Below are 227,392 nucleotides of genomic sequence, written 5' to 3'. Positions count from 1 at the left end.
GGAGAGCTGAGAGCGGGCAGCATGGAACCGGATAAGCGACCAGACAACATGCTCGATGTCGCGGTAGCCATCGCCACAATCACAAAGATTGTTTGCTGCGAGCCCAATGCGATAAAGATGCGCGTTTAGGTTGTAGTGATTGGACATAAGCCGAGATATCACGCGAATGAAATTACGACCTACATTCAATACCTTGAACCATGCACTCGTCGAGACCTTAGGGATAATCGTGTGTAACCAACGACCGAACTCATCTTCACTCCACATGCGCTGCCAACTTACGAGCGTGTGCTGACGAGGAATGTGGAAAAATTCATTATAAGCAATTTGCCTTTTCTCCATTGAGCTGAGACTGTCTGAAAAAATAAAATAATGGTCGATGGGCAATGTTTCAATGATGCCTAGTGCGTAGTATATCGCACCCAGTTCAGCGACATACACGGTGAGAGAGATGTACATTGGGATATGAGTTGTAAATTCCGCACAAATTTCAACTTGTTTGAGATGAGTACAATCTGTCCACGAAATCTGTCCAAGTCTTTCGTTTAGAGAGCCAAAGACCCGGGGGGACTGTATACGTGCAGAAGACCAGGGAAAGTCACGGGCCCGGAAACTGTTCACCCAGATGCTGACGAAGCCTCATTGTCTCATCATAGATGATGCGACTTACGCCAAGGCGGACTTCCAGGCAGCTTCCGGGGTTACTTTTCTTCACCGTCCAGCACAAGTTTGATGTTCCGGAGGAAATAAGAAAGCAGAAACTTTCAAAGCTGGTCAAGAAATACATGATATGGCAAGCGATCTTCTCACGTGGCAAACGGAGTGTGCCGTTCGTAATTACCGGGTATGTAAATGAGCAGATCTACCTCAAGGAGTGTCTAAAGAAGCGTCTGCTTCCTCTGTTGAAGCAACACGAGGGCCCTACGATCTTCTGGCCAAATCTAGCTTCGTACCACTATTCAAGGAATGTCCTAGAGTGGTACGAAGGCAACGAGGTCACTTTCGTACCCAAGGACATGAACCATGAGTTATCGTAGACTTAATGTTGCCTAGGAAAGTATAATAGAATAATAGAAATAAATTGTCCATCTCAATAAATAAGTTCAAGTGGTCAGAATCAATCCAGAATAAAATAGTTCAAAATTAGTTTGCATCGCAGTGAACTTTTTAGGAAAACCATGAATAAGCCATATCAGTCGTAAGCATCCCATGAAATTGCAATAAATAATTAAGATATTTGACCGCGCAACTCACAATTGTGACTTCACAGTGAAAAAAAACATGCGCAATCCCGAAGAGTTCTCATTGCGGCACTTTTCGTGAGTACCTTTCATCCACATTTGAGTATCGAAACTGACCCTGAGAATTCAGTGACTAGAATGGGCACCTGTCTTCAGATGTTTAATCCGGTTCATACGGGATAACCTAACACAGGAAAGTATGCTCACAAAAACACGATAACAGTGAATCGTTGTTGTAGAGCACGATCGCTATCACATCCCCACACCACCGGGGTGAACGTTATTGAAATCGCCAGCCGCTGATTGGCGCTCTGATTGAAACTAATGAATCCTTTGGATTACTGTCTACATAAATCGCCGGCTCGTGTCAGCTTCAGTGGAGTGATTTGCATTTACTTACAACAATTGACGGGTGCACGATTCTGATGCTGCATAGGTACTTATCATTTGCGACAATTGTTTATTTCGATATGATGGGAACGCATAGTAAATCATGAATTATTATGGCGATGCCTTAACGGTTTGGACACTTCTAGACTGTCTGCAGTCAAACTTTTTCTCGACAAACAATAAAAAATATTGAACTATTCATTCAAAAACATGAATTCGGTGAAAAATTCGAACACTTTTGGGCACTTCTCAGTCATGTATTCGTACCGTGATCACTTCATAGAGAGAAGAAGTAAAAATGAATGAAAAATAGTGAAACTATAGCAAAACAAATTCCTCAGTTTCCTATTCAAAACCGGAAACGCATGCGCGCATGAATTGAGATCCCATCTCGAGCACCTTCGAGTGTGGGAGCAGTCGGTGCAGTCGACGAGAATGTCCACTCTGTTCACAGACAGTTGAGTGAGATTTCCCGACGCGTTCGGAAGTAAGTGCTCGCTTGGTTGGATTCGATCGAAAATAATCCACGAGGATAACCACTAGTGAAGGGTTGAGCGGGAAAGAATGAACGAGATAAAAATATATAATTGTGATGAAAGAATGTAAACCGAGTGATGCGTGGAAGTTTCTGACGTTAATCCACAGGGAGCAATTCGGAGAAGATTTGAGCTCCAGCGATCGAATGCAGAAAAATACGATCAAGTGACAGATCTTCGAAAAACAGAAATTACGTAAATGCGCGGAATGTGTGCTTCATGAACCAACAAGAAGGCTTGACTTGGTCGGACGAAACTGAAAAAATCTGCTTACTTCCTTAATTATCAACCTGCCGCAGTGTGTGAAAAAAATCTTACAGAAAGATACATCAGAAAAATAGCAGCAATACTGCTGCTCCGACTCTCGGCGGATGTGATAAAATTAAAGGAAAAAATAAACCTACCTCCATCTTTCACGAGTGAACGAAATTCTGAATCGGTGACATCGGTCCGCCGCTTGGCCCCAAGAAAACTGCTCTGCATTAAGTTACGTCGGGTGTTCGGTGGCAATTTTCCCTCCGGAAGATGGTGCTGTTGGGTGTTTGAGGAAACACGCGAAAACCGGCTCACTGCCGTCAAACCACATTGAAGCGAAACTAGTTGAATATGTGTTCGAAATAAGAATTATTTGCGAGCGCGTTTGTGCTTTGTAGCCACACTTGAATGGATTTGAATATCACTTGTTATAACGACATAACAAGCGGGAGTTTTCGTTGATGTGTTTTTGTTTTCAAACAAGTAAAACCTTCTGCAGAATGTGATGCACATAAACGGAACGCGTGAAATGGTAGTGGAAATAGCAACATTTCAAATAAATGATTTTATTAATACCAAAAGCTTGAAAATACAAATATTATGACGCAAGACATGACTGCCAAACAAAATAAAATAATTCCGTCCACCCACTCCAAAACACTTACATATTAGTTCATTGATGCACAAAATACTGACCGATTGCCAAACCTTGTCGATTTTTTTTTTGTGTGAAGCATGCAATGCTGAATTTGGACGATCTCAGCAATTTACAAAATAAATGTGCGTACTCATTTGACCATCGATGGAAATCCTTGATTTATTTTTGGCAAAATTATGCATAACACTCCAAAATGTTTCCGTACTTCATGAGCCAAATAATGCCTCTCCTGGAGGTATGTCATTTTAAAAAATCTCCTGTGTCATGGTTCCAACAGTTACGAAAGCGTCACTTCCCAGTTCGCAGTTACAGATTGCATGCTGAATAGGAGACATCTTCGGGATGTTCGACCTTTTTGTTATTTTCTAGTCTAAACATTTGTCCCGAGCTTGCAGTAGAGGCGAATGAACTGTGAAGTGTCAAGCCTCTCAAAAACAAAGAATCAAATCGAATTGCAATACGCTTTACATCCATAACGACGCAATTGAATCGCCAAGAAATTCTTGTAAAGTTTCCTTAAGCGTGTTCAGATATTGCTTCGTGTTACGGTCCGACACGAAGCAACATCTTGTGTCTTGTGATTTCTCGAACCAGCTCTCTTCTTTGCTTCTGGGACATATGATGAAGAAATCCTGACATTTGCACCGCATCTCTCGTGGACAACTCCGGGTTCCGTTTTAAAAAAGTCACCACATTAGAATGAATGTTAAGAATAGGATGCTTTTCTAATACTATCGACTTCCTTATAATGGTCAGGCGGTAATTCAATGAAATTTTGAATTTTCACTTATAAAACAACACATAGTTGTATTTTTCGTGTGTCCATTTTTTTCGTATTCAACATTTGCATCTCACAAAAATAGCAGAGCAGTTCTGACATGTGTGCAAAATACTGGGTACAAAAATAATTTTAAAAAAGTTTATAGAAGTGAGTTGAATTCAATTCTATTCCAAAACAAAGAACACGAGATTGATTAGCGAGAGAGTGAAACACGGGATAGAAGATTGATTGGGTTCACCGGTGGCCTATCTACTACCGTGTTGTAGTGATTTCCAATTACAAACATTCACCCTTATTCCGGAACACGATTGGTTTTGAAATTAGCACGATGTTGCATTCTGTAACCCGAACAGGATCGACATGTAAAATCCATCCGAGATTCAAACATTCTATAATCAATTCGAGATATAAACCCAATCGACATATGTAAAAGTGGCTCCATTGCCTTGAGGCGACACAAAATTGTTTGTGATAGGGATGTTATATTATTGATAAAGTTTTGGCGAAAACCAAAGTAAAGTTATAAAAGAAATAGTTAGGTGAGGGCGAGAAATACTCGTTCAAAGTATTTGAATAACACCAAGTAATAATTTTTATTCATATTTCATTGATATATTTTCTTTTAAACTGCATTCGGGCACGTTAATGTCATAGGAAGTAAATAGCTTCACGAATACGGATGATTTTTTTTGACGTTTGTTTGGGTCATGGGAATTCTGCAACTTTTGCTTATGTCGAATGGGTTTGAATCTCGGACGGATTTAAGAATGCGGAAGTCGATCTCGTTCGGGTTGCAGAATGAAAAGTCGATCTCGATCCGATTGCGAAATTTCCGAACCCGTTCGGGTTCCGGAATAGTAATTAACTTGAAATCGAATATTAAAACAAAAACGAAGATTTTATTGGTGGGACAAAAAAGGTTCTCTCAATTAAGTGCGATACACATACAACGTCATCTTCACCGTCCCGTCAACTGTTCACCCTTATTCTGGTTCACGATCGGGTTTGAAATTAGTACAATGTTGCATTCTGTAACCCGAACGAGATCGACTTGTGCATTCTAAAATTCATCCAAGATTCATACCCAATCGACATATGCAAAAGTGGCAACATTGTCTTGACGCGAAACAAACGTCAAAACAGGTCAAAATAATTCGTTCGTATTCGTGAAGCGATTTACTTACTATCATATAAAGATGCCCGAATGCTGTTTTAAATTGTTGAAATATAAATGAAAAGTATCGCTTAGTACATGCAGTTCCGATCAGATTCTGTTTTAATGGTATTCATCTTGAAAGTAAAAAATGAACATTTGTATTTCTTGACAACTTTTTGTTGGCGTTTAGTGCGTGTATTTTTACTTAAAAATTATTTCTGTTCGCTCAGTACTTTTGTGGTTTGACTATGCGCTGCTGTGCAATACATTTCTGTATTTCTTCGATACATTCGTCACTGTTTGCACTCCTCTTGGTTCCAGAGTACGCAAGTCCAGCCAATGCTAGGAAAATTATAAGAAATAGTTAAGTTAGGGTGAGAAATACGTGTTCAAAGTATTCAAATGTATTCAAAGTTTTCAATTTAATTGAACAGAATAAACCGAATTTATCCATCTCATGACCAGTATAAGCTGAGCTACTCCCATATGGGATTCTGAAGTTTAATTCTCTTATCCTGCCCATTCTCGTGTACTTTGATATACTTTTTCCTTATTTGATATATTTTTTTCCTTATTTGAAATATTCTTTCATTCAAAGTATGTCTTTTTTGAATTTTTCTCACGGGGATTCGACAGTAAGTCGGGTCTCCTACATGGGACTCCCCCAGGGCTCATGTTTAAGCCCCCTTTTGTACAACTTCTATGTAAGCGACATCGACAATTGCCTTACACAAAATTGCAGCCTGAGACAAGCAGATGATGGAGTGGTGTCTGTCGTAGGATCAAACGAATCCGACCTGCAAGGACCCTTACAAGATACTTTGAACAATTTTTCAACCTGGGCCATTGGGCTAGGGATCGAATTCTCCACGGAGAAAACAGAGATGGTGGTTTTTTCTAGGAAGCATAGACCAGCAAAACCAAAGCTTCAACTTTTGGGTAAACCGATCATTCATGCTATGTCATTCAAATATCTTGGGGTCTGGTTCGACTCCAAATGTACTTGGGGGGCCCATATTAGGTATCTGAGTAAAAAATGTCAACAAAGAATAAACTTTCTCCGTACAATTACCGGCACCTGGTGGGGAGCCCATCCCGAAGATCTTATAATGTTGTATCGAGCAACTATTCTCTCAGTGATGGAGTATGGCAGTTTCTGTTTTCAATCAGCTGCCAAAACACACCTCATTAAACTCGAGCGAATTCAGTATCTTTGTCTCCGTATTGCGTTGGGATGTATGCCCTCAACGCATACCATGAGTCTCGAGGTTTTGGCAGGCGTACTCCCACTAAAAGATCGCTTCAATTTATTATCTCTTCGGTTCCTCATCCGGTGTAAGGTTATGAACCAATTGGTGATCGGAAATTTTGAGCAGCTGATCGAGCTAAATTTTCATTCTGGATTCATGAGCTCATATCATGAATTCGTCTCCATGCAGGTTGATCCTTCTTCGTATATTCCCAACCGTGTTTGTTTTCCTGACTACATCAATTCCTCTGTACATTTTGATCTGTTCATGAAGGAGAAAATCCATGGAATTCCAGATTATCATCGATCGGGGATCGTTCCTACGATTTTCGAAGCAAAGTATGGGCGTGTCAATTGTGATAATATGTACTTTACTGATGAGTCCTCTATGAATGAGTCCACAGGATTTGGAGTGTTCAATAAATTTTTTAGCACCTCACACAGTCTTCAGTATCCTTGCTCAGTGTATATTGCTGAATTGGCAGCAATAAACTGGGCGCTGGACAGCGTTGCCTCACGACCTGTTGAACACTATTACATTGTAACGGATAGTCTGAGCTCTGTCGAAGCTATCCGTTCAGTGAGGCCGGAAAAGCACTCGCCGTACTTCCTTGAGAGAATACGAGAAATTTTGAGTGCTTTATCCAGACGCTGTTATGTCATTACCTTTGTCTGGGTCCCTTCACATTGCTCAATTCCGGGTAATGAGAGGGCTGACTCATTAGCAAAGGTAGGTGCAATTGAAGGCGAAATTTATCAGCGTCAAATCGCCTTCAATGAATTTTATTCTTTAGTTCGTAAAAATACCATCGTTAACTGGCAACGCAAATGGAACAAAGATGAATTTGGCCGGTGGCTCCACACAATTATCCCTAAGGTTAGCCTCAATCCGTGGTTCAAAAGTCTGGACTTGAGTCGGGACTTTATTCGCACCTTCTCCCGACTCATGTCCAATCACTGTTCGTTAGACGCGTTGCTTTTTCGTTTTAATCTTGCCGACAGCAATCTCTGCGGTTGTGGCCATGGTTACCACGACATCGAACACGTTGTTTGGTCGTGCGAGTTGTATCTTGTCGCCAGATCGAATTTAGAAAACTCCCTTCGGGCTGGAGGAAAGCAGTCCAATGTGCCGGTGAGAGATGTGTTGGCTCGGTTAGACCTTGATTACATGTCCCAAATATATGTTTTCCTTAAAGCTATCGATCTTCGAGTGTGATTGTTCATATATCCTTTTCCCCTCCTTTTCGTCCTTCGCGAGCTATCGGTTCCCTTCCTACTAACATTAGAATAAGTTAAATTGTAAATACATATTAAATGTAAGGATAGTTTTTAGAATTGAGTGTGAAGTGTCAGTGTGAATGAGAATGTGGATGTGAATGTGAGTGCGAGTGTAAACACACATCCCATTCTTTTCCTAATGAAAATGTGTCACCCTTCTAAACTCGAGTCGACCGCGAGTAATCGGTTTCCTATCTCATTAACCATAGAATTAAGGAAACAACATGTTGATATATGCTAGTTGAAATATAGTTAAGAGTTTGGCTCCATTAAACTTATGTAACTGAGCCTGTAAAAATAATCGGATTAATAAAAAAAAAAGGAATGTCTTCAAAACAATATCGTTGAAAATATCTATTACGTAAAAACAAAAGATCAATGGCCTTATTCGATGTAACTTTCGTCCTGATTCGGGTCTTGTCCACTAATTGCAAATGTTTGAATAACAAAAACCAGCTCTGCAATGTTGGAAAAACATTACAATTATTATTTTACATTCAAAATATCAACAAATCAATATTATACATAATGAATCATAATGATCGTTTTGGGCCAGTGGCCTCCATTGCCATTTTATGGGGTTGCAACTCTCTGTTAGTCTAATCCTTCAAGTAGAAACAAAAAAAATCTATTCATTTAGGACAATCGAAATTAGACCTTTCGCCATGTTTTAATCGGTTTACGGGAGCTACATTTGAGGTCCTCAATTAAATCACATAGCGCATTTATCGAATCCATATAAAAAAAATTACGTCCTCTGAATACGTCAGGATTTCGTTCTAAAAATGCCACCAAGCGGGTAAATTGCAGTTTGTTTATCTTTTCTTTCTTAAAAAGCAAAACAAGATTCAAAATGTTAGCAAAAAAGCTAAACAAATCCGAAATTAAACTTACTCCATTCCGCGTGACTAGCTTTCACAATCTAAAACACAAGTGACAAATATACTTGGGGGTCTTCGTAGCCACTTGGTTACGCGTTCGCTTACCAAGCGATCGATCGTGAGTTCAAATTCAGGGCCCTCAATTGACCATCTTTGTGTTGTTATAGAATAACTACGTCCACGCAACCATCATCAGCGATGGAAATCGATCCACGGTCGAAATAAGATCGATTCATCCATACAACTGCTCTCTGCAAGATACATCGGGCTGCTGTTCTATAAATAACTCAACAATGATCAATATCAACTGTCTCCGCTGTCCGGTCTGCTGAACAATGGATGAACAGAAAGAATTCTCTTACGCCTAAATGGCTACTACTAACTACTGTGTAATTTACAATTTATAGAAACATAAACATATGTACATGTACACGATTAAAACCCGGGTCTGTTACAGCTAAAAAATGCTGATGAGCCTAATAAATAAATAAATGAGATAAAAAAAAATATATATACTTGTTTTTCCCCGTGACGTGACAGTATCGTGATATTCATAATAACACCGAGTTCATCAAAGTTGTCACGACAGACGAACTCTTCCGCATTCTACACACACGGTGGCAGCCGTAATAACGTTGCATACAATTCACTTGTTTTCACCATGAAGTGACGTTCGTGATCAGGCCCTTCATGAGATTTGCTTTCCAACCATTTTCCAAAAGCTTATTCAGAATCAAAAACACGTCACTACGCACGAAAAGTTGACCAAACAGCTACGAAAATTATGTTTGTGTCATATGTAAACAACCAGCTGTCAATATCGAGGGGTGCATCGATGCACAAAACACGGTAAAACAAATTTACGCAAGTGGATTTGTTCATGTCATACCCTGAAAGTACTCAACTTCTGCTTGACCGATTTCATCACATTTGCAATACGTGCGGTCCTGGGTCGTCCCTCTACCCGGTTTCCGTGAACATGGCCCAACATTGAGAGAATGTTTCACGCGGTAAACAGTAGTCAGATGGCATCCTACAATCGCCGTAATTTACTTTGGAGTTTTCTTCGCGATGCATAAACCAAATTTTCGCCATTTCATGGGACATACTGAATAACGTAATAGCGCATCAAAAATGTTGAAACTTGAAGGAAAGTGATCGTTTCAAAGCCGGAAAAGTGACAATTTCGTAATCCACAAATACGAGTGTATTGGTATTTCGAAAATATTCTGACACATCAGACAATTAGTTCGCGGGAAGAATTTCCAATTGTGTCAATATTGACAGATCCATTTGGTCCGCGGAAAACACGAATACGAATCAGAATTTCATGACCATCTCACGTTTAGTTCACAGTGATTTGATAGAACAAAAAAAACATATGACACCTAACTAAAATCTGAATCCAACAATGAACAAAAATTTGTTTACCGGCGCATACCTCGTAGAACGACCTCAAAAACGGGTTAATAACTTACTCCCCAGAAAAAGGCATTCTTTACTAGGTTCAAGGTGTTGGATTCTAGCCGGTAGAGATTGTATCTCACAATGAGTTTTTAGTTCCAAAGTACCATCCTAACAAATCAGATCACCTCACGTCGGTATAGTCATGATTCGTAAATCATGATCCATAACAATATGTGAATGTAGTTTCTCTGTTTCAGATCTTCATTCTTGTAGACAGTGACGTAAAATGGTGTCTGGTTAGAAGCAGTTGAAACAACATCGACTAAAGCAATGTGTTGCGAGAACACCAATTTGCGTTGTATGGTAGTTGGAAAGTTATTTTCAGTACTGTTCAAATATTTATGCATTTACTCCGTCAGAAGATATAACCTTACCGTGATTCAACAGGTTGTTATTACTCGTTTTGAATCGTTCCAAGTGGTATTCGAAAAAATAAAAATCCATTGTAGTAGTAATCGCTTCTACTTCATGGAATCCGGTGGGTTTATTGAACTAATTTCAATGATCCGACATTCAAAATCATCATAACAATTTCCTCTCGCTGTTAAAACATCAAGTGCTTGCTAATGCACAAATATCATATTGAAAATCACAATAACTGATTCTTTTCCCGCCAGGCGTCTACACTGAACGTTTTAATACCCTGTATAAATGACGATGATTGCTAAATTGTCGGGGTATTGATAAATTTAGAACCCGAACCAGTGGCACACAAAATTTATTAAGCTACTGACAGTCGACTGATGTGGTGGGAGGTGCTGAGGCCGTGGCTTGACAAACTAATGAGCGCTGCGCTCTGTTCACGTACGGAAACGCTGTATTGGCCTCAAATGCTTATTGCCTTTATTATTTGGAACGAAGAAGTTGTCTGACTACACCACATACGAGAGAGTATCGAATGAGAAGATGAACATTATCATTCGCTTACGAATGATACGCGTGGGAAATAATAAGCGCCAGAAATAGACCCCTATATCACTGACTTAAATTGCGATAGAAAGCGACACTAGAAAACAATGAAATCAAAGCCAAGCTGAAGATGCCAGAAATAATTCTACCGTTCAGATGTCAAGTGCAAAAATATTATACCACATCTATGTATTCCCTCATTCTTCTCGATCGTAACACGCACTGTTCTTTGGGAAAAACGTAACGAAATGTGAGGAAAAACATGACACTCAATGTTCATCCGAGACAATCGGAAAGAAGGTGCTGATACGGGGGCAGACGAGCTGCCCCAGTGTAACCAGTCTATTTATAATGAGTTTTTCAGATGTTTACGTCTAACACGCCTTCCGCTGAATAGTTACTGCAGGTGGGTTGGTTGACGAATCTGTTGTGTCCTGTTTCTTTCGTGAAAAAAGTACACCATAACACGTTGAATCGATTAAGTAATACGACGAATCTTCGGGTTCATGCGGAGATGATAACCAAAAAAAAATGAATCCTCAAATCTCAACAGCATTCCGCGGAGCGGTGGAATCAAATCTGGAAAATTGGCACCGGACTCTCGATTACCTCACGCCTTCCGTTGAATGATCCGCGATCGCTCACGACTGATTGACGGTCGCAGTTGGCAAATTATATATTTTTCTTTGGACAGGAGTTCAACGGAGCGTACGATTGGCCCGGCGATCACGAACGTGAGGGCGGCATCCAACGCGGCTTGAAACTGCCAGGCTCCGGAAAATGGAGGGCAAAACACTTTTCGAGGACAAACACCGTCTCTCGCTGAAATGTGTTCTATTTCTTTTCTATGGAGGTGAGTCGGTTTGCACACTTGCAAATCCATTTCGTATGTCGATGCATTCTAAAATAAACACCATCGACCAGCATCTGAGCAGTACTTCAATCCGAGTCTTTCCTCTAAATTTTCTCTTCCAGGCTTGGGATGCATTTATCCATTCCTCCAGTCGAACATGGCTCACAAGGGGTTCGACTATAACGAGATCTACTCGATATCGGTGATCATTCCTATCGCGGCCCTGTTTGGTCCGCTGGTGTTTGCGCTGCTGGTGGACAAATGGGCAACCTCGAATGCTTTCGCGTATGGAAAACGCATTCGCATTCTGACCGCCGTCAGTTTGATTGCATCGATCGTTCTCTATGTTGTGCTGATGTTTGGTGTGAGTCGAACCCCACCGCCGGAAATTTGCACCCCACAAGCGAGCTTCATGTGCAACAAAAAGGGAGCATACATCCTGCAGGAAAAGTGCACCGAGGACGGCGTGTGTCACAATTGGGATTACAATAAGGTAAATATCCGGAAAACATTGTATTAACCCTTGTGAATACATCACTATAAATACAAAACTTGCCTATTCCTAATTGTGCCAATTAGGAAAAATAACATTTCGAGTGAAACAGAAATATTTATTTCATTGTTAGAACAATTTTTTGTCAATTAAACATAGGCATTAAGAAAGTAGTTCGTGTAGAGTAGTGCGGGGCAAAGGTGCGCTGTCAAAAAAGTCCTGCGGTATTTTTTTTAATTTTCATTTGTTCATAAAATTAGTTACAATCATCTGTTTTAAGTCAAATATGCGCCGTTTTGTTCGATGACTTGCTCCCAACGAGATGCCAACTTCCTTATTGGCAAAAAACTCGGATACCCAATTTTCACAGGCCTCTTTTGACTTCTGACTACCTAGCTCGTTCGCCATGGACAAAAACAGGTGGTAGTCACTTGGTGCAAGGTCCGGACTATACGTCGGATGCAAAAGAACCTCCCATCCGAGCTCCCGAAGCTTCTGGCGCGTCACCAAAGAAGTGTGTGGCCTGGCGTTGTCCTGATGGAAGACAATGCGGCCTCTGTTTATCAAAGATGGCCTCTTCTTCATGAGTGCTACCTTCAAGCGGTCCAGTTGTTGGCAGTACAGGTCCGGATTGAGCGTTTGGCCATAGGGAAGCAGCTCATAATAGATTATTCCTTGACAATCCCACCAAACACACAGCAGATCCTTCCTGGCCGTTAATGAGGGCTTGGCCACCGTCTGAGCCGCTTCAGCGGGCTTCGACCACGACCGTTTGCGCTTCACGTTGTCATAAGTGACCCACTTTTCATCGCCAGTCACCATCCGCTTCAGAAACGGGTCGATTTTGTTGCGATTCACATGCGTCGATACGGTCAAAGGTGTTTTTTTGCGTCAACGTGTGTGGCACCCATACATCGAGCTTCTTTGTGAATCCAAGCTTCTTCAAATGGTTAATAACGGTTTGATGACTTATCCCCAGCTCTTGGCCGATGCTACGGCTGCTACTATGCCGGTCTTTCTCGGCTAATTCAGCGATTTTGTCGCAATTTTCGACGACAGGCCTTCCGGAGCGTGGCGCATCTTCGACGACCTCTACACCAGAACGAAAACGTTGAAACCATCGTTGTGCGGTGGAAATGGAAACTTTATCGGGTCCATAAACTGTACAAATTTTATTGGCAGCTTGAGATGCATTTTTGCCTTTGTCATAGTAGTACTGTAAAATATGTCGGATTCTCGCTTTATTTTGCTCCATATTTGCGACACTATATCTCACGAACGACTTAACCAAACAAAACACTGTCAAGGACTATATTATAGCGCGACTATATTAATACCTTTCCAACAAGCTATAGTATGACTCGATACAATGAATACAACTAGAACTACGCGCTTACAACGACACCTCGCGGAAATACCGCAGGACTTTTTTGACAGCCTAATATATTACCTACGAAACGTAGTACAAGAATTTCTCGACTTTTGTTTGTAGTTAGACAAAAAACTATTTTAATACAAAATGACAAATGCGTACCTCTGCCCCATAGTGGGGGCAAAGGTGCGCACCCTACGGGGCAAAAGTGCGCACTTATTAAATTGTACTTCTGAGGTAACTTGTAGCAGAAATAAATGCTTTATCATTACCAGCGGAAGAAGCATCATTACCAGAGTGTGTAGGCACTATCCGGTGGGGAGGAGGGGGATGCTATATGATGTTTCATGGGTGGAGATGACTGGGTGTTATGGTCGAACTTATCACGTGGAAATTTTTGGGAGGGAGGAGACTGACAATATAAGATATCTGAAAATATCCAACATTTGAAACAGAATTCGTTTTTATTAACAAACTAGCTGACCCGGCGAACTTCGTCCCACCCACAATTGATATGTCATATCATTGCGAACACTCTAGTTCCCACAGAAATTATTTTTATGTACATAATCTATACTCGCGGTATATGATGTTTTTTGACATATAAACCTGATGCAGATACAAAGATACAAGATACAAACATTTAAGAAAGAACTAAACAATAGCTTCTGGCAGTAGAGTGGAAGTATTAGGGGAACCGCGGGTAATACGGGCAGTGGGGGTAATATGGACAGGTGGTTGATTTGTATAGTTACAATTTGAATTTCAGATTTCTGTTAATGAGAACACCTTCTACATCTTATTCTATAATATTTAAGCTACCCTATGGCAATGAATACTAATCAAAGTGGAGAAGGGAAACAAAAACCGAAAATCATATATGATTCCGCGTGTAGATGTAATTTAAGCTGCTTCGATATTAAGAATTTTAAGTAGTTTAATAACAAAATTCAATTCTCTGATGGTTATATTTCGGTTTGTGAGATAACAGAGAAGCGATCTTATGTATGTACGGAAAAGTAAATTTATTATTGAGTGGAAAATTTTAATTATTGAAATAATTGTACTGGTGGGGTAAAACGGACAGTTGCCAGTGGGAGCGAGATGGACTGTGAAAAGTCTGTTTAATCTATTCCTAAGGAATGCCCTGCGTCTATAAATGGAAATCAAATCGCCAAATGTGGACTGCTGACTGACTGTAACCAAAAGCAAAATAGTTGAGGGTGTTGCGTGTAAACATAAATCGCATGCAACGAGGCAAACAAGTGACATAAATGAAATTAATCTAGACAATCTGTTCAGTTCATTTTCTTATTGGAATAATAAAATCAGTCATTCGGTGTTAGTCATTCGTGTGAAACGGTCGTTTATCTTACAACAGGTTATGGGCCTGCACGAAATTTTCTTTTTTAAAAAGGCGAAAAATTAGGAAAAATGGACGGAAGCCGATTCAATTTACAAAAATTAAACAATGCGAACTACGCGAGCTGGCGTTTTAAGGTGGAACTCCTAATGGTTCGAGAAGATTTGTGGCGTTACGTTGAACCAGGTCAAAAACCAGAAGCGGAACACGCTGCAGTCTGGAACGCAGGAGACGCCAAGGCCAGGGCAACTATTCATACACACAAGTTTCCGATGAATCTTCTGTCAGTCCCGTCGTTAGCACAGAAACACACAACTGTTATTTTTGACATTAGCGGTTGCAGAGTGATGTGTGGTAAACAAACAGCTGCCATAGCAACGCTCAAACAAGGTCTGTACTACTTGAAGCAACCGAAAGAAGTCATCTTGTTGACGGATAGAAACCATAAAAAGGGCTGCAAACACGAGTGGCACAAGAAGTTAGGCCATCGTGATTTTAACGCGATATCCAGAATGGAGAGACAACCTAGTCAGCCGAATCAGCGAGTGCGGAGTGAACGAAACCTGCGAATGTTGCTGTAAGGGTAAAAGCTCACGTACGCTCTTTCTCAGGGAACACACGGATGTGTGTAGACCAGTAGAAGTACCTTCGGTGAGTGGGTTCAGATATTTCATGACCGTTATTGATGACAGTTCGAGATATTGCACACTGTACTTTCTGAGAGAGAAATCGGAGGTAGCGGAATAGTTAGAAGAATACGTCGAGGCGGTCAAAACAATTTGGCCGTAAACCAAAAATTGTGCGATCCGATCAAGGGAGAGAATACAGCAGCGAAAAATAAAGTTCGTTTTACCGTCGAGAAGGGATCAAGGCACAATACACGGCTGCGTATAGTCCACAGCAAAATGGAGTTGCGGAGCGCCGAAGCCGTTATCTGCTCGAAATGGGTAGATGCCTTCTGTTTGATTCCGGATTGGCCCAATGCTGTTGGGCGGAAGCATTGAATACGGCTGTATATTTGCAAAATATATCACCATCAAGATCCGTTACAGTCACGCCCTTCGAACTATGGCACGATCGAAAACCAGACGTTAGTCATCTTCAAGTTTTTAGTAACAGCGCCTGGGTACACATCCCGAAACAACAGAGGAAGAAGCTTTGCTGCGGGCAGCAAAGAGATTATTTTTTGTCGGATATTCCCTAGATCACAAAGCGTACCGATTTCTAGATAAAGCAACACGGAAAATCTACATCAGTCGGGACGCAACGTTTGTTGATGGCGAACGAGGAAAACCCATCGAAAATATTCAGGAGGAGAACAAAGTTGAATTCTTTACGAGATCGAAGTCGACCGCAGTCGATACATCCGATGAAAAAGACGATGATGGTGAAATAGTAGAAGATGACGACGGTTATGATGGTTATGATATTGCTGCTGAGAGCGATTCCGAAAACGACGGAAGCGGTGATAAAACTGCATATTTGTATGCCGAGTTGGACGAGGAAATATACATGCGACCACCACCTGGATTCAAAGCAGAAGCTAATAAAGTTTGTCGGTTGAAACGCAGCATTCATTTACGGGGCAAGAAATTGACATTCATCCCCTCTCTCCGAGGAAACTTTTGGAAAACTCTGAAGGAAATGGAAAAATTCGGAAAATCGAATTACACCGTGACAAGCGTTATTAGTCCATTTGATGTTGGCGCTAAAGAAATCGATCTTTGTTCGAAAGCGGAAATAGAAATTCAGGTAGAAAACGCAAACCAAAACTTCCAAAGAAATGGATTCATTACAGCAACCCAACGAAGATAAAGCTATGAAGAGTGCCCGATCATCGATTTGTCTCGTCGATTTGATGAATAATCATGCTGCGGAGGTTATGCTGTGTATTTGTGCAGAACAGGTCGATGTTATTTATTATGAGCAACAGAAATCGATGGAAATCATCACTGGGGAACTCTATCAGATCCAACTGTTGCGATTAAGTTGAGCACCGCTCAAAAACGGCCACAATATGAGCAAAAATACGAAAAAGTGAGTCTACATCATGACAACCCAAGCGCTCACATTGATATACCCGTTAATACGTTCGTTACTCCATCACCCAAATAAAGGTGACACTTTCCTCGTTCAAATTGAATAGGATTTTTTAAAAATTGAAGGAATAGGCACCTAAGTATAAAATATAGGATATATAGAATAATCATGAAATCAAAACCATGAAATATAATGTTTATACTATGCTTTTTATCAATTTATATTATTATTATCATTTTATTGTCGTCAATCAAAATTGTAGACCAATACATTCTTAATACTACTTAAAACTATTTACTTAAAACTAAAAAAAAACAAAAGAGAGCTGACTGGATAATTTATCCGTTTAATTCAAAAGACGATTTTAACAAGTTAAATAATCAACAAATTATTATTTATTCATTTATTTATTTATTTCGTCAAACCAGAGTAGACTAAATATGCTGACCAAATATTATAGTGAAATTTAACTATATCTTATTCTATTCAAATAGTCTTTGAGCATTGACCTTGACATGGTTACATCAATTATTTCACTGTGTTCGTTACAGAGGCTCATCATACGATTAATAGGACTATATTTGGCATAATTCGTTCTTCGGTAATCTATGTAGAAAATGTTAGGGTTTCTCAGGTGCCTAATCGGTGCGTAAAAATTTAGGTTTCCTAGTATTTCTTCTGAGTCCGCTCGTTGTGATATGATGTCAATAATAAATAGAATCATGGCAGAGTTCCGACGTTCTTTTAAGCTTTTCATATTGATTAGCATGTAACGTGCCTCATATGGAGTGAGATGGTATGAAGACCAGCTTAGTTTACAAATTGAAAACTGAATTTTTCCAAAAATAATGAAAATTGTTTTTTTTTTGGGGGGGGTCTTCGTAGCCACTTGGTTACGCGTTCGCTTACTAAGCGATCGATCGTGAGTTCAAACTCAGGGACCTCAATTGACTTGACCATCTTTATGTTGTTATAGAATAACTACGTCCACCCAACCATCATCATCAGCTATGGAGATCGATCCACGGTGGAACAAAGATCGATTTATCCATACAACTGCTCTGCTCTGCAAGAAACATCGGGCTGCTGTTCTATAAATAACCCAACAATGATCAATATCAACTGCCTTCGCTGTCCGGGCTGCTGAACAATGGAAGAACAGATAGAATACCCTTACGCCTAAATGGCTACTACATTGCAATTTACCATAATGTAATGGAACAGAAAACCTAACGCCTAAATGGCTACTACTACTACTGTGTAATTTTCAATTTTTAGAAACATAAACATATGTACATGTACACGATAAAAAAAACCCGGCTCTGTTACAGATAAAATGCTAATGAGCCTGATAAATAAAAAAATGGGATAAAAAAAATTGTTTTTGTACAGATTCAATTCTTTCTTCGTGTGAAGTTATGTAGGGGGACCATAAAATACTACAGTATTCGAGAATTGTTCTGACGTATGTAATATACAATGTTTTTATTGTGTACGGATTGTGGAAATGGTAACTGAAGCGTTTGATGAAGCTCAACATATTATTTGCTCTATGGATGATTGTATTATAATGATCAACGAAGGTTAGTTTTGAATCTAAGACCACGCCTAAGTCTCTTACTCGTTGACATCTACTGATGGGTTGATTTCCCAGCTTAACAGCTTAATTGTTCAATGGTGTTCTTCTTCTCGTAAAAGTCATCAAAGTGCATTTCCTAACATTGAGCTGTAATAAACTCTTAGTGCACCAATTATAAACTATGTTAACTTCATTTTGGAATGTTTGAGAGTCTTCTTCATTCTTTATTTCCATATACAGCTTCATATCATCTGCGTAGATAAGTGCCTTAACACTATTAAGAAAAACGCAAACGTCATTAACAAATAAAATGAACAAAAGTGGCCCCAAATAAGAACCTTGAGGAACTCCGGATGTAAAAATATTGGTTTTGAAATTTTCCCATTAAACCTTACTATTTGCGTGCGGTCAGTCAAATATGATTCTAGCTATTTCAATAGCTTGACTTCTATCCCTATTTTTTTAAGTTTAAGAAGCAGTAATGGTATATCAACACGATCGAAAGCCTTACTAAAGTCAGTGTATAGAGCTTCAACTTTATTACCATTATCCATTGCATTCAAAGTGAATGTGACAAATTCCAGCAAATTTGTTGTTGTTGATCCAGATGCCAGATTTTTTATGAAAAACCGGTGGAATTCCATCAGGACCTGACCCTTCGAGACATCAAGCTTATTTAATGCGTCAAAAATTTCAATGTAAGTTAGTTTTCTGACTCCAACATCACATGGAAATTCTGGAAGAAATGCAAAGATGTCACGATCTCGGTCCTCCTCAGCTGTTTCATCATAAACCTCTTGAAAAAATGCAAAGAGGTAGCAATTTTTTTCTGGATCATTCCCCACTGTATCGTCAAGGTGCATGCGTGATGGAAAACTCTGTATTTAAGTTGTAATCTTCAAAAGCGATTTTAACAGATGAGTTGAGCTGTTCGCAAATATTCAGATATTATTCGAGATTAGCGTCAGATTTGTATTTCTTATAAATTTTATGCGCCTTCTGTTTTTTATTTGTTAGATTCTTTATGTTTTGATTAAACCAAATCGGATACTTTGTGTTTATATTTCCCCTTTTTCTTCTAGTTGGTATCTCCTCCTCTATAATTTCATTGATCTACGAGTAAAAAGTCGTCAGTGCTACTTCAATGTTTTCCACACTTTTAAATATATCCTGCCAATTGAAATAGTTAAGCTTACACCTAATTGATTGGTAATTTGCTTTAGTGTAATCAGAGACTTCCTCGAATTCATAATCGAATGGTTTTTGGGCGTTATCTATAAATATAGAATATTCGATAGCTGTGTGGAAGGCTGCATTTTTCCAAAGTGGAGTTAATGATTTAGTCAAACAAAAATCTTCGGTCATATTTGTCAACAAGAAATCCAAGAAGCATTTCTGTCGATTATGAACATAGTTTATTTGATTCAACCCAAGACCGGATATTTTTCCAAAAATAAATTGCAGAGTCTTATTATTGTACTAAACACGGGTCGAGAGCTCCTTCAGTGCATCGGCCTTGATGCTGCGCTTGATCGAAGGATTAATCAACAGATCACGAACATTCGGATCTGAGCGCATATGACTCGGCAAACCCTTCAAATCCTTCTCGACAGCATCCAACACCTTGTTCTTGGAGGCAGCTGAATACAGAGCACAAGCGTAACGTCCTTCCAGACTGAAAACCTGAATCGGAGGCTTGACCAGCTGAGCTAGCTGAGTTGTCCCGACGGTGCCATTTTCTGTGCTAATTCTGGAGGATTTTTCTTTTGACTTCGGTTGCTCGGCTCGATATTTCGGATGTTTGTACTACTGCTTCTTACGAAACCCATATAAGTAAAAGTTGTCTACAAACAAAGTTCGACCTTCATTTAATAATTTATCCGCAAGTTAGACCCCACAAGAAACTCATTCGGGTCACGTTTGAAGACCTAATTGAAAACACTCAAATGGGGAGTCAAACCTCACTCGCCATATTTCCCAGATAATGCGCCGTCCGATTATTACTTGTTCCTTTCGATGACAAATGCAATTCCGCTTATATGAAGTAATAAAAAAGTGGCTGGATTCGTGAATTGCTTAAAAACACGAAGACGTTTATCGTAACGGTATTCAAACTCTGCCAGAAAGATAGAAAAAATGGAAATATTTTGAATGATTTATTTGGAATCATTTTTTCGATAGATTGTTCGTTATCCTTGTTTCTGGTATCTGTCATCTGTCAGGACACTAGTTTCAGAGACAAGGTATGATATGATCCACATCTTCAGATTACTAATCCAATCAAAATATAGGAAAAAATAGAACAAAAGAGTTTGATTTGAACACTTTTCTAATGTGTTTTGTTCGTTTCCAGAACGGACTGTTGAACCTGAAGGACTGCAGCTACAGCTGCCAGCGTGAGGTCCAGTTCGAGAGCAACTGCTACGAACGCCAGGATCATGCGGTACGCATGGCTGCTCTCCAAAACTCTGACGAGGATTCCGAAGATGCTGGAAGTGTAGGGGAGGAGAGTGAAAGTGTCCGCGCAGATGACGGCAGTGGAAGCAATGAAGCAGTGGACGTAGCGAAAAGCAATGATCTCGACGGAGACGGTATTCCCAACGATCAGGATCCTGACGACGACAATGATGGCATTCCGGACTCACAGGACGACGACGATGACAACGATGGTATACCGGATGCGCAGGATATGGACGATGATAACGATGGCATTCCAGACAGCGCGGATGTTGACTCAAAGATGACGGCTAACGATCTGGATGGTGACGGTATGTATGGTTTGCTCTCGCAGCGAATTTATCACTGTGAAATACTCAATTGGGAATGAGACTTGAATTGGAATTGGAAACGACACGTTGTAGAGTTCGGTTAGCAATCGGTTGAGCATTTTTCTAGGAATTCCGAATGACCAAGATGATGACGACGATAATGATGGCATTCCGGATGCGCAAGACGAGGATGACGACAATGACGGTGTACCAGACGCACAAGATGAAGATGACGACAATGATGGTATTCCCGATGCTGAGGATACCGACGCAAAGTCCAAGGGCAATGACTTAGATGGCGATGGTACGTAAAGCTAAGATAACCCTCTGCGAAGCTAGTTGTTTTCCATCATCTGTACATTAGAACTCTGTCATTTGTGAACTTTCTGCTCTCTACGCCCATGAACTACATCACTACAGCCACTATAGAATTCAACGCCATGCGATGAGTCCACCATCCACCCTAAACGAGCTGCGACTGATCATTTGTCACTATCCTCATAAAACAGCCAGCGAGTACTATCTCTCTAAACCTCAACGATGTCGAGAAAACACTAAACTTTGGCGGTATTCAAAATTATACAACTTTTAGACCTTTTTTTCCTCACCTCGAATCTGACAATGTTTGTTTCAACTGTATTGTATCTTAAAGAAGCTTCGTTTCGAAAATTCACAGGAATTCCAAATGATCAAGACGATGATGATGATAATGATGGCATACCTGACACTGAGGATCCTGATGATGATAATGATGGTGTACCGGATGCGCAGGATACCGATGACGACAACGATGGCATTCCGGACAGCAGGGACAAGGATTCTATCTCCAAGCACAACGATCTGGATGGTGATGGTATGCTTAGCTTGCTTCAATACATTTCCGATCATTCCATACGCACGCTGTTGCAACCTTTCGCGTGAAAAACGAAAAAAAAAATATTCACAAGCAAAATTAGTTGAATTAACTCTCAATTGGCTCACCCGAATTGGCGAATAATCCATTGTGCACAATCCTATTCTGCATGTAGGTATTCCTAATGAAGAGGATGACGATGATGACAATGACGGAATTCCAGATGCGGAGGATGATGACGATGATAACGATGGAATTCCGGATGCAGAGGACATTGACGATGACAATGATGGCATTCCAGATGACCAGGAGGACAAGCCTCGCTCCGACGATCTGGATGGAGATGGTTGGACAGGATTAGTTTAACTGTTGCATCATCCATACTTATTGGGCCCAATTTTCTGTTCTTATAAAGGTATTCCCAATGACCAAGATGATGATGATGATAACGACGGAATACCCGACTCGGAGGACACAGATGATGACAACGATGGCATTGCGGATGCCGAAGATGTAGACGATGACAATGACGGTATTCCGGACATATTGGATGCGGGCTCGCGCAATGCCAATGATTTGGATGGGGATGGCATTCCCAACGATCAGGATGACGACGACGATAATGATGGCATCCTCGATGATGACGACACGGACGATGATAATGATGGTATTCCGGATAGCATCGATGATGACGATGATAACGATGGCATCTCGGACGCAGCGGAGAATGTGGTGGCGGACTACGCGGCGCCACAGATTTGTCACGACTCAGATGAAGACGATGAAGATGAGGACGAGAAGTGCTATTCCTACAGCGGAGAGGTTATTGAGGTAAAGGCTTCGTTCGATGAGCATAACGAGCGAGATGAAGTCGAGGAATGCATGTATCCGCTAGGTAGGATATGAATTGTTGAAGTAGATTCTTTTTAACTGATAGTTATTATTTTCCAGATGGTTTCAAGTGTCAAATTGACAAAGCCTGGATCAAGGCTCAGGAATCTGGTTGCAAGCCGGTTATCGAATGTGCCATTGTCGAACAGTATGATGACAACACGAGTTTACTCTATGGAACAAGCTGTGACGGCGTGAGTACTCCATAAACATTACAATCTACAGAGGGTTGATATCTTCTAACCTCTACTTACAGGATGAGGACAACGATGGCGATGATGATCGTGGAGATTCTACCTTCTATTTCTATTTGTCGATCCGTTCCCTGTTGGACTTCTTCCTACTGGCTGCCCTGACCCTATTCAATACCATAGTGATCATAACAACCAGGGATCCGGCGTCGGGAGTCGGTGATTTCGGTCATCAGCTAGTTTGGGGAGCTATCGGCTGGATTGTCTTCTTCAACGATGACTCCGAGCAGCCGTACTTGTTGTTCATAATATTGAACACCATCGCCGCTGTTGTTCTTCTCAGCCCGCTGAAGATGGATCTCTCGCCACCCGAGGAGTGGTGGAAGTTTAAGACGAATCCTCAGAAATTCTTCTCGGTTCCAGCCTTCGTGAAGTACGCCAAAAAGTGTTGGCTGCCGTTCCTCATAACTTTCGCGCTTGGGTCTCTCTGGAGCATAATTGACTCAGTCGACGAGTCACACATGACGGATGTACCGAAGGTGGAGAAGGTCGATCATTTCGAGAAAGAAGGAGCAATGCGACCGGTGTGGAGAACGATTATGCTCGCTGGTGATTTGCTCGCTATTCCGGTGCTCATATTTTCGAAGCGAATCATCGAGGTTTTCGGTACCTGCAAGATTCTGGTAGCCGCCGCGTTGTCTCTGGTAGCGCGTTACGTGCTATTGGCTATCTTCGACTGGGAACTGTGGGACGTGATCGAGGACTGGCTGCTGCCCGCCACCCTTGGTCTGACCTGGGTAACCATCGTTCTGCTCTTCCGTGATATATTACCACGCAAAGCGACCGCGATTGCACAAGCTCTTCCAGTGATCGCGCACTTTGGCTTTGGACGGTTCTTCGGTGCTCTCATCGGCATCGAGAATGACTACGACCACCTGGAGAATGATTACGAAATCATTGCTGGAGTGCTGTTTGGAATCACCATCGCCGGCATCATACTGTACCGTTACAAAGAGATCGTTTTGTCCCACGTCGGTCAGTACATTCCGAGCCTGAAACCGTGCGAGAATGTAAAGGTCGCTGAAAATGGAAAAGGAGAAACTGATGTATAGATCTGGAAGGTAATTCAACGCATCTGTCAGATGGAAGCGTAATGAGTCACGCTGCGCTTCCCGGAGTAATTAACAGGAATCTAGATTTCAGAGATGGAATATCAATTCACTGGGGAGACAGAAGCAAAACGGTTGTGTTTGAGTTTTATTTTTAATTTTAGTTAAAACTATTAATTTTGATCAGTTCAAATCTGATTGCCATATAATAAAGACTTGTTGGTTGCCGTTGAATAGATACAGATTCATTTTGTGAATATTTTCATTTTTGATATTTGTTCTCTAAGAAGTTGTGTGTATACCTATTTGAAAGAAATCCCTGCTCATACGGACTAATATTATCTTTCGATCCTCTTCCGACGATTTCATCCTGCGCTACCACAAGACACTGCCATTACTCCATTTACTTCTCCTCAACGCTGAATGAATTGATGAATTCGCTTTATCCCCTGCAGGCAGTCTTCTTCTTCTTCTTTTTGGCTTTAAGAGGGTTTAAACTTTTCAGTTCATTCGCCTCTAGTGCAGGCAGTCTGCATCCATAAACCCGTTTAGATACAGCACTGTGTCCGGCGTCCATTTGAGGTAACGTTGCCTCGTTCCACTCCGCCTCGGATGGCTCCTCGACTCTTCTGCCCAGAATAGATGTTGCGGAAGACATCATTAACGATGATAACGATGACATAGAGCAAAGCCCCAATCAGACTTTGATATTCTTTCGGCGAAACCAACTTTCTACCAATCTCCTTCTTTTGTTTCAGGAAGCCAGGAAACATCGGATATTTGAACGATTTCGCATCATACATGCTGAACCGCTCTAGAACACGCTACAAATAGGACTGCTGATCATTGTAGTAGTGCCCGTTATTCATACGAACACTACTGAAAAGCACAATATTCCTTTTAGGAGGATTAATTCGATTTTTTCATCGTTTAACAGACATTCGTGATGAGTTCAAACCATAGTTGAATAAAATTATTCCTCTCACGAGCGATAAAATTCTACGCTTCGTATATATGCATCAGAAATCAAGGAAGGAAGGTCTTGTATTATAGAGACTTTAAACTTTTGCAGTTCATTCGTCTCTAGCCTTGAGAAAGGCCCTTTGAAAACTCTACTCTACTCTATTACTCTACTCCAGCGCTACCACCTCCGCCCTCTTGCCTTGAGAAAGGCACTCGATCCCTCGCCGTCCAGCCCGTCCAGCAACGATGTTGTCCAGTCGGTGTCCACATTAAGAAATGGCTGAAAAAAGGTCAGAAATCAAGTTTTCGTTTCACTTTATATGGACATAAAAATAAGATTGCATACGCGGGTAAAGAGATTTGTGTTAGGGGGAAGTAGAAGTGTGGATTGAAGTCAGGTTGAATGAAAAGCAGATATGTATTCATTAGTCACGTCAGTTAGAATAATCATTGACTAGAATCAGTCATCCTCGCTCTTACACGCTTGTCAATTCAATGCATTTTGACGGCGAATGCCGAAGTATAGGAGAAGTGTGTAATACGCACCCCCTAAGCGAGAATGGATTTGTCTTGACCGTGCTTTTCAAATTTAAGGTAACAACTACGTCAGTACATAGATTAGTCAACCCTCAGTCATCTGAAATCGTTCTGTATTTTAGATACTGAATAACAAAAGTGCTACGAGTTTTATTTTGCAATGCGCCCAAATTCTAAATTTCCAATCATACGGTGTTAAATGGTCCAGCAGAAGTATAATATGCCCATGAGTTGTTTCTCTCAGAGACTATAAAGCTCAGAGAAACAGCTTATATGAATGAGAGATTCCATAAATCTATTCCCTTCATGCCCACCAGCGAAGAGAAGAAACCGTTCCTCCGGTGAGCGTGTTCTCCCAGTATTCGTGCATTAATTATCCAGTCCGCGCTCTTGTTTTCCTGCATTGTCTGAGCACATAATATAGATGCTGGATGTGAAGACATGTTTTCGTTTTGAAACATTTAATTTTGTTAAAACATACTGAGATTATTTCAAAGTATGTGAAAACAATTGTTTGTGAGATTTATCGAACATGATTTAAAAATATCGTGATGGTTTGCTCATTTTTGTTCATTATGATTACATTTGAATACATTTATTCGTGCCATGCAGAGATATTTGAAAAAATCATCTGGCATCCCCCACATACAAGCTATTTCTCTCGTGAGAATACTTAAGGCTAAAAGTGAGCAAATTGCCCCGATCGAGGGTATGCCATACTGCCCGATGGTAAGCTGATGCGGAAAATATCAAATTGAGAAGAAAATGAAGCCTTTCTTACCATTTTCTTCATCTGAGATATTCACTGGGCACTCGCCTCAATAAATATGATCCACAGTTATCGCCTCTGAATCGGTTTCAAGCAACAAAAACCTTATAGAAATGATGTAGAAAATTAAATCGAAAATTGCTTTCAAAGAAAATTATTTTTTGAAGCATGTTACAAATGTAAAACTTGCATGGTAGGATTCTATCATTGACTAGCACGATTGCCTATATCCATTGCATTTCTATTCTTGCTGGTTTACGAGAAAATCAGGCGGGTCAAATTGCCCGGCAGGCGCGTTTTAGATACATCTCCTCTATAGTGCTAGTCGAAGCGAAGCGACCAACACTGATAGAAATAATTAGTAAATACAACGAATTTCTTGGTACATGTTACAAATTCTATAGTCATTTTCTACCCTTCTAATCATTAGTACATGCTACAAAAGAAAAATGGTAGGCACAAATGTCAAACGAACTTCGATTTGTTGGCCCAACATATGTACAATATCAGTGAAAATGTTGCTTCTTATTTGTGAGAGATAATCAACAGGGATAATGACAATATTTTTGAGGATTATTTTTCAATTTAAAAGTTGTATTTGATTTCATCTAATTCTACATACTTAGAATCAGTCTTCCGAAAAACACTTACACATGTCCACGCGATGTGAAAGTTCCATGTTTTTGTTTGAATTCGAACATGATTTTCGCTAGTGTTGAATGTCTATCCCAAACACGAACAATGATACACAAACATAGACATGTGAAAACAAACACGATGTTTATAATTCAAGAACATCATGTACAAACATACCACCCGAAGTCGCAGTATTCATTGCTTTCGTTTCGTTTCTTTTCATACACGGAAAGAAATTATTCATCCCAAAACATTTCTTCGTAGAATACTTTTTCACAGAAACGAACTTGAAATTTAGTTCGCATTACAAAAGTTGCACGAACTAAGAGGCTATGAGTTCATGCACATTTTGCAAGTCTGATTAAATAATCCTTGGTTTCGTGCAAAGAAAACATTCTCTTAATAGAAAGAAGCTTTTTATGAGAATTTTTTTTGCGTGCATGTTGGCAATTAAAGTCTGGGGAACCGACTGCACAGCGGGCGACGTCGTACAAAAACAGGAAGTGGGTTATATCTATGGTATAACCGCAAGGGTGACGTAGCACTATCGTTGATTTAGAGATCATTTGTTTGAAGTTGAATCTAAATCCATTCTGAATGAATGAATAAATGAATATTTGGGAGACTTCGAAAACGAGAGCGTTACGTTGGAGGCACAAGGTTTTATGCATCCAATATAGGATACGAAAAAGCTTGTTCTGAAGAATAATCTTCAGAAGCTAACCTGCTAACTGTACTTGATTGACAAATCACAAACCCAAATGTATTATATGGATATTTTGTGGATAGAAAACATTCAATTAAACTCTTTCACATGAATATATTTTGAAAATTCCCAGAGGAACTGGCAGATTATTTTCAGTAACGATTAGTTATTTCCACATTTTCCTCGATACTGGAAGCCCACCAGTGGTTAATACCAACTCGATAACCACCTGTTAATAGCACTTGATTGAAACATATTTGGTCACAGTGTTACATGGATAGAAAACATTCAATTAAACTCTTTCACATGAATATATTTTGAAAATTCCCAAAGGAACTGGCAGATTATTTTCAGTAACGATTAGATATTTCCACATTTTCCTCGATACTGGAAGCCCACCAGTGGTTAATGCCAACTTGATAACCACCTGTTAATAGCACTTGATTGAAACATATTTGGTCACAGTGTTACATGGATAGAAAACATTCAATTAAACTCTTTCACATGAATATATTTTGAAAATTCCCAAAGGAACTGGCAGATTATTTTCCAGCAATGATGAGATCTTTCCGGAACTTTCTCGATGCTGAATGGCATCCTAACGGAAAGAGTTCTGCGCGTGTATGTGTCGATCCTTCGCCGTCCACCTCCTCCAGCACGTTAGGCAACGATGTTGTCTTGTCGATGTCCTCACGAAAAATGAATGTGTCTCACCACCAGAATATCGCTTAAGTATGCTTTTTGTGTGTGATTGAATCGAGAGAAGGTGTGGTTTATGATGGCAATTTGGAAGGCAAACTAGAGGGGAATGAACTCTCTGAGCTCGGAACTTTCGGCGACTGAGCAATAATCGATTGCGGGCGCATACAATATTGGATACGGAAATATCCTACTGATGGGGAAGAATAATCTTTTGAAGCTATCCTGTTAATTGCGATTGATTGAAAAACCACAAAACCAGATGTATTTGATCACAGTGTTACATGGAAAGAAAACATTCAAATAAACTCTTTAACATGAATATATTTTGAAAATTCCCAGAGGAACTGGCAGATTATTTTCAGCAACGATTAGATATTTCCACATTTTCCTCGATACTGGGAGCCCACCAGTGGTTAATGCCAACTCGATAACCACCTGTTAATAGCACTTGATTGAAACATATTTGGTCACAGTGTAACATGGATAGAAAACATTCAATTAAACTCTTTCACATGAATATATTTTGAAAATTCCCAGAGGAACTGGCAGATTATTTTCAGTAACGATTAGATATTTCCACATTTTCCTCGATACTGGAAGCCCACCAGTGGTTAATGCCAACTCGATAACCACCTGTTAATAGCACTTGATTGAAACATATTTGGTCACAGTGTTACATGGATAGAAAACATTCAATTAAACTCTTTCACATGAATATATTTTGAAAATTCCCAAAGGAACTGGCAGATTATTTTCCAGCAATGATTAGATCTTTCCGGAACTTTCTCGATGCTGAATGGCATCCTAACGGAAAGAGTTCTGCGCGTGTATGTATCGATCCTTCACCGTCCACCTCCTCCAGCACGTTAGGCAACGATGTTGTCTTGTCGATGTCCTCACGAAAAATGAATGTGTCTCACCACCAGAATATCGCTTAAGTATGCTTTTTGTGTGTGATTGAATCGAGAGAAGGTGTGGTTTATGATGGCAATTTGGAAGGCAAACTAGAGGGGAATGAACTCTCTGAGCTCGGAACTTTCGGCGACTGAGCAATAATCGATTGCGGGCGCATACAATATTGGATACGGAAATATCCTACTGATGGGGAAGAATAATCTTTTGAAGCTATCCTGTTAATTGCGATTGATTGAAAAACCACAAAACCAGATGTATTTGATCACAGTGTTACATGGAAAGAAAACATTCAAATAAACTCTTTAACATGAATATATTTTGAAAATTCCCAGAGGAACTGACAGATTATTTTCAGCAACGATTAGATATTTCCACATTTTCCTCGATACTGGAAGCCCACCAGTGGTTAATGCCAACTCGATAACCACCTGTTAATAGCACTTGATTGAAACATATTTGGTCACAGTGTAACATGGATAGAAAACATTCAATTAAACTCTTTCACATGAATATATTTTGAAAATTCCCAAAGGAACTGGCAGATTATTTTCAGTAACGATTAGATATTTCCACATTTTCCTCGATACTGGAAGCCCACCAGTGGTTAATGCCAACTCGATAACCACCTGTTAATAGCACTTGATTGAAACATATTTGGTCACAGTGTAACATGGATAGAAAACATTCAATTAAACTCTTTCACATGATTATATTTTGAAAATTCCCAGAGGAACTGGCAAATTATTTTCCGGATCTTTCTCGATGCTGAATGGCATCCAAACGGAAAGAATTCCGCGCGTGTATGTATGTGTGTGTGTGTGTGTGTGTGTGTGTGTGTGTGTGTGTGTGTGTGTGTAGCGGCTGCTTCGAGATCTTCCCGGGGAAGAGTTTGTGGCATCACTCTCCTCCTGATGGATTCCCTTCTGGCCTAAGGTGCACAAACAGGCTCTTGGTGACACCGTTCATTCGCGCTTTCATGATAAACGAAGAGCTTCACCACAACAGCGACAACATGCTCCAATCGCTGTTCAATTAGAACTGAGTGGATTTCCGAGCGGCGCTCGCTTATATACCGATTGGTGATTTCAATAGCCTGTATTGAAAGCAATTTTAAGACTATTGAAACAAGTTTTTGGATCAGAAAGTAACAAGTATAGAACGCGTAGACATTTTATCTATCGAATGAAGTGTTTATCATACCATTTCGTTCAGTTGTTTAGGAGCTATTAACGCTCAAAATCTCGGTCTCCGGCGTAACGCTTTCGTTTTCGAAACTTTGATTTTACACCCCGGTATAGAAATGAAAGACGTAGTCCTACGTCAATACTGGCCAAATAAATAAATACCCAAAAAATAGTTTTAGATGCAACCTTCGGCGGCACACAGCAGAACCAGCAAAGAAATTTCAGCGGCTCAAACACAACATTAATTTCTCGATGTTATCACAGACTGAATGAAGGAAAAAACTAAAAGCACACTAACACTGCAATACATATGCTATGTGTGCATGCGATTGCATCATCCTTTCTTCTCCTCTTTTTCGCTCGTTTTATAGCTCGGGTCGCGTTCGTCGCGAACAAGCAGTATTGGCCATTTGAATTCAAAGATCCAGCCAAAATTGTGGCTCCCGTGGTCGAGTGGTTAGCGTCATGCCTAACATGTCACTGCTGAATAATTCTGGTACTTTATATTCGATTAAAATTATAGAAATATTGTAATCAAAATTTGTTGTGGGTATCTAAACATCTCCGCCACGCTCTATTCAATTTTAGTACTTGTTCAAATAGCTAATAATAGCGAATGTTACATGAATTCAATATATAAATTGATGCGTGCACTAAATTATGATTTCAGTTGTGAAATACTCTTATATCAATCGACGTTTATTTTGTTCAGAACAGATAAAGAGGTTTATTTTATTTGCCCAATATTTTAGACGAAGCACCCATTGTCATGATAGGAAAGCATTTTTTCCATGTCAACATACCAACACACCACGCGTTGAGTGGTGGTGGTGTGTTGTCCGATTCGCTTTAACTACTCTACGCACTGCCGGTGCTTGGGGTGAAATTGCAAGAGAAACTGTACACCATGTTCGAACATCATGTGAAACATTGGGATTAAACATCGTATGTCCAAACATACTACGAATACAAACATGTCACATTTTCAAACATAGGTACGAAAAAATCATGTTTGTATTCGAACACAAAACTGCGAACAGCAGCGTGGACTTGTTTATCCCGGACGCAGTGTTTTTTGTGAAACATGGAAGACTGCTTAGAATACATTATAATTATAACATATAACTTATTCTATATACAATACAATTCTACAATAATTATCGTCAATAATAATAACATAATACATAATAACGTCAATAAATCTCGTTGCAATTATATTATAAGCAGTGTACAAGGGGAGAGTTATAAACGCAGCCTCAACCACATCAATTTCATGCGCTTTTCCATAGTCACGAGTACTTCAACAAGTTTCCGTTTCTCTTCCTACTACATCGCTCTGGTTTCGTCCGTATTTTGTGCTCCCATGTCCCTACCCTTAGAAAAATCCTCGGTCGAAAACTACTAAATACATTTGGTAATGCAAAATTAGTAGAATGTACAAATTTTTTGTACATATTGTCAACAAACCCGCATCCCTACCAGAGATTAGTATATTTTACTCGATAACATTAGTAAGCTTGGATATTGTCATATCTGAAAATTGGTGAGAAAAGAGCGCATTAACCATTTTCATTGTTCCCATAAGGCAATACGGAGGTATAATAAGGATATAATTCTGATACGTGCATTTTCGGCGAGAAAATGTAGCCGATATTGGGCTTCCGAATCATGGTTCTGCTTGACATATGTGTTTATTAGTACGGTCGAAAATGACTATAGATTGGTAGTATTTACAAAAAAATTCGTTATATTTACTAATTATTTCTCTCAGTGTATGAAGAAGAAGAATACACATATTTTAATGATGTAAAATATGCAATAAAATGTATGTTTATGTTGTACCCGAGATTTCTTTTGGATAGTACAGTTGTCCTGATAGTATACTGTGCGGTTCAAATTCAGCCGCTCGCTCCATCCATTTAGTCTGAAGTTGGAGAAGAGAAATACCAAATGATCAGTGACGAATATCAGGCCATTATTATTAAAACATCCGTTTGTTTCTCCCCGGAAAGTCTCGACCAAGGAGATGTTTACATGCAATAAAACATAATAAGAATAAAAGGCTTACCACCGAATCGTTCCGTTTCCCAAAGAGAAATGGCGATTGTAAAGTGCGCACATCACAAATGTTAGGTATGACAAAAAAACAAGATTACTAATGGTATGGAGTAAAATATACGAATCTCTGGTAGGGACGTTCAATGAATCTGACATCACTTTTACTGAATTTTGGTAATATTTACAAAAAAATTGTATATTTTACCAATGTTTTGGCTACTAAAGATTTGGTAACTGCATTTACTAAACTATTTCTCCAGTGTAGAGGAGAGTCGATATTCGTTTTTCATCTTCAAAGATTTCGGCCTCTGGCCGCTACTGCTGATTCATTCGATTTGTTGTTCTCTACCGATGTTTTATGCTCCCCTATGCGTACCTTTATTTTCCTGCGAGTTTTCCCGATGTATAAAGCGGGGCAAATCAAATCGCCAAATGTGGACTGGTTAGAAGCTGACTGCAAAAGCAAAATAGTAGAGGGTATGTCCGTCTATACTGCTGAAAAGCACGATATCACTTCTAGGTGGATTAATTCGATTTTTCCATCATTTAGCGGACATTCGGGATGAGTTCAGACCTTGGTTGAATAAAATTATTCCTCTCGCGATCGATAAACCTCTACGCTTCATATATTACAAACCTGTCCATATATAAACATATATTACGTATATTACAAATCTGTCCATATTACCCCCCACATATATTACAAACCTGTCCATATTACCCGCATCGAAAAAAATGTTGTACTTTTCGGTCTGTTTTAATTTCAGTAAAAAACATTGAAATACATTTTTTTGTAAAATATTAGGCCAATTAGGTAGAAAAAATATTGTTGAATTGCAAGAAACTGCATCAAAGTTTTGGGAAACATGGTTTTCCAAAGATATAATTGAAGTTATTTTTAACATGTTCGTTTAACCCCCACCTCCCCTACATGCAGGAATTGGTAGGAACTGTTATTTTTCATGAGATAAACAATTAGAAAACTGTGAAATGTCAAGCGTTATCTAACCGCCCTAACTGCCACGTTTTGATAGGCCCGATTTGCGGTTTTCCCAAAACGGACTTCAAAATCTATGTACCTGTGGGAATCCGCTAGAGATGGGCAAAACGGTTCACTTTAATGACCAACAGTTCACTTAACTGAACTAGATCTTTAGTTCTGTTCTGTTCACTCATAAAATGCTGTTTTTAGCAAATCATTATTCGTTCGAATTTTATGAAGAATACCTTAACACGATAGAAAATCAAACTTTGATTTTGAAAATTTGATTTAGTTTGAGCCGTGATTCATTCTTTTAAGCACAAACTAACTTTGCGCCACTTTTCTTACGATATTTTGCAATAACTGCTATAGCAAAACTGTACTAAAACGCGAATGTCTATCTCAAAATTATCCAGCAAAATTACCGGGGTTCTGCCAAAACGAACCAAGCGCCATTTTATCCCAAATTGAGTTACTTACACCAATGGATGCAAAAAATAATAATCTATCGACTGTAAACTGAACATCTCATTCGGACAATTGATATTGGCTCCAAAAGAACAATTCTGTGTAGCAGACTGTAAAAAAAACGAAATTGCATCCAATCAAAGGGAACCATAAACCCACAATATGGCATCGAACGATAGTGATCGCAGATCCGAGTCTTTAACAGATTTTTCTGTTTCGGACAGCTCCAGAATCAGATGTCTTCGGGATCTGGTAAGTACGACAGCCTAAGGGCTGCCATGAAATATAGAAGCTCTGATCTGCAGATTTTTTAAAATTATGTTCAACCACAACGAACCAAGTGTAATTCATTCCTCAATCAATTTATTTTCATTTATTAAGATATTATTTCGTCAAAAACAGCTGTAACCGTTGGTTACAATATTGTTAGTTTTTTTTAATAAATTGTTGTTGTTTTAAAAGTATTGTCACCTTTTTGTAATTTTTTTTTAGTAGGGAATATATTTTGTTAAGTAGGGAAGTAATTGCAATGTGTATGTAATTGGTTTGTAAAACCGGGCGAAAATGGTGGCGTGTCGATATGGCAGGACACAGCTAGGATTGCGAGAGAGAGTCAGCGACACGAGGCACAAAATGGACGCTGTACCACGAAAAATTGCGATGAGAAGGCTCGAGGAAGGATCCGCCATGGAAAACGGGGTTTTTTTTGGGATTCAGGCGTGGTGTGTGACGGACGTTTGTCCAAGAGTTCGGTCGAAGAGTTTGGACATAGTTTCCTCGACGAACTCCCGGTTGACCGGCACACCATTCGGCCTAGTGGACCACCACTACGCCTAATCGAAAAGGACCAGCGAGCACCCTCTGGTCAGGTTGACCATAAACGTTAAGGAGGGCCCCCTCTCGGCAGTGCCACTCCGGTATCGTCCTGGGCCTGTCGATTGCCGTCAAGGAGGGAAGACGCCGAGCAACGGTCAACTGTCCACGTGTCAACCTGCCGTGGATACTAGCGCAGCAGTACAATCAACCACAGTCGTGTCCGCCATCCGCCTCTCTCTCTCTCCACCGTAGAACAACCAAGGCAAGCCAGAATCGTCAGCAAATAAAACATAAGTTGTTTATAAAGAAGGTGAGAGTATTGTCTTTTTATTTGATCGCGAAGCCCCTCCAATTACCCAGTAGTAAGCCGACCCTGAGACCCAGTTCGAGGGGTCTCTTGCTACGGAGCTTTTTCCGGGAAGACACAGTAGATAGTCACAATTGGCGCCCAGCTATAACACACGAAAGGTAATTGGAGGATCGAGTAGCATAAAAAAATCTAACGATTTTGGTTTCAGGCGGTGGGAGAGTACACAATTGGATTCCTTCCATTTGTGTAAAATCCTAGCATTGTTTTCGCCAATCAGTGTCGTGTAATTTCTTTCAACGAGTGAAGAGACAATTATTGAATTGATATCGGTTCGAAAAAGTGCAATAAAAAACAGACCATTGTCAAAAAGCACTTCACAAAGCAGTTCAATTCTGTTCAAAAAACGATTGATCGACACAGAAACAATAGGGAGGAATTATTCGACAATTGATTGCTGAAAAGTTGTGATAAAAGCCATTGAAACACGGTAACAGCCAAACTCCATTTTATTTTCTAACAATAATTGTTCGTAAAACTAGTGAATATTTTTAACTGTATATATATATATTTCTATTTGGTATAATTGTGATCTTTTAAGATATTTTGTGCTAGTAAATTGGTGTGTTGTAATCGTGAATGATAAATTGAAATTTTGATATAAATATAATAAATAGTGTATTGTTCTTTCTTTAATTCTAAATTATTTTTTTGTTGATCGAGTGTTGATTGTGGGTAAAAATGAATTCAGAATATGTACTGCAATACCGTTCGATGAATGTAGATCACCTACTAGTCGATGAAATTGAATATGAACTAGAAGTGCGTCAGGTTCCATTCACAGAATCGGAATCTCGTGATGTGAAGAAACGGAAACTACGAACAATTCTGAAAGAACAGAGGGAATCAAATAATTTTGAATTGACTTCGTGCGAATCTCAGGAAGAATGTGAAAAAGAAAATCAATTACTGATCGAAAAAATTGCTAAAATACAACATCAATTAGAAAGTAGTAAAACAAAACGAGTAGATTTGCCACCAATCAAAACCAGATTGATTCATTTGTATTTCCGAGTTAATCGGTTGAAGAAGAACTTTGATACAGAAGGGTTAGAAGCAATAGCTCTAAAACTTTTGAATGATTATTTTTCACTTTTGTCCGCGGACGTTGAAGCTAGAAAGCGTACGGAAGAAACAATATTGGATCAAATGAATAATTTGAGTGTACGAGAGCAGTTGCTAGAACAAGGAAATGATACAGAAGAGCAGGAAAACTCTGGTGGTAGTGAAGAAGACGAACCGGATCCATCAGTGAGTTCACAAAAGAACAAAAGAAGAAGTGCTCTACAGAAGAAAACTGATCACGACTTCATTGAATCGCAGGAAATTTTCAAAAAATTAGTAAAGCATATTGATCGTTACATAGAATCTAAATTGGTGCAAGAAAACCCTTTGAAACTTAGCGGTTTATCGCCTAGAAGGCCGAAGAAAACAAATGGAAAGATACAAAAAGAAGAAAAATGTTATTGTAGCAAAAAGGGGAAACCAGGGAAAATTTCGAAGAAAAAGATACACGGTTCCGACGGAGAAAGCAGTGATGACAGAAGTAACTCTGAGGATGATAGCGATATTTCAGAAGCTCCGAAGAGGAGACCTCGTTCAGTAGCAGATTGGAAGATGAAATATGATGGAAAGGATGAAGGGAAAAAGTTGAATAAGTTCATTGTGGAAGTAGAATTCATGGCAGAAGCAGAGAACATGAGCAAAAAAGCTCTTTTCAAAGAGGCAATTCATTTGTTCTCCGGTGACGCTAGAACATGGTATATAGAAGGAAAAACGAATAGGAATTTTAGAAGCTGGAATGAACTGGTCATAGATCTCAAACAAGAGTTTCAACCTCCAGATATGGACTTCCACTATGAACAACAAGCTGCTCAACGGAGACAGAGAAGATCTGAGACGTTCATAGATTATTATCATGCTGTAATGGAAATATTTGATTACATGGCCATACCTCCCACTGAGCAAAGAAAATTTGATATAATCTTCAGAAATCTCAGATCAGATTACAAAAATGCTTTGGTCATCAAAGGCATAAGAACATTGCATTCATTGAAGCAATGGGGTAAAAAGTTGGACTCAGCAAATATGTGGATGTATCGAAATAGAGATTTAGAAACAGGAAACAAACAAGTTCATGAATTGTCTACTTCTCCATTTCAAAAAAACAAACCACTAGAAAAAGCCTGGAAACCGAAGGAATTTACGAAAAATACCTGGAATTCAGCAAAACAACCAGTGCAATCGTACGCCATAAAAAGGCCCAACGAAGAAAGAACCCAACAAGGATCGAGTCAGGGGGACTTGCAGAAACGCGTGGAGAATTATAGAATTCCAGACAAATTAACATGTTTTAACTGCAGAGGAAAATACCATCATTTCAAAAACTGCCTAAGAGAAAAGGAAGTCTTCTGCACCGTGTGTGGATTCCATGATTTTAACAGAGAAAAGTGTCCTTTTTGTACAAAAAACCAGCGAAGTTCGATGTAGGAGGTCGTCGAAACAAGCAAGGAAAACCTCCCACTATTTTCATTCCATTTAACTATAATGTTGGCGAATTGAAAATTCATGTAGATGGTGATAATCGTCCGTTTGCTAGAGTAGCAGTGATGGGAGTGGAATTAATTGGTTTATTGGACAGTGGCGCACAGGTGTCAGTCCTAGGAACGGGGAGTACCCACTTAGTGGAAAAATTACGTTTGAAAGTGTTCACGTCGAGGACGAAACTATCAACAGCAAGCGGAGATCAAATGGAAGTAATGGGGTATGTAAACTTGCCCATCACTTTCGAGGGAAAAACTCGGATCGTGACCACATTGATAGCTCCGTCTATGAAACGGCAGCTTATATTAGGGATAAACTTTTGGAAAATTTTCAACATCGCACCTACAATTCAAGAACCCTGCGATTTAAATGCAATTCAAGCCGAAGTCTGTAGACAAAAACAGGAAAATTGCAGCCTAACAGCTGGAGAGCAGGAACAACTGGAAAATGTGAAAACACAATTCAAAATCTTCACGGAAGGAGGAAAACTAGATGTTACCCCTATAATTACGCATACGATAGAATTGGAAGAGAAATATGAGAAAGCAGATCCTGTTAGATTGAATCCGTATCCCTGGTCTCCAGAAGTTCAAAAATATGTCAACGAGGAGTTGGCTAAGTGGATAAAATCGGGTGTCGTCGAACGATCAACCAGTGATTGGGCTTTACTAATAGTTCCGGTAATAAAGAAAAACAACGAAGATGGAGAGGATAGGATTAAAGTTAGAATGTGTTTGGACGCAAGAAAATTAAACGAGAGAACTCGACGGGATGCTTATCCGTTGCCACACCAGGACCGAATACTTGGAAGGTTGGAATCAGCGAAATATCTATCAACTATAGACCTGTCCAAAGCGTTCTGGCAAATACCATTAGCCCAGCAATCTCGTAAATATACTGCATTCCGAATTTTCGGAAAGGGCTTATTTCAGTTCACTCGTCTACCATTTGGTTTGGTGAACAGTCCAGCGACACTTTCGAGACTAATGGATCAAGTTTTAGGACATGGCGAACTAGAACCAAATGTATTTGTTTACTTAGATGACATTGTCGTCGCGAGTAACACGTTTGAAGACCATATACTGAAACTGAAGGAAGTAGCGAAGAGGTTAAATGCCGCAAATTTATCCATTAATTTGGAAAAGTCAAAGTTCTGCGTTCCAGAGCTTCCATACTTGGGGTTTATTCTTTCCCAGCATGGAGTTAGGCCGAATCCAGAAAAGGTAGAAGCCATCGTAAATTTTGAAAGACCATCCTCGGTGAAATCATTGAGAAGATTCCTAGGGATGGTCAACTACTACCGTCGATTTATAAATGGGTTTAGTGAATTGACGGCCCCATTGACGGATCTACTTAAAGGAAAACCAAAGATCATCAGGTGGAATGCCGAAGCCGAAGAAACTTTTAACGCGCTGAAGGAAAAACTAATAACTGCTCCCATATTGGCTAATCCAAATTTTGAGCTTCCATTCAAGATTCAAACGGATGCTAGCGATACAGCAATCGCTGGCATACTGACGCAAGAAAATGAGGGAAAGGAAAATGTAATAGCTTATTTTTCCCGGAAGCTTACCACACCCCAACGAGCCTGGAAAGCGGCGGAAAAGGAAGGAATAGCTGCTTTAGAAGCAATTGAAAAATTTCGTCCATATGTCGAGGGAAAAAGGTTCATTTTGGTTACAGATTCATCTGCTTTATCGTTCATAATGAACACAAAATGGAAACCTTCTTCAAAATTAAGCCGATGGAGCATATTATTGCAACAATTCGATATGCAAGTGCAGCACAGAAAGGGAAAAGAAAATGTGGTTGCCGACGCATTGTCCAGGGCAGTTGAAGAGATGGAAGCTGTTCAGGAAAATGAATGGTATTCAAGGCAATTTCATAAAGTCCAGCAAAATCCTGAACATTTTGCGGATTTCAAAATTGAAAACAATAAGCTCTATAAATTTGTTTCCACTCCCACCGAAGGATTGGACTACCGGTTTGAATGGAAACTTTGTGTTCCAGAATGTCTCCGAAAACCGATTTTGGAACAGGAGCATGATAGTTCTTTACATCCTGGGTACGAAAAAACGATCCATAAGATTAAAGTTAGGTACTTTTGGCCAAGGATGGCTGCAGATATCAGAAGTCATGTTCAAGGTTGTTTGATTTGCAAACAGTGCAAGCATAACACACAAACATTGGTACCGGAAATGGGTCAGCAGAGACTTACCGATAAGCCGTTCCAAATTTTAGCTCTGGATTTTATTCAGAGTTTGCCTAGAAGCAAAACCGGTAACAGTCATTTATTGGTTTTGATGGATGTGTTCTCGAAATGGACCATGCTGGTGCCAGCGAGAAAAATAGAGGCTAAATGGGTCTGTAAGGTCGTAGAAGATCAATGGATAAGACGGTATGGAGCTCCGGAGATAATAATAAGCGATAACGCCACTACCTTCACAGGGAAGGAGTTCCAATTATTTTTAAAGCGAAGAGGCATTCGTCACTGGCCCAATTCCCGACATCACAGTCAGGCTAATCCAGTGGAACGAGTAAATCGAACCGTGAATGCTTGCCTTAGGACCTACATGCAATCGGATCAACGGATGTGGGATACCAGGATTGCGGAAGTTGAGGAGGCCCTCAACACCACTACACATTCTTCTACAGGTTTTACCCCATATCGAATACTCTATGGACATGAGAAACCGGTAATGGGTGAGGATCATCGCCTAGAAAGGGAAGGTGAACTTTCCCACGACACTAGGGAGCAATTGAGGAAACAAATAAATAAAAATATTTTTGAGAAAGTGAAAGCAAATTTACAGAAAAGTGGAGAAAAATGTAGGAAAAGGTATAACTTGCGGTATAAAAATTTTGCTCCAACTTACCAGGTTGGTCAAAAAGTGTTGAAAAGGAACTTTCGGCAATCCTCTGCAGGTGACCACTACAATTCCAAGTATGGTCCACTTTTCGTTCCTTGCACCATTATTTCCCGAAGAGGTAGTAGTTCCTATGAGCTCGCCGACGAGAAGGGAGAGAACGTGGGAATTTTCGCTGCGAGTGATATTCGGCCGTTGTAGGATTTAAAGATGCCTAAAAGTAAACATGATATGAAAAGTAAGGAATATTTTTACAATTGTACAAACCTTTCGTTTGAAAAGATGATTTATAGTCGGACGGCATGCACCGTACTAGAGTCATCAATGTTCAAAGGAAGTGTGAGGTACTAAATTAGCCTACTTCGCCTGAAGCTCCGATGGATTTTGTGGCTAGATCTGGATCTATTACAGCAAAGTATGCGAGCTTTTGGCTGGTGAAAAGAAATAATAATTAATGACATCCTCGACATACTGAGTATCTATTGATAATGAACTCATTTTTCATGACAGAATAAAAAAAAGCACTTAGAAAATGATTAATCTAACCTTAACCTTGTCTTTGAACAAAAAGACTCTTTTCCCTACATTTTCAATCGCGAGTATACTTGCCGATGCAGAAATTATGAAGGATCACTCGAATTAAGCTCGTTTCTGGAGCCACTCCTTATCTGATCAGGGAGCTCACTGATGGAATGGATCTAGAAATACACTATTTCGAACAAGAGAATTCACAAACCCCCTTCACACCAACTTTATTAGCACAAATTTCATATTTTTTTCACTGTAAATTACGCAAAAAAAATCACATTTGGAGAACAATTCCCGGTGATACTCACGCGGTCATGGCTGTAGGGGAAATAGATGGTCTACAAAGGTCTACAAACAATAGAGACAAGGTCACGATACAAGGTTATTAAAGGAAACACTAGAAGTAGCAGAAACTCACCACTGGTGAAAATTGTATGAACAGCATCAGGGCTGAAATCAACCGTGCGATTATGGCAAATTTTGAAAAAAATAATTTAGCTTTTAGTTGTTGATGATTTTAACTTGTTGTGTATGTGTTGTAAACTGTATATGAAAATTATTTAACTGCTACGTGTACGTTGTAAATTAAATTTGTTGTATGTTGTATATCAGTGATTGTCTTGAAATTTAATGATTGTTTTTTTTATCGATTACTGTAGGAATAATAAATGATTAAGCTAGCTAAATCATTTATTCTCCGGGGTGGAGTATAATGTAACCGTTGGTTACAATATTGTTAGTTTTTTTTAATAAATTGTTGTTGTTTTAAAAGTATTGTCACCTTTTTGTAATTTTTTTTTAGTAGGGAATATATTTTGTTAAGTAGGGAAGTAATTGCAATGTGTATGTAATTGGTTTGTAAAACCGGGCGAAAATGGTGGCGTGTCGATATGGCAGGACACAGCTAGGATTGCGAGAGAGAGTCACCGACACGAGGCACAAAATGGACGCTGTACCACGAAAAATTGCGATGAGAAGGCTCGAGGAAGGATCCGCCATGGAAAACGGGGTTTTTTTTTGGGATTCAGGCGTGGTGTGTGACGGACGTTCGTCCAAGAGTTCGGTCGAAGAGTTTGGACATAGTTTCCTCGACGAACTCCCGGTTGACCGGCACACCATTCGGCCTAGTGGACCACCACTACGCCTAATCGAAAAGGACCAGCGAGCACCCTCTGGTCAGGTTGACCATAAACGTTAAGGAGGGCCCCCTCTCGGCAGTGCCACTCCGGTATCGTCCTGGGCCTGTCGATTGCCGTCAAGGAGGGAAGACGCCGAGCAACGGTCAACTGTCCACGTGTCAACCTGCCGTGGATACTAGCGCAGCAGTACAATCAACCACAGTCGTGTCCGCCATCCGCCTCTCTCTCTCTCCACCGTAGAACAACCAAGGCAAGCCAGAATCGTCAGCAAATAAAACATAAGTTGTTTATAAAGAAGGTGAGAGTATTGTCTTTTTATTTGATCGCGAAGCCCCTCCAATTACCCAGTAGTAAGCCGACCCTGAGACCCAGTTCGAGGGGTCTCTTGCTACGGAGCTTTTTCCGGGAAGACACAGTAGATAGTCACACAGCAAAAGTGAGTCAATATGTATACCATTAATTAGTCAAGAGCCGTTACAAAATACTAATGTGTTATGTAATGATATTATGTTTATAACTAGAATGCACATGGTTAGCTCTGGCTGCAAAGAGAATAAAGTTTTGCGTGTCTAGCAACGACATAATTTAATTTTTTATCTTATTTCTAAAGGTCTGAATCAAAAATTGACGACAATGTGTGCTTACAGCATGAAGGGAATATTATGTTTGACATCCTGTTTGTGACACGTGAGCGGTAGAATGATAGATTTGATCCGACATAGTCAATTAATGGGAGCCCAAACTTCAAATTGAAATATCTCAAAATAACGTTTTTGGCGCTTGGTTCGTTTTGACAGAACCCCGACCATATAATATCAAAAATATTTTATATCAGCAACGCCAATATTGATTTACTGTTTAACAAGACTGTTTGAATCGTTTCGTTTTCAACTGTATATTCCTGCTGAGGTAGATTTGCATATCATCCTACAGAAATATTTACATATCACCTTACTGAAATATCTATCCTCAATATGAAATTAATTTTTTTTTTGATAAATAATCAAACAATCCAAGTTAAAAACCATCCTGATTCGGAAATGTTATTATGAAAACGACAATACCGACGTCTTATTTTTGCTGTTTCATGGGGTTATCGTTTGTTCTCATCCGTTAATTTGAGGACTAATTACCTTGCAGCATTATTCAACTACCACGCATCTATCACTCGTTCGTAAACAGTTCGTTCTGAACTGGTTGTGAACTGTGTAAACAGTTCATATGAACTGTTGCTCTGTAAAAGAGAACGACCGTTCGTTCACTCTTTTTTTCATATGAACTGTTGCTCCGTAAAAAAGAACGACCGTTCGTTCGCTTGCAAAGTTGTGGGTATTTTTGTTCCCTCCGAAATGTGTTTCCCTAACACGGATTTCAAAACCAAGGTGCCTGGGGGAATCTGCTTTGCAAATACATGCAAGTCGGGGGCGTTTTAACGTATGACTACGTCTTTCGTGTACCGGGGTGTAAATTCAAAGTTTGAGGAACGAGAGCGTGACGCTTAGAGTGCAGGGTTTTGAACGCTAATAACTCTGGCGGCTGAACGAAGTGGTATGAAAATCCCCTTATTCAAAAGATAAAATGTCCAAGATTTATACGATTGTTACTGTTCCAATAACTGACAAACTGCTTCGATACATACTATCGAAATCACTATAAATATATCAATTACTTAAAATAACATTTCAATTTCTTTTCTGTTTTCACATGGAATATTTATGAACAATCTCGTTGCCATTACAAAGCCACTCAAAATCATCGGTTCTTTTCAGGACAACCAACAAGTTCGTATGGTGATAGAAATTTGCAAAAGTTAGAGTGGTTGTGGGACCCGATAGCCCACGATCAATTTTGAATATCTCTCACCGTTGTGGTACTCCTCGGTGAATTTTTTAGGTTTTCCATGAATTACATCCATCGTAGGGGGTGTCAATATATTGAGAAAATTAGGATGTTCACGACACGTTACGCTACGATAAAAATTATAGGTCCGTATTCTTTGTGCAGACCGGAATGGTTCCCTAACACGTACATCTAAACTGAGGAGCCTGGGAAAATCGTCATTTCAGATACTAGAGCCGAATGTAAAGGTTCATTTCGTCGTCCGCCCATCTTTTTATAAACGATGTTGTGTTTTTTTATTCACTAGCATATATAACTCCTCGCGCTGCATTGCTATCAATGAATATGATGCAATGTTTTTTCCATATTCTAGGCCAGTTTTCAGATGGTGAATTTATTTCCACTTTTGGTGGAGCGATCGCCTCGAAGGCAAGACGATGAACTTGATCGGATGTTGGGTTCTGTAGAATTTGATTAGGCAGTGTAAGGGCCCTATTCCAAAAAAACGAGACGAGCAGACGAGCGCTCGTCTCGTTTGTTTTCATATTCCAGAAGCCGAGCTCGACCAAAAACAGACGAGTAGCTCGTCTGGCTCGACGACCGTTTGGCCGCGCTCGTCGATGAATCAGTCGAATCGTCTAGTTTGTTTGGTGTGTTTGTTCACCTTGTTGATTGAAAGCATCGGTATTCTTCTGCTCCGCCTTTATCTCCAAAAAATGTTTCACGGCTAAACTAGTATTGCATAAGCAATGTATGTTGTCAACTGCAACCATCAAATTCAATTCAGTAATTGCGAGATTTTACAGATTTTCAAATAGACCTCTCCCAAACAACACAACCAAATGTAAACATTGAACTCATATCCAGGGATGCTAGATGACTGTTTTGAATATATGAACACGGCACGAAAAGGGTCTTCACATATTGAACGAAAATGAGTAATTCAAAACAACTACTTTATTGGAAATACGTTTATATAGATTTGAAACTTTTCTTGATAAATCGTTGATCAGGTGAACAAACATTGCCCCCAATAAATCATAATAACAAAACGTCTGATGATAAAACCATATGCTCGAGGAAAAATATCAATGCCAATGAAACAATGAAAGATATATGAAACTTATTTCTTTTAGTTATGTTTTTTTTTAAATATTTTGGCACTGAGAAAAGAGTATCGATTGATCAATTTTAAAACTGTTTGTTGTTTTTCTCAAAACAAAAACATGTCTTCTCATCTGACATCACTGATCATACCGAGAAAAACTGACTGAAGTCTCTCCAGTCTAACAAATAAAACATTTCAATGAAACTCGTGTACTGGAATGGGATATTTTGCTCGTCTCGACAGTGACTGAAGCCGAGACGCATATCGCTACTGAATGCGGTCGGCTGTGGACGTGAATTTTATCAAATTATTGGTTGCATTATTTCTTGAATAAAGTGAGCCAAACGTGTAAAAACATTCCAAAGTGGACCGTTTGAAAACGATAAACATTGTGTTTGGAAGGAAGTGGTGATTTTTATTGAGAAAAAAAAATAAACGAAAATTTTTGAGTGAAAAAAAAATGGCGGACGGCGGAGGAGGCAATAAGCCTCCAGACAGAGGGAAAACACGTGATCAAGACAAAATGGACGACAATGATGGCGAAAAAGAATCTTTTTCCTACATGCTTGGCGATACGGCACCATATCGTGTGTACGTTGAAAAAGTGAATAAAAATGAAAAAATTAATAAGTTTCCGCTTGGATCGATTTTACAAAAGGATCGGAATTATGATAGAAGCATAACCGAAATGAAATATCTCGGAAAAAACAAAATTATTGTTTTCTTCAACGGTATGACAAAAGCTAACCTTTTAGTCAATGACAAAATTTTGATGGAAAAAGGATATAAAGCCTACATCCCGCAGCACTTAGTCACTATTTCCGGTGTCGTAACCGGTGTACCAACGGAAATAACGAATGATGAAATATTCGAAGCAATCGAAAGCGCGAAACCGGTAATTCGGATTTATCGATTATCTCGATATGTAGAGGGTAATAAAATTCCAACGAACAGAGTCAGCATTACTTTCCGCACAAGTACTTTACCAGAGAAAATGAAACTTTTCTGTACATCGTGCAAAGTATATCCTTTTATTCGTAAAATTCAATTCTGCACGACATGTCATCGCTACAACCACAATGCTCAAAACTGCAAAGGAAAGGAAGGATGTAAAAACTGTGCAAAGATTCACGAGCCAAATGAAACTAATATCAACATATGCACTAATGGTATTAAATGCTTCTACTGCAGAACATCTCAACATCCAACCGAAGATCCAAATTGCCCAGAACGACAACGTCAAGCAAGCATTAAAAAAATGATGGCGATAAAAAATCTAACCTACATAGAGGCAAAAGAGTTGACTGCGTCGACATTGGTTAGCAACTCTTATGATTTATTAGCGAACATTAACGAGTTTCCATCATTGGAAGTGTAAACCGGAAACATAGAGAAACAACGGAAAGCAGACAGCCAACATCGGAACATTTTAGTAAAATTCGAACGGGAAACACAGTCGATATGGAACAAGGCAGAAGAAAACGATTGGAAACAAACGATATGAAAAGAGCAGAAGCAGCAACCAGCGCTCATAGATCAAATAATGGAGTAGCACTACAGAATCAATCTAAAACGACCGAAAGAGAGAAAATCGACAGCGCAATAGCAGAAGCAGCCAGGAAAGCAGCCGAAAACGCAAATAATGCTGCTAAGGCCGAAATTATGAGCTTTTACTCAGCACTCTTTCAAATACCGGAAATAACGGAAATGGCACATGAAAAAATTCGACAATGTTCCAAGCAATATTTATCTTTCAATAATTTTCTTACGTAATAACGATAAAAATAGCCCAATACTAATATCAAGTTTCTCAGTTACAGCAAAATGGATATGCTCAGATTTGTACAGTGCAATATACAAAGTATTACAAAAAATAAAGACGAACTGCAAAGGATTCTTTACGGCGAAAACTATGCCGCGGCTTTTTTATCTGAAACATGAACACAAGTAGAACAAGAGTCAGGTAAAAAATACAATATTTCCCGATATCACAAATTTCTAAAATCACGATCCGATAATTACGGCGGATCTGCTATCTACTCGAGACAAGATTTAGCATATACAGAGATTGCTATACCGCAATTATCAAATTTTACACAAGTGGTCGCTGTGGAGTTGTTTTGTTTGAGAACAGTTTTAGTTTCAATATATATAGCTCCACGAATAACTGGGAATGATCTGGAGTCTGATTTGAATTTAATATTTGATGCCTTAAGAACATATAATAAAATAATAATTGCAGGCGATTTCAATGCCCATCATTCGATTTGGAGAAACGATTTTGACGATAAAAAGGGTGAAACAGTAATGAAACACATAAACAATAATAACATTTTAATCCTCAACGATTAATCCAAAACATATATACCTTTACAAATAAATAAACGGTCCACAGCTATTGATTTAACATTGTGCTCACCAAATATCTTCGCAACAATAGAATGGAAAACATTAGACCATAGCATAGGTAGCCATCACTTATTGATCGATATAATTCTCAATAATTCATAATGCACATTAAGGCCACAATACGTTTATATGCAATATAAATTCAGCAGATTTCAACTCCATAGAAGAATTCCAGTCAATTGTATCTAACACTTATAAAAACAATAGAATAAAAAATAAATTTGTTCCAAAATACTGGTGGTCTGATGAAATAGAACAAGCTTGGCAAGAAAAGAAATTATCTAGGCAACAATACAACAAATACTCTACAATACAAAATCTCATTAATTTTAAAAAGAAACAGGCAGTATAAAAAAAGTAAAAAACCAAGCAAAAAAACAAAATTTTAATAGCTTCATGCAGGAAATTAATCCTCAGATGAGTTCTTCAGAATTATGGCAAAAAATCAATAGAATAACTGGGAAAAACAAGCGTAAACCATCCAATAACATTTTAAACGAAGATATAGTCATGGCCGAATAATTTCTCGACAAGCATTTTGGTCCGATTGATTCCACCTGTTTAACGGATATGGAATTCAGAATTCAATATAACTTATTGAACATTCAAAAATTTAATGAAATTGTCCATAGAAAAAAGAAAAAATCATCTCCGGGAGAAGATAAAATATCCTATGAAATGCTCAGAAATCTAAAGGAACATACAAAAATCGCTCTAGTAGGATATTTGAATGACATCTGGAAAGAATGTTACCTACCTATGTCACTGAGAACAATTTTGGTTGTTGCGATCCCGAAACCAGGAAAAGAGCAAAGCAATATAGATGGGAAACGACCGATTTCATTGGTACCTACTCTAACTAAGGTAATGAATTCCGCTGTTTTAGAAAAAGTGCTTGGTTTTGCCAACAATAGAAATATCATCCCACGGACATCCTTTGGTTTTCGTAAGAATACATCGACAGTGACATGTGTTAACTATTTACTAAACACCATAAAATCGAACAAAAGAGAAAATTATATCACCGCAGCAATATTTTTAGACCTATCCAATGCTTTTAACACAGTTAACACAAGTATGTTAATAGAACAAATGCAAAACTATATGTTTCCTCCAGAAATAACTTCATGGATAGCGCAATTTTTAAAAAACAGGAAAAGAACATTCAACAGCAGCAATAAAATAGGTCGATTTATAGGCAATGGGCTACCCCAAGGAGATGTTCTATGTCCTACATTATTTAATATATACACATTCCATTTACATATAACTGAAGATAATGATGCAGTAATAATCCAATACGCAGACGATTTCTGTATCATAACCCGATCAAAGAACATCTATAACCTTAACAATAAACCACAAACAGTATTAAACCAATTTATTGATGAAATGTCACAACTAAATTTTTCTATAAACCCGGATAAAACAAAACTCATGCTTTTCCAACATTCAAATAATTTTCTCAACATCAGTATAAATAATAAATCAATAGAGTCAGTAAAGTCACATATATATTTAGGTATTACTATGGACAAATTTCTTAGTTTCGGAACTCACATTAGAACAGTTAAAGAAAAAATTACAGATAGACTGAATGTGATTAAAGTCCTAACCAGTATTAAGAAAGGAGCCCATCCACAGATGATGACATCTATTTATAAAACATTGTTTCGAAGCGTAATAGAATACGGATCATCTATTTACAACAGTACTAGCACGAACGATCAAAAAACAACTTGAAACAATCAATAACAGCTGTTTACGAAGAATTACCGGTTGTACAAAAACCACTACTATCAATACTTTAATGGCAATAGCTGCTCAGCATCCTTTAGAAATCAGACACGAATACATAGCTGCAAAAGAAATATCAAAAACAATTTATTACAATAGTATACTAGCAGAACAATTGAAATCTTTATCACAACATATAGATACGGATAAATTAACTTACACAGAGAAAGTTTTCCTAAAACATAAAAATATTTTTGATATTATCTCACCTCTAGTACACAGAAACAACAATAGTCAAATAATTGAAATAAAATCCACTCTACAACACATGAACCATTCGAAGAAAAATATGAATCCCACACAATTGAGACAAATTGCTCTATTCCATATGAACCATATATACAAAGACAGACCCAGAATATTTACAGACACATCCAAATCAAACAATAGCTGTGGCATCGGAATATATAACGAATACTGTAGAACTAGATATTCATTTCAACTTACCTCAGAAACCAGTATTGCAACTGCAGAACTAATCGCAATAGATCATGCCTTGAATATAATCAGACAGAACCAGATTATTATGCCGGTTATGTATACAGATTCAAAGACTGCTTGTGAAATCCTAAAATAAGCACAATACTCAAAATTATTACCCGAAATGATAAATGATTTACTGCGTAAAGCAGTAGAGTGGAACGTAACAATCCAATGGATTCCGAGTCATGTAAACATATTAGGGAATGAAATAGCTGACCATCTCGCAAAAGCAGGATTAACTGAAAATACACTGTCTTCTGTCTTCAATAAAATACTTCTAAAAGACACATTTTGGAAATTCAAGCAAATCATGATCAACAATGGTAATTTGTGGTATCGGGAATATGCAGAAGAGAAAGGAAAAACCTTTTTCCAGTTTCAAAATTCGTTAGGTTTTGAAGCCTGGTTCTATAATAAACCTCTAACGAATCAACAGATAAGGCTACTGAACAGATTACTAGCAGGACACGATTTCTCTAAATACTGGAAAGCAAAAATGAAAATCGTTGATGATAATTTATGCGAGATTTGCGATGAGCCAGAAACGAGCAATCACATTATATTGCATTGTCCAAAGTTTGGGCATATCCGCTCCAAATACAATTACGATTTTAGATTCAATACACTCACTGAACTTTTTCAAACGAAGAATGTAAGTTTTTTTATAGAAGTCACCGAATTTTTAAAAGAAATCAAAGTAGATTTATGAACGTCTAATTAATGGTAATACACAATCGTCCGTTATTTTTGGAACTGAAAGATGTGTGATGAGTTAGCTCTGATCAAAACATTTCACGTGCCATAAGAAATATTTCAATCGAAGAAACGCAACAGGGCAATATCAGGGGTTAGACATCAATTGAATATAGGCTACCCAAAATCAAAATCAATATGGCGTCATTTGTTTATCATCATATCATTTACGAGGATTGAAATCGAAAAATGCGCTGCTTTATTCTAACTGCATGAGCGATTTTCATATTTCGGTTTCACATGGAGGTGTTCACATTTAACATGGAGTTTAAAGTTAGCCACTATTCGACTATATAACCGGACCGAGTTGTAAACAACAGTAATTGATTGAACCAAAATGTCAGTAAACCGCAGCAATATTGGGTACACTGGCAATATGAGGGATTTGACGTTTTAGTCGTACCCCTGGGCAATATAGTCGAAGCAACTTAGCCCTTTTATTTCATGAACTGCTGAATGTCAGTGGTTCGCACAGAAAAGAAGAAGAAGAAGCCGTGACGAGACGAGACGAATTGCTCGTCTCGTTTTCTGGAATAGGGCCCTATGAAAAAGGTACGACTTGTAGAACGGCATGGATTCTATCTTCTTGAGATGACGAGTGATCAAAAGAGCTCTGCACTTCAATGCCGGCAATTGCAGTTTGAGCCCTCCATTGTTTCGATTTCGCGCAAGTTGCTGCATGGGAATGCGCTCCGGTGTCCTGTTCCATAAAAACGAGCCCATTTTCGACGTGATTTTTGCTGTGTGCACTCCGTATGGTGGTAGAATTGACGAGAGATACCAGATTTTGGATGTGATGAATGTGTTGAAAAGTGTTACCTTTCGATGTAGTGTTAGTGCTCTCATTGAATGTAGCAACATTCGATGAACGAAATTGTTTACCACGGAATTCCAATTGATTGTTATCATATGACGAGTCGAGTTTGCATAAGTGATGCCCAAAATTTTCATTGTGTCGATCGTTTGCAATCACGGAATGGTCATTGAATACCACATTACCAACATCAAAGGCTTTTGTTTTCTCCCAATTCAGTCTTGCACCGGAGACCTCTTCGAATTGTAGAAATAGTTCTTTTACTCGTTCTACTTTTCTCACGGATGTTGCGATGAGACTGATATCATCGGCATACGCAACAACGAGATCATCCTCGCACACACGTTCCAGTTGTTTTACCAACGGATGTAAATAAAGCACGAATCCATGCACTTAGATAAGGGATCTCCTTGCCGAACCGATCGCTGGATGGGAAACGCTTCGGATAGATGACCGTTGATCAGTAAGCGTGATGATGTCACCGAACCGATTTGATAGAGTAAATTGACTAGCCTCGGGATGAAGCCGAGTGAGCACATGTTGCGGTGGAGAAATTATCGATCCACTCGATCAAAGGCGTGGTCGAGGTCAAATGAGATGAGTTTACCTTGTTGTTTATGTATCTTCATTCGATCTATACGACCCTTCAAAGCAAGCGCAGCTTGGAAGATATTTCGTTCAGCATTCACACACTCACACTAAGCACTTCGTTAGCACTCATCACTCTTTCTATTCGACCTTTCAGAATACGTGACATAATTATGTAGTCGTAGTTGAGCAGCGAAATGGGTCTATACGAGCAAATTGTCTCATCAGCATGTTTCTTTTTGACCAACATAATTACTCCGTCAACGAATTCGGAAGGGAAACGACCAGCGATTGCCTCATTTAGTATCAAGTTGATCTCCTTATGTATCACATCTATGGTACGAAGAAAGAAATCCTTTGGCAATCCATCAGGGCCTGGGGATTTCCTAGACGCGCTTGTTTTGATTGCCACGATTATTTTTTCATTTCGTTCATTACGCTTTCGTTCACCTCGTCATGTTCTGGAATAACCCGTTCGCATTCAAACGTGTCGTTTTGTATGGTCTCGCTTTCTGCATACAGCCGCAATTTTTTTTTTTCTGTATTATAGTGACTTTCAACTCATTTGGCTGGTTCGTCACTTCTACTTCCATTTTTGGAAGAATGTCGGGAGTGAGAATTGAACTCGTGACCTTTAGCGTGAGAGGCATGGATGTTACCACTACGCCAGATCGCCTCCACGAGCCGCAAAATATCGGAATAGATTATTTCGCATGTCTCCGGAATTTTGGATGATCTCATTTCTCTCGTCACGAAGTTCGGTGATCGTGGGTTTTTGACGTAGAACTACGTCTTTCATTGAGGGTGCCAAATCAGAAAACAGGTCACGTTTTTATGAAATAATGTAAACGTAATAACTATTTTTGCCGTGAACGGATTCTGGCGATTTACATACCAAACGAATCGGAAATTCCCTAAGATTTATTTGATATGCTATACATTCCAATCCCATAGTCTGTATATGATTTAAATTGATGAAAATTGACGCCATATGAGCCTTGATAAAAAAATATATTTTGGAAAAAAAATCATAAAGGCTTCGTTGGTGCCTTTGACATTGCATTATTGCATTGAACTGACGCTATGGTGAAGCAGGTGTTAAGGTTGTGCACAAAAAAAAAGTATTTGGGGAATACCAAGTTTTAAATAAGTTATAATAAACCATTAATCTATTTGGGTTCGCGTGCAGATAGAGTTTATTTCGCTTATTTAGTGACCAAGAAACTAAATGTCGTTCCGGAATTTCGTATGTGATTTGGTTTCGCTTGCCAGTAGCAAAACTTTCTCCACTAAGGATGACAGCTGCGCTTATCTCGAGCATGTATTGTTCTTTCAGGGCGACCAAACTGGTAGACTGGTAAAATAATATCCGCAATTATAAACAAGCGACTTGAATTAAACCACAGCGTAGTTCTACGTCAACAATGCGGTCGTATTTTGAACACAACCTTCCATTCGCGTTGACGGCGGAATAGTTTCGACATCTGGATACGACATTTGTTTGTATGAGGCCAACTATTCTCTATCAGATTAGTCTTCCCTAAGGCAGTTTTAAATTGCTAAAATTTGTATGAATTTTTTTTTACGTTATTTACCTACTAGAAGTACGTTGTTCTGACCCTAATTTGAACTATTTTCTATGAATTTTCAGATATTCTCACCAAAACTTACCATTATAATATAAATCTTTATCTTTAGACACAATTTTTGTATGATATTTTCTCACTACTTGCAAGCAAAAGTGATTTTAAATTATATAGAGTACTAATTTATTTTGGGAAAAATAGTTTTCATTCATAACTTTATTTTAAAGGTGTGTTCATTTCTTCTGCCAACCCATATTGTCATGCCTACTCCCCCATTTCGTAATACGAAGCTCAATGCCGTCAACGCGGATAATTTTCTTTCCTCCTTCTTTCACCTAACTGAAATGTGGATATTGACTCTTCGGAAATACGGGTCTCGTTTATACGTTGAAATATTTGAGTAATCGATCACAACAGCATTCCAACCCCACGTTGAAGAGTGGACAGGAGAGTCCATCGCCTTATCGAAGTCCCTTGGGAGTCTCGAACGATTCCGGCTGATCGTCTGAGATCCGCACACTGCAGCGCATGCCTTCCATCATTACTTCAATTAGTCTTGTCAGCTTTTGGAGAAAGCCGTTGTCGGCGATCGATACACGCCGACCTTACGACGCGAGTTGGGTTGCCGGTCAGTATTCGACGTTCTGCTGAACAGACCGTCCAAGACTTAACCAGAAGTTAGACAATGGAAATCCCGCGTAACGAGAACTCCAATGATAACTTCCTTGCAAGGGAGGGGTTTGGTTAGAACCGTCCTGCAGTACAGGCCAATTCTAATTCCAAGTTTGTTGTAAGTTTCTATGTTCCACTTGCAGCACAAGTGAAACAGAGTCCATGCTATACTTTTTATACAGTATGTTCTCTTCCAGTCGCTGGTTAGGTTAAACCGCGACGAAATCTAATTGCTGATCCTAGCACAACTGACCTATATCCATACTCGCGAACGCGTGCGCGTAATGAATCAGCTCTTTGTAATCTGATCCTCCGCTCGGTCAGTGGCACGGCAGCGCGCTCATATTGTCGCTTTACAGCTGGTGGAACGAAAATTGAACGAACGCTAACAGCTGATTTCAGCTAGCGGCGACAGCCGTATTCGTCCATGATTCTCCACAGCTGTCGTCGGTCGATTGTATCATATACGGCCTTAGAATCGACGAAGATCTAGTGCGTCGGGACTTGATTATTGCGGCACTATTGGAGGATCTGCTACAGGGTAAAAATTTGGTCCCTCATTGAGCAACCGAGCATGAATCCGGAAATATAACTTCCCACATATCTGTTTACTATTGGCAATAGACGTCGAAAGAGGATCTGGTATATAATTTTGTAGACACCATTCAGGATCGTGATTGTACGGTAGTTCTCACAATTTAGCATTTTTTGTGGATGGATCAGATTGGCCCTTCTTTCCACTGTAACTGTTCCAGATCCCAGATCCTGACTATCTACCACTACATACACCGTGCAAGTGTTTCAGGACCTCCATTGAAAAACTCCGCTGCGAGTCCATCCTTATCAGCTGCTTGTGATTATTTAGTTGGTTAATGGCCTCTATAACTAAACTAACCGTAAGGTTTGGTACGCGTCGTTGTTAACTGCACTGGTGTATTACTCTTCAACGACGCCTTGGTATCTTGTATGCGCGCTGTTCAAGTGTTCATCATAGTGGTGCCTCCACCTTCCGATCACCTCGCGTTCGTTATCCATATTTAAAACGAATCGTTCAAACTTTACGAAAGCCTTGCAGTTTGTGCTGAAAAACAGATTTCTTTTCTCCCAAACTAAAAAGTTTTATTATTAGAAATAGTTTCAGGAGCAGAAACAAGTTTTGTGTAGAGTTTTACAACAATTCGTCGCTCTATTATAACACTCATCATTTTTTTCCGGTGAAACACAAACAAAACGGATACTGGCCACATGAATTTGTTTAAAGGTTTGAGAGGTACGGCATTCGAAGAAAAAGGCTTCGCGGTACTATAGCGCACTTCTTCTGCAGTACCGTTTATCTCGTTATTCAATAGTCTCGTATTGGAACATTTCGGTGATTGTTCCATGGTATAATACTTTCCGCAACGTTTCGATTCGTCCAGGATAAGATATCCAATCCGTTAATACCCACAAAAAAAGATTGATCATCTGCCAGGTCTTCTCGGCCGAAGTGGCCGACATCTTCGAGGCAACTACATATCCATCTTCCAAGCCTTTGTTGGTCGTCTCCGATTCGTCAAGCGCCATTGATGCCATCGGTGCGACCAGGTCCAAACATCCATGGGTACAGGCCATCAGGAAGTACATACTGCCCGACACTGTGCTCATGTGTGTCCCCGGACACAACGGCATCGCAGGGAATGAAGCGGCCGACCGGTTTGCCGGAATCGGTTACACCATACCGTTCTTCACGAACTCTTTCCGCACCTTTTGGACCGAAAGGTGGTTCGCAGAGAGGGGGCAGTTCCTCAGAAAAGTCAAGGACACGATTGCCAGGTTTGACGATGTTAAAGGACTGAGAGAACAACGAATCCTGTCCAGACTGAGGACCGGTCACTGCTCGGTCTCACACGGATGCAATAGAGGACCCTTCCATCTACTCTGCGACCTCTGCCAAATCCACAACTCCGTCGAGCACTTTTTGTGTGGTTGCCCGAAAGGGACGATCCAGCAAGAGTAGCAGCGCTTGTCTGCTACCTAAAAGATGCCGAACTATTTTTTAAGATCTAGCGTCTGAACAATGGATCAGACAAGAAGATCCTTGTTCCTTCCCCTCCACGATGAAGGGGAATAAGAACACTTCGGCATCTTCAACGGCACGGCTTCCTCTCCACTGGCCAGGAGCCATGGGTCGAGGACATCCTTGCCATCTGGTCCAAGAAGCAAACAGCAAGTTCCTCGTTAATTTATGTTTCGCAAAAGGATTTATGTGTTTAATTTTTACGTCCGATATTTATGTGATAATTTTATGTGCAATCTGTTCCCAACAAAACCTTGCGGCAATGCCGTCGATAAAGAGGCGAACCAGTCCAGGAGGCTGAAAACCTCTCAAATAAAAGATTTAAAAAAAATTATAATTATTGATTGATAAAATATAATACTAAGAAGCAGCATTAAGTCCGCAAAGCAAAACATGAAATTGTGAAATTGTGTAAGTTCAATAAACCAACATATTGGATTTCGGAACAACTAGAGACCAAATTCAATCCCGCCAGTGTTATTCAAGTCATAATAGATTATTTATTCCATGTACTTCTTACGTTTATTTAACACGAACACGAAGTGCAAGCATAATGCTTACACAGTTATGTGTAAATTTTATGAAATATTGGAAAAGCAAATTGCTCGGAATTCTCAGAGGACAACATCTACGGGGTGAGTCATATGTGAAATTGTAGGTAATCAATACCAGATGATTATTTGTTTGACATCCTATTTTAATAAGCAGCATTGAATCCAATTGTTTTCCATAATGCTTTCTATATAGTAATTGTAATTGTATGTATAATTCCTATGTTTTTAAAAGTAGTGCTACACTACTTAACCACGCACCTCAGAGAAGCGAGGTTGTCTTATAATTCGTACAAAAAATTATAAACATGTGTCATATAACTTATTGGCTCTTTTAACACTATTTGTACAACTTATCACTCTAGCAGTCGCCATTAACGCCATTTTTATCCGTACAATCACCATCATCAGCTGATGCTGTGAGCTTCTGTTCCTTACCATCATGATTGTTCTCTTCGGAGATGGTTGCCTCTGTTAAATTCTTTTCTGTTTGAGCCGTTTCCGAACTGGGTTCCGTAACGTCCGGTTCCGAAGCTGGTTGAGATTTTTCCAAAATGATTTCGTCTAAACCATTTGTTGCATCGACATCCATTGGCTCCGGTAATGGTTCATTTTCCTGTGTAGCTTCTTTCATCTCTTCGTCCACATCAGATGGTGTAATTGTATCATTTTCAACTGCTGCTGATGACGAATTCTCTTCTACTGTGCCATCAAACATTTCTTCCAGCATTTTGAACGAGTTATCGATCTTGGTCATTATTTCTTCTCGTTTTTCTGTATCTTCCTCATTTTCAGTATCTTTCGGAATATTAACACCTGACATAACACTGGTTATTAGGGGAACAGTCTCTGTTGAACATTCTCCACCAACATTTTGCTGCTCGGCGTCTGACGGAATGCAGGAATCTTCTTCACTATTCGATTCTTCAGCTACTCCATTTTCCAAGTCGAGCGGATCGACAGATCGATCTTCCACTCCTGTCGGCGTAGTATCGATCTCCTCTGTAGATTCGGCATCATTCTTGGGACTCGGTTCAGCAGCCTCCATGTCACCCAAAATTTCCTCCTCCGCCTCGACAGCTTCTGCTTCGGCCTCTTCTGTAGTTTCCTTCTCTTCGAGTGCGACGGTTTCGGTTTCTTCGGCAGAAACTAATTCACTACTGTTTGCTGTGAATTAAAAATGCAATTAGAAATTTAATTAGTACGAATGGTGCGGCCATTGATCAATCTAAATCACAATCAGCTGGAATATTTGAAGTTCAGTGTTGTAAAATAGTATATCGGGCTACAGTTGATAACGGCACCGAAACGATTTCGAATTTTGCTATTGAAAAATTCCAGAGGAGTGAACTAACGAAAAAATATTGTCTACTGCCTTACACTACAACTTTTCTCTGATTTACAGAGATGCTCAGTTGAATTATATAGTATATAGTGTCGGACATAATAACCACCTTCACTACCTACAAAAATCTTATAGACTTCAAGAGTTTAATGTTTTAATCAGGCGCGAAACATTCAAAGAACCAAAACGGCAGTGTTTCATAACTTAAAAAAGATTTAAATTCACCAGTCTCCGTAAACTTCCGCTTCATAAAATTGCTAAACTAATCAGTTGTATAATGGTCGAATAATAGCATTGAGTGTTTAAGTCGTATATGCTGAACTATACGTTGCATAAAGATTATTAAGACAAAATAGAAATTTTTGTTCAACCATGGGTGTTTATCTATTAACCAGTTAAATATTAAATATTAAGTATTATAAATATTGGTTGAACAAAAACCAGAAAAACGTTTCGACAACATTTCTCAACACCAAAGTCCCAGTCCCTTACCGCTCACATTTTCGGTCTGCTGCATCGGTAATTGGCCCTATTAATAACACAACAATGGAAGCCTCATATCAACAGTTCCACTGTGTATGGCCCAACTGTGAACATTCGAACAATAGGAATACTCTTACGCCTCAACGGCTACTATGTAATACATAAAACAAATGTTTATCAAAAGATAGGAATACTCTTACACCAAAACGGCTACTGTGTATTAGATAAAACAAATGTTTATCGATAGGAATACTTTTACGCCTAAAAATGGTAACAGTGTAATATACAACAAAAGTTATCTTGAAATAAAAATGTACACGAATAAATTCGGCTCTGTTATAACTGATTTGCCAAATGAGCCTAATAAAATAAACTGATCGGACAAAAAAAACAGCCACTTCGTTAAAAAAGTTGCAAAACGTGTCGTGAGCTTCGCGTATAACGTTTGATTCAGGAACATCTCTCTTAATTCGTTTAACAGGTATTGAAGACGACGATGAGCTGTTACTCTCAGAAGATTCGTCGTGAGATATTATTGTATAATTCAATAAGATTCACAGCCGGTCTGTTCCCACTTGAGAGCGCCTAAATAGTCTGACTTGAACCTACAGTTCAGAATGGTTGCCATCAGGTAACTTGGGGTTTCCCCTGAGTAGTGGAAATGACTTCCCAAAAAGAAAGAAAGTTCTCCAAACGATTTCAGAAGCCTAGCGTACTGCTCCATAAGGCCCCATTGTTATGTCTTCTAAATTAGTGAGTGTGTAGCCGCCTATGATAGTTTTGATTTGTAGTGAAGTATGTACACACTCTCAGATTATCATCCTCGAAAACAATCCTTTTTTTTTAAATCTCGAACGATTATTTTCGTTCGAGGTTTTTGACCTATTTAAATCCGTAGTACTTACATTTATTCGAACAGCATCAAATTTATTTCAATACTAGCTAACCCGGCAAACTTCGTCCCGCCCATTTACTTGATTAATTCTCGAGTAATGCAGAAATTTGTGTTTTATTTGTATGGCAGCCCCCCCTAAGAGAGGGGGGAGGGGTATCTAACCACCATAGAAACATTCATTGCACCCTAAAGTTTCCATATGCCTAATTTGGTTTAATTTGCTTGATTAATTCTCGGGTAATGCAAAAATTTGTGTTTCATTTGTACGGCAGTCCCCTCTAAGAGAGGGGGAAGGAGTATCTTATCACCATAGAAACATTTATTGCATCCTAAAACCTCCACATGCCAAATTTGGTTTCATTTGCTTGATTAATTCTCGAGTAATGCAGAAATTTGTGTTTCATTTGTATGGCAGCCCCCCCTTAGAGAGGGGGGAGGGGTCTCAAAATATCACGAAAACCTTCCCCGGCCCCAAAAACCCCCTACATACCAATTTTCATGTCGATCGGTTCAGTAGTTTCCGAGTCTATAAGAATCAGACAGACAGACAGACATCACTCCATTTTTATATATATAGATATCCATAAAAATTTCATCATTGTAATAGAAAATCAATATCAGAAAAAAATTGTTTATGATTCCTTGCTGAAAACTTGATATTCTTCTATTAATGGAAAATTTAATCATCATTCATTATTTTTATGTAAAATGTAATTGTGTATTCCTAAAATGTAATCCTTTATTAATTTCATGCTCAGTTTCGTATTCGCAAAAGAGCCGAATACCCGATCGGTGAATATTCGGCTATCCGGCCTCGAAGCTTGCCGGATATCCGATATCCGGTATCCGGCTAAACTACTATCCATTTCTTCACTAGTTTTAATGCATCCATCATATAGTCCGGACCTGGCACCAAGTGATTGGCACCTTTTTCTCGCATTGCAAAATTTCCAGAGTGATAAGAAATTGCGATCAAGAGAATTTGTAAAAATCCATTGATAGCGTTTTTCGCCAATAAGGATCAAGACTTCTATGATAGAGACATTACGAAGCTACCTTTAGAATGGCAACAAATTTTACAACAATATTTAACCCAAATCGGACAATCTGAAGCATATCAAAAAGGGTTTGAATTTCGCCTAAAAATAATGGAAAGCATTTTCCCCAACCCAATATGTTATATTTGTTATTAAAAACAATAACAAATAATAAGCTGTCACTGAGGACGAAATCATATGTTTTTGTAATTCATTGCGAATGACTTTAGTGAGAACGTTTCGCAAGAGCGAATTTCACACTCAAAAATCTCTCATTGTAAAACAAGCTTGACCCTGGCCCACATGTAAAAATTGGAGGCGACATACGAATTTGTCATATTATATGTTTATATAAAGCCGTATATACCGATATACGATGCTTGTTACACTGATATGCGATTTTACCTGACAATGTAATATGACATGAATATATAAGGATGTCATACCGATATACAATTTAACCCATCAATGATATAGAAAATCGTGTTTCTGCATTTAAGACTATTTTATATATCCATGATGCATCCTTAGATTGATATTTTATACGATTGTAATTTGATACGAGGCGACCTAGCATGTGCAAAAGATATACGATTTAATGTCTGCTGGGAAGTTATTTCCACTGAAACTTATCATCATAATACAAAATCATATTAGACCCAATTTTCGCATGAGATTTTTTCACGACTTGCAGAAAGAAATAATTTTTTTCTGCAAAAAATACTAATATGATTCGGAAAAGTTAATTTTTATTAATAATTTTAATAGTTTGTTCATTCCACCTGAAAATCCATTATTGTCATTGTCGCTTTTCAAATTCGGAGTACGATGTTCAATGCCGTGAACGCGAATAGTTGACGTAGCGACAATATTTTTTGTCGTAGGAATACGTCTTTCATTTCTATACCGGAGTGTAAGTTCAATATTTCGAAAACGAGGGCCTCACTTCGGAGTAAGAAGATTTTGAGCGTTAATATCGCGGCTGAACGAAGTGGTATGGTGATATTACTTCATTCGAAAGATATGATGTAAAATGTAAAATGTAAAATGCTTGTAAATTCTTGATCCGAAAACTTGTTTCAATAGCTTGAAAATTGCTTTGAAAACAGGCTATTGCAATCAACCAAAAATCTGTATGTAAACTGGTGCCCATTAGGAAATCCTCTCTTAGGGACGAATGATCTTCCGACTAAAGCCCCTAAAAATAACAAGAGAACAGAACGGAATTCCACTCAGTTATGATTCTGCAGCGGTTTTAAAATTTTCTCGCTGGCAGTCAAAATACTGTGCCCTCCATGACCAATCCCGTTTCTATTTTGCTACCGATCTGAACGAAACATCTAGCGCAAAACGAAGCATCGAAAATAATGTTCATAAAAGCGGCCATCCTTTTAAGACTGCAAATTGTGCCATTGGTGATAGATAATACGAAATGTTTCATCATGGGTTGGAGTAGAGAATATCACACAATGTCAAAGAGACCGCCTTGTTTGCAACAGTGCCAATATTGAATGTTAAGGGGGATCTCGGTCTGGAAAATCGAATTTTGTTTTTGACGTAGGACTACGTCTTACATTAAGGGTGTCAAATCAGAATACAGGTCACGTTTTTATGAAATAAAGTTTACGTTAATAACTATTTTTGCTGCGAACGGATTGTAACGATTTGCATACCAATCGAATCGGAAATTTTCTAAGATTTGTTTGATATGCTATACATTACAATCCCGTAGTCTGTATATGGTTCAAATTGATGAAAATTGGAAGTATTCCAATTTCCCCATACATTTGTTCTGTCCATTTGTGTGCTTTCCCGAACAGAGCAATCAATAACGGGCAACTCATACAGCCGCTATAATAGAAACAACGAAGGAGGATAGTGAAAAGAGAATATTTGCGAAGTAAACCCCACCCTTGCATAGTAAGTAGCGCATCGGCTCTGTACTGATTCAACAAGCTCCTAGCTTTGTTGACTTTTTTGACCGATAGTCGAGAAACGATTTTTCATAAGCGATCATTCTCGCGATGTTCCATTTTTATCGCTGCCACTGTGTACATCTATTAGACGCGTGTTTGACGCTTGTTAAATGACGATGCACGGAAGATGCCTCTCGTTGAATACTCAGTGCAATGCGTGCATTGATATAATGAAACAAATTGCGACATATGACCAATTAGTGCATAGTTCTCGCAAAGGCAAGAAAGAATCGTTGCTTCTCGAAATGATTCTACAATACCACGTAAGCCATTAAACCTTTTCAAGGTTTAACGGAACTACTAAAGAGTTATTTATGAAATTTCGACGTATTCGCAAATGATATCCGAAATGATAAACCAACAACATTTTAAAAAAAAGATTGCGTAGTCCTACGTCCTAAGCGGTCGTATCTCGGATACAACCCCTCTAGTTTTATTTTGCGTTTTTGGAAAGCTTATGCCCTCAGATATGTTGTCCTAAAAGGATTTATCGATATTTGAATTCGTTGAAAAGTTACAGCCAAAAGTATGAACTCACTTCAAGCGATATAGTATTGCTGTACGAATTTTGAAACGTACCAATTTTGAAAGGTACCAATTTTCAGACAGCTTCTACGCATCCAACTGTCAACAGCATAATAATCATCATTCGCGCACTCAAAAAATAGAAATTACATCTTCAAATATATCTTAAACAATAACCAGAATACCCGAACTCTTCACTTTATTCGTAGCATCCTAAAAAAATCACGAAAATTCATTATTTCCCGACCTTTCAGACAGCAGTCCCCCCTTAAAGAATGGTTCATTCCATCGTCTATTCGAACTAGTGGGGAGTTTGAATTGCCCTCGGTATTTCTAGAATAAGGAATAGATTCTTACATAGGTGATTTTGGTAGACCGCTGAGCTTAATATGGAATCGTTAGCTATGGGAATAGGTGCGCTGAATAGGATGATTCTGGTTAAGTGGTTGATCCAACGTTAAGAAAAGCTTTAAGTAGATTAGTGCGGAAGCCCTTATGGGTTCCGCACATCATTGGTTTTCATACCATTCGATGCAGAGAGTTTGTGTACGATTGAATCGCACATAAGGGTTGTTGATTCTATACGTTGTCAAGGTGTTTAAAGGTTGCGCGTTCGCTTAGTAAGCGATCGATCGTGAGTTCAAAACTCAGGGCCCTCATTGACCATCTTTGTGTTGTTAAGGAATAACTACGTCCACGCAACAATAATCAGCGATGGAGATCAATCCACGGTCGAAATAAGATCGATTCATCCATACAACTGCTCTTCTCTGCAAGACACATCGGGCTGCTGTTCTATAAATAACTAAACAATGATCAATCAACTGTCTCCGCTGTCCGGTCTAACTGGATAATGGAGAACAGAAGGAAAACTCTTACACCTAAATGGCTACTGTGTAAATGTGTACCATATGCAGTGGTATAGAAGAGAATACTCTTACTAATTAGAGATATGATAAACATGTGACATGTACACGATTAAAATGCGGCTCTGTTACTGCTAAAATTCTAATGAGCCTAAAATAAAAAATGGGACAAAAAATATAATAGCGGTGGTGAAACAAATAGCAAAAATCCTGTGCCGGCAGTAAATGTTTAGAAGAAGTAATACATACTGGTCACAAATCTCGTGTATTGTATTGTATTGTATTATTGTATTGTGCCATCTTCAGTTGTTTCTACAAAGCCAGCCACGCACCAGTCCAGCGACAATCCAGTTCAAAAGATTTGTATTTTATGTATTTTCCTGTACCAATTATAATTCAATACATATACTCATTCACTCACACACTTACAAGAACATTCAGCATACTTTCAAAATATTCATTCATTCATTCATTGAGAATTGATTCAGATGCAACTTCTAACAAATGATTACTAAGGCAACGGTAGTCCTCCGTCCACCTTGCGGTTCAATCCCGATATAACCCACCTTTAGGCTAATTTTCCTCAGGCTGAAAATATGTTTAATATATTAATTTTGATCATCCTTACCTTCACTTTTTTCAATGTTTCCATCCTCCGCAACTGCTTTTTCATTTTCTGCGATTGGTTCCTCTTGGATTTCTTCTAGTTCTGTTTTTTCATCGCCGGATAATTTTTGTGTCTTTTCTTTCTCACCGGGATGCAACGACTCTACGCTACTGATCACAACCATCACACTCTCTGGGGATCCATCGTCAATGACCTCAACTTCGTCCGGTTGCTCACCATCCTTGGACGGAGTGTCTGTTTCCTCCATTCCATTCACATTTTCCACTTCTTCTATTTTCTTTGCTTCGGTTTCTTCCCCATTGCCTTCATGAACCGACATTTTGTCGCCTTCTTCGGGCTTTTCCTGCTCCACCGATTTCTCTTCGGTATCCGCATTTTCATCCATCTGCTTATCTTGTTCCTCCCCTTCGAGTGGTTCTATGATTTCAACCAAATCATCGTCAGATTTATCTGTTTTATCATCGGCGGCGCCGTTTTCAGCAGGAGTCGCCTCCTTCGAATTATCTCCAGAATCGGCCTTCTCCGCATTTTTTTCTCCCGTAGTGCTATCAGCGGACACAGGCTCCGGTTCCTTCTCCACCCTTGCTCCTCCATCGCTTTCGTCAATGTCAACATCGAGAATGTTCTCGACAGCGACGTGTACATCGCAGGTTTCAGCTGTAAGAAAAAGTGGTGATGAGAAGAGTAGTTCGTAACATTTTCAATTATTTTTAACTTTGTTTTTCATGAAAAATCATTTGTATCCAAAAACCACGCGTTTATTGAGTGACTTGGAGCTTTGTTAGAATGAAATGATATTATCGAATAAAACATGTGACCCAAACTTGTGTGGAGTAAACTCCAAGCTCGATCGGATGAGGGTTAGTATCTTAAGGCGGTATTCTAGTTTAGAAATTTGAAAAAAAAATCAATTTTTTTTCCTTCATATTTTTATAGTTTAGGCATTCAAGAATACACCTTAGAAAGGACGAAAATCCTATTATTTACCAAGTTAGAGTCATTTTGGTGATGGGGTATCTAACCTGGTACGGTCATAACAACGATCTTCAAACGCGTTATTCTCGAAACTAGTTTTTTCATACTGGCGTACACGATATCTCAAGTTCTACTGAACCGATTCATGTCGATTTATATGGATACAATCTGCATGCATCTCTCTATCGCATGAACCTCTGAAAAATGATATTTTTTGAATTTTACTATTTTGAAAAAATCGAAAATCGTAGGAAAAAACGTTCTAAACCGCATTTTGTTTTTCAAGCGGCCACCATTTTGTCAAAAAAGATGTTTTTGACTTGTCTGAGGTTCATGCGATAGTGGCATCTTTACTGATTCACAATCTGTTCGATTTGTTTGTTTTATATAACCAGAATGGCTGGAATTGTGTACGCCATGGCATAACTTCTTTTTTTAACCCTCTCACTTCATCAGCTCTTAACTATTCTAGTTATAAATATTCTTCGTTGAATTTTTGTTTTATTGTTAAAAGATAGATGAACAAATAATGTTATAATGGATAGTAAGTATATTCTTTGTTTTATTTTTACGGAACTCGGAAAAACGTCTGAAATTCGCGTCTCTACACTAGAATGCCCTCCTAATTAATCTTTGTATTGTATGAGGACCCTTTTTATAGAATGTCGGACAGTCTGACAGCCGTTCCAACAGTTGTTTGAATGCAAGTGTGGCAATTACGAGACATTCCTTGATTAAATGATTACAGGTACGCTACTCTAACTTTTCTGATTTCCTTGTATGATCCCAACTAGCAAACTAATAAGAATAACGTTTTGAATTGTGATACCTTAACCGGGTGGTTAGCGTCACGAATATCATGTCGATGAATTTCCAATCATTCAAGGCATGTTATTTTGGATAAAAATTACAACTAAGTATTGGAACATTTAGAATCCAAAATCTGTATTCGTTTATAACACGGGTCATAGTAGGCGTATCTGAAATATTTTGACAGCAAATATAATTTTGAATTTGTTTCTTTCGACGGTAAAATTATCACATTGTTCCATTTTGTTTTGAAAAAGTTGTACTGGATTGGTGCTGAAATCTGGTGGCAAACAGACGCGCTCGGAAGTTGTAGAACGAGGTTTTGAAGAAACACGAAGGATACATGCAGATGGATGACGAAACGTACGTGAAGATGAATTTTGGACAGTTCCCAGGCCTGTAACTCTAAAAGGGCACTACCAGAGGAAATATCTCCAGCAAATTTAATTTTGTTTTCGCTGATAAAATTACCAACTGTGAAGAGAGAACCATGTGCTTCCGTAGCCGGGTGTCTAGCGTCACAAATGATCAGAAATTAACAAAAACTGGATAAAGGTAAACATAGTTTGACAATGTTGCAGTCCCAGTTATTTGAGACATCTTTGTAGAACAAAGTTTGTTTTGTTTCTTCTAAGTTGCGTTAGGGTCACCATGGAAAAAAACGGTTTTATTGATCTAACTTTTACATTTCAAATTCTACATGCAAACTGTCTTCGAAAGATTTTCAGAGCTTACTAATACAAACATTTTACGATGCAGAACTTATCAATATCTTAAATTCACTCAAAGTGATTGATATTTCTTCTCCAAAAATACGCTCTCTTCATTTGTTTGTCATTCTTTTTAAACAAACATAAGCAAAGTTCATTGACGGCATTTGAAAGAGCATATTTAACTGTACATGATGTGTGATTTTCAAAACTATGTTAGTTTTTGTGTTTGAGTAAATAAAAATAAAAATCATGAGTATTTGGGTGAAAACTTCTCAATAACTTTGAGCAGGATCAAGATATTGACGAGTTCTGCATCGCAAAATGTTGGTCACCCTATTTCTGATAACATAAAAATGAGCGCACTTTTATATGTAACAACTTTGTCGAAGACAGTTTTTTTCTAGAGCATAACTGTCGAGCTCTAAATGCTAATTTCCACTTCAATGTACCTCCGGACCATTGTACAATGATGAACAATTCGGTTTCCGAAAAATCTCAAACAAATGAGAGAACTTGGATTTACTACCAACCGATTTGGCCAATTCTATTTTCAAAAAAAAAAGTTACATATAATGATCAATTATCTTTCTGGAAATAGTGAAGCCTTATATTTAATAAAGCTAAACGACAAATAGGGACCTTAAAGTGAAATTGTTTTCTATGAATATCCGTCGCTGAGTTAGTATACTTCGTATCTACAGGCGAAAATCTTATCTGATTGCTACATTAGAAGCCAATTTCCACAGTCAATCTTTAACTATGATTACTCCAAATTAAAATAGAAATGAGTTTTCATGAATAACGTATTATATTCAGTATTAATTAAAGAACAAGACAGCAATACAAATAATTTCATTGTTCAGTGACCCTTGAGGTGAGTAACAGAAAGTTGAAATTCACAACAAAATGTATTTGTTATCAATGGATGAGAACTTAGTGTCAATTTGCATTTGTCATTTCAGTCGTTTCCCTATTACTTCTATCAAAGTACCAAAATACATCGAGATTCACTACGAACCATTATCATCTTCTTCCAAAATAGTGGCCACGGCAGCTTCCGTCTCTGTCACGGTCGATGGGGCATTGCTACTATTATTGCCCTTCGTGCTTTCTTTCTTCTTCTTGCTACCACTGTCGTCCTCATCCTCGGAATCGATCTCAATCAGCGTGGTATTCTGCTCGATGATTTCACAGTCATCCTCATCATCACTCTTATCCTCATCCGGGTTACGATTGCTGATCTGTTCACCCATCATAACAAAGTCAGACTCCTTGGTGAAACCCATATTCTTAACATCATCTACACATTTTTCCTGCAAAGTTTTAAATCGTCCGATGGCATACGTTAGCAGATAGGACACATGAATGTAGAGCTCCTTCAAATCTCGAACGTTTCGAATGTTTTTGAATGAATTCGAATTGGTGAGAGTATTGATTTTGTTGACAATGTGCTGACAGATTTCCACTCCAGATAGCAGCTTTCCCTCGAAATTTTTTCGAGACCGTCCAAGCGGAGAATCCTCGTGCGGTCCGTTAACCATGTTCTGCAACAATGCCAAAGTGGGTAGCTGCAGAACCGGATTGGGTTGACCAGCAACAATTGTCGGCTGAGGCTGGCCAGCTTGAAGCAAGAGTTGTTGCTGTCGTTGCTGCAAAGCCATTTGCTGTTGATGATGATGTTGTTGCTGCTGTTGTTGCTGCTGCTGTTGATGTTGCTGCTGCTGCTGCTGCTGCTGTTGACGTTGTTGTTGAAGACGTTGTTCCTGCATTTGCTGTTGCTGCTGGATAGCCATATTGAGATGTAAACCATTCGCATGCGCCATGCGAGCTGCAGGATTCTGCATCATCGCTGCGGGGTTATAATAATTTACGGGCGGTTTCGGCGCTATGGTTATATTGGCCCTGTTGGCAATCGTCGGTGGTATGACAACTGGTGGCTGTGGTGGTGGTGCCGCAGGAGCACTCGGAGCTTGTTTCCTGACCTGAATCAGCTTTCCGTTTGGCAGTCTGTATGTTCCTTGCTGGGCTGCCGTATGCAAGTCTATCCTATATCCATTAATAGTATGATATACAGGAGGTGGTACAGAAGCACCTGTTGCGTTTGACATAGGCATTCGCAATGGAACAGTGTTTGGGGCGTTCGGAATAGCTGGACGTACAACGACTTGACGATTTGGAATCGACGTAAGCACAGGCGTCGGTGCTGATGTGGCGGGAGCGACAGCTTTTGGTGGTACTACTGTTCTTGCAGCCACCAATGGAGGTGGCTCCTCTGGATTCATAAACATGCTCATGATGTCCGGAGTACAAACCACTTCGTTGTTGTCCGTTTTCGTCTTTTTCGCCGGGGGTTGAATCGACGGCTGCTGTTGCTGCTGTGTTTGTGGTGCCGTCTGTTGAACGATGTTCCGTGGAGCAATGCGCTTTTCCGTTTTGGGCGTCAATAGTGGCGACAATACATCGAGCGCTTCGGATGTACGCTTAGCGGACTTCTTCCCAGACACGGGTGTGGCACTTTTTTTGTTTAGACCCTTGTTATTGCAACATGTTGTGTTGTCTTGCTTCATCAGACTGTTGATTGTCTGTACCGAGAGGTTCTTGTCTTTCATATCCCTGAAAAAAAGAAAAAAGGGTTTGTTGTTAGTTGTGTTTCGGTTATATTTACTTTTTTATATGACATGTTAAGAGAGGTTTGTGATATGATGATTAAAACTAGCGAATAAAATTAATACCCTGAGCGTTCGACTTTCACTGGTATCATTTGCATATCAAAAAACAACAGATGTGTATGTACCAGATGAGGTTTCTCATAAGTTTCAGCGTCGGAAGCAGCATTATTCAAGAGGAAAAGGCAAAGATTCATCTTTAATAGAATAACTTCATAACTCGAGAAATAAAAAATATATGTCCAAGAATAAAAATAAATAACCTCTTCAGTTAACCTTGACTATTTACCTAAAAGACAATGTGTGCGTATGATGCGAAAATACAGAAACACTCACCACCAGACGATATGAAAATCGATGCGATGCCTCTACCGAACAAAATTGCACCACTGTGTGTGACATCTTCCATTCGCTACATCATCGACACTCCAAAGTCGTTAGTGAGAAGACAGCTGGTAAAACCTATCAATATGATGGCGTAGGGCCGATTTTCTGAGACTGCCATTAAATTAATACCAGTAGTAGTGTATACTAGCGACTAATAAATATTTTACGTAGCATTCAACACCTCGCTGAATCTTTATGCAGTACAAAGATTCTAAGCAAACAGTATTGAAAACTCAAAGATGAGTGGAAAGCGAAACTATAATATTATAGGATAATTGTTCGCTAACTGGTCCCGGTTTAACTGGGCGAACGTTAATTGGTTGAATCAGTTAAAAAGCAGAATTTCGTAAACAATCGACGTCATATTCAAAAGGAAGATATGCTATGACGCGCATTCAAATGTAATTTGAAATGTTATGAAAATTGACATTATTTTCGCATGACCATTACAGAAAAATAATTTCCTCAAATTATATTTCATACCTGTTGTCGCACTCAATGCGAAACTTCCATTGGAAACCTTTTGTTTATCCAATATCATGATCAACGCGATTTTATTTGACGTTTAACATGCCGAAACAGTTAAAACGAGAATGTCGGTAACTGGTCTTCCCTTTTCGCCCAGTTAGCGAATGTTTACTGTACATCGTGATAAGAGTTGTTGGTTCATTCAATGTTTACGCCAACGAAATTGAATTTTGTCCGAAAGTGGAAAAGGATTTTCAGGTGAAATAACCTACTACTATATCTTTTATCTATATAAATAGAAATGAATCTCCAAATGTGTTACTAAGCGTAAAACTGGAGAACGGGTCGTCCGATTTGAGCTATCTCAGGGCCTGATCACGAACGTCACTTTACGGTGAAAACGGAATAAAATGCATACAAATTGCATACAATTCATTTCATTTTCACCGTGAAGTGACGTTCGTAATCAGGCCCTCTATTTTGTTGTGTTTTGTGCATCAAACATATATTCCATGTAACGGAAAAACGTGTTATTTGCATGTGATTAAGGAATTTTGAAAGAGAATTAATAAATGAAGCAATGAATCAATGAATCGATGAATCAATAAACCGATAAATCTATAATGGAAGCACCAATGGATCAATAAAAGAATGAATCAAAAAATCAAAGAATGTATGGATGAATATGGATAAATGGATAAATGAATAAATGAATCAATAAATCAACGAAACAATGAATCGATTTACCGATAAATCAATGAATTATTGAATCAATAAATCAATAAATCAATAAACCGATGAATCAATGAATGAAGAAACCAGTGGATCAATGAACCAATGAACCAATGAATCAGTGAATCAATGAATAAATCAGTCAATCGGTGAACATGAACCAAAGAAAAAGAATGAATAAATTAATGAATGCATTCATTGGAGATTTTGAACGCCGAATTTCCTCTGCCCATAAAAATATCTTTCGAGTAATCAGCTTTGAAAAAGCTAGTTGTGCACGAAGATTGAGTATTGCTGTAGTTCAGTTAAAAAACAGCAATGTGTAAATAATCGTCGTTATATTCAATGAGTGAGGGGTTTTCGAATGGGATTTGAATTGTTATAAAAATTCACATTATTTTAGCATGACAAAAACGTTCATTTATCCTCCTTGTAGTCGCGCGCAAAATCACAACTCGTATATTCACGCACAGAGCGTGTGTGCTCTGTAATATTGTTATTGAGTATTATTTGGCGTTATTGTTATTTATTTAAAGAAAAATATATAATTGAATGAAACAACTCCAGAAAATAGTTTGTTTTCGACTTCATTCAGTTTTAATAGTCGTTTAATTTAGCTTCCTCAAAACAAACTTATTGATCGTATGCGCGAGTATAGAAGGGTTAAATTACAGAAAGATAATTTCGTTGAGGCACTCAGTGAAAAACTAGCAAACTGTTTAGTGGAAACCTTTTGTTTCTCCAATTTCACGATACAGTGTAGATGTCTAGTGGCGACATTCGAATTTGGGATCCAAATTATTCTCTGTCAGATGTGAAGACCCGAAGCAGGTACAGGGGAACTTCGATACAACGTACCTCGTTATAACGTACCCTCGATATAACGTACACATTTTCAATGAACGAATTTCATGCCAACTCTTCTTGGGAGTTGGCAGCACCATCTCAGATTGCAGTGAAACGTTATGGGTGTAAAGACATTGGTCATTTGGGCAACTGTGTATACTTGAAATCTCCAAAAAAAATCAGACTACATTTGGAAAGGGTTAGTTTTTTCTTAATTTTTTACAAAAATTTTCTAACTCAAAAACTATAATACCTATAAAATTTTTGTCAAAATATGGAATGTAGGGAGTTGGAGTTATAACAGGAGACTTATTGGTAGTTGTATGGACTATTCATTTAACCTATGTTCAGAATTTTTTAAAACATGTTTTTAAGAAAAACGAATTCTAATTTTCAAAATATTATTATGTTTTTAAAATTGTTGCCATTTCTTTTTATAAAACCTTGAACAATTTCCTATATTTCAGTGTCTGACCAAAATTCTGTAGTTGTTGTAGTTTTTGATTTGGAAACTTTTTGAAGTTCTGAGTTTTTCAAACTTTTTTCAAAAAAATAACTTGAAAACCTACAAAATTTTAATCAGAGAATAAAATATAGAAATAATTGAAATTTTCATAAAAATATAAAAATTACACTGGAAAATAAAATTATTTTAAAAATTGAAATTCATTTTTCTCATTATTTTTTTAATTCAGAACGAAAATTATATGAATAGTCCATACAATTACCAACAAGTCTTCCAAGTCATCGTAGAAGGGCAGGGAAAAAATTTTTTTTTCAACGAGCAAGCAGTCATTTTATCTATTTACCCTCAATCAACAGTATGAAGGGAAACATAATGAGAAAGGATTCTAGTTGGATTTTTTCATCATTATTTATTAACTCTACCCAAACAGCATCATAAGAGGCAATATGTGCTATGTTTGTGAGTTCTATATTATATTCGATATAACGTACAACTCGATACAACGTTCAATTTTGAAAGTGAAATGTACGTTATATCGATGTTTCCCTGTACATGGTTTGAGGAATAAGTCCATCTAAACAAGAACTAAAAATATATTTAATCAGTGCCATCAGTAATACGTTGATCAAATTTTATCTATCAAAAAATGTCAAATAGTGTCAAATAGCACTTTCAGTTCCATCATATTAGCCGCTTTATCTCTGTTTACTGATTTAGGTGGAAATAAATACATCACACTTAGAAAAATCCTCGATCGAAAACTACCAAATACATTTGGTAATGCAAACATTAGTAGAATGTACAAATTTTTCGTACATATTGTAAACAAACTCGCATCCCTACCAGAGGTTAGTATATTCTACTCGATAACATTAATAAACTTGGATGTTGGCATAACTGAAACCCTGTGAGAGAAGCGCGTATTAACCATGTTTATTGTTGCCATAAGGCAATACGGAGGTATAATAAGGATATATATATATACTACGTGCATTTTCGGCGGGAAAATGTAGCCGATATTGGGCTTACGCATCATGGTTCTGCTTGACATATATGTTTATTAGTACGGTAGAAAATGACCAAAAGCATTTACCAAAAAAATCGTTATATATACTAACTATTTCTCTCAGTGCAGTTTAGAGTTGATATTATTGGATTAACCTAAAAATTACCAAATATTATAAAGAACATTGAAGGCACACCCCAATTCACATAAACGTATACAATTTAAGTAAACATAAATTTTTGTTCAAATAAATATGAATATCACCAACAAAAGAACAGTGACGGCATACATTGGCGCCCATCTGCGCCATCTTGTTTCTGCCCGGGCAGCGCGCCACGGTCCACATTATTTTTATCCTCACGCAAAAAAAACCACAACCGCCGAAAGTAGCGCACTCAGCGCACCCATGCCCTCATAGAGCTGTTGCGAAGTTCCCACTTCTTACGGTGTGCCCATCATCGTCACGAGTAATCTACCCATTTTCGTACCCTCTCTGCTGAAACGAACTCATACGGTTGTCTCCCACAGTTTCGACGGCAATTTCTTCACAGCACAAAATCGATAGGCAACGGTAGTGTGATAAAAGCATTCTTCTGCGCATAATTTTGTGCTCTCTCTCTATTCAAGTAAGCCAAGCCAAGTAAGCGAGAGCTGCCGGAAGAAGAAAAAAGCGTAAAGAGCGGCAACGTCGCTCAAAGCAAACAACACCATCGCATCTCACCGTGCTCGTCGGTTCGAGTCGTGGCAACGTTGGACTTCGCGCGCGTCACGTTTTGACATTCTCTTTTTATCGATCATTCGCCACAGTAAGCGCTGTGTGTATGTTTATACAAGTTTATTGGTGTATTTTTGCTCGTCGACATTTTATGTCAGCATGACGTTGGATCAGCAATTTGGAGGACCAAACTTATGAACTAGCAATGTCTGATGATTTGGTCAACTTGACCCATAGTCCAATTCAATTTAGCTAATTTTTGATGTATTATTATTGTTGTGTTGCGGATATTTCTGCACATTTTATTATATGTTATCATCATTCATTGTCATTATCAAAAAGTTTTATCGATTGTTTTATTGCGTTTTGTTTATTGAAACATTTCATAGAGTCATTTTTATCCCATTTAGTAACTTAAATTATTAAAAGTAGATAGCTGTTTGACTTTACCCAGCAAACATTAAATCGTATAATTTTGCACGTGCCAAGTCTTACAAGAAATCCGAATAAATCATAATCGCATATAATATCAATCAAAGTATGTATCGTGTATATTGGAAATCGCATAAAATGTAAAAACTCGATTTCATATACCATTATCAAATTAGGTCGCATATCGGTATAATAAACATCAATTTTATTATGTACATTGTCGTAAAATATATTTAATCCGCATCATATGCGTATATTACGCTGACGCAGTTTGTGGGTCGTATAATCGTATAATTTAAATCGATTCAGTACTGTAGTAAATCGTGTTGCATGCTGAAGAAAATCATGAAACAGTAAATCATATTAGATCCTAATAAAGAACATATTACATCGTATTGAAATGTCAATGAAATGCTGATGCACTCGAAAGTTTTAACCGCTGTTGAATTAAATTTCAGATAGCCGAAAGAGATGGCTGGTGGATGATAATCCAGATGACCGGAGTTCGAACCCACATCGGAGCAGTTTTCACCAAACATCAATCTGTGCCAATTCAAACATTCATATTCTACTCCCAACACAAGTCAATCAAACAATTATTATTTCTACAAACATAAATACTCATATATAAAAATGGCGTGAGGCTATAATAAACATTTCACGAAAATATTTTGCGCCATTTGTTTTTTTCATGTCTGTAATAAATCGTATATGAGTATGGCAAAAGTCGTATTTGGTGCTTTGACAATTCATGAATATATTCATATTAAATCGCAATTCAATTTCAACATAATCGCTATTATAGCCGGTCAAAGTTGCATATTCATCCAAACAAATTTGGTAAGCATTTGCCATGTATGTATATGGCCTTCACTTTTGCATGCATATGCCAGTTAGGCGCATTGTATGCCTACCAAATTTTCGGGCATATGATGTTATATATACGCTTGTTATGCGATTTAATGTTTGCTGGGTAGTAGCAAGGCTACATGCACAAATCACGTACCGCGCAAAAGATGAGGGAATGGTCGAGGTGTGTTACTTGCTGCTTATAGAGGACATATCTAGCGTTACTTAAGAAAAGATGTAGTCGAATAATAGGATTTGAAGCGATAGGTCATTTGTGTACCGTGCCAGACGAAATTAACACATCGTGAAGTTAATCAGTTTAAAGCCGATAAATATCAGAAAGCGTATGTTAACTCATGAATATTCTATGATCCATTAGTTTTCTGCAACCCTAGTGCTGAAAACAAGAGATGCTCCCACGTCAACAGCCAAACCGATTACTTACAACTTCTACAGACACGATGAAATGATTTTGCTATATGACAATGCTCAAATAAATGTTACGAGTGAGTTCAAAATATTCTCTGATGCGATGGAGTGTAGCATATTACTCTTTCCTCCATACTTTGCTAACATTGACAGTTCATTGTTCCCGGGTTTATGAAGAATGAAGGCGGAGTCTATTAATAGGTCGCCGACCCCTTGGGGTCGATGTCGGTTTTCCCGTTTTGTAATTTGTATTAATAATTATTATTTATACTTGATATTGACTGAATTTTATGTTTATTGAAGAGAAAATAATATCAAGTTTACACTAACTTAATCAATCGCAATTTTTTCGAATTGGTAAGTATTTTGTGTATAAAGATAAAATTCGGCTATAGGGGTCGAGAGTATCACTTCATTCTGGAAAAGATGTCTCTTGTCCAAAATAGTTTGAGAATCCCTGTTCTAATCTCTATATTCGATAACGAATCAATGATTCCACCAACCCATGAAGCGCACCAAGCGTCATAACGCACTATACGACGTCTCGATGCGTGTTATCATGTATGGTAAGAGTGGTGCGCAAATGATCCATAGTTGATCAAATTATTCGCTCTGATTGACAACTATGTTGACCGTAAAATGGACAAAGAACGCGGAGAGTTTCTCGTACAAAACCATGAATTTTGGAAAAATCCTGAAAAACTTACAACTTAGAGATATTGTTCAGGTCAGCCTATTCACGGTGAAATGGCGAATCAAACTAAACACAAAACAAATGACAGCTGTCAAAATGACGCATATATCGGAAAATATTGCCAGCTTAAAGTTCTATACCTCTATATATAATTCAATACCCATCATATGGATAATTAACTTTTATCAATTATCAATGAACAGGACAGAACAGAATATAATGCATCGCCAAATTAAAAACTCATTGCCGGACAAGATGTGAACCAACTCAATGAGGACCTCGCTCTTCATACTCATGCCTTTCAAAAGAGCATTATTGTAGGGTCATAAACAAGACTCCTACATTTCATGAAGCGCATGTGCAAATAATACGAGAAAACCAGTTTGGGGCGTTGAGAGTACAAGCCTCTCTGGCGGCTGCTTTACCCTATCATCTTTTCTTTGCTTTTTCTGCTCGGACGTGTTTTTCTGTGCCTCGCCAAGTATGCTCCACTTGGAGTGCTGGCAGACGACAGGCAGCTGAACGATTTCCTGCCATGTTCGCTTATAGAAGTACAGCACTGCTCGTTCGAATTTATACGTGGTCATATTGGTGTATGAGTGAGCTCGTCTGTATAGTGTATTACAGTGAAATGCAGGGGAATGAAATCGTTGTATTTTAGGTCGAAACGAACAGGTTCGTTGAGGGATTTTTCACAGCGGCCATTTAATTTTTTCTGTTCTGCTCTTTGAATAATGTTCGAACTATGACATTATAAATTATATTAAGTTATTACAAAACCATTAGAAATTGATGTTAATTTTGATAAACTTCCAAATAATATTGGATTTTATGAACTTTGCAATAAATTTATGATTGTTTTATTTTATGTTCTGCCTTTTAAGATTTTAATGTTACCGAATTCAACACTTGGTTCGATGAAGTTTAAACCGACAAACGGCTATTGGTATTTGATCAATAACTTATAGTAGTCGTTCGGCAACTGGGCGTACTTAAACTGGACTGCTCTTTAACTGGGCTTCAGCCTAGTTAAAAACTAGGGGTTATATCTGTGTTACAACCGCAAGGTGAACGTAGGAATACTGTTGACTTAGTAATCATTTATTTCAAGTTGCATCCGAGAGAATAGAGATCATTTCAGAGCGATCACCAGATTAGTGTGATTTCAATACCCCGATCTATTCGTCTTGATGCAGGCTACAAGTCAATGATTATTGCTTATTGGGGTGTATCATTTTACGACATAACTGGTCATGTCGAGCTATGTTGGCCTTATCCAATGACTTGCGAATCGGCGCGGCGTGTGTGGCACGACATGTCGACAATATTGGAGCAACTACGTCATTTATTGACGATTATCATAATTCACCAGAATATTGGAATAACAAAATTATTGATTATAAAAACAATAATATCAAAACAGATATGTTGAAGCAGTGACCGATCGTATACTACTCCTACTATACATCGTAGTGGCTGAGGAGGAAACAAAACAAAAAATACGGGTGGGTAATGTCGGGGACATAACCGAAGTGACGTAGGACTATACAAAGGGGACAGCTTTTGTTAAATATATATTTTAAATATATTGTTTTATTTTCTTCTCCTACGTGAATACCTACCTATCTACCTGAAAAATGGATTAGTTTACTGTTTACTCTTTATGAACATGTTGATGGTTCTGAAAAGAACCTTTGGTGTTGTGTTTTTGTTATCACTCGATATTCCCATCTTGTTCGGTTAAACCTTCCTGTTTAGCTATTGCTACTCGCCACAGCTTTCACAGTCGGAAAATTTCTTCCCATCCAGCTTGTGACATGTTGTTCAGTAAATTACATTTAATGCGACGTTCCGGAGAAACACTTTGCCACTCACTGAAACTAATTGTTGCCTTGATGAGCGCCGAACCGAAGCTCTGTTCTTGATGCGGGTTTTCTGATTGTCGTGAGCAGCTTTGCAAGCCAACTCGAGCACTCCGACGGCCGAAACTCTATAATCGCTGTTAGGTATACTGGTGCTCGGGCACCAATCCGTTTGGCCTAGTTACCCTTGCCGAGCAATCAGTGAATGCGACCAACAGGGAACTGGAGACCTGCACGGTTCGCGTGAGACTTTGCCTTTCCCTTAACTTGTCCTCCTTTGTTACGTCCACGATGCCGATGCCGTACAACCACACGGGTTTACGGTTTGAAAGAAAATAAGATATTTTTTTGGGGTCCGCGTGTTTTATACTCTAGCGGTACACACTCACAGGATAGAGACAAATCGACAGACTCAGCCAGAGGGGCGAGTCCAACGAGACGAACGAATGAGCGTTAAAAGAGAGCGATGGCAAAAAAATACATTCATTACGATTTGTTCGCTCGTTGGATTCACATGCAGGCTAAAAAGGGTCCTTTTCAGGATCACAAAATTATCTTCAATCTAAAGAGTTTATTGTTTTGTTATCACTCGATATCCCCATCTTGTTCGGCTGAACCTTTATGTCTAACGATTGCATTTGCCACTCGCCACAGCTTTCACAGTTGGAAAATTTCTTCCCATCCAGCTTGTGACATATTTTACAGTAAATTACATTCAATGGCACGTCGCATTACCACCACTCAGTGTCGGATTGGAGGTAATTTTAACCTGTAATTGAACATTTGCGATGACAGTGGTACAGTGTCGACTTTCAATTCATAATTTGGACCCCGAACTCTATGTTAACAAAAATGTCCAACTAAATATGTCGCATTACAGGTCCGACCAATTAGCTAAATGTCGAGATAAGTGTAAATTACTGTACTTTCAATCTAGAAGCAATTTAAGAATTGGTGAAAATCAATTAGCTCAGAACAACTGACAAATCCACATACTCATCATATCCGGGTAAACAAATTATGAAAAAATCAATTTGTGTTTTATTATTATTTTGGATATTGTTTTAGAAAGCATTGAACTGTATTTCCTAAACTCTTTTTTGGAAGGTTTAATGGCCCTGAGAAGCGCCTTGTTTTAAGGAATGGTTCCAATTTAGAAAACTTAGTACTCGTGGTTTTGAAAAAAACCATTTCGATCGCCCTCGATGCCGCCTTGTTCTGGATTTGCCACCAAAGCAGTTTGTATAAAGAACAAACTTTTTTCTTCTGCTACCTGATGCCGTTTTGCGATTGCGTTTGCCACTCGCCACTCACTGCGACTGCCTGTTGTTGTCTTGATGTCCACCGAACCGAATGTGTTCTGTTCCGAATGCGGGTTTTCTTATCGTCGCGAGCAGCTTTGCCAGCTAACTCGATCACTTCGGCGGCCGAAACTATATAACGCCGGCTAGGTGGACTGGTGCACTGGTACTAACGCGCTCGGCCTAGCAACCCTTGCGGGGAACTCCAGATCAACACGCTTTCCCTTCACTTTTCCTCCTTTACCATGTCCAGACATGGCTGCTTGTGTTGGTTTGTTGATGTGATGTGATGCGAAACGATGTGGTGTACGGTTTGAATGAGAATGATCGTTACGTCAGCGGAGCGGGGATTTTTAAGCTGACTGGCTTTCTCGAGAATTACGTATGTGTGAGACTGCGACCAATATTTCGTTCATGTTTTTCTTTTTCCTTTCCAATCGTGCTTCATTCTATTTCGCTGCTGCTCTGGTTGCCCGTTTTGGTCGGTACGATTTGAGGAGCACAAAATGGACCAATCAAAAATGGGCACATAGTGCATTTTGACAATGCTTGATATTTCACAATTATTCAATTATTTATCTCAAGAAAAATGAAATGTTATTCGTTATGATAGATGCGTAGATATATTTCCTATCAATTGATGCAAAAACCTTTGCGATCTATTGAGAAATGCTCGAATTATAAGCGTTCCAAATCTTGCATTTTTTCCTACTTGTTCAGTGCCTAGATTTCCATTTCACCCCCTATATCTTCCGGTTAGACGTAGTCCTACGTCAAAAAAATGCGTAAGTATCGTATCCATTGTTGTTTACATTTAAAATAGGTCGAATTCCGCCTTTAGACATTTTGTCTTTCGAAAAAAATGGCTATTATACCACTTCGTTGATCCGCAAAAGAATTATTAACGCTCAAAGTTGGAATCGAATTCTCCTCGGAAATACCCAACGCAAATAATACCCCCTCCCCGACAATTAGAATTATAGATCGATTGCGGCATTCGTGTACATTTGATATTGTAACTGCTTGATATGACTCGATACGTTACATGATCGCCGGAATACTGCCAAAGCTTGCTTCATGTTGGATCTTATTTTATCCTACGTCAATTGCCCAGAACTTCAGCAATTAAATTAAATTAAATTTCAACATTCAACGGCGAAGCCTGCGGTCTCTGTGTTCGATTTTGGTTTGTCCCACGCGTCACTAAAAAGACCACAATTACGGATTCTCGTGTTAATGTATAAGTGTTTTAGTGTATTAGTATTGAAGTGTTATCGTCATCAGGGTTACAATAATTATACCTGTTGATTTCATTTATAAATAAATAAATAAGTATATATGGTGAAATATTCACTACTCCATATAAAAGATTTCGTATTCTTCGCTATCGAATCCATACCCAATGGCACCATTTGTACGCAATATATGTCGAATTATCGATAGTTCGTTTTTCATTAGAGGGCTCAGGCTCAGATCGGCAATAGAATAGACATTCTACACTTACTTCACAATCCCAACTAAATGGATGTCTGAGTGGGCACCGGCTTATATACAGATTTGTGTGATATCAATAACCGTTTTTCAAAGCTATCGTTTCCTGCATGAATGTTGTATGCTTTAAACGGGTTAAATTAAAAAACGTGGTAGAATCTGGAACCACATTCTGTTCATTAATGTACACAAAAATACCATTAAAGCCATTACTACCCTTTCTTCTGTTTATTCAATTATGCAGAAGAAGACAAGGAATCATCATTTACCTTTTTAAACACAAGTCTAAGATGCGACAAATTTTACAGATTTGCATGCCGACGAATACTCGTTCTTGGAAAAATGACGACTTATAAATATCAACTGTACTTTCAACCTAAGACCTCATTTGAACTCGTTGAGTAAGATACGACGGGTTTTTCAGGCGATGCCAATTCCGACGACAAACAGGACGACTTTCTAATCAAGGTCAATATTGTTTTTGACTACCGAATGTTTCAGCTCACCTGGACTAGGACCCTACCTGGAAGTAGGGTTAACAGCTGAATTCATTCTACTTAGCAATGATTAGTAAAAAGTATCTTCCCAGCAAACATTAAATCGTATAATTTTGCACGTGCCAAGTCTTACAAGAAATCCGAATAAATCATAATCGCATATAATATCAATCAAAGTATGTATCGTGTATATTTGAAATCGCATAAAATGTAAAAACTCGATTTTATATACCATTACCAAATTAAGTCGCATATCGGTATAATAAACATCAATTTTATGATGTACATTGTCGTAAAATATATTTAATCCGCATCATATGCGTATATTACGCTGATGCAGTTTGTGTGTCGTATAAGCGTATAATTTAAATCGATTCAGTACTGTAGTAAATCGTGTTGCATGCTGAAGAAAATCATGAAACAGTAAATCATATTAGATCCTAATAAAGGACATATTACATCATATTGAAATGTCAATGAAATGCTGATGCACTCGAAAGTTTTAACCGCTATTGAATTAAATTGCAGATAGCCGCGCGAGATAGCTGGTGGATGATAATCCAGAGGACCGGAGTTCGAACCCATAACGGAGCAGTTTTCACCAAACATCAATCTGTGCCATTTTAAACATTCAATTCCACTCCCAACACAAGTCAATCAAACAATTATTATTTCTACAAACATAAATACTCAATAATAAATATATAATATATAAATATATAATACATATTTTGCGCCATTTGTTTTTTTTCTATGTCTGTAATAAATCGTATATGAGTATGGCACTAGTCGCTATTATAGCCGGTCAAAGTTGCATATTCATCCAAACAAATTCGGTAAGCATTTGCTATGTATGTATATGGCCTCCACTTTTGCATGCATATGCCAGTTAGGCGCATTATATGCCAACCAAATTTTAGGGCATATGATGTTATATATACGCTTGTTATGCGATTTAATGTTTGCTGGCCCAGCAAACATTAAATCGTATAATTTTGCACGTGCCAAATCTTACAAGAAATCCGAATAAATCATAATCGCATATAATATCAATCAAAGTATGTATCGTGTATATTTGAAATCGCATAAAATGTAAAAACTCGATTTTATATACCATTATCAAATTAAGTCGCATATCGGTATAATAAACATCAATTTTATGATGTACATTGTCGTAAAATATATTTAATCCGCATCATATGCGTATATTACGCTGATGCAGTTTGTGTGTCGTATAAGCGTATAATTTAAATCGATTCAGTACTGTAGAAAATCGTGTTGCATGCTGAAGAAAATCATGAAACAGTAAATCATATTAGATCCTAATAAAGGACATATTACATCATATTGAAATGTCAATGAAATGCTGATGCACTCGGAAGTTTTAACCGCTGTTGAATTAAATTGCAGATAGCCGCGCGAGATAGCTGGTGGATGATAATCCAGACGACCGGAGTTCGAACCCATATCGGAGCAGTTTTCACCAAACATCAATCTGTGTCATTTTAAACATTCATATTCCACTCCCAACACAAGTCAATCAAACAATTATTATTTCTACAAACATAAATACTCATATATAAAAATGGCGATTCGTGAGGCTATAATAAACATTTCACGAAAGTATTTTGCGCCATTTGTTTTTTTTCTATGTCTGTAATAAATCGTATATGAGTATGGTAAAAGTCGCTATTACAGCCGGTCAAAGTTGCATATTCATCCAAACAAATTCGGTAAGCATTTGCCATGTATGTATATGGCCTCCACTTTTGCATGCATATGCCAGTTAGGCGCATTATATGCCAACCAAATTTTAGGGCATATGATGTTATATATACGCTTGTTATGCGATTTAATGTTTGCTGGGGGGTTACTCGCAACAGACAGTTATTTGTATTTTATCAATGTATATTTTCCTTTTTTCATATTTTTGCACGACAATCGCCGACTCCGAATAAGGAATAAATTTGAATACACCCGAAGAAGACGATATCGTGTAAGGAAGAAATATATATCATACTGTAGAAATAATGTTTGTCGAACAGTTATATGAGCATTAAAATTAGACTGTCAACAAACAGAATAAAATAAAATACCGCCAATCACAAACAACAAATTATAACACAAAATCACAAAAAATCATGCGGGGTACCAGATTCGAACAAATAAAACTCCCATCCGGGAAGCCTCACATAGCTCTATCCAAAGCAGGGTAGGCCAATGTACAATGCTCGAAGCGCAAGTGCAAATAATACGACAAACAAAACTAGTTCCGCCTTGAACAATTCTGGCTGCTTTACCCTATCACGCTCCCCGACGTCGAACTCTAGCAGTTTGACGTGTTTTCTGCTTCACCGTTAAATCTGCTTCGCTTGGAGTGCTGGCAGACAGCTGTGTAGCTTTTCTCGCAGCGTCCGCCGCTATCAGCTTGAAAATATTGAGCACTGCTCTGTGGGATTTTCGCATGTATGGGTATGTTGGTGTATGTGTCTACACGTCTACAGAGCCTAGACAGTAAAGTGTGCATGGGGATGAAGGTCGAATGAAAAAATACTGCGGCCATTTTGGTTTTTTTTCTCTTCGACTGAATCATTGAATTTTGATACATGACGTCACGAAAATTCAAAAATTTTAAAAATTACTATTACATTCTATAGATTTGTATAGCGATTTTTCGGGGTTATGAGAACGACGTTTGAAATGTAAACTAATTCATTCTTGGGAATTCGTATCAAAATGGAACTTCTACTGAACCATTTCAAGGCTAGCGGTGAATGAACTTTGTACTTGAAACCTCTCTACAATAGGGAAAATTAAACTCATCATTATAAAAACCTGTTAAGAATTTTATAGAGTTCGGTGAACCTCGAGAACCCGAGCGAAAATTATTGGACATTACCATGTGGCTATTTTTCTTTTCAAAGTATAATTTTCATCGTTTATTTTCAGATTCCTATTACCGTAGCTACTTCAGGCAAGGCGCAAATTGAGACGCATATAGCGCGAGTAACTTGGCGCGATATAGCGCCTGTTTTTGTGGCTAATGAAAACAGATAGAAGGGCGCAAATTGGCCAGATGACGCGAGATGGTGGAGCGCTCGTGAGACACGACTCGCGCGACGCTGTGGCTGAACCACAGTTTCTCGTGCTGGTCATGTCGGTTGTGGTAGTTGTGTTGGTGAACAATCATATAGCGCCGTGGGTTTGACACTGTATGGCTGTACTGGTCGGGTGATTGTGTTAGTAAATAAATATATCGCGCAACTCTGTGTTAATCAGTCATTGTATGCGAGTGGCATGTTATTTACACCAAACTGCGATTCAATATGCGCTCCACCACGCTACGTTTGTGGCACGTATGAGTCGTGTTGTAGTCTCGCGTTCGCTTACGAGCGCTATACGCTTCTCAATTTGCGCCTAGCGTCAGAGCTGCAATTCGTTCGAAACCATCGTTTCGTTCGAGTTATAATTTCGCTTTCCCTATTTCGATATTTCGAACGATTTATTTTTGGAAGAGAAGCAGATTCGAACGAAATGCAAAAACAACTCGAACGGAATACAACATGAAATTTTATCAAATCATTCGAAATATTTCGAATTGATCGAAATACAGAATAGGGGTGATAAATTAAAGCTTGAGTTCAGGTCAAATTCCATTAAAATACGGACAAATAACCTTAAATTTTCAGTGCTTTTTTCAGTTTACCTAAGCCTACTCGGATCTAACCCTGTTTTCGGGTGGTATCACAAGGGTTGAAGTAATTATGGCCTCCAGAAAACGTAGTAAATTAAAACCACTTTCGGTGTGCTTATTCTACCTCAACATTCATTCCACATTTCCACAAAAATGAAACATGAAGCTTAATGTTTTTCGGATTTTCCTTCAATATTCTCTAACTTATTTTCATCATCCTAATTTGGATGGAGGCGAACACAACGATATCAAGACAGCTAATATCTGACCATCCGTTCCCTAGTGATGATGATGATGATGTTGGATTAAAGAGGCTTTAAACTTTTCAGTTCATTCGCCTCTATACTAGTGATGATGAATTATACGTACGGTTTTAAATATAAGTTTGTATTTGATATACATAAACTAGGATTGAACATATGATTGTCAAGAAAACATTCAAATACTTACTTCTTCTGCTTCTCGATGTAGTTGGCCAACGCCCAATGCTGCGCACGCAAGTGCCACATGATCTTCGGTGCACAGCTAAAACACTGCCAGTTGTCATTGCGGGAAATGTCCTGCACGCAGGCACGGGACAAGTTCTGCACGATGCACTTCTTGCAGAACACATACGGACACTTCGAGCAACAGTACACCTCGCCTCCCTGGCCACACCACCGACAGTACAGCTCGCTGCCATCTTCGCCCTTGTCGAACTCACCACTGTTGTAGAAGGTATGGCAGTTACGGCAGTGCGTCACCCGAAGCACCGGATGCATCCGTATAACGGCCTCCGAGATCGGAGCCGTCCCGATGTGCATGTAGCATGATGTGCAGTGCACTTTCCGTTCCGAGATTTTGTTCACGTTTGGGAAGGCGCGCATGAAGAATTGCTTCTCCTGCTCCGATGTGTCATCTTCGAAGTGCAAACGGTAACCTGCGGGATACAAATGAACGATTTAGGTAGGATCATTTAAAAAAAAGAGAGATTAAGAAATTGGATTGCACTATTGGTGGGATTGAACTCTTTTTTAATTTTCATTTTTATAAGTGTAATTTGTTTTCTCTAAAAGAATGCCCATCAACACAGGACCAGAATATTCTTCATTTAAGATTAAACTTAAGCCATATTACCATCGATTTTGCGTTTAAGAATTTTAACTTTTTTATGAGTGTAACAGCTTCAGCTTGAGTTTGCGGAGTTGTTTCTTCTGAGCATTGACGCTAGATTGAATCGATTTTCTAGATTCGGTCTATCAACTCTTCGTTATTAAGTGACGATCACGCGCTATAATTTTAGAGTCAATTATGATTGAAATGGGTTGGAAATTTAGTCCGATACTCGCGATTTAAATTGTTTCAGTACAGTAGAAAGGTTATACAAGGTATATTAATCCATTAACGAATCAAGCCGTAAACATATTTTTTTTATTTTTTCCAATCTTCTATGCTGGCTACAAAAAGGCGGCCATTTTAGCGACCCCTTGGTTACGACCCAGGAACGGAATTCTTGACTCTCCAGTCATTCTTGTACACCAAAGATCTTAAAATCCCGAAGAAAGGGGGACACTGAGGGAGATTTTTGGGTACAAATATTACAAAATTATTTTGACGTGGGATTATGTCTAACCGGAATATATGGGGGGTAAAATGGAAACCTAAACACAGAACATGTTATTTTCCATGAGATAAACAATTAAATAACTGTAAAATGTTAAGCGTTATCTAAACGTCCTAGCTGTCACATTTTAATTGGCCCGATTTGCAGTTTCCCCAACACAAACATCAAAACCAAGCAGCCTGGGTAAATCGGCATTGTCAATAAATGAAGTTGGGGGAATGTTTGTTCCCACCGAATTGTGTTTCTTAACACGGACTTCAAAACCAAGGTCTGGCGAAATCGACATTGCACACAAATTCAAGACAGAGGTATTTTTGGAATTTGTTCAATTTCTTTACTTAGAGCATCCCCACCAGTTGTTAATTTCAGTTGTTAAACACAATTAGGCACCCCTTCACCATAACTTGGCAACCACACCGGGAGTCGCTATTCGGGTGAGTAAATCGCACCCCCAAAGTAGCAGCCGGTTCATAATTTTTGCGACCTAGTAGTTACTTCATCGCAATGTTGCTATTTGCACCAGAAGTCAAAATTTTGTTCTGATTCTCTCCGTTCTGCGTTGGTTGTGGTTAAGTTTTTTTTATAAAATAATAATTTTTGCTAATAAATTCCCCAAGTCTCTAGTTGCTAATACTACCATAAGGCGTTGAAATTATTCAATTTTTTTATGTTTTTCAACGATTTTCCTCGAAGAGAAATTATGATCATGGTTTGTCCAAAAAATTCGAATTCTCAATTAGATGTATTTTTTTGGACTTTGATCATGTGTACGTTATATTGAGGTAAAATGTACGTTATATCGAGTGACGTTATATCGAGGGTACGTTATAACGAGTGTACGTTATATCGAAGTTTCCCTGTATTGCGTTTTCTGGGGCATTGTAAAGTGTTCACCTCAACACACTCAATATAGAGAAACTAAAGTTTCTGCTATGCGCGATAAACACAATAAACAAAGTTAAACAAACTGCAGCGAGCCAAGCGGTTGCCATAGAAATCATGTGGACAAAACAACATTATTGAATTGGACAACTCATGATCAGAATTGAGTTCTTCAAAACGCGTTAATTTAATGGTTTAGCTATGTAAATCTGATACAAATGGTGTGCAAGAATATTGTTTACAATATTTGTAAGTGTTATAATCCAGAAAAGGTCTGAATACGAGCGAAATAATCATCTGGTGATCGATTAATAGTTAGCTCGAATAAGGAGCGCATTGACCCCAATAGTTGGTATATTTTGTAATCCTTTAAAACATGTGATTTCGTAAAAATATACTATAAAACTACTGTAAATCATGAAAAAGACAATTTTATTAAATGTTTTGAAACATTCGAATACCTGATTTGAGCCAGGAAATTATGTTTCATGCGAACTGAAGGCGAGAGATGTAGAATGGTAATTTTGCTTGTTCGAAATGTTGCTTGAACGGTGCAAAAGGATGTCTTTTTTTGCATTGAATCGTAGTCGGTTACGGAGAACGGATTCACTACGAAAATCCAAAACGTTAAAGATTGTATGTCAAGCCCAGCCAACCAGAAAAATAAATGCTGAAGCCGCATATCCATGGTGCCACCGTGATGTTCTGTATTTTGCGGTGGTAATTCATTATGAGCTGCCAAAACCTGGTCAAACGATCAATGAAGGCTGGAGTTGATCCGTTTAAAGCGTGCTTTTGCCGAAAAACGTCCAAATTATGCGACCAGACACGAGTCGATAATATTCCATCATGACAACGCTCGGTCTCATGTTGCCGTTCGAGTTCTATCTGGAAAATTGCGGATGAGAAATTCTGGTTCATCCGCCTTTCAGACCATTTCTTGCCTCTTCCGACTAGGCGTCGATCGATGCAGAACGCTTTGAGAGGAATACACTTTACTTCAAAACAGAATACCAAACATTCGCTGGATTCGTTCTTGGCTTCAAAAGATGAACGATTCTTTCACGACGGCAAATTGGCAGGAAAATAGAAAAAGGCAGTGCCCAATACTTAATTCATTTCATAATTCAAACAAATGCGTTCTCCATACAAAAAAACGGAACGAATTAAGGTGCACATCTACAGTTATGAAACAAATTTAAAATGGTATTGCATGTTTTATGTCTTCACAATAAATTCCATTAATGTACTTTAACAAAAATATATGAGACGCTTAAGACCGGAGTGGAGCAATTTAAGTACTATAATAGTTCTGAATAGAAAAAAAAACAGTAATAAAAATCAGATGATTCTATTTCGGCTTCTTCATTTCGTTTTCAGTGGCACTAACGGTTCTAGAGGTAATTAGTAATTAAGACATAATTGAGATTTCTATACTAAATAACACAAACAAATCAACTGAAGCCTTGAGTCTAGCTTCGAATAAAAAAATATTTCCAAAACAAAAGTTGATACCACTCATCGCACCGCGTACAATATTTACACATTTACCCTATGAAGCGTTTTATTTATCTGCAGCAGCTTTCGCCCCAACAAAAACTGAGCGGCTTATTTACAACTAACAAAATATTCTTCCAAATTGTTTACGCAACAAAAGAAACCACAACATACAAATTGCGGGGGAATATTCGGAAAGTATCGGAATACTTCTAAGCCGCTAAACATTCTGCACTAACTTGGCGCGAAACAAATTTTATCCTCGCGTCAAAAACCCCACAACTATTACGAGCAACACCACAAAGCACAAATCGAAACTCACCGTCCTCATCGTAAAACTCGTCTGACATGATTTCGAATGTCTATCAAACTTATAACCGCGATAATTCACTTCACCTGTCACAAGAGGACTTTTTACCTTTCTTCAATCACCACCACTCACTATTAGAAAAATCCTCAACAAAATGTTTGACGTTTATCGCTCACCAAACCGAAGCACACAATTAGCATCGCCTCCTACAATGTACTCTAATTATGCTAGAATGCCGAGAGCGGATACTGAAACACTCATTAAACGCGACAGTCTACCAAATTCAGCTTTCCACTGCAATTTCAATATGGCGCCCGTAGGCCACAGAGTATTCCACTTTCCCTTCTGCACGGGGAGAAAAAAACACAGCGGCGAGAGCACGTACCCACGACCGTCGCGCTTGAACACTGTGAAAGATTTGATTCAACGAAGCAAAAATTTCAACAGCGAAGTCCCGTTCCGAGAAGACCACTACACCCGTGCGAGACCAGATGGCGTAGGAAACAGTGGACCAATCAGGCACTGCGAGAAGGCGACGGAAGATCGGCGGTTTGCATGCAAGAGCAAGATAGCACACACTTGTATGCAACACACTCGACTGGAAATGTGTGTGTACCAGCTACGTGTAGCTGTCATTGAAAGGGCGCCATTTTCTGGATTGTAGCATAGTGAACGCGCTTGTCGATGTCAATCAATAGCTGCTACTGTCAAAAAAATTTATTTTCACAATTGTACCCGATATGGTACATTTTTTACCAAGAATGATTGAAATCTGGCTTTGCTTAACCACAAGCTTTCATTTGGTGTATGAATTGCGAGAAACCGACTCATAACTCCGAAGAAATTGACGACGAAACATCCAAGATGACGTGGTTCGGATGGCTAAAGTTCTCTCCTATTTTTTCACTTAATGTTGTTAAAACCTTTATATAGTTGTAGTATTTCCTTTATTCGCTCATTTGATACATTCATTTTTATACAGGTCAAATTTCACAAAAAACAAATATTCGTCTTCCATATTGTTTCTTAAACACCGTGAGGTGAGTTCTTGTTGTTTGAAAGGATCACTAGATCTATAATTTTGTTGGGTTGGATATAAAAAACAATGATCATTCGTTTACATATATTGTGCTCAAATATTGACTTAAAACAATCAAGTTCAATTCTTTCTAGTCAATATCTAGCTATAATATATGTAAACAATGTTCATACAAAAAACAAGGGGTCTATCGATTTTCACTACGATTTTTATTATCCGGATTTTTTTTGAAAATGTTTCCGCTATCGCAACATTAGTTATGAATAATTGTGTGACAAACCGATAGATATAAACTTCAAAGCAGATCGGGTAGTTTTTACAATTCTTACTACTTACTTCGTACTCTTGTACAGGCGATTTGGTTTTGCTGTACAAGAGATTTTGGCCTAAGCCTAGATATACCACATCTAAAAATAAATGGTATATTTCATGAGGAACTATTCCCCAGGAATCCCCTTTTCTTATTTCATAAAGATTATTTATTCTTAATAATAACAAATGGGGTCTATCGATTTTTGCCATGATTTTCATTGTTCCGTAAATACTCCAACCTCGTTCTATAACCTATCACCTTAAGCTTCGCACACAAATAAGGTAAAGCGTGAAGGGGAGGACTGTCGAGGCTGCGTTATTTGTTGCTTATTTGGGGTATATATTGTGGTTTTTAATATGTTAAGCACCGACCGAGTGGGGGACTAACAATGCATTTTCTGTCTGGGTTCGCGTCGGTCCCTGTGGACCAACAGGGGTCTTTTCTACAAATCATTTCTCGCATTTGTTATCGCCGTTCCGAGCTCCGATGCTTTCTGGCCACAATCTACCTTCGGTCCACTGGACCGGCGTGAACCAAAGGGAAATTTTAATGCCAATCCCCATGAACCGATATGGAGCTCAGCGTGTTAAGGGGGAGAGGATTCAGAGGTCGTATTTTTAACGTTACGTAATTTGTGGACGAATCCTTAGTTCTACCGCCATTAAACGCCGCCAGAACGTTTTATCATATATTTCGAGCCGTATTCACATACGCTATCAACATCAACGACGACGTCGACGAGTTTAGTCCAAGATAACAACTGACGTTACGTTGACGTTGACTTTGTGTGCGTATCACACTTTAAACAGGTTTGTGTAGTTTTGCTTGCATCATTAGTATTAAGTGGGATACGAATAAAATGTAACGTTCATGTAAAATCAACTTGGGAGAACGTAAATCATATATTTCTCCTCGGAAATATCATTCATCAACATTAGCGTAGACGTCGATATGATTAGACAGTGAAAATAGCTGACGTTGACGTTGTATGTGTATCGCTCTTCAGTACTACTGTTAAACTTGACGCTCAAATCATTGAAACATATTCTTGATGTATTGACCATTTGTTGTGCCCAGACCACAGAGATTAGATCTGCTTTTATTATCAACAAGTTATAAACCACCGATACATAGATTAATTATTTTATTTTTAATCTATCTACCAATATGGGCCTGCGATGCGTCTCTTTCCATTTCTTGCAAAGATTGAAGTTCCCCTTGTTTTATGGCTGTGTATTGGTGTCTATAACGCCCACTGGCGAGCTCGAACGCTGCAACGCGCTATACGGAGGAGTGCTGTCGCACACAAGCGAAGCATGTAGAATGGAAAAGAAAAGTTACGAAACGCGGTACTGATGCTCAGAGAGTGAAACCAGAATATCGAGAAAAAGAGAGGAGGTCGAACGTTCGAATTTTCCAGAACCATTCAAAAGATTACAAAAAGATGCGACAGGCGAGATTTTTTTACCTACGTGGAATCCTTATTTCTTGTTACCCCTTCACGCTTTTTATTTTCAGGTATACGAACATTGATTAGTCATGACGTTTGACATTAGTTCGTTTATAAAATTGTTGTATTGTTTCAACATGGATTTAGATTCATTGTTATACATATATTTTAATAAAATTTGTTTTAACTTATTTTTGTGCAAACAATATTGAGATCGCACACTAATTTAAAACATGTTGATGTTAATATGTCGATGTTGATATAAATAGCTTGCAACAGCGATGGCAAGAGTCGTGACGAACAGTGTATGCTAGGCGGTAGATGACTGTACGAAGAAACTCGTTTAGTATGATTGCCTGCGCTTGTCGTTTACGGGGTGACGTGAATTGTTGTGTTTGTAGACAAATGTTAGGTTATATTTTGCTATTAACTCTGTTTTCAGATACTTAGGGCATACCAGTCTTACCTTGAGAATACATGACATTGTATTTTGATGTAGAACGAATGAGCATTCAAGTTCGAAGGGTTTATAAAACAAAAAAGGGAGATAATCCCCTCTATTCCGCGCGGCGAATGACGTTAAATAGCAAATTTTCTCTCTTTATTGTGGAAGCCACCTTACTTTTCAGCTCCTATTTCATACCTGAGTCGATAATATGAGGACACGACTTCAAATCTCACCTAAGTGACTATCTATAGTCACGCCATTCACCTGCAGGAACACCGTGACTTGAGTCATCTCATGTCACTCGTCGCGTGTATTAAAGGGGAATGACTAGTCTGTCGTAGTGCAACCGATGTGTGACTCTTTGATTTGCATGATGATTCAGCAGATATGATCTGGATACACAGGATGAAGAAAAAGGGAGTTTCTGAAAAGATCGCCGATAACATCTTTTCAAGATGTAACAATATGAAAATGAGTTGATCGGTGTTACGAAAGATAGTTTACATAAGGTACACCGGGGTAAGTTGAAAGACTGGGTGAGTTAAAACGGAAGCCAAACTTTTACTAGGAATGATGGATTGACGTGATACATTTTTTTTCAGTAAATAGTAAACAACAACCCACCTTATGACAGCCATTACCAGAATATTGGAATGCCTTAACGCAATCCGCGTCTTTTTTTTACATTTGCTCGTTTGTGAAATCAAAACAAACATTTTTACGCGTTGACTCGATCGGTCCGAAAACACTATTTTTTTAATATCGCCAGAATTGCACGTCAGATAATCAAATAGGGATAATCCCGCTCTACGAGACCAGTTGAAGTAATGCATATGAAAACTAAACATTCTAAAAATTTAATTTTTTCGAAACATCCAGTGTGAATCTCTATTTTTTTATCGAAAATCATCTGTAATACCTTGTATATGTTGCAAACAAATTTAAATTTTGTGATTTAGGGATTCACTTTCAAGTTGAACTTCTTTAATGCTAATACAAAAACGCTGTATAGGTAGACAAGTAGATAGTTTTTGAGATAAAAGAGTAGAAAGAAATATGTAGGGTAACACGGGGTGATTTGGTCATACGGGGTGACTTGGACCACCCCTATATCTCAAAAAGTAAGCTCAACTTGGGGGCTGTCCACATACCACGTGGACAACTTTGGGTGGGGTGAGGGTGAAGGAGTTACGAAAATGTCCACGTTTGTCCACGGTGAGGGGGAGGGGGTATAGATTACATCCACGTGGACACTAATAAATATTTTGAAAAACAAATATATATCTGTATTCAACTATATAATGAAAATATTCTGCAATGCAAGAAAATTTATTCGTATTTCTGCTGTCTGATAGTGCTGCGTGGTGGAAATTCCATATTTCTTCATATCGTTGAAATTCTTTGCTGAAATTTGTATTCAGAGAGTATCGCATATTAACTGAGAGCGATCGATTTATTTTCCTTGATTTTAAAGAATCTTGCTCTCGATCGTGAGTTCAAAACACAGGGTCCTCAATTTGCCATCTTTGTGTTGTAACAGAATCGAAGTAACAGATCGATCCAAGGTCGAAATAAGATCGATTCATCCTTACAACTGCTCTGCTCTGCAAGAAACATCAGGCTGTTGTTCTATTAATAACACAATAATGATCATATCAACTGTCTCCGCTGTCAGGTGGTCTAGCTAGACAATGGAAGAACAGATAGAATACTCTTACACCTTAATGGATATTGTGTAATGTACCTTTCTGAATCATATTTCGGACAACATCATATTTCGGACACTCTAATATCTTGAAATGCATCATGCACTGATGATATAACTACAAATTTAATATCACAATTGCTTCTTTAGAGTGATCCCTTGGTCCCACTATCACTTCATTTGAGAATAAAATTTGAATTATTACATAGTAGGAAAACATATGGCAACTGTGTAATGCGCTATTTATAGATTCGACAAAAACATGTGATGTACACGATAAAATGCTAATAAACCTAAATAAACAAATGGGATTAAAAAAAATATTTCGACTCATTACGTTAGTAACGGACACAGTTTTTTGACGAGAAAACAAAGAAGTTTTGCGATGATGAATTCTGCAAGTTGCATGAATAATGACGAAAGATTGTGAAACAAAACGGTGCGCATAAAAAAAATCTATGCCTTAGTATTTTGCTTTCGATTTTTTCTTAAATATCGGCATGATTATTTCGAACAACTCAATAGTACCCAATATTTATTAATTTGAACGAAGAAAAATCATTGGTAGATGAATCGCGGGGACTTATTATTGAAGCCCAGGCGAGGAAAGATTTTGCAATAGTAAACTGGTTTTAATGGGATGATGAATTTGCGGATCGGCTAAGTGAACGGCTTCAGTTATAGGGCACTGACTTACATCTTTTAGTTTGATCGGCAATTTTGGAGTTGAACTCGCCAAAACTACATAGAGCAACACAACATGTGCATATGCTTATCATATGCTTATACAATCACTGTATTCCATTTACGAAGCACTTGATTTCATTGTCTGATTCTCTTGAAAACTCACAGTTCAGCCAGTCTACGTCGGTTTGTAATAGAAAATGTCCGAGATTAGATTCACATGTGATGTTTTGCTATAACGCTTTATGTTTTATAACGTGATCACATGGTAAATGAAATTTGGAAGAAAACAAACAGCAATACAAATAGCTTCACGAGTTGTTGTTCCCCAAAACTGTTCAAAGAATTGAGAAAAAATCGCCTCCATTAATTATGTTCACATGTTTATAATGTACAAACATAGAATAAAGAATAGAAACAAACATAAACTTAAATTCAGGCGCAATTCAACTATTTTTACGATTATTTTTTCCAACAAATGAAAAAATGTCCACGTAAACAACAGGGGGAGGGGTATAGAAAAGTTCCATGCTTGTCCACGGAGGGGGGCGGGGTGTCTGAAATCGTACTTTTTTGTCCACGTGGTGTGTGGACAGCCCCGTGAATGTTTTATAACGTCATTTCCTTCTATTGGCAATCTAACGTACAAATCTACACCTAGGCGGCGGTGAAAGTGATTATGGTTTTAAATTTTGCGATGTGAGCTTATGGAAGGTTTGTAATTCTTTCCATAAATTACAATGTTAAAATAATAAAAGATTATTTGATTGCGATAAGTTAGGAAGAAATTTAATTCTGCTTAATTTTATATATAACATGTTATTTCCTTATCTCTTTCAGTAGTGAAAACTGTATAAATGTAGACAATGGTTGAATCAAAAAAAGGAAATTCGAGAGCACAATCTAAAAACAAGTTGAAAAATGCATGGTTCCTGCATGTGAGAACTTCCTTGGAAAGTCCGAAGGTAAATATATGTGATTTGTTTTTAAGTTTTAGGTTACATTATCATCATTTTCTTAGTTCAAAAACAGAATCCAGATGTCTCACCGATCGTTTACGTTTTGCGTTATACTTATGACAGACATACAGCTGTACTTGCGTTGTACTTCGAAAATTGTATGTCTGTCACCATGTACAGCGCTAGAACCATGCAAGCAACTCGGTACAATCGCTGTACCTGTACCGACCTATTTTACCGCTGTACTTGGCTACAGTTGTACTGTGCGCAGCGCCATAGACGATTAGTGGTGGGTAGCATGAACAAAACGAATCAAAACATTTGGTATACAATCTTTTCATTGACTTTCTCTTGAGTTAATAACTCAGATGGGAAACATATTTGTTGTGTTCGATAGTTTAGACGCTAAATAAAAACCTTTTTCATTGAAATATTGGTGAAAATACAATGCAATAAATTCAAACTTCTGATTGTCAGTCTGACATGCGGTACAATGTACAACCAAAGTATATGTGTCATGCTATCGTGGTACCTGTACAACGCTGTACACGTACAGCGCTAGTACAGTTGTATGTCTGTCCATGGTATTAGATCACTAATTGTTGAACCATATGTACCTAATATCATGGACAGACATACAGCTGTACTAGCGTTGTACGTGTACAGTGTTGTACAGGTACCATCGTACCATGACAGACATACTTTGGTTGTACATTGTACCGCATGTCAAACTGACAATCAGAATTTTTTCCGATTTTGACCACATATTTCAATGAAAAAGGTTTTTATTTAACGTTCAAACTATCAAACATAACAAACAAGTTTAAAATCTGAGTTAATAACTCAAGAGAAAGTCAATGAAAAGAACGTTTATACTTATGACAGACATACAACTGTACTAGCGTTGTACTTCGAAAATTGTATGTCTGTCACCATGTACAGCGCTAGAACCATGCAAGCAACTCGGTACAATCGTTGTACCTGTACCGACCTATTTTACCGCTGTACATGGCTACAGCTGTACTGTGCACAGCGCCATACGTGGTTAGTGGTGGGTAGCATGAACAAACCGAATCAAAACACTTGGTAAACATTCTTTTCACTGGCTTTCTCTTGAGTTAATAACTCAGATTGGGAACTTGTTTGTTGTGTTTGATAGTTTAGACGCTAATTAAAAACCTTTTTCATTGAAATATGTGATGAAAATTGGTCAAATTTCTGATTGTCAGTTTGACATACGGTACAATGTACAACCAAAGTATGTCTGTCATGCTACGATGGTACCCATACAACGCTGTACACGTACAACGCAAGTACAGCTGTATGTCTGTCCATGGTATTACCAAATGTTTTGATCGGTTTGTTCATGCTACCCACCACTAACCGTCTATGGCGCTGCGCACAGTACAGCTGTAGCCATGTCAGGCGGTAAAATAGGTCGGTACAGGTACAGCGATTCCGAGTTGCTTGCATGGATCTAGTGCTGTACATGGTGACAGACATACAACTTTCGAAGTACAACGGTAGTACAGCTGTATGTCTGTCATAAGTATAATACCAGGGACAGACATACAGCTGTACTTGCGTTGTACGTGTACAGCGTTGTACAGGTACCATCGTACCATGACAGACATACTTTGGTTGTACATTGTACCGTATGTCAAACTGACAATCAGATATTTTTCCAATTTCCACCACATATTTCAATGAAAAAGGTTTTTATTTAGTACCTAAACTATCAAACACAACAAAAAAGTTTCCAATCTGAGTTATTAACTTAAAAGAAAGTCAATGAAAAGAACGTTTATCAAGTGATTTGACTCTGCTTGTTCATGCTACCCGCCACTAACCGTCTATGGCGCTGCGCACAGTACAACTGTAGCCATGTACAGCGGTAAAACAGGTCGGTACAGGTACAGCGATTGTACCGAGTTGTTTGCATGGTTCTAGCGCTGTACATGGTGACAGACATACAATTTTCGAAGTACAACGCAAGTACAGCTGTATGTCTGTCATAAGTATAACGTGAAAAAACTTCGGTAAAATTTCACAAGTACACCCAAAGTTAATTTTTAGCGCATGTCATGGCATCCCAATTTATTACATTAAATGAGCTGAAAAATAACAGAAAATGTGCTACTCCCCAATACATGTCATTTGTATAAAATACTAGCTAACCCGGCAAACTTCGTCCCGCCCATTTACTTGATTAATTCTCGAGTAATGCAGAAATTTGTGTTTTATTTGTATGGCAGCCACCCCTAAGAGAGGGGGGAGGGGTATCTAACCACCATAGAAACATTCATTGCACCCTAAAGTTTCCATATGCCTAATTTGGTTTAATTTGCTTGATTAATTCTCGGGTAATGCAAAAATTTGTGTTTCATTTGTACGGCAGCCCCCTCTAAGAGAGGGGGAAGGAGTATCTTAACACCATAGAAACATTTATTGCATCCTAAAACCTCCACATGTCAAATTTGGTTTCATTTGCTTGATTAATTCTCGAGTAATGCAGAAATTTGTGTTTCATTTGTATAGCAGCCCCCCCTTTGAGTGGGGGAAGGACTGTCTAACCATCATAGAAACATTTATTGCACCCTAAAACTTTCACATGCCAACTTTGGTTTCGTTTGATTGATTAATTTCCGAGTAATGCAAAAAATTGTGTTTCATTTGTATGGCAGCCCCCTCTAAGAGAGGGGGAAGGAGTATCTTATCACCATAGAAACATTTATTGCATCCTAAAACCTACACATGCCAAATTTGGTTTCATTTGCTTGATTAATTCTCGAGTAATGCAGAAATTTGTGTTTCATTTGTATGGCAACCCCCCCTTTGAGTGGGGGAAGGACTGTCTAACCATCATAGAAACATTTATTGCACCCTAAAACTTTCTCATGCCAACTTTGGTTTCGTTTGCTTGGTTAATTTCCGAGTAATGCAGAAATTTGTGTTTCATTTGTATGGCAGCCCCCCCTTAGAGAGGGGGGGGAGGGGTCTCAAAATATCATGAAAACCTTCCCCGGCCCCAAAAACCCCTACATACCAATTTTCATGTCGATCGGTTCAGTAGTTTCCGAGTCTATAAGAATCAGACAGACAGACAGACATCACTCCATTTTTATATATATATATAGATATGCTAGTATATAATATATATGCTAGAGCCAATATGAGCGAGCGAAACAGGAGACACATTTAAATGAAAGCATATGAAAGCTTTTCGTATAGTTTGACAAATACACGGCCCAGACAGATAAAGATATATTCTTCTTTATCCTCTTAGAAAACACTTTCCAACTTCATTTTATGATCAGATGTAATATTATCACGCTTTTATATATCAGTGCTGACAGTTATGTGTTATATAGCGTGGTTGAGTGAAATATCTTTGCATTCCAGCCGGCCTTGGTTGAGAAAAAAGAAAAGAAACCAGAAAGAGATGTCTGCTCGCATACATACAAACCATTTTTAAGCTTTTAAAACAGCTCATTATTTGCGCATTCGACCCTCTAGCACACGAAATGGCATCATTTCTGCCAAAGATGACATGTTTTGAGCCAACGTTGGTTCGGGTGTACAGGGAAATGGTAGCATGAACATAGCAAGCACATTGATTATCAGAAAATGTGAATTCTTCGATAGTGGTTTAAAGGTTTTTTTCCGCAGCTTAAACAAACTTTTCGTGTATTGTGCAGTAAAGCTTTGTTCACCTACAGAGAGGGAACAATTTGATGCAGTGAAACTGTATGTTTGATATCAATGAATGAAATTAATTGCATTTTAATTTTTGCATGTTGTGTGGGGTGACATGGACACGATTCTGTGGGGTGAATTGGTCCTACAGGTTTGAGGCTTTTCTTTGGTCTATTTGTTTCCAGATGTCGCCGAATTACAAAAAAGAATGGACAGACAAAGTTGGAAGAAGGAGGAGCTTGGAAGAGCTACACAGGCCATCAATGACAGATCTTCTTTGATCAAGCATCGAAAGTGTTTGAAAAAGCTCGAACAACAGTGAAAATATTCATGCAGAATTTGAAATGGTCTCAATGCAATTTTTCTGGTCTGGAATCTGGCCAGGACACCTGGTATCGATTCCAAAACACTTTTACTGATTGTAACATTATCCCAAAATGCTTTACATAAACCTAATTATGTTTTTTCAATGAAACACATACTGGACCAAATCACCCCACAGACGGTCCAAATCACCAAATCATAAAATTTCAATGTCCAAAAATCATATCTTTTATTTTATGATATATCTCGTAGTTTGAAGCTTGATATAATGATTGAACATTATTGATTGAGAGAAAACAAGTGTAGCTCAGTGTTCAATGTGACATTTTTTATTTAGACCATATTGGTTTGGAAATACTGGATGCGATTTGCTTAGGGGGCCCAATTCCCTCCACTTCCCCTATTGTCAAAGATGAGTAGGGTAACACGGGGTGATTTGGTCATATGGGGTGATTTGGACCACCCCTTTATCTCAAAAATTACGGCTCAACTTGGATTTTCTATAATTTCATTTCCTTCTATTGTTGAACCGTATGTACCTAAAGTAAAAAAAACTTTGGAAAAACTTCACAAGTAGAGGGAAACGGTAGCATAAATACATCAAGTACTATGAGCGTAAAAAAATGCGAGTTTTCCGATCGTGGTTTTAAGGTTTTTCCCGCTGATTAAACAAACTTTTCGTGTATTGTGCAGTAAACTTCTGTTCGCCTACAGAAGAGGAATAGTTTGATGTAGTGTGGGGTGACATGGACACGTTTTTGTGGGATGAATTGGTCCTACAGGTTTGAGGCTTTTCTTTGGTCTAATTGATTCCAGATACCGCTGAATTACATAAAAAGGATGGACAGACAACGTTGGATGAAGGAGGAGCTTGAAAGAGCAACGCAACCATCAAGAACGGATTTTCTTTGACCAAGCATCAAAAGTGTTTGAAAATGCTCAACCAACAGTGAAAAGATTCATGCAGAATTCGAGATGGTCTCAATCCAATTTTTCTAGTCTTGAATCTGGCCAAGACACCTGGTATCGATCCCAAAACATTGTTACTGATTGTAACATTATGCCAAAATACTTTACATAAACATAAGTATGATTTTTTTGATGAAATACACACTGGACCAAATCACCCCACAGACGGTCCAAATCACCCCGCATCAAATTTTAATGTCCAAAAATCATCTCTTTCATTTTATGATATATTTGGTAGATTGAAGCTTTAAATAATGATTAAACCTTATTGATTGAGAGAAAACAAGTGTGGCTCAGTATACAATGTGACATTTTTTATTTAGACCATATTGGTTTGGAAATATTAGGCGATTTGCTTGGTCCAAATTCCCCCCTTTTCCCCAATATTGTTTTTCAAAACCTTCCCCATAAACTTTGGTTTCTGGGTGTCTCTCACGAGATTCGTTCTAGAGCGGGACCGCGGTGGTATTCGGAGAACCAGCGAGACACGGTGGCCTGGGATAAATAATTGATTGATCGGGGAGGTGCGGGTAAGACGGACAGTGGGGGTAATATGGACAGGTGGTTGATTTGTATAGTTGTCAAATATCTTTTAATGAGAACCCCTTCTATATATCATTCTATAATATTCAAACCACCATATGACAATAAATACTGATCAAAAGTAGAAGAGGGAAACAAAAAACGGAAATCATATATGTTTTCGCGTGTGGATGTAATTTTTGCGGCTTCGATATTAAGCATTTTGAGTGGTTTAATTTCTAAATTCAATTCGCTGATGGTTATATTTCGGTTCGAAAGTTAACAGAGAAGCGATATTGGGTATGTACGGAAAATTTAATTCATATTCGAGTGGAAAATTTAAATGATCGAAGTAATTGTATCGGTAGGGAAGTTGATGTGAGATGGTCTGTGAAAATATTGTTTATTCCGTTCCTAAGGAATGCCCTACGTCTATAAACGGAAATTAAATCACCAAAGGTGGACTGTCTAGAACAGTGGTGGCCAGGTATAGGCATGATGCGGACCGAATAAAATTTTTCATCATAGTCGCGGGCCGCAATGATTTTTCCCCACTGCTGTTTATGTTAAATTGAAAAACATACGGATTTAACCGTTTCTTTCTATGGCTCACTACATCATTTAAATGAGAAACTATTCTTTTTTTTATGAAGACTTACAATATGATCACGGTTAAATTGTGTCATAAAAAAACTTGTTACAATATTTATTACTTTATTTCGACATAGAAAATGCTGAAATACAAACATACCTAAACGCCCTTTCGTATTTCCTAGTTGACAATACTTTGGAAATTCTCAGTGTCATAAAATGGGCAAAATTAAGTTTTCCCATTTTTTCGAACAACATGAGCTTGCTTTCGTTTATTTTTCTGATCTCATTGAGTTGTTTCTTTTTTATTAATTCGTTTATTTATACAGGCTCAGTTACATAAGTTTTAATGAGCCGAATTCTTAACTATATTTTTATAACTATATATAAAGAATTTCCTAATTCTATGGTTAGTAAGGTAGAAAACCGATTACAGAACAGATTTACCTTGCAGGCCCAAGTTAAAATTGTTCAGATGGCTTGTGATGTTCGTTAGAAAAGCTAGATCTGCTATACATTTCTTGTTCATGAAATTCTCGCCCGGTTTTAAGTGACAAATGAAATTTCGCCATACTCGTCTACATCTCCAAGGAATGCTTGGAACCCATGATGAGTCAATGCGTATGATTTGATGTGGTTTGCGATTTTGACAACATCCTTTAGCAAGTGTAAGGAACTAAGGCAACCTACAAGCCGCCAAGGTGAGGCAATTCGAGTCGACCGCCGACTCGGACAAAATATATGAATGATACATTTCAAAGCAAAAATTGACCGGGCACCAGACAATCGTATGCCCTCCGGCGCTCGGTAACGCTCAGTTGGACCTAACTAAAAGATTTTTCCTCCAGTGTTTCAAGCTAACCGGGCGAAAGGTGAAACACAGGTTTGCTTGCGAGAGGTCGTCGCTTCAGACGGCAGGTCGGTGGTCGACTCGAAATGCTTAACCTCCACGGCATTCGCCTTGGTTCCTTATCCTTATCCTTTCCACCACTGGTCTAGAAGCTGACTGGAACCAAAAACTGAGGATTTATTCGTTTAAATTGCTGAAAAGCACAATATAACTTCTAGGTAGACTAATTCGATTTTTTCATCATTTAACGGACATTCGTGATGAGTTCAGACCTTAGTTGGATAAAATTATTCCTCTCACGAGCGATAAACTCTACGTTTCGTATATTACGAACCTGTCCATATTCCCCTCACCATATTTCCATATTATACACATCGAAACAAATGTTCTACTTTTTGGTCTGTTTCAATTTGAGTAAAAAAATAAAAAAAAAATTGTTTCTGAGATAAGCAATGATGGAAGAAGTAACAAATTATAACACGAAGTTTTAACTACTGATTGCCTCTCTATGCTAAGATTTATTTTAGGCCACAGAACTCTACACAAGTTACCCTACTAATTACTAATGAATATTCAAACGTTCTGAGTAGGGGAACCGGGGTAATATGGACAGGTGGTTGATTTGTATAGTTACATTTTGAATTTCAGATTTCTGTTAATGAGAACACCTTCTGTATGTTATTCTATAATATTTAGGCCACCCTATGGCACCTTTTTTCTGTAAATTTTCCGATATTCAAACTAAAACTCATAATACAAAATTATCTTCAGAAACAAGATTTTTTCACCACCTGTAAAAAAATGTTTTCAACATACATAGAATACTAATTTGATACGGAAAAGTTAGAAGTTCATTTTAGTTCAAGTTTAATTTTAAAAGTATGTCCATATCGCTTGAGAATCCATTATCATTTTTGATGCTTCCCAAACTCGTGAAACGAAGCTCAATGTTGTCAACGCGAATGTCAATGTCAGGACATTGTCCCTAACACACTAACACACTAGTAACGTACGCATTTTAAAAATGGACTAATTTCGGAACAACGGCAAAATAAGTCCAAGAGAATAGTTGACGGAACGGTGATGGGACATTGTACAGGCAAACCTTTTTTTGTGCGGGGGATAGGGACCGTATAAAAAAATCGTGCAAAACTTCACCAGTAGCTCTAAAAAACCGTATTCGGTACACATTTTGAAAAAAAAATTTCTTGTGCGGTGGATAGGGACCGCATAAAAAAGTTTCCTCCACGAAAATAACTCAAATCCACGCCGTTCACCGTTCAATTTCCTTTTGTTTCCCTGCTTTGGACAGTTTGCCTCATCGGTTGCACGTGGCTGTTTTGTACTTTTACATGCCGAAACGTGATGCTGTTAGATATCATGTCATGCAAAAAAAACTTAGAGCATTTGATGGGAGGAGGGGAATGATTTCAGAAATGGATAATTGAGACGCAAATATGCTTTTTTCGCACTGAAATGCATATAAACCATCGAAAAAAACTAAATGAACGATAACTTCGTCAAATATGCTTCTTTTCATATACCGCACAAAAAAAACCGCTCAAGAACAGAAAACCGCACAATTAAAATTGCACAAAAAACCGCACAAAAACTGGTTTTACTGTATGTGTAACGCTTCATAGACTGAAGCTTTCGGATAAAAATGTCCATTTTAGTCAATTCAGCTATTTCATGCCAAACCATGTTTTGTTCCTTTTCGCTAAATATAGGGTTGGGGAAAAAGAAATGTCGTATTTCTGATCGAAATTTGACGCTTTATTTAACATACTTAAAATTATCCAATTTAAGTCAAATATGCACCGTTTTGTTCGAAAACTTGTTACCATTTAGAAGGCAACTTCATTACAACCCCCTTATAAATCACCTCCTGGGTCGAGTTCGTTCTGTTTCAGCAGTGCATCGCAGGCGTTGATTCGGTCTAAAAGATTTTTTTTGCGTCAACTCGAGGGCACCCATTCATTCAGCTTTTTTTGAAATCCAATCTTCTGCAAATGGTTCTAAACGGTTTTACGGTCTATATCCAGTTCCTGGCCAATCAAGCGAGTGCTCACATGCCGGTCTACTTGGATGATTTCAACGATGTTATCGGTTTCCATGACGATTGGCCTACCAGTACGGGGTGTATCTTCGACAGCCACTACACCAGAACGAAATCTATCAAACCAACGCTGTGCTGTGCGAATCGTTACAGTATCGGGTCCATAAACTACACGAATTTTTTCGGCCGCCTTCGTTGCAGTTTTACCTCCCAGGTAAAATATGGCGGATTTCTTGCTTGGTGGACTCCATCTTCGACGCGCTATAACTTGAGACTGAAAAGGACAATCACAACTCTGTCAAAACGACACTTGTAGTACAGATTGTGGTCTTTAAATAGCCGTATAGACCCGATGCGATAAGTACAACACAAGATATGTTTAAGTGTTGTCATATATTGACAATATACGACATTTCTTTTTCCCCAACCCAATATAGTTGAAACCCTCCTGTACACGCGTGCATGCTAAATTTGGCTCTATTTGCTTGATTAGTTCTTGAGTTATGCAGAAATTTATGCTTCATTTGTATGGCAGTGGGACATGCTATGATAAAGAATGTTTCCAAAAGAATACATTTTGCTATATACCATAACGAAAAGCTCCTCAATGTATATGTTATTTTCACTGATGAAAAAAAGTTCCATTTGGATTGTCTCGATGGTTTCAATGGGTACTGGGTGATGTACGGAAGAAGGAACAGTATTTTCTAACTAGGAATTTTGGTGTAGGCTCGTACATGGTTTGGGCAGGATCCCGTGCAACCGGATATCTCACGATAGCTTTCACATAATTCAAGGATTACATACATGTTCTGGAATCCTCTCTCCCACAATTTTTGCGTGGATATCGTCACAAAAAATTCACATTCCAGCAAAACGATGCTACTATTCATATCCAAACTTAGGTCCAAAAACTTATTTTTTTGGACTGTTCGGCTCGCTCCACAGACTTTCGTCCATGTTCCCGAAGCTCAAGGTCGCAATTTCGGGAACATGGAAAAATATCGACAAATTCGCTCAGCAGCATTTTATAAATATGTTCCAACACGAATTTTTCAGGTTATTAGCCGAAATGGCAAGGTTGCCAATTATTGACATGTAAACTCTTTTGAACGAAATTCGGAAGTTGAATCAGTGACAACAATGGTGTTTGCAATTTGAGACAAATGTAATTAAACATTTTTTACCATCAATATGTATTTTCAAATCAATTTTGTTGTAGTCAAGTGGAAAAAAAGGCTTTATTGTACCCAAAAATCAAATTGATTTCGCGAAACAATACCATTTTGAGTAATGAGACGCTATTTAATAACCAACAAAGCTTAGGACCAGCGTGACGTGACAACGTTTTGACTCACTAAAAACATGTTTTTTCTCGTTTTCATTTATAAATCACACGATTTCCAAATAGTAAACGATATCAAAGTAAAATTGGAAAAAAATCCTAAAATAATCTTCAGTTGGAGAATATTTTACAGTTGAATTCGCTTGTTGCCAGCCCAATACATTTGTGACGTGACAACACCTGTCTTTTTGCGGTTTCCGACTTTTGAGCATTGATGTTGTATTTTTTCAGTTCCGTTTCAAAACATACAAATAAATTTTGTTCTATGATTTGTCAACAAAAGATGATTCAGTTTTTCAAGTTTTTCAGTTTGTATATTCAGTTTTTCAAAAAACTCGTAAGAACATTGCAGAAATTGGCATTCATTTTGTGACGTTACAACGCGCTCTGTGCGAAAAAACAGTGTCCACAAAGCGTTGTCACGTCACACAATCAATAATTTGTATTAAACAAAAAATTCACCGTATTGTAGCTAGCTAAATACTATTTTTTATGTTTTTTATTACTCTAAATACTTTTCACTTTCCTCTGAGATCTCCTCTTCCCCGTTCAAAAATCCATCCTATGGGGGCAGGTGGTCCTAACGCGACCGGTGATCCTGAAACTACCCCCTTTGTATCTCAGGAACGGTACTTCCTACCAAATTTTCAGTAGGGTCAAATGAAGGGTGCCATAACGCTGACAATTTGATAATATGGTGACTTTTTTCTGGATCTCTTTATTCTAGCTTTTTGGCGCCATTTTGCGTTTCCATTGCTTCAAAAACAGAGAAAAAATTTGTTTGACCTGTATTGAAAATGAGTTCAATGTTCTTTTAGATTGTGAAACATTGCGAAACAAGGTAATTTAAAATTTCTTTTTATGTTGTAAAATAAACTATATAAATTCAATCTACCTGTTACCTGTATTACACGCTATGCCGTTATTTGGGAAAAGTCGGGGTGGTCCTAAGCTGACCGGGAGTTGATCTATAGCTATAGATGGATTTATTCACGCGAAAATAGATGTAAACGTGTGAGAATATATATGATACATTTCTCCGAGGTCTAAATGTATAGGATGAATAGAATAAATTCAGGCATATGTAAACGTTGGTGAATTTCTCACCGGTGAGAAATCACTAAAGTTGGATGCAGTTCTACTTCAGGTAAATAAATTCATCAAAAATATGAATATATGCATTATATAAGTTCGCGCTAGTGTAAACGGTTGATGCGATTTCTATAAATCTCATCATATTTCTTCATACGAATATATCACTAGCCTAAACCCACCCTAAGGGCGATTACACATTATCCGGTTTCTGCCGGACCGGTTTCAAAAAGCGCCGCTGGGTTTGGACGGAAAACCGTGAATTGATTTGGTAGACGATCGGGATAAGGATATCGTGGGTTTCTGTGTTTGGAAAGGTGGTTTGCCTTCGAGATGTAGAAAAATTTTGGATAGAATTGAAAAACCGAGAGAAATACCTTTGTTTTTTACAGCGCCAAAGATGCTTCAAAAAATAACAAGAATTGGCGATGAGGAACTCTTCACTGGTTTTGTTCTGGACAAACACTTGCGAGGCTTGATTGAGGAGTGGTAAAAGTATAAAAAGTCTTTGAAAATGGTCCGTTGCAAACATTTATATGGGCTTCTTTCTATGTTCCAGCAAGGTGATCTGTATTCGAAAGATGAGCTCCAGACAGAAAGTAACCAAGATAAAGCGAATAATGGGCATCCAGCCACCGGACCAAACCCTAATCATATTCAAACCAATACAAGCGTTCTATTGGTTCTTGAAACCACAGCTGCTGCGGCAACCACGAGCCTTCTCAAGTTTGCGTCCCTTGGAGAATACATACGGCCAAGTGATGGAGTGTGGAACCTTCTAGATGGTCTTGCTGTACTTTTTTCGGGTTCTGCGATACAAAAAGCGATAAAGCTTAAAATCGAGAAACGAAATCCCGCATTTACCATCGACGTAATAATTTTGTAGCAGTTTCACTTGTGATTGATATCAATATCCTGGATAGAACCGAAAACGGAAGAAAACTCTTTTTTTAGAAACATTGAAAAACACTAACACAAACTATCACTAGCCAATAACAACTCAAATATCGACCATTACATGCACGCCGGACTCTTTAAAACGCCAGAAAATTTAATTGTAATAAGGTTTAGAACATCTCAATAATACTGAAATTTCAGTTCTGTTAAAATGTCAGTCGAGTCCTTATCATTTTTAACGCTAGCATAATTTGAATAAAAAAAATTAGTTCGTTTATTCTGATTCATTCGATTTTTTTTTGCCTTTAATAATAATGCGTTCTCTTATGTAACTTATAACTCATGTAACTTATTATAAAAAATATAAAAAAAATAACGAAAACAAACTCATTATAAATTGTATTATAGATTTATTAAATTAAAATACATGGTTAGTTACGTTTGTGTCAGAATGAACGCTGTCTGCAACTGAAGATGCTACTAAAATTCCAGAAAAACTGTTTTCATCATTTTCCTTGTTGAATTGATTACGACGTTGAAAATGAATTGGAATTTGTTCCTAAGACTGTGTGTATTTCACGGTTGCAGTAATAATTTTTACGATTAAAATAACATCGTAGTTTTCCTTCAAACACTATCTCATTTATGCTTCCGCAGATCCTTGTTCAGAAACGCGATTAGCATAATCCGCAGCAGAGTAGCTTGTCAAGCGCCTTTCGTATCAACAAACAGCTGTTAATACGCGGATCCTGAGCGAAGAATACCGAATCTGATATGCCAACCGCTGGGTGTCGAAGAGCCGGTGCCGGTGCTTCGGCGTCGGACAGGGGAAATTCTTGATCACTGGGCACAGATCGGACAGTTTGTACTTGAGTTCCTCGAACTGAGCCTCCACCACCCCGTAGTCGATAGCGTCCCGGGTCAGGTCGAACTGTGTGGAATACTGAATAAGAATATTAGGAGAGAGCTGACTGACCTTCACATTCAGCTCGATAAAGTCTCTCAAAATTTATCCCTTGATGAACCAGTTGGAGATTTGATTGACATCATCGAACTCATTTAGTAGCAATTTCAAATAAGGGAGCTTATCTATGAACAAAACAAAAACAGAAGTTAGTTAAAAACCCGGTCAATTTGTCGAAACACCACCCACCGTTCACCCACAGTCCACGACAATATGCTCCATAATGCCCTCGTGCGCCTTTGCAGAAACTTTTATCACTGAACTTGTTCCACAGCAGCTGAATAAAGAAGCGAAATAAAAATTTCGGTATCCATATCACCTGCAAATTCTGATTGATTTCAAAATCAACAAACAAACGTCAATAGTACTCACATATTAATACATGGGGCGAAAAATTGCCTGAATTGTACTAATACTAACAGACATGATGAAAAACTGTCAATTCGCTTTCATGGCATGGAGCTTCGTGCTCCGCTTTTGGGAAATGATAGTGATAATGGATTTTCAGGTGTATTAAACACATATCTTAAAATAAAAATTATGAATGAAAATTAACTTCTTCTTCTAAAATGTGTTCTTTGTGTAATAGAGTAATACGTTCTTTTGCAAGTTGGGAAACCTTCCGAACAATAATTGTGTTTGATATTGATTGTATATTACAATGATGAGTTTTAGTGAAAAAAAATGGTTACGGAAGAATCAGTACCTCGAGTTTTAATCAATCAAATAACATGAAGTAAAAATTTTCATTCAAAATTTTAACAACTTAAAACTGTCTTGAGGTGTGATAATCTTATAGAGAATGATTTGCCTTCCCAAACCGATGTCTCCACCAGACGTCGATACAATACTACTGTGATCGCTTATAATGCTTGTCCGGTCACCGGACATTGTAGTCGCAGTAGACGGCTGCATCACGGCGCCGTAAAGAGGTTGGTACGGTCGAAATTTGCCATTTGGGTTTCAGACCGGTCCGGCAGAAACCGGATAATGTGTAATCGGCCTAAGGCTTAGTTCTCACCACTCAAGTATTATCTCCCTCTCGCTTAAATCCTGTTTGCTCACTATCAAACTTGATTTTCTTTTATCATTCTTCTTCGCGTACCCATGGTTATATTAGGCTGTCAAAAAAGTCCTGCAGTATTTCCGCGAGGTGTCGTTGTAAGCGCGTAGTTCTAGTTGTATTCATTGTATCGAGTCATACTATAGCTTGTTGGAAAGGTATTTTTGCGCGCTTTTTTTAAGTCGTTCGTGAGTTATAGTGTCGCAAATATGGAGCAAAATAAAGAGAACATCCGACAAATTTTACAGTACTACTATGACAAAGGCAAAAATGCATCTCAAGCTGCCAATAAAATTTGTGCAGTTTATGGACCCGATACAGTTTCCATTTCCACCGCACAACGATGGTTTCAACGTTTTCGTTCTGGTGTAGAGGTCGTCGAAGATGCGCCACGCTCCGGAAGGCCTGTCGTCGAAAATTGCGACAAAATCGCTGAATTAGCCGAGAAAGACCGGCATAGTAGCAGCCTTAGCATCGGCCAAGAGCTGGGGATAAGTCATCAAACCGTTATTAACCATTTGAAGAAGATTGGATTCACAAAGAAGCTCGATGTATGGGTGCCACACACGTTGACGCAAAAAACATCTTTGACCTATCGACGCATGTGAATCGCTGCTGAATCGCAACAAAATCGACCCGTTTCTGAAGCGGATGGTGACTGGCGATGAAAAGTGGGTCACTTACGACAACATGAAGCGCAAACGGTCGTGGTCGAAGCCCGCTGAAGCGGCTCAGACGGTGGCCAAGCCCTCATTAACGGCCAGGAAGGTTCTGCTGTGTGTTTGGTGGGATTGTCAAGGAATAATCTATTATGAGCTGCTTCCCTATGGCCAAACGCTCAATCCGGACCTGTACTGCCAACAACTGGACCGCTTGAAGGTAGCACTCATGAAGAAGAGGCCATCTTTGATAAACAGAGGCCGCATTGTCTTCCATCAGGACAACGCCAGGCCACACACTTCTTTGGTGACGCGCCAGAAGCTCCGGGAGCTCGGATGGGAGGTTCTTTTGCATCCGCCGTATAGTCCGGACCTTGCACCAAGTGACTACCACCTGTTTTTGTCCATGGCGAACGAGCTAGGTAGTCAGAAGTTAGCCACAAAAGAGGCCTGTGAAAATTGGCTCCGAGGTTTTTGCCAATAAGGAAGCGAGCTTCTATAACAGGGGTATTATGAAGTTGGCATCTCGTTGGGAACAAGTCATCGAACAAAACGGCGCATATTTGACTTAAAACAGATGATTCTAACTAATTTTATGAACAAATGAAAATTCAAAAAAACTACCGCAGGACTTTTTTGACAGCCTTATATGTCAGCGCAACCATTCACGATCGTATTGTGGAATTTTATGCCATTTCCGGTCGTTTAGATCCGTTTTAAACGAACCGGTCACCATCCTCGATTTTAAAATGATATCGAAATACGATATTCGACTTCCGCTGTTAAGACATCTTCAACCGATACCCAAATCGTATGGAGTTTCCATATTTTTGTCATTCAATACTATTATCAGCAAACCGGAAATCGAAACAAGAATCTATTCTATATTCTGGAATCTAAGTTCATCTATTGTTGACAAAACATAGAAGAAAGTTAATTTGTATGTTTTGAAACGGAACTGAAAATACAACATTCATGTTCAACAGTTCGAAGCAGTAAAAAGTCAGGTGTTGTCTCGTCACAAAAGTATTAGGCTGGCAACAAGCGAATTCAACTGTAAAATATTCTCCAGCTAAAGATTCTTGTAGAAAATTTTCTCAATGTTACTTTGATATCGTTTACTATTTGGAAATCGTGTGATTTATACACGAAAACAAGAAAAAACATGTTTTTAGTGAGTCGAAACGTTGTCACGTCACGTTGGAATGGGTCAATTGTGGTTGAGACGAAGTTCTCCAACTGATAATTCTTGTAGCAAATTTTCTTAAGTTCACTAAAACATCGTTTAATTGTGTATGTTTCATACATGAAAACGCAAAGAAAAATGTTTGTATTAAGTCAAAATATTACCACGTCACGGTGGAATGGATCGTATACTTTGCGTGACGTGACAACAACTTCTTGAGACAGTTGATACTCCTCTATTTGTGGACCGATTTTAGTGGGCTGTTGACCCTCATTGTTTGCTCAGAGAAACCCAAGTATAAACAAGTTTGAACTTACGTTAATCTGATAACCTAAAAAAGCTCTATTTTTGTGACGTGGCAACGCTTCATAATACCTGTTTTTCAAATGCTTGTTTCTCACAAATTACAAAATGAATCATGGGTCTACCCACGGGTCTTCAAACAAGTATTTAATTATCCATTCAATGGTACATAGACATTGAAGTTTGGTTAAGTAAGTGCAGAGATATCTCAAAAAACATAAAAATAGTGAAAACCTAAATATTTTAAATTGTATTATGTAGTTTTTTAAACTCGCTCCTCTCAAGCATTGGTGCATAAAAATCGAGTTCGTTTCCAAAATTTTATGATATAACTAGTGCTTATTCAAATAAAGTTTTCACTTTTCTCCTAGAAATAGATTTGAAATTTGATTCTCTGGTGCATAACCTCATAGAATGGACCAAAGAATTTGAGACCTATGCGTGGGTATAGGAAAGTTAAAGAAAAATTCTGATTTTCCAACAAATTTCTAACAAACAAAACATCATGACGGCGCCAGTGGTTGTATGGTTAGCGTAACAGCCTCACAATCCGATCGGCCTGGGTTCAATCCCAGCTGGCGTCGTTGGGATTTTCTGAGGCGAAGAATCTCTGGTTACGTCTTCCTTCGGAGCGGAAGTAAAAGAAGTTGGCCCGGCTCATGAGTTGTTGAGTCTGATAGGTAGGAACAGGTGGAGTCGCCTCCCTGATGTCGGTGATTGGCACTAAAGTGGCGGAAATAGGCCGACGAAAAATAAGCGAAGATAAAAAAAAAAAAAAAAAAAACATCATCATTTTGCAGGCTGTGCCATCTGGTTGTAAATCTAACGTAAATTCGTCAATCCTGGGGTAATGTGAAGCTTCAATCTACCCCACTGGTGACATCTGTTTGTGGAGTGAATGTTGTTCATTCACCCGTTGACTGAACGTGGGTTTCTCTGCTTCGCCACCTATCAAGGAGTGGAAAAACTTCAATTTAGTGCTGAATGCGGGAAGTACTTCCCGAGTCACCCTTCAAATTCGAGTAGCTCAAGTTGTGCTTTTAAGGCACATAAAGCGTGCTGAAGCCCACGATTAGCTGTTTTGATGTTTTTAATAAGATATGTATAGTTATTGATTTACATAAGGGTCATACCAGTGATAGAAAGTTTGAACAAGAATGACGCGTTCGAGCTCGCCCGTTATGTCTAAAGGTCTTCAAAGCGGATGTACCAATTTTTTCAAAATTTGATACAGATTATTGGACTTTAGTTACAAATACACTATAAAAAATACAAAATAGCTATGCGAATATTACACACCTAGAGACTTTTTGGAATTATGGAACTATGATTCGTTGCTTACTCTAAGCTCAACCAGAAGCATACTTTAAGGCGTTTCCTCTCATCGAAGACTAAAACCAATATGGTCGCACCACGTATTGAAGAGCTTACGAAGCATTGCTACCTATCGGTAGGAACAGCCATGCCGTTCTCTAAGCCCACCAGATGCCTCCAGGAGCCCGAGTCCGGAATCCTGATCTGTCAAACAAAATGCAGTCTAGGTTCGTCATTTGTTTCGCTTGGTCGAGTAAAACAAAAATAAGGGTATAAATTATTTAAAATCATGGTGACCGTAAGATGTGTGCTTGAAAAGTGCGGCAACAAACGGAAGAAAAAGAACAATACCATCTCGTTCTTCAGGTGAGTCCGGTTTAAAGCGACGGTTGTGACCGACAGTTTTGTTTACATGCCCTGCTACCTTTGCAGCTTTCCAAAGGAAGATCAATCGCTGAAAAGATGGCTCGAATTCGTTAACAAACACAACAAGAAGAGCAAATTGGATGAGCAGAACTTGGTCCGTGAGAAGATGAAACTATGCCATCTGCATTTCGAGCGCAAACAAATCATGGTTAAGTCGAATAACGATCGCGCTCTGGTACGAAATACGATGCCCAGCATTGCACCGGGAGCAGTGTGAGTATCCTGTAAAGGATTGTATTGATTGTTTTGCCAAGCTCGACGATTTCGAAATCAACCTGAAAGGACATTTATATTTACATTTAATTTATCTTCTTTATTTCAGTAAGAAGAAAAAAAGTAAGAAAAAAACTAAATCTCCGAGTGCATCTTCCTCGGCAAGCAATTTTGAACCGTTGAGGTTTGAGGATACACAGCCAAATGTCGTGGATGGCGACTCTCCCCTGTTCCACAATATCAACGGATACGAAGTTGACTTACGAATAGCTTCAAAGCAGGAGTTCTTTCGATTACCAAATGGAAAATTGATCAAGGTCCGGCGACAATCCAAAAAGAACGATAACAAAGCTCCTCCTGCTCCACCCGAGGTAGACAAACAGGAAAGACCTAGACCATCCCGAACATACATTAACAAGCGAATGGCAGATTTGCGGACGGCATCCAATAATGGCGCCAATGTATCACGCCTCGCGCCACAAACAACTCCACCGACTCCCCCGCAGACTGCGCCGCCTGTAGATCCTTCAAATGTGGTTAATATGCCTGCACTGACTGCACTGCAGGCCCTGATGCATAAGTATCACGACGATACCCCGTTCGGGAGCTTTCAGAAACAATTCGAGGATCGACTCATTACCGCAGCGGAAATCTCTCTCCACGTCGTGTCGAAAGTTAACAATCTCATCAATTCCAACTCCTTCAAAGCGGCGGCTAGCGAACGGGACATCAAGGAATTGTACATCAATGTGTCCTACGTACTGAAATACGCCGTCGATCGGTTCAAGATCCTGGAGGATAACTGCGTTGACGACATCAGGAGTATGGGTTTCACCAAGAATTCCGATCTTGGTCCCATGCTGGATGAGCAGAACGCAAAAAGCCCACCGACCGAATCGGAGGAAGATGAGGATGACGATTGTGCCATCGTTGAGCAACGAGCCGACACGATAGAGATATTTTCCGACGACGACGATGATGATGATGATAGTGGCAGCGAGGGGGACCGAGAACTCTCGAAACTTGATGCTTCCTGTGCATCGGTAGGACATATAAAACAAAGTGAAGGTTTGTGGCATTAACTTTTTCTTCTTTTTCTCAGACAATCGACTTGGATGCTACAGAGGTGGACATATGTTCGGACACGGAGAGTGTCCACGAAGAGGAGCAGGAGGAGGAGGAGGCAACACAAAACATTGATATCGACATGAAAGAGGCAAACCGAGCCGAGAAAACCGAAGCGTACACGATAGCGGGATACGAAATTACCGAAAGTCCTGATCTGATCCCAGAGGAGGAGGAAACAGAATTGAACGAGGTCCAGATTGAAATGAAACACGACATCGAGGAAACGACTACGGAAGTCACGCACGTTTTGGAGAGTTATTTTCATAGTGAAAGTGTCAAACAGGACGAATCTATGGAAATGCAAAGCGAATCTCATCAGGAGTATGAAAATGGGTATGATGGGGCCGAGATGTTGATCATAGAAGAAAACGAACAGGAGGGAGAAGCAACGGAAGAACTGATTGAAATTATTGAGGGAGACGTGGATTTGGACGATGGGCATGAGTACAAAGTGATAGAAATCGTTGACGGAGACGTTCTGTTTGGTAACGACTGATAGTGTTCGCTTAAGATTAATTCAATAGGTTCTCAACCTAATGTACATTCAATCAACATAAGTTTAGCCATCGTTATATGACTCGTAACATATAATAAAAGAACTGTACGATAGAGTATAATTACAATATTTCGTTATACATTTAGTGCGTCGGTATAGTTGGAATTCAACATCTTTACATTTCGTTCAACTATGTATGTATATATTTACGCGTAGGCTTAAAGTATCTTAAACCTGCAACTTTTTCGTGTGAGTTTGTAGTTATGTTATTCACATAATTTGTAACAAGCTTGTAGCAAAGCTTCATTAGGGAAAAATATAACAAAAATATAAAACAAATCTCGAAATCAAAGTGCACTTAACTTACTCACAATAATATCACAGAACTAAGGAAAAACTGCTATTTACAATGATGCTACATGCCATAAAGAGATTGGGTTTTATTCACAACATTGTTGCTCCAATGAACTCGGTTCATAGCTGCAGTTCTCCAACTCCCGGCCGCACCATTTCTTTCCAAGTTTTGCTCCACCTGGTCCAACCACCTCGCTCGCTGGATTCTTCTTCTTCTTGTTCCAGAATCGATGGAACAGAGAGGAATGATTTCAGAAGTGGATAATTGAGACGCAAGTATGCTTTTTTCGCACTGAAATGCGTATAAACCATCGAAAAACGCTAAATGGACGATAACTTCGTCAAATATGCTTCTTCCCATACACCGCACAAAAAAAAACCGCGCAAAAACAGGTTTTACTGTATTTATCAAAAACGGATTGAGCCACCTGAGAGAACTGCCCGGTCGAACGTTCATATATTTTTTCTCATATCTGTATTATAAAAATAAACTGTGAATGACAAAACTATTTTCTATGATCGAACTTTTGCAGTTACGGGGTATGCATAGATCCTTATAGTCCAAAACTAATTAAAATTAAACGATCCATATCATGAAATCTTAACCATTATAAGTGGAGATTTCATGATATGGGTGAATTATTTTTCATCAAATATAATTTTCTATACATTTTGTTATATCTCGTTATATACTATCATATAATTTCATTAACCATTTCTTCTTCCAGCAGATACCACATGCATTTAGTAATAGTAATAGTAATAGTAATAATAATAATAATAATATAAGGTTAGTTAAGCCTGGTGCACGTGTCTCATAGTTCCCATTGCGACCTTCAGCCTCTGCCCAGGAACTCCGATCCCTACCTTCACGAGGTACTAGCTGAGATGCGAGCAACCCTTGGAAAGATCGGGTAACCAACCCCGGTGGGACCTTGGGTCGTATGCAAACAGGGAAGGGGGACTAGTGTAGCGTCTGTTCTCCATGTTAGGAGCGGCCCACAACAGCGTCTGTATTCCAGGTTAGGAACGGCTGAGATACCGTCCTTCAGGCAGGTTGAGGACTCTAAGAAGCAACCTGTGCCAACCCGTGTTTTCCCGGGAAAAGGAAAACTACCAATAATGCAATTGAGAAATCGGAGAATTATAGTAATGCGATCGCCTGAGGAGGGCCCCCGGACTGGAGCTGGTCCTGGAACGGGCGTACATGCGAGCGGCCAGCGGCTAGAGGAATTGGTGCAAGAGCGGACCCCTAGTCATCGGGCTCAGCCCGTAAACCGAACGCTAAACAGAACCCGCAGCACAAGAAATCACAATGGCAATGCTGCACCTGCAAATGATGCTTCGATTGGACGACGTCAGTCGCTCACATTGACAGGCCGCCAACGGCAACGAATCATGTGGACGAGAGAGAATGAATTCGTGATTCGTTGCTATTATGTCTGCACAAGATTGGAGACGGACATGTCCGGCAGACCAAGAATGCTGGAAATGTTCAACGAGCAGTTCCCACGATTTGCCGGCCAACTAGATCGGAATAAGCTCTACACACGGAGACGAGCGATTTTGTCACACAACATGCTGTCCCCGGCTGAAATAGAGGCCATCAAGTTGGAAGTGCAACGAGAACTGCGTAGAGAGAGTGGAAGATCGAGCGATATGTCGAGAAGGAGCTCTGCTAGGCTGAGTGCATCGTTCGCTAGTGAAAGGCGCGAATCTATTGCACCACCACCGGATCCAGTGGATGAGCCTAGAGGACAAGAGCCGGCAGAGGATCAACAACGAGGTCAATTAAAGAACGAATTGGCTTTCCACATGGATGCAGCAGTGACCCAGTTTTACGGAACGGACCCCTTAACCCGACACAAGATTCCGAAGTTGCAGTATTCCCACCGACTAACGAGTGCCGTCCAAGTACTCGACCAGGAAGTACTACCTGTGTACCTGGAAGTGGTAGAGAATCTAGAGGAGCTGCAATTTATCGTTTATTGTGGAACTGTAGCTGTTGTACGGACGTTAGGAATGCGCACCTTTCACCAAGACGATAGACAGAACCGCGTACTCTCCAAAAAACCGAAACCTGCTTGGATGAGACGCCTGGAAGGTCGTATCCAAACGCTCCGAGTAAAAATCGGTCGACTAACGCAGTACAAGAGGGGAAGTCGATCGCGAAAGCTGATTCGTGGAGTTGCTGAAATTGTGAAGCCGGCAGAGCTCTCTGATCTTAATGAAAACCGCATCATTGAGATCCTCGACACCCATGTACAACGGTTGAGTGCTCTATCAAAAAGGTTAAGACGTTATACGGAATGTACGAAAAGGCATGCGGATAATCGTATGTTCAGTATGAACGAAAGGGAGTTCTACAGCCGCATCAAAAAGAAACGCAATAATTACGATGGTGGTCTTCCTGAGATTGACGAAGTTACCCAGTTTTGGTCAGGCTTATGGGAGAACCCTATTCAACACCGAAGTAACAGGATGTGGCTGGCAGAAGAAGAGGAATATGGAAACGGACTTGAAGCAATGCCTGCCGTTATGGTAACCGCCCATGATATCAACGAAGCCATTCGATATTCCAGGAATTGGGCTGCGCCAGGACCAGATTTCGTGCACAATTTCTGGTACAAAAAGTTTTCTTCAACTCATGGGCGAATGGCAGAGTGCTTCAATAAGGTATTAGAAAATCTCCAAACAACACCGGAGTTCGTGACCAGGGGAATTACTCATCTGATGCCAAAGGATCAAGACACAGCGAATGCGGCGAAGTACAGGCCAATAACATGTCTAACGAGCCTGTACAAGCTACTTACGTCGGTGATTAATAAAAAGATACAAAACCATTGCGAAGTTAACGAAATATTAACAGAAGAACAGAAAGGCTGTAAACAGAACACGCGGGGCTGCAAAGATCAAGTCGTTATCGATGCAGTCATCGTCGGACAAGCAAGCCGAAACAGAAGGAACCTGAGTATGGCGTACATTGACTATAAAAAAGCATACGACTCAGTACCGCATACGTACCTGATAAAGGTACTAAAAATGTACAAGATACATGATGGCGTCATCAGGTTTATGGAACACGCAATGGTAAACTGGAGCACCTCGCTTAGTATCACCGACGGAACAACTATGTTGAGATCCAGAACTCTCAATATTCGCAGGGGAATATTCCAAGGTGACACATTCAGTCCTTTGTGGTTTTGCCTTGCGATGAACCCCTTGAGCAGAGCACTCAACCGAAGCAGCCATGGCTACCATATCAACAGAACAACGACAATAAACCATACCTTCTATATGGACGACTTGAAACTGTTTGCGGAATCAACAGAAGCGCTACATAGTCTTCTACAGTGTGTTAGCGACTTTAGTTCCGATGTGCGGATGGAACTCGGAATCGAAAAGTGTAAGGCAGTACAGCTCCACCGTGGACGATTGGTGGAGACTGAAGGATTCCGCATTAACGAGAGTGAAGTGATTCAAGATTTGGTGGAAGGCGAATCCTATAAGTACCTGGGATTTCTGCAACTGAAAGGGATTTGTCACACAAAAATCAAGAAGGAACTCCAGGAACAATTCTTGATCAGAATCAACCAGGTTTTGAAAACAAACCTCTGCGGCGGCAAAAAAATCAAAGCCGTCAATACGTTTGCCGTTCCTTTACTCACGTACAGTTTCGGGGTGCTGAAGTGGACGAAAACCGATTTAGAAACAATAGAAAGAGCAATGAGAGTGACGTTCACAAAGCACCGTATGCATCATCCAAAGTCGTCCATAGAAAGATTCACCTTGCCACGTGTTGAAGGAGGAAGAGGTGTCACTGACATTAGAGCGCTTTGCAGTTCCCAGATCCAGCAGTTGCGGAGTTACTTCGTGGAAAGTCAGACCCGTCACGATATCTATCGCGCTGTCTGTGAAACGGACCGTGGATTCAGTGCCCTGCATCTGGCGCAGGAGCAGTACGAACTTAGCTGCAATTTGCAGACCATAGAAGAAAAAATAACATCATGGAAGCAAAAGGAACTTCATGGGACGCACCCCCATCGTTTAGAGCAAGCGCATATCGACAAAGTATTATCGAACACGTGGCTGGTGCGAGGTGAACTCTTTTCTGAAACAGAAGGGTTTATGGTAGCCATCCAGGACCGGATAATAGCGACTAAAAACTACCGGAAGTACATCTTGCACGAAAACGTTGTTGACTGTTGCAGAAAGTGCAATAAAGTAGGAGAGACGATTGAACACGTCATAGCCGGCTGTGGAGCGCTAGCCGAATCAGCTTATCTCAATCGTCACAACTCGGTTGCCAAAATTGTTCATCAACAGCTAGCATCAAAACGCAACTTGGTAAATCAGTTGGTACCCTACTACAAGTATATTCCGGATCCGGTTTTGGAAAATAGCTGCTACAAGTTGTACTGGGATCGCGAGATCATTACGGATGTCCGAATACCAGCTAATCGCCCTGATATTGTGGTCTACGATAAAAATAAGAAAGAAGTGCTGATAATAGACATTGCAATACCGTTAGACCACAATCTACAATCTACGTTTGCTACCAAGATAACCAAGTATCACGACTTGGCAGAAGAACTAAAACAAATGTGGCATTTGAAAGGCATCCGTATTATACCAGTAGTGATCTCTGCTACTGGTTTGGTTCCACACTCTCTCACGCAGTCATTGGAGGAGCTGCAAGTAACAGAGCAGCTTGCGGTTATGCAGAAAGCGGTGATTCTTGGAACGTGTAACATAGTGCGACGGTTCCTGAATCACCATAATTAGAATACGATGATTGTGCAGACACTATTATAAAAAGAAAAAAAGATACCACAGAGCCTAATCCCCCTTTGGCATTTATGAAGCCCGGGGGTAGGTGAATATTCCAGCTCAATGCTGAGAAGTGCCATAACTCTAAATAATAATAATAATAATAGTAATAGTAATAGTAATAGTAATAGTAATAGTAATAGTAATATTAATAGTAATAGTAATAGTAATAGTAATAGTAATAGTAATAGTAATAGTAATAGTAATAGTAATAGTAATAGTAATAGTAATAGTAATAGTAATAGTAATAGTAATAGTAATAGTAATAGTAATAGTAATAGTAATAGTAATAGTAATAGTAATAGTAATAGTAATAGTAATAGTAATAGTAATAGTAATAGTAATAGTAATTATCAAGTTCAACTATAGTATCATTTATGAGAGGTCGTAGAGTTCTCTGCATCTCTTTTAAGTAAATGTTGAACTAACATTCCTTCCTCTTCTTTAGCAGTTGCAAGGACGTGGCCAGGACAATTCTCAACTGTTGGAGAAAACATGCTTTCATCTAAGAAGTATTACCAATCATCAGCAACGGATGGAGGCTAGTTTTTAACTTAACAGTTCTGAATTTGTACCACCTACGATATTGTGCGACTTGCTCAATGCTAATGCTAATGCTAATTTTGTTATATCTCGTTATATCTCGAGAACAACTAGTCTTAGGATAATAGTACTGTTTCTCATACAGAATTGCGTGTGAAATCATTTTTATGAAGTATTTTAATTTCAGAAATTTAAAAAAAATGGGTGGGTTATATCTATTACATAACCGCAAGGTTGAAGTGGGACTACCTTAGCTTAGCAATCATTTGTTTGTATTGATTGAATTTTTGATTGAATGAAACAATTTCCGAATTCAATTGACTTCAATATATTTGTGAGTAAAATGATTGTATAATGCCATGTAAGGTGAATTAATGCATTGTGATATATTATGTTCTTCGTTACAAGTTTATTTAATGACAGTTCTTTTACGTTCGGTATGATGCCTAGGACAAAATATGTGAACGGAAGAATTATCGAATGATTATTTTATTTTACGTTTCCTTCTGAAGATTGCATCTCTCAAGTGTATGTACTTCTAGAACAGCGAATTTGCTTGATTTGATAAACTCCAGACACTCAGTTTCAATTTTGACATGTGCGTCGAACGCATATTGTTTAATCAATAGGCATTGTCACAGCAAATAGTTATCAACATTTTGCCTAATCATCAAATGGTATGCGTAGAAATTCAGTGAGCAGAAGATATGAAGGCATATCCTTCAATGCAATCTTGAATAACCGAGCCAAAGCATTGTGTTCGTACCCGCTTTCGTAATCCGTGTTAGAAAAACACTTTTCGGAGTGCAAAAAAGTACCCCCGGCTTGCATGAATCAACAACTTCAACTTCTACTTTTGACGTGGGACTACGTCTAACTGGAATATATGGGGGGTAAAATGAAAACCTAAACACAGAACAAGCAGGAAAAAATGAAAGATTCTGAATGCTTATAACTCGAACATTTCTTACTGGATCGGAAAGATGTTTGCATCAATTGATAGGGAATATTTCTACGCGTCTATTGCAATTAATAAAATGATATTTTTCATTAGATAAAAAATTGAATAACTGTAAAATGTTAAGCGTTATCTAAACGCCCTAACTGCCTCGTTTCCATTGGCCCGATTTACGGTTTCCCCAACACAGACATCGAAACTAAGCAGCCTTGGGTAAATCGACATTGCAAATACATGAAAGTAGGGGGGCTTTTGTTTTCACTGAAATGTGTTTCCAAACACAGACTTCAAAACCAAGCCGCTTTGAAGAAATTGGCATTGCAAACATATGAAAGTAGGGGGAGTTTTTGTTCCCACCGAAATGTGTTCCCTAACAGAGATTTCAAAACCAAAGTGCCTGAATGAAATCGGCAGTGCAAATTCATGCAAGTCGGGGGCATTTTTGTTCGGACTGAAATGCGTTTCTCTAACGCAGACTTCAGAATCCAGGTGTCTGGGAAAATTGGCATTACAAATTCATGCAGGTCGTGGGTATTTTTGCTCTGACTGAAATGTGTTTACCTAACACAGACTTCAAATACAAGGATTCTGGGGAAATCGGCTTTGCAAATAAATGCAAACTGCGAGTACTTTTGTACTCGCTTGCCTATGTACAGACTAGAATATGTTTCCCTAACACGGTCTTCTAAACTTAGGAACCTGGAAAAATCGAGCAGACACTAGAAGTGAAAGAACTTTCAGGTTTGAAGCAAATTCGCGGTTGGAGAAGTACGTACACTTGAGAGATGCAAAATTCAAAGGGAAATTTAAAATAAAATAATCGTTTGATTATTCTTCCGTTCACATATTTTGTCCTAGGCATCATACCAGACGTAAAAGGGCTGTCATTTAATTTACTTGTAACGAAGAACGTAATCTATCACAATGCATGAATTGACCTTACATGTTCAATCTTTTTATTACAGAGCAAATATATTCAATTCAATTGAATTCGGAAATTGTTTTATTCAATCAAGAATTTAATTAATACAAACAAGTGATTGCTAAGCTAAGGTGTCCCACGTCAACCTTGCGGTTATATCATAGATATAACCCACAAATTTTTTATACTATAGATGATTTATACTTGAAAGTTCATTCACCTCTAGTGTCTGCACGATTTTTTCAGGTTCCTATGTTTAGGAGAACGTTTTAAGGAAACATTTTCTAGTTTGCACAAAGGCAAGCGAGTACGAGAGTTTTCGCAATTTGCATTTGTTTGCAAGGCCGATCTTGGTTCTGAAGTCTGTGTTAGGGAATCATATTTCAGTAGGAACAAAATTACCCCCGACCTGCATGTATTTGCGATGCCAATTTCCCTACGCTCCATGGATTTGAAGTCTGTGTTAGGGAAACACACTCAGTCGGAACAAAAATACCACCAAATTTCATGTGTTTGTAATGCCGATATCCCCAAGGCTGCTTGTTTTTGATGTCTGTGTTAGGGAACCCGTAAATCGGGCCAATCAAAACGGGGCAGTTGGGACGTTTAGATAACACTTAACAGTTATTTAATTGTTTATCTAATGGAAAATAACATTTTATTAATGGCGATAGAAGCGTAGAAATATTCCCTATCAATTGATGCAAAAATCTTTCCGATCCAGTAAAAAATGCTTGAGTTATAAGCATTCGAAATCTTTCATTTTTTCCAGCATGTTCTGTGTTTAGGTTTTCATTTTACCCCTCATATACTCCAGTTAGACGTAGTCCCACGTCAAAAAATTAATTTCAGAAAGTTAATTTTCCAAAAGTGCATGACAAACTGGATTGTTTCTATCAACTAAATGAAAGCTCTCCAACCACTCTACAATTCCTTCCTTGACACCACACTGTTATCCTTCTTGTTATCTTCCGCTAATTTGAATGTTCCACAACAGAATTTTATGCAAAATTTCCTCAAATGTAAGCAATTGAATTGTGATAAGCAGCGTACTTCTCGAATTAAAGTCAATTTAAGGGTAAAAACCGATCTCGAGGAAAAGTTCAATAATTCTTTCGTAGTTGAGATTTGACCATGAGCGTGGAAGATTTTCTATGACCCTCTATCACCTAAATATTCCGGATCAGCAGTGACCGATCGTATTCCGAAGTGGGCAAAGAACTACACTTGACAAAAAATATAAATAGAGAAGCAAAATGCGTCATCGAAAATTTTGAATGATTTTTGAAAAGCTATAACTCTGTTATAAAATGCATTCGTCAAAGCCACAACCTTGTATAAAATATTTTCAAGTTTGCGGTGGGCATGTTTGACCATCGATTTGTTATGCGTTCATTATTTCATGAAATATTCCTAATTCAAAATTAAAGGATAATTTTTCATTCGATAGAGAATACCTCTGTATTAAATAGTTCTACTGAAACTTTCTATGAACCAAATGGAAGCGAAACAACCCGGTTGATTGCATTGTTATTGGGCATTTATTTTTAAAAACTATAGAAACTTTGAAAGCGAACAAAAACGGCTTTATCTTTTCTTACAATGTCTTTTGTCTACAACGCATATACACATCAAACTAAAAATATGTACGTACGATATCCCTGAACTGGAAATTTGTAGCTTGAATGCTGTATTCTTTTTATCTTCATGTCATCATTTATATGGAAGCTACAGGTGTTTCAAAATCCCTTAAAAATTTCGACCCTTTACTCCCTTGATAAAAAAAAAATCCATGCATATAAAACTGTTCTGTTCGTTTTTGTGCGCTTCAAAAGCTCGAAAAGCTCGGCACTGAATACATATTATGATACAATATGCAATCCACTTCAAAGATTGTTGTTGCTACTGCCAATGCCTCAGGAACCTTTAAGATTTCCAGATTGTATGAGCACACTTCTAAAATTATGCTTTGAACGTAAATTAATTTTCTAGTATTGAATATGTATACAGTAAAACCTGTTTTTGCGCGGTTTTTTTTGCGATTTCTTTTTGTGCGATTTTCTTTTCTTGTGCGGTTTTTTTTGTGCGATTTTTTTTGTGCGGTATATGAATTGAAGCAAAATTGACGAAGTCATCGTCCATTTAGTGTTTTCGATGGTTTATATGCATTTCAGTGCGAAAAAAGCATACTTGCGTCTCAATTATCCACTTCTGAAAACATTCCCCTCCTCTCATCAAATGCTCTAAGTTTTTCTAAGTTTTTGCATGACATGATTCCTAACAGCAACACGTTTCGACATGCAACTAAAAGCACAAAACAGCCACGTGCAACCGAAGAGGCAAACTGTCCCATCGCAAAGCAGGGAAACAAAAGGAAATTGAACGGTGAACGGCGTGGATTTGAATTATTTTCTTGGAGGAAACTTTTTTTATGCGGTCCCTATCCACCGCACAAAAAAAGGTTTGTACAAAATGTGTACCGAACACGATATTTTAAAGCTGCTGTTGAAGTTTTGCACGATTTTTTTTATGCGACTTTTTTTGTGCGATCCCTACCCCCCGCACAAAAAAAGGTTTACCTGTATGTGATGGCAGCACATTTCTTTGAAAGTGTTTAAAAAACGTGAACTAAAATTGTATTTGATAATGATTTTGAATCCATTTATTTTTATTCGATTGGGATTGCTCAAGATCAATCTTTTGAATTGCATGATTTATATTCGAATGCGAACCGTATTCGTCTGCTACTCATTTCTCTGTCATAAAACCTCAATGTGCTACAGCGTGGCAGGGTACAGCTAGTGAAATTTAGAACAAAATAAACTTAAGTGGGGATCCAGGTCTAAATAATCGAAAAAATATAATTTTTGTTTTTTACATTTTTGGGAAGCTTATGCCCTCAGAAAAGTTGTACTAAAAGGAATTTTCGATGTATGATTTCGTTGAAAAATTACAGCAAAAGTATGAGGTCCCCTCAAGGGATACCGTATTGCTGTACGAATTTTCAAGCGCGTTTTTCTCGAAACCATGTTTTTTCAACTGGTAGTCTCGATATCTCAGGATCTACTCGACCCAATTTGCTGATTTTTTTTTATCAGCATGTAAAAATGGATTATCTAAAGCGTTACATAGCCTTTTTTTGATATCTTATTTTTTCGATTTTTTATGAGCTTCTGAACAGCGATTTTGCATGAAAAATAACTCATTTTTAACAAAAATGACCGCCATTTTGGAATTTTCCGAATTTTCAAAAAACCTCTATGTAACGCTTTAGGTATTGTCCTAAAGTTTCAAAATATTAATTGGATTTTCTTCTAGGACACCTCAGAACCGATACCACCAGAATGGTACCGATTTTCAGAGAGTATTTAATGAATAAAGGGTGTGTCACATCAAATTGCATTACGGAAAAAACGCTGTAGAAATTTAATTTTTAAGAATTATATCTTCAGCTTTCGCTTATAATCAGATAAGAGTGTATAGATCACGTTGGCCATGCTTCACTGTCAATTTTTCGTAAATTTGGAAAAATGTCGTCGAACGAAAAAGAGCGTCGTGAATTAATCCTGTGCACTCATTTCGAGAATCCGAGTTGTCACATCGGGACATCGGTAAGAAGCTGGGAATCGTTCAATCCACGGTCAGCAGAGTACTAAAACGATACTTCGAGAACCTAACCATCGACCGGAAGGTGAAGAACGGCAAAAATGGATGCTCCGTCAGTGAAAAAGATCACAAGCCCGTAGTTAAGCAGTTTAGACGTGATCTGAGAAGTTCGGTCCGGGATGTCGCCAATAAGCTGAATTTGTCAAGTTCATTCGTCCAGCGGACCAAGCAGCGGGAGGGCCTGGGTACATACAAGGTTCAGAAGGCTCCTAACCGCGACGAAAGGCAAAACATGGTGGGGAAGACGCGAGCCCGGAAGCTGTACACCGAAATGCTGACGAAGCCGCATTGCCTGGTAATGGACGACGAAACCTACGTCAAAGCGGACGTTCGTCAGCTGCCGGGCCTGTTGTTCTTCTCCGCAGAGGACAAATTCAGCGATCCGGAGGAGATTCGCAAGCAGAAACTATCCAAGTTTGCCAAAAAGTACATGGTGTGGCAAACGATCTGCTCTTGTGGAAAGCGGAGCGCCCCCTTCGTGATGACCGGCACGGTAAACGGGCAAGTTTACCTTAAGGAGTGCCTACAGAAGCGCTTACTACCACTATTGAAGCAGCACGAGGGCCCGACCATCTTCTAGCCGGATCTCGCTTCGTGCCACTATTCAAAGGACGTGTTGGAGTGGTACGAAGCCAACGGGGTCACCTTCGTGCCATAGGAAATGAACCCGCCCAACGTGCCGAAGCTTCGCCCAATAGAGAAATATTGGGCGATTATGAAGCAGGCCCTCCGGAAGAACCCAAAAGTTGTCAAATCGGAGGCGGACTTCAAGAGAAAATGGATTTCTGTAAAAAAAAAACTACAACCTGACGTTGTACAGAACCTTATGGACGGGGTAAAGAGGAAGGTGCGAGCATACGGGCTTGGGCTCGAAGTATGAATAAAAAGAAAATGCCAAAAGTTGTTTAATAGTTTTTATTTTACTGTCTAAAATTTTCAAAAGGATCGGTCTACTGGGCGAATTTCTACAGCGTTTTTTCCGTGATGCAATTTGATGTGACACACCCTTTATTAGGATATTTAGTTTAAAGGAAATGTGAAGAAATTATATGCAAGTTTATGTATGTGTTTTTTCACAATGGAGTAAAGTGAACGGCAAAACACTCATTTGTCAATTTGGCTTCGTTGGGTCCCTAATGCATATTTCGGAATATAATTTCTATTGCTAAGAAGAAATGGAAAGTCTCGTCATTCACTATGCAGATGGGAGAGTTGTTAGCTCTAACTCGTAAATATGAAAAAAGAAATGGTTGATACCATCCAGGTTGTGTTTTGTTGACAACCAATTGTTACACTGCTGACATGTTCTTTCCCGCTGACTTATTTTGATGATATAAAAACCTATATGGAACAACGATTTTTGTTCTGTTCTGTCGAGGAAAGTTTTCGCTTCATCGACGGTGTACTCATAGTCGAATTCAATATTAATGTCATTCACATTATCACTAAAATTAGATGAAGCTGAAATTTGATATGATGTCGATGCTGCTTCACTGTCCATCAATTTCTGGGCTGAACATTCTTCCCGCCGCTTTGATAGCAAGTCCATCAATCCAACAAGATGTTCTTGTGTATCGGCTGTATGCGAAGCATTCGGTACCACGGTCATGTATTGCGAAAGTGTCACGATTTTCAAGTTGTTCCTGAATTACAATGGAGTTGAGCGCCGTTGTTTTGCACGAACCAACGATAAAAGATTTTCCAGATTTCTTGGACGAGTTATTATGGATATCATTATTATATTATAGATATGGGTATTCTATACCTGCATCTTGTCTTAGGTTGCAACTGTTTCTAACCATAAGGCCTTGTTCTCACTGCAGCGGGGTGTCAGCGTGGCTTGGGCGGGGCGTGTGACGCTTCCGATTAGTCGTGTGTATTCTTACCGATGTGTTCACACCAGGCTGACGTGTCGTCAGCATGGTTTTGACGTGAGGCTGGCATGCAAACGAAAACACTTCACGCCGGCGATATTTGTACTTCTCCGCTTCTCTCTAGCATATGTTTGTTTGTAGTAGTGACATAATTTAAAATTCATTGTTTCTTTTTTATTTTTTACGTTTTTCACCCTCCGAGTTTTTAGCCGGATACGTCCAACGATGTTGGAATATTGAAAAATAAACCAATTTTAATTCTTTCATTCAAAAACACACATTGACAATTTTCATAGAACACGCCGAAGACACGCCACTGGCACGGTGCAATGTGAGTGAGTTAAAATATCGTGGCGAAAAGTAAACACGCCCCACTCACGCCACGTTGACTCCCCGCTGCAGTGAGAACATGCCTTAACTGAGCGTAGCCATTCTCGGTGCACAAAGAAGAATAGGAGAAAGTCGTCACGCTGCTTAATTTTCGATACGAGTCTATTGGCGATCTAACGTACAAATCTACACCTAGGCGACGCTGCGGTGAAAGTGATGATGGTTTTAAATTTTGCAATGTGAGTTTATGGAAGGCTTGTAGTTATTTCCATAAATCGCAATGTTATAGTCATAAAAGATTATTTGATTGCGATTAGTTTGTAAGAAATTTTGCAATTATCCATAGTATCAATAACCGGTATGCATTATCAAACATAAAATTTTCGAAGATTATCTATGACTTTGGTCAAATCGCGTGTTGAAACCATCGTAAATATACAAAACTCCAACTTTCTTACCATATACTGACGACATTCAATGGCTGAAATGAATCTAAATTGAAATAAAATGAATAATCACCACCGAATCTTGCTTTTCAGTGCGTAAAATAAACCAACACCCTCACTTTTGTGGTTCTGAGCTCTAATGTAGATGTCGCACGAGCTGATTCAGCTTTGCGTAAATTCGTCAATATACGATGAACAAAAAAAAAGAAAATATTAAACAAAAGTACAATTGTGGCATACATATCCTATAATAGTATAAGGAAAATTAAGATTGGTCCCATCCATCAATATTTTACATTGTTCCGAAAGTTGAACATGACGTTGAACATAATGTTTGAATGTTTATTCTCATTTCGTTTTCTTCTGAAGATATTTTTGAATAATCTACTGTTCTTTAAAAACTCATTACGCCATGAATATAGTTATGACTTAAGGCTGATTTAGACGATGCCAGTCAGCGCTCTAGTTGAAGTATCCAGTGAATAGAGAACAGACACTCTGTTCAAGTAAGAGGCCAATTACTTGTTCGAGGCCAAGTGACTTGAACAGAGTGTCTGTTCTCTGTTCACTGGATACTTCAACTAGAGCGCTGACTGGCATCGTCTAAATCAGCCTTTAGTGTAGATATAAATGACACATGACAATCACTCATTGGCAGACCACTCTTCGGAACTCAGTTATTTTTGTTTGTTTTCATGGCTTGTTCGGCTTCAAACACACGTGCGCTAAAACGTAAACAACCACAACCGGCTCCAACACAAATGCAACTGTGCAACTATCAACAGAGAATAACAGAAAAAGAGCAAGAGCGAACGAGTGAGTGAGCGATTATATCCGCGGGAGAGTGCAAACGAATGCATGAATGGGAAATGTGTACGCACTCAGCCGCAGAGCCCGTTCCGTTGCAATGCGGCTTTCAGTCTATGGGAGTTGTTCGCGGAAATCGGTGGGTATTCCCGTGGAATGCCAACTTTTGATTGTGGTAGCAAAAGGGGTGATATCAAATACACTACACAACTGTAAATGTTGTCATTTAGATCTGCTGAAACATAGCGTTAGTAATTACTCTCTACAAGTTACATCAAGCTTTTTGTGCCGCATTGTTATTTGTTGCAGGAATTGAGCACTATTGCGTGTGTTGTGATTGATTAAGAAATCGACGAAACAGGATGGGAGATCAAAGTGTCCGTAAGCGATAAAAAAAGGAAAGCAGTGCAGTGTTTTTGGAAGATATTTTACCAAACTTATACATCCACATATACCGGGGTGTAATGGAACGTGTGCGTGTGAGTCGGTCTACCGTAAAGTGAGCCGTGAGCTGTGATCAAAAATACACACAGGTACGCGAAGCATAATTTGCAATACGATCGTCAACATAACAAACAGGGTAATAACATATTAACGACTAATCGAATGCACAATCGGAGGTACATTGATACATCTACCAAAGTTTTGGGTTGACATGAAGCAAACATACTCTTTAGCAGATCAGCAGAGCCGAATGCAATTATGAATTGTTAAAATTTAAATGAATGTTATTACTTGATGTTCTTTAAATACATGAAACATGTAGTACTCAACCAGTTTTTTATGAGTTACCTCATATTCTCACTAAAACCTTTTCATTAATTTTCGATGCCGTAATTCTATGGATGCCGAATTTTTCACAACATCAAAGATGCTGTATCAAAAATGAGTTGCGTTCAGCCAGCCATTAGGAGGAGCTCGAAGCTACTCATTTAACAGCTGATCCATGTTTTATTCGCGTCACTACCTTCATTCCGTCATCAAGACATGAATGATGTCACGCTGGAATTTCCAAATTGACGAAAGACTTTCTTTTTTTTCGCATTGTCTGACGATGTGCTATTCACAAATTGCATGATATATTGTTGTGAGTGATAAAGATCCAAAAAAAAAGCTATAAATGTACGCATATCGTATGTTTCTAGTAGAAATTGTGGTGGAAAGAAAATTTACCGTAAATATGAACTGTTCAATCCGAGGAAATGATAAAAAATTCATTATGGGGGGCCGTTATAGGACGTGAGAAGATATAACAACAATCATCAATTTGTGTTATTACGAGACAAGGAATTCTCGTTTCCGAAAATGAACATTTAGTTAATTTAAAGTGTGATTTTAGTCTCTAGCAACTGTTGAATGAAAAAAAACATTCCTGTTGAAACCATTTGCGAAATTTTACACAGGTGCATCCTGCGTCGGATCTTGACGGGGATGAAAAGCGGATATATTTCAAGCGCAAAAGAGGTAGTTATATATGTTGACCCCGGTCAACCGGCCATATCGACCGCATGGCCAATTTGCTTTGGAAAGAAGACAACGTTGTATGTGTTCATCCGATTAACAAGATGTAATCTGGTACGACCGTCTGAAAACCTGCGAAACTATCAAAAGTGACCGTTACCGGAAACAATTGATCGTATTGAACTGTGCTCTGCTCCGAAAACGAGCGGAATAACGTATGCATTTAAAAAAAAAGCAAATGAAAAAGCGACGATAAAAAACTACAAATGATAATTCAATGCACTAAGCTTTTTTTGAATGCTACATTTATTAAGCCGTCTAAAATACTGATTCGACGCCCTGCCGATCAGTCTTTCACCGGAACCTTAGCCATGATTGATGAGAAGTAAATATCAGCATATTCTTCAGATCTTTTGTGACTCTGGCGATCAGTGGGTTCTCTGTTTGACCACAAAATTATTGGAGAAGATCATCCGTATATATTTCGCCTAGCAATTTTCTATCGCTTGCAGCTGGAAAACATTTGGAGGGTTGACGAACTCCGGTACAACGTCTATCTTCAGCCGCTCTTTCTGGGTGATTGCCTACTGCTGAGACACGGTTGGTCTAGACTGACAATTTCGCCTAAAAATGTCCATTTTAGCCATGTACTTGTCCTTGCTCTGGGTCTCCCTCTTCAGCGTCTGCTACACTTAACGGTTGCGCAGCACTGTCGGACGATCAGAGCCAGACTTCCTTTTGATGCCCTCGTCATTCTCCTGACATGATGACAATGTTCCGTCACACCGAGCAAGACCACTTAGGGACCCGGTTGAGCTACTCAATCGGGATCAAGTGCCGCCTTTGGCTTATTCACCAGACTGTTTTTTTACTTTCGATTGCCAACTATTTTCATCGATGGGACACGTATTCACTGAGCAGCATTCAATTCTTACGAGAATAGCTTGACGTGAAAATGCGCAACGAGCGAAATTTCGAAAAATGCCAGAAAGATGGAAAAAAATGGGCAGCTTAGCCATTAATTAGAATAAAATATTATAATCAAATCAGTTTAAATACCGTTCTGTCACCTATTCCGAACAGTCTCAAATTCCGAACACTTCATTTTTAAATTGTAATTTACTAATTTTTTATATCATAAATAATAGAATAATGAAAACACAGACATTCTTTGAGGTATAGGCTTCATTTTGACATCATTTACAGGTATCGATACAGACTATAATTTATAATATTAGACATTTGCAAAAAAGTGACAGTAAAAACCAATGATAAAATGTTTGCGTTAACAAATTCCGTAAAAAACAAGCATCATTCATTTTTCAGTTTTTATAGTTGTTTCAACTATTTTGATTGTTGTTTTCATGTTAAATGTTAAAGAATGTATGAACCTACAATAAATGGGTGGAAAAAATGATATTTTATGCAAAAATCTTCATTAAAATTAATATTAAAGTAGTGTTCGGTATATGAATCAAGTTTCTACGCATGATTCAAATTCCGAACACTTCATTTTCAAATATAAATTTACCGAACTTTTATGTTATAAATAATTGAATAATCAAAACCCTGAAATTGTTTGGGTTATACCCTTCATTTTAACATCATTTACAGGTATCGATACAGACTATAATTTATAATATTAGACATTTGCAAAAAAGTGACAGTCAAAACCAATGATAAAATGTTTGAGTTAGCAAATTCTGTAAAAAACAAGCATCGGTAATTTTTCAGTTTTTTTTTAGTTTTTTCAACTATTTTGTTTGTTGTTTTCATGTTAAGGGCTAGAAATGGTAAGAATATACAATCAATGGATGAAATAAAATGATATTTTATGCAGAAATCTTAATTAAAATTAGTGAACACTTCATTTTTAAATGTGAATTTACTAAACTTCAATGTTATAACTAATTCAATATTCAAAACCCTATCATTCTTTAGTTTATAGATTTTATTTTAATATCATTTACAGGTATCGATACCGATATAGCGCCCTTGGTCCCGAAACCATGTAAACTATAAGAAACAAATACAATCAATAATTACTAAAGCAAAGTCAAATTTTTTTGCAATCATAACGTTTTTCCAAAAAAGACTAGCTAATTGACTTCAATTTGATATTTCGGTTATATGAATCGGTCCAGTAGTATATGACTTATTTCAAGAAGAAATGTAATCGTTCAACGTTAAGGTGTAATTTAAGTGGCTATTACCTGTACAGTGGGGTAAAAATTGTGATTTTTGATGATTTTGCTTGAATTTCCACCAGAAAATGTGTATATCGATATTGCAGCCAAATTAAGAAAGATAGAAGTTGGGTGTTGAAAAACAAATTGTAGAGCGGTTAGAGAGCTTTAATTTAATTGATAGAAACAATCTAGTTTAATATCAATTTTTAGGATGAAATTAATAATAACAAATTAAAATTATTAACTTTCAAGTTTTTCACTTCCAAAATGTTATTAAAATCCACTAATTTAGATGTTCCTGTTGCATTCTGAGAATGCATACTTGAGTGAAAAACTTTACAGTTCGTTCATCACGGTAGCAGATAGAATCGAGGTTGCCCAGGGCGAGCATGGTATTTATAGTAGTCTTGCTCTCAAACGACAACATGCATCAACCACTGAACAATCAAGACTGACTGGAATATTGAGCAGGTGCCCATATTCATAAATTTTTGTGATTTCAATAGTTTGCTTTCAAACATTATTTGAGCTATTGAAACAAGTTTTTGGTCAATAAATAACAATTTCACTTGTAGACATTTTATCTTTCGAACAAATTGATTGCAATATCACTTCATTCTGCTGGCAAAGAGATACATCCTGTCAAATGTATACCGAGAAAATGTTCATCATTTTCATCTAAATTTATATTATCGCCTTCAAAATAGGCCGCTTCTGAAGCAATGCACTTTTTCCATCGAACAATCCAGTCATCAAACGAAGAGCTGGTGCATTATAGTGTTGCAAAAACAGGAAGTGGGTTATATCTATGGTATAACCGCAAGGGTGACGTAGGACTATCGTTGATTTAGAGATCATTTGTTTGAAGTTGAATCTAAATCCATTCTGAATGAATGAATAAATGAATATTTGGGGGACTTCGAAAACGAGAGCGTTACGTTGGAGGCACAAGGTTTTATGCATCCAATATAGGATACGAAAAACCTTGTTTTGAAGAATAATCTTCAGAAGCTAACCTGCTAACTGTACTTGATTGACAAATCACAAACCCAAATGTATTATATGGATATTTTATGGATAGAAAACATTAAAATAAACTCTTTCACATGAATGTAATTTTAAATTCCCAGAGGAACTGGCAGATTATTTTCAGTAACGATTAGATATTTCCACATTTTCCTCTATACTGGAAGCCCACCAGTGGTTAATGCTAACTCGATAACCATCTGTTAATAGCACTTGATTGAAACATATTTGGTCACAGTGTTACATGGATAGAAAACATTCAAATAAACTCTTTCCCATGAATGTAATTTTAAATTCCCAGAGGAACTGGCTGATTATTTCCCAGCAATGATTAGATCTTTCCGGAACTTTCTCGATGCTGAATGGCATCCAAACGGAAAGAATTCTGCGCGTGTATGTGTCGATCCTTCGCCGTCCACCTCCTCCAGCACGTTAGGCAACGATGTTGTCTTGTCGATGTCCTCACGAAAAATGAATGTGTCTCACCACCAGAATATCGCTTAAGTATGCTTTTTGTGTGTGATTGAATCGAGAGAAGGTGTGGTTTACGATGGCAATTTGGAAGGCAAACTAGAGGGGAATGAACTCTCTGAGCTCGGAACTTTCGGCGACAGAGCAATAATCGATTGCGGGCGCATACAATATTGGATACGGAAATATCCTACTGATGGGGAAGAATAATCTTCTGAAGCTATCCTGTTAATTGCGATTGACTGAAAAATCACCAAACCAAATGTATTTGGTCACAGTGTTACATGGATAGAAAACATTCAAATAAACTCTTTCACATGAATGTATTTTTAAATTCCCAGAGGAACTGGCAGATTATTTTCAGTAACGATTAGATATATGCACATTTTCCTCGATACTGGAAGCCCACCAGTGGTTAATACTAATTCGATAACCACCTGTTAATAGCACTTGATTGAAACCTATTTGGTCACAGTGTTACATGGATAGAAAACATTAAAATAAACTCTTTCACATGAATGTCATTTTAAATTCCCAGAGGAACTGGCAGATTATTTTCAGTAACGATTAGGTATTTCCACATTTTCCTCGATACTGGAAGCCCACCAGTGGTTAATGCTAACTCGATAACCATCTGTTAATAGTACTTGATTGAAACATATTTGATCACAGTGTTACATGGATAGAAAACATTAAAATGAACTCTTTCACATGAATGTATTTTTAAATTCCCAGAGGAACTGGCAGATTATTTTTCGGATCTTTCTCGATGCTGAATGGCATCCAAACGGAAAGAATTCCGCGCGTGTATGTGTGTGTAGCGGCTGCTTCGAGATCTTCCCGGGGAATCGTTTGTGGCATCACTCTCCTCCTGATGGATTCATGTCTAGCCTAAGGTGCACAAACAGGCTCTTGGTGACACCGTTCATCAGCGCTTTCATGATAAACGAAGAGCTTCACCACAACAGCGACAACATGCTCCAATCGCTGTTCAATTAGAACTGAGTGGATTTCCGAGCGGCGCTCGCTTATATACCGATTGTGATTTCAGTGATTTCAATAGCCTGTTTTGAAAGCAATTTTAAGACTATTGAAACAAGTTTTTGGATCAAAAAGTAACAAGTATAGAACGCGTAGACATTTTATCTTTCGAATGAAGTGTTTATCATACCATTTCGTTCAGTTGTTTAGGAGCTATTAACGCTCAAAATCTCGGTCTCCGGCGTAACGCTTTCGTTTTCGAAACTTTGATTTTATACCCCATTATAGAAATGAAAGACGTAGTCCTACATCAAAATTTCTCTCTCAAACGCCTCATAACGCCAAGGTTGGGTCCTTTAGAATAAATTTCGAATAGGATAATCCACATCAAAAATCGTCGAGCGAAAAAAGACGGGTGGGTAATGTTGGGGACATAACCGGAGAGACGTAGGACTACACCAAGGGGTGTCCATTATTCGAATATCATGGAGCACAGATCCCAGAATTACCAATTTTTCATGCACAAAATTAAAGAAAAAAAATTAAAGGATAGAATAAAACCTCAGCACACGACAAATTTTGATTGTTTCGCATTTGCATCTAAACATTCAAACGCGGTGCAAGTGATGTAGGGGTTATTGTTCAGCCGGCAACGAACACACACTTGATGGCAAGCATATCGTAATAGGAATTTACCGTCTGGTATCGTGATATAATTTGGTTTTGCATTCCTCATGAATAACTGTGTGCTACTAGTCAAGTATTTCATTTGATACCCACATTGATGGGGCTTTGAGAAAATATGTAATCCGCCATTTTGTAGCGGCCGCCATCTTGGATTTTCAAGATGAAATATGCAGTTTTATAATGACTGCAGAAATAAAGGTGTTTTCCAAATTTCAGATCAATCGGTCACCAGGAAGGGAGTCAAATTTCAATTAATGTGGTACAGCGCTATAGACAAACATGTTACATACAAACATGTCACAGCTAAATAAAACCGTTTAAAAACTCCAGCATTCAATCAAATCGAGCGCGATTAGCCTCTCCTTCACTCGACGCGATGCTTCCAATGCTTTTAACACACTTCAATAGGCTCTCCTGCTCCATATCGCATAGAAACTCCTGTCTCTTCCTCTTGCGGTATCGCACCGCATACATCCAATGCAAAAGCAGCGATATCTCTTATGCTCAAAATCAATCTCAAGATAGCGTCTTTCCTGCTTGGCGTCCAGTGATAGAATGTGGCCAAGCATGGAATGGAATGGTTTTGTATTATAGAGACTTTAAACTTTTCAGTTCATTCGTCTCTAGCCTTGAGAAATGCCCTTGGAAACTAGTCGGTGTCCACGCAAAGAACGAGACAAAGCACTCACTTTTTTTTCACTTAAATTCTTTTTATTTCTTAATTTGGTTTACATTATAATATAATACTACATTTCAAGTGATCAACCTAGAGTTCTACATCTTTAAGTTGCAATGTCAAGTTCTGTAATGATTTTCATCATACACATTATCCGATTGTTTCATATTCCCATTATAAAATCATGCCTAAACTATTCTAGTTTTTTTTTGTAACCTCTTTTTTATACCTAAATCTAACTTATAAGATACCCTCCCCAATTAATTTTCATTGTCCCAACTTAAACTACTTATCTAACTGGAAATAAATATATCTACCCTAATCCAAAGCCATTACCTTGAAAGATAACGACTAGAAAGTCAGGTAGCATAATCATACAGATTTTGTAAAGGGTGTGTCACATCAAATTGCATCACGGAAAAAACGCTGTAGAAATTTAATTTTTAGGAATTATATCTTCAGCTTTCGCTTATAATCAGATAAGAGTGTATAGATCACGTTGGCCATGCTTCACTATCAATTTTTCGTAAATTTGGAAAAAGAGCGTCGTGAATTAATCCTGTGCACTCATTTCGAGAATCCGGAGTTGTAACATCGGGACATCGGTAAGATGCTGGGAATCGTCCAATCCACGGTCAGCAGAGTACTAAAACGATACTTCGAGAACCTAACCATCGACCAGAAGGTGAAGAACGGCAAAAATGGATGATCCGTCAGTGAAAAAGATCACAAGCGCGTAGTTAAGCAGTTTAGACGTGATCCGAGAAGTTCGGACCGGGATGTCGCCAATAAGCTGAATTTGTCAAGTTCATTCGTCCAGCGGACCAAGCAGCGGGAGGGCCTGCGTACATACAAGGTTCAGAAGGCACCTAACCGCGACGATAGGCAAAACATGGTGGGGAAGACGCGAGCCCGGAAGCTGTACACCGAAATGCTGACGAAGCCGCATTGCCTGGTAATGAACGACGAAACCTACGTCAAAGCGGACTTTCGTCAGCTGCCGGGCCTGTTGTTCTTCTCCGCAGAGGACAAATTCAGCGTTCCGGAGGAGATTCGCAAGCAGAAACTATCCAAGTTTGCCAAAAAGTACATGGTGTGGCAAGCGATCTGCTCTTGCGGAAAGCGGAGTGCCCCCTTCGTGATGACCGGCACGGTAAACGGGCAGGTTTACCTTAAGGAGTGCCTACAGAAGCGCTTACTACCACTATTGAAGCAGCACGAGGGCCCGACCATCTTCTGGCTGATCTCGCTTCGTGCCACTATTCAAAGGACGTGTTGGAGTGGTACGAAGCCAACGGGGTCACCTTCGTGCCAAAGGAAATGAACCCGCCCAACGCGCCGGAGCTTCGCCCAATAGAGAAATATTGTGCGATTATGAAGCAGGCCCTCCGGAAGAACCCAAAAGTTGTCAAATCGGAGGCGGACTTCAAGAGAAAATGGATTTCTGTTCAAAAAAAAAACTACAACCTGACGTTGTACAGAACCTTATGGACGGGGTAAAGAGGAAGGTGCGAGCATACGGGCTTGGGCTCGAAGTATGAATAAAAAGAAAATGCCAAAAGTTGTTTAATAGTTTTTATTTTACTGTCTAAAATTTTCAAAAGGATCGGTCTACTGGGCGAGTTTCTACAGCGTTTTTTCCGTGATGCAATTTGATGTGACACACCCTTTATTATTCCGTGTATTGAGAGAGCGCAACTCTGTTTAAATTTCATACAATTACCATTGATAATTTCATCTAAGGTTTTAATCTCGGCCAGCTGATGTATCTTCGTATCTAGAATCATACGAAGAATTTTGTTTTGTATGCGTTGAAGTTTTAATTTGTGTGTTGGAGCACAGCACTCCCAAACGGGCATCGCATATGCGATAACTGGAAATATTATTTGTTTGTATACTGCAAATTTATTCGTTAGAGATAATCGAGAGTATCTATTGATCAGGGGATACAATAACCTGATTAAAATGTTGCATCTTGTGTCTGTTTTGCCAATGTGTGCTCTGAAGGTAAGCTTTCGATCGAAAGTTAGACCCAGATACACTACTTCTGAAGACCATTCAATGCTATTGCCATTAAGACTGACTGTCATATTTTGAGGAGGAACAAACTTTGGAGTGTTTTTGTGGGGAAACAATATGACTTGTGTCTTTGCTGCATTTATGCATATTTTCCAATTATTGTAATATCCAGACAAAGAGTCTAACCATCTTTGAAGTTTAGATCTTAGTTCTGTGATACTTCTGCCCTTGTAAATGATGGCAGTGTCATCTGCAAATAGTGACAGTTTCCCATCAGATGGGAGTGCGGGAGTATCTGAAGTGTAGATATTGAAAAGAATAGGTCCCAAGATGGATCCTTGAGGAACACCTGCATTCACAATGAATTTCTCTGATGAAATATAGTTTATAGAAACATTGAACGCTCTATCAGAAAGATAATTTTTGATAATTTTTATCAAGTATGTAGGAAAACCAAAGTTCTGAAGCTTGTAAGTGAGACCATTATGCCAAACATTATCAATTGCTTTTTCAACATCAAGAAGTGCCATGGCAGATGATTTTGAAACTGACTTGTTTCGTCTGATTATATTGTATACTCTACGAAGCTGGTGAATTGTAGAGTAACCTTTTCGGAATCCAAACTGCTCATCCAAAAATATATTGTGCTCATCTGCAAAAGCAAGAATGCGCGTTAATATATTTTTTTCGAATACTTTCGAAAATGCTGGGAGAAGGCTAATTGGTCGATAGCTCTTTGAAGAAGAAGGATCTTTTCCGGGTTTTAGTATCGGGATCACTTTTGCCAACTTCCAACTCGAGGGGAAGTAGCCAAGTGATAGACATCTGTTGAATACAGAAGTCATAATTTCATATAAGTTGTTACTACGATGTTTCAACTCAATGTTAAATATACTGTCGAAGCCGGGGGCCTTCATATTCTTCAACGAGCGTATAACCGAGATAACCTCTGCAGTCGAGATGATTTCATTCTCTTGAGGTACAGAATGGATATTGTCAATAGCCCTTACAGTATCATTCGCTGAAGCTTCAAATGGACTTGTAATGTTCTGGCCAAGATTGTGTGAACTAGCGAAATGGTTGCCAATTGCATTAGCCTTTTCGGCAGGTGTTATCAATCGTTCTGAATTGTCAGGTTGAAGAAGAGGAGGAATAGGATTAGACTTGGTCTTGAGAATTTTAGCGAACCTCCAAAATGGCTTGGAGTTGTTCGGAAGTTTACTACTATCTTTTGCGAATTTTTTGTTACGGAGATCAATCATTCTGGCCTGGATAACCTTGGTTAACTGATTATACTGTCGTCTTCTCTCGAATACCAGTACGTTGGTACTGGCTTCGATAGAGGTTCCGAAGTCTAATCAAATGTTTAGTAATTGGATCAATTTGAACAGAGTTACTCACCTGAATCGTTTCTGGGATGTGGTTTTGGCGAGCCTCAATAACTGCAGTTTGAATATAGCTGACTGCTGCTTCGATATCTTCGGGAGATTCAAGAGGCTGATCGAGATCAATATTGTTGTCGATAAGCTGCTGGAATTCCACCCAATTCGCACGATGATAGTCCCGTCTACATTGTGGCCTCCTGACAGCGACATTCGCTCCTAATTCAACCATCACTGGGAAGTGATCCGAACTCAACTCGTTAAGGGCAATAGGATCACCGATGTGGCGATCTATGTTGGTAATGAAGAAATCAATGATGGAATGTACTCCAGAACGAGAAATTCGAGTGGGGGTTGCTGGACTAAGAATCCTGTATTGCCCACACTGTAGATCATCGTTTAGAGTCACTCCATTTTGATTCCTCCTTTGGTTTCCCCAGGACTGATGTCGAGCATTAATATCCCCGCCGATGACGTATTTCGACTGCCTTCGTGTGAGCTTAATGATATCGTTTTTAAGAAGCAATGCCGAGCCATCTCTGATTGACATCTGCTTGGGATAGTAGACCGCAATCACGATAATAGGCCCAATCGATGTTGTGATTTCCGCTCCTATAGCTTCGATGATGTTGAGTTTCAGGCACGGCAAAAGTCGATATCTGATGTTATTTCTGATGGCTAGGGCAACACCTCCTCCACCAGAACTAGTACGATCCATTCTCAATAGACGATAATTCGGAACTCGAAGGTTAACATTCGGTTTAAGATGCGTCTCGGTAATGATAGCTACGTCGATGCTGTTTGTCACTAAGAAGTCAGTGAATTCGATTACCTTACTCTTGAGAGAGCAGGCATTCCAATTAATTAGCCTGAGAGATGACCGATCCACGGTTATATTAAAAATGTAGCATGACTTGCACTTGTTCCTGTTGGTTGCGACAACTTCTAGTCTGTCGATCTAGTTCAAGAAACAGGGTTGCAAATTCTTGTATGCTATAAAGATCCTCACTAGAAGAAGAGTGAGGTGAAGATGTTGGCGTAGGTGGTAAACCAATAGCTGCAACCTTACTATAGCTCGGTTGCTCTTTTTTTGGCTTTTCGCTAGAAGAGGCCGTTTGGGGGCGACCTGTAGGGAGTGGAAGAGGAGAAAGAATGGGTATTTGACGAGAAGTTATTGAAGGAAACTCTTTTTCCGTCAGTTCCGGAACCTTTTTTCGGTTCTGGTGAATTTTATCCGTAGCTTGCTTCCGGATGCGTTTGAAATCCGTACGTTTTGTACAAGCTACGGCTGGTGGCTTAGTGATTTTCGCCACAGTTAACGCACTTGCGAGATTCTTCCTCTGGAAGGCTACAAGCGCTTGTTGGATGGTCAGCAGCACACTTGCCACAACGAGTTTTCATGTGGCAATTTTTTGTTCCGTGACCGAAACCAAGACAATTAGTACATTGAGTGTCGTCTCGATTTTGGGGTTTGTATCGGTCCCATTGTACCGTGATGTTAAAAATGGTCTTGATTTCTCTCAGACGCGTGATGTTGGTCGATCCTTTTTTAATGTGGATCAGATACAAAACATTGGAAAAGCCATTGTCTTGGGATTTGTGTCTTGTCATCCGATGTACAGCCAGCGGTTGTAGACTATGGGATTGCTCGAGTTCCTTTTTGATGTCCTCTGTTTCAATGGCAGGAATACCTCGTAGTACAACCTTAAATGGTTTTTCAGAAGGTATATCATGAGTGTAAAACTCATGATTGTTCTTTTTCAGGTACGTTCCAACGATCTTGTATTCTTCCAAATTGGGACAGGTAATCTTAATCCCTATGCTGCACATTTTGAACACCGGCTGCAATTTCTGGGCCAGTAGCTCGGATCTCAAAGTACCGATGTCCTTTGATGTAGTGAAATAAGGCGGTACTTTCACCTTTTTTTAACTGGTTCCTCTCCAGTGTGGCCATCCAATAAAGCATAGCGGTTTCTTTCTAATATTGACTCCTTGCCGGTATCCGATCGATGTCGTTTGTTGGTTCCTTGTGGTATGCCTGGGTCGGTTGACCGTGTTTTCCTCATTATCGCAGTCCTCAAGGGCAGACAGGTGGTTGATGAATCGCAGGTAGCCAATCTGAAAAGAGAAATAAATAGCTTTTAAAAAACAGGTAGTAAATAGAGCTCCAAACACGTCCGTCTCTGTCGACGGTCGGTGTGGAATGAGGCAAAGCACCATCATCGCTCACTTTATAAAGCCATATAAAGTCCACGCCCGTATCCGTGGTTGCTTGTAATGAATAGCGGTTCGCTGCGGGAGCGCAGACAAAATATATGGGAAAGTAGGGAATTCTTTCTTCCAATTTTTCATCAATTTGAACTTTATATGAGCTGAGAACCCTTTATATGAGCTGAGGTATTTGGAACCAAAATCTATTCATTAATTGAGGAGGTATTAGCGTTCAAAAACTGAACACTTTTTCATACTGAAATATTGAAAGGGCCCCTATATTGAACGGTTAGACGTAGTCCTACGTCAAAAGGGAAACGTGCAGTTGTCCCCAGTACCGGCTAATGTTTCGTTACATATCGTGTTATACTTATTTTTTAAATTTTGTTTTGCCCTCCACTCACCCTTATCCCGAAGATACTCTCATTTGGAAATCCTAGAGTTGGGCTCCATTTATTTAAAAAAAAACAGGACACACACAAGAACATAAACATGAAGAACAAAATTTTATAAATCCCAGTGCAATATAATATTTCTTTAAGAATTTCTCTTTCATAAAACAAGAGAAAAAAAAGTAAATAAAAAAATGTATGGGGCTGTGCCTAGAACACGACCACATTTTCGACGTATAACTACGGAAAGTTTAGTTTATTAACCTAGATCTTTCAAACGACCACTTCACAAAACGGAGGGGTTTTCGGTTACATACCGGTTGTTACATAGTAACAACGAAAACATCAAAGCTGAAATAAACAAATTGAGTTATCACAGTTCCGTTTTTGTGGAAAAACTTTCCTCCGATATGACGGTGAAGACATTTGAAGACATTTTTTCGTATCATGTGAAGACATTTGGAAAAATCACCTGGCATCCCTGCTTGTGGAAAGAAACACTTCTCCATACTACTCTTTCACTTGTCCTCAAACGACAATTCATTCCCACTCGACCCTCACCGGCAACGATGTTGCTCCGATGACCACCAAACGCTTCTTCTTCTTTCTTGGCTTTAAAAGGCTTTAAACTTCTCAGTTCATTCGCCTCTAATGAGCAAATTATTTTACGTATACTCTGTTTTATTGTGCTCCATACTTTGATCAGGGCTTGGAAATATTGAGCTTGTTAACTAATATTGAAAATATATTTTTAGCAGTGTAACGCGTTCATTTTGCTTGTTGATGCTGCTGTCATTCATTCGACGTCAAACAAATTTACAACAGTGTTCAATTATATCATTCTGTGCTATCTGAACTTTCCTTAAAGTTCGAGTCATGAGCAGAGCTGCATTTTTTTCATCAATGTCACTGACAACTGACGAGGCACGTTAGTCACTTCCTATTGACAAAAATCTCGGTCAAATGGTGACTGACAACAATTTGCCTGTTACTGAGCTTTGTCAATACACTTTGACCGATCAAGTAGGCGGTAAAATTGTCCATAATGAATTGATGATTGTCGCAGATTGCATTTTTTTTTCATCGAGCAAAGCTTCGATTTTCATTCCGGTTGTTGTTTTTGTATTTACTGAAGTAAATACTATGTCGAACTCGCGATAACGTGTGAGCGATTGCAAACCATTTAGGCAACGGAATATATAATTGTCAAAAGCTTGAACAATCTCTACATGCTGAATTAATGAAGTAATTTCTCTTTTCGTTGAAATTTCTGCCCGATATCGAAATTCACGTATTTGAAAGTCCCTTTAGACTCATTTATATCCTTTGTTCTCCTCGAAGTTTTAGCATTTTATATAAGAATGGTATTCAAGTAGCAACGTGAACAAATGCATCCTGGTAAACGTGTAAACTTCCATTACATCAGGTGACATGGTTTTTCTTGTCTTGACGATCATAGTGCTTCATAGTGCTACTATTGCTACATGCTTTGATGGTCAAAACACTCTGACAAACTATTTAGCATCAAAGAGTGAGGAATTTATTTTGTCGGTTTATGTTTTGTTGCACGTCGTTTAGTGGTAATGTTGCAATGGTCGTCATAGTAGCCGAAATATATGCAGTGACTGTGACAAATTGCAACTCTGGTCATGAGAATTCATTCTCATTTATTCATTGCCATTGAATTGTCAGGAATGTTCGGACTGTTCATTTTCAATATCCCGATAAGTGTGTGATTTTCTCATTGAGTTAGTGCCTTGCTTATTCAGTTATTTTTGAAGTTACTCCGAAAGGGCAACGCAAATCGGTGGCGCAAGCGGAAATGCCAACAAAAGAGCAAGATGCATGCACACTAACAGCTAAGGATTGCATAGGCTTGGACGGCGAGGAAGTTATGTTCGTGTTTTCGGAATTTGAGTCAACAATTAAATGCTCGAAATTTGAGTCAAGACGGTATTTTTTACATCGGAATTGGAGTCTTTCGAAGCATTTCTGACAATTGGAATTTCACTTTGCATATTCACTATGTAAAATGAAAGCATTTTAACTGAGGCGGAAACCTTGCATGCTTGAACAATTTAATTTCTTGTTACTATTATGAGCTACTATTACTATTACTTCGTTGTCTTTCTCAACGAATTTCTACATTTCGTCAGTGTCCGAGAACGATGCTGATAGTGAATGAACTGGTATATTAATATCAATGAATGACAAAACTGGGGATATTTCCTTTTGCTCACATTCCGTGAACGCAGAGCAGAACGAAAAAAGAGAATGAACGAAACTGGATGAATCAACTGTGAGTGGCTTGCTGTGAGTGAAGTTTGGCGTTGGTTCATTTTCGGTATCCCGAATGTAATGGTATAATGATCGAATGTGGTCGGAAATTCAACTGAAAAGATTGATGTGAAACATATATTTCCAAGCACTGACTTTGATACAGCGGGTTCTTCTTCTTCTTCGAGACAGGCTTGTGCAGTGAATGTGATGCAACATGTTTGCGTCTCTTTCGTTGTTGTATCGAGCCGTGTGTGTTTCTATGTGTGTGATATCAGCATTAGGAATGAATATAGTCCGCTCGCTTGGCCTGCTGGATTGAGACTGTGATATCAACGAACGACGTAATGAATTATAGAGGATTTAAACTTTTCAGTTCATTCGCCTCTAGTCTGGATAGAAACTGTGATATCAAGTCGGGGATGGCTTATTTATATCAAATGAGTTGAAAAAGGGTAGAAACGAATGTATTAGTTGCTCGTTATTGATGGTACGAATAGGGTTTGCACACAAATCGGCAAAACAAATTCATGGGATAATGGGAATGCTTCCAGTTTTCATGAATTTAAACCATTTATAGACCATGGATTTGTAATGTATAGCGATATTTTACTCGATTTATAACACTATGGATAAGTTTAGTAGTCGGAATATAAGTCTAAAGGAGAATGGAGGATTGGTAGTCTGTATATTATATTATTTTCAGATACCTATCATGTAACAGTTGTAGTTTTTTTTAGTTTCGCAAACTACTATTCCATATTGCAGTAGTGAGTAGTGGCAATGGATTTATGGCAAAAAAATAATCATCGAATTTCGAAAACCAACCATGTACAATTTGTTTATTGGCCCTAAAAATGACCTGTGCAAAGTTTCAGCTTAATCGGACATGATTTAGGGGTGCCTCAAAGCGCTCAAAGTTTTGATTTCTTGGCAACTCAGGCTGTCCCGAAAAGTCGATTTTCGGCCAAAATTTTTTTTCGGGATACCACCAGATCTCAACGTTTTTTACATTTTTAAGACATTTGGCATCGAAAAAAAAATCGATTTTTCAAATTTCCTTTACTATTGGGAGATTTCCGAGGATCAAAAAATCAAAACTTTGAGGCCCCTCTAAATCATATCCGATTGAGCTGAAACTTTACAAAGGTCATTTTTTTGGACCAATAAACAAAATGTACATGGTTGGTTTTTGAAATTTGACATGACCATTTTCACTGCCACCCTAGTATACAAAATAAAAAAAATCAACCATTTCTGCAATACAAACGAGGGTACTCTCTTCAACATAGCACAAAGTGAGCAAATTTTTTTATTCTAAATCATTGATTTGTTGTGTCCATGATAAACCTGTGTCTATTTAATGTGGTTCACCTTAAAATGGTTCACCTTGTCTAAACATCCTCAAACTTTGGGTCGGGACAAGGGAAGATTTCTTTTTATAGGTGAGTGAAAGAACATATACGAGCTCTGTTCAGAAGTATCGCGACTTTCGAATTTACGCGGGTTTACGGGTTTCCGGCACGCTTTGCGTCCTTTACATCTTTTCGACCATCCAAGAACATTTTTTCGAACTCCGATAACATTGCTTCGTTCCAAGATAGGTTCACCAGATGTCACAATTAACATTCAAAATGTGTTCGCGCACTTAATTTTGTCTTTCACACAACATTTGATACAAATTCTTTGATCCATTTTTGCAATAAGCAAAAATCGAAGATGAACCAAAACACGCGTAAGAAAAGCAGTTGTCAAAAATTAACTGAACATTTGAAATAGGTGTACTTGTCGGCATAAGTGAGAGACATGAGTACCAACATAATGCCACAAAAAAAAATCTAGAATCGAATATACGTAACCCGCGTAAATTCGAAAGTCGCGATACTTTTTGAACAGACTTAACGACAAACTTAAGTGACAAACTTAATAACAAAAGATTTTTCAAAATTACAGGTTGGACTCGATTATATACTGACACGATTGTATATGATTCGATTATGTACAGTTTTAGACTCGTACAATTTGAGAGATTATATACAGTTAATTTTTTTTATTTCAAATACAACAGAGAAAAAGTTCAATAACTCTGTCGTTGTTGGAATTCTAACATATGCGTAGAAGTATTTTTATTATCAAATACGATCCTCCATCGCCTTCTGAAAGAATTAAGATTTTTATATGAGAAAGGTGTTTTATGACTTTAAGAGGATAAATCAAAAATTGAATTCTTCTTTTATATTCAAAAAACGAAAAATATATGCATAAAAATCAAATGAAACAAATATTATTTTTATTCCATTATATACAGGATTCGATTACCTTTTTTTGGGTGAATTTTTTGTGCCATTTTTTTTGTGCACGTTTGACGAAGTTTTCGTCCATTTAGTTTTTTTCGATGTTTTATATGCATATGCATATTTGCGTTTAAATTATCCACTTCTCAAATCATTCCCATCCTTCCATCAAATGCACTATGATGCGCATGATTTCTAATTGCAACAAGTTTCGACAAGCAACTAAAAGCACAATATAGTCACGCGCAACCTGAAAAGGCAAAATTGCCCATCGCGAAGCTGTAAAACAAAAGAAAATCGAACGGTGAACGGCGTGGATTTGAGTTATTTTCTTGGGGAAACTTTTTTTATGCGGTCTCTATCTACTGCACAAAGTTTTATTGACGTAGGACTACGTCTTTCATTTCTATACCGGGGTGTAAAATCAAAGTTTCGAAAACGAAAGCGTTACGCCGGAGACCGAGATTTTGAGCACTAATAGCTCCTAAACAACTGAACGACATGGTATGATAAACACTTCATTCGAATGATAAAATGTCTACACGTTTTATACTTGTTACTTTCTGATCCAAAAACTTGTTTCAATAGTCTTAAATTTGCTTTCAAAACAGGCTATTGAAATCACCAATCGGTATATAAGCGAGCGCCGCTCGGAAATCCACTCAGTTCAAATTGAACAGCGATTGGAGCATGTTGTCGCTATTGTGGTGAAGCTCTTCGTTTAAGCGCGTTAAGCGCGGATGAACGGTGTCACCAAGAGCCTGTTTGTGCACCTTAGGCCAGAAGGGAATCCATCAGGAGGAGAGTGATGCCACAAACGGTTCCCCGGGAAGATCTCGAAGCAGCCGCTACACACACATACACGCGCGGAATTCTTTCCGTTTGGATGCCATTCAGCATCGAGAAAGATCCGGAAAATAATCTGCCAGTTCCTCTGGGAATTTAAAAATACATTCATGTGAAAGAGTTTATTTTAATGTTTTCTATCCATGTAACACTGTGACCAAATATGTTTCAATCAAGTGTTATTAACAGATGGTTATCGAGTTAGCATTAACCACTGGTGGGCTTCCAGTATCGAGGAAAATGTGGAAATATCTAATCGTTACTGAAAATAATCTGCCAGTTCCTCTGGGAATTTAAAATTACATTCATGTGAAAGAGTTTATTTGAATGTTTTCTATCCATGTAACACTGTGACCAAATTCATTTGGTTTTGTGATTTTTCAATCAATCGCAATTAACAGGATAGCTTCTGAAGATTATTCTTCCCCATCAGTAGGATATTTCCGTATCCAATATTGTATGCGCCCGCAATCGATTATTGCTCAGTCGCCGAAAGTTCCGAGCTCAGAGAGTTCATTCCCCTCTAGTTTGCCTTCCAAATTGCCATCGTAAACCACGCCTTCTCTCGATTCAATCACGCACAAAAAGCATACTTAAGCGATATTCTGGTGGTGAGACGCATTCATTTTTCGTGAGTACATCGACAAGACAACATCGTTGCTGAGGGTACTGGTCGGCGAAGGATCGAGATCTGCCCTGAAACGCAAGCAGTTTGTTTGAAACTGTGAGGGAGCACAGAGAAGCCTATCCTTCAGGAGAAGAGAAGGTGACCATCGAAGCAGCCGCTACACACACACATACGCGCACGGAATTATTTCCGTTTGGATGCCATTCAGCATCGAGAAAGATCCGGAAAATAATCTGCCAGTTCCTCTGGGAATTTAAAATTACATTCATGTGAAAAAGTTTATTTTAATGTTTTCTATCCATGTAACACTGTGACCAAATACATTTGGTTTTGTGATTTTTCAATCAATCGCAATTAACAGGATAGCTTCTGAAGATTATTCTTCCCCATCAGTAGGATATTTCCGTATCCAATATTGGATGCATAAAACCTTGTGCCTCCAACGTAACGCTCTCGTTTTCGAAGTCCCCCAAATATTCATTCATTCAGAATGAATTCAGATTCAACTTCAAACAAATGATATCTAAATCAACGATAGTCCTACGTCACCCTTGCGGTTATACCATAGATATAACCCACTTCCTGTTTTTTTTCAAATTGTGTAGCGAACACGATTTTTCAAAGCTACTGGTGAAGTTTCGTACGATTTTTGATGTAGGACTAAGTATTTCAGTTCCGAAAACGGGGGAGTAACGCTTGGACTGAGCGGAGTGGTATGATAATTATTTTATTCGAAATACAAAATGGTCAAGAGTTATATGATTGTTAATTATAGACCGGAAAACTTGATTCAGTAGATTTCAAATTGCTTTGAGAACAGACTATTGAAATTACATAAATCCGTATCTAAGTTAGCGCACACTTGGAAATCCATTCAATTGTATTGTCATGTTAGATGCGGAAGGTCGCGCTCACACGCCTATGCATTATGATGTTCTATTTCAATTCCATTTCGTTTCTGCACCCGAACTGAAAGAAGCATTTAGCGCAAATCGGGGTATCGATGATAGTTCAATACCGATGGTTGCCATTGACAGTTGGATTTGACAGTGAGGAATACGAAATATTTAATATGGTGTAGTGAATATTTCACCATATCAAAAAAATCATATTGATGAAAGCAGTGTTATAAAATAATTTTGTTTATGAATGACGCAATCGATCGTCGTTTCCAAATGTTGGGAAGGGGGCCTCATTTTTGCTGTGTAATTCCGAGGAGGAATTCATTCCTTCTCAAGCGTTCATAATTCTGCTCCGGATCAACGATAATTCCAATTGTCGGGGCTTGGGGAGGAGGTACTATTTGCGCTGGGTATTTCGGAGGAATAGATTCTTCCTTTGAGCGTTGATGATTCTTTTCCGGTTAAACGAAGTGATATGATAATCACTTCATTCAAAAGATGAAATGTCTAAGAGTTATATGCTTGTTACTTATTGATCGCTAAGCCAACGTTAGTCTTACGCCCCATTTTTTGTTTTTATTTCCTGTTAATTCCAACATTTTACTATAAATATGTAGACGACAATGCTTTGGTAGAATAAAGTAAGTAGGGAGAACATTGAATACAATTGCCAAATTGGCATATTTTCGGACCAATTGTTACGAATGCAAAGGCCACGAAAAGTCGAAACGTGTCATTTGATCTAAAATAAATAATCATAAATATTATTTAAAAAAAACGGTAACACAGGGGAACAACACTATAAGCTCTTTTATAAATATCCAATTTTCAACAGGAAATTGTCTCCTAGTCTATTTAATCTGAAGATGTATCCTATTTCGACTCTTGATTTTTCGTCTAAAACACCTCGTAAGAAATAATACTCATAGTGAAGCAAAAAACAAAAAAAAAACACACACACAGATATCCACCTATGAGAACGGAAGTAACTGGCACAAACGTTCAGTTTTTGGATTTCCTACCTCAGCTCATCACAATCGTACTCGAACGTAAAATGTTATGGCCCATAGAATGTGAATCGAAGCGGTGTGAACGAACTTGCCCTCGCGCCCGGATGTTAATAAGTTCAAGGTTATTGCGAGCTCGCCGCACGGTGCTTCCATGATGGGACAATAACATTTCGTGTTTTGGGGGACTGCTGCTGTGGGAATTCATCGTAATACTAGGCCCGCGGACGTACAAAAGATACCTCACTTTTTGCTATGATTTCGTTCCCTACGAGTGTAGATCTGCTGAACATGTTTTTTATTTCTTTAAATTTTTATCCCAGATTTGTTTCTGGTTTATCATTCAAGTTATATTTCAACTTGGGTTCCAGAATATTTATATCAATATAATTAGGAAACAAAACTGGTTTTGTCGATTTCATTCAAAGGGACAAATCTGTTCGTTTATGATATTTAGCTTTACACTCACCAATTTAATTTGATCTCTATAAATTGCGTACAGACAGAGCAAACCCCTCTATACGGTTCTGAGTAATTCATTCCGTTCTAATTCGCTTAACTGCGGGGATCTACACCGCGAAGGAGCGATCATAGCGAAGTCTAATTATTTCAGTGTAAATAGCACGTGAAGAGCGATTAGCAAGATCCACGGGGCGTTAAATGAGAAAAAACGACAACTGTTTGTTGCAGAAATCAGGTGGTTATAGTTCTAGCTTTTTCGACTGAGGTTGTTTATTGAAAAACTAAAAGATTCCACAATTGTTATATTCTGAAGACCATGGAATATAAAACGGCTAAATCTGTGTGTCAGACGGGTTAAAAGAACGCACAAAGCAATGTTGATGAGTAACGATACTGTACTATGACATGAACAACGGACATGAACCGAGTATCATGGGTTTTCTGTTTGATGCTCTGCCGACAATTCTCGCATGACTAGAGCATTGGCATGCGTGCGTTTGATTGAGGGGTTCTCGTTCGCTCTTTGGGATGATAGCTATAGTATTATAAGCTACTATTTTATTATTTTTCTGCGGTACATGCCACCAAGTGTCATTCATGTGAGCGTTCATCATACACCGCTTGGTAGCTGAATTCCTCATCATCAAAGCGCAAAGAAACGTGAGTGTGGGTGTTTGATCACTAGGATTGAATATGATGATACGATATTTCGAACAACAGAAATGAATCATATGAATGCCTTCATTGAAAATGAATGTGATTGATCTAGAATTTGTTATGTGGTAAAATTATAATGGAAATATGTAAGAGTATTGTTCAAAAAGTCCCATTCAAAGATAAAGTACACTTATACCAATGCCTTTTTGAATCCTCGAAGCACTTCTAGTTTTTGGTTTAACCCTTCATAGGTTTTTTCAGTTTTGAGAACTTGAAAAGGTCGCACGTGAACTTTTCGTTAATTCCCGGAAGGACTCCATCGTGGACTCCATCGTCAATAACTTTTTAATGTGTCCTTCAATCTTGATGAAACTTTCATTACTGAATAACAAACCATCCGGATCAAAACGCTGTCAATAATTTCTTTTGGTTTGCTAGCTTCAGAATGCATTTTCAGAATATACACCAAGTAAACATTGTCGTGCGGAAGTAAAGCTTTTCTGCTTTGTGAATTTAACTATTTCAAAAAAATTAAAAGTACTTGTAGGTTTGATCTTCTAATTGTTTTATTATTTATCGCACATTTTTTGTCGAAACTGAAACCAATCGAACCGGTGGTACATTCTTTTATTGCTTGTGGACCTCAAACCCTTCGACCCGACATTGCACTCATCGAGCGCAAAGAGAAAGAGAAAGAGAAAGAGAAAGAGAAAGAGAAAGAGAAAGAGAAAGAGAAAGAGAAAGAGAAAGAGAAAGAGAAAGAGAAAGAGAAAGAGAAAGAGAAAGAGAAAGAGAAAGAGAAAGAGAAAGAGAAAGAGAAAGAGAAAGAGAAAGAGAAAGAGAAAGAGAAAGAGAAAGAGAAAGAGAAAGAGAAAGAGAAAGAGAAAGAGAAAGAGAAAGAGAAAGAGAAAGAGAAAGAGAAAGAGAAAGAGAAAGAGAAAGAGAAAGAGAAAGAGAAAGAGAAAGAGAAAGAGAAAGAGAAAGAGAAAGAGAAAGAGAAAGAGAAAGAGAAAGAGAAAGAGAAAGAGAAAGAGAAAGAGAAAGAGAAAGAGAAAGAGAAAGAGAAAGAGAAAGAGAAAGAGAAAGAGAAAGAGAAAGAGAAAGAGAAAGAGAAAGAGAAAGAGAGAAAGAGGGAGTTGAGAGTTGGTTGGTTCAGGTGTCGAAAAAAGGGACTTCGTAGGCACGTTAAAGGTGTGTATTGATGAATATTTTATGTTCTTATAATCATTGATTCTACAAAGATTCAACCAATTTTCCAATGCTCTATAGTATCAATTAATTTTTTTTGAATAAACAGCTATCAACGATGCAAAGTTGACAAATAAAACATTTTTTTTCAAAATCTTCATGCGTCTCGACTCAACAGCGACAAATTGTCCGAACACATCGCCAAAGCGAACAGAATTAGTAAATTCACTTTCGATTGACAAACAAGGCCAATCAATTAGGGCATGTCACAAACAATTTTTAATTAATTATTTTCAACTTTGATGAAACTCTTTCACATGGAATTAAAATCGTTAGTAACTGCTTCAAACTCACTGTAAGATTTGGAAGAGTTTCCTAGAAATCATAATGAAATGTAACGCTTCCAATGCAGTTTAATTATTGGCATCGTTCAAGTCAATTCCAGCGGCCTTCAAGTCTCCACGGAATCTTGGTATCTCTAGCAACTACTCGCTTTCTGAAACTTCATCGTTGAAATTTGGCAATTTGGGAATCAACGTTTTCAGTTCGCTGCTAACACATGTATTGCTTGGATTGCTTTTGAAATATCAACTGCTTCTTTGACGATTGAAATGCAAACGATCAATGTTCTTTTTAGCAGAAAAAACTACCAGAGTATTGAGTGTGTCCCCAACGTTACTCAGAGACAATCCTCCGGTTTGCAAATAGTTCTGCGCTAGAACTACTTCACGAGGTACTTCGCACCAAAAGCACAGATAACACAGGAATGTGAAATCCAAAACTGCTGGAGGAAGGCACCATGCACTTACTTGATATGGTATTCAAGTTCTCGATAGGATCTCACAAAACTTATATGGCTGTAATCGGCCCATCGTTGTTCGCATAAGTTGGTTTCACAGCATTACAATGAGTTCGCGGCAACATTTTTGCCATTGCACCCATGTTACTGAGGAGCGCATCCCACCTGTAAGTTGAAACTACGAAAAACGATCAAACGAAACAGATTCAACAGTTCTTAAAAATGTCTCTCCTTGTGGATTCCCATCAAAAACACGTTGTCCTCATAAGTTCGAAGAGCGGTCTACAAATCTTGAATACGACTTTTTCGTGTTGCTTTATCAACAAAACCTGAACTCCTCCATTTGATCCTGATATGGTTGGAGCTTTTTAGAATCTTGTGAACTTCATGACACTTCATGAAATCTGAAGCGTAACTTTCCATGTAATGAAGCATGTCATTACTCAAATTAGCAATCTTTTGACCATCTGCTAAAACAAGAAACATTCTTTTACACGAACATTTCTATGGTGATATTCCTCACTGAGGTGACTTTCAAGGCCTCTATAGAATGAACAAAGAAAAATCACTAACGGGTGACGTTCATTCTAAAGTTTGGAAGATATTTTTTCAGAACAATATAATTATATTGATCGTGGGGGTCACCTCTTTGAGGGTGACCGCTCCCTTGCCCACGTACGCTACGCCACTGATTGAAATAATTTGTTCAGAAGTCTATTTAAGTCAACGAACGATCGTGAGTTTAATTACAGGACCTCCCATTGATTGAACTTAAGCGGACACGCAACCATGTGGCTACGAAGACCCCCGATATCAATGTGGTGCTCTCATCAATGATAACAAACTGACAATGCTTATACAATGTTATATGTGTTGAGCATATTTGGGATGATCCGGATATACTTGAAGATGTGGAGTTCATTTTCTATATAACTCAAAAAATATTTATGCTATACTAGCTGACCCCGCAAACTTCGTTCCGTCCAAAATTTGTTTTTTGTCATCAATACCTTCAAACATTCACGTTTTCTTACTAAGCGCAAGTTCATGGATCAAATCGCAGAACTGTTTATTGATTGATCTTCTAATCGACCCCGTTGAATTTACCTTTTACTATAAAATTCCTAGTACTTCTACCAAAACTCAAACATATCAGATTATCACTTGCAAATAACATGTTTCTTCGGTACATGGAATAAATGTTTGATACAGAAAATATGATAGTATAAAGACAGCCCTAAATCGGACAATTCCTTCCTCGAGTTTTGCTCTTATCAACACATTCGGCGATACATTTTTATTTCTATAAATAGAAGAAGATATATGAGTGACAGACAGACAGACAGACAGAAATCTATTTTTATATATATATAGATAACGATGAGTTTTACATTCTTACGTCTGTCCATTCAGTCCACAACAAGAGCTTTTGCATAATATCAGTGTCAACTCCCGTTCCCAAAAATATTTATTGTGTAAAAAATAGTCAGAAATTCGACTAGAAAGTAGTCACATATCGTAAAACATCCGAAAACAAACCATGTCGTTTTTTCTAACGAAAAGCTCAATATCAGTCCCTAGGAACTGACACGGAGTTCAACGTGTTAACAGAACTAACTCATTACTGTTCATAATAGACGGAATTTCTTATCTATGATTACATATGACAACTATGAGATACGGTGAGCAAAGTGACGTACGTGAATGGACAGCCCAAATACAAACAATCATTATCTCTAGGTGATTTCAATTTTTTTTCGTCTTCAGGATACTAAATCAAGGGCATTAGTTCTTGCAGAAAACACAATCATTTTCGACCGCACCAGAGACAAACCGGTTTATCTCGCGCTATTTATTATCAGCTCGTCAAATTCCACCGAAAGTGGACTGCGCCAGGGAACCATGACATCAAAGCTAAACATCTGCTCAGCCATTCTTCGTTCCGTCAGTTCTTATGTACAACACTCCATTCACACATTCGTCAGCAGAACAAAGCGTATTTATCTCATTCCAATTTTTAATTTCAGAGCCACCCGTTGTCGCGAGGTAACATGTCGGGGCAGCAACAAGTGCAGTGATTGTAGTGATGCGTTCAACGTCCAAGACATGTGTGTCTCATCAGCGCTAATTAGGATTAACAGAAGTGTGGTCGTCACTTCAGCTCCCACATATGGGAAAGGTGCCAAGTTACCGGTGTCCCATTTTATGATGTCATTTCTGCTTAAATCGCACCCTCGCGACAATCACATCATCTGACTGTGATGACAGCGGCCATGGTGTACGCCAGTTCGATACGTGTGTGATAAATGTGACGTCATGTGATATGAACAAAAATTCGTTGTAATTGAATTTCACTCGTGAAATCGGCTTTCGGCTGGAAGCTATGCTGAGAAGAATTTCGTTTGCTGAAAAATTAAAAGTCGGAAGCCATACGGTTGATGTGTTGCGATTGAATCGTAAAGTGAGTCAATTAAAAAAGAAAGATATATTCGTCGAGTGGAAGCATTAAGAGCTTATGTGTTTAATAGTTTTCGGAAACCGTTAGCATATTTTTATACACGAAACGACCCATTGGAAACACCAACTCAGAGTATCAATAATTCTTTGTGAATTGATCCGACGTATTTGCCGAACAGCTTTCGAATACTGCGACAGCTTACATCGTCAAAATGACCGTTACCTATACCGCTGAAGTTGCCACTTGTCGAGGCTTTGGATGCTTTTTGAAATTGTTGATCAGGTAAGTTCGGATAGAATTAATGTTATTCTTATTCCACCATGATTACGAAGGAAAAACATTCAACGCGACCCACCATAGTATTGTTGAAATTGATTGCGTTTTTCGCTCATCCAACCAAATGACCCAATTAATCATCATCTTACCGTGAATTGTTCTAATCTTCAATTATTAAATTTGTCGTTAGAAAATTAAGTTGATACACATTGAGCGGAAGTTGTTATAACATGTTCTAAATTAAATGTTTTCACCAGTCCAATCGTGCTGGAAGAAAACAAAACTTGTTCTGAATACTTACGGAAGGAAGCAATGTGCATAAAAAAAAAAAATACAATTTACATCGATAGCTGCCGATGCTATTTAACTCCGCTGTCTTATTTGCCTCAGTCAAACATTTACCCCTCGAACAACGTCATGTGGCGATTAGTAACGAGAACCTTCGGTTCTGTTGCTCACTATCGGTTCGTCAATTGCTCCTTTATCGTAATGACAGATAACTGGAGGAGATGGAGAATGGTCAGAGGCAAACATACAAGATTTTGTTTTTTGTTGTCTCAGTTTCAGTCGAATGTTTCATTTGTTTATCATGCGTCGGATTTCTGTTATATTACAAATGCTGGGAACAGATTGGAAAACAATGACCCATTTGTGCTGCGCAGTGTGAGAATATAAATCATAATACCATGGAATCGTTACTTTACCAGCTTGATTCACAAAATAAACACTAAATTTATTATTCGCCTGACACTCACCATGATCGATTTAGGTGATGGCAAAACAATCGACTATTGGTGTCACCCACCAATTCACTATGCAACGTGCAACGTGTCACAATGATAACTGCATGCTTCACTAAGCTTGAAAGCCCTGCACAAAACCACAACAACGAGTAGATTATCCGCTTTATGGGATACGCTTCTTTACCACTACAAGCGATTAAGTTAAACGAAAGTAATTTGCATACATTAATTAAAATTATAAAATAACGAATGCCAACACGGATAGGTGACAACATTTTTCTCTGTTTTGAAAGATCTTATTGGACTCGGATACTACTTGTATACACATCAGCGGCTGATTTCTGTAATCGATATGCTTACGGTCGTTGATATAAAGGGTGTGTCACATCAAATTGCATCACGGAAAAAACGCTGTAGAAATTTAATTTTTAGGAATTATATCTTCAGCTTTCGCTTGTAATCAGATAAGAGTGTATAGATCACGTTGGCCATGCTTCACTGTCAATTTTTCGTAAATTTGGAAAAATGTCGTCGAACGAAAAAGAGCGTCGTGAATTAATCCTGTGCACTCATTTCGAGAATCCGGAGTTGTCACATCGGGACATCGGTAAGATGCTGGGAATCGTCCAATCCACGGTCAGCAGAGTACTAAAACGATACTTCGAGAACCTAACCATTGACCGAAAGGTGAAGAACGGCAAAAATGGATGCTCCGTCAGTGAAAAAGATCACAAGCGCGTAGTTAAGCAGTTTAGACGTGATCCGAGAAGTTCGGTCCGGGATGTCGCCAATAAGCTGAATTTGTCAAGTTCATTCGTCCAGCGGACCAAGCAGCGGGAGGGCCTGCGTACATACAAGGTTCAGAAGGCTCCTAACCGCGATGAAAGGCAAAACATGGTGGGGAAGACGCGAGCCCGGAAGCTGTACACCGAAATGCTGACGAAGCCGCATTGCCTGGTAATGGACGACGAAAACTACGTCAAAGCGGACTTTCGTCAGCTGCCGGACCTGTTGTTCTTCTCCGCGGAGGACAAATTCAGCGTTCGGGAGGAGATTCGCAAGCAGAAACTATCCAAGTTTGCCAAAAAGTACATGGTGTGGCAAGCGATCTGCTCTTGCGGAAAGCGGAGCGCCCCCTTCGTGATGACCGGCACGGTAAACGGGCAGGTTTACCTTAAGGGGTGCCTACAGAAGCGCTTACTACCACTATTGAAGCAGCACGAGGGCCCGACCATCTTCTGACCGGATCTCGCTTCGTGCCACTATTCAAAGGACGTGTTGGAGTGGTACGAAGCCAACGGGGTCACCTTCGTGCCAAAGGAAATGAACCCGCCCAACGCGTCGGAGCTTCGCCCAATAGAGAAATATTGGGCGATTATGAAGAAGGCCCTCCGGAAGAACCCAAAAGTTGTCAAATCGGAGGCGGACTTCAAGAGAAAATGGATTTCTGTTAAAAAAAAACTACAACCTGACGTTGTACAGAACCTTATGGACGGGGTAAAGAGGAAGGTGCGAGCATACGGGCTTGGGCTCGAAGTATGAATAAAAAGAAAATGCCAAAAGTTGTTTAATAGTTTTTATTTTACTGTCTAAAATTTTCAAAAGGATCGGTCTACTGGGCGAATTTCTACAGCGTTTTTCCGTGATGCAATTTGATGTGACACACCCTTTAAGTGGGAGAACTCCTGCCAAGACTTCGATACTCATCGTATCCTTTGCGGCTTAATTATATGAAACCTGGGGCTGATTGGAAGCATATTCCAAGACGGACAATATCGCGGTTTATACAACATTTCGACCGTGGATCGTTCTCCATCGCTGATGATGGTTGCGTGGACGTAGTTATCCTATAACAACACAAAGATGGTCAATTGAGGGCCCTGAGGGTTCTGGTTCTGCTCCATTATTCTGAGTACGGCATTCCACTTCGGTTTAAGGTTGTCTTTATGCTTATGGGAGCAATGTCGGGTGAGCTAGCACTTCACAGCACACCCTTTCTTGATAGTTCCCGACTGACCGATGGACATAGGTCCGGCATTGTCATGCTGTAAAATTATCACGTTGGGTCTATTCTCCCTTTCCTGTCGCTTCGCCTTCAGAGCTCTGCTCGAACCAGGGTTACCATATCTACAGAATAATCTGTATTTATACAGATTTTTCAGTCTTTTCGAAACCAAGAATCTGTAGATACCGATTACAGATTTGTTAGGTTTACATACAGATTTACAGATTTTTCAAAATAACGATCCAATATATGTAGGCATGATCACAATAATATTTTTTCCCAACTCACCAATTTTATTCATATAGCATTCGAATCAGTCTGAATGAGAGTCATTTTGGCATTCATGTGTAGAGTATAATACTGCTTTCTCATATTCAATCTAAGGCGAAAACATGCCAAAGTCTGCATCATCAGCTAGCTTTACAATAAATAAATATCACTGTTTATCTTTTTCCTACTAAAGCACAGTAAATGCGAATTTTTACGTGGATACCATCAACATTTTCAAATTCATATTGCCTATGCCAACCAATGATACTGAAGCTAAGATTATGCTTCAAAATCTTTATATATAAGATTTTGAACCATAATCAAGGTTTTTCCCACGAACGTATAACTCATCATCAAAGAAACGGCTGATCAGATTTCAGTCGTCTATATATTGTTGTGTCTGTCCACACTCAAATTAGAATGATAGATTGCTTTGAAGGATATTTTAAAAAAGGAAAATTTAAAAAAAGGGCTACGCATATGTACTGCAGTAAAAAGTGAAATCGAAAAAAATCATTACGGATTTGTTCTACAATGACATGTTTGTCCGATTGGAGTTAATTTATTCAATTGGAATTAATTTTGACAACATTGATATTTATGTTTCGCCATTTCGTAATTATTAATGAATTTTCAGGTGGAAAATTAAAATTAATCGCCAAAATGTGGTTATCAAATTCGAGTAAAGATTGTCCGATTTGAGCCGAGATACCTCCGTAGATCAATGTAACGGTGAGAAAAATTGTTTTTTTTTTTGAAAAATTTGGAAAAATCGGAAAAAAACTGAGCAATTTGAAACTGCTCTCGAGCTTGGTAATTTGATAGAGTTTATTGGAAATTATAGATTGATATTTATTTTCTATTATAGAATTTTAATTAAATTCTGAATAAAAATTCATTCGTGTCTACCAGTGCTAGTTGAAGGATTGATCAATTAATTTTCTGGAATTCAAGCCACGAGCATCCGCATACTGAAAGAATTTGAATGTTCAGAAGTATTCATATCAAAAAAACAATTTTGGGCAGGACAAAGTTAGCCGGGTTAGCTAAACGATCTTATAAATTTAAACCTTTGGTTTTGAATGGTCTTAAATTTCGACATATATGTCGTACTAATCGCAATTATTCTGACTTGAAGAAACAGTGATGTATAACTTTGTAAGGTGAACAAGATTTTTGTAAACTTCTAATAAGTATTTACTAAACAATGTTATTATGTATATTATTAAAAAATATTTGCTATAATTCTTTTTCGCGTGATATCTGTCGCATGTATCACCGAAATAATTAGTTTGTCGCCTTTTAGCTTTCTGTGTGAACATACAAAACAATGCTGTTTACATCCATACAGTGCCGCAATATACGGAGTTTTCCATTAATCCTTTCCTCGAGCACGGATGACATCTTTTGTTTATACTGAGTACCGTTATCTATTATTCATTGTAGCACCGTGTTGGTTCGAGAATAAGTTCACAACACATAAAAATCCTTTTAGAAAAAGTGTGAACTGATACATTGTTGCATAAATTTTAATATTAGTATCCTTCTTTGATGTGGTGTCTGAGAGCAGACAAATGACCGCAAAGAGTTAATACAGACCTTGAATTTTCTGAGAAAAAAACACAGATAAAAAGATTTTTGAGACCAAAAACACAGATTTTATTATAGCAACCCTGGTTAGAACGTATTAATTGTAGTTGGTACCGTTCACCAGTGATAGTTTAAGACCGCTGGAAGCATCTGCCGTATGTAGGGTAACACGGGGTGATTTGGACCACCCCTTTATCTCAAAAATTACGGCTCAACTTGGATTTTTTATAATATCATTTCCTTCTATTGTTGAACCGTATGTACCTAAAGTAAAAAAAAACTTTGGTAAAACTTCACAAGAAGGAGGAAAAGGGTAGCAGTAAATCCAACTTTTCTGTTCTGGAATCTGGCCAAGACACCTGGTATCGATCCCAAAACATTGTAACAATATCGATCCCAATTGATTGTAACATTATCCCAAAATACTTTACATAAACATAAGTATGTTTTTTTCGATGAAACACACACTGGATCAAATCACACCACAGACGGTCCAAATCACCCCGCATCAAATTTTAATGTCTAAAAATAATCTCTTTTATTTTATGATATATTTGGTAGATTGAAGTTTTATATAATGATTAAACATTATTTATTGAGAGAAAACAAGTGCAGCTCAGTATACAATGTGACATTTTTTATTTAGATCGTATTGGTTTGGAAATATTAGGCGATTTGCTTAGGTGGTCTAAATTCTCCCCCTTTTCCCTTAATGAAATTTACTCAATGGCTTTTCATGTTCTTCATCATCCAAAATCATTGCTTTTTAATCGTTTAAATCACCTTTCATACATTTGCACGCGAAACCCCAACCTCGCCATCCGATATATCACAAACAAGATAGAACAGTCGTCTTCAATGATGCCTCGAGTCAAAATACGAGCCGAGCTATCGATTCATGAGAAGGTAGTGCTTCTGAAACAAGGCGGCTCCTTTATTTCGAAGAGGCTTTAGAAGCATCATTGAATCTTTTCATGAAATTGTTTGAAAATAAGATTGGTCCGATTGTTTTACATTTTTTGCTTCATAGCATCGTTTCAAACTACTAACTATAGTGGGAATAGATATCATAGAGGTAAGATTCCAAAAATTTATCGGATCGATGTTGCACTAACCCGTCAAATATCGAGAAATTTTAACATTTTCCGGTGATACGTTAGGATCTTCCACTGTGCGATCTAAACTCATTTGGAAACAGATATCAATTTATTCGTATACAAATATATGTGAGTGTAGTAGGGCACACCAAATTGTAAAATCGTACATCCACAAACAGCCACTATAGTGATGAATACTTTCGCACACAAACAGTAGCTTGTCATTATCTTTGATCTATTAGAACTCTCAGATTCAACGAACACTAAGCCTTTCGTGGGTATTTCGTTTTCGTCACACACGATCGAATTAGCTGCAATTTATCCGACTGTTAATTACACTAGACCTTGAAATCCACCCCGCGTTTTTCCCTGGTGGCGTGTCGTAGCATTGCGTCGAGAGATTTGTGTGTTTTTGTAGGAAGCAGTCACGATAGATGACTTTAACGCTTGATTTGAACTATGTACTACTCCAACTGTTCTGAGTTTCGAACAGAATGTTCAAAGTCTAATACTTTTCAATTTCACTCCGATCTTGGAGTTTTGAAAGAAACCGTGCATTTTAAAGCTGCTGTTGTTTTGGGTAAGAATGATAATTGATTTGGCTTATTATTTCTTCTGCCCTCCTTCGCTGAGTAGAATTGAAGCGATTGCCCACACACCGACGAACGTTACAAACCACGCTGAAACATTGTTTGATCCTTATCACTACAGCAATTATTTACATTCGTGTTTCTAGAGTATCACAACAATTACTACCGCTGTTATTATACCTACTGTATACCCCTTACCTCCCCAATCGACGGTTACATTCATCACTATTATGAGGAAAATCACATTCGATTTGTCCATAAACACCCATCCATTACTTGACTTGCTTCACATCATAATGTAGCAGTGGGTGCTGTTGATAAGCGGATGCGATGGTCATTATCATAAGGGAAAGATGGTAACTTCAAAAGTGACATCGAGATGACGTTACCCAAAAAAAGACAGAACCAGTCAACGCTGATGTCACATTGCCATCGAGAAAAGGTATGGTGAAGTCTGCACAACCAATTACTAGCAATTGCATGATAATATTTCAGCCTCAAAAAGATATTTGTAAAACTCTCGTACCATTAGGTACGCATAAGGCGCATCCCAAGAACACTCTACCAACTTAAAACCCAAATTCGTAGGCTTCGATAATTCCTCTTTCTTGTTTGTGTTTGTCGAATACATTTTTGATATATTGCGTGATTATCAATAGCTTCAGGGGTTGCCTAAGGCTTCCTACCCTTATTCGGTGAAACTTTCATCATTGTAGCTTTCTAACTTCCGTGTTTGACATTCATCATTCCTTGTTGTTCTCTTACACGTTTCTCTAATATCACCAACAGAAATTATCGAACTGTTTGTTCATCGCACTGATGATTTTTTTTATGATGGGAGCATCAAGATCGCTTTTTTCCGGTCGGGGATATTTTTCATTAAAGTAAATATTCCCGGCTTTATCCTGGATTGTTCTGTTTTGGAAGTTCATTATAATTATAAAATTATAAAAAGTCAATTCCCATAAGCGCCACCTACCAATTTTGCTCCATTTCAAACTATCCTCCATTCTCACAGACATGAATGAATGACCCTCTACTGCTTGCGTCATAGCAATTACAAATTATTTAATCCGTTCGTCGAGAAGCAAAGCTCTTCGCTGCAGACAAATGTGAATTAGGTGAAACAAAGTCTCGTTTTTGTAAGTTTGCGTTAATTGAAATCGAATGAGTTTGCAACCCGTGCCGTTTTCGTGAATTGCAAAGCGTTTTCCTTTCGATTTCTTATGGGTATACGTTTGTATGTGCGCTTTGGGACACGGAACAATGAATCCACATCCAAATTTCTGTTTGCTTCACCGAAAACATCGTCTAATGCCAGCTAGTCATCACCACAACTGTGTCGGCACTGTAGAAACGAAAACCAATCCTCATAATGCGTCCGGTTATAACTGAAGGAGGAAGAAACAGTTGCTGTTGATTGATTGACTTGAAATTCCAAACAATGATTCATTACATACTTGTGACCCGAAGTAAACTGTGAAGCCCACAGACGCGTCTCACTTCTCACTTTTTCCTCCACTTTTGAAGCCTCGGAAGAAATGGTCCGAAAAAAAAAGAATAAATATAATTGTACCATGAAACTAATTAGTTTGAACCTAATAACTACCCGTGTCGGTCGTAAAACTGCAAACAAACAATTTACAACGCGGTGCCACTCGTAATCGCTTGGCCACGCGACGCTTGAACCAGCTCTAATCAATTCGATGGCTCGTTCCGGTAGCTTTGGAAACTTTTAACGATCGCCACGATACGGTGTCATTTTGTCGTCGAGTGAATATTATCCAGCGGGAGGTATCCTTCGATAATTGCACATTTACTCAATGACCATTCGAAGTAGCGATACGAACACATACTTGAATGTTAATCTCCGAACGACGCATTCTAATGAAACACCTTTAATTTATTTCTTTCCCAGATGGCGAGGCAGTATATACAAACTGGTTTGGCTGGATCTCAGCTGTTTTCTACTACTGTATTATACCTTGAATATCACCTACCGATTAGCATTAAACGAGGATCAGAGAAAGTAAGTATATTCAAAGTTATAATTCACAATATTGGTTATTATAGAGGTCATATTAAAATAAAAATTTGTTTTAGCTCGGTAGACACGGGAAGTGAGATTTGTTCATAACCATCACGAATATCGAAATAATTATCTGTATATCCAATCAGTAAATAGCTACTTCCTTGGCATAGTGGTTAGCGATGTTAGTGCTAATGTGCTTCAAGTTCAATTTACGTTCTGGTTGGGAGATTCTCTGGTTAAGAATGTTCTCCTAGTTGGATTTTTCCAAGTGTGACTTGTCGCTCAAAAATGACATATTGACATATAAGACATATTGGTTGGCATCGGAATCTAAATTTCCATTTTTTTATTCCAATACTCATACAATGGCACAAGTTATACAGGGTCTTTCAGATTAAACGCTCACGCAACAAATTTTGATAACTTCTACAAAAGTGAACCGATTTTTATTTTTTAAAAAAGAAAATAAACCTTTTTTTAGGACATTTTCGATGTTACCCCCCCTTTTTCGATAACGCGTTTTAAACGGTGAACAAAATTCTTCATGCACAACTCTAACATTATGGCTTCGATGCTGTTGAAAATCCGAGTTATTTCTTCTTTAAGTTCCTCCATATGTTGTTGCTTATTAACATAGCAACGATCCTTCACGTACCCCCAGAAGAAGTTATCGACTGAACGAGTAGCCGGATTTTATCGTCCCGAAGTGGGGAATGCAGTGTTACCATCGACGGAGCGAAATTTTTTTTTTATAAGGAGCTATTCGATTTTTTTTTGCGTGAGCGTTTACTCTGAAATACCTTGTACTATAATGAGGTCACGAAGTTCTTTTAGAATTTGTGAGTGTGCCCACCTCCGAGCACCACATAAGTACACCTTGCGGCAGGTTCTGGTACCTCGTATGAAAGACGTTGGCGCTGAACGTCAGCAGAATAATGTGGGTGTGTGCGTAAGAAATATGTAAACAAAAATAAATTGTAATGGCTGAATATTTATTGGATTGCTATTGCTGAGTGGATTGGAAAGTTTAGAGTGAAAAATTAAATTGGAACGGATTTGTAGAGAGACGCAGAATTTAAGAGCTACCAAGAAGTAGTAGTCGTAGAAGTGTTGAAGCGTAAGGTAAAAAAAATAGGGTTCGTTTATTTGGAAACATTTAGAGAAAACCAGAAAATTTGTAGCTGTACTGGAATCGAGAGCGCCGTAGCTAACCTGAAATAATAATAAAAATATTTCAGTTTAAAGCTGCTAACAACAAAACACTGCTGTTGAAATTGGTGTTCTAGCTTGGTCCGAACAGTGAGCCATTTAAGAAATTTAGCTGATTTGGATAAAACAGAAAGACAGATGTTCAATCTGAGATCACAAAATCTCCAAATTCGATCACCCAAACATACAAATATTGCCCAATTCGATTTTTTGTACTATGAACGAAACAATTGACCCCTTCGACTAACAATATTCGAAGTTTCTTATCGTATCTAATCATTAATCATTAATTTTTCAACTCAGTACAGGGCCAGATAAAACGCATTTGGGAAAAATGCATACATCGTGAATCACTTGATTTAATTAGTATTCACTAGTCATTATTCCTTAAGGGGGGTCTGGTAGGTCATAAAAATCGAATTTTATATTTTTGCATTTTTGGGAAGCTTATGCCATTAGAAAAGTTGTCATAAAAAGATTTTTTGATATTTGATTTTGTTGGAAAATTACAGTCATTACTGTACGATTTTTTAAATGCGTTTTCCTCGACACCATATTTTTTCAGCTGGTGATATCGATATCTAAATTTCTATTGACCGATTCGGCTGAATTTTTTTTATCAGAATGTAAAAATGAATTGTCTAAAGCTTCACATAGTCATTTTTTGATAACTTTTTCAGATTGTTATGAGCTTCTAAACAGCAATTTTTCATGAAAAATAATTCATTTTTAACAAAAATGCTAGTCATTTTGTCAACTTTTCCAAGAACATTTTCAAAAAAAACCGTATGTAACGCTTTAGGTATTGTCCTAAGGTTTCAAAATATTCATTGGAATTCGTTCTGCGGCACCCTGTTGTTTCAGAACCGATATCACCAGCAAGGTTCCGATTTTCTGACAGAATTTACCCATCCAGTGTATTAATCATTATTCGCGCACTCAAAAAATGACATACGAAAAAAAATCTCGAAAATTCTTTTTTTTCGACGTCCCAGACAGGTTCCCCCTAAATTGTTCAGACGAAACAACAAATCTCGTCATTTTTTTAAATATATAATTAATAGTAAGGCTTTAGGTATAATTTGAGTTATTAACATTAAAATTATGATTTTTTTTTTACATACATTGATCATGATTGTATAGTCTTTGGCAGATTAATCTAACAGTTATGCCTAATCTATCCATATGTTTAAAATCCTTCAGAGATTTTCGATATCCATTTATCTCGTTTGAGATTGAGCTTGGGTAGACTGTACATTTCGTAGTTGTTCTCCGTGATTGATCTGAACCAGCGAAACTGCACAAAGAACACACTGAATGACGCTTGGGAGTAGCAAATCATTCTCATTGTGTCATTGTTTCGGTGATTCAAACACTAAATAGTCAATAACGACACCGGCCACATCCTTACAGTCACCAGGGGAAAGGAAGGAATGTTAGTATGATAATCGCCGCCCGAAGGTCAGAAGGGTCGCCTCTATAGCGTGGTTCCCTAGCGATTATCAAGGAAGGGATATATCCATTTATCTCGTTTGATGTTGAAACTAGCCAATAAAATAAAATGAAGATTTTAAGCAGCTTTGTCAGTAACCGTCATGTCATCCTTATAGTTGAAAAAAGGTTGCATTTAGACGAAAGCCTCTGGCGAACATTACATGTTCAATGTTTGCCAACTTTGGTCTCTCTTCAAGATTAGTTGATGAAGATTGTTCAAACTGAAATGCACATTCGGAAAACATCGAATGACTTCATAAAAAACTCTTGACTTTATGATACTGGCGGAATTTTATACGCAGCCAACAAAATGAAGAAATGTGTAAACTTCTATTACGAACCATTGACTTTGTGGCTAAGTGATAGCGGATTCAGATCACTGAGTAATTTGTCAAAATACACTGACAATATAATTTCCTACCTGAAAAAAAATAACAGAACTTTGGTCGGTGTTCAGTCAGACTGGACTAAGTAACATAATTATGATTTCGAGTAAATGAAACTCGAAGTTTGAAGCTGTGTAATTTTAGTAGCTTTCAATCATTCTCCTCAGCTGTTTTTCTGTTTCTCCCGACTCATGTCCAATCCCAGTTCGTTAGATGCACTACTCTTCCGTTTCAATCTTGCCAGCAGCAATCTCTGCGTTTGTGGCCAAGGTTATCACGACATCGAGCACGTTGTTTGGTCGTGCGAGGTGTAGCTGGTCGCTACTCCGGTCGAATGTAGCCGGTGAGAGTTGTATTGGCTCGGCTTGATTATATGTCCCAAATATATGTTTTCCTTAACACTTTCATCGCCCCGTCACCCAGATCTGGGTGACGGGTGTATTTTCTGGGATGCCCCGTCACTTAGATGTGGGTGACCCTTTCCTCGTTTAATTTGAATAGAATTTTTAAACAGACTCAATTATATACTGACTTGATTATATATGAGTTCGATTACATTCAATTTTGGACTCGATTATATACAGTTTGAATAAAAAAAATATGTTACGAATATGACTTATTTCAATAAAGAAAGTAATATTTCAACGTTAAGGTGAAATTAAATTGGCTATTATAGGTACAGTGGACTAAAAATCGTGAGATTTTGATTGAATTTTCTACAGGAATTGTTTATAACGACATTGCAGCGAAATCAAGAAAGATAGAGGTTCAGTGTCAAAGAACAAATTGTAGAGTAGTTTGAGAGCTTTAATTTAGTTAATAGTAACATTGAATTTTAGGTTAAAATTAATAATAACACCTTCAAAATCACTATATATTGTGTTTTTCACTTCCAAAATTTTATTTAAATCCACTAATTTAAATGTTCGACAACTACAAAACATGAAAATGAAAAAACTTTGAGAAAAAATAATCAAATCCAGTGCTTCAATCCATTTATGATAATTATGATTATTTGCATTGTTCGAAGAAATTTATAACATCTGTACTGCTGTTCTACGCATAGTTGTCCCATGTTTTGACGATTTTCACTTTTCTTCATAAAACGTTGTTTTTATGCATAATCTTAAGAAAAAACAAAAAAAAGTTTGTTCCCAGCTTTAAAAAAAACAATATCAAACTCAATTTTCCTATGTTGATATTTTATTCACAACTGTCCCACCATGCATTTTTTGTAGAACCATATCGAATAAATCGGTTGACGTACCAAAATTTCATGTCACACTTTCAGCACGGCTAATGCACTCATTTCTGGTTTGGAAGAACGAACTAATTCTCAAACAAACAAGAAAAAGTTTAACAGAACACGTGTAAACATTGTTAGCGAATGCCTAATAACAATGAAATTTATATTCTGCGAAGGTGTTGCAGATCGCTCATTTGTTTATAAAACGATGTTTCTATGCATAATCTTTCGGAAAAAACACAAAAATATATTGTATATCAAAAAACAACATCAAGTTCAATTGTCCCATGTTGATATTCTAGTTACATTCCACTGTTATCAGATTTGGAAAATTACGCGTACAGCACGAATAACTAATCGAAATTGTATTGAACGCTCCATGAAAATCCCTTACAGCACTCCAAACTCGTTTTTCTCGAAATCAAAAAAATGACACATGGTCCGATCTGACTTGACACCGACCATTTGATGTTTTCAGTAACGAAATTGATCTTCGTTCGAAATTGGAAATGGATTTTAATGTGATAAAACGCACTCCTATATCGTCTTCTATTTATATAAATAAAAATGGATCACCGAATGTGTTGATAGGAGCAAAATTCGAGATAGGAATTGTTCGATTTAGGACTGTCTTTATTATATCATTTTTTTCTGTATGAAATATTCATTTCATTGAACGGAGAAACATGTTATTTGCAAGTGGATGAAAAATCTTGCACGAGAATTGTGTCTGAAAATAATCTGATATTATAATGTCAAGTTTTGGTAGAAGTACTGAAAATTTATAGTAAAAAATAATTTTAAAAGGTAGATTAGAAGATCAATCAATAAACAGTTCTGCGATTGAACCCATGAACGTGCTCTTAGTAAGAAAACGTGGATGTGATAACGAAAAATAAATTTTGGGTGGGACGAAGTTTGCCGGGTCAGCTAGTGACATATATTTAAATTCCTATCAATATGGGTATCAAACGAACTAGTAGAACACAGTTATTTATGAAAAATGTAAATCCAAGATGGCGGCTGCTACAAAATGGCGGATTAAATATTTTCTCAAAAAGTCATCAATATGAGTATCAAACGAGCAGAACACAGATATTGATGAAAAATATAGATCCAAGATGGCGGCCACTACAAAATGGAAGATTACATATTTTATCAAAACACCATCAATATGGGTATCGAACGAAAGAGATTGACTAGTAGAACACGGTTATTTATGAAAAATGCAAATCCAAAATTCAAAAGAAATTGTTGAACGGTTTTGACGTAGGACTACGTCTAACCGGAAGATATAGGGGGTGAAATGGAAATCTAGGCACTGAACAAGTAGGAAAAAATGCAAGATTTGGAACGCTTATAACTCGAGCATTTCTCAATAGATCGCAAAGGTTTTTGCATCAATTGATAGGAAATATATCTACGCATCTATCATAACGAATAACATTTCATTTTTCTTGAGATAAATAATTGAATAATTGTGAAATATCAAGCATTCTCAAAATTCACTATGTGCCCATTTTTGATTGGTCCATTTTGTACTCCTCAAATCGTACCGACCAAAACGGGCAACCAGAGCAGCAGCGAAATAGAATGAAGCACGATTGGAAAGGAAAAAGAAAAAAATGAACGAAACATTGGTCGCAGTCTCACACATGCGTAATTCTCGAGCCAGCCAGTCAGCTTAAAAATCCCCGCTCCGCTGCCGCAACGATCATTCTCATCCAAACCGTACACCACATCGGTTCGCATCACAACACATCAACAAACCAACCCAAGCAGCCATGTCTGGACATGGTAAAGGAGGAAAAGTGAAGGGAAAGGCAAAATCCCGCTCGAACCGTGTTGATCTGGAGTTCCCCGCAAGGGTAGCTAGGCCGAGCACGTTAGTACCAGTGCACCAGTCCACCTAGCCGCCGTTATATAGTTTCGGCCGCCGAAGTGATCGAGTTGGCTGGTAAAGCTGCTCGCGACGATAAGAAAAACCGCATTCAGAACAGAACACATCAAGACAACAACAGGCAGTTGCAGCGAGTGGCGAGTGGCAAACGCAATCGCAAAACGGCAGCAGGTAGCAGAAGAAAAAAGTTTGTTCTTTTTACAATCTGCTTTGGTGGCAAATCCAGAACAAGGCGGCATCGAGGGCGTTCGAAATGGTTTTTTTTTCAAACCACGAGTACTAAGTTTTCTAAATTGGAACCATTCCATAAAACAAGGCGCTTTTCAGGGCCATTAAACCTTCCAAAAAAGAGTTTAGGAAATAAAGTTCAATGCGTTCTAAAACATTATCCAAAATAATAATAAAACACAAATTGATGTTTTCATAATTTGTTTGCCAGGATCTGATGAGTATGTGATTTTGGCAGTAGTTCTGAGCTTATTGATAGTTGGGGACTTTCAAGATTATTCAATTTTCACCAACTCTTAAATTGTTTCCAGATTGAAAGTACAGTAATTTACAATTAGTTCGACATTTAGCTAATTGGACGGACATGTAATGCGACTTATTTAGTTGGACATTTTTGTAAACATAGAGATCCAAATTATGACCGCACATTGAAAGTCGACACTGTACCACTGTCATCGCAAATGTTCAATTACAGGTTAAAATCGCCTCCAATGCGACACTGAGTGGCGCTTCGGTACGTTGCATTGAATGTTATTTACTGTAAAATATGTCACAAGCTGGATGGGAAGAAATTTTCCAACTGTGAAAGCTGAGGCGAGTGGCAAATGCAATCGCTAAACAGAAAGGTTTAGCCGAACAAGATGGGGATATCGAGTGACAACAAAACAATAAACTCTTTAGATTGAAGTTAATTTTGTGATCCTGAAAAGGACCCTTTTTAGCCTGCATGTGAATCCAACGAGCGAACAAATCGTAATGAATGTATTTTTTTGCCATCGCTCCCTTTTAACGCTCATTCGTTCGTCTCGTTGGACTCGCCCCTCTGGCTGAGTCTGCCGATTTGTCTCTATCCTGTGAGTGTGTACCGCTAGAGTATAAAACACGCGGACCCCAAAAAAATATCTTATTTTCTTTCAAACCGTAAACCCGTGTGGTTGTACGACAACGGCATCGTGGACGTAACAAAGGAGGACAAGTTAAGGGAAAGGCAAAGTCTCACTCGAACCGTGCAGGTCTCCAGTTCTCTGTTGGTCGCATTCACTGATTGCTCCGCAAGGGTAACTAGGCCGAACGGATTGGTGCCGGAGCACCAGTATACCTAACAGCGATTATAGAGTTTCGGCCGTCGGAGTGCTCGAGTTGGCTTGCAAAGCTGCTCACGACAATCAGAAAACCCGCCTCAAGAACAGAGCAGCTTCGGTTCGGCGCTCATCAAGGCAACAATTAGTTTCAGTGAGTGGCAAAGTGCTTCTCCGGCACGTCGCATTAAATGTAATTTACTGAACAATATGTCACAAGCTGGATACGAAGAAATTTTCCAACTGTGAAAGCTGTCCCCTTTGTATAGTCCTACGTCACTCCGGTTATGTCCCCGACATTACCCACCCGTCTTTTATTGTAGAGAAATATACTAATTATACAGATAACGTACTAAAAACTAAAAATAAAATAAGTAAAACACACTTTTTAAGTTCAACAGTTTCATTGAGATTAAACATAATAATAATACAGATGATGTACTAGAAATGTAGCTAGAAAATAATAAGGCAAGTATCAGTTAGTAGTTATCACACCCCTTTCTTCATAATTCTATGGCATTGATGAGACTAAAATAAAATCGTGGGGCATGTAATGAAACAATTAACTGTAGATAATGGAAATCTGACATGGCCCATTTTGGATTTGCATTTCTCAGAAATAACTGTGTTCTAATGGTCAAGCCCTTCCATTTGATACACATATTGATGCAGTTTTGAAAAAAATATAAGGCACCATTTTGCGGTAGCGGCCATTTTGGATTTGCATTTTTCATAAATAACTGTTTTTACTAGTCAATCCTTTTCGTTTGATACCCATATTGATGGAGTTCTGAGAAAATATGTAATCCACCATTTGGTAGCGGCCGCCATTTTGGATTTACATTTTCCATCAATAATTGTATTCTACTAGTCAAGCTCTTTCATTTGATACCCATATTAATAAAGTTTGGGGAAAAAATATATATGGCGCCATTTTGTGCTGGCGACCATTTTGGATTTGAATTTTTCATAAATAACTGTGTTCTACTAGTCAAGCCCTTTCGTTTGATACCCATATTGATGGGGTTTAAAGAAAATATGAAATCCTCCATCTTATAACGGCCGCCATTTTGGATTTTCAAGATCATGAAATACGCAGTATTATAATGGCTGCAGAGATTAGAGTGTGTTCCAAATTTCAGATCAATCGTTCAACAGGAAGGGGGTTAAATTTCCCATTAACGACCAAGCTGTAAAAATTATTTTTTTGACGAAAGCCATTGGTGTAATTTTGATTATTGACGCTGAAGGAACTCCAATGTTCAAGAATTATTTTTTTTCCATCTTCCATTTTCCGGGAAATGACTGTTCGAAAAATCGAACAATGGCCGAAACCCGCACTTTTTTTTTTGCAAGTACAAACATTCTGCGAACAAAAAGTCACTTCAATTAGCAAATATACGGTATTCATAAACGCATCAATTTTGAATTACGGGAAGAACAAGAACAGGAGAATGGAGGTCTCTAAGTATAAACCCAAATTAATCCACCTAAGGTGAGATGTGGCATTTCTTATTTCATGTAATTTTAACTTATTACTGGCAGGCTTTCTCTTTCAAACGAAAGCATATGCTGTTATTTTTATTGTGAACTGTGGAGAAATGTCAATGCTTAAAAATTAGTCTCCCCAATTATCCATTTTCCGAAAAAATCGAACATTTTCCAAAACCTGTAAAGTACCAGAGTACTGCAAAAAAACAATGGCATAGAGGGTTGGGAGGTTATTATTCGGTCCGGCGAAAGAATATTCACACAAACAATCTCATTAGAATCCTTGTTAAACTTACTGACCATTTCCTCCACCTGAGCTTCTCCACAAAAGAAATTCTACGGGCCGCCATCACCTAAGGTTATTATGGACAAAAAATCATACAGATTTTCAATAATATTTGGTAAATTAATCGATGTTTGCAAACATTCACAATTGAAAATGCAAGTATAAATGAAAAACTTCCGTCTTCTAAAGTAAACAAATCAAAATGCGCAGCGGAGGTTAGATGTGTTGGTGTTGAATCAGCAGAAAAAAAAATGCTCGTTATGGCCAACGTTCGATTTTTCGAACACTCAATTTCCCCGGCTGTTATTTTCTTGTAGGTGGCTCAATCGAATGATTTTCGCTCTATATCACAATGTATGTCCTTTTATCAAGGCAATACTGTAGAAAAGTTCAAATATTTTTGTATTTTATTGGGTTGTTTATTTGTGCTTTCAGAATGTGCTTTTTATTCCGGACATGGGTTTGTGAAATTCACATTGATTTTTGATTTTTGACATTTTTTGTTAACGGTCAGGTACAATGTTTGACACTAAACTAAATGGACACAATAGTAACTATCAGTCACATTAATTCAACATGCAACAAATGTCATAGTTTTGGCATGATATTGAATGTAATGAAAAAGTGTCCGGATTCAGAAGAAGAGAGAAGACAAACGACCAGAACGGGAAAAAAGGTTTGGTGACTAAAAGCAGATAAACGACCACAAAGAGTTAAAAACGAGGCATCGAAGCGTCGAAAATGGGAAACTGTGAGCGAAATACAATTCTTTTCAGGCATCCGAATTTTGTCTACTAATCATATACAAATGTGTTTTCTGCAAAAGTGATTGTGAATCTCCATTGTAGAGACCCAAAAATATATTATATTATTTACATTGCTCCTTTCTCGCATTGATGATTGTTAGATTGAGATAATTTGTAGGTTTCAACATTGCAGCAACCTTTAAGGTCGAATAATTGAAATTGAATCTCTTTCACATATGCTTGATCAGCTCCACGTGGCATAAATCTAACAATCCAAAAAAAAAAATAGTACCCATCTGTACTTCAAGATAAAAATCTGTACCGAAAAGGGGTGTTCCCGTGGCCAAGTGGTTGGCGTCCCACATTATCATGCCGAGTGTTCGGGTTCAATTTCTGAGGTCACGCGTATTCTAAAACTTGCTATTCCAGCATACATTCAAGGCGTGTTTTTCGGTATAGAAATATCAATATAATACTACTTATAAAAATTACACAAGTAATACCTACGTTAAGAAGGCAAAAGTTCCACTGGCTACGTTTGTGCCATCCAAGAAGAAAAATACCGAAAAAATCGAAAAAAAATGTACCTTTCCAGATGAATTGCTGCGTACAAACAGAGACAGCCGAATCAATCTCATATCAACTAAGCGAGAAGGTTGTACTGTTGGGATACCCGCTTCTACGCACGCTATTTCCACGCTCAACGTTGAAGCTTCTATCCGCACCGCTGACCATTTTGCCTCCAAACAACAAAGTATTTTCTATGCGAATTAATGAAATTGAACAAAATATCTGTGGGCCTCTCCAGGAATATGTGAATTATGTGAAATTGTGCTTGAGCTTGAGCTTGGGTAGACTAATTCTATGTGAAAAGTCATTCAAGCTGACGAATGAACTAAATTTAACAGAAAACTCTGTATGGCTGCAAAGAGATTTTTCTGTTTTTATTCATATTTTTACATGCGACAGCTCTACTGAAGTACAGTGTGACTCAAAAGTGCGACATCAATAGTCAATAGTTATATTGGGTTGGGGAAAAAGAAATGTCGTATATTGTCAATATATGGCAACACTTAAACATATATTGTGTTGTACTCATCGCATCGGGTACTATACGGCTATTTAAAGACGACAATCTGTGCTACAAGTGTCGTTTTGACAGTGTTGTGATTGTCCTTTTCAGTCTCAAGTTATAGTGCGTCGAAGATGGATTTCACCAAGCAAGAAATTCGCCATATTTTTTCTGGGAGGTAAAACTGCAACGAAGACGGCCGAAAAAATTCGTGTAGTTTATGGACCCGATACTGTAAAGATTCGCACAGCACAGTGTTGGTTTGATCGATTTCGTTCTGGTGTAGTGGCTATCGAAGATACACCCCGTACTGGTAGGCCAATCGTCGTGGAAACCTATAAAATCGTTGAAATCATCCAAGTAGACCGGCATGTGAGCACTCGCTCGATTGGCCAGGAACTGGGTATAGACCATAAAACCGTTTGGAACCATTTGCAGAAGATTTGATTCCAAAAAAAGCTGGATGTATCGGTGCCACACGAGTTGACGCAAAAATCTTTTAGACCGAATCAACGCCTGCGATGCACTGCTGAAACGGAACGAACTCGACCCATTTTTGAAGAAGATGGTGACTGGTGATGAAAAGTGGATCACGTACGACAACCTAAAGCGAAAAAAGTCATGGTCGAAGCGCGGTTAGCCGGCCCAAACCATCGCCATGCCCGGATTGACGGCCAGGAAGGTTTTGCTGTGTGTTTGGAGGGATTGGAAGGGAATCATCCACTATGAGCTGCTCAACTATGGCCAGACCCTCAACTCGGTTCTCTACTGTGAGCAGCTTGACCGTTTGAAGCCGGCGATTGACCAGAAGCGACCAGAAATGATCGATAGGAATGGTGTTGTTTTCCACCAGGACAACGCTCGGCCTCACACATCTTTGATGACCCGCCAGAAGCTACGGGAGCTCGGATGCGACGTCCTATTGCACCCACCGTATAGTCCGGACCTGGCTCCAAGTGATTATCATCTCTTCCGGTCCAACGCTCTTGGTGATACTAAGTTGGCCTCAAAAGAGGCTTGCGAAAACTGGCTGTCTGAGTTTTTTGCAAATAAGGAGGGGGGTTTTATAAGGGGTGGATAATGAAGTTGCCTTCTAAATGGCAACAAGTTTGCGAACAAAACGGCGCATATTTGACTTAAATGGGATAATTTTAATACAGGCTTGAAAAAATAAAAGAAATAAATATAGGTTTGGGCAAAATCTGAATATTTTTTTTCCAGGTAGTTCGTTTTTTTCATTTATTTATTTAGTATGACTCTACATCCCATTGAGATTAGATCTGATTCACTACTCTTCTCCAATAAACCCGGTCCATGGCTGCAGTTCTCCAACTCCCGGCTGCACCGATTCTTGCCAAGTCCTGCTCCACCTGGTCCAACCACCTCGCTCGCTGGGCTCCTCTCCTTCTTGTTCCTACCGGATTAGATGTGGACACCATCTTTGCAGGGCTGCTGTCCGGCAATCTTGCAACATGCCCTGCCCATCGCACTCGTCCAGCCTTGGCGACTTTCTGGATGCTGGGTTCGCCGAAGAGTTGCGCCAGTTCGTGGTTCATTCTCCTTCTCCATACTCCGTTTTCCTGTACACCACCGTATATTGTTCTGAGCACTCGGTGCTCGAAAACTTCGAGCGCTTGTGAGTCCTCTTCAAGCATCGTCCATGCTTCGTGCCCATAGAGAACAACCGGCCGAATTAGGGATTTGTACATGGTACACTTCGTACGGGGTCGGAGCTTGTTGGACCTCAAGGATTTGCGGAGCCAATAGTAGGCGCGACTTCCATTGACAATGCGTCTTCGAATTTCACGGCTGTTGTTGTTGTCAGTTGTTATCAACGAGCCAAGGTAGACAAATTCCTCCACCACCTCGAGCTCGTCGCCGTCGATCACAACACTATTACCAAGAAAAACTCTGTTGCGATCAGTCCCTCCAGCTAGCATGTATCTAGTCTTAGACGCATTGATCCCAAGCCCAATCAGCCCTGCTTCGTGTTTCAGTCGGGTATACAAGTCGGCTACCGTCGCATGTGTTCTTCCGATTATGTCCACGTCGTCGGCGAAGCAGATAAACTGACTAGACTTGTTGAAAATCGTGCCCCGCATGTTGAAGCCCGCTCTCCGCATAACACCTTCCAGCGCCACGTTGAAGAGCAGACAGGAGAGACCATCGCCTTGTCGAAGTCCCCTGTGAGTCCAAATGATTCCGACAGCTCACCTGAGATCCGCACACTGCACCGCACACCGTTCACGTTGCCTGAATCAGTCTTGTCAGCTCTCGGGGAAAGCCGTGTTCGTCCATGATCCTCCATAGCTGTCGTCGGTCGATTGTATCATATGCGGCCTTGAAGTCGACGAAGATGTGGTGTGTAGGGACCAGATACTCGCGGCACTTTTGGAGGATCTGCCGCAGTGTAAAAATCTGGTCCGTCGCCGAGCAACCGGGCATGAATCCGGCCTGATAACTTTCCACAAATCTACTTTACTGGTTTTTTTCATGAAATTGCTGATATGTGAGCTTGAATCTGTACACTGATTCTATTACTACATTTAAGTATTTTTCCAAAGAAAGCACCTTTAGTCACTTCCGGCTTCAACATACATAATGATTTGATGGCTGCACACAACGCGGAATGTTCGATGGTTCTTCGTTATTTCTTCTAGAAACTTGACTATTCCTCGCTTTATTTATTTATTATTATTCTTTGAAACATTTTTGAACATCAAAACAGTAATTTTGTTAATGTTAACATTCCACAGTGAAATAGCATCATTGTACCGACAATTAACTTTACTCATTTGTTATTCCAGGATCTTCGAAGACATAGTCCGATATTGTGCCACTTATAGCACCCTGATCCCCCTTTCATTCGTACTCGGTTTCTACGTCACCATTGTGATGACAAGGTGGTGGAACCAGTACACCAGCATACCGTGGCCGGATCCAATAGCGGTTTTCGTCAGTGCCAACATCCACGGACAGGTATGGTAGTGTACGATTGGGTGACTTGAAAAAAGTGCAAAAGCATTCCCTACCAATCAAACTAATTTGTTTGTTTGGCAATCCGGTTGGACCTAGCCAAAGCAACAGACAAACAAAACTAGTATCAAAACATATGTACCCACAAAATAGCAATCCCATAATGATTTCTCCTACTGCCCACACACAACACTCCCGGAAAGCCGCTATTATTATACGCTTTCTTCGCAAATATGCACAAATCGCGACAACTGAAAAGGGAGCATGGCATTCAACAGTCTGGCTGGCGCCATCCTGGTGCTGGCAGTTTTTCATCAATAATAAAAGCAGGTCTTGGTGGTGTGCATTGATAGTAACCGATGTAGGAGTGGTTATTATATATAGTTTAATGGTTGCGAGCAGATTGATCGATTAAAATGAAAAATCAATATTCTGAAAGTGAAAGTTCTATTTAGCTTCATGATTGGAAAAGGATTGCTATTTTGCTGTTTCATAATGCTAGAAGCATTACCGAAGCACAACTTCCTAACCAGTGTCTAATTAGGTTTTTTCAAAATTGTTTTTCGCCAGGATGAGCGAGGTCGCGTTATGCGCCGGACGATCATGCGATACGTGTGCCTGTGTCTTACGATGGTGTTAACAAACATTTCGCCGCGCGTGAAAAAACGATTTCCCACGATTGAACACTTGGTCGAGGCGGGCCTGCTCAACGACAACGAACACAAGATCATGCACGATCTCAATCAGAAGTTCCCCCGCCATTCGAAGCATTGGTTGCCGATTGTGTGGGCGGCAAGTATTGTGACCCGGGCCCGGAAAGAGGGACGCTGTCGGGATGACTTTGCAGTCAAAACCATCATCGACGAGTTAAACAAATTCCGGGGCCAGTGTGGTCTTCTGATTTCGTATGATACCATCAGTGTTCCGCTGGTGTACACCCAGGTGGTGACGCTGGCCGTCTACTCGTACTTCCTGACGTCAGTGATGGGCCAACAGTGGATTGAGACGAAGACCAATGGCCATGGTGTGGTGAATAAGTTCGACCAATATTTTCCGGTGTTCGCAACGTTACAATTCTTCTTCTACATGGGATGGCTCAAAGTGGCCGAATCATTGATCAACCCTTTCGGCGACGATGACGATGACTTCGAGGTGAACTGGATGGTGGATAGAAACGTGCAGGTGTCCTACCTGATCGTGGATGAAATGCACCACGAACATCCAACGCTGGTGAAGGATCAGTATTGGGACGAAATATTCCCGATTGAGTTGCCGCACACGGTGGCATCGGCGGAGCACAAGGAAGTCGAGCCGCAGCCATCGACGGCAAACATCGAGGTCAACCGGAAGGGAGCGGAAGTGATTCCGGTCGTACCGTCGTCCGTAGTCGTCGACGAAATGGTCGGTAAAAAGAGTCAAAACTTTGACTATTCATTCCCTGAACAACAGGGAATGCTCGACGACGAGGTTAGCGAACGAGTGCCGGTGAAGCGCCGAGATTTAATTTATCTTTTTTTCGTACTTACACAATATACGGTTATCGGGTTGATACTGACGCGGAGAGTATTCTAGTGTTGTATCAAATTTTGACGTGGGACTACGTCTAACCGGAGTATATGGGGGGTAAAATGAAAACCTAAACATAGAACATGAAGGAAAAAATGAAAGATTCCGAATGCTTATAACTCGAACATTTCTTACTGGATCGGAAAGATGTTTGCATCAATTGATACGGAATATTCCTACGCTTCTATCGCAATTAATAAAATGTTATTTTTCATTAAATAAACAATTGAATAACTGTAAAATGTTAACCGTTATCTAAACGCCCTAACTACCTCGTTTTAATTGGTAGTTTGATTCACGGTTTCCCCAACACAGCCATCAAAACCAAGCAACCTTGGGGAAATCGGCATCGCAAACACATGAAAGTATGGGGGCTTTTGTTCGCACCGATCTGTGTTCCCTAACACAGACTTCAAAACCAAGCAGCTTTAGAGAAATCGGCATTGCAAATACATTAAAGTCGGGGATATTTTTATTCCGACTGAAATGTGTTTCCCTAACACAAACTTCAAATCCATGGAGCGTGGGTAAATTGGCATTGCAAATACATGCAAGTCGGGGGCATTTTTGTTTCGACTGAAATGTATTTCCCCAGCACAGACTCCAGAACTAAGGTGTCTGAGGAAATTGGCATTACAAACTCATGCAGATTGGGGTTTTTTTTCTTCCGACTGAAATGTGTTTCCCTAACACAGACTTTAAATCCAAGGAGCGTGGGGAAATTGGCATTGCATATTCATGCAGGTCAGGGGTATTTTTGTTCCGACTGGAATGTGTTTACCTAATAAAGACTTCTAAACCGAGGTGTCTTGAGAAATCGGCATTGCAAATACATGCAAATCGGGGACATTTTTATTCTGACTGAAATGTGTTTGTTTAACACAGACAGTAACGAAGAACATAATCTATTGCATGAATCGACCTTACATGGCATTATACTATCTTTTTACTCACAAAGCAAATATATTGGATTCAATTGAATTCGGAAATTGTTGCATTCAATCAAAATTTTAATCTAACAAACAAATGATTGCTAAGCTGAGGTAGTCCCACGTCAACCTTGCGGTTATATCATAGATATAACCTACCCATTTTTAACTCTAAATTCACTTCTATTCAATTTATTTTCTTAAATCACAATACGCAACTTTTTCTTCTAAAATTTTTTTATTGTAAATAAACCTCTGTACTTCGTCTATCCTAACATCCTAACATATTTAATATGATAATTTCTATAGGTTAAATAATTGTTCAGATACTTATTTTGACATTAATTGATATTTTTCCAAAATAATAGTATAATTACCACAGAATATTCTCCGATCAGCTCCCCGCCAGAAGAAAAACCGAGTAAACCCGAACCCCTTATTCACGGTGGAAGGATTAATATTTGTGATGACCGTTTCACACTTTTTTATTTCATAGCAATGAACAGCTTTGAAAAAGTTCATCGTCCGTAGGAAGGTGCTGCTTGCGTTATATCCGTTCTTGTTCCTTTGTACTTCTGTTTTAGTCTTTGAAAGGAATGCCACGCTAGAGTACAACAGAAAAAAACTCAATCGGAAACATCAAAATCAAAATGCGCTCTGTTTTTTTAACGAATACTTTCTCGTAAGATTACACACCCTAGCACTCGCTTACTAATCTGGTGAATTATCAAAATCGTACAAAGTTAAACAAGTCAACCACAGATAGCATTTGATATTGCAGAATGTACCTAAAATCTGAACACATGGCAAACAGGGAAACTTATCTAACACGTGTCAATGTGTTCAGATTGTAGAGACACTTTGTATTTCTGAGTACACACAACCAACACAAACTCACGTACATTTTTCCACCTCGTCAATCCTAATTAAACACTTTACACTTTGCACTTGGCGGTAGTTATCTGAGGCTGGCTGCACCATCCGATTTGGGGGAAGGGCAGAAATATAATGTAATTCCTACAGACAACTGCCGCCCAGATGCAATCTGCACATATCAATGCACAAATCGTACGATTAAATATTTTCAACTAGTTTCCAATTTATGACACTTTGTTTTATCATAACAGCATGACACTCTAAAAACATTAAAAACACACTTGGTGACACAAGAATGCTTTCGAAGCGAAACAGAACTTGATCGATAACAGATAACAGACCGATTGGATGTGATGCGGTGGAAGGCTTTAACCGTCCGTTGTAACGTGGCTCGCAGATAACATGTGGCGTTTGCATAGTTTTCATTTCACAGTTGACATAACCAAATGAGTGACACCCTTACTCAGAGCAGAAAGTATTCATATTTTGTAACCGTTTCACATCATCATGGGGGTATCTTCGTGGGATTTTAAGAATAATTGATTTCAATCTAGTATACTACAAATATTCATTTGGAATATCTACAGCACATCAATTTATTTGTCGACATTATCTATATGTTGCATATATATCAACGTGTTGTCCATCATTAATAGGACTTTTCCTCGTTATTCATGTAGCACATGTGACCCAGGAGTCTGATACAATACACGGCTTCTTCGTTGATATGAAGTGCTGCTCATTGATCGTCGATCGGCACAGGTAGAATGAAACAAAATTTTGCGAACGAGGCAAGTGGAAACGGATATTGAAGCGTTTCAAAAGTTTTCTTGATGACTCTTACAACATATGACCGAATATTGAGCGAGTGTGGAAAGATTACTTTGTTGTTAAAATTTGGTCAATCAAGAATACTTATTTTATTTGAAAATTTAAATAATGTTTCTCTTTTGAGTTCAATTTGAAATACCTTGATGTGCCCTAATTTCGTTCAACTGAAGACTATATATAACGTTTGAATACTATAAAATGTACCGAATGTGGACGTACAGTGCGTGAATTTCTTATAAGCGCACGAATATATTTCAACTGTTTGGGAACTGATAATTTCAATATTTGGTTGGTTTTCCATTTTTTAGAATCGTTTCATAAATTCGGTTTGGCATTGAATCAATCAGATTATCCAGCATTATTTGTGGAATTTTATTCCACTCATCTCTAACACAAGACTGCAGCTCACGAACTGTTCCAAATTGTCGTCGGCCACTGTAATCTTGCCATGTCAACGGTTTTCAATAGCGTTCAAGTCCGGGCTACGAGCTGTTCAATTCATAACCTGAATGTTTCTTTCGGAAAAACATGACCAAGACTTCTTACTGACGTGTATGGCCGCATTACTTTACTGGAAGATGAAGCTGTCGTCCATTATGTCTTCGGTAAACGGCATCAGTACACTGTCCAGCAGCTCCGAATAGGTTTCCGAATTCATTTTTGTCGAAATTGTTGCTATAGACGTCTTTCCTCTTCTTGAAAAAGCGGCCTGTACCATGAGACTGCCTCCTACAAAGTTCTTTTTCGCCTGAGGAATAATACGCGCAGCAGTCAGGATTGACCTTTTTTTCATCAGAAAAAATCAGCTCATCCCACTCCGCTTTCTAGTTCACGTGTTGTTTCGCAAATTCCAATCTCGCCTGTACGTGCCTTGGGGTAAGGTTAGGTTTCTACGACTTTTCAGTGTAAACAAAATCCTCGTAAAATTTGAGATACACGTCATTCCGATATGGGCGGGTCAAGTTCCTGCTTTATTCTCGAGGCATTAAGCTTTTAAGTCTCTCATAACTATATAATGCGGTTCCGGTCCCGGTTTGAAATCTTGGAGTTGCCTTTGTTTTTCTTTCGTATTCCATATTTGGGACCTTTCTTGACAAAATTTCTTACCACTGTTTCTTCTCTGTTGATCCTATTCGCTATCGTCCAGTCACTAAATTTTATGAGTTTAGAAATGATAATTGGCTTGCTATACCGTTGATTGAGTAAATATAGCTCCAGTATTTTCACGAAAACGGAACTGTGATAACTCAGTTTATTTATTTCAGCTTTAAAGTTTTTATTGGAACTCAAACCGTATCCATAAAACTAATTATTGAAACGGTATGTAACCGGAAAACTTTCGATTTGGAAGAGATCGTTTGAAAGAAGTAGGGTCATAAACCTCGATCGGACACTTCACTGCGATCGAATGTCATTGAGACAGAAGCCCTACCTCTTTTGATAATATTTTCGGCCCAATAGTTAGAATTTTATGGAAATAATATCTCTCAAAAAAAACCAAATGCACTGTCCTACTGAAATGTCTCCACATAAAGGGTGTGTCACATCAAATTGCATCACGGAAAAAACGCTGTAGAAATTTTATTTTTAGGAATTATATCTTCAGCTTTCACTTATAATCAGATAAGAGTGTATAGATCTCGTTGGCCATGCTTCACTGTCAATTTTTCGTAAATTTGGAAAAATGTCGTCGAACGAAAAAGAGCGTCGTGAATTAATTCTGTGCATTCATTTCGAGAATCCGGAGTTGTCACATCGGGACATCGGTAAGATGCTGGGAATCATCCAATCCACGGTCAGCAGAGTACTAAAACGATACTTCGAGAACCTAACCATCGACCGGAAGGTGAAGAACGGCAAAAATGGATGCTGCGTCAGTGAAAAATATCACAAGCGCGTAGTTAAGCAGTTTAGACGTGATCCGAGAAGTTCGGTCCGGGATGTCGCCAATAAGCTGAATTTGTCAAGTTCATTCGTCCAGCGGACCAAGCAGCGGGAGGGCCTGCGTACATACAAGGTTCAGAAGGCTCCTAACCGCGACGAAAGGCAAAACATGGTGGGGAAGACGCGAGCCCGGAAGCTGTACACCGAAATGCTGACGAAGCCGCATTGCCTGGTAATGGACGACGAAACCTACGTCAAAGCAGACTTTCATCAGCTGCCGGGCCTGTTGTTCTTCTCCGCAGAGGACAATTCAGCGTTATGGAGGAGATTCGCAAGCAGAAACTATCCAAGTTTGCCAAAAAGTACATGGTGTGGCAAGCGATCTGCTCTTGCGGAAAGCGGAGCGCCCCCTTCGTGATGACCGGCACGGTAAACGGGCAGGTTTACCTTAAGGAGTGCCTACAGAAGCGCTTACTACCACTATTGAAGCAGCACGAGGGCCCGACCATCTTCTGGCCGGATCTCGCTTCGTGCCACTATTCAAAGGACATGTTGGAGTGGTACGAAGCCAACGTGGTCACCTTCGTGCCAAAGGAAATGAACCCGCCCAACGCGCCGGAGCTTCGCCCAATAGAGAAATATTGGGCGATTATGTAGCAGGCCCTCCGGAAGAACTCAAAAGTTGTCAAATCGGAGGTGGACTTCAAGAGAAAATGGATTTCTGTTCAAAAAAAACTACAACCTGACGATGTACAGAACCTTATGGACGGGGTAAAGAGGAAGGTGCGAGCATACGGGCTTGGGCTCGAAGTATGAATAAAAAGAAAATGCCAAAAGTTGTTTAATAGTTTTTATTTTACTGTCTAAAATTTTCAAAAGGATCGGTCTACTGGGCAAATTTCTACAGCGTTTTTTCCGTGATGCAATTTGATGTGACACACCCTTTATTTCATGATGTCTTCACAAAATCAAATGTCTTCAAACCTGGCATCCCTGTGTATGATGCTCATGAATTTGCGACTTGCTTGAAGGGGGTTGCCACATTCACGAAAACCTTTAAGCGCTTTTTGTTCCTTATTCCAATCGGAAAAAATATCATTGTTCTTAATTCCCTTTATTAGCGATCCTTCTCATCATCAAATTGGTTCAACAATGAGTCTCTTAAAATAGTAGATTTAGCAATGTTTTATGTTGTGAGCCAGTTAGATGTATTTTCATCAATAATCAAATGAATTACAGTAGTAGTAGTTCATTTTTGACGTAGAACTACGTCTTTCATTTCTATACCGGGGTGTAAAATCAAAGTTTCGAAACCGAAAGCGTTACGCCGGAGACCGAGATTTTGAGCGTTAATAGCTCCCGAACAACTGAACGAAATGGTATGATAAGTTTGAAGTTCTAATTGAACAGCGATTGAAGCATGTTGTCGCTGTTGTGGTGAAGCTCTTCGTTTATCATGAAAGCGCGGATGAACGGTGTCACCAAGAGCCTGTTTGTGCACCTTAGGCCAGAAGGGAATCCATCAGGAGGAGAGTGATGCCACAAACAAAATTATTCTTTCCGTTTGGATGCCATTCAGCATCGAGAAAGTTCCGGAAAGATCTAATCATTTCTGGAAAATAATCTGCCAGTTCCTCTGGGAATTCAAAAATACATTCATGTGAAAGAGTTTATTTTAATGTTTTCTATCCATGTAACACTGTGACCAAATATTTTTCAATCAAGTGCTATTAACAGGTGGTTATCGAGTTAGTATTAACCACTGGTGGGCTTCCAGTATCGAGGAAAATGTGGAAATATCTAATCGTTGCTGGAAAATAATTTGCCAGTTCCCCTTGGAATTGAAAATTACATTCAAACGAAACAGTTTATTTGAATGTTTTCTATCCATAAAATATCCATATAATACATTTGGTTTTGTGATTTGTCAATCAAGTGCAGTTAGCAGGAAAGCTTCTGAAGATTATTCTTCAGAACAAGGTTTTTCGTATCCTATATTGGATGTATAAAACCTTGTGCCTCCAACGTAACGCTCTCGTTTTCGAAGTCCCCCAAATATTCATTTATTCATTCATTCAGAATGGATTTTGATTCATCTTCAAATAAATGATCTCTAAATCAACGATAGTCCTACGTCACCCTTGCGGTTATACCCTAGATATAACCCACTTGCTGTTTTTCTACTTCTGTTCCATTTGCTGTTGTGACTCCTTTAGCCTTTTTCCACACATGACGAAGATTTTGCTAAGATTTGGGATTTCGGACGGACATCAGGAACACGAAAAATTATAACGCACAACTATTTTACGTGTTCAATCAAAATGAACAAAGTAACAATAAAAGGAAAAAGAAAGACCTACAAACCTACAGTTTACAGCAGGGCTGAGCATGAATACCCGTGATTGAAATTGTTTCTCATCCGATTTGCGTCTACTACAGCCCCTTGTCACTCTCCAATGGAACGACCCAACTTTCGAAAGGGCTCAACTGATGCGATGATAGGAATGATTCGAGTCATTTCACAAAGGATTCGTTATTGCATTCATCATTAACTCCCGCTGTTTCATTTATTTCCAACAACACAGTTTTAGTTGTTTATGCTTCACTGGATTGCCCAGACCTGGGTAATTGATAGCATCGGGATCTAACGGATACAATCCTCATCGCCGGAAACCGTTGATAAATGTCGATTGTAGGTTCGTCTTTCAATCCATAGTTTGTTTTAAAAGAGTTGCAATATCTTTCCTCGGAAGTATTTCACCGCTATTGTCGATCATGTTTTTGTTTTCGAATGGTCGTAAAATGCTGACGTCCAGTGCCTGAGAGAAACCTGTGAAAATATGGCCCGGTTCATCCAATCCGATTCCGTTCTTGCAACGGCCCATCTTCCGGGCAATCTCTACCAGATCTCTTTTAGCATCCTGGTATAGTATCAAAAGTGGCGCTAAATGCTCACAAAACATTGTAAGGTTCTCGATCGGAGTTACCTACCTTTATGTGAACGCATTTTTGGCATTAAAAAAAACTAAAATTCCAGTGTTTCATGATTATAGAACAAGATGGAAAAACTCTCACTCCTTTACAAAATTTACGTCAATTTCACAAAAATTTCAATAAGTTTCTAATTCGTAGTTCATCTTTAGTTCCCAATCAGTTCAAACAGTCCATTCGGGGTTGCTTCGACCAAGTTGCGCCATGTTGTAGTGTGAATCTCTACGCAGAGGATACTGCTCGTTTCAGTTCTTCAAATCACTCATACCGCTTGATTTTTTGACGGTGAGCTATCTAAACCAAGTTATGATGTAGAAAAATCGATGATGTCACTTACATCCCTTTCATTTTGAGCCCCTCTCGTTTACACTTTTTAAATTGAGATCAATGTTGTGAGCCACTTTACTAAGGAAAACAACAAATATGGCGGGTGACATAGCGACGAACGATACTGGCTGAAATTTATATAATTAAGCCTGCTGCTCAGACACTGGTCGCCTCGACTGACGCTTCCGCATAAAAATGTCTATTTTGGCCAGGTACTTCTTCGCCGTTTGACTGGTTGCTTCTACCTCCCGGCACAAGGTACGGAACGGTGAAACTACCTTACCCTCAGTCTCTTCAGCTTCTGCTGCACTTTTCACCTTCCCCAGAAGAGAGAGACGATGTCCTCACTTAGGTCCTCACGATGTCAAACTTCTTCGCTCCTGGGTGGTGTTGGCACTACGATCAAACCATCTAGCGTGGTTGCTTTCCTATTGTCGACATGGCTATTGTAAATTAACATATAATGGCGTCGAGGAAAGCTTATAGGAACCTTTTATTTTATTACTTTTTTATATATCTTTTAACAATACAACAAGAACTAAACATGTTTGACAAAATTTTGATCGTAGCACCCTTAAAATGTGTGTTTAATTTGTTACTATTGTATCACCATAGCTGTTGAGTTGTTCGTCGTAAAAATTCTTCCACTTAGTGAGCATTGATTTTTTTCTTTATGAACCGACTTCTATCGAGATCCCTGCACATGTATGCCTGCCTTTTTTTTTGGAAAAGGTGTAGCGCTCTGACTCGTTCACACCTGATATGCAAGTGCACCACGAGTGAGACTCGATGTTATAGGTGGAAGGATGAACTCGTGAAATTGTCAGTCAATAAGCAATCAGGGAGATTCGAGTGATGCATATCTACTGTTTGTTACGGTCCAAAGCTTCAGAGAATAATGAGAATAGCATGACTATCCCGTTTCAATTCAAATTTATACGCCCACTTCAAACACAGTATTACAGAAGATAACCAATCTTGTACGCTCAACTGTTCTATCTGCGAGCCATCGTAACGCTTACTGAAAATGTTATTATGTGACAATCGTCAGTAAAAAATCGCTTGTAAATCATTCTTTAACACCATCATTGGGAGATGTCGTGAGAAAAAAAAAACAATCCAATCAATATGAACTAATCAGACTGTTTTTTTCTAATAATAGGGCGAGGACAACGCCAGCGGTATCCATTTTACAGCATACGACAACAAACCATTCCAACGGGGTGGACCGTCCGCGAACAGTTTGGCCAGTGTAGCGCAAACCATAAGCCGAGTCAATACAGTTGCCTCGGCGCTGAAGCGATTCTTCAGCAGAGAAGATGGCAGCACTTCCAGCCGACCGCAGAGTGCCACTCCGGAAGCGCAGATGGGTCCGTTCAAATTCCCGGGATCGGCAAGTTCTTCCAATCTCACGAACCGAATGGCCGAGCGTCCTCACGGCAGTGTGCGGATAACGGACGTGATCGAGGAGGTGGATGAACAGCAAATGACGATTACCTCAATGCAGGGTAAAAACGATACCCGTCCTACGGCTGCAAGTCTGTGGGAACATGGTCCTCTGAAAACAAGTGACCCGGTGGATGTACCACAGCCAGCGTACAAACGGACCCAATCGGCAGTGGCACATGGGCAATTCGATGGAACTGATATCTTCCCCCCTGGAGGGCCAGAATCATTGCTGAGTGCTTCTGCTCCGGTTCGAGGTCGATTCGAAACCGATTTCATCCCATTAGTGGACCATCATAATGAACATCCTTTGCTGGAAAAGAAAGACTCCCAGAAAAGTGCCGCAGACGGTATGGATGGTGGTGGTGATGCCGGCGCCGTCGATGATGCGAGCGAAGAAGACGATTTTGAAAAATTACGACAAGCTCGCGAAAAAGAGCGCGCTGAACGACAGAAGGTCAAATTAGCACGATCGGTCAGCGGTCTTGGTCCCATCGATCCGGATATTCTGTTGGAAAAGCTCACGAAAACGGCAGATCAACAACAGCAGGACACCCAGCTGGGACCCTCTGGTGCAGACACACCCGAGATACGAAGACTCTCCGGTGCTCCAGGGACACAGTCCGATACGACGTTATGATTTTACGTTTCGGACGAAGATAATGTGATCGTGGTAAACGTCAGAGACGGAAGCTAGTATTAGGATGCATTTGTGAATCTTTTTGTCCCAGGATGGCACTGGCATTGAGGGGAGACATGTTTTACCATTTTCGACACAAATTCATCTAATTTTAAGAGTAACGTTTTATCAGTATTTGACATTTTCGATTATTCATTTCAGACCTAGGCAAATAAAATAAAACATGTTCAATCTCAAGGTGCTTTATTAGAACATAACGCAGATATGATTTCTTTTAAAAGTGATAGTTATTTCTAATTTTGCCACCCCACTATCGATACAATTCCAATGTTGGGATCAAAAGACACACAGATGGACTCAACACAAAATGCCAGGTGATACTTTTTGAATACAATTGGTGCACGCTTTTACCGAGCAGTAGATTATTTTTGTCGCTAAAAGCTGTGTTTTTTAGGAACACAGAAACTGAGGATCACTACAAGTGCATTGAGGAAAAATATTAAACGCTTTTTTACAAATACAATACATGGAACAAGCGTGTTCTATTCTAGGATATTTATCTACTAGGGAAACACTCGCACAGTCTCAGATGCAGTTCTTTTTAACAGAAATTCGGGTCCTCTACCGTATGATATTTGTAATAAATCAGTGTGACAAACTGCTTTAGAATTTGATGTATATTCTACTGTTTAGTTCTATCGCGAATAATCTGCAACAGAATAAATTATAAAATAGTGACCGAAGTAAAGAAAAAAGACAAACATAAACATAAGAAGAAAAGACAAGTAAACAATCGATAACACATAGAGCGCTCTCCATTTTTTGTCTATAACCATTGACTTTAACAAAATTCTTTTCCTAGGGTTGTTTTTCCTGCAATCATATAGTACGGGGTCGCCAATTTGGTGATTCAAAAAATGTTTGACCTGGCACTACGTTTTCTATGTCTGTACTGGGATGTAAGTCCAAAGTTTCGAAAACAAGAGCGTTACGTTTGAAGTGCAAGGTTTCGTGGGTTAACACCACTTCACTAGCTGAACGAAGTGGTATGATAATCGCTTTATTATGTTTAAGAGTTATATGTTTTATCCAACAACTTGTTTCAATAGCCAAAAAAGTGCTTTGAAAACAAGCAATTAAAATCAAAAATCTGTATTATACAAACCGTGCCTACGCGACGCAGCTCTGTCATCCATGTTTCGCCCGCTTTGAGGTTTGCGCACCAGCCTGACATAATCCAACCCAATCACGCAGCACAAGTTCTTTTCATCTTTCGTACTTCGACTGCGGACAAGATAAGTTGTGTTCGCGGCGACCGTCTAAAACATCTCCAAAATGGCTGGGGTCAGAGTGGCGTAAACTGCACAGTGATAAGGAGTCTCAACGAAGGTGCGAAGGTGCTGCAGCTCAGATGTTCACCAAGCGTGCTTGTAGGAGTGTCTGGTGAATCGTTTACGTGGAACATGCTCATTCAGGATTGTATTCAGAGAATCGTGGAATATGCGTACCGTCTCGTCAGTATCCTTACCGGGAAACAACGTAGAAAGATGACGTACAGTCAGACTTATTCATCTAATTTACTAGCAAAGAATAACGTAATCTATCACAATGCATGAATTTATAAAACATAGGATTAGTTCGAAATCTTTATTCACAAATTAAAAATGTTGAATTCAATTCAATTCGGAAATTGTTTCATTCAATTACTAGTTTCAATACAATACAATACAATACAAACAAGGCTATCAGATGATTACTAAGTCAACGGTAGTCCTACGTCAACTTTGCGGTTGTATCGTAGATATAACCATCCCATAGATTTTTTTAATTTTTAGTTTTATCTATAGGCCCTATTATAGGAATCGAATCGAGGATTCGATACAATCACTATCACTATCACACCGAGTAAAATCTGGAATTATAGAAATCGAGGAAAACAGCTTGATTCGTTACTCTGCTCGAATGTCAGTGCTGGTGCTGAAATATTTTGAAACAAGTTTGAAATGTTTCACAAAGCAGGATGCCAAATCTTTTTTTGAGACATCTGTTATGAAAAATTATAAATATTTATATTTCCAAAAGTGCTAATATGGTTATGTTTTGGCGAAAACTGATATTCCCTCAACGAATGAAGGAGTAAGGAGTCACGCATGAATTCCACTTTTTTAGCAAAACAATTTTTTTGCATGTAATTCTCTTTTAGGGTCGATTTCTTGTTGTAGCGGCGTCAATAGCTTTATTGTATAGGGCCACCACTTGTGGCCCTAAATTCTCGCTTATTGTGTGCTAGTGTTTCCTCCTTTACCCTTCACATCATGTCAATCCAAATCTGTAATTTAAAAAAAAATCATTATTGTTTTGCAAGACATTTCAGCTTTAGCATATGGTATAGAAAGTTTGGTATAGTATAGCAATAAAAAAGAAAATTTCTGACAGAAGTAATAATGTACGCTAGCAGGAATAAGCATTTTTCAGGTAGGAAATTCGGTTGATATTAATTCAAAGAATATGATAAAATTTACTTATGAAGTTATATGTATCGTAGAAGAAACACTTACTTTCTGCCATTCTGAACCAAGGCGCATTGATGGTCTCAGTGCATTAAGTGCATTAAGCATTAAGCATGTGTTGAAAATTGCATATATCTAAGCGTTTCTGAAATGTTTCCCAAAGGGAAATATCAGGGACGCAAACCAAAACAAAATAATTCTCTGAAGATTTGCAACAAGCGAACCAAACAACTCGAAAAATTCTGACACTTGCATCGATAGCTATCACTCGCTCGGTGCTATCGAATCGCTCGATTTCTATAATAGTAAAACAGAGCTAACGAGCAAAATTCTTATCGCCTCGATTTCTATAATAGGGCCCTATGTTCCTAAGACAATTTCGCTTAGTTCATTCATTCGATTCGACACTTCTAGACTGCTAGTCGTGCTAGTCGAAACGAAGCTACTGAGAGGAGATTTTCATCTTCGAAAATTTCGGGCCTAGTTTCCGAGTACATTTGTTCGTCGACTAAATTGGACTTCGTACTTCGTACGAATTCGAGAATGATAATGATGAATTTAGGATGAAATGAACATACTTTTAAATTTCAAATTAGAATAAACTCTCTCTCTCTCTCTCTCTCTCTCTCTCTCTCTCTCTCTCTCTCAAATTTGTATTCTATGTATGGTATTCTGCGCGGCGTTCGGAGGCGTTAAAAATACGTTTTGCATTAAAATAAACTTTATTGTACTTTACTCTGTGGAAGTCGAATCGAGAATGTTCGAGAACGAACGAACGTGATGAATTATACAGGTTTTAAACTTTTCGGTTCATTCACCTCTGTTCGAGAACACGCAACGACGGATGTTTATAATCGCTTAACCTAAATTGGTTAAAAATTCGAGGGGTACATTTTCCTAAATTGGACAATGTGCACATAGTTGCTACATATGAGAGAGGAAATTACTTTTTTCAGCAAATAGAGAAAAAATTTACACTAAAGTTGTATCTTAAGATCATTTTAAACTATAATGATAAGTTCTAGTAGAGATAACCGAAAATTTAGAGAAAATACGTTATCCAATATTCAGGACTACGTGCATCAAGTTATAAATGAATAGTATCGAGTAAAAACTTTTATTCAAATTTTAGCAAATCAAAATTTCGGGCACAGGGTACGTTTATGACAAGGTAACCTGGACTCGAAGTGTGTAGGACACGATTCACTCATACACTCTCAACTATGACATCTTAGCTTTGACGGAAAGCAGCGATGCCATACAAATGAAACACAAATTTCTGCATTACTGGAGAATCTGTCGCCGATACCCCTCGTTGCGGCGAAAAGGTGGTGAACCGATTAGCCGAACCCTCACGAGCGAAACGACATTGTCGGGCGAAGTGAACGGTATGACGTATAGATGTAAACAACAAAAACAATTGCACCAGTGAATTAGCGTTTGCATCAAGTTCTTTGAGTAAAATTAAACAAGTGGAAAAAGTATTTATATCGGAGTTAAAAGAGTAGATAGATATTTAGAATTTGTGAGTAAATATTGTAGTGTAGTGCTACGTAGTAAGTGAAAAATTACTGAATTCGAGGTATGTAATCTGAAAGAGAAATGGAAACGGACATAACCTGTGATGTACTTACCTTTAGATCAATCTGGAATCGTCCATCCAGGATTAAACGAACCTGTAAAAAGAACAGAAGAAAACTGAAATGTAAGATTAGAATACTTACCTGAATTTGTAACTAATTGAAATAATAAATTACAGCTTTGAAGCTGCTAAGTCAGCTGCTACGAAGACGGTGTTTGTTCTCACGAAAAAGAACATTTTCTTCAAAGATTTCATCCGAAGTTGGATGATTTTCTGCCAGTTGGAGATTGTTGTTGCGGTTATCTGCCCTGGAAGAGGGACATTTTGAAGAAGACCTATAGTTGAAGAGCCAACCCGAGCCAAAGCGAGTCCAGAGTGTGACAGGAAACACGAACCGGAGTAGGAAAGCAGCAAATAAAGTCAGTGCACTTAGCTTAAGTTTGTCACTTCCACCGGTCGCGAGATTCGCTGCTGCTAGCTAAATCAAAAGTAGTAGATAGCAGAGTAGTTTAATACAGTTAGGGTCTATTAGATTGATCTCGATATGTCGGACGAGAATAAAATAACGGGAAATGATACAGTCCCGGGAAATCAGGAGAAGTATTGTAAGAAATGCGATCGTCCAGATTTGCAGGAAGGCATGGTGTGTTGTGATGCTTGTGAGTCGTGGGTTCACTTTAACTGCGCAGGTGTTGGCGAATCCATTGCGGAGCCGGATAAGAGTTGGAAGTGCAGCGATTGTCTGGCAGACTGTGAGGGTGCAGCGAAGTCTGATGTATCGTTTAATGAGTCGTCTGTCAGCAAAAGCAGTCGAGTATCGCAGAGATTGCAGCTCAGCCTACAACTGCTTGAGGATCAACGGAAACTGAAGCAGAAGCGCGCGGATGAAGAAGAAAGGATCCGTAAACTGGAAGAAGAAGCCAAGTTAAAGCAGCTGGACGAAGAGCAGGAATACTTGAAGCAGAGGTATGCATTATTGATGCGTATAGAAGATGAAAAGGATTCGTCAAGCAGAAGAAGCGGAGTAAGTGTGAAGAATAGGTGTGAGCGGATGGAGAAATGGCTTAGTAAGGAAGCCAAAGTAGGCGGAGCTGAGCAGCTAAAATCGTCAACGCCCGGAGAAAAGGTTACTCTGCCGGTTCCAAACATCAGCCAAACAAATCCCAGAGTCACACAATCGATGACTGTTTCGTCGAAGGTAGGATCTTCTAGCAGCCCTACTCCATTGAATCAGGGTATGCTGTACCCGGATCCGACTATTCCTGTTCCTGGTGGCAGCGTCACAGCTCTAGCAAAATCCTACGAATCCTTGGTAGTGCCAACGGTACCTGGAATAAAATCCTATCTTCCTTTGAGTTCAACGGATCCAGTAACAGTTGCGATAACAGCGAGTGGAGAATTATTTACGTCTGGAAAAATTACGCCAACAGTTACAGCTTCGATAGTGCCAGTCGTACCACAGATTCCAAATGTTTCTTGGGCGGGAATCCTAAATCCTCCTATCAGTCTGGGAACTGCACCGGTTTACGCGTACCCTGCAATGAATACTATGGTTTCTAGTGCAACTGGGCTGGTTCCGTCAATTCAGTGTGGTTATAGTGGTGTATATGGAAATCCGCAGCAGTACTTGGATCGAAGCACTGCTAGTTCAATGCCGTATCTGTCGTTTCCCTCGGTCTCTAATGGGGCTCCACCCGGGTATCCACCATTGATCTCTGCTACTGTTAGTTCGTTTCCAGGAATTCCAAGCAATCCGAATGTTTTCCCCCCAATTTCTGCTTCGTATCCAGTAACAAGGCCGGTGATTATGCCTTCAGTGTTGCCAACGATGCCGGAAACAGACGTGAATAGGTTCAATTCTTCCATCGTTTCGGTAGGACCAACTAGTGCCCAATTGGCAGCCCGGCAAGTAATGCCGCGGGAGTTGCCGAAGTTCAGCGGGGATCCCGAGGAGTGGCCTATGTTCTATAGTTCGTTCAAGAACACGACGGAGGTTTGTGGATATACGGATGCCGAGAATCTAGCTAGGCTGCAGCGTTGCTTGGGAGGTTCAGCATTGGAGGCAGTTAAGAGTCGTCTGCTCCTACCGGCATCTGTTCCATATGTTATGGAAACGCTGCGTAAGCTCTATGGTAGGCCAGAAACATTGATTAGTTCTCTTCTGAAGAAGGTCAGGAACGTTCCGTCACCAAAGTCGGACAACTTGAACACTATTGTCACGTACGGTCTAGTAATTCAAAATCTCGTGGATCACATTATTTTGACCGACCAACAAGCGCATTTATGCAATCCGATGCTGCTCCAGGAGTTGATCGACAAGCTACCCACTTCGCTTAAACTGCAATGGGGGACCTACAAGCAATCGTTCGGGAACGTCAACCTGGAGACATTCAACAATTTCATGTCAGGGCTGGTGAATCTGGCCTCCGATCTGAGCATCGGGGTCGACTCGGCACAAAACTACCACAAGCAACCTAGAGGGGATAGGACGAAGCCGAAGGAGAAGTTATTCACTCATGCCAATGAGTCACCAGTGGTGCCAAAGAAGGTGGATGAAGGCAAAGAAGGCATTTCGAAAGCGTGTTCCTATTGCGATAAAGACGGTCACCAGATCGCCAACTGTTACAGTAACCGGTCATTAGACGTCGAAGGCCGCTGGAAGGCAATGAGGCAGAAGAATCTGTGCAGACTGTGCTTGATACCGCATCGTAAATGGCCATGCCGGTCAAAAAAGGAATGCGGAGTGGACGGTTGCCGTATTCGACACCATATGCTGCTTCACAGTAATCGCAACGGTGCTGCCGACGGTACCAAATCTACCGAAACTGTTCACCAGTATCATCATCACATGAAATCCTTTTCCCTGTTCCGTTATCTGCCAGTCACGCTCTATGGAAACGGAAAACAAGTCGAAACATTTGTATTTTTGGATGATGGATCGTCTTCAACGTTGCTAGAAGAAGGAATCGCATCACTGTTGGGTATCGAAGGTGAACCAGACAACCTGTTGTTGAGCTGGACAGGAAAGATCAGTCGGCATGAGAAGACATCCAGGCGGTTAAGTGTGAACGTATCCGGGGCTGGTAAGAAGGAAATGTTCCAGTTAGGTAATGTGCGAACGGTTCGGGAGCTGGGACTCCCAAGTCAAACGTTGGATTACGTGGAGCTTTGTAGTACGTTCCCGCATCTGCGAGGACTTCCAGTGGCCAGTTATATCGATGCCAGGCCAGGCATGATTATAGGTCTAGAGCACGTTCAGCTTCTCACAAGCTTGAAGACTCGTGAAGGTACCGGCAGTGAACCAGTCGCAACAAAAACTCGATTAGGATGGTGCGTGTATGGAAGGAACTCGGGAAACGAAGGGTCCTTCGAACAACTGCATGTCCACGCTTGCAGTGAGATGAGCAATTGCGACCTTCATGACTCTATGCGAAAGTTTTTCGCAGTGGAGGAGGCTGTAGTGACGAAGCAACTAGAAGCCGAAGAGGACAAGCGGGCACGCAGTATTCTAGAAGCAACAACGGTGAGACGAGGAGCTCGTATGGAGACGGGTTTACTCTAGCGGCATGACGATGTAAAATTTCCGGATAGTTTTCCAATGGCAATGAGTAGGTTGAAGGGCTTGGAGAAACGATTGGCCAAGGATCCTGAGCTGCGTAGAAGAGTCAACGAACAAATCAATAGTTACGAACAGAAGCAGTACGTCCGCAAAGTGCCACCAGAAGTACTAAGAAACATTAGTCGACAGCGAATGTGGTATCTTCCGTTAGGTGTCGTAACGAATCCCAAGAAACCGAACAAGATCAGAATGGTGTGGGATGCTGCTGCGAAGGCTGGCGGAGTGTCGTTTAATGACATGCTACTGAAGGGTCCGGATCTCCTCGTATCTTTGGTGGAAGTCTTGTTACGATTCCGGGAAGGGAAGATTGCGGTGTGCTCTGACATTCGCGAAATGTTCCTGAGGATCCTCATTCGAGAGGAAGATAAATGGTCACAGTGCTTTCTATGGAGAGACAGTCCAGACGCTGAAATCCAGGTTTACGTGATCAACGTTGCGATGTTTGGTGCAACCAGTTCGCCGTGTACGGCGCAGTTTGTTAAGAACAGAAATGCCTCCGACTACCTGGAATTATATCCTCGAGCAGTAGAGGCGATCATCAAAAACCACTACGTGGATGATTTTCTAGATAGTGTCAATTCGGTGGAAGAAGCTGTGCAGCTTGTCAAACAAGTGCAGTTGGTCCATGCAGCCGCAGGCTTCGAGTTTGGAAAAATTTCATCCAATTCGCAGAAGGTGCTTGATCTTCTAGGGGAGACTGGATCGCCAACCAACAAGTTGCTCAACCTAGAAAAGGATAGAGTCTATGAGCGTATCTTAGGAGTTGTGTGGGTTCCTGCAGTGGATCACTTCACCTTCGAACAGACAGGGTTGGATGGAATCATGGGTGAAAATAGAGCAGTTCCAACAAAGAGACAAGTTCTACGTACCGTGATGAAATTGTACGATCCATTAGGCTTCGTGGCACACTTTGTGGTGCAGGGCAAAATACTTATGCAGGAGATCTGGCGAACGGGTACCAACTGGGACGAGCCCATTGCACAACAACTACATGATCTATGGAGTAGATGGATTGCACTGTATGCGGCTATCAACGAAGTGAAAATTCCTCGTTGCTTCTTCGGAAATCTTCGACCACAGGAGGTTGACGAAGTTGAAATCCACGTCTTCACGGATGCAAGCGTAGTGGCATGTGCGTGCGTAGCTTATCTTAGAATATCGTCCACCAGGGGGAACTTGTGTTCGTTGGTAGCAGCAAAAACAAAGGTGTCACCACTTCGAACGCTCTCAATACCTCGTTTGGAGCTTCAAGCTGCCATGATGGGATCACGTTTGTTGCAAAATGTTTGTTCAGCACTCACCCTTGATATTCGGAAGCGCTTTCTGTGGACGGACTCGGCAACAGGGCAACAGTTCTGGCATGGCTTCGCTCGGATAGTCGCCGATATCACCAGTTTGTTTCATTTCGGGTAGGGGAGATTCTTTCGCTCACCAGCGTGGATGAATGGTACTATGTACCATCGAAGTACAACGTGGCAGACGATGCCACTAAGTGGAATTCGGGACCATCGTTTGATCCAGGAAGCCGTTGGTTCGAAGGTCCACAATTTTTACGAGAACCGAAAGAAATGTGGCCTAGGCAGTCAGTAGTTGTGAATGGAGCGGATGCAGCAAGCGAAGAACTTCGAGTGGTAGCGGTACACCAAACAACTGAAGAAATCATCAACGTCGAACGCTTTTCAAAGTGGAATCGCTTAGTCCGAACTTTGGCTTATGTTTACCTGGCCGTGAGAATCTGGAGAAGAACCCTCGGCGAAAGAGATGCACGGCACGTTCTGAATCAGGATGATTTTGTGAAGGCAAAAGACACGCTTTGGCGCCAGGCACAGGCACAGGGTTATTCGGAGGAGTTTCATAGGCTGAAAAGCGAACGCGGCATTGAAAAGGGAAGTCCGTTGCAGTCGTTGGCTCCATTTTTGGATGAACGCGGAGTCATTCGGGTAGGAGGTCGAATCGGGAACGCCCCGACCATCCCCTTCGCAGTGAAATATCCCATAGTACTACCTAGAGAACATCGTATCACCTTGCTTTTGGGTAATTCTTTCCACGAACGGTTCCTGCATGCCAACGGGGAAGCAGTCTGCAATGAAATAAGACAGAAGTGTTATATACCAAAACTTCGAGTTCTCGTACGGAAAGTCAGCCGAAGTTGTCAGCACTGCAAGGTGAAAAAAGCGACTCCCGTTCCTCCGCTGATGGGCCCGCTACCGAAGGTACGTCTAACACCATTCATCCGACCGTTTACTTACGTTGGTGTTGATTACATGGGTCCGTTCGAAGTCAAAGTCGGCCGCAGTGTTGTGAAAAGGTGGATTTGCTTATTCACCTGCCTCACAATACGGGCTATTCATCTGGAGTTGGCCCACAGTCTCTCATCAAACGCGTGCGTGATGGCTTTCCGGAGATTTGTTGCCAGACGTGGTGCTCCACTAGAAGTGTTCTCCGACAATGGCACGAATTTTGTGGGAGCCAATCGTCAGTTGTCAGAGGAGAAGCAGAAAATACAAAACATCGTTGAGGACTGTGCCGCCACATTCACCAACGCGAATACCCAGTGGCACTTCAACGTTCCAGCAGCTCCACACATGGGAGGACCGTGGGAGCGTATGGTCAAGTCCGTGAAAGTGGCGATGAAAGCAATATCGGGAAGTCCACGACATCCAAGTGATGAGGTGTTGGAAACGATAATGTTGGAGGCTGAAGCGATTATTAACTCGCGACCGTTGACCTACGTTCCCCTGGATATGGAAGACGATGAGGCACTCACGCCAAATCACTTTTTGCTGTGTGGATCAACCGGCATCAAGCAACCAGTCGCCAATCCTGTGAGTGGAAACATCCTTCGTGACAGCTGGAAGCTGGCGCAGCATATTGTGGATGACTTTTGGCGTAGATGGGTACGGGAGTATCTCCCAATGTTGACACGACGCACGCAGTGGTTCGAAGCCGTGAAGCCGATGAAACCTGGCGATCTGGTCGTGATAGTCGACGAAAACACGAGGAATAGCTGGGAGCGAGGACGCGTACTGGAAACCTTTCCAGACAAATCTGGGCAGGTGAGACGGGCTACCGTTCAGACAGCTAGAGGAGTCTTCGCCAGACCTGCGGTTAAATTAGCGGTTCTAGATGTAGAAGGTAACTACAAGAAGTCGGACGTATATGATTCGGGAACGGAAATGGTTCACGGGGCGGGGGATGTCGCCGATACCCCTCGTTGCGGCGAAAAGGTGGTGAACCGATTAGCCGAACCCTCACGAGCGAAACGACATTGTCGGGCGAAGTGAACGGTATGACGTATAGATGTAAACAACAAAAACAATTGCACCAGTGAATTAGCGTTTGCATCAAGTTCTTTGAGTAAAATTAAACAAGTGGAAAAAGTATTTATATCGGAGTTAAAAGAGTAGATAGATATTTAGAATTTGTGAGTAAATATTGTAGTGTAGTGCTACGTAGTAAGTGGAAAATTACTGAATTCGAGGTATGTAATCTGAAAGAGAAATGGAAACGGACATAACCTGTGATGTACTTACCTTTAGATCAATCTGGAATCGTCCATCCAGGATTAAACGAACCTGTAAAAAGAACAGAAGAAAACTGAAATGTAAGATTAGAATACTTACCTGAATTTGTAACTAATTGAAATAATAAATTACAGCTTTGAAGCTGCTAAGTCAGCTGCTACGAAGACGGTGTTTGTTCTCACGAAAAAGAACAGAATCAATCATGCAAATGAAACCAAATTAGGCATATAGAGGTTTTAGGGTGCAATAAATGTTTCTATGGTGATTAGACTCTTCACCCCTCTCTCTAAGGGGGAGCTGCCATACAAATGAAACACAAATTTCTGCATTACTCGAAAATTAATGAAGCAAATGAAACCAAATTTGGCATGTGATGGTTTTAGGGTGCAATAAATGTATCTATAGTGATTAGACTTTATGTTTGAAGGTATTGATAACAAAAAACAATTGTTGGGCGGGACGAAGTTTGCCGGGTCAACTAGTATATTTATATAATATTTTTTTCATTTTCAGACAATCCTATGGCTCGATGAGTGGTACCCAGCTCGAGTACAACTCGAATTATGAAAACATATCCCACAAATTATCATTTCATCGATTCCTGATGAATATGACCATTCGGAAGAAATGTCTTCTTTTCTCTTCAATTCTTTGCGAGAAATGTCTTCAAAAATCCATTGTTTTGAAAAAGTTGGGCGAAAGGATTCAACTGAACACGTTTTGTACGATTGTGGAGCTCGTCATGAAATCAACCAAGTCAAAAGTAACGCGGGTAGAAGGCGCGGTATTATAACCTTCAAAATGGGCTCATGACGTTCAAGGTGAAGGAAATGCCCCCATTTCCAGGATATATCGGCAAGCATCCAGTTGGTCCTATCAAATAAATAACAAATTATATAAACATAATGTGAATATGAATTTTTCATGCAATTTTTTCTTTTTAAAAAAAATTTCAATATTTTCTATGAATCCCACATAAATTCATAGAAAATATTGATATTTTTTTTATATTTGACTGAATTCACAGATTGTTGTTTTGGCGAGCAAAAGGCTTGCGTTGAGTAAGGATCAAAATGGGTATTATGTTACCACAGTTGACAATTTTGAGCAGAAAAAAGCTGCATAATTTTAAAGAACACTGTATTGAAATTGAAAGTAAATTCTCACAACCATCCCCACATAAAAATCATAATAAAAATTTAGAGAGTTTTTTGTGAATCGTCACAAAAACTTAATTTTCATGGGGGGTTGTGTAGCAACCCTAGTTAGCATGGTCACATTGAAGCATTGAAGCTCACTAGCTTAGAACCTCTATGAAATTTTGCATACCAACATATTCGCAATACATCTTTCATGTCGCACATGGCACTCAGCATAAATTAAGCGAAAGAGCTCACTGGGAGAAAGCTTCTCTGTGAGAGTGTCACGTCGGCGAGAAAGAGTGACTGAATACCAAAAAGCAAGAGAAAGCTTTCGGACGGGGAATCACGAGCACGCAAAAAGAAAAGGGCAGTCAATTTTGAAGTGCAGTTAGCGACGGTGGAAATTTGCTTTTCGATTTTTTGGAGTGCGATATTTTGGCGAGATTAGAGAATTTTGAGTTTGTGGTGAAGATGTTAATCGAAATCAATCGTCTGTAGCTGATCAGGAAGTAACGCAATAGTGCCAGAAAAGCGTATCGATTTGTATGGCATTTAGAATTGACAATACCAGTGAATTAAAGAGGAAGTGCTAGCTGATAATAGTCGTTAAATTTAAAAAGAAAAGCAACAAGTGAGAGATAGCGGATATAGCGGAGTGAAACAGAGCAGAAGGCTTGATCAACGCGATGTGACATCGAAGGTAAGTGCGACATAATAGAGCGATCGTGAATTGTAAGCTGTGTGTTGGTGCGAGAACTTTAGGATGTTGTTTTCGCTCCGAAAGCTCTCGTTTAAGTTTTTGGCATGCATATGATTTGCCAGTGTTGGCAGTTAGCTTGATAATTTTCACTCATGAGTAGGGAAAAATAAAAGTCAGTCGCTTTGCACGCTTCACTTCAGTCCAGATTGTTTCGTGCGTATCGATGGCTTGGTAGGACAATATCGTCGAAAACTGATACCAACAGGTAAATTCAAACAAATCCAGATTATACAATTAATACACAAAACAGTTTATTTTTAGCTGTTCCTACTGTCAGAAAGGCCAACGATTCTCATACCTCGGGAAATCAAAACCGGATGGCTCGCTGAAAGGTATTGATTGACATCAAGCAAGAGTTGAATCCAGTAAAAACATCCGTAACATCCGCGGAATCGGCCCAGCTTTCTAACAAGACTATCCCGAGAGGAATATTCCGTCAAAGGAAATCGGAAGAAGCACCATCAACATCTCTAATGAAAAACCTAGCGATTCAGCCGGTTCTGATGGCTTAATTCAAGCACTGCTACAGGAGATATCGAAGAGCTACAGAGAGCTTCAGGAAGCTAAAATCCGAATTACAGAACCACAATTTACCCTATGTTTTGATTAGGTTCTGAATCTAAACATATTATCTTTACGCTGCAATGAATAAATATATACATTAAGCTAAATACAAAAGAAATAAACTTATTTAGACAAATTTATTATACCGTTCCATGATACTTGCAAAGCTCACGTCACAGACTCACTACTATTGATGTACTAGTCAGTCCAGACTACCTTCCCATATACATACCTTGCTTTGGGCCTTTCAATCTGATAGAGAACGGTTTGGGTCCCAATCTGGAATATTGCCACCAGACGTCAACACTGTGTACTCGCGTTGACGGCATTGAGCTTCGTTCACTAGTTCAGGGGAGCGTCAAAGAATAATAGATTTTCAGGCGGAAAGAATGCGTATTTAAAAATAAAATTATGAATGAAAGTTATTTTTAAAACTCATACGAAAATTGTTTTTGAAGACAGATTTATATTATAAAGAAAATATTCAGTAACAATGTTGGGAATGTATAGATAAATTTATTTTTTTTTACCCTCCGCTATCCCCCACACCAAAGAGCTCGAATAAGCCCCCTGGTAGTGGACGCAACTATCTCAGCTCGAACTGTGCAGCAAAAAAAATATGTAACAAAAAAAACTAATAAAAATGAGCTGAGAAGAAAACTAAAAATTTAAAAAAAAATGTGTGTGACAGCTAAAGTCATTTCTTTGAAATGGGTGTGAAGTCCCAGTGGAAAAAGATTCCTTTTAAGGGACTCACTGGTCTAAGACATATAGAACCATTACAAATTTACATTTATGTTGTTAACTTGTTAAGGTTTCTGGTAGATCATACTAATGTTACTCAACCAAGGATGTCATGTAGATTTTCCTTAAGAAACGTTTAATGTTTGATTTTGAATATGCTGCGATTACTAATTCGTTTCAGTTCAGTAGGCAATGCGTTATAATTTTTTGGACCAACAATTGAAATCCTCTTTTGACCAAACTGTGTGTGTGCTCTTAATAATCTTAAATTGTTAGAATTTCTGGTCGGATAACTATGGCTAGTGGAAGGTATCTGGATAGAATGATGGAAGTTGTTGTTATAAAGGGTGTCGTGAACAAACATAATTGATTGCATGTCGCAAAGGCTAACTACTGGAAGAATGTTATGGGAACTGTCTGTATATAGTTGCAGAGTAGGGAACAATACTGGTTTTTTAAATATAGTTTTCAAGCATCTGTTTTGGAGAGTTTGAAGTTTCCTCAAGTGAGATTTGCATGCTCGACCCCAGGCTATAACAAGATAGTTAAGGTACGAATGGACGTGAGCAAAATAAAATTTTAAGAGAATGCTGCGTGCTACGAAATGGCTAACCCTGCGAATAATTCCACAAAGAGATGAAACTTTCTTCTCAATATATTCGACGTGACCAAACCAGGAGAGTGTTGAGTCCAAAATCAGACCCAAATACTTGAATGATTTGACTTCTTCGATTACACATGAATTTAGTATAACACTGCTGTGCTGTGGGATAGATTTTCTAGAAGAATGGAAAAACATACATTTAGTCTTGGAGGCGTTTAGTGAAAGAAGGTTGGCTGCGAAGTATTCAGAAAGAATCTTCAAATCATGATTCATGCTACAGACTATTTGCTCAACATTAGTTTGGGGATAGAAAAGTGCGGTATCATCTGCAAAAAGACGCGGAGTTCCCTTCAACGTTGAACTGCTAGAAACACCTACTGCTACAAACTGTTTTCTTCCTGACAAATAGCGAATCACGTCGTTTGCAACACCCCTGATTCCATAGCTATCGAGTTTTTTCAGCAGAATGGAGTGGTTCAAAGTGTCGAATACTTTACGCAAATCTAAGAAAAGCGCACCAACTACTTGCTTAGAATCAATTCCATTTATAACTTCATCCAACAATTCAGCAGTTGCGGTAGATGTACTACTCCCTTTTCGAAAACCATACTGCAAGTCATACAATACTTTATGTTTGACTAGTATTTTATTGAAAATTGACAACGTTGAAATTGGACGATAATTGCTAGGATCACATGCGTCTCCCGATTTGTAAATAGGAACAACCCTAGCAGTTTTCAGAAAATCCGGGTAGTAACCTGTTTCCAAAATTTTATTGAAGGCTTTCGACAGAATACGTGAGAAAACAGTGGAGTTACTTTTGAGAATTTCAGTTGAAATATGGTCGAAACCGCAACTTTCATTCCGTTCTAGGTCGTTTATGAGTAAAATAACTTCATTCTCCAAAGCTGGAGCCAAATAAATCGTTTCTGAAACCCGTTGTATGTTTGAACGAGGCTTCATAGAAGGATCGATGTGAATTGAGTCAGCTAATTTTTGTCCTACATTAACGAAAAAATCGTTGAATATTTCGCATGTTTCCTGATTGTCGCTATATTTCACGCCATCCTTAACCAGCGTTATTGATTCAGCTTTAGCAGATTTTCCGAAGATAAGATTTATGTTCTTCCACATTTTCGCATGAGAGGTGCTATTCAACAGATTATCATAATATGATTTTTTAGTATTTTTTTTCCATTGAACTCACTTTGTTGGATATGTGTTTCAAAAGATCTCGAAAATGATTATCATTCGGATTTCTTTTCACCCGCTTAACGTAGTTATTCATTTTTATCAACGACCAAAGATTGAACGTCATCCACGGACAAGAAATCCCTTTTGTGTCAACCTGCTTCCTAATGAGTTTTGAGTGTTTAGTTAACAGCGAATTATAAGTAGATATAAAAAAGGAAAAGCAGGAATCAACATTCTGAACTGGCTCAAGATTGTTCAAAATACTTTTGAAGTCCATATCCAGCTTCCGGCGGTCGATGACAGTTTTGGTAAGGATCACTTTTTGCCTATCGCCATGCAATTTGATAGACAGTATAAGTATACAGTGATCACTCACATCAGTATGAATGGTGTCATTCCTTGATCGCGGAATATCTTCAATTTTGCAAATAACATGATCAAGAATGTTCGAACTTATTGGTCTGGTAGGAAAGGTATTTAAACATGCAAACCCAAAAGACTCCAATAATGATCTATATTTTCTGACCACATTGTTGTTTTGATGATTAATTGGAATATTGACATCACCAACAAGGAAATATGAACGAGTCTCATCAATAGAATCTAAAAGGTTTTCTAAAGTGTTTAAGAAGCAGTTAATTTCATATGATGGGGGTCGATAAAACCCATGAATATTATAATTCCACTCAAGACAAGCTCAACATTAATATGGTGAAATCCATCATCGTGTATATTACTTAGAATAGTACATGGTATATCGTTTCTGACGAATATAGCCAATCCTCCACTAGAGTTACCTCACCTCTGCATGAGAAAACAGAATTATATCCTGGAATATTGTACAGTGACTTGTTTTCCGTTTTAACCCATGTTTCCCCTACAACGATCACATCAATCGGATTTCGGCAATGATCGAGTGTCTGAAGAATATGATCAAATTTACTTAGTTCATTCATGCCTCTAATGTTCCACTGTAAAATGCGTAAATTATTTGCATTATATTCAGGAAGATGTTTGTTAAAATCATCCAAGTTGTAGTGAGAGAAATTGTTTACATCTACATTGGTCATTGTTATTTGTTTTGAAGTAAAAAAGAAGGCATTAATGTTTATCACTTCTCTTTCTCTTGGGGGAAGGAGAATTCTGAGATAAATAAGCTGAGGATTGATGAATGAAACTGATAAGATCGTTACGATTCCTGATTGTTTCTGGTTTCGAGTTCTCATTCCTTTTTACTAATATAACACCATCCCTGCCAGCCCAAACATATTTCAGATTCATTTTTTTCTGCAATTCGCGCGTTCAAAAATTCAAGAGAGAGCGAAGTCAATTCATCCCGGATGGCAACATTCGTTGTTTTCCCATTTACCATCAATGATCGATCAATGGAAGATGATAGCAGTTGGCCATGCTTCCTTTTCGTCGAAAAAAGCAACTCCTTCATCGATTTATCTTTGAACACGATTCTAATTGGAACCAGTTTGTTAGTTGGTGTATTCGAACTAGCTATTCGAGCAGCTGATAACAATGCATCAGAAGGCAGATCGGCACCAATACTTTTAGCCACTTTTGCTACCAAATCAGGAGTATTTTCATTTGCTTGAAATGGAACACCAAGAATAACTGCATTATTGCAGATGGAGTCCCTATTGGTCTTTTCCGACCATACTTCCAATTTGTTAACCAACGCCTTCAGGGTCGACTGGAACTTCTTCAGTTCATCTACCTCTTTATTCAAACGAATGCTATCTGCTTTTAAATCTTGAACATCTATCGCTATACCATCAAATTTTGACGAGATAAACTGCTGCGATTCTTCAATAGCTTTAACGATGGTGTTCACTTCAACCTTCATATCTTCAAATTGAGCAGATACCACATCAGTAACAGTTTTTTTTATTTCAGCGCTAAGCTCAGCTATCATTACCGAGCGAAAATTTTGCACTTCCATTATTTTTCTGTAGATATCAGAACACTTGGGGGAGCAAAAAAACAAGTTCTCTCTGACTTTATGAATAGCAATTCCTATAATTTTACGGCATTTGAAGTGAGCACTAGCGAAGCAGTACACACATGTCACGAGTTTACTCGTATCATTTTCTTTTTTTTTACATTCAACACAATAAATAACATCACTATAATCCTCTGATATTCTTGGTTACAATAATAACAGCAAAAAATGAAAAATAAAATATATGTAAATCAGTTAAGTAAAATACAAGTCAAGCGATCTAGTATAATATATATCGGGATCAAAGGATAAATGGTTAAATAAAAGTCAGAAACGCGTGATTCACGTAATTAGATAACGTGATGTGAAAATTTTAATTTTTGACGTGGGACTACGTCTAACCGGAGTATATGGGGGGTAAAATGAAAATCTAAACACAGAACATGCAGGGAAAAATGAAAGATTCCGAATGCTTATAACTCGTACATTTCTTACTGGATCGGAAAGATGTTTACATCAATTGATAGGGAATATTTCAACGCTTCTATCGCAATTAATAAAATGTTATTTTTCATAACAGAAACAATTGAATAACTGTAAAGTGTTAAGCGTCATCAAAACGCCCTACCTGCCTTGTTTTGATTGGCCCGATTTACGGTTTCCCCAACACAGCCATCAAAACCAAGCAGACTTGGGGAAATCTGCATTGCAAGTACATGAAAGTTTGGGGTATTTTTGTTCCGACTGAAATATGTTTCCCTAACACAGACTTCAAATCCATGGAGCGTGGGGAAATTGGCATTGCAAATACATGTAAGTAGTGATCCCCGATTTTTTAAATTAATCGTTCATCAGCTATTCGAATACTTTTCAGCAGTTTGTTATTCGATACGATTAATCGCCCCAAATAATCTATTAATTGATTAATCGTTACACTGAGAGAAATAATTAGTTATACTAATATTTCTCATTTGCTAGAAAGCCATCTGGAATCAAAAAAGTGTTCATTCTGCCTGAAAACTAATCATTATCTTCTACGCTCCCCTAAACTGGTTAAGGAATCTCAATTCGCGGTATTGAGCTTCTTTTACGAGTTTAGGGGAGCGTCAAAGATAATGATTGAATTACAGGATAAATCTGCAGCGGCCGTACGTTTTTTTTCTCTGAGTTTGGATCGATGAATCGATGAAAATTATTTGTTCGCATCGATTATTAGTTGCGCAGTATTCGTTCGATTATTCGATCGAATTAATCGAAAAAATCGATTAGTCGAACGATTATCGGGGATCACTACATGTAATTCGAGGGCATTTTTGTTCCGACTAAAATGTGTTTCTCCAATACAGACATCTGAACCAAGGTGCCTGGGGAAATTGTCATTGCAAATTCATGAAAATCGGGGGTATTTTGTTCCGACTGAAATGTGTTTGCCTAACAAAGACTTCAGAACAAAGATGCCATCATACCGAACGTAAAAGGATGGCAGTCCTAAATTTACTTGTAATGAAGAACACAATCTATCATATTGCATGAATTGACCTTACATGGCATCATACAAACTTTTTACCCACAAAGCAAATATATTAAATTCAATTGAACTCGGAAAATGTTTCATTCAATCAAAAATTTAATCAATACAAACATATGATTGCTAAGCTAAGGTAGTCCCACGTCAACCTTGCGGTTATATCTTAGATATAACCCACCCATTTTTTTTTATTCTTTATTTGAGAGGATTTCAGCCTCCTGGGCTGGTTCGCCTCTTTATCGACGGCATTGCCGCAAGGTTTCGTTGGGAACAGATTGCACATAAAATTATCACATAAAAATTGGACGTAAAAATTCAACACATATAAATCCTTTTGCGAGACATGACTTAACAAAGAACTTGCTGTTTGCTTGTTGGACCAGATGGCATGGATGTCCTCGGACCATGGCTCCAGGCCAGTGGAGAGGAAGCCGTGCCGTTGAAGATGCCGACGTGTTCTTATTCCCCTTCATCGTGGAGGGGAAGGAACAAGGATCTTCTTGACTGATCCATTGTTCAAACGCTAGATCTAAAAAAATAGTTCGGCATCTTTTAGGTAGCAGACAAGCGCTGCTACTCTTGCTGGATCGTCCTTCAAGATGTCTCTTACACTCCCGCTGATTCCATGCAGGTTTCGCAGATCATCGAATTTCGGGCAACCACACAAGAAGTGCTCGACGGAGTTGTGGATTTGGCAGAGGTCGCAGAGTAGATGGAAGGGTCCTCTATTGAATCCGTGTGAGACCGAGCAGTGACCGGTCCTCAATCTGAACAGGATTCGTTGTTCTCTCATTCCTTTAACATCGTCAAACCTGACAATCGTGCTCTTGACTATTCTGAGGAACTGCCCCCTCTCTGCAAACCACCTTTCGGTCCAAAAGGTGCGGAAAGAGTTGGTGATCCACAACTTCACATCGTCAAGCGGCACACCCCGAGTGAAGAACGGTCTGGTGTGACCGATTCCGGCAAACTGGTCGGCCGCTTCATTCCCTGCGATGCCGTTGTATCCGGGGACCCACATGAGCACATTGTCGGGCAATATGTTCTTCCTGATGGCCTGTACCCATGGATGTTTGGACCTGGTCGCACCGATGGCATCAATGGCGCTTGCCGAATCGGAGACGACCAACAACGGTATGGAAGATGAAGTTGTAGTTGCCTCGAAGATGCCGGCCACTTCGGCCGAGAAGACCTGACAGATGTCCGCGAGTTTCTTGCTGGAAATCAGACTATTATTATTATCGCTTACCCCAAATCCAACTCCCAATGGTCCTTTTGAGCCGTCCGAGTATCTGATCTCGTGGAGACGGTATTTTTCTGCTATGATGGCCTTGAAATATTCTAGCAGACCGATCGAGCTCGCCCCGGCTCGAAAGTTGTCCCTAATACCGTTCTCGGCGAGAACAGTTGGGAACCTCCAGTCGTTCGCACCAAACCAGGATTGTTTGGCACTGGGGGGAGGTTGGCGTGCGCCACCCGCTGCAGGATCGTGTTGCTAAGGGCGGTCAGGTGGGTCTCCCCTCTACCGCTGGTTTTCGACAAGAAACTGGCAGTCCTGGCTACGATCGCCGAGTCTATGATCAGATCGAAAGGAGGTTCTCCAATTTCGGCGCAGACAGAGGCAGCTGGTGTTGATGGCAGGAGACCGGAGACATTCCGTAGTGCTTTGTTGTAGATCGGTGCCAGAGATTTAGGGAGCTTGTCTCCAGCCAAACACGTCAGTTCAGGCCATAGGTGAGGCGGCTGCTGATGATGCCTTTGGCCACCCGTAGCCGAATATTTCTGTTGTTGCTCCGGTGCGGTTTGGAAATGGTTTTCAACAGATTCAACCTGGTGGCACAGCTCTTCTTAACTTCCTCGAAATGGCGGAGGAAGCTAAGTTTGTGGTCAACAAACACTCCAAGGATCTTTAGCGTTTTTCGGCGGGGAATGTTGTTTTTGTATAGCTGGACCCTGGAGTTGGGACCCTGATGTCTATCGCTGCAAATCACCATATGGCCGCTCTTCTGTGCTGAAAGTCTAAATCCTCTCTCGGCCGCCCACTGGCCGATGGTATTGGTAGCTGCCTGTATCCTGATGCGTAGAATCCTATGGGTGTCACCCACTGCCATCAGAAGAATGTCGTCCGCGTAGACAAACACGAAGACTCCCCCAGACAAGACCTGGAACAGGCTATTCATGGCGACGAGAAAGAGGGTGACGACAAGAACAGAACCTTGAGGTACTCCTGTTTCCTCGTGGAAAGCTCGGGAACTGATGTTACCAATTTTGACCTCAAAGGTTCGGCGTGTGGCGAAGTTCTTGATGAAGTGCAGTAATTTCCCGTCAACGCCCCAATCTGCCAGAGTTTTCAGCACTAACGGGATCCATGTTCTGTTGTATGCCTTTTCCAGGTCCAGTGCTATTTTCATTCAAATTTCTACATTTTTAAACAGGCTTCGTGTATTCCAATTTGATAGAGATTACACTAACGAGTTTGGGACCCAAATTATGGCCCCTGAAAATCGCCACTAGACGTCAATACTGTTCCACTTTTATCGCGAATTGGTCATTGCGGATTGAGCTACGCAACTGTAATTGGGAGGTGAAATAAACACCTTTTTAAAAACAAAAATTATCAATGAAAATTTACTTTTTCATATCAAATATATGTGCTGTGTCAAAGAGTAATACATTTTGTTCGCAAATTTCGAAAAACATCAAACAAAAACTGTATGTAATAAAGATTCCACATTAAAATGATCGGAGATATCAAGAAATGTATAGAAAAATTGTTAAACAAAGGACAGTTTTACATGTTTTGAGTAATCAAATGACATTAAGTAATGAATGTTATTCAGATTTTAACAACTCAAAATCATTTTCAGGCCAAATAATCTTATAGAAAATAATATTCGTCACAAGCGCGAATGTTGCCACCAGGCGTCGACAGTGTACATTTGTCATCGCAGGTTCTCACTCAAACTAGTCAAATAAAAGCAACATAACGTGTTTATTTACATTTGTTGTGTTGAAGGCACAAGCGAAAGTAGTCAAGAGATACACTTAGTGGAGACAGCTAGCGTTACGGCTCGAGCAGAGGTTCCGTACTTCCTGCAATACTCAGTGAGAGCAAGTGTTGTGCTCGAATCGATATAAATTAGCTAAATTAGATAATTGAGCGTGTACTAACCATGGTAAGAGTCTGGCTGTGTCTAATTTACATCCTCTACAGGGTAGATTAGATTAGCCCTTTGTGAAATTTCTGGTATTGCTTGCAAAACCCATATCATCAGCTTCCGATAACAGCGATAACATGAATACATTCTATCAATTGTTCGATCTGTCTGTTAGCCTACGCACGAATTCAAGGTGGAAATGACCTGTACCGGCTGTTCGGGAGCGGTGGAACGCGTTCTTGGGAAGCTTAAAGGTAAGCAAATAGCAAACAGTTGGTTGACAACAAAATGTTCGGTTGCCTGGGCAAGCTTCTTTAGTGAACTTCATTTGCTCCAAAGAGTGCTTTTGCGTTTTCGGGTTTGGAATCATTTTTTATCTGTTTCCAACAGAAAAAGTCGAGAAAGTGGACATCGATCTCGAGAACAAAAAGGTATTTGTAACGACCAATCTGACATCCGACGAGCTGCTCGAGACCATCAAGAAAACGGGCAAGGAAGTGAGTTATATTGGACTGAAAGCCTAATTTCCCTGAACGGAACATCGACTCAGGGATTTTCTCAATATTAAATGTTTCTATAACAAGAGATTACCGATTCGTTTAGTTAATTATTTTTTGTTGGAAAGTTACTATAGAGTTAAATGGAAGTTGGACTAATAAAAACTATAATTATCCTTATTAAATGCAATAGAGTCTTCTTATTCGACAGATAGAGCAAATTGAAAATAAATTTGTTCGAGAGCTATGTACAATTAAAAATATATATATATATATGAATAGAAAAGAAACCTTTCTAGCGTCGATGGAGAACAACATCTTCTAGCATTGTGACCCGTCGTTCCAGACCGAGTACAATTGTTTCGATGAGATTCAACTTGCGTATTACTTGTTCAAATGTTTTTGTAATGTCACTGCTGCCAGTGGATGAATGCAAACATAACTCCGACATACAGCGTATGCGCGGACTCTTGCTTAGTCTTATTACTATTTCCTTTAAAATATAAATTACACGATATAGTTTAGTCTGTTCCGCTACATTCTAATTAGAGTGGAGGATCTTGAAATAAAAGATGAATAATTATTATTCGCAAACCTCAACAGCGTCCGTGAGATGAAAATTCTCTGTTTTCCTGGCATCTACTAGGATGCTCCTGTCAGGAAGGTTTTCTTTGTTATTGCAAAGCCTTAGTTCATCATCTTCATCAGTACCTTGAAATTCATCGTAACTTAACTTTTTACTGGACGGAACCGATTGTCGAGGAACCTTATGTGTCTGTTGGAGATCGTTGCATTCGGATGTGTAGAGGGAATTCTCTGAAGATTCGCCGTTGAAATTGACTTTCCACAACATGATCTGTAAATTTCGATTGCCAGAGTGATATATCAACTTGAATTGTTAAATAAATCGCACTACTTACATGTCTATCTTCACTGCCGGTTGCGAAAAGCTGTCCATCCTTCGAAAATTTAACAGCGCTTACGGCGGCTGTGTGTCCTGTGAGCGTATAAATATGCCGCCCTTCCAGCAAGTCAATAATCTTGACGGCTCCATCGTCACACCCAGTCAGGAGATAATTACCCGATGGGTGGAAATCCAACGAGTTGATCGATCCTTCAAATATCCTGTAATACTGAATCAACTTTCGGACCTTTATGTCGTAAATTTTCACCCGAGCATTGTCCAATCCAATGGCAACCAAAGATCCATCCGGATGCCAAGCAACTTTGTTTCCAGCTCCTTTTTGATCTATGAAAGTGTGCACACATTGTCCGGAACTGGGATCGAACAGTTTTAGTGCCTTGTCATCTCCACATGAGGCAATCAGCCTATCGTCCGGTGAAAAGCGAGCACAACGAACCCAGTTGGTGTGTCCGGTGAAGGATGAAACAAAGTGCTTCCGCGACACCCTCCACAATTTGATCGACTTATCGTCCGATGCAGTGATCAGTTTCTTACCCGTCGAATTGAAATCTACCGATCGGATGTTTGAAGTGTGGGCTCGAAATTCGTCACAGTTGCCCATCAACGAAGGTACCCAAATTTTAACGGTACGATCCTTGGAAGCGGAGGCAACTATTTTCCCATCCGGGGACCAGTCGATATCGTTAATAACGTCTGTATGGGCTTCGAAGCGCATACAACGCACCTGCTCCTTGATATTCCACACGATCGCAGTATTGTCGGTCGAACCGGTTACGAAACGATTACCCTCCGGATGGAACGATATTCCCGTCACCCTGCTGCGATGGCCTTTTAAATGGCGTAGAAGAACGGGATCGGAAGACATTTCTGCGTAATGTGGCACTAGAACGGTTCTTCAAGCTATGTATGAATCTAGGTTTACTACGATATAAAATTTATATTTTATGTGAAAAACGTTGTAAGAAAACCGTTTGCACCTTTGCTTTGAAAATCAAACTTTGTTTATTAGGTCAACTGTGATAATTTCGGAGCAGAAAATGAGACGCTACTAGAGGATGAACCATTATGCAGACATCGTATTATACCGACCAAGGCGCCTAGAAGTATGTCCTAAGGGTGCTCATACACTGTTTGACCGAAGCCAAATATTTGACTCTTTTTGACAGATAAATTTTGTCCAACGTGTACTGATCAAATATATTCTACACAAAACACGACAAGCAAATATTCAATTATTGGATGCCTAAAATATTTTTTCAGTCTGTTCTTCGAACCTGTCGGTATATGGTTAGGTTACCTTGAATATTTCAGTTGATTTTTTCCATGTTCGGTGTTTGATATTGTTTACTACTGTTGAAAATTGAAGAGTGGCAAACAAAATAGTGTTTGTACAAATATCAAATCAAACCTTATCTGTCAAAAAATATCAAATATTTGACCTCCGGGCAAACAGTGTACGGCCACCTTAAGGTGAGGCCGTTTCGTCACTAACTTGGTCAGGGGAGCGGTATATGAAAACAGTACAGAAGAAAGCAGAAGGGGAATTATTTGCTTGAAGTGTGAAAGAGACAGACTGATCACGAGTGAGCTTGGCTTCAAGCGTATTGTGTTTTGTTTACAAACAAAACAAAGTAGACTTCCAAAATGGCTGGAGAGTGGTTTTAGCAAGTTGGCCCACCTTAGGATATACTTCTAGGCGCCTTGATACCGACTATGACAAACATAGTAAAAGATGAAAATAGTAACCTAGTAACCTTTATGCATATGCTTCCGCCAGCTGGCTCGGCTAATGTGATATGATTTATTCAGGAGATGCTTTGATCGTGGTATCGCCACTGGCGCATCATTTGCAGTTTTGTTTTTTGTGCTAGTTCATAACGGCAATCAACCGTGCCGGCTAAACTGTAGTCAAATTTATAGTGTTGTTTGGATACCATCTATGTAAATAAATTCAAACTTACGTGATACGTCCGAACGGCAATTCTGACATTACGTTTTACCTTCCACTTCACTTTCTTTGGTAGACACTAAGTGGTGCGGACTCAATCCACTTCATTTTCAAGCAAATTCATGCATGTTTTCAACCGATTTTTTGCAATAAATTCTCAGACCACCAGAGATGCCAGATTTACAAATATGTTTGTAAATTTACAGACATATCTGTAGAACATATGTCTGAATATAACAATACACATTTTGGATATAACAATATTTCACAGGTTTTTGAAAAATGAGAGACTGTATTCATCACATCAAAGATGTGGCCCGGCAGACTTTCTGGTTGTGTATGAAGTTTGGAACTCATACACATAAGTACTTTTGCCCTGACATCATTGCAGACGAAAGAGAGGATACGATTATTCACAATTAAGGAAAAATTGCATTCTCTGCAGGTAGGGAAAAATCTTGAACGAAAATTGTCTCTGATAATTATTTTCTGTTCTGGATTAGATTTTTCTGCTGAAATGCAAGGAAATTTAAAGAAAAATTATTAAGTTTGGGTCAGGACTATGTATTTCTAAGAATTTAAACAACATCGAATAAAAATTTTCATTCTAATTTCAACAACTTACATTTGCTTTCGGGTCTGCTTATGACGAAATGTGGGTTACTGTTCGATATTGTTTCCACAGACATGGTTCATGGCCTTGTGGGATCTAAAACTTGTATAGCCTTGCATGGCGGATGGAAAATATACACTGCATTTTTTTTATAAATTTCACCGACAAAAAAATTGGAAAAAAATGATTTTTTAAACCACCCTAAAATGGAAATGGGCACCCTAATGAAAAAATAAAAAAAAATACGGGTCTAATGTTTTGCGATAAAGAACAAAATTACCACTTTTAAAGAAAATCTGAGAACCACTATACCGGTTTGGCATGGAATGGCTGTATATATACAAAATACAATCTTACGTGCATCGCGATGTACAAAGTATTAATTTATGTCAATGAAAGGGGACATTAAAAATGCGTTGCTCAGTGAAAGGCTGAGATGCTCTTTCAGAGATGCAATGGTCAATTAAACAATTGACTGAAAAAATGTAGTGCGTTCATTTTACAAATTTAATTATTTTTGCCCTTGATAACAATACCCTTTTTATAGTGTTGATTATCATAAGAAACATGAAAGACGGGTGGGTAATGTCGGGGACATAACCGGAGTGACGTAGGACTATACAAAGGGGACAGCTTTTGTTAAATATATATTTTAAATATATTGTTTTATTTTCTTCTCCTACGTGAATACCTACCTATCTACCTGAAAAATGGATTAGTTTACTGTTTACTCTTTATGAATATGTTGATGGTTCTGAAAAGATCCTTTGGTGTTGTGTTTTTGTTATCACTCGATATTCCCATCTTGTTCGGTTAAACCTTCCTGTTTAGCTATTGCGTTCGCCACTCGCCACAGCTTTCACAGTTGGAAAATTTCTTCCCATCCAGCTTGTGACATATTGTTCAGTAAATTACATTTAATGCGACGTGCCGGAGAAACACTTTGCCACTCACTGAAACTAATTGTTGCCTTGATGAGCGCCGAACCGAAGCTGCTCTGCTCTTGATGCGGGTTTTCTGATTGTCGTGAGCAGCTTTGCAAGCCAACTCGAGCACTCCGACGGCCGAAACTCTATAATCGCTGTTAGGTATACTGGTGCTCCGGCACCAATCCGTTCGGCCTAGTTACCCTTGCGGAGCAATCAGTGAATGCGACCAACAGGGAACTGGAGACCTGCACGGTTCGAGTGAAACTTTGCCTTTCCCTTAAATTGTCCTCCTTTGTTACGTCCACGATGCCGATGCCGTACAACCACACGGGTTTACGGTTTGAAAGAAAATAAGATATTTTTTTGGGGTCCGCGTGTTTTATACTCAAGCGGTACACACTCACAGGATAGAGACAAATCGGCAGACTCAGCCAAAGGGGCGAGTCCAACGAGACGAACGAATGAGCGTTAAAAGGCAGCGATGGCAAAAAAATATATTCTTAGAGGCGAATGAACTGCAAAGTTTAAAGCCTCTTAAAAACAAAGAAGAAGAAGAAAAATATATTCATTTCGATTTGTTCGCTCGTAGGATTCACATGCAGTTGTTTCTAACAAACACGAAGGCACCGAAGACTAGTGGAAAAAGTTCGGCACGGCGCAGAAGAATATTTCGGAAACCGACAAGAAGAAGGAGAAGGAATCATACACTATCTACATCATAAGGTGCTGAATCAGGATCATTCCGACACCGGTTTCTCATCAAAGGCGATGAGCGTCAAAGCATCTTTGAGCGTATCGTGGCGGAAGCTCCGCGTCTGATCCACCTCAATAAGCGGTCAACCATTACGGCGTGGGAAATTCAGATCGCAATCAGTCTGTTGCTGCCCGGTGAACTTGCATGCGGTTTCCGAAGGTACCAAAGCGGTGACGAAGTATACCTGCTCTAAGTAAACCATTTCGAACGTCCTCAATGCCGCCTTGTTCTGGATTTGCCACCAAAGCAGTTTGCAAACTTTTTTCTTCTGCTACCTGCTGCCGTTTTGCGATTGCGTTTGCCACTCGCCACTCGCTGCAACTGCCTGTTGTCTTGATGTTCACCGAACCGAATGTGTTCTGTTCCGAATGCGGGTTTTCTTATCGTCGCGAGCAGCTTTGCCAGCTAACTCGATCACTTCGGCGGCCGAAACTATATAACGCCGGCTAGGTGGACTGGTGCACTGGTACTAACGCGCTCGGCCTAGCTAGCCTTGCGGCGAACTCCAGATCAACACGGTTCGAGCGGAATTTTGCCTTTCCCTTCACTTTTCCTCCTTTACCATGTCCAGACATGGCTGCTTGGGTTGGTTTGTTGATTTGTTGTGATGCGAACCGATGTGGTGTACGGTTTGAATGAGAATGATCGTTACGGCAGCGGAGTGGGGATTTTTAAGCTGACTGGCTGGCTCGAGAATTACGCATGTGTGAGACTGCGACCAATGTTTCGTTCATTTTTTTCTTTTTCCTTACCAATCGTGCTTCATTCTATTTCGCTGCTGCTCTGGTTGCCCGTTTTGGTCGGTACGATTTGAGGAGCACAAAATGGACCAATCAGAAATGGGCACATAGTGCATTTTGACAATATTTCACAATTATTCAATTATTTATCTCAAGAAAAATGAAATGTAATTCGTTATGATAGATGCGTAGATATATTTCCTATCAATTGATGCAAAAACCTTTGCGATCTACTGAGAAATGTTCGAGTTATAAGCGTTCCAAATCTTGCATTTTTTCCTACTTGTTCAGTGCCTAGATTTCCATTTCACCCCCTATATCTTCCGGTTAGACGTAGTCCTACGTCAAAAAAACACTCCTGATCGTTGGATCTCTTTTGACATTTCAATTGGATCTTTTTTGACAGCCGTTTCGATTCAGTCCGCACTACCTTGAGTACACATTAGAATACTATTTCTGATATAAGAAGAAATCAAAGAAAAAATTAAACATTTTAGTTCGTGATATGTTTTGTTTTATTATAATGCGAAAAACATTTTTTGGAAATACGTAATTAGTTTCTGTATATCTTCTTTCAACGTTATTCGCTGACACCTTGAATTTTATACCATTTGAATAACTGACTGGTATGTGCACTTCCTATCTTCCTGGCTACTAATACAATAAAAGTTTAACACAACCAAAAACCGTGAATCTTCCCACCTTCTAATCTTCATCTCAGGACAAATCGCTGTTGTGAATTTTGAAGTACGGAAAATCCGACAGGAGAACTGACAACTGACTTCATACTCTTTTGACGTAGGACTACGTCTTTCATTTCTGTATTGGAGTGTAAGTTCAAAGTTTCGAGAACGAGCGTAACGTTTGGAGTGCATGGTTTTGAACGTTAATAACTCTTGGCCGGCTGAACGGACTGGTATGATAATCACTTCATTCGAAAGACAATATGTTATATGATTGTTGATAATTGACCCGAAAACTTGTTTCAATAGTTTAAAAATTGCTTCGAAAACAGACTGGTGTATCTTCTGGTGAATTTTCGCTTGTAAATGCGCTCGGACAAAGGAAGATTTGCGTATTCAGTGCCCATGTTGTAATCGTGTCCTGGAGTATCAGTTTCTATTCTGCTTCCGCGTGGAGTGGTCATGAAAACTCTCGTGTATTATTAATACGAGAACAAAATAGAATTATATATCAAACTTCATCAGTTTCCTTTGCAAAGCCATGCAATTTTTTGTTAATAACAATTTCATACTCATACTCATCTACTCACACACCAACAACGAAAACTTTAGGCAATATTTAAAATGTTAATTCATTAATTTATTAAGCCAGCGGTAGTCCACATATCACATATCACAGATATAATCCGCTTCTAGTTAAAAAAAAAAATCTCTGATCAACTGCGAACAACAGTGATTCCTAATCACGTCATGTTTTGAAATAATAGTAGGTTGAATTCGGTTGTAATTATTTTTCTTGAAATTTTTATTCAAATTCATTTTAACCATTAAATGTCGTCAGCAAATAGTAAGGAAGTTAGATTTTTGTATATTTCCAATGGTTTCAACCTAGGTCATGCGTAGTTAATCAAATTTATTTTTCAAGTGCATTCTGCTTGAAAAAAAATCTTGCGCCGTTTTCCCATGCTGTCAAATGTTTCTCTTATAGAAGGAGCAAACGTTTTCATGCGTCGAGGTTTGTTTATTTTCCTTTTTAACCGAACCAGCGTTGATATTAATCTTGTAATTTGTGTAATTCGTATTTTTCATTTATATTAACGGAAGAAAAAGTTCAAATAATATAATTCTAGCGTTCAGAACAATAAAAACTAAAAATTTGTTGAGAAATAGAATTGAATTATAACTAAGCCTAGAAAAAATTAGAAGTCAAAAATACAGAAATTTCAGTATCTGTCCAAATGTCAGTTGGGTTATTATGATTTGAAATATTAGTTGATGAAATTTATTAATACGATTATTTTGGCCTTTATATATATTTATATTTATATATGGCCAATACTTTATTATCAGAAAAGTAACACGTTTTCCCCTCCTGATTATTGCTCCTGTAGATAATGTCAATCAAATCGATATCACATTAAGTTGGTTGATATCATTGATACGAGACCCGATACCAGGAGAATCTGCAGTATTTGAAGCGCAAAACATGCTACCCATTGTTTTGTAAAAAAACGTAAATCACAACACTTCTACCAAGCCATCATTCATAACATCCTTACCACAATGTAAAATGATGATTTTTTAATCTTTTCATCATAATAAACAGTTTGGAATAAACCAATAAATCCCTACTTACAGGTTAAAACAAGAAATACAATGCATGAGACTGGTAGTAGGCTCACACAGTACTTATTTAGTACGATGAAATACATATCAAAGATCTAAAAAAAACTAAATAGCCGAAAACTTTATCAATTATGATCTTTTTCATATACCGCAAAAAAGTCGTACAAAAAATCGCACAAGAAAAACGCATGAAAGACAGTTTCCTGTATATATTCAATATGACTTTAGAGTGGTTTTGACATATTAGCCCACCTTTGGATATATTTCTTAGCGCCTTGATCGAAACTATTTAGTGAACATTTCATGGCATTTGCTATTAGTGTGTACTTTGTAGCGAATTGTATAATCAACTGTGGCAATATACGCTGTCATATATAAAAACATTAGCTGAAGATTATCGCATGGAATGTGAAAAATATTAAAATAATCAAAATTATCCGGCATTTACTATAAGATGCTTACCAATCGACTAACATCATTGTTAAGATTTCCTTCGGTAGGAATTCTCACAAGTAAGAATATTTGATTACTCATACTATATAAACCTTAAAAATATATCAGCCATGTAATCATTTGTTTTGTATTTTAGATAACTTAAAAGCACTATCGATATTACCACATCCTTCGAAAAATCTATGGTCGGGAGCATCTGGATCTAGTAATTCCTTCGCCCATCGCTACAGTTCTTCGCTTGTTTCGGTTCAACCGAATAGCCAAATATTGCAAGATGTGAACAACCAGCTCGAAACCAGCTCCGAAGGCCGTCTTTTTGCCGTAGTCCAGCTTTGCGGTAAACAGTTCAAAATCACCACTGGTGATATAGTCATCGTTGAAGGTTATTGGCCACCAACAAACGGGGATCAACTACGGCTGGATAAAGTATTGATTGCTGGCGGGAAAGATTTCTCTCTAATTGGGAGGCCTCTCGTGCCTGCTGGCTCAGTTGACATTCGGGCTACTATTATTGAGAAAACGATGTCCCACACTCGGACACATTTCAGAAAGAAGCGAAGGAAGCAGTATATGCGAACTAACTTCTATCGCACCCAACAAACGATGATTCGGATCAATTCGATAGAGCTTAACCCACTGTGTTCTGACGAGAATGATACTCGCAGTGAAGTTGAAAGATTTTACTAGTTATGTACAATGTACAACTGATTTAGAGCAAATAAAAGTAATTCAGTAATTCAAATACTGCTTATTTGATAATATATGTTTGATTTTGGATGATCATGCTTTTATCGATGAAGAAGAGAAATTAGCTCAATGTAAGAGATTGGGTCCTATTATATGAATCGAAACGATAAGAATTTGGCTCGTTAGATCTATTCTACTATTTTGCATATCGAACATTTCGATAGCATCGACCAATTGAAAGCTATCGGTGTAATTGTCAGAATTTATCGAGTTGTTTGGTTTGCTTGTCGCACATCTTCAGAGAGATCTTCATTAAGTTTGTTCACAGCGTTATTTGAGAACAATTTAACTTTTCTTTGCTGGGCGATTTTCGATATGGGTACGTCCAAGACGACCTTCCACCTCTTCAACTGATGATAAAGTCGACAAAATAAAAAATTCCAGGGGTTGTATCCGAGACAAGACCGCTTAGGACGTAGGACTACGCAATATTTTTATTTAGTTTGTTGGTTTATCATTTCGGATATTATTTGCGAATACGTTGAAATCTTGCCCGTTATTGACTACTCGGTTCGGGAAAGCACATAAATTGACAGAATAAATGTATGGGGAAATGGGAATGCTTCCAATTTTCATCAATTTATACCATACACAGACTATGGGATTGTAATGTATATCAAACAAATCTTTCAAACTAAAATTTCCGATTCGATTGGTATGCCAACCGTTAAAATCCGTTCGCAGCAAAAATTGTTATTAACGTTAACTTTATTTCATAAAAACGTGATGAAAGCGAAACGGTTTTTACATCATGAGCGGAAGTTGAAACAAAGACCCCATCTAGGAAAACAATGTCGTGTGTTTTTAACATTACAACATTTTAACATGGTTTGACGGTATCTTCATGCAAATTGAAAATAAATCGGGCGCTCTCGGTTGACGTGCGTTACTATCAGAATACACATTTTAGCAAAGAAGATCAACGACATGAAAAAAATTGTTACTTACACAGCAAATATGTTGAATTCAATTGAATTAGAAAATTGTTTCATTCAATGTTTCTGAATACTAAATGTTTCAATCAATAATTGATTCAATACAAACAAATGATTACTAAGCCAACGGTAGTCCCACGTCAACCTTGCGGTTATATCATAGATATTACCAACCCATTTGAATGGCCCTAATATGAATGAGAAATCACTTCTTTCTCGTTTTTGTTACTTGATTTCATGCGAATCATTTTTCTTTTGTTGAAAAATCTAGTTCTGTGTTCCATTAATGCTTACTTCTTAGCATTTTGCTAAGGATTATATAATCAAAAAAATGATATTTTCATACTGTAAAAAGGCTGTTTTGGTGTAAAGGCAAATACAGTGTATGCACATGAATTACAACCTTCTTGATGTTGTGATTCGACAAATTTACACGATTTTATCGAAATAAATTTGAATCTTTGTATTACCATAATTCTTATATTCCGAACAGTCTCAAATTTCGAACACTAAACTTTTATGTTATAAAAAATTGAATAATGAAAACTCTGACATTCTTTGGGGGTAGAGACTTCATTTTAAGATCATTTACAGGTATCGATACAGCCTATAATTTATAATATTAAACATTTGCAAAGAAGTGACAGTCGAAATCAATGATAAAATGTTTGCGTTAGCAAATTCCGTAAAAAACAAGCATCGTTCATATTTCAGTTTTAGCAGTTGTTTCAATTATTTTGTTTGCTGTATTCACGTTAAGTGCTAGTTACCTTTTCTACAATAAATGG

The 227,392-nt window shown here is 38.9% G+C and overlaps 8 protein-coding genes and 1 long non-coding RNA gene across 22 annotated transcripts; 6 read left to right on the top strand and 3 right to left on the bottom strand.

Moving 5' to 3' along the window:
• The first annotated feature begins 1,982 nt into the window (after window positions 1-1,982).
• Window positions 1,983-24,557, top strand: LOC129765373 (uncharacterized). Of its 6 annotated transcripts, none has more exons than XM_055765630.1 (10): window positions 1,983-2,118; window positions 11,496-11,654; window positions 11,777-12,147; window positions 20,855-21,269; window positions 21,397-21,573; window positions 21,946-22,122; window positions 22,346-22,468; window positions 22,538-23,017; window positions 23,074-23,207; window positions 23,270-24,557. In XM_055765630.1, exons 2-10 carry the CDS (start codon window positions 11,582-11,584, stop codon window positions 24,314-24,316), a joined length of 2,997 nt encoding a protein of 998 aa, XP_055621605.1. In that variant the 5' UTR covers window positions 1,983-2,118; window positions 11,496-11,581; the 3' UTR covers window positions 24,317-24,557. The 6 variants fall into 6 exon arrangements, with proteins under 6 accessions (XP_055621605.1, XP_055621600.1, XP_055621606.1 ...); XM_055765625.1 differs by having other exon boundaries at window positions 22,298-22,468; XM_055765627.1 differs by lacking the exon at window positions 1,983-2,118 and adding an exon at window positions 2,132-2,362 and having other exon boundaries at window positions 22,298-22,468.
• A 24,803-nt stretch (window positions 24,558-49,360) lies between these two features.
• On the bottom strand, window positions 49,361-50,871 carry LOC129770954 (uncharacterized). The gene is made up of 3 exons (XR_008742244.1): window positions 50,761-50,871; window positions 50,095-50,215; window positions 49,361-49,709 (listed from the first exon to the last, which is right to left on the bottom strand). It is a non-coding gene; the product is annotated as an uncharacterized LOC129770954 (long non-coding RNA).
• Window positions 50,872-57,071: 6,200 nt separating this feature from the next.
• LOC129767957 (myb-like protein O) lies at window positions 57,072-90,663 on the bottom strand. Its single transcript, XM_055769278.1, has 5 exons — window positions 90,243-90,663; window positions 86,389-86,857; window positions 68,422-70,016; window positions 64,906-65,562; window positions 57,072-58,317 (listed from the first exon to the last, which is right to left on the bottom strand). Exons 1-5 carry the CDS (start codon window positions 90,268-90,270, stop codon window positions 57,512-57,514), a joined length of 3,555 nt encoding a protein of 1,184 aa, XP_055625253.1. The 5' UTR covers window positions 90,271-90,663; the 3' UTR covers window positions 57,072-57,511.
• Window positions 90,664-114,888: 24,225 nt separating this feature from the next.
• Window positions 114,889-117,232, top strand: LOC129768486 (uncharacterized). The gene is made up of 4 exons (XM_055770174.1): window positions 114,889-115,028; window positions 115,095-115,301; window positions 115,411-116,344; window positions 116,404-117,232. The coding sequence occupies exons 1-4, from the start codon at window positions 114,952-114,954 to the stop codon at window positions 116,923-116,925; spliced, it is 1,740 nt and encodes a 579-aa protein (XP_055626149.1). The 5' UTR covers window positions 114,889-114,951; the 3' UTR covers window positions 116,926-117,232.
• A 14,523-nt stretch (window positions 117,233-131,755) lies between these two features.
• Window positions 131,756-197,173, top strand: LOC129764405 (bestrophin-4-like). 7 transcript variants are annotated; one of them, XM_055763447.1, is made up of 7 exons: window positions 131,756-131,902; window positions 131,965-132,188; window positions 158,238-158,950; window positions 167,158-167,268; window positions 181,216-181,387; window positions 181,955-182,851; window positions 191,951-197,173. In XM_055763447.1, the coding sequence occupies exons 3-7, from the start codon at window positions 158,880-158,882 to the stop codon at window positions 192,872-192,874; spliced, it is 2,175 nt and encodes a 724-aa protein (XP_055619422.1). In that variant the 5' UTR covers window positions 131,756-131,902; window positions 131,965-132,188; window positions 158,238-158,879; the 3' UTR covers window positions 192,875-197,173. The 7 variants fall into 7 exon arrangements, with proteins under 7 accessions (XP_055619422.1, XP_055619421.1, XP_055619428.1 ...); XM_055763446.1 differs by adding an exon at window positions 157,978-158,166 and having other exon boundaries at window positions 131,756-132,188; XM_055763448.1 differs by having other exon boundaries at window positions 131,778-131,867.
• Window positions 194,783-218,178, bottom strand: LOC129764407 (POC1 centriolar protein homolog). 3 transcript variants are annotated; one of them, XM_055763457.1, is made up of 3 exons: window positions 217,172-218,178; window positions 216,963-217,107; window positions 194,783-195,203 (listed from the first exon to the last, which is right to left on the bottom strand). In XM_055763457.1, exons 1-3 carry the CDS (start codon window positions 218,039-218,041, stop codon window positions 195,193-195,195), a joined length of 1,026 nt encoding a protein of 341 aa, XP_055619432.1. In that variant the 5' UTR covers window positions 218,042-218,178; the 3' UTR covers window positions 194,783-195,192. The 3 variants fall into 3 exon arrangements, with proteins under 3 accessions (XP_055619432.1, XP_055619431.1, XP_055619430.1); XM_055763456.1 differs by lacking the exon at window positions 194,783-195,203 and adding an exon at window positions 216,353-216,904; XM_055763455.1 differs by lacking the exon at window positions 194,783-195,203 and having other exon boundaries at window positions 216,353-217,107.
• Window positions 200,682-204,273, top strand: LOC129764406 (uncharacterized). The gene is made up of 3 exons (XM_055763454.1): window positions 200,682-204,066; window positions 204,125-204,189; window positions 204,244-204,273. Exon 1 carries the CDS (start codon window positions 202,154-202,156, stop codon window positions 203,867-203,869), a length of 1,716 nt encoding a protein of 571 aa, XP_055619429.1. The 5' UTR covers window positions 200,682-202,153; the 3' UTR covers window positions 203,870-204,066; window positions 204,125-204,189; window positions 204,244-204,273.
• Window positions 215,581-216,436, top strand: LOC129764410 (copper transport protein ATOX1). The gene is made up of 3 exons (XM_055763462.1): window positions 215,581-215,772; window positions 215,930-216,008; window positions 216,145-216,436. The coding sequence occupies exons 1-3, from the start codon at window positions 215,770-215,772 to the stop codon at window positions 216,276-216,278; spliced, it is 216 nt and encodes a 71-aa protein (XP_055619437.1). The 5' UTR covers window positions 215,581-215,769; the 3' UTR covers window positions 216,279-216,436.
• A 6,641-nt stretch (window positions 218,179-224,819) lies between the features above and the next one.
• LOC129764409 (39S ribosomal protein L21, mitochondrial) lies at window positions 224,820-225,681 on the top strand. Its single transcript, XM_055763461.1, has 2 exons — window positions 224,820-224,981; window positions 225,059-225,681. Exons 1-2 carry the CDS (start codon window positions 224,924-224,926, stop codon window positions 225,607-225,609), a joined length of 609 nt encoding a protein of 202 aa, XP_055619436.1. The 5' UTR covers window positions 224,820-224,923; the 3' UTR covers window positions 225,610-225,681.
• Window positions 225,682-227,392: the final 1,711 nt, after the last annotated feature.

Source organism: Toxorhynchites rutilus, chromosome 2 (genome assembly GCF_029784135.1).
Source record: "Toxorhynchites rutilus septentrionalis strain SRP chromosome 2, ASM2978413v1, whole genome shotgun sequence".
NCBI classification, from domain to species: domain Eukaryota; kingdom Metazoa; phylum Arthropoda; class Insecta; order Diptera; family Culicidae; genus Toxorhynchites; species Toxorhynchites rutilus.
The sequence above is the reverse complement of the archived record's forward strand: the minus strand, read 5'-3'. Positions and strand labels throughout refer to the sequence as shown.

Excerpts from the sequence above, each read along its gene's own strand:
- LOC129764407 (XM_055763455.1), bottom strand. The coding sequence starts at position 218,041 with ATGTCTTCCGATCCCGTTCTTCTACGCCATTTAAAAGGCCATCGCAGC. Across the intron at positions 217,108-217,171 it reads CCGGCAGTGAAGATAGACAT|ATCATGTTGTGGAAAGTCAA; the intron begins GTAAGTAGTGCG and ends CGAAATTTACAG.
- LOC129764409 (XM_055763461.1), top strand. The coding sequence starts at position 224,924 with ATGCTTACCAATCGACTAACATCATTGTTAAGATTTCCTTCGGTAGGA. Across the intron at positions 224,982-225,058 it reads TTCGGTAGGAATTCTCACAA|ATAACTTAAAAGCACTATCG; the intron begins GTAAGAATATTT and ends TTTGTATTTTAG.
- LOC129764405 (XM_055763447.1), top strand. The coding sequence starts at position 158,880 with ATGACCGTTACCTATACCGCTGAAGTTGCCACTTGTCGAGGCTTTGGA. Across the intron at positions 158,951-167,157 it reads TTTTTGAAATTGTTGATCAG|ATGGCGAGGCAGTATATACA; the intron begins GTAAGTTCGGAT and ends TTTCTTTCCCAG. Across the intron at positions 181,388-181,954 it reads GTGCCAACATCCACGGACAG|GATGAGCGAGGTCGCGTTAT; the intron begins GTATGGTAGTGT and ends GTTTTTCGCCAG.
- LOC129764406 (XM_055763454.1), top strand. The coding sequence starts at position 202,154 with ATGTGGCCTAGGCAGTCAGTAGTTGTGAATGGAGCGGATGCAGCAAGC.
- LOC129768486 (XM_055770174.1), top strand. The coding sequence starts at position 114,952 with ATGGTGACCGTAAGATGTGTGCTTGAAAAGTGCGGCAACAAACGGAAG. Across the intron at positions 115,029-115,094 it reads AATACCATCTCGTTCTTCAG|CTTTCCAAAGGAAGATCAAT; the intron begins GTGAGTCCGGTT and ends CTACCTTTGCAG. Across the intron at positions 116,345-116,403 it reads TTGATGCTTCCTGTGCATCG|ACAATCGACTTGGATGCTAC; the intron begins GTAGGACATATA and ends TCTTTTTCTCAG.
- LOC129765373 (XM_055765625.1), top strand. The coding sequence starts at position 11,582 with ATGGAGGGCAAAACACTTTTCGAGGACAAACACCGTCTCTCGCTGAAA. Across the intron at positions 21,270-21,396 it reads TAACGATCTGGATGGTGACG|GAATTCCGAATGACCAAGAT; the intron begins GTATGTATGGTT and ends GCATTTTTCTAG. Across the intron at positions 22,123-22,297 it reads CAACGATCTGGATGGTGATG|GTATTCCTAATGAAGAGGAT; the intron begins GTATGCTTAGCT and ends TTCTGCATGTAG.
- LOC129764410 (XM_055763462.1), top strand. Across the intron at positions 216,009-216,144 it reads CGTTCTTGGGAAGCTTAAAG|AAAAAGTCGAGAAAGTGGAC; the intron begins GTAAGCAAATAG and ends TGTTTCCAACAG.
- LOC129767957 (XM_055769278.1), bottom strand. The coding sequence starts at position 90,270 with ATGTCAGACGAGTTTTACGATGAGGACG. Across the intron at positions 70,017-86,388 it reads TACATCGAGAAGCAGAAGAA|GGATATGAAAGACAAGAACC; the intron begins GTAAGTATTTGA and ends TCTTTTTTTCAG. Across the intron at positions 65,563-68,421 it reads TTTGGAAGAAGATGATAATG|CTGAAACCTGCGATGTACAC; the intron begins GTTCGTAGTGAA and ends TTTTTCTTACAG.